At 51.0% G+C, this 266,209-nt stretch overlaps 14 protein-coding genes and 2 long non-coding RNA genes across 37 annotated transcripts; 6 read left to right on the forward strand and 10 right to left on the reverse strand.

Annotated features, from left to right (window-relative positions):
- Positions 1 to 6,986: 6,986 nt before the first annotated feature.
- On the reverse strand, positions 6,987 to 9,012 carry LOC135330697 (uncharacterized). Its single transcript, XR_010392705.1, has 3 exons — positions 8,944 to 9,012; positions 7,838 to 8,119; positions 6,987 to 7,467 (listed from the first exon to the last, which is right to left on the reverse strand). It is a non-coding gene; the product is annotated as an uncharacterized LOC135330697 (long non-coding RNA).
- Positions 9,013 to 9,241: 229 nt separating this feature from the next.
- LOC112985768 (gap junction beta-5 protein-like) lies at positions 9,242 to 10,943 on the forward strand. Of its 2 annotated transcripts, none has more exons than XM_064525209.1 (2): positions 9,242 to 9,313; positions 9,795 to 10,943. In XM_064525209.1, exon 2 carries the CDS (start codon positions 9,819 to 9,821, stop codon positions 10,629 to 10,631), a length of 813 nt encoding a protein of 270 aa, XP_064381279.1. In that variant the 5' UTR covers positions 9,242 to 9,313; positions 9,795 to 9,818; the 3' UTR covers positions 10,632 to 10,943. The 2 variants fall into 2 exon arrangements, with proteins under 2 accessions (XP_064381279.1, XP_025960432.1); XM_026104647.2 differs by lacking the exon at positions 9,242 to 9,313 and adding an exon at positions 9,418 to 9,658.
- A 3,472-nt stretch (positions 10,944 to 14,415) lies between these two features.
- On the forward strand, positions 14,416 to 20,003 carry GJB3 (gap junction protein beta 3). The gene is made up of 2 exons (XM_064525212.1): positions 14,416 to 14,706; positions 17,512 to 20,003. The coding sequence occupies exon 2, from the start codon at positions 17,548 to 17,550 to the stop codon at positions 18,352 to 18,354; it is 807 nt and encodes a 268-aa protein (XP_064381282.1). The 5' UTR covers positions 14,416 to 14,706; positions 17,512 to 17,547; the 3' UTR covers positions 18,355 to 20,003.
- GJA4 (gap junction protein alpha 4) lies at positions 14,769 to 24,693 on the forward strand. 3 transcript variants are annotated; one of them, XM_064525211.1, is made up of 2 exons: positions 14,769 to 15,307; positions 22,734 to 24,693. In XM_064525211.1, exon 2 carries the CDS (start codon positions 22,755 to 22,757, stop codon positions 23,784 to 23,786), a length of 1,032 nt encoding a protein of 343 aa, XP_064381281.1. In that variant the 5' UTR covers positions 14,769 to 15,307; positions 22,734 to 22,754; the 3' UTR covers positions 23,787 to 24,693. The 3 variants fall into 3 exon arrangements, with proteins under 3 accessions (XP_064381281.1, XP_025960443.2, XP_025960444.2); XM_026104658.2 differs by lacking the exon at positions 14,769 to 15,307 and adding an exon at positions 21,815 to 21,939; XM_026104659.2 differs by lacking the exon at positions 14,769 to 15,307 and adding an exon at positions 22,263 to 22,324.
- Positions 24,694 to 30,524: 5,831 nt separating this feature from the next.
- On the reverse strand, positions 30,525 to 32,017 carry SMIM12 (small integral membrane protein 12). Its single transcript, XM_064525213.1, has 2 exons — positions 31,967 to 32,017; positions 30,525 to 31,690 (listed from the first exon to the last, which is right to left on the reverse strand). The coding sequence occupies exon 2, from the start codon at positions 31,674 to 31,676 to the stop codon at positions 31,395 to 31,397; it is 282 nt and encodes a 93-aa protein (XP_064381283.1). The 5' UTR covers positions 31,677 to 31,690; positions 31,967 to 32,017; the 3' UTR covers positions 30,525 to 31,394.
- Positions 32,018 to 32,699: 682 nt separating this feature from the next.
- Positions 32,700 to 57,539, reverse strand: DLGAP3 (DLG associated protein 3). Of its 3 annotated transcripts, none has more exons than XM_064525215.1 (11): positions 57,234 to 57,539; positions 39,868 to 40,942; positions 38,512 to 38,717; positions 38,015 to 38,081; positions 37,588 to 37,822; positions 36,762 to 37,102; positions 36,513 to 36,598; positions 35,598 to 36,022; positions 35,129 to 35,220; positions 34,547 to 34,690; positions 33,618 to 33,968 (listed from the first exon to the last, which is right to left on the reverse strand). In XM_064525215.1, exons 2-11 carry the CDS (start codon positions 40,882 to 40,884, stop codon positions 33,750 to 33,752), a joined length of 2,832 nt encoding a protein of 943 aa, XP_064381285.1. In that variant the 5' UTR covers positions 40,885 to 40,942; positions 57,234 to 57,539; the 3' UTR covers positions 33,618 to 33,749. The 3 variants fall into 3 exon arrangements, with proteins under 3 accessions (XP_064381286.1, XP_064381285.1, XP_064381284.1); XM_064525214.1 differs by having other exon boundaries at positions 38,015 to 38,129; positions 57,234 to 57,537; XM_064525216.1 differs by lacking the exon at positions 57,234 to 57,539 and having other exon boundaries at positions 32,700 to 33,968; positions 36,762 to 37,063; positions 39,868 to 40,050.
- Positions 57,540 to 59,216: 1,677 nt separating this feature from the next.
- Positions 59,217 to 63,614, reverse strand: TMEM35B (transmembrane protein 35B). 4 transcript variants are annotated; one of them, XM_064525218.1, is made up of 5 exons: positions 63,416 to 63,614; positions 61,693 to 61,904; positions 60,047 to 61,544; positions 59,765 to 59,942; positions 59,217 to 59,604 (listed from the first exon to the last, which is right to left on the reverse strand). In XM_064525218.1, the coding sequence occupies exons 1-5, from the start codon at positions 63,573 to 63,575 to the stop codon at positions 59,232 to 59,234; spliced, it is 2,421 nt and encodes an 806-aa protein (XP_064381288.1). In that variant the 5' UTR covers positions 63,576 to 63,614; the 3' UTR covers positions 59,217 to 59,231. The 4 variants fall into 4 exon arrangements, with proteins under 4 accessions (XP_064381288.1, XP_064381287.1, XP_025960431.2 ...); XM_064525217.1 differs by having other exon boundaries at positions 59,765 to 59,945; positions 63,416 to 63,603; XM_026104646.2 differs by lacking the exons at positions 61,693 to 61,904; positions 63,416 to 63,614 and having other exon boundaries at positions 59,281 to 59,604; positions 60,047 to 60,203.
- A 1,859-nt stretch (positions 63,615 to 65,473) lies between these two features.
- SFPQ (splicing factor proline and glutamine rich) lies at positions 65,474 to 80,857 on the reverse strand. 2 transcript variants are annotated; one of them, XM_026104652.2, is made up of 12 exons: positions 80,094 to 80,857; positions 79,464 to 79,652; positions 79,074 to 79,375; positions 78,846 to 78,941; positions 77,241 to 77,437; positions 76,863 to 76,947; positions 76,470 to 76,587; positions 76,192 to 76,240; positions 75,991 to 76,112; positions 66,851 to 66,895; positions 66,497 to 66,571; positions 65,474 to 65,557 (listed from the first exon to the last, which is right to left on the reverse strand). In XM_026104652.2, the coding sequence occupies exons 1-10, from the start codon at positions 80,742 to 80,744 to the stop codon at positions 66,875 to 66,877; spliced, it is 1,830 nt and encodes a 609-aa protein (XP_025960437.1). In that variant the 5' UTR covers positions 80,745 to 80,857; the 3' UTR covers positions 65,474 to 65,557; positions 66,497 to 66,571; positions 66,851 to 66,874. The 2 variants fall into 2 exon arrangements, with proteins under 2 accessions (XP_025960437.1, XP_025960435.1); XM_026104650.2 differs by lacking the exons at positions 65,474 to 65,557; positions 66,497 to 66,571; positions 66,851 to 66,895 and adding an exon at positions 72,849 to 73,294.
- Positions 80,858 to 90,248: 9,391 nt separating this feature from the next.
- LOC112985769 (uncharacterized) lies at positions 90,249 to 93,843 on the reverse strand. Its single transcript, XR_003259827.2, has 2 exons — positions 93,374 to 93,843; positions 90,249 to 93,303 (listed from the first exon to the last, which is right to left on the reverse strand). It is a non-coding gene; the product is annotated as an uncharacterized LOC112985769 (long non-coding RNA).
- Positions 93,844 to 93,867: 24 nt separating this feature from the next.
- Positions 93,868 to 138,043, forward strand: ZMYM4 (zinc finger MYM-type containing 4). Of its 9 annotated transcripts, none has more exons than XM_064525220.1 (30): positions 93,868 to 94,230; positions 107,609 to 107,651; positions 108,057 to 108,587; positions 110,028 to 110,095; positions 110,695 to 110,865; positions 113,904 to 113,982; positions 114,402 to 114,654; positions 114,952 to 115,126; positions 115,245 to 115,457; positions 117,432 to 117,582; positions 118,437 to 118,552; positions 118,681 to 118,953; positions 119,432 to 119,582; positions 119,825 to 119,997; positions 120,289 to 120,439; positions 122,055 to 122,195; positions 122,485 to 122,522; positions 123,740 to 123,884; positions 124,504 to 124,622; positions 124,970 to 125,141; positions 126,099 to 126,152; positions 126,263 to 126,442; positions 126,977 to 127,071; positions 127,642 to 127,813; positions 129,090 to 129,185; positions 129,546 to 129,697; positions 131,049 to 131,160; positions 132,519 to 132,767; positions 133,844 to 133,973; positions 135,561 to 138,043. In XM_064525220.1, exons 1-30 carry the CDS (start codon positions 94,189 to 94,191, stop codon positions 135,766 to 135,768), a joined length of 4,653 nt encoding a protein of 1,550 aa, XP_064381290.1. In that variant the 5' UTR covers positions 93,868 to 94,188; the 3' UTR covers positions 135,769 to 138,043. The 9 variants fall into 9 exon arrangements, with proteins under 9 accessions (XP_064381290.1, XP_064381292.1, XP_064381291.1 ...); XM_064525222.1 differs by having other exon boundaries at positions 133,859 to 133,973; XM_064525221.1 differs by having other exon boundaries at positions 117,435 to 117,582.
- Positions 138,044 to 146,306: 8,263 nt separating this feature from the next.
- Positions 146,307 to 148,294, reverse strand: LOC112985773 (interferon alpha-inducible protein 27-like protein 2A). The gene is made up of 4 exons (XM_064525227.1): positions 148,215 to 148,294; positions 147,509 to 147,559; positions 147,107 to 147,268; positions 146,307 to 146,607 (listed from the first exon to the last, which is right to left on the reverse strand). The coding sequence occupies exons 1-4, from the start codon at positions 148,231 to 148,233 to the stop codon at positions 146,516 to 146,518; spliced, it is 324 nt and encodes a 107-aa protein (XP_064381297.1). The 5' UTR covers positions 148,234 to 148,294; the 3' UTR covers positions 146,307 to 146,515.
- Positions 148,295 to 148,883: 589 nt separating this feature from the next.
- Positions 148,884 to 150,241, reverse strand: LOC135330699 (interferon alpha-inducible protein 27-like protein 2A). The gene is made up of 5 exons (XM_064525228.1): positions 150,086 to 150,241; positions 149,719 to 149,766; positions 149,593 to 149,631; positions 149,196 to 149,357; positions 148,884 to 149,119 (listed from the first exon to the last, which is right to left on the reverse strand). The coding sequence occupies exons 2-5, from the start codon at positions 149,723 to 149,725 to the stop codon at positions 149,046 to 149,048; spliced, it is 282 nt and encodes a 93-aa protein (XP_064381298.1). The 5' UTR covers positions 149,726 to 149,766; positions 150,086 to 150,241; the 3' UTR covers positions 148,884 to 149,045.
- A 5,342-nt stretch (positions 150,242 to 155,583) lies between these two features.
- Positions 155,584 to 189,629, reverse strand: KIAA0319L (KIAA0319 like). Of its 2 annotated transcripts, XM_064525229.1 has the most exons (21): positions 189,456 to 189,628; positions 188,064 to 188,230; positions 181,658 to 182,367; positions 176,218 to 176,509; positions 173,997 to 174,098; positions 173,026 to 173,123; positions 171,763 to 171,850; positions 170,557 to 170,649; positions 169,664 to 169,796; positions 167,917 to 168,145; positions 166,700 to 166,823; positions 165,991 to 166,123; positions 165,667 to 165,815; positions 165,182 to 165,333; positions 164,835 to 164,973; positions 164,327 to 164,486; positions 163,155 to 163,297; positions 162,312 to 162,434; positions 161,671 to 161,761; positions 161,224 to 161,315; positions 155,584 to 159,197 (listed from the first exon to the last, which is right to left on the reverse strand). In XM_064525229.1, the coding sequence occupies exons 2-21, from the start codon at positions 188,203 to 188,205 to the stop codon at positions 159,010 to 159,012; spliced, it is 3,381 nt and encodes a 1,126-aa protein (XP_064381299.1). In that variant the 5' UTR covers positions 188,206 to 188,230; positions 189,456 to 189,628; the 3' UTR covers positions 155,584 to 159,009. The 2 variants fall into 2 exon arrangements, 1 of the variants encoding a protein (XP_064381299.1); XR_010392706.1 differs by lacking the exon at positions 161,671 to 161,761 and having other exon boundaries at positions 159,146 to 159,197; positions 189,456 to 189,629.
- Positions 189,630 to 189,637: 8 nt separating this feature from the next.
- Positions 189,638 to 195,505, forward strand: NCDN (neurochondrin). 3 transcript variants are annotated; one of them, XM_026104614.2, is made up of 7 exons: positions 189,638 to 189,894; positions 191,043 to 191,202; positions 191,672 to 192,658; positions 193,088 to 193,329; positions 193,854 to 194,078; positions 194,312 to 194,454; positions 194,784 to 195,505. In XM_026104614.2, exons 2-7 carry the CDS (start codon positions 191,080 to 191,082, stop codon positions 195,218 to 195,220), a joined length of 2,157 nt encoding a protein of 718 aa, XP_025960399.2. In that variant the 5' UTR covers positions 189,638 to 189,894; positions 191,043 to 191,079; the 3' UTR covers positions 195,221 to 195,505. The 3 variants fall into 3 exon arrangements, with proteins under 3 accessions (XP_025960399.2, XP_025960398.2, XP_064381301.1); XM_026104613.2 differs by having other exon boundaries at positions 191,066 to 191,202; XM_064525231.1 differs by lacking the exon at positions 189,638 to 189,894 and adding an exon at positions 189,964 to 190,486 and having other exon boundaries at positions 191,066 to 191,202.
- Positions 195,506 to 201,111: 5,606 nt separating this feature from the next.
- Positions 201,112 to 228,244, forward strand: TFAP2E (transcription factor AP-2 epsilon). 2 transcript variants are annotated; one of them, XM_064525232.1, is made up of 8 exons: positions 201,112 to 201,257; positions 201,354 to 201,800; positions 202,248 to 202,299; positions 219,232 to 219,447; positions 222,256 to 222,484; positions 222,741 to 222,859; positions 226,156 to 226,297; positions 226,738 to 228,244. In XM_064525232.1, the coding sequence occupies exons 1-8, from the start codon at positions 201,231 to 201,233 to the stop codon at positions 227,024 to 227,026; spliced, it is 1,521 nt and encodes a 506-aa protein (XP_064381302.1). In that variant the 5' UTR covers positions 201,112 to 201,230; the 3' UTR covers positions 227,027 to 228,244. The 2 variants fall into 2 exon arrangements, with proteins under 2 accessions (XP_064381302.1, XP_064381303.1); XM_064525233.1 differs by lacking the exon at positions 219,232 to 219,447.
- Positions 228,245 to 240,779: 12,535 nt separating this feature from the next.
- PSMB2 (proteasome 20S subunit beta 2) lies at positions 240,780 to 253,134 on the reverse strand. The gene is made up of 6 exons (XM_026104662.2): positions 252,905 to 253,134; positions 251,092 to 251,214; positions 250,442 to 250,512; positions 243,504 to 243,666; positions 241,965 to 242,014; positions 240,780 to 241,006 (listed from the first exon to the last, which is right to left on the reverse strand). The coding sequence occupies exons 1-6, from the start codon at positions 252,993 to 252,995 to the stop codon at positions 240,899 to 240,901; spliced, it is 606 nt and encodes a 201-aa protein (XP_025960447.1). The 5' UTR covers positions 252,996 to 253,134; the 3' UTR covers positions 240,780 to 240,898.
- Between the last annotated feature and the right edge of the window lie 13,075 nt (positions 253,135 to 266,209).

The raw sequence follows: 266,209 nt of genomic DNA on the forward strand, positions 1-266,209 counted from the left end.
CCCGCACCCAGGGCAATCTGCCCCCTCTTTTTGAGCCGTAATTGCCGTGCCACGCCGCAGGCGACAGCAGCACTCCACCAAAGCAGGAGCATCCCGAGGCCAGGGCTCCAGACTCCGTCAATGAGTGAGAAGGCAGGGAGGATGCTTTTGATCCCGCTCTTCTTCCTCTGACGTGCTGAAGGGTTATTAGGCTCTGCGGAACGTCTTTCTCTGGCTCCAGCTTTCCCTCGCTCTGCAGAGGAGACCAGCTGCTGCTCTGCCGTTTCAAGAGGCCTCGGAGCAGCCCGGCCTGCGGTGCCCGCGCTGCCCGGTGCCACGGGGGCCGTGCCGATGGCTGGTGCTCCGTCGTCCCGCTCGGCACTGTCTGCTCGTGCCAAAACCGGTCGCCGGACCTCTGTGGTCGCTCCAGGCCTGTCAAATTCGGGCATGGAGACAACCTCCCTGAGCCCTCCACGAGGCCCAGCCGCGATGGAGATGGACGTTCGTGCGTCACTTGTGACTGCCGGTGCCGTGAGAGCCTCCCTGCTTTACTCCCCGTCCATGTGATAATTATGCCCGTAATTAGGGATGGCTCAGAGCCACGGATTTTGTAGCTATGCCCAGCACCTCTCTGGGCTTGTGGGTGTCCAGGTGCCAGGTGTTAGTTCAGGACATAGGTTGAGTAAATGCTGTTAGAGGTTTCCCGCGCTGGTGGTGTGAGTCTCCCCTGGGAGACCAGGGGTCGTGACAAAACGGTCACTCCTGTGCTTCGAGGTCAGGCTGCAGGGGATCGTGGTGGCCTTCCTTGCATTCAAATCGATTTTAAAGGAAGATGCTCAGAAGGGATGAGTAGTTTTCGCTGCTTCTCTTCAGAGCTGTCTGAGCAGAGGCTGCTGGAGGTGTTTCGCTGTGGTCACCTCGGCACGGAGATTTCCAAAACCAGTTGTCGTGGTGGGACGTCCTGGCCTTTGACTTTCCTGCGTGTTTTTTCAGGTGCTTCCTCTAGCTTTGCTTTCGTTAATTTAACGCATGCACAAGGTGGTTCGAACCTCCTTCTCCAGCAGCTGAAATACAGTAATTGCCCAACGTAACCTATTTGGAGAAGTTTCCTTCAAGTCAGCAAACTGTGAAGAAATTCACTGTATCATTTAGAGGAGGAAATTATCCTGGAGTGTAAGATCGGAATTATGACTCCAGCAGCCTTACAACAGAAAGGACGGATGAGACTGGAGATTTAACTGACATGCTAAAAGCCTTTGAGCAGCGACACCTCGACCTGAGATAGCTGGAACGGGGGTTTTCCTTCCAGGCGACCGCCGGTGGTCTCGGCGCTCCCGGGAGCGGAGCTGCCCCCTCGGAAAACGCCGCGTGGGCAGCTCCAACCGTCCAGGCGATGCTTCGGGCCGGGGCTGGCGAAGGGGTAGCGGAAAGGCGGGGAGCGGCCGTGCTCCGTGGTGTGCTGCACGCGGCCCCCGAAGGGAGCTCTCCCGCCCTCCGCAAGCGTCGGGGAAGGAAATACGATGCATCCGTCCCTCCCGTTCACCTCGGCTCCCGCAGGGAAAATGAGATGCCCTGAGCAGTGCGGAAGGGGGAGGAGGCAGCAGCAGGAGACTGACACTCGGGTCTCCTCCAAACCTCGTTTCCTGGGGTATCAATACCCTCGCGAACAGCAGCTGAGGCAGGAGCGGCCGCGGCATCGCCGGCCACGCAGAGGTGCAAGCCCGGCCTTCCCGGGCCAGGCAGCAAGGCACGGGAAAGCTGCACCTTTACGAGACCCCCAGTGCCCTTTATAGCTGCTTTATTGACTCTGCGGGGCGTCTCGCGCTCGCCACCAGCACTGCCTCGCCGCCGGGACCGGAGCGCGCGTGGGGAGCGTCGCATCCCCCGCGGGGACGGCAGGGACGGCGAGCCCTTCCCGCTGGGAGCAAGCCGCAAGCAGCCGCTCCCTCCAGCCGAGCCGGGGGATGATGGAGTGGATGAATCTCCAGCTCATTAAGTGTCGTTTGTCCTATTGTGTTTGCTGCGTCCCAGGCTGATGCCTGATGAATGCTGCTGCGCCCTCCACGTTAATAAAGAGGCGCTGAGATGTCGCTTGGGCCCTGGAGGAGCCGGGGAAAGACGTGCTGTCGCGTGTGGCCGTTCGAGGTGGCCGCGGGCGCCCGGGAGCGGGGGGAGACGGCGTCCGAGCCGGTCGGGGTGCGGGTGCAACGCGTGTCCGTGCGCGCGCAGAAAGCGCTCCCGAGGGCTGGGCGCTTGCAGGCAGCGGGGTGCGAGCCCCGGCTTGGGAGCTGCTGGCCGCCGCGGGGGGAGCGTTCCCACCCGGGAGCAGTGATCTCTCCGCCGAAGTCGGCTCAAGCGCAGCTCCTCCCCGCTTTGGCTTGCTGAAGTTTAACTAAGCCCAGCGTTATCCCTACAGCTGCCTGGTATTTGGGGGGATAGCTGCCCCTTTTTTGGGAAATGTCAATGTGGGATGGAAAGTATTTTTGGGCGCAGAAGGGAAAAGGTCAGCTCGAACAAATTTCTCAACTCGAACTGAAAAAAGAAAGGGGCAAAGCAGTTTGTTAGCTGTTTTCCAAATAAACCCCTTCCAGCTTCAAATGGCAGCTAATTAAAGTGTTGACATTTTAAAGCATGATGATGTGAAATCTCCTGCTTTGAGCCAAGTCTGGGCCCTTTTCAGCTTTCAGTTCACGAAGCCGTCGCCTGAGTCCCCCGGAGCGGCGCGGGTGAGCGGCACGGCCGCGGGCTGCTCCGAGGTGCTTTCCCCACGGACGTGGCCCGGTAGCCGGGTCCTTGTCCCTCCATCGCTCCGGTCCCTCCATCGCTCCTGCCTCTCCAGGGAAGGGCAGGGCAGGGAGGAGCGGCAGCGTGGGTGGTGGCTTGGGGGGTGCGGGAACGGGGCATTTCAGCCCTTGAGGAAGGGAGGAAGGAGCCGTAAACAGCCACAGGGGTTGGCTTGGCAGGGGTGGCCAGGTGGGGTGCGGACGGTCTCTTTTATCAAGGGTTTTTCCTACAGGGTGAGCAAGTTTTTAGTCTTTGGAAGAACGCTGTAGCGTTGGTTTGCTTGGCAGAGATCTCCAACCAAAGCTGAGCCTAACGGCACGGGTGCCTGTGAGGCTGTTTGGGCATCGGCACCGGTACACGTCCCCCTGCTCGAGGCCAGGAAACCAGGTGAGAAACCTGCAGCGTGTGGGCTGGGCCCCGGTGGGAAGGGAGGCCGGGCTGGCCGGGGGAGACTGGCAGGGAGGGAACAGGCTGGAGCTGCCGCTGCGGGAGTCGCGTCCCGACCGGGGAGCAGCTCCGGGAGCCGGGCCCTCCCCAGCCGGCAGCATCACCCCACCGCCCTCCCCTCCGAGAGGGGCGACGGGAAGCCGTGCCGTGCCATGCCGTGCTGTGCCGTGCCGAAACGGCCTCTCCTCCGGGAGGCTGGAGGCCTTGAAGCGTCCCCAGGCAGGGATGCTCCCAAGGCAGCGGACAGGCTGCAGGCAGGGTCCTGCCGACGCTGCGCGGGGGAGACGGGAGCCGCGCGGAGGGGGCTGCGGGGGAGCAGGCAGCAATCAGGGGACGTGTTGTGGCTGTTTGACTTTCTGCATGATGCATAATTTAGGAGACAAAACGCGAAAGTCAGCTCAGCTCAGCAGGGATTCGGGAGCTGATTTGGGGGAGTGCGGGCGAGGAGACGCTGTCCCTTTGATTAGCTCAGTGCAGGAGGCGGCTGACGGGTGACGGGAAGCAGTCGAAGGAGAGCAGAGCCCGACCGATCCCGCCGCTGCAGATAGACTCCGGCTCTGACCCGGTGTTTACAGATCAGCGGAGCTGCGGGGAGCAGTGCAGGCTCTAAACGGGCACAAACCTCGTCCCTGCAAAGGGGGTCACCCGCGGCCGCTCCGTGGTGGGGAAGCGGCTGGTCCCGCTGCCGAGGGGGGCACGGGCTGCGCGCTGCATGGCAAAGCCTGGCTTGGCATGGGCCGTGCCGGGGCTGCAGGCAGGAAGGGCCGGGGGCCGGTGTGCGTGCGCGGTGTGCGCGGTGCACGTGTGCTGACCCTCCTGTGCATCTCCCTGGCCCTAAAATTCCCCGTCAGGTTGCAGCAGGTGTGGGACAGAGGGAGCAGCTGGGCCCTGGGGAGAAGGTGTCGCCGCTGCTGAGATGGGAAAGGCAAGGCCAGCGGGAAGCCCGTGTCCCGCGCCGAGCCGCAGCCGGAGCGGCAAGAGGCACCGTGCCGGCGAAGGTGAGCGCGGTGGGGCCGTGCCTGCGGCTCCCTCCGCCCCGAGGAGCTGCCGGGCGTCTCTCCGTCGGGAAGCCCTCGGCGTTGCCCTCGGGCCGTGTGGCTGCTCGCGCGGGGGCCCAGGCTGCGCCGGCCCTGGGGATGCTGCGGCAAGGCAAATAAATCCTAATGCGCTCCGGATAAATGTGCCAGCAAGGGGATGAGCTGGTGAGAGAGATGTGGACGGATGGGTGGACAGATGGATAAATCACGGATCCCGCGGCCTGCGTGCCCCCCCCGGGCAGGGGGACTGGGCCCCCGGAGGCAGAGCTCGGCAAAGAGACTCAGTGCTGAGCTCCTTCAGCTTGGTTGCACGACGCAACAGCTGGGTGGCTCTGGGAAGCGCCGGCCCCCGGGATGCTGCAGCTGGGCAGATGTGGCGTTGCGAGGTTGGTGCAAGGGGCTGAGGGTTAGCTCGCATCCTCTCCCAGGCAAAGACATTTTCTGCTCTGTCATCCTGAGTTTTCTGCTCTCCTTTGCCAGATTGTTCCAGAGGAAGGCCGGGAAGCCTCGGCCGCGCCGCACGCGCGTTCTTCCAATGCCATCTAGTGTCCGCCGCGCCGCAGCTCCTCTCCGCTCCTCTCCGGCGTGGACAGGGATGCTTGTCCAGGCAGCCTGAGGGTGTTGTTTTGAGGTACCAGATCTTATTTATTACAAGATGATCCCTGAGGGCCAGCAGGCTCCTCTGGCCAATTATTAGTGGTACCAGTGGCACTAATAACTGGTAGGTGCACAGATTTGACTTGATTATTTTTTATATCGCTTCCATTTGGCAATAAAAGCCCACCCCAGCAGGATGGATTGCAAGGGAGCAATGACATGTCCAGGGTGATTAAAATCTTTCAGCCTTCAGCCACTTGTCTCGTAGCCCTGACATCACCTGAGGCTTAATCACTCAGAAAAGTGCTGTCATGTCCTATTGTCACTGTATTGGGAGCACGACCTCTTTCCCATTTAGCTGCCATTTCAAAATAATATAACCTGCCAGGGGACCGGCATGACTCAGAAGCCTGGTAATAGGATATAAAGACTTTGACCTGCGGGTCGCCCATTTGAATGCCGCCAAGGTCAGCTGCAAGGGCAAAGATGTCGCTTGCATGATGATCGTTTGGCCAAACCACCCACCGCAGCAATAACCAGGCCCCTGGGTCCAAGCTGGGGCTTGGACTCTGCTCCCCGCCTGCCCCGGTGTCTTCCTCTCCATTCCCCATGCTCTCTCCGCTCTCTGAGCCTCGCTTCTGTGCACCGCCACCGACTGCGGTGAGGTAGGTCCAGGCCAACCCTGTCTGCACCCTCGGCCACCGCTGACCACGCCAATTTATCTCCTCAGCAGCAAACCGTCGCGTTGAGTCAGTTTGATTCTATGATTAATTAAGCTCTTGCTTGAAATTAGGTTACTCCTCACAGCCACAATTATAAATATTAGCAGATTAATGGGTCCCGGCTATGCTAGACGGCTGCTACCAGGCTGTGCCGTGGAGACTTCGCTGCTCTAATCCAGACTCCTTGGGTACTGGCTTGCAATGGAAGAGCTGCTAAAGAGCCCCCAGAGCAGAGCTGGGACACCGGGGTCCCTTTGCCAGCTGGGTGACGTGGGGACGTGGCTGCGCGACTGCTCCGGGCTGCAGCTCCCCGTCCCCCCGGCCCGCGCAGGGCTGCCTCGCGCTACACGGTCCTGCGATACCTGCAGGTCCGACCGCGACAGAAGCGCAGTAGAGACCAGGCTTCTGCAAACTCTTTTTTTGGTGAACCTGGACCCCAACACCGTGGCCGGGCTGCTGAGGAGCGCAGCTCTGCCCAGCGCGACAGAGTCCCTTCCTCATTAGCACACTCCCCTCACCCCGCCGGTGCTGCAGCGGGGCGGTTTAATTGCTGTCAGCCTCGTTAGCAGTGCCACCTTCTCACCAGCTTTGCTTTAATCGCAGTCTTCCTCCTCCTCCAGCCCCAGGAGCGCTGCATAGAGTGCTTTGGGTGGGAAACCCTGGGGCTCTGGGTGCTCACGGTGCCCTAGCCAGCATCCAGCCAGCTCCGTGTTTAGTTTTCACTAATCTGTTTGGGTTTTTTTTAATTGTCTGCAAACAAGGTGCCTTCTTCTTTGAACAGCAAGCGCGTTAGCTGGAGGGAGCAGCGGGCTTCTGGGCTGTGCAAACAGTGCTGAGCCCGCCCGAGTCTCCCGGCGGCTCCCGGCCCCCGCGGGGTTTTGCCGCTTGCACTCGCGCCACGCGGGGCCCAGGCGTCCTGGGGGGGAAGCAAGTCCTGCTCGCCCTCGCGGCTCCCTGCCTGCCCTTCCCCGCGGCGCTGACTGACGGCTGTCAGGGCCCACCGCGATCATCGAGGACACCGAGGCTGACGTGCCGTTCACCACCAGGCTATAATTTCGCCCAGAACCTATTTTGCTATATTTATCCAGCATTAATAATGGGATTTTGCCCTACTAAGCAGCATCCGCATGTAACATCAGGGAACACGGGAGCGATTCCTGCTGAGCCGGTGTGTAAGAGCCTCTGCCCTGATCTCGTGCTACAGCCCTCAGGGAGGGTATAAAAGCGAGGCCGCTTTCGTAAGATGAAAATAGCCCTTTTCCCCTGGTTTTCTGCCTGCTGCTTTCCTGCAGCAGGAGCCCTCCCGTCGCGTTGGCGCCTGCCTTTCCCAGGCTGACAGGTTTCCTAACTGCCCCCAATTGCTCCCTCCCCAGCCGCCTCTTCCCTGCAAAATCAGCAGCATTATCAGTAACATCGCAGCAGCTGCCGGGGGGGACCGGCGGGGGCTCTCGCGCGGACCTGCCCTCCGTCCCGGCTGCAGAGGGGATCCCGTGGCTCCCACCGTGCCCCGTGCCCTGGGAGGGCTCAGCTTCGAAAGCCATGGAAAGCTGCGTGAATCCGCGCTCCGAGGGGACCGTGCTGCTGCACAGCAGCCGCGCTGCTGCCGCTCTTTAATTAACAGCAGGGGAAGCGCCGCTGAGCCGCCAAGGTCATTCCCTCAGCTTGGTTTTGGGGTACAAGTTACACCTCCTAGCAGAAACGCATCTAGATCGGTCGTAAAGCGTCCGTCCCAGCAGCACGCTGGTTCCCGTTCATCCTGGAGCCGCTGGCAGAGGACGGGAGCTGCTCCGAAACGTCCCCTGGCGATGCCCTTGGCTCGGTGGAGAAGCGGGCAGGCTCCAGCTGTGCCGAGTGCGTGAAGTGACAGTCACGAGATTTGCTGCACTTCAAAACTGCAAAATCTGCCAGGGAAAGGGGACAAAAAAAGTTCTGAATATCATTATTGTTTTGCAAAATGAAAAACGTTTGTTGCAATTCCAAAGCCTTCGAGAAAAAGGCAACGTGGAAGCAGTCGCGGGCAGCGTTTGGTGTTTCTGTGGTGGCTTCCACCTGAGGCCCTGCCCGCCGCGGGGCCGGGATGCTGGCTCGAGCCCCCCGGGTCGCCGCTCTGCCCCAGCCCCGCGGCGGGTCCTCGCACCCCCGCACGCGCCGGCAGCCGAGCAGGGCTGGCAGCGTCTCCCGCGGGTGCTGGGAGCTGCCGAGAGCCGGGTGCTGCTCCCAGCAACGCCCTGGGCCCGGTTTCCCGAGGCTCCTGCGGTTCCCCGTTATTACCTGCTCCAGCATCCTGCAGCAGCAGCCAAGGCGATTTGTCTCTTGGCAGCTTCCTTTGCCTCTTGCCAAAATGCCGCATGCAGCGAGCAGGGCAGCCCCGGGGAACCCCCAGCTGCGGGCATCTAAGCCTGGCAGCCAGGCACGGCTGCCGTGCAGGAAGCTCTGCCTCAGCGGGTGCAGCAGGAAAATGGGCGCAATCCTGCGTACCTGCCTCCTCTCCGAGCTTGCTGTGTTGTTCGGCTCGTGTCAGGAGCTCGGCCGGCAGCTCCTGGATGAATGACGCTATATAAATGCAAAGCGTTGTTAATATTTCACGCTGTAGAGAAAACGTACTGGTGGGGCTCGTAACCAGAAGACGAAGCGCTGCTGCTGGCGAAGGCCCCGGCTGCGTGTGCTGCTCCCCGGCCCCGTCCGCCGCCGTCGCGCCCCGTGGAGCAGCACCGCGGAGCTGTGCCGCCGGCAGAGGCCTGCCGAGATTTGCCACGCAGCCCCGGCACCCCGGCGAGCCGTGCCTCGCCCCGGCCCTGCGCTCGCAGCGTCAGCGAGGCGCAAACGTCCCGGGAGCCGGGACCGTCCCGGGCTCCGACGGTGCGGGCTCGCGCTGGGCTCAGCCTGGGGCTGGCCAGATCCCAGCAGCGTCGTTGCAGGCGCCACGTCGGTCTCGCCCATGCCGGGGGCCGTGCAAACCCCCCCCCCCCCCCCCCCCCCCCCCCCCCCCCCGTCCACTCGCCGGGTCTCTGGGAGGAGATCAGCCCCCGGCGGGGCTGTGATTGCCCTAACGAGGGGACTGTAGGCCACAAAGCAGCAGGAGGTGACGGTGTTCAGGCCCCCGGGGGAAATGCCCCCCCAGGGCTGGAGCCTCGGCAAAGGGGCGCAGGGTCCCTGCCCGGCGCGGGGGGGACAGAGACCCGCTTCCCGTCACAGCCGCTGAGCAGGCGTGTGAAAAAACGGGCTTGTTTGATTCAAAATTGCCGAACTCTTCCCTGGAGCCATCGGCAAACAACGGTAATTTACTCTACAGCTGTTTAGATTTGTTTCTCTGCATTTTTAAAAAGCCCAGTGGAATTGCAAGCGAAGCTCGCGTTTGCTCCCCAGACGGTTCCTACCTGGGCTCTCCCGCCCCGAGCGGCATCGCCGGAGCCGCCAGCACCGTCCCCGCGTGGGGCAGCTCCCGGGAAAAAGCCTGGTTTTGGCTGTGCCGCGCAGGAGCCTGCGGCTGGCCGGGGCAGGCACGGGCGTGCAGGTGCCATGGGGCCGAGCATCCCCGGCACCCCGCCGCGACGGGCGTAGGGCGGCCACAGCCCTTCGTGAAATCCAGCAGCCAACGGGGCACGCGGGGCTCTGCCCCAAACCCGGTCCCTCCCCGGGAGCCCTTCCTGCCGGGAATCTCCTCCTCGCTGCCGGAGCCGGGGGTGAATCACGCGGCGCCGGGCGATGCTGCCGGCAGCAGCGGACGGGCAGACGGCCGCCCCGCAGGTGAGGAGCCCCGGGCGCCGCGGGAGCTTTGCAAGGCAAGGCTGGACGTGCTCGCGCCTGCACGTCTCCGGTTGCACGCCTGCGTCTGCAGCCCCGCGCCACCCCGCCGAGGGGGCAAGCGCTGCTCTAGTGGCAGTGCCGCCGGGACGGGGAGGCGACGTGACGTGGCCGGGGCGCGACGGCCTCCTCCCGCGGCGGGGGAGACGCGGCGGATTCCAGCGGTGGGAGAGGAGGCGGCGGCGGTGCCGCGGGCCGCGCGGGTGATTCACGCCTTGCCCTGCTCCGACGCGTTGCCGGCTGGGGCCATGCGCGGCGACGCGAGGGAAAGTCGCAACAGCCGCCTGGGTAACGAGCCGGGAGCCGGGGGAGGCGGCGGGGGGGCGGCTCGGGGCTGAGCCGGGCACGGACCGCGCTCGCCGGGGCTCGGCCGGGCGGCAGAGGGATGCGGGCCGGCTCCAGGGGGGTTTCTCTCTCTCGCCAGGCTAGGTGACGGCATCGGGGGACCATGAACTGGGGGGTGTTCGAAGGGCTCCTCAGCGGGGTCAACAAGTACTCGACGGCCTTCGGCCGCGTCTGGCTCTCCGTGGTCTTCATCTTCCGCCTGCTGGTCTACGTGGTGGCGGCCGAGCGGGTCTGGAGCGACGACCACAAGGACTTCGACTGCAACACGCGGCAGCCGGGCTGCGGCAACGTCTGCTTCGACCACTTCTTCCCCGTCTCCCACATCCGCCTCTGGGCCCTGCAGCTCATCCTGGTCACCTGTCCCTCCCTGCTCGTCATCATGCACGTGGCCTACCGGGAGGCCAAGGCGCAGCGGCACCGCGCCGCCGAGGGGGACGGCGGCCGCCGCGGCTACCCCGACCCCGGCAAGAAGCGGGGAGGCCTGTGGTGGACCTACCTGCTCAGCCTCGTCTTCAAGGCCGCCGTGGACGTGATTTTCCTCTACATCTTCTACCGCTTCTACCGGAACTACACCCTGCCGCGCGTGGTGAAGTGCGAGCTGCCGCCGTGCCCCAACGTCGTGGACTGCTTCATCTCCCGGCCCACCGAGAAGAACATCTTCACCCTCTTCATGGTGGTCACCGCCTGCGTCTGCATCGTGCTGAGCCTCGTCGAGGCCGGCTACCTGATAGGCAAGCGCTGCCGCGAGCGCCTGGGCGCCCGGCGCGGGGAGGACCACGGGCGCCGCCGGGACCGCGCTCCCTCCCGCGCAGACTCGGCCGAAGCCGGGGGGCAGGTTTTCCAGGGGACGGACTACAAGCCCCCCGTGGCCTCCGTCCCTGCCGGCGCGCTGCAGGACGAAGAGGCCCTTCCCTAGGGGCCGGGGGATGCAGGCGCCGTCCCGCGGGAGGGAGCTGCCCCTCCGCCAGGGCAGCTCGGGGAGGGGGTTGTACGTCGGCTTTTGACCCTGCGTCTCTCGGGGAAGACGCAGGACGTCGTGCCGACGGGCTGGGTGAGGGCAGGTGCTGCGGGACGTGCGCGCGCTCTCCGAGAGCCGCCGTGCTGCGCGCCGCCGGGGCCGGGATGCAGCCCCGGTGCACTCGAGCCGCGCGGTCCAGCCATCGTGCACCCACTCCGTCTGGCTTTGAGCATAATTTCACAGCAAATAAAAGCTTCTGCCTCTAAGAAACGATGGTCAGCTTGGTCTGCTCTCCAGGCGTAAAACCGGCAGCGAGGACCCAAGAGGGAGACGAGGACCGTGTTCCTCCCGGGGACACATTGCCCCACGGCCACCTCCAGCTGCGTCGCGGACTGACCGTGGTGGCTGGTCGCCTGCCGAGGGCTCGGGGCCGCCACGGGAAAGCTGCTGGCCATCAGGCAGCCCCAGTCCCGCAGCGGCATCGCGCGCGGCACTGGCCCCCCGAGCGGTCTGGGGGCGCGGGAAGCAGGGCGGGGGGGCACGCAGCCCGGGGCAGCCCTCGTCCTCGCATCGCCCGAGTCGACGGGTGGGAGTGGGTTGATTTCAAGGGCTCTCCACGCCCCATTAAAAGCTTTCGCAATTTTTCGCAAAGGAATCTGGTTTGCAGACTTTGCAAGCCGGCGAGGCGCTGGCAGCGCGGGAGCTCGGTGCCGGCACCGCCGAAGCAAGGAGCGCGGTGTGCGACAGGCAGACCCAGCCCGCCGCGGGTGCCAGGCTGTGCCGCAAAGCCGGGGAAAACACCCGAGCCGAACAGCCGAGGAAAGGCGAGGAAGAACACCCCAACCATTGATTAAACAATAACATTAAATGACAGAATATGATCTTGTTTATGGCTGTAATAGGCCGTGCTTTTCCATGACTCAGGCTGCACTGCAATTTCTAAGGCCATCAGCTGTAACTGAACATTAGCCGGGATGAATAATTAACAATAATTTCATGGCAAACGCGCTCGCAAGTAACATTAACGCTGAACATGCAGCTTGATCTGTTACTAGTTTCACTTTATTTAGAGGGTGTGATTATTATTTCTCCACGAGCCGCCGCCGCTGCATTATCCACCTGCAAATCTGCTCTGCCGAAACCTTGAACGCCGGCGGGCTGGGGCTGTGCTTTGTGCGCGAGCCCTCGCCCCCGATTCAGCGCCGGGGCTGGGCTGTTTGCTCTGAAGCAAGGTTCGCCGCTGTTGATCAGGACTAGCCTCTATTAGCAAACCCGGCTGCTGTGGCGTGTCCCCACCTCGCGCACGGGGCTGCGGAGGTGCCGCGTGGCTCGGGGTGTCCTGCACCACCGGGCTCGGCGTCGGGGCGGCAGCGGGGCCGTTGCTTTTTCCTTCTGGTGCGTTTCTGGGCTTTGCACCGGAGGGAGCTGGGATCGCCCCGGTCGGTGCTGCAGGAATCGGCTGGGGGCTGAAACCTGGCTGTCTCACTGCAGCACGCGGCGTTTGGTTCATAAATGGGACTGGGGTCACTGGCAAAGCAAAGGAGAACTGGGGAGAGCTACAGGAAAAGGTGACTGTTTTCCAGCCTTTGCATCCTCACACAGGGCTCGCGTTTGCTCATAAGGGGCGCTCCAAAGGCCCCTTGGGAGAGAAAAACCTTGAATTTGGGGGAGAGGGGATTTTAAAATCACTCAATCCAGCCCAGCAAGATCTGCCCCTCATTGGACACGGAGGGGCTCATGTGCCCCCAGTGCTGGTCCAAAACAGCCTGCCCCTGCCCTGCTGGGTCTGTTTTCGTCACCGTCTGAAAACTGCTTCTGTGCCAGGAATCGGAGAAAACCCGTGTGATTTATTGCCAACGTGCCTGAGCGCGTCGGTGCCCCGGTGCCTGCTCCCGTGCTCCCATGCTTCCGCAGCTCCCGCGCTCCCGTGCTCCCGCGCTCCCGCACTTCTGCGCCTGGGAGGTTTCCTCCCAGGGCCGGAGCGCCGCGGGGAGGGAGCAGGGCATCAAAGGCAGCGGGTTCGGAGCCGGCTGAGTCCCTCCATCCCACGATGCCCGACTCAGGCCCCTTTTAAGGAGACTTTGAGCTGTTTCTGGCGGTGTTTGGAGGCTGCGTGCCCCATTGCTCGATTATTTCCGCTGCGAGGGACCTCAGCTCGGGCCCTGCACTGCACCGGGGGGTTTTAGCGGTCGCACGCGGCACTGAGGACTTGCACCCCGCATCGCATCAAGCAGGAGCCGAGTCTCGGGGTCGGGCTGGAGCGGGTCCGGGAGGGGGGTCTCCCCGCGGGCAGGCGGGCGACGGGGACCGAGCTAGGTGTGATTTCTCAAGCCTCGAGAGCACAGGCAGCAAAAAGCAGCGAGCGGCACGAGCTCATCCGAACGGCGGCAAGACAGAGGCTCTCGCTCCGGCTGGGACGCCCGAATACCCGCCCGGGCGTGAGCAAGCACGAGGTGTTTTTTTATCCCCACCCAGGTGCCTCGGGGGAAATCCGCTGGCAAAGCGGCTCCTCCGCTCCGGGGCCGGGCGAGCTCCGGCAGGGCGGCGGCGAGGGACGGGTCCCCCCCGAAACGCTGCGCTTGGGGCCCAGAGGCTGCTCGGGGCAGCCCGGCGCCACGGGGCCACTCATCCCCCGGCCCTTTCGGGGCAGAAGGGGAAGAAAGCGATGTTATCGCTGGCAGGGAATTGGGGGGGGGGGGGGGGGGGGGGGGGGGGAGGCGACCGCCGCCTTAGGGAGAAATCAAACTTCCTGGGCGTTTCTCCTCTCCCTCCCTTCTCCGCTTTGTTTTCCCTCTCAAAGGTCACGGCTCCCGAAATTCTGCGCTTGCTCCTGCCGCACCGGCTCGCTGCAAAATAGCTTAAATTCCTGATCCTGCTGATAGGCAAGGAAAAATGTACACGGCCGGCTCCTGGGCGGGGGGAGGCTCCCGTCCGCCTGGGAAACCTCGCTGCGGCGCCGGGGCTGGGCTGGGGCGCGGGGCTCCTGGAGCCCGGGGCAAGCAGGGCCCTGGACACCGGTGTCACTGTCCCTTGGGGGGGGGGGGCAGGCATGCACCCCCACCGGGCTCCAGCGTGCGTTTGAGCGGCTGCCTGTCTCCGACAAGCGTGCGAAGCAAACCCCTCGGGAGCGAGTGCCGGCTGCGCTGCAGACCCCCTGCCCGCTCCGGCGGCGGCACCGCGGCGTGCGCGTCTCCCGGCCCCACGGCATGCCGGAGCGCCGGCTCCACCGCCGGAGCGGGGAAACAGTGGGTCGAGGGAAACCAGTCTCTGCGGGGCCACGTTGGCAGGACGGGAGCAGGTCAAAGCAGGTCAGCGGTAGCTGCACATTGCTACAGGGTGGAGAGACCGATGCTCTGTGGCAGAAGTATTATTAGGGCAAAACCATTCAGAACTGGGTAGCACGGGCAGAACTTGTGGTTCTTAGAACAGTTGCAGTCGGTCCTGCTCGCCTCGGGCTGCAGGGCTGCGTCCCGCTGGCACGGCGTGCGGGAAGGTGCGACCGGCGCACGGCGCGGGCTCTCCCCGGGCTCCTTGCAGCGCCTAGAGCCAGACCGTGCCGGGCGGACGGAGCCGCTGGCACTGCCGGCGGAGGACCCCGGCCCGGCAGATCCCGCCGCAGGACTCGACCCGTCTTTGCTGCTCGGCCCGAGCGCGTGCATGCGTGCGCGGAGCCGACAAGCGCCGTGGGAGCTGTTTGCTGGACTCATGCCCCCCCCCCCCCGCCTGCTCCGGCACCTTTGCACCCCGGGCAGGAGCGGGGCGCTTTCGGGCCCGACGCCCTGCAGCCACGCGGGGCAGGACCGGGCCGTGACGCAGCGAGCTGGTGGCAGGAGAGCCGAGCGCGCCGACACGGTGGCCCCGCTGCTGCTGGCCGGCGGCCAGGGCTCGCGGGGCCGGGCGGCTGCGGACCTTGCACAACGCCGTGCACCACGCCCCGGGCGTGCGGCGCTCCCCGGCCCCTTCCCGCCCCGCTGCGGGTCCATGGCCGCAGCTGGCACCGGGCTGCTCCGGCGGCAGCGGCGGAGCCGGGCAGGTGGGTGGCGGGGGGCCGCGGGGTGGGTGGGCGGCTGCGTTTGCGGGTTAAGGTGGGTGGATGGGGCAGCTCGGCCGCGCGGGAGGCAGGTGGGAGCCGCGGTTGCCGTCAGCCCCGGGCCGGGCGTTGGGGCGAGAGCGGCGGCTCCCCGCTCCCGCTTTCAGAGCCGGCGGGCAGAGGGCTGAGCGAAAGCGCCGCGATTGCCGCCCGCCCGGCGTGCCGCAGCACGCTCCCGGGGAGGCGGCTCTCCCGGTCCCGCACGGGCAGGCGAGACGAGAGCGGCGGCTGGCAGAGGCGCTGCGCGGAGCGGGGCCGGCACGCTGCCGCGGGACCCCGCACGCCCTCCTCCGGAGCCGGCACGCTGGGCTGAGGCCGTGGCTGTCGGAGCAGCTCCGAGGCAGCGAGGGCGCGGGGTGGCGGGGCCGGGGCTCCGCGGGCTCCGGGCAGCGCCTGAGGCTCCGCTGCTGCCTCGCAGAGCCAGGACGCTGCTTGGCGCGGTGCAGCGCTCCCCGGACGCGACTCCAGCGGCGAGGGCACCCCGAGCGCCGGCGCGCCGCCGCGATGCCCCGGTAAGCGGGCGAGGAGCCCGAGCCGGTCCCAGGTACGTCCCGGGGTGGAAACGGGCGGCGCGGGGTTTGCTGGGGCCGGAGCGGGTCTGCCCCGCTGGGAGAGGGACCGGCACCGCCTCGCTCGCGGGAAGGGCGGATAAGCAATCGCGGCCGGGCCCAGCGGGGAGGCAACGAGCTGGCGATGCTCTTGGGGCTGGGTGAGAGGAACAGCGGCTCAAACCTATGGCGTTTGGGGGACGTTGGGGCCAGCGCGGCTCCCGCTGCATGGCTCGGTCCCACGGCCGGGCTGCGAGCGGGCGGTGAGAGCAGCGGTGCCCGGGACCGAGCGCTCCTGCCGGGTCGGATCCGGCCGCGGCCGATGGGACTCGCGGGCGGCCGGGAACGGGATGCACCGCACGGCACCCCGGCTCCATCCCGAACCTGCTGGGCGAGTCGGCGGCGGCTCTGCCCCCCCCCGCGGTGCCTCCCCGCCGTGGGCACATTCCTTCTGCGTGAGTGGCGCAAACTCCCCGCGCTCCGGCTTGCTGCGGCAGAGGTGCTGCCTGCAGCTGCTCGCAGCAGCGATACGTGGGGAATACGGGCTCATTTCTACGTGTCGTTTTGGCAGTGACGCTTCTGCAGTTCTGTCCCATAGCCCAGGGGTGGCCATTTCTTTTACTTGGCAAAGTGGCCAGTTTGGCCCAGCAATGCGAGCATGGCTTGCAAGCTGGAAATAGCACTTTTCCCAGCTAAAACCTCCAAAATCCTGGAATGTTTGCTTAAAAATTGGACCATTACTGAGGAAAGTGAGGCGTTTTGAGCTCAAATTGTCCTAGACTTTGAACAAAGATAAGCAGAGTTCTGCAGCTGTTCACGAAACTGAGCTCTTCTTGCAAATGCAAATAAAACACACCAAAAAAAATCTCTTCTGAGCGTTGCCAGTGCTCCCCGGTCTCCGCGCAGGCCTTGCCCCTCCTTACTTGCCCCAGTTTTGCAGGGAGTTTCCCTCTGATCTTCCGAGCACCTGTCCAAACCCCGCACATGGCGTAAATCCCTCTGGGGCGCCTGGGAGCGGTGGCTCTCGCTCTCCCACTGCAGCAGGAGTAAAGGTTATTCCGAGCGACTCCATAAAAGTTAACAGCCCGGGGCCGTGCCGGGCCAGGTTTTCTCGTGCAGCCCTGCATCGCCGCAGACGCATTTACAACCGCGAAGACAATTGTCGCTAACATCTCTGGGCAAAAACAAAGCAACCTGGGATTTCTAAATCCAGCCGTCTTCTTTCCGCCTGTTGCTTCCCTGCAGCAGGAAAGCTCCCGCCGTCGGGACCCAACCACTCCCGGCGGCGCTTTCGAGCCCGGCACCGCTCGGCCGGTGCCACGCCGGGACTCTCGCTTTCGGCAGCGCCGCGCTCGCTCGGGTCCCCGCGGGCGTCACCTTGCGACAGGGAAAACCGGTCCCTCACATGTCTCCTAATCCCCGGCTCTGCCGCTCCACTTCACCTTTGGCACAGCAGCCAATTTAACCCAGTTTAACCCCGTTTTGCTCGTGCGGAAGGCGAAGGCCGGGGAGGCTGGGGCTGTGCAGGGCTAGCGATGGGAGACGCAGGCAGCTCGGCATCCCGGAGATCCCCGTGGGCAGGACCAGGCTGCCCTGATGGGAAGTCCCCATCCGTCCCCAAAAGGCCCTTCCGCAGGGGCCGCCGCAGCCCCCGCGTGCCGGAGGGGGTCTCTGCTCCGCATGGAAATGTGCCGTGGGGTCACCGCTGCCCCCCCCCCCGGGGGCCCTGCAGGACACGGGGCTGCTTCTCGCACAAGCCCGTGCTTTGCTGGCGTATTAACCTTCCGGCACAGCTGGTCCCCTCCGACTGCCAGGGCACGGCCCCTTCGTGTTTATCCTGGCCTGTTCCCGGGGATCCGCTGCCAATTCATACCAACATGCGCAATCAGACCCGGACGGGGGCTGGCAGGAACTTCGCCTGGTTCCTCATCACTTACCAAAAAGCCTCGATCAGAGGGAAGAGCAAAGAGGTTGAGTCATTCCTAAACATCGCTGTGAGTCAGCGCAGGGCCACCGTTGAGCCCATGATTTATTATACGTGTGCGGGACAGGTCCCTCCACCCAAACTGGGCGCAGTGTGGGGGAAGAGAGTTAGGGAGGCTGAGGAGCCTGGGAGAGCCCCGGCCCTGCCGCAATGCAGGGCGAGATGTTATTTCCCGCTGCGTCTCTTCACCTGCCGTTTCTCCGGCCGTTCCCCCAGGTTGGGTGACTCCGGCCCCCGCCAGCGCCAGCCGCCATGGATTGGAAAACGCTGCAGGCTCTGCTCAGCGGGGTCAACAAGTACTCGACGGCCTTCGGCCGCATCTGGCTCTCCGTGGTCTTCGTCTTCCGCGTGCTGGTCTACGTGGTGGCGGCCGAGCGCGTGTGGGGGGACGAGCAGAAGGACTTCGACTGCAACACGCGGCAGCCGGGCTGCACCAATGTCTGCTACGACCACTTCTTCCCCATCTCCCACATCCGCCTCTGGGCCCTGCAGCTCATCTTTGTCACTTGTCCTTCCCTCCTGGTCATCATGCACGTGGCCTACCGGGAAGACCGCGAGAAGAAGAACCGTGAGAAGAACGGGGAGAATTGCCCCAAGCTCTACAGCAACACGGGCAAGAAGCACGGTGGGCTGTGGTGGACCTACCTGCTCAGCCTCTTCTTCAAGCTCATCATAGAGATACTATTCCTCTACCTCCTCCACAAAATGTGGGACAGCTTTGACCTGCCACGGCTCGTGAAGTGTACCAGCGTGGACCCCTGCCCCAACACTGTAGACTGCTACATCGCTCGGCCGACCGAGAAGAAAGTCTTCACCTATTTCATGGTTGGGGCCTCCTCCATCTGCATCGTCCTCACCGTCTGTGAGATCTTCTACCTCATCTTCAAGCGGGTTGTCCGGACTGCACGGAAATGGAAGAAGCCCACCAAGCGCTCTGTCAACTACAGCAAGGCCTCCACCTGCCGATGCCACCTCAAGCTGGAGGAGAAGGAAAACAAGTCCCAGCATAGGTCTGTGGCAGCCCTGCGGGCCTCAGCTCCCGACTTGACTTTGCTCTGACGGGGTCGTGGAAGGGGAAGAGGGGGGGGAAACGCCCTGGCGGGCGCCAGGAGTAATGGCCCCGAGGTGGCCATCTGCAATGCCACCACCGGACTCTTCAGCTGGGACCTCAACGGCTATAGCGGGGAGGGGGAGCACGTTCACGGGAAGCCTCCTGCGTGGTGCCACCAACCGAACATCCCCCGTTTGGGGATGCCAAGGCTTGTTAGGGCAGCGAGGAAGGGACAGGGTCCTCGCAGGACGCTGCGTGCGACAGCCCCTCTTGGTGTGGGTGCTGCAGGGGTTGGCAGCCAAGGAGCCCCTCTGAGCGCAGAAGCCCACGCTCTTCACGTTGCCTTAAGCTACCGCACCGGAGCGTGCAGTCCCACAGCCGGGTGCAGCTCTCCTCCGTGCTCAGCCCTCTCGGCGAGGAGGAGGGAGAACCACGGGTGCCCTTATGTCGGGGGAGAATTGATGGATGTAAAGTCGCTGGAGGGACTGTCACCTCCACGGTCTCCGCTGGGTGCTGTTCGCCCCTGCTCCCTTTTTGCGACGGGCCGTACGGGGCCGGTAACCGCACGGGCTCCGCTGGAGCTGGGGTACATGGTCATAGAGGGGTGAGCGAGGGGCTCCCGGTCTCTCCGCCCTGCCCACAGAGCAGAGGGTCGAGGGAATAACGCTGCGGGACGGCGGGACGGAGGGCACGTCCCGGGGTGCCCCTTGGTGCGGGGCAGCAGCCTGCCTCAGCCTGTCTGTTCTTTCCGCAGGGGAGAGGAGATGTGATCTCCCACCCGGCCCGGCCCGGCTCAGAGACCCTGCCCCTTGGCCCGCGAGCTTTCTGAGCCTGCAAAGTGCCCGAACCACTCGACCCCTACGAGAAATGACTAAACCCAGCAACCCAAAGCCCCTGAGAAAGGGCGGCGGGGCAGCCGAGCAGATGCAGGTAAGGCCTGCAAGCGTTGCCGGCTGCACCGCGGTGCAGCGTGCTTTAGGGCTTCGCCGATGCCCAGGCGCCGTGCCCGAACACCAGCTCCACGGCCAGAGCCCTCGTCCTGCTGCGGGCTGAGGAGGAGCTGCCGTGACTCCCAGAGTGGTGCTGCAAGACGTTCACGAACCCGGAGCAAGCACCGACGAGCAGGGCTCTGGGTGGCTGCCGACGGCCCCTCTGCGGCGATTTGCCAGCCCGGGGGCAGGGGCAGGTTTCCCCTCCTTGCTCAAGCAAGCGCTGCACCGATGCCCCCCCCCCCTTCCCCCCGCCGCGGGCTCCTCTGCTTCCCCGGGCGCCAGGGCTTCGCACCCCCTCCAGCCCCGGATGGACGTGTCAGCGAGGCCGTTAGCTGTGTGTCCAAAAGGCCAATAAATGTCATGTCGTTTGTAGACACCGGCACCTGCTCTGCGTGCTGTGAGTCCAGGCTGGGAGCGGTGGGGGCACAGAGAGCAGGGAGGAGGGAAACGGCTCGGCGGGAAGAGACGCCGAGGGTCCCCGTGAGCCTGCCCCGAACCCGGCCTGCCGGGCGCCTGCGGAGCGTTATCCCAGCTTGCCACGCGCCGTTGGGCTTTAATTCACCGCAACCACGTGCCGGCCCCCGAGGAAATCAAGGAGGGATCAGCATCAATTATTTACTAAACCTTGATAAATATTACAACAAATAGCAATGATTTCCGTTTAATCTCTCCTTAAGCAGCGCGATGCAAAGGGTCTGGCGCTCCGGCCGGCCGGGGTTTCCGGCTGCGGCTCCCGTCCCGCGGCGGCACCTTGTCACCGGCCAGGCGCGATGGCTTCGTGCACCGCGCAGGGACCCGCGTGCCGGGCACAGCAGCCCGGCTGGGAAAGCGAGGTGGAAGCAGGAGCACCGGCAGCCAAGGGCGGCTCCGTTTGCTCCGCGGTTACGGAGCGACGCCCCAGCACCGGCGTGCCCAGCCCCAGCTGGGGACAGCCATCAGGTCACACCGTGGTGGCAGCCGTCAAGCGGAGGCGGTCGGGAGGGACGTGGTGTTTGGGGAGGGAGACGTGCTCCCGCCTCCGCAGCACCCTGGTATTGAGGACAGAGCAGCGTGTGGGGTGCAATTATTTTATATTAAATATAATGATGTTTTTTCCTGTTCCACCCACCGCTCTGCCCCAGGGCTGTCTTGGAGGAGGAAACGCCACGTCTTGGTGCTGGGCAACCAGAGGCATCCTGCCATGCGTGTGGACTGGCCCAGTTTCTTCCCCGCTTGCCCAAGCCCAAATCCCGGCCGCCCCCGCAGCAGTGAGTTGCAGCCGTGCCAAGCGCGGTGGGATGGTTACGGCTGCCGCAGGACGGTGAGGGTGGATGCACGTGGGGCTTCATCCCCGGTGGAGCCAGCGTGACTCCCGCCTGTGCATAAAACACCAGCATCTCCTCAAACCGCTGCCCGGCCCCCCTGCTTGGTGCCTTTGCACAAACGCACCCAAACCCTGCTCCGCGCCCTGCAGCGCCCGGCGGAAACCCTCCGTCACCCCCGCAGCAGAGCTGTGCCCAGAATCGGCCGCGTGCCGCAGCCCGTGCACGCTCGGCTAAGCTCGGCTGGCTGCCCCGGGCTCGGGCCGTGCTTGCGAGGCCTCCCGGGCGGCCTGCACCGGGGCTCGGGGCTGCGCGTGGCTCCAGCACCACCCAGTGCCCGGCACGCCGCCGCACCGACGGCACGGCCTCCGCGGAGAGCGCGGCCTGGACGCCGGCAGGCCCCAACCGTGCCGGCACGGAGCAGCTCCCGGGCAGCCTGCGGATGCTCAAACCCTGCGACTTTCGGGGCTGCCGCTGCAGCACGTTGGGCACCGGGGGGCAAGACCCCCCTCTGGTGCGCTGGTTCATCCGGGTGGAAGAGCCTCGGCTGGCGGAGGAGAGCCGGAGGATGCTCTTCCCCATCTCCGGGGACGGCTGCCGGCACGGGCAGCACCGCGAGCCGCGCTCCGCCTGCAGGCAGGGAAATCCGGGGAAATGGAAATCCGGGGAAACCCAGCTGCAGGCCACATCTCCCCGTGCCGCTCGCCCCATCCCGATGCCCGCTCCGGGGATGGGGCTGCATCGGCCTCGGGAGCACGCGGGGATGCCACGATGCCGGCTGGCCACCGTCACTCGCTGAGACGCTGCCCTGGCTTGCAGCGGCCCGCAGCCCCGCGCCGTGTTGGTTTTGGCTCCCGAGGCCCCCGATCTGGGCCGATTATTATTATTTCAGTCTCGACCAACTTGTTTTCTCCAGCTTCCTATTTCCGGGCCGCGCTGGCCCCATCCGTCACTCACTGTCAGGCGCGGGGGGGATCCCGGCCGGGCGGCCCTCTCCGCGCCCGCCGCCCCTTTCCCCCCCTGCACGGGGCCGGGGGGGGGGGCCGGGCTTCCCGAAAGGCCGGAGGGAAAGCGAGGGGGCCCCGGGGCCCGGCTCCCCGCGCACCTGCGGCTCGGCTGTCGCTTTAAGCCCCGGTCCCTGGGTTTCCTGCCTGCGCTCCTCCTCCGCGGGCTCCCCTGGGTCCCCTCGGTGGCCAGAGCCTCCCAGGCCCCGGCTGCTCACATCCTGCGCCGCGCCAGACGCAGGCTGGACGTGCCCAGCGCCGGGCGCTCGCTCGCAGCGCCCGCCCGTGCCGCAGAGGTGAGTGAGCGGTGCCGCCGTCCCCAGCATCCCCGAGGCCGGCCGGCGGCGCGGGGGGCTCCGGTGCCGCCCGGGTGGTCCCTGCCCCGGCGCAGGGTGCTCGGCGCGGCGGGCGGCTGCTTTCTGCCTCGGGACGCGGGGTCACCCGCCCCGGCTCCCTGCCTCAGGGCGCTCCCCGCATCCCGCCGCGCTGGATGGCCCTTTAACAAGCCAGCTGGCACCTCTGCTTGCTTAATTGGCAGAGGTTAATTAGGAGTCAGGGCTGTGCCTGCTTCCTCCCTCCCAGCTGGCTCGCAGGGCTCGGCGCCCCGCGGGGGCACGTGGGAGCCTCGCCGGCGGCAGGGGTGACGCTGAGGGGTCCCGGAGCCGTGCCGGTCCCTCCGCGGTGAGTGGGGCTGGTGGGCACCCGCCGGGCTGGGGGGAGCGTTGCCATCGCGCCGCTGGACGGGAGCTGGGGGACCGTCCCTGCCGTCTGGGGGTGCTGTGCCCCGAGGGCTGGTGCTTTTGGGGCTCCCTCTCCCCGCGACCCCGCTGCTCTCCACGCTTCGGCGGAGACACGGTGAAGGGCTGCAGGCGAAGCGGCTCCGGGCTGCTCCCGCACCCAAGGGCTGCTCCAAGCCGGCCACGTGCCGTGACGGCCAGCCAGCGTGCTCCTCGCTGCGAGCCGTGCCCTGGGGTGGCTGCGAGCTGTGGGTGCTGCTGGCTGGGTGCTGCTGGGTGCCCCCTCTGCCCTGGGCTCCCCGGGGGGAAGCGGAGGATTGACTTCTCTCGTTTCCGCTCCTCTCTCCCGGCAGAGGTGCGCAGCTCCCTAGAAGATGGGCGACTGGGGTTTCCTGGAGAAACTGCTGGACCAAGTCCAGGAGCACTCGACCGTGATCGGGAAGATCTGGCTGACCGTGCTCTTCATCTTCCGCATCCTCATCCTGGGCCTGGCCGGGGAGTCCGTGTGGGGGGACGAGCAGTCGGACTTTGTGTGCAACACCAAGCAGCCGGGCTGCACCAACGTCTGCTACGACAAAGCCTTCCCCATCTCCCACATCCGCTACTGGGTGCTCCAGTTCCTCTTTGTCAGCACGCCCACCCTGATTTACCTGGGCCACGTCGTCTATCTCTCCCGGCAGGAGGAGAAGCTGAAGCAGCAGGAAAGCGAGCTTCGGGCCATCCACAGCAAGGACCCCAAGATAGAGCAGGCCCTGGCGGTGGTGGAGAAGAAGATGTCCAAGATCTACGTGACGGAGGACGGGCGGCTCAAGATCCGAGGGGCCCTGATGTGGACGTACATCATTAGCGTGATCTGCAAGAGCATCTTTGAGGCCGGCTTCCTCATTGGCCAGTGGTACCTCTACGGCTTTTCCATGGTGCCCCGCTACGTGTGCAAGAGGGACCCCTGTCCTCACCAGGTGGACTGCTTCATCTCCCGCCCCACCGAGAAGAGCATCTTCATCATCTTCATGCTGGTGATGGGCCTGATCTCCTTGATCCTGAACCTCCTGGAGCTCTTCCACCTCTGCTGCAAGAACCTGCTCAGCAACATCAAGAAGGTGTCGGCGCCGACCAGCCCAGCCCGGGACGCCTTTGCCGAGGACATGGTCCCCGGCCCCTACCCGCCCAAGCACTACCCCTTCCTCCCCATGGGCGAGAGCCACACGCCGCCCTACCAGGCCTACAACAAGCTCTCCAGCGAGCAGAACTGGGCCAACTTCAACAACGAGGAGAACCTGGCCATGAGCGGCGGCGGCAGGCCCCTGTCGGACCCCTACGCCGCGAGGGCCGCCGAAGCCCCGGCCCCCGACGAGAAGCAGTGCAGCCGGCCCAGCAGCTCGGCCTCCAAAAAGCAGTACGTCTAGCGCTGGCTGCCGGTGCCGGCCGCGCCGTGCCGGAGCCGCTCGCTCCTCCGGCTGCCGGACGCTCTGGGACCTGATGCTGACGAACTCGGCCGAGCGCCTGCGGTCCCCCAGGGCAGAGCCTTTTCTCTCTTCTTTTTTTCCATGTATACTGTAAACAAGGAAGCCGCGGAGAAGCTTCCCCGGGCGCTGGGAGGATCCTCTGGGAGGATCGGCTGTGGGAAGCGCTTTGCCTCCGGCCCCCGCAGCCCCACGGAGGCCCGTGGCCGGGGGCACCGCGTAGCGGGTCCTGGTCACCGGCCGTATCCTTCTTCTGTGACCCCCCAGCAAGCCAAGGCCAGCGCGGTGTTTGCTGCAGGGCTGCCAGCAGCGAGGGGAGGGTTAACAGCGACGCCGGCTCGAGCAGGGGAAACTGAGGCAGCGGGCGGCTGGGTCGGCCCTGGTGACCCCCGTCTCTGCAGGGCCGCCCGCTCCGTGGCCCTGGGAGCCTGAGCCCCCCCGCCGCGTCCCGTCCCGGGGCCCTTTCCCATGCGACGTGTGTCTCTAAGTTATTTTTAACCTGCTGGCCTGACGACCAAGTTTTCTGCCTTAAAGGTGCAGCCGTGCAACGGGCAGCGGGGCCGGGTGAAGCGGGGGGGCCGTGCCGCCCAGGCCCCTCGTGCCCTGTGGCTTTGGGGGAGGACTTAGCCCAGCAATTGCTGGTTCGGGGGGGGTTAGGGGTTTTTTATTACTTTGCACAGGTCATCTCCTGCCGCACCGAGGTGCCGTGGGAACCCGCTCCGTGCGCTTCCCGCGGAGCCCGGAGAGGCGCCTGCGGGCCGGGGCGCTGCTCCCAGCGCTGTTTTGTATTTCCCCCCCCCGGCAGACTCGAAATGTTGCAACTTGTTAAATAAAATTGGATGAATTGAAATGATGATTTGTGGTGCTTTGTGGGGCCTGGGGAGGGGGGATCCGGGGGCCGCGGTGGGCTCTGGCGGGGGGGAGAGCGCGACCCTGCCTGCGTTGACGCCCTCCCCGCGGTGCCAGCCCGGCTGCTGCACGCGGCTGGGACGGGACGTGCGCGCTGCAGCCCCGCACAGGGCTCAGCCCGGCCCTGGGCCCCCCCCGGGGCCTCTCGCCCCGGCTCCGCTGCAGATAAACCCCGTGGAGGCCGCGGAGCCGCTCGCTGCTGCATAATAGGTGGAAATGAGCCACAGATAAAACCCCGACGGGGGTTTGGGCCAAAGGAGCCCAGGGCAGAGCCTGCTCCCTCGGCCGAGGGCTGCTGCAAGGGGGGTGTGACGCGCCGAAAGCACCTCCGTGCGGCTGAAACGGGGGTGACGGGGGGCAGCGGCTGGGAGCTGCACGGCAGAGCAATGGGGATGCTGCGGGAGGACGGGGGGCTCACGCCGCCCTGCTCCCCCCGTGGGACCCCTTTCCCGCAGGGGCTCCGGCCGCAGCCTCGGCGGGGGGAGGACGGGGCATGCAGGGCACCCCGAGCCCCGGCAGAGCTGCAAACCCCGTGGCGGAGGGGGGGGGCCCGGGCGGCCGGGAGGAAACGCCGGTGCGAAAGGTAACGGTGCAGCCGCGGCGGCGGCCCCGCAGCCTGTTTACCCGCCGGGCAGCGCTTTGTTTGCTCTCCTCTCCGGCCCCGGGCTGATATTTTTGTTGGCGCCGGGGGAGCGTCACGCTTTTCCGAGCGGCCCTGCAAGGTGGAAAACAAGACGGCCGGGAGCCCCGGGCCGGGCGGCGGCGGCGGGGGGCTGCGGGAGCGCGGCTCCGCGCACCGCTATTGTTCCCGCGCTGCACCGAGGCGGCCGGGGGCACCCGGCGTGACCCCCCTGTCCCCCAGACGGGACCCACCACGCGCCAACAACAACAGCGCGGAGAGCATCCGCGCCGCGGGGGCTTCCCGGGGTCGCCGGCGAGCGGAGGCGGCCGCGGAGCCGCTGGCACGAGCCCCCCCGGCGGAGGGTGTGCAGCCCTTAGGCAAATAAAAGTTTGGGGCTGATAAGGCTGCTGGCTGGCCCGGGGGGGTGGCGAGCGGCCCGGCCAGGCACGCATGGCCTTTCTCACAGCTCCTGAGTAAACAGGCTGCTCCGCTCGCTTTCTGGGAACCGCGCTGCGCTCCCGAAGCCTGGCGCCGTGCCGGGACGCTGGGCCCTGCCGCGGTGCCCGAGCTGCTGCTGCCCCTGCGCCCGGCTGCAGCTGCATTTCCCAGTGCTGCTGCCCCTGCGCCCGGCTGCAGCTGCATTTCCCGGCAGCGATGCCGTGGGCTCCTGCGCTCTGCGATGGGGCGCTCGGCTCCGCGGCGGGGTCTGCAGCAGCCGCAGCCTGTGCCGAGGTGCCAGCACCGTCCCCACGCCCGGGCTGTGCTTTGGCAGGGCTTTTCCAGGCTCCCCGGGAGCCCCGGGGGGTTCATCCCGGGCGAAGGCGGAGGTGCTTTCCCGGTGCAACCTGCTCCCGGCACGGCAGCTGCACGACATGGCCGGACGGTGAACTGAGCACCAAAGCGGGGCTGTTTCTGCACCGACGGGTCTGGGAATAGAGCAAAAGCCTGGGAAGAGATGCGACATGCTTCAATCAGGAGGGAAAGAGCTGGCCAGACGGACAGGGGCCCTGTGGGGTGCACGACTGTGTGTCTGCGGGTTTGTGTGCTCCCAGGAGCCCAGTGCCCACGGAGCCCCACGGCACAGCCCGGCACAGCCCAGCGCTCCCAGCCCCCCAGAGCGGGAGCCTCCTCCCTTGCTCCCAGCCTGGGCCAGGCTCCCCGGCACGGCCCTGTCCCGCTGCACCCGGGAGCTGGCCGGGCACCGGGGGTTATTTTTAAGCTTTCCCAGGATACGGAAAAGAGCAGCTTTCTAAATCGGAGCCGCTCACAGGAAGCGCCGCAGCGGGAGCAGGACCAGCGGGGCAGCCGGGAAGAGGGCAGGGACGTGCCGGGCACGGGCAGGGCACAGCCGCGGGCACGGCCCCGACCCGCTCCCTTCCTCCCCAGCGCGGGGCTATATTTAGCGCCCGGTGCGTGGGGCAGGCCGGGCAGCGCAGCCCCCTCCCGGCGCGGCGGCCCCAGACCCGCGTGAGAACCGCGGGGCGGGAGGAAGCGCGCTCAATAGCCGCCCGACTTCCCGCATCCTGACATTGTCGCGCCCCTCCGGCCGCTTCCTCGCGCGGGGGGCAGCGGCGCCCCGCACCCCCGTGCCCGCCCCAGGGCCCTGGTGCAGCTCGTTTGCCCTCGGGGCTAAATGCTTCCCGGCTCCCACGGAGCAGCAAGCCCCCGGGCGGGAGGCTGTGTCGGAGCGGCCCCGTCCTGCTCGCCCCAGCGGGGACTTTGCAGGGGTTTGGGGTGCTGCACCGCCGCGGTGCTGCTCCGGCCCCGGCAGGAAAAGGGTCCTGCAGCGCGAGGGAGCGGCACGCTTCCCACGGCTCAGGGAAAGGGCAGAAGCGGAGCCTGGGAAAACAGCCTTGCGCAGCCGGGACGGGAGCCGGCGGTCCCCAGGGATGCGGCGAGTGAGCCGTGCGGGTGCTGCTGGGTGAGCACAGCACTGGGTGCCCCGAGCGCCGCGCGGTGCCGGGCCCGGGCTCGGGTGCACGTGGCCCCGGGAGCCTCTGCTCACCCATGCCGCTCCCCGGCTCTTGCCAGGCCCCAGCGGTCGGGGCCGCGCTGGAAAGGGACCAACGCTGCACGCAGCCGTCGCGCGAGGTCGGGGCGTCCCGGCAGCGAGGGCTCCCCAGCCCCGTGTGCAGCTGCCGCGTCCATGCGCTGACCGAAGCGGACGTCCGCCGCGGCGCCCAGGTGTGCCGGGGCCGGGGGCCGCTCGCCAGGAGCAGCGCAGGGGGGGGCTCCGGGCAGGGCAGCGGGGCTCCCTGCATCGCCTCCGCTCGCGCCTGCATCCTGCCGCCGGAAGCAGCAACCTGCGCCGCTCGCGAGCTGCTAGCGATGGACGGACGGATGGATGGAAGGACAGACAGACGGATAGACAGACAGACAGACAGACAGACACACACACACACACACACACACACACACACACACACGCACACACGCACACACGCACACACACACACGCACACACGCACACATGCACACACGCACTGGGAGGCAACCGGAGCTGGTCGCAGGCCACAGTAAAGCCACTGCAGCCCCCGAGTGCAGCGTTTGGGGGCCAGGAGCCCGGGCCCTGGGAGAGGGGCCGCGAGGGGCCACCCACCACGGCAGACACAGCCGGCACGTAGGGTTGGGTCCTCCTGGTTTGGCGGTGGCCGCCAGCCTTACTGCAGCCCCACCAGCCCCCCCCCCCGCTGTGGTCCCCTCTGCGGCACCGCAGGGGCCGGGAGCCCCTGGCAGCGGGGACGTCCCCGGAGCCGTGCGAGCCCGGCGCTGACCACGGGGACAGCACGCTCCCGTGGCACGTGCCACCGGCCACATCGGGCGGCCGGGATTCCTGCCGGGGGCCGGGCTCGCCTCCGCCGCGCTCCCAGGGCGCTCGGCCTTGGACAGCGCTGCCGGCACCGCTCCCTGCCACGATCCAGCTGCGGCAGCCGGCTGCACCGCGGCGGGAACGAGCCTGGCGGGGTCCAGACACGCCGGAACAGAGCGAGCACCAGCTCCTGAGCTGTTGTGTGCGAGAGCCGGGAAGTAATTTTTGCCAGAATAGTTTATTGAATAAAGCTTCCTCTTGCGCGTCGTGAGCCATTCGTGGCCGCTCGCCCCGGCCCCGCGCGCTGGCCGGGCCCTATTCTTGTCCGCGCGCTTCCCAGGCGGCACATTGTTGGGATTCAATGGGAGGAAGGGTGGGTTTGCAGCAGCCAGGGTTTAGGAGAACCGCAGCGCTTTCCCGTGCTGCAGCCGCACGCTGGGAAGCGGCTTCACCCCTGCCCCAGTGTCTCCGTGGGGATCACGGCTTGTCCTGACGGCTCCACCGACCTCAGCCGTGGGAGCGGCCGCTGCCAGTGCCGGGAATGCCGGGAGCCGCTAAGCGCACAGGGACCAGCTGGGGGACAGCTGTGCTGCTCGGCCCCGGCGAGGTGACAGCGTGGGACCGCGCTGCGCCGCGGCCGTCCGGGAGCTGCAGCGGAGCCGCGGAGGAGGCTGGCGTTCCCGGCCGGCGTTCCCGGCGGTGGCAGCCCGCGGTGCCCATGCGGCAGGATTCCCTGCCGCGGCTTTCCCGGCGACTGCATTGTTTCAGAAACGGGGAGGAAGGTGCGGAGAGCCCCCCGCCCCGAACAAAGCCGCGCGGGCTCGGCCGGAGGAAACGTGGCCAGCGAGGCCCCAACAAAGCGCGATTGTGCCCCGCCGGCCCTGGGAACAGGCAGATCAATGGGCTATAAACAGCCGAGGGAGTCGCCCCGTCTGGGGGCAAACAAAGGGAGTGCGGGAGAAGTTTCCGACCTGGGTCCAGCTGGTCCCAGCTGGGGGAAGGGACGGGCCCGTTCCCAGCCCGGAGCACAATAGGGAGCAGCCGTCGCCCAGCACCACCGAGCAGCCGGGTTGGGGCAGGAGCAGGCGGAGGGCACCGGCGACGTCACCCAGCCCGCGGGGGCGAGGAGACCGGGCGCCCGGGGGCTGGCAGGAGAGGCGCTGCCGTCCCCAGAGCAGGAGGCGGCAGCAGGGCCCGGGCAGGGCTGCGGGCCCGGCTGGAGCGCGGCGCGCCAGCCCCAAGGCCAGCGGGCTAAGAGGAACGCGGACGGGGAGCGCAGGCAGTAAAGCTGTCAGCGGGGCCGGAGCTGGCCCAGGTGCGGGAAGCGGCGAGCCCCTTCTCCCCAGGCGCGCGAGGAAGCAGGACCAAGCAGCGCAAAGTGCTGAACTGGCTGCTGACATCAGGGCTTTGCACGAGACGCAACAGATTTATCGTCCCCGGGAGGGGAAGGCCAGGCTGGGGCAGCGAGAGAGGCCTCGCGGAGACCAGGGGAAAAAACAAGCCAGGAGGTAGCGATAACCCGGGCTGCGGCCAGCGCAGCCAGGCAGGGGCAGGTGGAGAGCAGCCAGGAGCCGAGCCCCGGCGCCCCGGGCGCTCCCAGCTGCGGTGCATTCCCACAGCGCCGGCAGCGCTGGGCTCCCGCGTGTCGCGGGGATGCGAGATGGCACCTGGTGCCGCTCCCAGCGGTGCTGCCGCGGCAGGTCTCCGCGGGCTCCCCCCCGCCATCGGGTCTCCCAGCTCGCGGCACCTCGCTCCGCACCGCCGGCAGCAGCGCGGCAGCCCTCGGCCCCGGGTCCCCACCCGGGCTGCCGCCGTCCTGCCTTTGCAGATAAGGAAACCGCAGGCAAGCAGAGGCCGTGCGGGGGGCCGGGAGGGAGGCACACCCACGGCGCAGGCCACTATCGCCCCCCTCTCCTTCCTGCCCCACGCCACCCCTCGCCAGCTGTGCCAGCCTCCCAGCCCGGGGCCAGGCCAGGTCTGCGCAGGCCAGGGAGGTGCAGCCCGGCTCGGGGCACGTCCAGGCTTTGTGCAGCTGTGGAAGAGGGAGGGAAGCGTCTCCCTGGTCCTGCCCCACGGCCTCGTTCCGAGCACTTGGAGCGCAGGGACCTGCGGGGACGGGGAACGGTGCCCCTCCGGCGCCACACGGACACAACACGGCGCCGCGCCAGCACGGGAAGGAGCGCGGCGCTTCACACGAAGGTCGAGCGGAGCACAGCCAGCACCAGCGCTGCTGAGAGGTGCTCTGCGCTGCAGAGACATTCAGTAAGCTTCTCCTGGGCGTAGAAGCACGCTCCGAGCTGGGGTTCTGGCCAGACGGCAATGCAGAAGAAGACACAGAGGCCCAAGGACTCACAGCAGTTTAATCTGGCTGTTTCTGTGCAAGGCAGAGTTCTTTCCGTTCTCTACACATCCCCAGTCAGCCTCAGCCCAGCCCAAAAACACAGCAGTGCTTGCAACCCCGCGACAGATGCAGAGCCAGGACCTCCACCCCCTGCCCCCCTTTCCCTGCTGCAAAGCCTGGAGGCAACACAGGGAAGGTCCCAGGAGGCTCCACCACCGGTCAGGCTGCTGCGGCAACATGCTAGTGTGGTGCTGGGATCTACGGGAAGCACATCTGGGGTTCACAAGCAGCTGATAAGCAGGACGGCAGGTCACCCGTCAGCCTCCCTCATCCCCCCTGCTGTGAGCCCGGCTCTCGACCCCGTGTCACTCAGGCCCAAGCACACTCCACAGAGCTTTGCTTGGAAAGACACAAGTCTCTTCCGTTTTCACACCAAGGAAGAAACCAAATCTGAAGAGATCTGGGTGAAACCAGGCCAGGAAGGTTTGGGGGCATGGGGACAGGCTGGGAGCTGAGGAGCTTTAGACACACTCCATCTCCAGCGCATCATTCTTGCTGCAGCGTGCCACCTAAGAGGAGGTCTGGCTGCTGCACACTGAGAGTGTCCGTCGGGTGGGCAAACCCTGGCCAGTCCCCTCTCCAGAGGGCCCAGGGAGGGTGAAGAGCAGCAGCGGGCGCAGCAGATTACTCGAGCATAGCCAGGTGCTGGAGGGCGTCCAGCGGAAGATGTGCAGGTGGCGGAGGAAGCCCCGGCATCGGGCTGAGGGACACAGCTGGACAGGCCGGTCAGCCGCAGCCGCAGGAACGGAGGGGCCCTCGGCCAAGCCCAGCTGGCCGGACGCTCGCTCTGGGTTTGCCCACGCGGCTTCGTTAACTCTTCTCAGGCCGGTTCCTGTTCAGCACCGCCCGGGGAGCGAACTCGAGCTTGTCCTTGAGGCTCACGACCTCGGTGAGGTCCTTGCCGGCGATCTCCTGCAGCTTGCGGTCCTCACGCCGCTCCGAGATGCTCTTCTCCTCCTCGGGCGGCGGCGGCGGCGGCTCGCCGCGCAGGAACCACTCCAGGTGGTAGCCCACGGCGCCCACCACGAAGGCCACCGGGAAGGTGACGTACGGCGCGTACGTGCGCAGCGCCGTCCACAGCACCGGCCACATGGCGGCGGCGGGGCCTGCGGAGGGGCGGCGACGCGGCGGTCACGACCGGGCCCCGCCGCCCGCGCCCCCCCGGCCCCACCGCCCGCCCGCGACCGCCGCGGAGGCCCGGCCCGGCCCGGGCCCGCCCGCCAGCGCAGGCCGCGCAGGCCGCGCAGGCCCCACCGAGCACGGAGCCGGCCGAGGCGGCCGCCGCGGGGCCCTCAGCGGGGCCCGTGAGGGACCCAGGCGGCTCGAACCGGCTCGAACCGGCCCCAACCGACCCGGCCCGGCCCGGCCCGCGCCCCCCTCACCTGGGCCGCGCGCCCCGCTCCGCCGCCGCGCCGCCGCGGCCCCGCCCCCTTGCTCCCATTGGCTGCCGCGGCGGCGGGGCGCGCGGCGCTGCCCCCTGCTGGGCGCCGCCGGAGAGGCAGCGCTGGAGGAGCAGCGCCCGGCTCGGCCTGGCGGGGGGGGGCGGGCCCGGGCGGGGACCTGCCCCACGGACACCCCCTGCCCCACGGATACCCCCTGCCCCACGGACACCCCCTGCCCCACGGATACCCCCTGCCCCACGGACACCCCTTCCTGCCCCACAGATACCCCCTGAGCCATGAACATCCCTTCCTGCCCTATAGACACCGACACCCCCTGCCCCACGGACACCCCCTGCCCCATGGATACTCCCTGCCCCACGGACACCTCTTCCTGCCCCACGGACACCCCCTGCCCCACGGACACCCCCTGCCCCATGGATACTCCCCGCCCCACGGACACCCCCTGAGCCACGGACACCCCCTCCTGCCCCACAGATACCCCCTGAGGCACGAACACCCCTTCCTGCCCCATAGAAACTGACACCCCCCACCCCACGGACACCCCTTCCTGCCCCACGGACACCTCCTGCCCCACAGACACCCCTTCTGCCCCATGGACACCTCCTGCCCCACAGACGCCCCCGACCAGGGACTGGCCCCACAGCCCCCACCCTGCCCCACGGACCCCCCGCCCCCCGCACGCCCCCGCCGAAGGACAGGCGGACGCGGCGGGTGAAAGGTGAGCCAGGCGCCGGCCGGGCTCCTGGCGCGGGAGGTGGCCGCCGGCCCCGGGAACCGAAGCGGCGCCTTTATTAATCACGGCTGGAGGCTCGTTACAGTAAAAACGGGCGGGGCGCCCGCCGCCCGCGCCCCCCTGCCCCCCGGCTCCCCGCCGCGGCGGGGCTGCTCTCCGCGCCCGGATAAAAGACACGGGGCCGCCTGGCGCTAGCTGCCTCGCTCCGGGGTCGGTGCGTGGAGACGGAGCAGCCGGGAGCGCAGAAGCGGCGTCCCGGGACGGCCCGGAGCGGGGCGATGCTTCCCGGTGGATCCCGGCGTGGCTCCCGATGGCGGCCGGCCGGCACGGCTCCGAGCGGCAGGTGCGGAAAGGCCGGCGTCGCGCTTCCCGGCTCGCCCGCCCCGCTCTCCCCGGCACTGCCGCCTCGCTCGCGCGCCGGGGCGCGGGAAGAGCAGCGACTCGCCCCACGGTGACCGTCTCCCGCGGACGCGCTGCAGAGGTGGCCCCGGCCTCACGCTGCAGAGGGGGGGACAGAAAGCGGGGCCGGGGGGAAGGAGATGGGAGGGGGCTCGGGAAGGGCGGACGAGTGCACCGGTGCTGTGCTCCGCGCCGCGGGAAGCGGGGCCGTCCCCCCGCCGCCACGGCTCGCCCGCTGCTCCGGCCCGGTCCCACCAGGCAGAACACAGCCCTGGGCACGCGTCCTGCCTGCTTTATTCCTTAGGAGATACTTATATACGCAGAGCGGAGCGGCGGCGGCGCGGGGGGCGGCGGGGGCCTGCCTGCGGCCCCCTGCCCGGCGGGGCCGGGCGCCTCTCTGCGGGCCGGGGGGGGGTGCCGGGGGGGCGGGCAGGGGCATGCGGGCGGGGGGCAAGGGGCCGGGGCAGGACCGGGGCGGCGTCCGTCCGCCGGGGGTTGCGCGAGACGTCCGAGATAGAAAACGGAGCAGCTGCGAGCGGGCGGCGGGGCGCGGGGGTGCCCGCGGCCCCCCATCACAGTGAGCGACGGGCTCCCGCCCCGTCCAGTCCGCGTAGAAAAGCCGAGGCGGCGTCACAGCCGGGTCTGCGCCTCGGGGATGTAGATCTCGATGCTGTCGGCGCTCTCGGTGGCCGAGTTCTGGCGGAAGGAGGCGGCGCGCTTGGCGGCCAGCAGCCGCTTGCGGGCCTCCTGCCGCTGCCGGTCCACCGAGTCCAGCGAGCGCTCCTTCACCGGCTGCGCCCGGGCGCGCGGCGGCTTCTTTGGTATCGGCGGAGGCACCTTCTGCTCCTCCTGCGCGGACACGGGGCGGCGTCAGGGCCGGGCGCCTGCACCACGCGGCACCTCACCGCGCACGTGCCCGGCCCTTTGCACCTAACGCCACGCGGAAACCCCAGCAAACACGCTCAGATATCGCAGCAGATAAAAGACCTGTTTTTCCGGCCCGTTTTTTCCCCCTTCTTTGTTTCCAAGCGTTTGCTGACAGCACCTGCCGGTTTGGCTGGCGATAACCCAGCAGCGGCAATCTGGATGCAGATGCGTTGGGAGAGGGAGACGGAGGGAGGGATGGCTGCAAACGCAGCCCTCGCCTGCGCTCCCCATCCGGGCCGGCGCCGTGGGAGAGCCGGGGAGCTCCGGCACGGCCGCGCGAGCCTCGAGCTGCCCTGCCCTCGGAGGCAGCGCTCAGTATCCGAATATTAGCCTGCACGAGCCCTCCCCTCTTGGAAAACCACCCCATGGGTCCTTCCGCCGAGCAAGCACCACAACCCCCGGGCCCCGGGGCAGCTGAGGGCAGGGGCTGCTCTGCCCCGGGAAGCGGGAGCCGTCCCCGGGAGCACCGGCGGGCAGCCGGCAGGGCCCCGCTCGCTCACCTTGGTCTCGATGATCTTCCACCCGTTGGCCTTGAGCTGCTGGAGCTCCGCGAACTTCATGCTGACGTCCTCGATGGAGAGCTGCAGGAGGTCCCAGAAGCCAGCCAGGTCTTGGAAGGTGGGCACGGGGAACGCGTTGGGATCCTGCGCGGAGGAGGACACGCCGGGTTGGCCACGTCCGCCCCGCAGGGCACCGGGATCAGCTGGCCACCGCCCAGGCTTCGAGCTGCCGTCCCCCCCAGCGCACGCTGCAGCAGCGGGGCCCGGCTGCCTGGCGTTCCCCTGCTCTACCCCAAAATCCCCTGCTCCTCAGCTAAGGTGCCCGAGGTACAGTATCCCCGCTCGGTCTTTGCCCCAGAGCCAGGGCAGCCTCCAGGACGGGGCAGTTTGGCTTCACCCCCTTTGCGCCCCTCCGGCCGAGAGGAAAACACCGCCATCACCCAGGAAAGGGGCTCTTCATCCCCCCCAGCACTTGGGATCCAGCCGGAAAGCCTTCTCCTCGCCGCCGCTTCCCCAGGCTGGAAGGGGTTAGGATGAGCCTCCAGACACTGAGGTGGCCCGGGGACAGCGGCCGGCACTCACCATGTTCTGCTGGCAGAGTCGGTAGAACTGCTGCACCTTCTGGGACATGAGGAGCTGGGCGCTGCCCACCGCACTGCGGATCTTCTCCAGGACTGGCGAGGCCCCCGGGAAAGCACAGGGTCAGTTCCTCCCCGGGGAAGTGGGCGTCTTTCTTCCCAATTGCTCAGCAACGAGTTGCTCCATCATTTCGGAGCAGCTCAGCACTGAGCATCGCCCTCCAGCCCCCTCCTCCGTGGGAGAGCCCGGGGTCTCAGACCCACCCGAAAACCCGCACGGGGTCTGCTCCCTGCACTGCTCCAGACCCCGCTCGTCCTGGAGGGTTCCCGAGTATCTCCTGCCGCTGACCCCAACCTCCTTAAGCCTCTCCGAGCCAAGCGGCATCTCCTGCAGGGGAGATGCTCCAAGGTGGCCCCCCACGGGGCCATCCACCCTCCAGGACCCCCCAGCCCCACCGCCCGCCCCGACTCACTCTCCTCCGGCAGGTCGTAGTCCTCCGCCTCCCTCTCCATCTGCTGGCACCAGCCCTCCATCTTCTCCACCTCGGCCTGCAGCAGCTTGATGAACCACTCCCCGTCCCGGTGGCAGGGGGAGGCCCTGCCGGAGTCGGGGAGGCTGCGGGAGCCGCGGTCCCTCCAGGAGTCCCGGCGCGGCACCTCCACGGTGTCGTACTGCATCTGGTAGTCCTCCCGGTACGCCCACTGGCCCTGCGTGTGCACCGTCTTGTACACCGAGTACTGCCGGCTGGCCTCGGGCTCCGAGGAGTGCCGCTGGAAGGGGCGCCCGAACTGCAGCGCCTTGTCCTCGGTGGCCACGGCCAGCCCGGCGAAGCCCTCCAGCTCCAGGTCCGCCTGCACGCCCGCCGTCACGCTGTTGGAGCGCTTGAAGCGGGCTCGCCTGCGGAGGGGAGAGCGGGAGCGCGTGGGGACCCTCGCGGGGACCCCGGGGACGGCGGGGAGCCCGGGCGGGCGAGAGCAGCTCCGCTGTGCCGGTGGCACGCCGTGCTGGGACCATGGCGGGCACGGGCTGGACGTGGGGCGTCCACGGGCAGGACGGGGCTGGGGACACCGGTGCGTTCGGCTCCGTGGGGATGGCCGCTCGCGGCCGCTCTTCCCGCGTTTCCTGTGCTCCCAGCCCGTTTCCATGACTACCGGGGCCGGACCGATGCTGGAGGACAGGCGAGGAACGTGCAGCCCGGCCCCGCGCCAAGACAAGACGCGCAGACGGGGCTCGTCCGAGCCGCCCCGCTGCCCCGGCTGATGTTCACGTCTCGTGCCAGAAAAGCCCGAAGGTTTCATCCCAGGCTTGGCCGGGTTCGAGCCCCGGCTCAGGGCAACCAAGACCCAGGGGGACGGGGCGCCAACAGCCGCATTTCGCCAGCTTTTACCTTTTGTCTTCCTCCACTTGCACCCCGATGGAGTGGAATTCCCTCTGGCTCCGGCTCTCCGTGTCCGAGTCGGAGATGGCCTCCACCTGCCGCGGGCACCGGAGGGAGAGCGGGTTGGGAAGGGCGCTCCGGAGACGCGGCCGCGCAAAGGCCTCGGCGCCCCCGGCCGCTCCGGCCCCCGTCGGGCTTGGAGCGTCCCCGAGCCCGGAGCAGGGAGCGAGGGGAGAGCCGGGGCGGAGCGGGGCCCACCTGGACTCCGATGGAGGGGCGCCACTTCCTCTGCCGGGCCAAGCTCCTCAGCTCCTCCCGCCCGGGGATGGCCTTGATGATGAGCGTGGAGGGCTTGGGGGACGTGCGGGGCTGCACCGGCGGCAGGTCGAGCGCCATGGCCGCGGCCTTGGAGCTCTCCAGGCTCTCCGCCGAGTTGCAGCGGGCCGCGGCGTCCTTGGACCAGGCGGGGCTGCGGGCGACCTCGCCGGGCAGGTAGCTCTCGTGGGCGGACTCGGTGCTGCTCTGCGCCGTGACGGAGATGAGGGGCTTGGCTTTGGTTCCTGGAGGGATGGGAGGTGGAGCTTTTCTGTAACTGAAGGCTGTTGTGGGAGAGGCGCATGGTGAAAAGTCGCAGGAAACAAGAGACACTTCCCCGTCCCCCCCCCAGCCACCCGAGCGCCCGCGGGGACAGCGCCCACCTCCTCCGCCACGGCCGGCCACGCGCCCGGGCTGCGGGCAACCGCGGAGCCCGGCTGCAGAGGGCACCTGTGGGCTCTCCGGCTGGCCGTTTGGCCAGTTCATCCCCAAAAGGGGATGGGAAAGCCCCCCGGAGCCATGCTGGCTGAGGCGCTGCAGCAAGGGCAGAGACCGGGAAAAGGCGAGGGGGAAAGGCAGGGAGGTGGTGAGCGGAGGCAGCCGGCGGGATGGAGCATCCCGTGTCCAGCCGCAGGACGCCCGCGCGGGGACCGGGCGGCTTGCGCGGGGCAGGGCGAGGGGGGGCTGCAGCGAGGCGGGGGGGACCGCGGGCGTCCCGCGAGCCGGCAGGGAGACGCGGGGTCCCTCGCCCCACCGCCCCGGTACTCACAGCTGCTGGGCTTCAGGATGCTGCTGGTGATGGCGGGCCCGGGGGGGGCCGACATGGAGAAGAGCGAGAGGCAGTCGTCGTCCTGGGAGCAGCCGGCCTGGATGGCCCGCAGGTAGCTGTGGCTCCGCATGCGGAAGCAGCCGGGCAGGTCCAGCGCCTCCACGGCCTGCGACTCCACCTCGCCGAACACCGACTCGCACACGGCCTCGAACTGGTGGTTGAGCTCGTCGTTGATCTGGGGAGAGCGTCGCGTGAGGGGGGAGGCAGCGGGGGGGACCGGCCTTGCCGGCCCGGGTGGGAGCCAGCCCACACCAGCAGCCCCGTCCCCACCGCGCGGACCCCGCTGCGTCTCGCTGCCAGAGTGGCACGGACGTGCCGGTGCCAGCGGGGACACGGGGACACCCCGGGCAGCACCGACCCGCCGTACCTGGCCGGTGGTGAAGGAGCGTCCGTAGCCCTGTCCCCGCGGGAGCATTCGAGGTGGCGTGCAGCAGCTGGGACAGTTACAGATATATGAATCAGAATAGTGCCTACTTGCAAACCTAATGAGAGACAGGGGGAATAGAAGGGATGGCACCAAGAGCAACACGTTCAAGCGCACAGCTGGAAACAGCAGCAGCCGCGATGCCCCGCCGCGCGCCCGCCGCCCCGCAGCTCGCAGCACCCGGGAACCGCGGGGGCGTTTCTGAGCCAGAGTCTTGGGAAAGAGGGGCCATCGCCACTGCGGGTTTAATGCTGCCCTGAAAAGCTGTCCTGACCATCCGCCAGGACAAATGCACTTGTCTGGAGAAGGAGAGATCGTAAAAGCCCACCCCCAAGGCGACGTCTCCCACCCCTGGCGCCTGCTCCCGCCGGCCCGAGGGAGCCCCAGCCCCGGCCCCTACCCGCGTCCCTGTGCCGGGCCCGGGATGCGCCGGCCCTTACTTGGTCCTGGCCTGGTCGGCGCTGGAGGAGCGGCGGTAGCTGTCCCGCCGCGAGGCTGCCTTGGGCGACACTTTGGCGCTGGCGTCCGAGTCGCCGCTGTCCTCGTCGCCCATGGCCTTGATGTAGCTGCCGCTGCGCATCCGCCGGCAGGGGATCTCCCCGTCCTTGCCCGCCGCCGGGTACCCGCTCCACTCGTCCTGCGGCACCTGGCACGGGAGGCGAGCGTGGGAGGATGCGGCCGCGGCCGGGGACGCCGAGCTCCGCCCCGGGCCCGCCACGGCACAGCGCCCGCATCAGCCTGGCGCGGTCCAAACCCGGCGCGCGTGCACGGTCCGAGCCTGGCGTGCAAACGCAGCCCGAGCCTGGCGTGCAAACACGGTCGGACCTCGGTGCATGTGCACGGCCAGACCTCGGTGCACGGCCGGACCTCAGTGCACGTGCACGGCCGGACCTCGGCCGATGGCCGCAGCAGGAGCATTTTCCCGTCCCCAGCTCAGGCTCTTTGCAGTGGCCTCAGCACCCAGCAGCGCTGCCGCAGGCACGACGGACCGCTGAAAACGCGTCTCCCACCCGACTCCCCTCCGCCCCCAGGCCTGGCCCAGGCCCCGGGGCTGCTTCTCGCCGAGCCCCCAGCCCAGGGCCCTTTGCCGCTGCGGCTCCCACCTCGCAGCCGCCCCGGCAGCCCAGGCCGGGCCAGGTCCCTCCCATGCCAGCGCGGCTGCCTGGCCGACCGGGTCCCTGCGCGCGCCGCACCGATGACGCCGGCACCACGGGGTCCTCGCCGGGCTCCGGCGGCTGGTGGCATTCCCGGGGCTGGGCGCCCGGAGCCGCGGCTGCAGGCAGAGAGGGCCCCGGGCCAGCGCGGCGCTGCTGCTCGCTGTCTCCTTCCCCCGGGAAAGGCAGCGACGAGCTAATTAGTTTTTAATTGGCGAGGGGGTGACCTAGAAGGGCACCCAGCAACAGGGCCAGGCGGCAGCACAGGGCCAGGGAAGCCCAGAGGAGGGTGAGGGACGCAGGGGCGAGAGGAGCCCAGCGGGGACAGGGCTGGGGTGACCCCAAAATCGGCAGGAGGAAGGGTTGGGGCTCTGCACGGCCCGGCGGGGCGAGCAGCAACTGCCGGCACCAGGGCCATGCCGGGCGCAGGAGCTGGCGGCACAGAGGTTCCCTGGGCAGGGGCCGGGCCAGGGTGACCCTGGGGAGCAGAGTCAGCGCATCCCCGTGCTCTCCATCGCGGGATGCGGCACCCATCCCGGCTCCCCCCGCGGCATCGCCGGACGAGCTCCCGAGGGGCCAGCAGCACCCGGCAGGTGCCCGGTCCCCGTCCCCGGGGCAGCAGCGCTGCCGGCCGCCCCTCACCTGCAGGTACTGGTAGGCTCTGTCTTTGGCCTTTGCCTCCTGAAGCATCAAGGTTTTCTCGGTGCCGCCGGCGGAGCTGGGATAGGCCTCGCGGGCCTGGCTGACGGTCATGGTGTGCCAGGCGCTCCGCTTGAGCGTCTGGCCGTCCAGAGACATGGACATGCCGGCGCAGGCCAGGCATTTTCCCTCCCCGCCGCTCTTTAGACTCTTCAAGGTCAAGTCTCTGAAGGCACTTTCGGGAGCGTCCACGCAGTACTGGGTGCCCTGGTCCACGGCGTGCCGCCCGGACACCATGTAGCTGCTGTCGCTGTCCAGGTTGTCGTCGGAGCTCCACCAGCCCATCACCTTGGACCGGTGCCGGGAGTCCGCCTTGCGGTCCTTGCTCTTGCTCCGCTTGCCGTGGCGGGACTGGTGGTGGTGGTGGTGGTGGTGGTGGTGGTGGTAGCCGTCCCCGCGGCCGTCCATCTTGGCGCCGTCGTAGTCCCGCTTGGCCGGCGTCTCCAGGGAGTGCGACTTGGCGAAGAGCTTCTGCACGGAGTGGACCAGGTGGCGGATGCGGCTGGGGCTCTCGCTGCGCGGCTCGGCGGCGGGGGCCCGCTGGTACTGCAGCGTGTGGAAGCCGTCGTGGTGCAGCGGCAGCTGCTTCTCGAACTGGTCCAGCAGCGTCGGGGGCAGGCGGTTGATCTTGCCGGCGGGGTGGGCGGTCGCCATGCACTCGTCGCAGGAGTCGTAGGGCTGCGGCGCGTGGTGCATCCTCGGGAAGGTGCTGCTGGCGCTGCCGGCGGGCGGCTCGCTCAGGGGCCCGGCGGGGCCCTCGCCGGCGGCCCCGGGGCTGCGCGGCGGGCAGCAGGGACGCTCCGAGGAACACGGCTCGCCGGGGCCGAGCGGGAAGGGCTGCCGGCCGTCGGGGCCGCGGCGGAGGTAGTCGAGGGGCTGGGCGCAGTCCTCGGGGACGCAGCGGCAGCGGGGCGCCGGGGGGGGCTGTGCCTGGCCGCGCTCCCCATGGTAGCCTCTCATGGTGTCAGCATCCCCGCCGGAGCCGCGGCATCTCGCGGGCTGCTCCCCGCGGGCTCACCTGCGGGACAGGGCACGTCACGCTCCCCCCGGCACCCCCGGCCCAAAGCACCCCGCCGCGCGGCCCGGAGGAGCCGGGGACCCGCCGCGGAGGACGCGGCCCCGGCGGGAGGGGCGCGGGGCGGCCGGACGCCTGCCCGGCACTGACCTCCGTCCACCTGCTTTGTGCGCGGCACAAAACGGGAATTTCTAAGGGGAAAAAAGAGACGAACCTCGCTGCAAAACGATCAAAGCGCGTACGTCGGCGCCAGTGAGGGAGGACATTTCGGCATCATCAGAAACTTGTTTTCTTCTCTGACACCAAATATTATGAAGTGTTTTTCCATTAGGAACGCGGCTCCGGCTGAGCTTTTCAGCCGTTTCAATTCACGGAGCTGCTAATGAGCCGGCGGAGGGAGGGGGGGCCGCGGCCGCCCCGCGCTCTGATGTCTCCATCCAGCCCGTCCTCCCCGCCGAGCGTCGACCGCGGCGCCCGACCGGCACTCTTCCCCCGCCGCCGCGCGGGTATTTATAGAAGCTACCTCGAAGCCGCGGGCCCCAGCGCGCTGCCGTCCATCGCGGCACCGCGGGCCTCCGCTCGCCGCGAGCCGGGTAACAGCGGCAGCGGGACCGAGCAAAGAAAGTAAAGCCGGATCCAGGGCGTTTTCCTGCCGGCGAGGGCTCGGAGCGGCTCGGCCCCGCTCTGACAGCAAAATGCCTCTGCCTCAGCCGCCCCACGGGGTCGGGGAGCCAGATTTAATAAATCCGGTGGATCCGGGGGGGGAGGTGGGTGCACGATCCCCCCGGCAGCCCTCAGACCGCAGCACGGGGCCACGCAGGCGCCGCGCCTTCGTCACCGTCCCTCCAAGGCTCCGGCTTTGCTGTGACTATAAATGAGGAAATTACTTATTCTCCAGCGTAGCCTGGCTAATTAACAGGCATCATTAGTGGATCTTGTTATCATATTTAGCAAGGTGCCTTGGGCAACCTGTCTCCCAGACGAGAGGCGAGGAAAGGTAACCGGCGCTTGTGATGGGGTAACGGCAGCGGAGACCGGGATGCTCAGGGATGGAGGGGATGGAGGGGACGGAGGGGGATGGAGGGGACGGAGGGCAATGGAGGGGATGGAGGGGACGGAGGGGGATGGAGGGGACGGAGGGGACGGAGGGGGATGGAGGGGGATGGAGGTGATGGAGGGCAATGGAGGGGATGGAGGGGATGGAGGGGATGGAGGGGGACGGCGGTGGCCCTGCGGCTCCGAGCGGGAGCGAGGTCCCAGCCGACGGGCAGGCGCTGCCGAGGGACGGGGCCGCAGGCGGCATGAAAGCGCCCTGGGAACGAGTCTCCCCTAACGAGCCTCTCTGCCGCCTTTCTTCTCCACTTCAAGGCCGGGTCCGGCTCGCCTCCCTCCCGCCCTCGCAATCAGCTCCCGCTCTAACGAGGCTCCCTAATTGCTACATCTCAAACGAAGGAAGCCACAGCCTGCCGCCAGGACGCACGCCTCTCCTCTCCCGCGAGGGCTGTTCGGAAGTGCCGCTGGCCCCGGCACGGGATGCGGGCCGGGTTCCCGTGCCATCCACAGGGATGCGGGCCAGGTTCCCGTGCCATCCACAGGGATGCGGGCCGGGTTCCCAAGGGTTCCCACGCTGTCCGTGGGGATGCGGGCCGGGTTCCCGTGCCTCCCGCCGCGCCGCCTGCCGAGCCGCCGGCATCGCCCCGCGCCGAGGGAAGGAAGCGCCAAACGGATCTAAATATTGCCGCCGCGTCGTCAAGAGCGAGTCAAAACAGCCAAGCAGCCCGTTATTACGAGCCGCACGGGCTTTTGTGCTCAGGAGCTGGAGGAATTACACACAGCCGGGCCCCGGGACGGCGGGAGCGAGACGCCGCTGCGATTTGCTCCTGGAGCGCTGCTGGGAGCCGGCACCGCGGGAGCCCCGAGGCTCCTGCCAGGAGCGGCCGGCGCGACCGAGCCGCCCAGGGAAGCATCCCGCGGGCCGTGCCGGGGGACGCTCGGGTCGCGCGCGGGTCCCACTCGAGGCCGCAGACCACAGCCGACGAGGCAAGGAGAGCCGCTCTGCCCTCCCGCCTCCGGCCCTGCATCCCTGGGGTACTGGGGTATCCCCGGAGGAGGAGGAGGAGGAGGCAGAAGGCTCCCGAGCGGCTCCTCGGCAGACAGCCGCCAACGGCAGCCGGGAGCGAGTCCCTGCAAGGCAGCTCGCAGCGCCGCAGCCCTCGCGGGGGGATTCGTTGCCGCGAATGCGAAAAAGGGGGAAAAACCCCACGCGGCTGAATTCTGTGCCATTTAGCACCAGGGTAATTACCACCATTGGGAACCTACCGCCCACACAATTATGTGCTAGGATAAACTGGAAGAGCGTAATTACCATTACAAATAACTCCCTTCTTGCCTTTATTGCATCCGAAGCCTGGAGAAACTCCCATCGGCGATTCCCCCATCGCCAGCTCAGTCCCGACTCACTTCCACCTCGTTTCTCCCCTCCGGGAGGGTCAGCGGAGGCCGGACGGGCCCCAGAGCCCCGGGGGGCTCCGAAACCCATCCTCCCCACCGCATCTCCCAGCGGGGCGCTCGGCGGAGGCATCACGATCCCTACGGCACGGCGGGGCCGGACGTCTGTGCCGCGGGGACCGGCTGCAGCCCCAGCGCAGAAACCAGAAACCGCCGGAGCTCCCCGCGGGCAGGGATGGCTTTCACCAAATCCCGGTTAAAACAGCCCGAAGCCGAGTCCTTCCCTCTGCCCGTGGTGCCCCCAGGCCCCCGTGACCCCAACGATCCCAGCAGCTCCCCCCAGGGCCCGGATAACCGCCCGGGAGGTGGCCGGGGGCCACACAACACCCCGGCAAGGTCAGGATCTGGCATGTCACCCTTCCCGGCTGACGCACAACAGAACTAGGCTTTTCCCAAGGTTGCGGTGGCAGAGAGATGCCGAACCCCGAGGGCTCGGCGCATCCCGTGCTCGGGAGCTGGGGAGCTGGGGCGCTCCGGGGATGCCCGCACCCCTCTCCGCCCAGCCCGACAGCCCGTCACGGGCCAAGAGCATCGTCTGGAGACGCCTGCTCGGGGCTGGGCCGGGCCCAGCGCTCCCGCCTACCGCCAGCGCCCGGGAAAAGCCTGTCCCCGTGGTCCAGCCTCCGGCTGGCTCCACCGCAGAGAGTCCCCCCGGGAGCAGCGACGGAGAGGGAGATGGAGCAGGGGAGGAAGAGTGAGAGCAGCGCTCACCGAAAACAGCCCGACCCAAATCCCAGCTTTTTTGAGGTCCATCTTTCCTGCCTCCGACGGAGATGTACCTCCGAGGACGGCGCGAGCCGCATCCGCTCTGCTTTGCAAATTAGCAGCCAGTTTGCCAGCGACGTTCCTGCTGGGATCGTTATGGCTCGGGATGAAAGCGAGGGAGAACAAACACGCAGCTGGAGCTGCCGGCGCCGCGCGCAAGCTGCAGCCGGGGAGCAACGCTCTCCCCACCGACGAGCGGAGCAAATGGGATCTACAGTCACCAGGAGGAAATAAATGTGGAACACCGCCAGGGCATTTCCACCGCACTTCTCATCTATTTACTTTTTTCAGACTAGTTGTAAGCAAGAAGAACTGTAGAAAGCAAACATTTTATTTTATGACTAATTACTCCGTTAGTTTATTAGGCTGCATTAGTAAAATTTACTCAGCCTAAAAAAAATAAAAAGGCTTAGTAAGGAATCACCTAATTTAATATATAATTCTGCATCAAGTAATTATTTTCTTAAAAGTTGAATTAGCCGAAAGCAGCTCACGGATGTTTCATTACTTGTGTCAGGCAGGAAAGAGATAGTGTAATTAGCTGGAAGTTTGTCATTGCTGTAAGTAATTACTTCGTGGGGACGTGCGAGGAGAGCGGCGCGGCGATGGCAGAGGGGCCGGGCCCGAGGGCTCACCCCGGGGGGGGTCCCGGGGGGGGCACAGCCTGCAAACCCGCCGCGCTGCCCCACGGCCCCCCCGGACGCACGCGCGCCCGGCCCCGGCGCTGCCACGCGGGAGCGGGATCGGAGCGGGCGCGGGAGCCAGCGGAGCCAAGGTGGGGCAGGAGCATCCACCCCGCTTTGCCGCAGGAGCGACGGGATGCCGGGCGCCTCCAAGCAGGGAGCTCCCAGCCGGCCAAAGGGAACGACGGTTCCCTGCGCAAGGCGCTGCCTGCCGAGGGCTCCGGCCGGGGCCGAGGGATGGGAACGGCACCGCGGCCCACGGGAAGGAGGTGAGCGGCAGCGCTGGGCCGGGTGCGGGATGTGGGATGCGGGATGCACCTCCGCTGCGGCCCAGGCCCCCGGCTGCCCCTTCCCGCCCGCTCTGCCCCGGCGCGGACGAGCCCCGAGAGCAGGGAAACTGGGACACTGGATCAGCAGGCTGCAAAGATCACAGCGAACGCGGATGCTATAATCAGGAATCAAAGGCAATTACTGTTAACTAAACAAAAAATAGAGGGCGGCGGGCGGCCCCGACCGGGAAGGGATTGCGAGGGGCCGAGACCAACGAGAGCAGCTATAAATAGGGGATGAGACAAGACTTTAAAAAGTCACGAAGGACAGATAGCAGCTGAAGAACCGCAACCGTGAGCGGAGCACGCAGCATTTCCCGAGCCCGGCGAGAGGGGCCGGGGCGCGTGGGGCACCGCGCTGGGCCCGACCCGCACAGCTGGGCACCGCTGGAGCCCGGCGCCCCGGCCCCACCGCGGGGACCGTGGGAGCGAGACACGGGGCTGCCTCCGGCACCAACTAGGAGACCCGGCTGCTCTGATTACCGGGAGGCAGGATGCATTTCTGCCGGCTCAGCAGCGATGCCGCTCACCTCCTCCCTGACCCCCAGCCCGGCCACGCACCTCTCGCGGACCAGGGACGTTTTCCCTCCGGAGCGGAGCTGCACCCGGGGACCCTTCCGAGCCCGGCCGGGGGCCACGGAGGTGCCGGCTCCGGTGGGAGCTGCTGCTGCTCCAGCCAGCCCTGCCCGCAGCCCCCGCGAGCGCAGCCTGAATTATTCACATTCGTTTTGTGCCATTAATTGCAGGAGTGGCATCCTGGCTCCGCTCGCAGGGAACTGCCCTTTCCAGCCCTTCAGGAGCGGCACCGGGAACGGCACCCGGGAACGGCGCAGCGGGGACCGGGGCCGGGACGGGGATGGGGACCGGGCTGGGGAGGCTCCGCTCTCCCGCGGGACGGGCGCTCGTGCCGCCTCCCGCACCCGCCCCGCTCCTCGCGAGGGGACCCTGGGGACGGGCCGCCTGACGGGCCGCGTAGTTTATGAAGCACATGATTAATTCTGGCAGCGGCACCGGCACCCTGACAGCTCCTGCTCGCAGGGCTGGGGAGAGCGAGCGCGCGAGAGGAGCTGCCTCTGCTGATGCAGCGGTTGGTGGGATGAAAAATCCTGCAATGCAGCACTGCTTCTTAATGAGCCATTTGTCTTTGAGTCTTCTTGACTCATTACCGTGCCAGGAGAGGATGGGAGTCGCCCCAAGTCCCCATCCCAGCAATCGCTCCTCGAGCGGAGCGAGGAAATACTGCCGCGACAGGCCCCAGCTGCCAGGGATCCCGGCGCGGCCGCGAGCGCCAGGACTCCCCGCCGCCAGCCAGGTGCCTCCGGATGCCGCTCCCGGAAAAGCGGCCCGTGGAGCACGACAGAGCCCGGACGCCTGGGTCCCGCGGCCAGCCGTGGAGCCCATTCCCTGGGGAACAGCCGTGCTGCTCCCCGCGGCCCGCTGGCACCAGGGCAGGCACGGGGCCGGCTGAGCTGGAGCCGGTAGTGGTGGTGCCGAGGATGCGCCGCCAGCCCCGTCCCGCAGCATCCGTCCCCCGCGGCAGGCAGGGAGCGGGCCGGGAACAGCGCCGAGGAGCCCCGGGAGCAGCCCGGCTACTGGCGGCTCCGGGTGTAACCGCGCGGCTCCAGCAGCAGACAGGGGAACTTGCGGAAAAGCCGGTTCTCCCAAAGCAGCAAACCCCTGGAAACCGGGCAGAGGATGGGGCTGGAGCCCACCGAGGAGCCGGCTGGTGCCGCACACATGGATCCATCCCATCCCCACGGCACGACCCCCTCCCAGGCCCGCGGGAGCCGGGACACCGCGCAGCACCGCTGCCTGCGACCTGCCGCTCACCGCCGCGCTGCAGCGAACAGGGTGCCGTGGCCCTCGGCGGGGCGGCCGCGGCGCCCGGGATGGGGACAGGGGGACGGGGACAGGGGGACGGGGACGGGGGGACAGGGACGGGGGGACAGGGACGGGGGGCCACCTCACAGCCTCCCGCGTTGCTCCCGCGCTGGCGATGGATGAGAAAAGTCTCAGGGCTGCGAACCTGCACGTGACGGATTAACACAGCCAACGGCACCAGCGTCCTCAGGGCGCCAGGACGAGCGAGTAATTAGGGCAGGAGGCTGCGGGGCAGCACCGCGTGTGCCAGCGCCCGGCCCGCCCGTTAGCAACCCGCCCCGCATCCCTCGGCCTGCGGATCCCGGCGGGCCGCGCTGCCCCGGGCGCTTTCCCGGAGGAGAGCGCAGGGCGGCCGGTCCCGGGGCGGCAGCGAGAGCCGCTGCCGGAGCAGCGCCCCGAATACCCACCCCGAATACCCACCCCGAATACCCACCCCGGGGCCAGGCGAAGGGAAGGGATCGGCAGGGTTTTCCCCCTGAGCTGCGCTCACAGCCCACATCGCGGCAGCCCACGACCCACATACGGGCTCCTTGCTCGCGTCGGAGACCATCACCCCGGCGTCCCACCGCGCCCGGGGGCAGAGCCGCTCCCAAAGCCGATGGAGCTGGGAGGGAGCAGGGCTGAGCTACACCCTGAAGCGGGGTGATGCCTCCCAAATCTCACCCCCCCCCGGACCCCCGAGGGGCCTGGCCAGCCGCAGGACCCGCCGTGGGGCAGGATCAACCCCGCTCTCCCCTGCCGCCTCCAGCAGCCGCGGCACCGCTCGCTCCGTTTGCAGCGCGGGAACGTGCCGGGGCCGCTGAAGAAGCCACTTATCTCGCAGCCACACGGTGTAATGACTTAAGCCGGGATCGCTTCAAAGCTGCTTTCGTGAGCGCCCGGTGCCAACGTGCCAGCGCCGATCCCGGGCGGCAGCGGCACCGAGCGAGCGGCTCCGAGGCCTCGCGGGAAGCAGCGCCCGGCACGGGAAGGGGCAGCACGCCGCCAGCCCGCCGCAGGGATGCTCCGGGAGATGCTCCCCGGGGCCCGGCACGGCACGGCACGGTGCGGGCGAGAGGGGCCCGCGGGCGCCGTCCCCGGGAGCGCGGAGAAGGAGCCGAGCTGCCTTCCTAATCGATGGGCTTAATTTGCAAAGCGGATGGGAGCTTAAATATTTAAACACGTAATTCTGCGCGGCGCTGTCGACGCCGGCCCGGCAGAGGGGCAGCGCGCGGGGCAGGGGATGAAGCACCCGGCAGCGGCGGCACAGCGCATCCTCCACCGCCGCCCGCATCCCCTGCCACGCACGGCACGGGGACGGCACGGGGGTGGCACGTGTCCCCGTCCCCCAGCAGCCGCCCCCGCGGGGGCTCAGTCGTGGCGCCGGGGTCCCGGCGGAGACGTGCCGGAGAGGCCCGAGACGCGGTGCTGTGAAGGCCCCCGGGGGGGATTACACCACCGCCGCACGAGCTTAGAGATAAGAGAGATTTATAGGATTTACCAGCAATACAAATTGAATATGTAATTTCAGCGGCGAGGGGGCAGCCGGGGCTCGGCCCCCCCAGCGCACGGGGCCTCCCTGCCTCCTTCCCAGCCCTCCCGGGGAAACCGCTGCGGGGGCGAAGCCGGGGCCCCACATTTCCCGGCAGGGCAGGGCCGGAGCCGCGTGCCCGGCTGCCGGCAGCCCCACGGCACCGGGGGCCCGGGAGGGCGGCAGAAGAAGTGGGGGAGCCGGGAGGCTCGTGGCATTGTCTGGAAAGTAGGTCGTGCGCTGAGCAAGGAGATATTTATATCGCAGCTCGTTCCCCCGCAGCAGCCGGGCAGCGAGTGGGGCGCAGGCAGCCCCACGCACCCGCCCCGGGGGCCCCGGCCCTGCTCCCGCGGTGCCCCCGCCGCCCGGGCTGGGAATTACGGACGTGAAATCATCCCGGCCTGGAGGGCAGCGGTGCCGGCCGCTCGCGTGCTGCCGAGCCGGATCCAGGCGCCTGCGCGATGAATTGCAGCGCGCTGCTTTTAATGCAACCTCTGCTCTGCCTTTTAATGCAACCTCCGCGAGGCTGGCGGCAGCCTCATGCAAACGGCGCCTCTCCCCGCGCCCAGCCCACGCCGCCCGGCTCATCCCTGTCATGAGCGTCCGCCAGGTCTCAGCCTGGCCGCGTCCTTCCTGCGGGCACGGCGCGGCCGGCGGGGGCTTCGATCCGCCGGGCCTGCGCGGGAGCCGGGCCATTTCCCGTAATAGCTGTGCTGGCTGGATTTACAGCCTCACTCCGGGTTATTAATAATAATAGCCTCGCTCTTAAGCAGGGCTTTTCATCTGCCTGCGAGCCCTTTCCAAAGGACGTCCGCGGCACGATCACCGCTTTATTACCGCGCTAGTGGCAGGAACGTGCCACGGAGGGAGCGGGAGCGCCGAGCCGGCGGCCGTGTGCGGCCCCTCCGCAGCCGCCGCGGTGCAGGCGCCGTTCCGGGCCCCGGGCTGCTCCTCTCCCCCCGCCGCCCCCCGAGGAGGAGGAGGAGGAGGAGGAGGAGGCCGAAGCGGTTCAGGCCGCGGCACGCCGGGGCCCCGTCACCGGCTCAACCCGCCGCGGCGGCCGCAGGGCAGCAGAACCCGCCCCGGGCACCCGGCCGTCGCCCTGCCCCGGGGCTCGCCGCGGCCCCGCAGGAGCAGTGATCTCCCCGTAAAAGCGCCTCGATCCGAAGTTATTTTTTTGTTTACTAGCAACAAGGTGCTGTAAATACATCTTTCCCGGTAATTACAGAGTCTGGGCGCACACCTCCATCTCCATAAAACATCAGATGTTACAATTTGCCTGATTTAATGAGATTGGAGGCTGATAAGGCGCTGAGGTAAGCTGCAAAGGCGGGGGCGCGGGAGGAGGGGGCGACAGCAAACGCCGGAAAACCTCTGTCCTGCTGCTGCTGCCGCTGCCCCCCCGGGCGCCAGCTGCGCCCCCGGCATCGCCTCCCGCGGCCGGGCCGCCTGCGCCACGGCGGCTTCATGCAGGGATGGGCATTTAGGGCAAACGGAGCTTTTCTTACGATTTACCTCATTAAAACTCCAAGAGCTCAGGGCCGGCGCGCGGGCCGTGCCCAGCCACCCGCCGTGCCGTGCCGTGCCGTGCCGTGCCGTGCCATGCTGTTCCGTGCCGTGCCGTGCCGTGCCGTGGACGCTGCCGGGCCCCGGTGCCGGCGGGCAGGCACGTGCACCCCATGGGCACGCTCACGCGGGGACACGCTCACGCGGGGACACGCTCACCGGCAGTGTGCACCGGCCCCGAGCACGCTGCACACGTGGGCACCTGGGCGGAGGTGCGAGGAGAGGCGGCACCCGGGACCGGCGTGCCGGGATGCAGCGGTGGTGGGTGCCCGCGGGAGTCCCCAGGTGCCCGGCCCGCATCCCAAGCGCATCGCGTGTGCAAGCGTGTGCACGCGTGTGCACGCCAGCGGGCCAGCACGGCACGCAGTGCCGGGAACCCCACACCCCATCACGGCCCTCCCCGCGCAGGGCCACCCAGATGCGGGCCCAGGCGTCCGGGCGAGAGTGCCCATCCCCGCGGCGAGGGGGGACCTGCCTGGGAAGCAGCAGGCTCCTCTGCTAACCAGCACCGCCGTTACCACAGCAACCTTAAAGGCCTAGAGCTTCCGCCTCCCTAACGAAGCGGCGCTGACGGCTTTCCCGGAGGGATGCGCAGGCCCGGCCCGCTGCCCATCACCCCGGCCTCGGGCCGCGGCGGCCCCTCCCCGTGCCACCCCATCTCCCCACTGTGCCAGTGGGCACCCGGTGCTCGCCCGCTGCCCCGCGCCCCTCTGCACCCCGATCCCGGGAACGCGGCCTCGCTCGGGGCAGACACCGGCCCCACGGCTCTGCCCCAGCCCCTGGGACGGCTCTGCCCCCCGGGACGTCCGTCCCCCGCGCCCGCCCCAACGGCGCCGCGAGCCAGCGCTGACCCGCAAATGTCAGGCTGACGGGTTAATTAATTTCCCTCTTCCCTGGGCTGTTATCACATGGAATAAGACATCACCTGAGACTGTTAATTGGGCTAATTATTCCAGTTTCAGATTTTTGAATAATTAGTTACCGTTGTCTCCAACCTCCCTTCCATCTTTTTTTTTTCATTACGGTCAGGTGATTTTGAGGCTCGGAGAGGAGCCAGGTGCGAGGCCGAAGGCTCTGCAGCGCCTGCCACGGGGAGCCAGGGCGGGACGGGGCAGAGGCGCTGCGACGGTGCGCTGAGCCTGCCGGGCCGGGGCGGGCTGGGAGCCCTCACTCCCCTTCGGGGGCCCGAAATCCCCGGGGCGCCCGAGCAGAGGTCCCGCGGCGGCAAGGGCAGGAGGTGCCTCCGCCGCTCCGACGCCGCGGCATCCCCCAGACCCGGCTCCCCCCGCCACAGCCGGGCCGTCGCGGCCTCGTCGGGAAGCAACCGACGGGAAACTCTCCCAACGGCCGCGCGGGTCCCCTCGGGGCGTCCGACTCCCCGTTGTTTAAGTCAGGCTCCCCTAGGGTAAAACCTCAGCCCTGGATTGTCAGCAAATGCGATTTCCCGGCGGGGTTTCCCGTTCGCCCGGCACCGCTCGCGCAGGGCGCCGGGGCGCAGGCACACGGGGCAGCGCCGGCCACGTCCTTCCCGCGTCTCGTCCCCTGCTATTAATAGCCCTCGCTGGCCTCCGAGGAGCCCGTCTGCGTTTGTCATCACGCTCCGAGGAGGGGCCACCGGCCGCTCCCCGCGGCCTCATCCGCCTGCCTTGGCATCCGGCACCCCGAGCCCGCCACCCCGCACGGGGACCCGGCCGCCGGGGCGGGTGCAGGTCCCCAGCCCGGAGCAGCCCCCGGCGCCCACCCGGCCCCGCCGGCCCCCTCTGCACGTACCCAGGGTCCGGCACCGCGCAGAGCCCGCAGCAGCTCCCCAGCCGCCCCTAAGCGTGGCAGGGCTGCACGGAGACTCCGGCTGCCCCGTCCCCAGTCCCAGCCTCGCCTCCCAGCCCAACCCGCGCCCCGCGGCTCCCCGTCCGACCCGTCCCGCGGGCAGCAGCAGCGCAGACCTGCAGCGCACGCCGCGCCGGGGCCCCGCGGGCGGCTGCTTGGTGCTGCCGGCACGCGGAGGGCAGCTGCCCTGCCCTGCCCTGCCCTGCCCTGCCCTGCCCAGCCCTGCCCAGCCCTGCCCTGCCCTGCCCTGCCCAGCCCTGCCCTGCCCTGCCCTGCCCTGCCCTGCCCAGCCCTGCCCTGCCCTGCCCAGCCCTGCCGCCCCGTCGGCAGCCGCAGCACATCGAAGGCCGGTTGCGGGGCCGGGGGCCATCGCCCAGCCCACGGGGCCACGCAGGGCGTCTCGCGGGCCCCGCCTGGGGCTGTCGGTCCCCGGGGGACGCCGGGGTCCCCGAGCCACCGCACCCCCACCCGCGGCCCTGCAGCAGCCTCGAGGAGGGGGCACAGCGGCGTCGGCACGCGGGGACGAGCCGCGGCTCTCCGGTGCCGGACGGGCCGGCGCGCGCAGCCGGCTGCTGCTCAGCACCGCGGACAGCTCCCGCGCCCCGCAAGGCCACCGCCAAGGCCACCACCGTGGCCACCACCGCCACCGCCATGGCCACCACCACCGCCGCCGCCACCCCCGCTCTCGCCGGCGCACCCGGGGAAGCGACAGGCTGCTGCTGGGCCGGGAGCCGGCGGCTCCGCAGGGCCCAGGGGAGCTCTGGCTCCGGAGGGGCCCCGGCTGCAGCCCCCGTGCCGGGACGCCTGCGCGGGCGGCATCCCGGGGCGCGCGCTCCCTGGGCAAGAGAGAGCCAGCCGGGGCGAGGCGTGGGACGAGCCTGGGAGAGCTGGGCTCAGGGGAGGGCTCTGCTGCCTCCCTCCCGCTGCCTCAGTTTCCCCTCCAAGAACGCGCAGCAGGATACAGGCTCGTCTCACGGAGAGGGAGGGAGAGGCACCGAGGCGGTGTGGGAAGAGCCGCCGGGCCGCGGCAGCAGGCGAACGCGGCCCTTCCCCACCCCGCGCGGGCCCCGACCGCGGCGGCAGGTCGCCAGCACCGGCACCGCTCCGGGCTCGCATCAAACCGGCGCTCGGGCACCGGCTCCGGCGGCACCTCCGAGCCGGCAGCGAAGCCTCCCCCGCGCACGGCCCCCTCCTCCCTCGCCCCCGCAGCCAGCCGAGGCCCCCGGCGCTGCTCGGCCGTGGGACCGCTGCCCCCAGACGCCCGCGGCCCGGCCCCCGCTCCCCTCGCCGGCCGCCCCCACTCACCCGCCCGGCCGCCGGCGCGGAGCGGCTCAGCGCGAGCCCGAGGACGGCAGCAGCGCGGCGGCCGAGCCCCGTCCCTCCGGGCCGCCCATGCCGCGGCGCGGCGGGGGGACGGGCTGCGTGGGAGGGGAGTCCCCGGGGGCCGCGCGCGTCCGCGGGCAGCGGCGGCTCCTCCAGCCGGCGAGAGGCGGCCGCGGAGCCCGGCGCACAGGCGCACACGGAGACACTCCCACGCGCTCGCACAGGCGCTCGCCGGACGCCCCCGCGCACAGCCGAGCATCCCCGGCACGTGGGGCTGCACATGCCGAGCAACCCCCGCGCACCCCCGCGCGCACACCCGCTGCTCCCGCACCGCCGCGCTGCTGCACACCTGCACGGACACGCGGCCACGCACGCATGCTGCTCCCGCACCGCCGCCTCGCTGCACACCCCAGCTCGTAGCCCCGCGCACCCCACTGCAGCTGCACCACCGTGCACCCCAGCTCGGCCCCGCGCACCCCACTGCTCCCGCACCGCCGCCTCGCTGCACGCCCCACACGCCCCAGCTCGCAGCCCCACACACCCCACCGCTCCCGCACCCCAGCCCATAGCCACGCGTGGCCGGCTGCTCCCGCGCCGCTGTGCCTCCCGCACGCCCCAGCTCGTGGCCATGCCCGCCCTGCTGCTCCCGCATCGCTGCGCATCCCACGCACGTCTCCCCAGCCCCCCGGCACCCGCCCCGGCTGGGCATGACCCCCGCTCATGCGGCTCTCGCCCCCCACGCGCGCCCACGCACCATGGAGCCCCTGGCACCCGCCGGCAGCTCCCCCCGCGGCGCACTGGGCCACCCCCTGCCCCAGCGCCCGGGAGAGGGGCCGGGGAGCTCGGAGCAGAAGCTCGTTGCGATGAGAAATGCCGAGACCTTTCCTTGGATCCGTGGTGCCGAGGCAGGTGCCGGCGCCCAGCCCCAGACCCCTGCGGGCCCCGGGGCAGCGCGACCCCCTCTCCCCCGCCCCTCACCTGCCTGGCTCGGACGGGGGACCCGGATCCCTGCGGACAGGCTGCTCGCGAGCCCGGCTCTGCCAGCGGGAAGCTCCCGCTCACCCGGCCCGGAGCCCCCAGGCCAGGCGGAGCAGCGGGATGGACGGAGAGGCCGGCTCGCCCCACGCCGCCCGGCTCCGGGAGCCGCCGTTTGGAGGCCGAACAGACCCTGGGTGAGATGGGGAGAGCTGGCAAGCACATTGCAAACATCTGCTCTTCCAGCAGCAGCATGATTCACGGGTTATTAATTGGGGCTTGGCAGCACCGGGCAGCGTTTGCATCCACCGGCTTCGCTCGCAGCCACAACTCGCTGCCGAAGAGGCTTCGGTCCCGGGGAAGGAGCCCAGACAGGCCCAGCCTGCGCCCGCGGCAGAGCCAGGCAGGGGCCACGGCTGCATGCAGGGGGGTCCCGTCCATGGGGGGGTCAGTGCCCGGGTCCAGAGCAACCCCCCCCCGAGGCACGGCTGCAAACGGGACCCGGCTGTGGCCCGCGCGCCCACCCTGGCACCGCTTCGCCCAGGGAACGACCCGTTCCCCCCGCGCGGCTCCCACACCAGCTGCTGCTGCAGCATTTCTGGGTGCTATTGATGTGTCTTGCGAGTTCCCCGCTACAAACGCCACTTTGTGTTTGCAGGGTCTCCCGGTTGTTATTGCAAGCACTTCTGAGCTCTCAGCTCTCCAGGGCTCGGGCATATGCTGTTATCGAGGCTTGGAGCGAGCTGCAGAATCGCTCTGTGCTCGGGCAGCGTCAGACAAAGGCTTTGAAAAGCCTCCTCCAAAGAGAGCCAAGAGAAATATGAATTCAGAAGCTGATTAGAAACCATGTCATGGCTCGCTCCAACTCCAGCATTTGGGGAGGAGATGGAGGGGGGGGGCAGGGGGAAAAAAGTGAAAAATCTAATTAGGATTTAGGGGAGGTTTTAGAGGAGCCGACCCAGGGAGAGGCGGCAGCACATCTGCTCGCCGGCGGGGGCCACGCTGCGCCCGGCCCGGGCCAACGCCGAAAGTACAAATTAATTCTCCTTAATCTGATGGGCCCCGGCTCTGCCGCCACGTGCTGCAGCCGCGGCCGGGGGGCAGCTGCCGGCAGCCCCCGGAGGGCTGCACCTCGTTCCGGGGCCCCCCACGCGTCCCGCCGCGGCGGCAGGGCGCGGGAGCGGCGGCCGGGCGCTCTCCGAGCTATTCTTAGCTCCGGCTCTGCGCTCTCCCGGCGGCGGCACGGCACATTACTACGATTGCTCGTTGCCAGCGTCTCGGAGCAGGCAGCCAGGATGGCGGTGGGGTTTCCACACCCCTGGTGACCCGTCGCTCGGTCCCTGCCTGCGTTCAGTCTCCGACAGGCTATTTCGGGAAACCCAATTTTATGGGCAGAAGGAGCGCGAGGCACACGCTCAGCTCCCAAGCTGAATCCGGGCTCCTCGCCTTGCTCAGAGCTGGATTTTCGTCTCGCCTGTGATGAAGACGAGGGCCAAGAGTCGCCTTTTGCTCCAGATCCAAATTTCTGGCTCGTTGGGATCCAGGCTGTCAGCCGAGCTTGCTCAGAGACGAGCCGTTTGCAAAACCTGGCTGCGGAGCCGGTGCCCAGCCGCAGCTGCAGCCGCGGGCAGGCGGATCCGGGGCCCGGCGCAGCTCCCCCCTCAGAGCCCGGAGGAGCCCCCGCGGCACCCCGCGGGCACCCACCGGGAAGGACCCCCAGGGCGGGCAACGCTGCTGCTCCCACCCCGCTTCCGCACGCAATTCCCATTTTTTGCAAAAATGCAGCTTTTGCCTCGAGGCCACGAGCGGCGCAGAGGGACCGGTGCTGCCACCGAGCTCTCCGGTCCCGGTTCCGGCCGCTCGGGAGCGAGACTTGGAGCCAGGCTCAGCACCAAGCCCTGCCTCCCCCGTCACGACGGAGAGGCCGCGGAGACGAGGGCCCAGCCGTAGCCAGGATGCCGGGAACCAGACCAGGAGCTCGGCGCTGGGCCTGGAGCGGGTAGAGACCTGCCGACCTGGCTGGCCCCGTGGAGCCGGGTGCTGCCAGGGACGCGATGCCCCTGCATAGGGATGAGTGGGGGGACGAGCAGGCCCAGCTCCCTCCACAAAACACAACCGTCTGGGGGCCGCGAGCCAACGGGAGGGGAGGGACACCCAGAGCCCGTCCCCAAAAAAGCACCTGCTTCTTGCCTGGGGGATTAATGGTCTCAAGAAGCCGGGCAGCAACCGGCAGCAAGGTGCGTGCGGGACAGCCGGAGTCGCTGGCCGCAGCCGGCCCCGCAGCGCCCACCCTGCCCAGCCGAACCCGGCCGGCCCGACGCTGGCTGCACACCTCAGTACCAGGAAAATGCCCCATTCTGCAGCCTTTTCCCAGCCCCCAGAGCCCCCCGCCACGGCCAGCTCGGCCCGCCAGGCGCGGCGGTGCCAGACGGGGAGCACCCGGGAGCCCCACGGTGCTCGGCACCCACCGGCCCCACCGGGGTCCCTGCACGGCGCATCCCGCACCCACTGCAGCCTGTCCCCGAGCCCCACGGGGCCACGGCAGGGAGATCCCACGGCGGAAAATAACGCGACTGCTCCCGGGAGAGGAAACCACCGCTGCGGGAAGGCGCCGGGGGCTCCGCGCAGCCCAAGCCCTGCCCGCCCCCGGACCGCCAGGCCCGGCGCTGCCCTCGGGGGGCTCCGCCGCCGCCGCCTGCCCCCGGGCCGCCGTGGGAACCTGCCCCGGGGCCGCGCACCGGCCCCGCCGGACACCGAGGCAGCGGCGGGGGCCCGGGCTCGGCACCGCGGGGCCCCGGCACCCCGCGCCCAGCGCCGGCGGCGGCCCCGGGACACCCCCGCGGCCCCCCCGGCTCCCGGTGCGCCCCCCCCCCGCCGGCCCCGATCCCCCCCGGCCCGCAGCGCCCCGATGCCCGCCGCCCGCTTACCGCGCTGCTGCCCGCCTACATCCTGCGGCCGGTCCCGCTGCCTCCCGCGCCGCCTCCCCGACGGCCCGGCCCGGTTCGGCCCGGTTCGGCTCGGCCCGGTTCGGCTCGGCTGAGCTCGGCGCGGTGCGGTGCGGCCGGGCCCCGCCGGGCTCCGGCGCTGGCGAGCGGCGGCCCCGCAGTGCAGCGCGGAGCGGAGCGGGGCCGCCGGCGGCCGCGGCGCAGCCAAGAGGCGGCGGCGGCGGCGGATCCTCCCCGGAGCCAGCGCGGAGCGCGGGCGGCGGCGGCGGCGGCGAGGACGCAAAATGGCTCCGGTGCGGCTCTGCCGCCTCCTCCCGGCCCGGCCCGGCCCCGCCGCACCGGGACCCCCTGCCCGCGCGGCGGCGGGGGCGGCGAGCGCCGCCTGTCACGAGTTTGTCGGGGCTCAGCCGCGCCGCTGCCCCGAGCGCTGCCCCGAGCGCTGCCCCGCCGCGGGCCCGCAGAGCCCCCGCGCAAAACGCAGGGTAAAACGCAGGGTAGTTTGCTGGTAATAACAGCACTGAGGGCGCGCGCGGGCGAGGAGCGCAGGGGAATAACGACCTGGTTAGCGCCTCGCTGCCCGCTGCGGCGGGGGGACGCGCGCAGCCGCACGTGCCCGGCTCCCGGGCGTTTCGGGAGCCTCGTCGGCGCGGCACTCCAGGGCGCGCGGTGCTCCGGTGCTCCGGGGCCTGGCCGTGCAGCGGTGGGGCCAGCACCCGACCCACCTCTCCGGGCAGTTGCATAAAAGGATTAAAATTTAATGCAGGCTTTGAAAGGCGGCTGCAGCGGGGCAGGTGCCGCGAGCGCGTTGCAGCCCCGACGCCCCAGCGGCCGCCCGCACCGTGCTGCAGCGGTCGACGCTGACGAGCGCCGCGAAGGCGACGGCGCTGGGGGTGGCCAGGCCTAGGGGATCCAGAGGGGCAGGGTGAGGTTGCCGAGGGGGATGCGGGTGGCCTTCCTCCCGCTGCCGCCCCACGGCAGCACCGGCAGGGCCGGCAGGCTGCCCGGCAGCCCCACGCGCAGCCCCACGCAGCGGACGGCGGGACCGGCACGGACTGCGGCAGGTCGCTGGGCGCGCGCTCGCCGGGGCGCCCCGATGGTGCCGGGACGTCCATCCCTGCGGAGCCGGGGCGGGGGGCAGCGGGAGGCACCCGGACAGCGGTGCCCGGCCTGTCCCAGCGGTGCGATCCCACGGGAGCCGCCGGCCCTGTCCCCACACCGCGCCGGAGCTGCATCCCTGCAGGACACCGCGGCCGGCTCCAGCACATGGCTGCAGGGCTCAACGCCTCCCTCGTGGCCACACGCTCCCCGGCCACGTGTCCCCTGTGTCCCCCGCGGGGACGCCCCCCCCGCCCGGCGGCTCCGGGGGACATGGAGGCGTGGGGGGCCCTTACCCTTGTCCACGGAGGCGGCCGAGGCGCTGGCGGGTCCTCACTGCTCACCGCTCCATGCCGTGTGCCGCAGCCTCCCGGGAGCCTCCGTAGGGCAGCGGGGGCCGCGTCTCTCCCGGGGGCTAATCCGGGGGGGCCAGGGGGGCCGGGCGGCAGCTGGGGCAGGCAGGCGCCTGTGCATGGATGTAACCGGGGAGCCCGGTGCAGAGCTGCGCGAGGACCCCCGTGCCGCACCGCCGGCCCCCTCCGCCCCCGCCGTCCTGCCCAGCACCGGGCGGGAGCCATTCCCGTGCGATGTCCCGAGCAAGGGCCCCTTTCCCCACCGCCACCCCCTCCCCGCGGCTCCTCGTCCTGCCTCTCCCCGGCGCCGCGGGACTGAAACCGGCCCCCTCGCCGCCACGACGGCCGGGCCGCGGTGCGGGGAGCTGGCTGCGTGCCGTGGCCGGTGGTGGCACGGGGACGGCTCGGTGCCGGCGCCGCACACGGCAGCGGCGCGGGGTCACGTTTCGGCGGCGGGCGGAAGGAGGGGGCGACGCCGGGATGTCGAAGCGGGAATCGGCCTCCTCGCTCCCGGCCGGGACGCGCGGCGGGTTCAAACTCCATCTCGGGCTGCAGGCGCACGTAAAACAGGAGGCGACACGTGAAAAACAGAGGCTTTATTCAAAAACAGGAACCCCCCGCGAGAGCGGAGCCGGCCCCCGGCCCGGCCGAGCCGCGGGAAGAGCCGCGGAGGCTCCGGCACGGCGCGCTGGGAGCAAAGCGCCTCGCGGGGGGCGACGCCGTCCCCCCGCCGCCCCCAGGGCGTCACCCCCGCGGGCAGAGCCGCCCCCGCCGTCACTCGAACTTGCCCTTGGCGGGGGCCGCCCGGCCGCGGACGCTGAGCAGCAGCAGCAGGCCGAGGCAGACGGCGGCGGGGACGCACGTGGCCACGGGCTCCTTCAGCGCCAGCAGCGTGTAGATGGCACCTGGGGCGAGGAGCAGAGCGGGGCCGCGTCCGCCAGGGACGTCCGCGTCCCCCGAGCCGGCGGACGGGGCCCCCCCGCCTCCCCGCTCCCCCGTCCCTCGCCCCGGGACGGAGGCGGCCCTGCCCCCGGGCCCCCCCAGCCCGGCGCCGCTCGCTCTCACCGATCATGACGGCGGTGAGCACGAAGTTGCTGAGCTCCTGCAGCAGCTGCGGCCCGACGGCCAGCAGCAGCCCCGCCACCACCTCCACCCAGCCGACGGCCTCCAGGTACCGCCCGGGCTCCGGCTTGTAGCCGAACTCCGCCAGCGGGAAGACATCGGCGAAGCGCCCGAACTGCGCCTGCTGCGGGGAGCCGGGCGCCGCGGTGAGGCCCGGGGGGGCCGAGAGCCCCCGGGGGGTCCGGGCGGCCCCCGAGGGGCCCGGCCGCGCTCGGCGCCGCTCACCATGTGCCGGTGCAGGTCGGCCGAGAGCCGGTCCGAGAGCTTCACGGCGCCCGCGAGCAGGAAGAAGAGGCCGAGCAGGACGCGCAGGGCGGCGAACACCGCCGCCATGGCCGCGCCGGGCGGGGACGGGGCCGGGACGGGGCCGGACGGGGCGGGACGGGACGGGCAGGGCGGGGCGGCGCGGCTCGGCTCGGATCAGCTCAGCTCGGCTCGGCTCGGCTCGGCTCGGCTGCTCCGCTCCGGCCCCCGGGGCTGCTGTAGACCCGCCCCAAGCCCCGGCCCCTCCCGTTTTGGCCGGTTCCTGCCCCGGGGCTGCTCCCCCCCGCGAGCGGCGGGCCAGGATCCCCCCCCCGGCCCCTTCCGCGGCGAGCCGAGCAGCGGCCCGAGGCTGGCGGCCGGGGCCTCGGGTGCACACGGCGTTTCGGGCCAGCGGAGCCGGCGCCGCGATGGGCCCAGCACCGCGATGGGCCGCGCAACCGGCCAGCAGCCGCGGCGGGCACCGAGGGGCGGGGGGCTGCAGGCGCCCCGGGCACGGCCGGGAGAGCGGCGCGGGGAAGAGGCAGCTCGCCGCCCCTCCGAGCGCCTGGGCAGGCAGCGAAGTGGTGAACGGCACCGCTCCCGCAGGGGTTTGCTGCCGGCAGCGGGAGCGAGGCCCCGGCGGAGCGGAGCAGAGCAGAGCAGAGGGCCCCCCGCCTCCCTCCCTCGTCAGGCCCTGCAAACGCAAGGCCGCGTCACGGCCTGCGCCAAGGCCTGCGCCAACGCTCGCCACGGGCCCGTCCCCGCGGGCGACGCGCGTAGAGGCTCCCCGGGAGAAACGCGGCCTCGGAGCCGTGCTGAGGGGCGGCCGCGGGGGGCCGGCGGCCTGCGCCTGCTCATCGGGAACGGGAATCAAAGGGAAATATTTTTTAACGCCGCTAAACCAGGAAAGAGCACAAACCCTTTCCCCACTACCAGGAAATACCGGCCATCCCGGCGGGCAGCACCGGGCCGGATCTGCACTAACCCGCGGATCCAGGCTCAGCGCCGCGGGGAGCCCGGGTCTGGGGAGCCTCGTGCCTGGAGTGCCCGGGCAGGCGCAGGTCGGCCCTGCCGCGCAGCCCGCTGCCTTTGCCGGGATGCAGCGGAGGCCGATACCCGTCCTCTCTTTATTTCTGGCTCTACCTCTTTCTCCAGGACTGTTTGGCACCAAAGGCTTGGGAAGAGCCTGGACAGAGCGCGGGCGACTCGGCCCCGGGTGTTTTCTCCTGCCCCCCTTTGCTGCTCGCGTTGTTTTTTGCAGAACTTCCCCCTGCTCTGAATCACAAGCTAATACATGAGAAATAGCAGGGAGAATTGAGCCCCGAGTGTCTGGGAAAGCCTCGTGGGGGAAGGAGACGAAAAAGACCAAACCGTTTCCAAATAACAGCTCCTGGCAGCTCCGTGCCCTCGTGCTCCCCGCGCGGGGCTGCGCCTGCCACGGGCCCGCCTCACTGCAGGACACTCGGCAGCTCTCCCGGGGCTGTCGTTAGGCGAGATGGGGCAGGGCAGCGTAATGAGACACCCGCCTGGGGAAGCCATCTTCCTCCAGCTCAGGAAGAATCAGCTCCTTCCCTTGATAACAAGCTGTCGCCTGCAGCCTTCGACGGGGAGAGCCAAGCCATGCCAACCTGCAAGCCAGGGCCCAGGGCTTTGGACCCACATCGTGGAAGAAGGGAGCAGGCCGTTTCCAAGGATTCTTCAGCAATCCTGCTGCACCATTTCCAGCGATGAACGCTCGAAGCTCTGCCACTCGCTCCAGTCCCCTCTGTGCTAGAGGGGGACGGAGAGGAAGAGGTATCTCGCAGTTCCTTGGTGCAATCCTTGCCCTGAAGGGAATTAGCTGTAGACAAAAATTCAGCTCCCTTCTGCACGTGAACTGCCCAGCCCCACCCGGGCTGCTGCTGGCTCTAGACTCGCAGCTTCTCCCTGGAGTCATTCATCCTTTGCCAGGTGTTAAATAAGAAAGTGTCCTCCCGGGTCCTGACCCAGAGGAGCCCTCCACGCGGGTGCGAGTCCCCGCCTTCGGGCTGTGCAACGCAGGCCAGGTGCCCGCGTCGAGGGACAGGGGCTTCTTGTAAGCTAGTTAATTCCCACCCTTTACAAGGTGTCCATAGCATGAAAAAATAGTCTCATTAAAATCTACCGAGGGGTTGTACTTGCTATTTTCCAGGCTTGGCTAATCTTAGAGCAATTAAAAAAGCTGCAGTCATGCTGCCCATCTGGCTGCAGCAAGCAGCTAGCGGCCTGCGGGAGCGAAGGCTGCGGAGAAAGTGGAACACGCACCTTGCTGGGTGCCCGTAGCATGGAGAAGGACTGCACTCTTCTTCCTCCCCACAGCTCTACCCCCTCTTTGGGCAGCTGCCTCCTCCCCCAGCTGCTTCCCAAGCCCCCCATCTCACCCCCAGGATCACTTGTGCCCCATCCATCCCCATTTCTCATCCTAGTACCATCTCACTCCCAGGACCAGCCAGGGAGCCGGTCCCGCTAATTGCTCTCCCGCTGCCCCAGGGTATTTTATTACACCACAGAGCTCCTTCCCTCCCACCTCGCTTCTCTGCAGCTCGCCCACACCATCCCTGAGTCCTGCCGCAATGCCCACAGGCGCCGGGAAGCCCCGTTTCCCCACGCGCCGGAGGCACGCGGCAGCGGTGCTTCCACGCATCCGGAGCGCTGCAGCTGTGCGTTAGCGGCATGAAACGGCAGAACTGCGGGAGCAGCTGAAGATGCAGATTGCGCAGAAAATTACAGCAGCCAAATGCATCCTTCGGGCTGGAATAGGGCTCCAAGCACCGCCTGTGCGATCTGTATCTGCTCTCAGCCTCTGATTTTTTATACAGGAGCTACTTAGAGTAATGAAACATTTGGTCGAACCAGGTAATCAGCTTTACCAGCCAGAAAACAGTAGCCTGCTGGCACAGTGCCCAGCCGTTAAAGAAAAAATGCCTTATGCTAGTCATCCATCAGATGATACAACTAATGGCCTACACTGAAGAAAAAATAGGTATTTTTGCAATTCCTCTTCCCCAAAATACATGTAATTCTAATACAGAAAGTGAAATGTGACTTGCTTATAAAAAGAGTTGTAGGAGGTTACATCCATCACTCTGAATGCTGGAATCACAATTAGATTTAAACAATTTCACATAGGAAGCAGTAGAAGCTGCAACAACAAAATTAAGACAAATTATTGGAAAGTAACAGAATTTGAGAAAAAGGTATGCAAGTCTGCATTAGCTGTGGAGACAATACACAAACTCACTTTCCTGCCACTATATGCCCCATTTTTACAGAACACCTTGCCCTCCCCCAGCAAGCAGTTAAGACATTTCCAGAGGAGAGCAGAAGACTCACCTTGATCCAAACACGTCCTGAAAGCATGGTTTCCAAGCGCTCTGCTGCTGCACACAGCTCCTCCCTGGCAGCTGGGGCAGCAAAGCACCACCGCCTGCACCTGGGAAGGGATTTGTAGGAGATTAAAGCATTCGATGAACAGACACCGGACTTTGTCCATCCGAGCTCAGGGTAGACGAGCTGCTCAGCCTCCAGGGCTGCTTCCGCGCTGCTGGGTACAACATTCTTCCACCATCAGTCATTTCTGTGGGTAACTGACCATGAGGCTCAATTTCTTTCCTGAAGCCTCCTCCTCCTTAGTTAAGGTCTCAGTTAACAGATAAATAATTCACTTGAACTCTATGCAATATTTACTCATGATGATTACAGCAGAACCTAACTGTCATTGAACTTGGGGGGGGGGGGGGTGTCAGCTTGTTGACAGCACATAATATACCACCTGTCCTGCAGTGTTCTACTGCAGCTGTAGAGTTACTCGGGAAACAAACATTTCCTTTTCGGAATCAGGACAGTAATGTAGTCAAATGAATGAGTGAACTTTTTTCTCTCAGACTATCCTGTACCTGATTGCTTGATTTCACAGAAAAAAAACCCCTAGCCATTAAGAGCTTTTAATGCAGCAAAACCCACCTCCTCTACTCTGAACTTCCCAGCCACTGTCAGAACAGCTATGCTCCCCTCTGCTACTTCTAACCAGACTAACACCAGCTTGCAACCCCCTTATCACTGCTCAGACTGTTCTTTAACCAGCCCCAAGAAGAGATGTTCATGATTGGCATGAGGCCACAGTTAACTTAAGCTCAACAAAAATTCTCTAACCAAATGCCCCACTCCTGTAATACATGGCGAATAAAGGTGAGCATCAAGGATTCTTGATCTACACACCTTGCTATAAAACCAGCTCTGAGACAGTACCAGAAGTTTAGGTACAGCAGCTCTAACCAATATTGTTGTTTTGTTCAGGGATAAAACAGAGGGAAGTAAACAGAACATTTAATACAAGCTCTAATATAGTCATGGCTGATATTTAAAGCACACATCAGTTCTGCTCCATCCCTGTACCAGTCCAAAGAACACCCTGAAGCGTCTGAAGTATTTCATGTGTTTTTGCCACATTAAATCAAATTTATTTTGGTCCCAATGGTCTGGCAACACCTTTCCTAGCCAAATGTTCATGGCTTCTCATGCTGCTGTAGGGGTATCTTGTTATAATGCAGCAGTACAAACAGAGCCTGCTGCTGGTATATTTTAACACACTAAGGAAAACTATTGTATATTTAAAATAGGATTATATTTAATAAATCACAGCATCAGCTATGTATGTGCATAGACTAGCTTTAATGGATTACACCTGTCCTCTTTAAGAATCTCTTCAGTTTTAGAATGATATGAGCCATGAAAACTTGTGCTGCAAGTGCTAAAGTTGTGCTTTCCTGGCTTCTAAACACAGCTCTAACCTTGGGATCTTAGGGCTAATTACAAGTGTCATTATTTGAGTAAACCATACTAAAAACGATGTTACTATTAATGTTACTAACAGTGTTACTATTCAGAATTCTAAGACCTGATATGTAAAACAGTGCTTGAAGCACTAAAAAACCACTGAAGATTGGGAAAGGAATGGGTAAAACACCTCCAGAAGAGCCTGGGGTAAAAAGAGTGCTTTAAGTGCAAGAATGATTTATAAAAAAACTAAGCTCGAGTCATTTAGTAAAAGCACCTAAGGCTGCAAACTGATCGGGAATAAATCTAGACTGAAAAGTGAAGCATTCTAACCACAAGAATGAGCCACTGGAGTAATTCCAGAAGAAATAAAATTACTTGCTTTTAAGAGAAACCTTGTTATATTTATTAGTTATGAGTGCTTACATATTTCATGTACTTGTCATAGCAGAGAACAGGATTCAATCACTCAAGCCCCTCTCACTCCAGTGCTCCAATCACATTCTGCATCCCCTTCTACAACTTCATTTATGGCAGTCTCTCAAATTCATTCAATATCATATGCTAAATTGCTGGGTTACTCACAGAATACACTCTAAAATAAAACAGAAGTCATTTATAAGAAAACTCAGTATTTTATTTTAAAAAAGGCTATTATGTTCCTTGCTCCTCTTCACTGCATTTGGACTCCATCTTCTTCTGCAAGTGCAAAGCACAAAGTTAGCAAGATCATTAAAAATGCCACCAGAAGTCTCACACAACATGACATGAAAAGGGTGTCAGCACATCACAAAGATCACGTACCTTGTCAAACATTCCCTAGCATTTTAAATTCTCATCACAGACTTAAGATTAAACAAATAGCATTCACATTTTCATCAACTTCATAAATTTTAAAGATCTGAAATTGCTTTCTATCTTAATACCCTAGAAACAAGGGGACTAGTTGGGAATTACACAAAATTCAATAGGAATTCACCAAGTGGGTCTTACTGACTTCATGTCCCACATGTTCAGTTGTGGTATATTTGAGCTGTTACTTGCCCATCACTCATGTATTTAATGTATTTTGCATGTTGCCCCTCATATGAGATTTTAAGCATTTAAAGTTCCCCTTTGTACTTAAATGTAAGTGGCAAGTTAGAGGTTAAGTTTCATTAATTCCAGTTCTGCAGGTTAGTTTATTTCCCTAAATCACTATCTGCTTGTGTTCCTGTTTACGTTAATTTATCTCCAAAGTTATTTTGAAATCTTAATATTTTAGAAAAACACTTTCAGAAAAAATATAAAATACTTCAGAAAAATAATTTTTACAACAATTTTTAGTTAGCTTATCATTTGAGAAGTATCTGGGACAGTCATCCCACTCCTATTCACACCTTCTTATGGTGTTTGAACTTAAAAAGCTTATATCTTGTTTAACCACCTATAATACTGAGGAGATAGGATTTATCTGATGTTGCAGGGCTGAGAGCCTCAAACTATGGCTATATCTTGCCTCTACAAAAGAAAAATTCCTAAGTTTTACATAAAATCAAGATTAATCCAGATAAGTTTTCAGGCAGGATCTACTTGATAAATCATTTAAGGTGATACACTGCTGTAAGAACTCAATAGCCAGCAACACTACATACTCACTTGTTCACTTGTTATCTTGGTCCCTCCACACATCACTGGACATCATGCTGGATGTGCTCATGCTCAGCTCCTGAACTACAGAAAGATTCAGAAGTTATGTCTATAGCAATTTGAATTCTTTTGTTCAAACACACACCTCAGAAGACTTTTTTGAACCACTGCTGGCATGGTATCAAGGCAAGATGGAACCCAAGTCTACAGCTTGGCAAGAAGAGTATTAAATTCTACCCTACAGATCTCATGTATTCACTAACAGAGATTTCTTAATATTCAGCAACTCAGTTACTCATAGACTGAACAAAGCCCTTTATTTCACCCATTCAGAACAAGAGAAAGATTAGAAGTTGTGCTTACCTCCCATGGATGAGCACACTGGTTTCATTCAGCTTCCATCTTCACCTAGAGGATAACAATTGAAGTTACTATAGTAATACACAGAAAATTCTGACCATTTCAAAACTAACTTAGAAGTAAGATTTTAAGATACATGGACTGATTAGTTATGAGGGGGAATTTACAAATTACTCCAAAATATTAGGTGAAAGAATAAGGGGCAGAAATAGGCTAGCCTAAACACTTGTAGAGAGGTGAAAGAATATGCAAGTAGTTGACTGAAGAATTGCACCTTGTCTGAGCACAAACCGTAAATCACCAGTCTGAGTACAATGAAGTTTGATTGCAGCCAGAGGTATACTATCCCTTATGTGAAGGTATGTAACAATTTTGTCAAGCTATTTCAGTTATTTTACCCTAGTTTGTCTCCTGTGGTAATGCCCTCTTCCTTCCCCTTCATGAATGAGTGGAATGTCCCCGATTCCTAGCAGCCCTCAAGTTCAATAGTCCTAGAAGTGCTTCAAAAGCCAAAGGAAGACACTAGAGATTGTCATTAACAGTCTACTGTTTTTACTCCAAGCAACAGATTCTGAAGACCCACCCTTTTACTATAGCTAAGTTGAGGGCAATCTGCAATGGTCAGCAACTAGGAATGTAAGTAATGCAATGTTCTTTGCACACCTTTAGTTGGGAGGCAAATCACACCATGGTCACAATATGATTTGGCCAGGCCAGAAAGGGAGCAGCTCAAGTTTAGTCTCAAACCCACCACTTGGGTTTTATCGTAGCCCTCAGGAGCAGGAAGTATAGTATGCACATTTTGTTTTCTATGCCATAGCAACAAACACCATGCATAAGGGATACTATATCTTTGTGCATCTTTTCAACACTCCGGATCATCCACTTGTAGCCACACTCCTCCCAACCCTCCCCAGTTAGCTCTTCAGTACTGGTGTTCAGAAGCAACATTTATAGAGATGGGGTATTCACAGACCACTGCGGGATTGCACAGCCAAGTCCTAACTTGTCAATCATTATCTAGCAGCAATGACAGAAGTGGGAGAAGGCCAATCCTCCCCTTTTTTTTTTTTTTCCTTTTCCAGTAAGCAGCTATTTAAGAACCCCACTAGCTGGTATGGAGAGAAAAATCTGAAGCTAATCAGCTGGTTCCAAACTTGCTAGTAGTGGAAGAAGCCAAGTCATGACCCAGAACAGCATACTTTTTATGCATCCTTTCCAACATGCTTAGCCTCATTTAACATAATGTAGCAAAACACTGGCCTTCCTGATCATGTCACTGCAGCTGGCAATGATTAACAGAGACATGCAACCCCATTACTGCTCAAGTCCTAAAACTACTCACAGGCCTCAGTGTTTAGCTATGGGGAAAACTGCAAGCAAATCAAGACTTTGTATGCTTAATGTTACAGTAAAGCCCCCATTCGCACTATGCTGTGCTCTCTCCTGACAGCACCAGTATCTGGATCTGAGGGCCTAACAGGTACGCATATGTATTCTGACACCACACTTCTGAGCTTCAGATGAACTTTTGAGAAAAAGTGTATTTCGCAGAGAGAAAACCAAGATGAAACACAATGCAAGCACTTAATGTCATTTCTTGTACCCACTTGTTACAGACTTAGAGCAGACATTGACTATTTGCTTTTAAGTCATCTACCACACCAAGTTTCATTACTGCAAACAATCAAAGCTAGTATGAAACCCATGGTTCAGTCACAAATTGCTTGCTCTAGGAATGTCAAAAACCTGTTAGTTCAAGTATGTAGAACAAGACAGATGTGCCAATAACCCCTCCACGACATTCTTGCAGGTAAAGTCACATATCCAGAGCACACTGGAAAAACTGGTTAGATCTGAGCACTGGTTTAAAGATAACTAATAATTCATTTTTGCTATATGACAGTATGCATACTGCCATCAGTTTTGTTACTGAATTCTATTCACAGGTAAGATTAAGCCATCACCAAAAAAACAAACTGACTTTGTGACAAATGGTGTCACTGCTGGACTAGCTAGAGTGCAGCTACACTCACTGTGGTGTAACCAAAGACCTGTTGTTATGATCTTGAGTCTAAGGTGCAGATGCTACTTCAGGTTTTCAAAGGAATATGAGAAGAAACCTATAGCAGGGGGCAAAGCTGTCCAGTAGATCATCTGCTTACAGTAAGAGTCACTCCTGGAAGATAATACAGAAGTATCCAAATATGACAATAACACCAGAAACAAGTATGCAAAGCAGAACTTTGCAGAACAAGTGGGAAAACACATTATACCACCTCTGAAATATATTCTTGAGCATCAGACAAGATCTAGATCAGGTGCTGAAGTAAGGGACCTTGAAATTCAGGTTCAAGAGCTAATAAAAAAAGAGCTGAGACCAGCATATTTGGAAGTCTGGAAAGGTAAGCATGTTAACCCTAAAATGCTACAATCAGTATTTCTAGTAATGAAGATTTTAGAATTACATCCTCCAAGACTGATGAAAAATTAAATTCAGCATTAATATTAACTACCAAGATGAGTACTAGAGACAGAAATATAGAATCTCCATATTGTCAATTAAGGCAGCTGAATGTATTATGACCGTCAATCAAGGATTAATTAAAACAACTGAAATGTCCAATAAGCTCTATGAAACTCTTCATGGGAATATTCCTTTAGGCCTTCATTTGTATGCCCTGAAAAATGCTCCAAATCAGTCTTAAAGCTGACTGTATTAGCAAGCTTTAAGTTACTATCACATTTAGTTCACACGAGGCTAGAACAGTGATTATCAATGCAGTTCCTGCTTAGCCAAGACTCTACAAAAGGATGCACTGCCGATGGGTCATTTTGTCACTACAGAAAGTTTAAACGGTCCTTTTCTAGGCACTAGTAGTACCTAAAAGTGAGTTAAGATCACACTCCCTCTTCCCCACAGAGCTCATCTAAGAATATCTTTGTTACATTGTAACTAAGAAAAATCCACACAAGCCGAGTCAATATGTACAAAGGAATCGGGTCTGAAAATACTTATCTAAGAATCACAGTAAGTTGCTTATTGATTCTGAACAAGACAAAGCTCAAAACCGAAAGCCACGCAGCTTTGATGTAAGCTTAGTATACAGGTATGAAGAGTGCTGCACTGTAATTCCACAGTCAGAAGTGTGATGTCAGAATACCCACAGTATAAGATTACATAGAAAGTCACCAAGTTATATTATATTGCTTGTTACCTACCTGTATGCAGTCGGCAATGAGAATCTTGGAGCAAGCAGGAATACTACATCCGGGTCCTAATGTCCATTGCCATTTGTGGTACTACGTTCCTCACAGTTATGAACTGCAGAAATGCTGGCTAAGTGCAGTTACGTAGCAGGCCACTAGTTTTAAGTGTAAATTGCAGTCTCAAAAACTCCAGCAAAAATTTGCTGCCACAGTAAATGGTTGCCAAGGAGAAGCCAAGAATTCTTTCTACCATAAAAATACCACAAAATCTCAAAGCAGTTTCAGTTTCTCATCAGCTGTATATATAATTAGGTAGTGTGATGTGTCTACACCAAAAGATAAGATTCTGTATTAATTTATGAGAAAGTGTGAAGATAAAGATACCAGTTGCTACATGCTGCAGAGTTTTTAGAGATAACTGTCAAAATGGGCTCAATTTTGTTAAAGCAAGCTAAATTGCAACAGCCAATGTCCTCCAAGTCCAGTACAAAAATGTTACGTGATCCAGACCATCCAAAAACAGGTCTGACCAACCAAGCACTTTTCTAAATAGTTTTAAAAATTCAATTATATAAATCTGATTTTATGAAAAGGTCCAAAGCCTCATAGGAACAGATCGAAGGAACATAACTATCTCACCTCCCCCATTTAACAACTTTACCAGATTTTAAAATTGGTATGTTTGCCAGCTTTTAAGACACCACCTTTAAAAGGTCTTGAAATCAAGTTGGCTAGTTAACAGTATACCTGTTTAATACATGCAACTCAAAGCAGAACTTGTTTTAGAAATTCTGCTTATGCAGCTACCAGGCTAGATTTAACCAAACTTTCAGATGTTTTGAAAACTGCCAAATCTTTCAGTAGATTTACTAATCACAGTTTTGCAACTTGTCCATTTTTAATACCTAGCAACAATAGCTTACGTACAAACAGGGGTACCAAAAGACAACCTCTGTAAGGTACAAGGACATCAGCATCCTTCACTCTTCAAAGTTACAGAACTACAAAAGAACATACTTTAGGATATGCACCAGCATCTCTTTAATAAAGAATGACATGTAATCTGAAAAATAAACTGAAAAAATTAATGTAATGTTTACGTTCAGAATTCCCCACCTCAGACACCTTCACCTTTTGTGGGTGTCCCATGAACACCCTCCAGATAATATACGCATTATTTAATCCTACTTAAATAAAGCAAATTGCAGCTGGACTGCTGATTTTTAAACTAAGTATCCAATACAAGGACTCCCCAATACTTGGTCTGCAGTTTAGGAACTGCCAGTTTGAAATTTCCTGAGTAGCAATTCATTGTGGTATCATGTTATCTACCCCCAAACTTTTCTGGGAAAATAGAAACATTCACCAAACCAGCTGAGTCACTATTTAGTGCACTTCATATTCAAAGTCAGCATTACCTGGTATCAACATTTCACAACATGCTAGTATTTTTACATTTAAGGAGTAACAGCACTTACAGTGAGTACTTCAAGAGGGATCATCTGCACTCTAAGATATTGCAAACTGACACTAACGTTTTAACCACAGAGAAAATTTAACATAGAATTTAGAATTAGCCAATACTCAACACAAGGAATGGAAAGTTCTTCAGAAGATTAAAAGCTATTCACAGAATGCTCAGCAGCTGGGGAATTGTGTGAAGGTACAGCCACACTAAGTTTACCTACTTCGTGCCAAGCAGGTTGAGGTATCCTGCATTAACACCAAGGCATTTTACACTGGGAAGTCATGTTCCCAGCTTATTTGGTACAATGCAATAAAAAGCAAAGTAACTACCTTATAGCAATGAGTCCAGAACACTTTGAAATTCTTCTGGGACTTAATGAAATTGACAGCAAGCTAACAAATTCATCCAATCTTCTACAAAAGAGCCTTAAAGGGAGTTTATTTGCACTGTGTAGTATTAACTATTAAACTCCAGATTTAAATACTACTTTTGATGCATTTTCTGCAGACATCAATAATAAAGTAGTGATAATCATCGTGCAAGAATGCTAATTTCTGTATTTGCATACAGCTTTTAGAATTTACCCACAAGCTACAAAGTTTAAGACCAGTTTCTACAGCCCCCTTAATAATACAATAATTGAATTCTGAACTATGCAAATTAGTCCACTCAATTAGCATGAGGACATAAGCAAGTTAAGAGTATAAAATTAACAGATTCTCCTCTATTCGCTTAAGTAACACTTCTGGTCTTTTTGCCAAGCGATTTCAGGTAGGTATACAATACTGAACAAGGCCAGATCCTGTAATCTCAGGCAGCTTAACAGCAGATAAATATCACATTAGCAATCCTTTAATTAGGAAGTCAGTCAATACAAGGCATTCTATGGATTTACTTTAAAATAACCATTTCTAGTCTTCTGCTTAAAGTCTTTAGAAGACTTCAAGCAGTAAATGCCAAGGTGGTAAGTGCTACCATCCCACCACCCATTATCCATGGCTAAAATCTGAAATTCATTACAGGACTGTATCATCACTTGCAGCATAGCTTTCATTACTGCATCTTAAAGCACTTGCAAGATTTCCATTTGCTTCCTTATTGCAGCACAATTAATGCTCAAAAATCTGTACCTACTGGAAAATTAGGCTACTATTTGACCCCATCTTAAACGAGAGGCAGAGGATTAGGGGAGAAGATCTTGCTCTTCGCTACTTTTCCACACCCTGGTCTAATTTGACCTCAATCGCAAGACTCATTTGGTTTACTGCTGAAGGTGTGGTATTTAGCCTCATATTTTTAACCATGAATGGCAAGAAGAATTACTACATTTAGTTTTCTATTTATTTGAAGCACAGTAAAAAAAAGTTGGTACACTTTGGGAATTCAGTGGCACAAGGTACACTGCCATCAAGTTAGGGACGTTATACATCAAAAAAACAGCTAAATTTGTTTTGAAACACTGCATTACATAATTAAATTGTACTCGCCCAAACAGACCACTTACAAATATTAGGTCAGTAAGTTTCTAACATCCATAAAAACGTAGCTTTCTTACTAAAATGCAAGAATTAAAAAGTTGGTGTCTAAACAAGACAGACAAAAACAAACTGGAATGAAACTACAGGTCACATCTAAAATCGGGGCTTTTTGTTTGGGCCTTCATATTCTTCTCTCCCTCTACCATATCCTGTTGGCGTTCCAGGCCCCATTCCTCTAGGACCCTGGCCACCCACAGGCCCCGCACCTCCCTGCCCAAAGCGTTCAGGACGCTATTGGAACAGAATTAACAGTTCATTATATGTAGTTGATGTCCATGTGTGTTAAGTATATATTTTTAGAAGGTTCCGTAGTCAAGGTTCGTCGATACAATCACCATTGAGCCGATCCACAGGTACCGGGAACATAGAAAGGAAAAAAGGGTAATTTAAAAATTAGTTTATTGTAATACATGCCTTGAGGTATGTTCCCACTTGATGCATTCTCATACATCTGTTACAAAGAACAGATCCTCCCTGCAGTGCTAGAAATGTAAGCATTAGTGCAGATGTGAATTAACAACTTTTCACATTGATCTCTAGCAATTTTCAACCAAGTTAATGCAAATCGCTTGCAAACTTCTCACCTTTAGTGCAGTAAAAGTTTAGCTTACATCACTGTCGCTTCCCAGTAAGCCTAGCCAGAGACAGTAAGTTCAGTTCACTGAAGCATGAGCTGACATTCATAAAATGTCATTGTAAACAGAATGCCTACTCACCAGTTAATGGCATGTGCTGCAATAGAGACCATGTGCTTTTCAAGATGGGGTTAAGACTACGGTCTGCTGACTAAACTGCAGAGGCCTTAAGTAGTAATCAAAAATGTGATAGTGAGCACTACTGGATTACAAGAAGAAAAAATGTGAAAAGCTAATGACCAGTGATTTACCTAAGCAACGCAACAATTGCTGGATCAAAAGACTTGCATTTATTAAGTCCCACGTACTTCAGAACTGCTGCTGCATCGTATGCAAAACGTGTTCAAAGAACTGCGTTTTATTCAGTGTTTCAAGGTAGAACTATGCACAAAGGCTTGTGTGCATCCAGTAAATATCTCCCTTCCCACCCCACCTTCATCACAAGCTCTTGGAAAATTCACTAGAACTTTACAGTGTTGAAAGGCTTCATATACTGAGATGTAAAAGCCAGATTACCCTGCAATAAAGCAGAGACTCCAGATATCTTTACTAGTACCTCTATAGTTGCATGTACTTCATTCAGTTACTGTATCAGTAGATGTGATCAGCGTTTGATCTACAGAACTGACAAATCAGAAAGTCAAAGATAGCTTTAAACTTTCATTTCAAGTAAGTTTTCCACTACCGAGTAACAGAACAATGGTAAGTAGGTTCAGTTTGTTACAAAAGGTATCTGCAACTGTAGTAATTCACACCTCTGAGTTCTTGGCTTCTGAAAGTTAATTTCAATCCTTCCAAGAAAGGAATTTCAGAAATAGTACTTAGTTTCATGACAGCTTATGTCTGCCTGCACTTCTTTTTAAAGATATTAGCTCAGTAACTGGGACAGTACTGTGTAGCAGAGATCCCTGTCCTAAGAAACTCAAGACAGTTAAACCATCTGTCACACATTTTGACCATATCACGTTTTCAGGTATTACACAAGTTCAGCATGCACCTGTACCATGAATTTCAGAAGGAGAAAAAACGTACACAGCATTCACCACAGACTGCCTAACTGTTCACTGAAAATTTATGAACTGCTTAAATATATCATCAGTAGATTATAGATACATTAAGGCCACCGGCACTGTCTACTGAATCACTGATGCTCTGCAAAGTTATGATTCCAAAGATCTGGTTCCCATAAAAGCAGAAGATACTTGACAAGCTACTATGGTAGCTCACCAATTAAGCCAGAGGCCTAAACCCACCCAAAAATCATTTACTTCAGCTTGTGCCACAGAGAGTACACCCTTTATAAGGAGGGTGGAAGCACACTAGTATCACGACCTGAACCAACAGATTTCCATCCTACCCATTAAGCATTTCTTTAATCTATCAGTATTGCTTCAGTGTGATAACACCAAGCAGGCTCAAAGCCCTTTCACACATATAGTGTGCCAAAAATGTACTGTTTGGAAACATACCTCTAAACACGAGATATGCAGTACTTTAAGAAACTCTACCTGTAGTCATGCCCAACAAGGAGGAAACAACAAGTAAGAACAGGCTATCATTCCTGTATAAGATAGGAACCACAAAATGGCTGCAGTCAAGGAACACTGGAACATACTAAAGCTAAAAAAACTGCATTTCTGCTCTTCTATGGCAAACATCAGCATACAGAATAAATGATATGCTGTTTACCATGATTACTTAAGTTAATCTGCTGCTTAGACATGAGTACAGATTTTGAATTAACAGCATATCCACACCAACATGCATCAATTCTAACTAGGCTTGGAAGGGGAAAAATAAATGTAATGTTATACTCTGGAAAGGAGAACAAAGGTCTCACCTGGTCATAAATATAGAATGCCAAATTACTTAAGAACTACTACATAATTATGTATTTTAACTCTGCAATTTGTAGTTCTCTAACCATATCAGAAAATAGGCAATTTTTAAAAGAAAACTGTATTCTGAAACATCAATTTATGAAAAATCCTTCCAAGCCTAACGGTGATGCAGAAATTCCAAACTCCAATAAAATCAGTTAACTGCAAATATGCTTAACAGCACATTTGAATTTGCTTACGAACAACTTCCGACTATGTAAGCTACCATAATGGTTAAAAACTAAACTAATACTACATGTCGCCAAACTAGTCCTCCACGTTAAATACCTGACAAGAAAGTCAGCAGTTAGAAAAGAAGTTTACACAACCATCCAAATACCAGTAAAGAAACTCAATTTCCAACTGCAACATTTTCCTTGTGCTAAACTAAAGCCACCACAGGATACGTTACCATGTCACTTCCCATCATAGAACCACTCATGGCTGCTTGGCCAACTCCTGGATTAGCTTCATAACCTATGCCGCCACCACCTCCGAGAGGTGGAAATTTCTGGGCTGCAGAAGCATAAGGATCTAAGAAAGAAAAATATATAATCATATTCTGACAATTTCTAAGTTAACCACATAAAGTTATTATCAAAAAATTCTTTACCTCCCATGTTCATTGTGGTGGCACCACCCATTCTCATGTCTCTCTCTCTCTGCGTAGAAGAAAGAACTTTTAGCATAGAGAATCAATTAATGAAATCCATACCTTTCAGGAGATAAAGCAACTATACAGCCAATTATCGTTTCATCTACACACACAGAGAAATCCCATCACCTAACTGAAGGGAAGCAAAATGCATTAAACCTTTAAAACACATCCAAAAAATTCTGGAAATCCCTGAACACGGTAATATATCCAGGAAACATCATAATTTCACTTACTGGATCCATGTAACCCATTCTACTATAATTCTCTTCCCTCTGTCTTCTCATTTGTTCTTCCATTTCTCGCTGACGTATCATCATTTCCTCTTCCCGTCTGCGGCGCTCTTCCTCCTGCCTGATCATTCCAAGATAGGCTGTTAAAACTCAGGAGTAACACATTCAACATCTAATGAACATCACTTACACGACAAGAAACCACTTAGTATGCACTGGGGGTTCTACAAGTTACTGAATCATTACACTTCAGAGGAAAGAAAAGTGCTCAAATACTCAAAGAAAAACCTCCACTGCAGTTCAATTTCACATAAACAAACCAAAGCAGCAATGCTGTTTGAAAAAAGTCACTTGAAGACATACACAAATGCACAAAAAACATGGGAAAAAACCAACCTCAGCTGAATTTCCTTGCGCTTCTGCATTTCCTGATTATGAAGTTCTTCCATACGTCTCAATTCTTCCTGACGCCTCATAAGGTCTACAAAAATTAAATGTCAAAAGTTGTTTCACAAATTCATCTCTCAGATTAAGCTCATACTTGAAATGGATCCACTTCATCTACATTATGACAAGCACCAACTTTCAGCATGTCACTACTTTTCTAAGTAACAATACTCCACTCAAAACACAACTGAAAAATTAACCTTACAAGGTGTTTGCTTTCAAGACCAAAATTCTCAATTTCTATTTAGCAGAACGTAGCAAGAAGTTATTCACAAAGCCATCTGAAATGCATTTAAGCTAATGGGGTAAAGTTTCAGAACCAATTACCTTGACGCAAAAGGTTTGCCTGATGTTCATGATAAGCATCTTCCATCTCACTTTCAAGTTTGTCCTTAGCATCTTTCATGTTTTTTGCCACTTGCTCTCTCTGCTGTTTTTCCATTTCATCTAAAGATTTCCACCTCTGGGAATATTCAAATTCAAAACTGCCAGGCTGAGCAAAACGGGGAGGAGTCTCTCTTTCCCTGTAGAAAAGATGATGTTCATTCAAGCTGCATAAGCCTGGAAACTGAAGGTCAATTTAAGATCACAAGCAGAACAGGAAAAATTACATCAAAGGAACTCAGAAAATATTCCTCCACAACCATGTGATATAAAACTTGCTGTGACAGAATAGTGAGAAAAGTACATTGCATGGATTCGAACATTTAATACAAATTCTTTCAAGGACTACAAAAAGCAAATAAGGAGACTTCTGCACAATTGCTTCCCTACCAAATCTGTTCAGCTTCTGGTTTCACTGCTTGTTTACCTTGTTTCTCTAACGTCTTAAATTCTAAATACTCTGCTATTAGCAACTACCAGAGGCAAAACACTGATAGACAGACATGGTCAGAGTAGGTACAGCTATTCGGGAGGGACAGATTTTTCAATGCTGACTTACCCAAAGCACAGCATTAAAAGGCTATTAACAATGTTTACTTTAATCCAGATAGCCTTAAAAAGCCTGAAGGCTGACAAGCTTGTTCTGCCACATAAAGAAACTGGAAGCTAAGAATCAGTACCTGATGGAACAAAACTAGAAGGATCTGAAAACTTTCTATACACTAGCTTTTAGAATTGTTTTAAAACAAAAAAAATACACTAAATATTTTTAAAGACACTATCTCAAAACAGTTTATATTTTTGATCACAGCATAAATTTCAAACATTTCCTTATATAAACAAGACTCAAGGATCTCCCCCCTCCACTCCCTTTTACAATGTGAAATATACAACATTTCTAGGACAAGCAACAGGCTCAATGTACAGCGCTTAGCATAATGCTAGCACTTGAGACTCCTGTAGACCCAAACCTACCACTCCATTTTCATATCCACTGATCAGTCTCATAAGCCAAATTCAGACTTTTTAGTTTTCAGTCATGTTACCACTTAATATTGTGTTTTATTTTTCCTTTCATACTCTTAGTACTAGTTCTTAAAGTCCTTACGGAAGCATCAACTTGGTATGTGCCTCATCTTTAAATGAGGCAACAATTCTCAGTATTACATGAGCAATGAGTTGGAAGTCTGATTCTCCAGAGCTGCACAAGCAGGTTTCTACATTTCCCAACAGAGAAATACTGTTACTGTGCTGGGTGTTTATGCTTTACTCTGTTATTCTTTGTGATACAATGTAGAAATTGTTTAAGTAATGCTGAGTGAATATACTAATCAAAAGTAACATTTCATAATTGATGGTAGCAACTGTAAGAATGTTACCTTACCGTTAAAGAAATGGCTATTACCAAAATCGAGAATTGAGAAGTACTACACTCAAAATTCATAGCTTGTTTCTAAAAAATTACTCTATTTCTTTCAGGCAGAGAAAATAAACTAGCATGCATCTGTCATCTATTACTATTACTCTACACCAAGGGATAGTGCCTACTTTTGATACATCGGATTCTTCTGGGCAAGCTTTTCTGGAAGACCATCTTCATCATCCAGTTGCTCCAGCGGTTCCACAATAACTGGCCTGGGAGTGCTGAACAAAAAAAATATTCATTTTATTTTTCCATTGAAATCTCCATTCTGAAAAATGGTAGGGAAATAAGAATTTCACTCAGTTTAAGATTTGTATGCTACTCACAGAATCCTGAAAAAGCAAAACACTTACGTTGTCAACAAAAACACTCCTTCAGTACACCGTTCAAATGCCTTTCTTGCAGCTGGCTTTGATGCAAATTCAACAATGCCTTTTCCTGTTGATCGGCCTCGATCATCCACAATCACAACAGCTCTTTCCACTGGACCAAACTGGGAAAAAGCTTCCTCCAATAACTCGTTGGACACATAGGGTGAAAGATTACGCACTGAAAGAGCAGCAGCATGTGTGGCAAATCGAACACGAAGCTGTCGACCCCTCATGGGGGTATCATCCAGTTCTGCCTTTGCAATTTCTGCAAGAGCTCTGGATTCCTAAGGAAAGTTTAAGATCCAGTTTTAGAATGATGTTATAATTCACTATTTTGTGAGAATTAAACGAACGTACGGTATGAAAGCCTACCAATTTAATGAATCCAAATCCTTTCCCCTTGTTGATAAAAACCTCTCCTGGCTCCCCATATTTGGCAAACAGTCTTTTGAAGTCTTCATCTGTGATATCGGCAGGCAAATTCCCAACAAACAAACGGCAACGCTGAGTATAGGTCTTCTCCCCGGGCCGCCTCAGGAGAGACAGGTTTGCTTTAAAGCCCTAGGAGGAAGCAGAGCAGCTCAAGCACTCCCTGCGGGCGCAGCCCTGCCGCTCACCGCAGCGCGAAGCTGCGGGCTTCTCCCGCGAAGATAAGCCCCACGCACTCCCATCGGCGCCGCGAGCGAATACAAACCCCTGCTGCCAGACCCCGCAGGCCGCGCTCGGGAGCTGCCTGGGCACCTAGGGAACATGCACATTATGTTTACCCGTCCCCAGCGGCCGCCTGCGGCCGGCGCCGCCAGTGCTCGCCGCCGCCTCCCGGGCCGGCCCGGCCGCGCTCGGCTCGCCCTCTGCCGGGCCTCCCGCGGGCCCCGCCGCCCCCGCCCCGCGCGCTCCTCCCCTCAAGATGGCGGCGGGAGCGCGCGGGACCGCCGAGCCCGGCCGCAGCCGCCGCCATCTTGTCGCTCGGGGAGGGGGAAGGGGGGAGGCGCCGTGACTCACCTCGTCCGAGAGCTTCTCGCCGCCGCCGCCCGGGCCCTGCTGCGAGGAGAGGCTCTGCTGTCCCTGGTGCTGCTGCCCGCGGCCGCGCGGCTCCCCGCCCGGCCCGCCGCGGTGCCCCGGCCCGCCCTTGTGCGGCCCGCCCGGCCCCTGCGGAGGGCCGCCCGGTCCCTTGGGCCCGCCGCCGGGCGACTGTCCTTGTCCTTTCTTGGGGCCGCCGGCGGGGGTGGGGCTGGGGCTCGGCTTCGGCTGCGATTGCTGCTGCCCTCCCGGGCCGGAGGGCGTCGAGGGGGGCGCGGACACCTGGGCCTGTTGCTGCGGCGGCTGCCCCGCGGGCAGCGCGGACGGCGGAGGCGCCCCCGGGCCGGCCTGGCTGCCGGCAGGCCCCGCCGTGGTGGCAGCGGCCGAAGAGGACGAGGAAGGCGGCGCGGAGGTCGAGGCGGGCGGCTTCGGAGGCTCGGGTTTGGGGCCTCCGCCCGGCGGGCCGCCCGGGCCCTGCGGGCCGCCCCCCATGGGGCCGCGGTTCTGGCCCATACCCATGCCGGGCGGCGGAGAGCGGAAATCGTGGTTCGGGCCGCCGCGGCCGCCGCCGCCTCCTCGCCGGTGGAAGCCGCCTCCCCCGCCGCCACGGCTACGGAACCGATCCCGCGACATGGTGGAGGAAGGAGGAGAAGAAGTGGTGCTCCGGCGGCGACTGCTTCTCCTCGGAGCCCTCTGCTCAAAATGGCGGCTAGCTGAACGGCCTCGCCGCCGCCTTTGTCCGCCCCTTATATAGCTTCCCCGCCCCCGGAAACCACCCACTCCGCCCCGCTAGCCAACCACCGGCCGTAACGCCAGAGACCGATAGCCAGAGTGACCAATAGCGAGCCTCCATTCCGCGGATTCTTTGATCCCATTGGTAAGGAACTTGCCCTCTATTGATTGGCTCATTTGACGGCGGACGTTTGGACGGAACGATCCGTTAACCTCCCGCATGCCGATTGGGCAATTTGATCGGCGGGAGGCGAGGTCACGAAGGCAGGCTGGTTTGCGATTGGCTGACCGAGGAGTCACTCGAGCGCCGGCGCCGCGCGGGCCGCAGGCCTAAGGCTCCTCCGCGCCCCGCTGCCCCCGGGGCTGCGGCGGCTCCGGCCGGCCTGCTGGGCAGCTCCGCGATCACCCGCCGCAGGCGGAGCGGAGCCTCTGGGCCGTACAGCGCCCCGGACAGCAGCCAAACGCTTTAGCCGGGGGGAAGGGAGAGAAAGGAAAAGGGGCTGGGTTTTAATATATTTCCACATGAATATATTTGCCTACTTTTAACACTGTCGGTAGCTTTAATTTCTGCTTTGAAAGCACGCTTGGTATGAAGAATTATGCTTTGATTTATCTGATCATTAATGGAGAGTGGAAACACAACTCCAGTGTGGGAGGTTTAAGTTACTACTGTTTTACCCTATTTTGCTGGAAATGCCTAACAGGGAAGTAGCATAAATGAATATTTTCCTTTAGAAAACTATTGCTGTTTACCCAGCTTCTTGTAAAAGCAGGATACAGCTCTGTGCTGTATCACCTTTGCTGGTAATAAAAAATAATAAAGCAGATGTGCATTCTCCAAAAGTTAAAAAAGGTGTTCACAGTGGAAAGATAAGCTGTAAAAATACATTGCAGTTATGGTCACAATATTCCACAGTCTGACACGGAAAACAGGCCAGAAGTACCTTCCATCTATTCAATGTCACTGGTGCTGCACTGGAGCCTCATCTAGCCCTGTTCTAATGTTAGGACAACATGACGTTTTCAAGGCTTTCACTTCATAGGGTTTCAATCCATGAAGGCTCCTAAGCTCCTGTTGCTGCTTCACATTCCGTTTCAGGTTTGAAGAACCAAAACCTTACAAGAAACCCAAGTGAAAGCCACATCTTTTTCTTGATTCACACAAAAACCATAATTGTTGCATTTTTATTAACATGACGTTATAAATCATAAATACTTGTGAAACCCTGGGCAGTCAAAGGTGGACTTCACCGCTTAACATACGGACGTTCCCTGTGGCTTTAAATTTGTAAGATAAAAATCTGATACAGATTGATCTTTTCCCCAAATCAGTATTATACTGGGCATAAGACTTCAACCAATTCAACTGCAGCCGGATGAATGCCCCAAGGTTTGTTTTAAAATGGATTCTCTCCCGAGATGTCAGCCCCTCACTACGAGCAGTAAACGTTCCCACCACGAGGTGTCTCAGAGGTTATAGCACTGGAAGAAGAAATTTGGGACTAACAAAACACAAAAAAATGGCATTTCCTCATTGTCACACCTGGCTATTTCTGTTCAGTAAACAAGGAATATTCAGCGTAAAAGTTTTTTCTGCCTCTGTTGTATCCTAGGCGTAAGTGAACTGTATTTTAGGAAGTTATAAATTTTTACCATTCTTTGAAAAAAATGAGTTATGGTGAAACAACTGTGAGAACATCCACCTCAAAACAGAAGAATAAAGAAGAGGCAATTCTTGGTCCCATCTCGCAGTGGCAAGCTGGTACGGTCACTGAAGGTATCAACAAATGCAACACCCATGGGATAACAAGAGGAGACGATCTCAACAGCAGGTATCCCAGCTACAGGCAAACTGAACCGGCACAAAGAGTGCACCACTGACAGCGTTCACCACACTTGGTCTAGTAAAGAACAGACTGACAGATTAGGAGGGCTATGAACATTAAAAGTACATATTTTAGAAAATGAAGGATACTGATGAGAAACTTACAGAAGAAGTTCTTAAACTAATTCTTGTGGAGGAAGAAGTGCTAAAGAACAAGTATTTGTAGTAACGCTAATTTGGATGCTAAAATTTGATAATCCTCACCCTTCTGGCATGCCCACTGCCAAGTAGATCAGAAAAACCCTGGCAGATTAAAAGACACTGATTTTCTCTCTTGCCATCTCCAGATCTGCATGCACATGGCATAGGCTTTGATCCACCAGATGCACATGTTCCAAGTTTCATGTCTTTTAAACACTGGAGCCTCAATCCCCCTCACAAGTGACACAATTTCTTTCTAGTCTCAAATTATTTCATAGCATAATTCTGCTCCCGGACCTATTTAAATCTGGACAACTCACTTGAAGTCCACAAACTAGCCAGGATATGATTAAATGTCTTTGTAACACCATAAATGCATTATAAGTATTTATCCTGGGCTTGAAATCAGACACATCGATGTAGCTATGAGGACCTGAAACAGAAATGACCTCTGCTAACAGTCACCTGATTCTGTAAATATTCACACTAGGCAGCTTGCTGTTATAATACAAAAACAAACACAGAGGAAAAAAACTTGAGATGTTCTCTACAGTATGTCCCACTGTAAATAAACTTTGTGCCTGAGACTGGAAACTCTTCAGGACATCTGTGATGCATTTGAAGCTGCTCTGTAGTATTTCTCCATACTTCCTACATTGATTTGGTTATAAGGATGCTTACTGCATGTATTTGTTAGCTTAGTTTAATAGAGACTTTTGGGAAAAACAAGCAAGCAAGCGAGAGAACTCAAGATCCTTCCCTCCCCCAAAATGCTAATAGCAACTTTAAAGAGAATGCCAGTGTTACTACTTTGAAGATTTTTCCTACTATACAACCAATCTACAAAAGTGAATTGAATCAGTGTAAGAAGTGGTCCATGACTAAAGAAATAAAAAGACCTGTAGCACGCTTCAGAAGGAATACTCAAAAGCGTGAATCAGGCTGACACCGAGGTGTCTGAAGTTATGCATGTCTCAGTTACCATCAAGGCAGTGATAATCTTCAGGTATATGTTAGATTCATTTTCCCTAAACTCTTTCCTCTTCCTATAAACACAAACAAAATATTGATAAGAAGAAATCTGTTTTATCTCTGTATTATTAGTTGCAGATTTCAGGAGGAAAAAGCCACATGTGTCCAACCAACTAAGTAAGAATAATTACCCCTTGAGGTTCTGTAAGTGTCCCATCTACAAACAGTAAAATTGTATGAATCACAGTAACATATACCACAGCTAAAAAAACAATTGAATCTTGCAAGGAGATGCTGTGTCTGCATTCCCTGGACATCCCCCAGGCATTTTTTATCTAGAAAGGAACAGTTTAATGGCACAAATTCAAGTAGTACCACAGCAACTCCAGATGTTCAGCAATTAAAAAAAATCAGGAAGCAAAACAGAGGAGTGGACAGAAAGATCCGAGCAGTGAAGAACCAGAAGGTGCAGCCTAGCACCTTCACCCCGCTGCAGGCTCTGCTAGTCAAGACTATGGGGTACTCTGATAAACCTGTCTGGAACAGCAGGCATTTCTGCAGAACAGTGCCATTATACTGGGGCTCAACATAGTTTCATGGATAACAGCGTCACCTTTTAAAGAATGAAGGAGGAAGTAAAATGCCTACAGCAACATCTGGTGCATAAAGCCGAGAGACAGGATGAAAGGAGTGTCTAATGGCTGCTGCATTGGCCATTCAGCGTGCACAGCAGAGCTCTTAGCAACTTTCCTGTGTCACTTGATGACGGGAGTTCTCCTCTCTCTCCTTCCTCCACTGTTTCACTCCCTGCCGGAGCACGGATTAAATCTGCTCTCCAAGTGGTTTTTCCTGTACACCATGACAAATATGCCTGTAGGCCATTTTTTAACCCAGATGAGTGAAAGTAATGCAGGGCCAGATAAGAGATTACAGTGATAGTAAAGCAAATACAAAGACTGCAGGGAGGGAGGGGTTGATTGTCTTTGCACAGTAACATCATTGATTTCAGTGGATATAATCTTGACTTCTACTGGAATAAAGGAGATCAGAATTAGGCTCAAGAGTCTACAAAAAAAGGCAATATAAGTTCACAGTGCTGCGAGAGACTGTATTTTCTCAACCAGGAATGGATGGATAAAGTTAAGGATTTTCCACTCCTAATTTCTCCAAACTAAATGAAGTTTCTGAAACTTCTTCAGTAGCAGAAATTTTGAGCCTTCTATCAAAATCCAAACTAGCATCAAAGTCACTTAAGAGAAAACATAGTTCTTCTGTGAAAGAAATGTTCAGTACACCAGTGGGAAATATAACAGGAAACTTACTCTGTCATGATCATGTCCCTGCCTTTCCCTTCCCCTTTCCCTTCCATTCTCCTCCCTCCCCTTCCCATCCTGGGCAGTGTGGCTGGTATGGGAGGCCACAGGGGGAAGCTCTAACCAGTTTACGGTTACTTTGCATTGCTTAGCAGATCTAAGGATGGACACTTCTACGCATAACTTCACTCCTCATTGACACTGCTACCGGCTCCAGTGTTTGTAAGGGAAGGTTTGGTCTGTGAGCCTGGATGGGTCAGATAAGCATTGGGCCTGGAAAGACAATCAGTGGACTTGTTGAAACCAAGAAGGAAACATTATACATCGCTATTATAGCCTGAGATAGCAAGTACAGCTACTTATCATTTGTACTCACGCAGCTCCAACTGCCATTGTATCTGACTATCTCATTACATTTAACACGTTTAACTCCATACCCCAGCTAAGAAACAGAGAGCTCCAAGACAGGGAAGTCCTGTGACTCGTTCCAGGTCACACGAAGAGTCTATAGCATGGCAAGGAAAGGAACCTGGTTTAAGAGCTGGGTGAGCACTGGAACAACTGGGCCTTCCCTCCCCGGCTGCCTCTTTCTCTTCTCTCAGCAGTAGCTGTGTCTGCCAGGGGATGGAGGAATGCTCGTACACAGTGTGCACGTCTGCTAAAGGCACACTTGAGCATGCCAAGCAGGTCTTCTAGGAGGTTCCAAGAGCCCTCCATTTCCAATGGAGTCAACTGGAGTGAAGGATGCTCACAAGCCTGCAGGAAGCACTCAGCAAAGTTGTGTGGCAAAGCCATCAATCTATACATTTCCTTGAGCAGTGGAGAGAAAAAAGACATTCATAACTAAAATGTATCCTGCTGCCCTGCAGTTAACAACATCCATTTCTTCTATTAAGAGACTTTCAAATTTTGTGACTGACAATAAATATGTGACAAGAATGAAAGGTAGCTGTTAAAGATAATCCTGTTCTTCATTCTTACAGAGGAGGAAACAAAGGCTCAAGGAAAAACACATACATCAGCTCTGCAAAAATTCCAGCAGTTCTGAATTGCTGTTTTGGTTAATGTTTGCCTATGCAAAGAATGTAAGTGGGGCAGAAAAAGTAAGCAGACTCACCACACTGTATTTCATCACACTGCCATGACCTTCTGGAAATTTTAAAGACTGGCAATATCTTCTATGTATATTTTTTATTCATTGTTACTTCCAAAACATGAAACTCACAAAAAGAAGGAACATTGGAAATATACAGAAGAGATAACCATAAGAATTAAAAATCTTCTTTTTTCCATAACATGAAAATGGTAGAAATACTCAAATAAATAGTTTTACTCTGCACTTGGAAAAAGCGATGTAGTCACAGCATGAAATTCAGGATGATGTTAAAAAGCAGCATCCAGAATTCCTAAGAGGGCATGCCCACATAACTTGCAATAAAAAGTCTGGAAGAGTTGTCTGAATAATAGAGATGGCCAAATAATTCCATAGATTATTCATGTCAGTTTTCAGTATCTCTCAGATGAGGATAAAGTTAATATTGTGGTAACATCTAAGCAACAGATTAGACTTCCCAGAGAATTATAGATCTGATCTGAGGCAAAATTTGTGACCTTGAGCACACCTGGATTTTGCAAATGTCCAAGATTTCCCTTTTCTAAAAAATAAAAGTTTCCACATCTTATGGCAAATAATATTATCCGAACAGCACCATATCCCAATGCCTACTAGGGCCTGTAAGCAGCATGAAACAATGTCTCATTGAATTCTTACTAATCTCAGTGTATATTACTCTGAACCCTCAGCAATGACAGTTTGTTGCCAACACTAATTCTTCCATTGCTGATCAAAGTAGCAGAGAGCTTTGCTTCAGGAAATAAGTTTATGTGCGGCTGGAATTTAGATATTCAGCAATGAAAGAAAAACAGATGAAAAACAAAGGAAACACAAAAGCCAAAAAAAAGGGGCGGGGGGAGGGATGGAACTGAGACCAGAGGTAACAGTGGTCCAGCAGGGAACACATTTTCCTTACGGAGGCCTGGTTTTCCCTTAAAAATTAGCTATACTACTTGCAAGCATGAAAAAACCCTACAGCTTACATGGTACAGCTTTGCTGGCAAAAGCCCAAGTGCTGACATACTTCATCAGCCGTGTTGGTGCACATCTAATGGTCTAGGGCCATAAGCGATGCAAGATGTATAGGGAGAGGTAGTATCTTCCATGAGACAAACTATATAGTTAGAAAAATGTTTATATGAATCCCAAGGATATTAACTTGGGTCTTAGAAGAGTGAATTCTGAATTTAAAATTTCACCTAGTCTTTCCAACAATATTTGTTAAGTTTATTAAAAGGTATTTCCTCTCCCTTGCCTTGACACAAGGATCTGATACGAACCTGGTATGAACTCTTCTGTTGGCAGAAACAGGCTCTCTACCAGGAGGACGTGCCAATAAATCTATACTGGTAGCACAGACGAGGCCTGAACGCAGCAGAAAGTAGCTAAAGACTGTATAAGATAACCTACTGCATCAAAGATATGTCTTCTGCTTGCTCTCTATGCTAACCGCCACTTGAGATCTGCTGTGAACTACATGCATAAATGTCTTGAGGATGTATCTAGCTCATGGTCTATAATTCAATGAGAAATCCAGGCCTCTTTTCCCTCTGAGTTCTGTACTTCTGCTATAGATTTTTTTCATAATAGACCACCTAGTAAAAAAATAAGCTTCAAAAAGTACTGCAAAAAACAGTGAATTGTAGATGGCTTACTCACAAATTTTAAGGTACAGAACAGACAAATGGTTGAATCACTGATGCGGAGAAGCATCAGCTGTTTTTTAATACAGAGTTAGGTGTAAAAATTTAGATACTGGGTTTGCACATATTCATCACTATCTATTTAAATATTTCATGAGGTATGCAATTAAGTTCCTTTATCATTGTTATTGACCGTATGATTTTAGATATCCAGTGTACTTATCACTCTCTATGTTCCTGGCTTATTTTTGCATTTCTCCAGGGTTGCATGGTGAAAATGAATGAAAACAGTTTCCTTTGTTTTTATAACCAGATTCACTTTGGGGACACTAGAACTGGAAAAGGTGACTGCTGGCGTGTTTTGAAAAAAAAGCCTGTGTTATTTAGACTTAAAAATGAAGATGCAGAATGGATTTATAGTGATTTGTAATTATAATACAAGCATGACTGCACTGAACTTAAATTCTGGTCTAAATTTCATAAATACCCATAAATCCATCCAAATAGAAATTAACTTTATAATTAATACTGGATCATTCCCATTACAAGAAGATACTATTAACTATTTATGGTGGTTTTATTTCTTCCTAGCTGTTTACATTTTTTCACCTTCCAGTTCATGGAGTGCTTCGGATAACGCAGCACACACAAATCAAAGCGCTCACAGCCACGTAAGTGATTGCTCCACTCTCGTCCTCCCTGAACGCAGGAAGACCCTGCTACTCTATGTTCTTATCAAGCAAAATACAGAGGGGCATTTGTTCGCAGGAGCAGAGCTAGAATATTCTCTTTTGAGTTCAGCTTCCTCCTTTCATCCCACCCACCATCAGACACTTCCTGACATTTCTCCTGCAGGCAGAGCAAGGCAACTGCTGCTTTTTTTTTCCTTCTGCAACGGCTGCTCCTTCAGTAATCTGTGGGTGGTGGGGGAAGGGGATGTTATCTCAACAGCAAACACCGCCAAGCAAGTCTGGGACGTGAGGGGGAGTTTTAGGATGAAAATAGGCCTCTGCCATCCCTCCTGCAGTTGTGTATCTATGACTAAGCACACGGAATGCATTGCTTTTTAAAACTTGGCTTCTCTTTTCCCTTGATCTTTGTTGTTTCCAAGCCTCTTGATCCCCTTTGTCCTTGCAGCCTCGGGGGACCTTGCTGAGCCAGGCCCCGACGACATAGCCAGTGCCATGGAAATACAAATGCTGTCCAGCGGCCGAGCCCTGCAGCCCGCCAAGCAAGCCCCGCTGTCCTGGCTGCCCCGTCACCCACGCCGTCGGCCTCCGCCGTGCCACGTGCCAGCAGCGCCGGGGTGCGAAAGCTCCCCGGAACGGGGAGACAAACCCCATTGCTGCTCACGTGTCCTCCCCACCCCTCCCGCTCTGCTCAGGCACCAACATGAGGTTACACCAGGAATTTTTTTTTTCCTGAAATTTCAGTGGTTTTGCTTATATCGTTACAGCCCTGTCTTGGAGGCTGCTAGCATCTGAAATATGGGACCATCTAAAACTAAGAAGTTTGAGCAGCTCTGCCTGTGCCTGGGGCAAAAAAGGTTGCCAGCAGCTCATCTCCTCTAGAGTTGTCACTACTGCTCCACTGGGGAGCTGCCTGTAGGTTCAAGGGGCCAGTAGGGACAGTTTGAAATAAAGCTGCCAGGTTCCAGTCCCTCTTGCCTACACCAGATTCTTAACCTCTTTCATCAATATAGCTTCCTCTGAGCTTTAAACACTATCTTCTCTCTACACCCAGGCCAGATTTGTTGAGGACTGGGATTTAAGAGGGCTGTAGCTCCCTCTCCCATTAGCACTGCCTAGCGGATCCGTAGAAGTGGCCTCCCATCACATCCTTTCCTCATTCTCCTACCACAGTCTGGACAGAGTACAAAGCATCCTTCTTTTCTTCAACTCTGATGTTCCCTCAATCCTGTAAGTTCTGCTTCCTCAGGCTTTGGGCCACTGCTGTCCCCTACTCTCATGCTCTCCTCTCCCACAACGCCACAGTGCTTTGCTCATTACACTCCTTGGTGTCGTATGCCAAGCAAACAAGCGCTCTTCTCTCGTCGAGTCTTATGCCTGTTGTCTAGGCCAGACATTGTTCTTGTGTAATAACGTCTGGAGGTCAAACTCCATACTGGCAAAAGCCTGAGCTGAGAGAGGGATTGAGAACAGCATGAAAGAACTCATGTCTGGATTTTGCTCAGGAAACCCCACTGGCAATAGCACATTGTCACTAGCACAAAGCACGTTTGTAAGGGGACGGTTTGCCAGTATAGCTACATGGGTCTAACCTATACTCGTTCAGCCTTTTCTACTGAAATATCTGGGCAGTCAGGAGACTTACAGGTTTGCTAACTCCAAACTCCCATTTTATTAAACAGTACATGCTACATTGTTCTTCTCCCACTGGGCCCCCCCAATGTGGGTACAACATATGCAACCATCATGTTTCGCATATTCTTTTTTATCAAGCCGACCTTACAAAGCCTGTCCTATTAGGACACTCACGGAGCTCACTGAAAAAGAAAACAAAATTATTCGTTGTTACTGCTTTCGATCAGAGTCACTTAACAGTATTCTAAGCATCTGCAACTGTAATTCTCTGAACAGAACCAGAGCCCAAACAGAGGAAGGAGTGCCCAGATCTCAGTGTGTAGGGTGGCAGGTTTCCTGGATGATCTATATTCAGCTGTGCATGCCCGTGGGTATGTGGAAAGATCATTCATCCAGTTCATTGAACTGCAGCCTGCATGTGAAAGGAGTTCTGTGGTTTCTTTTTTAAATGTCAGTGTTTAAAAACGAACAGTCTCATGCAGAATTGTGCAGCAGATTATAATATGGGGACTCCAGGGGCAAATTAAAAAGCAATTCAAAAACAATACACAGTGGAACAATCTTATCTTTTCCCTGCCTTATCCATGCATTTATCTAGGTCTGTTCCTACACTACTCATCACCACATTATCTACATATTATGCAGTCTCTTCTTTCACCACATTAATACATATACGGTTCATTTAGAGTCAAAAGTAAGTCAGGTCTGAACAAGCCAGAAAATGTGCTGCACTAGTTCAATTGCCCTATTCATAGAAAGGGCTGAGATATGTCTACAGAACATATATACCGGTGTTGATCTAGGTCTAAATGGTCCATGCTCATTGTCATCCTCTCAGCTGGCAGGCCATAATATCAACTTAAGCAAACCTATCAGGCACAGATTTCAATAGCATACAATTTTCTTACACTGTTTTAATGACAAGATCTATTTTTAACAAAATATTTGGTTTATTGGCCTGAATGCATTTTCAGTTGCATATTGAGAACTCGAATATTTCCATCAGCTCCTTAATTTACTTAGGAGGAACATGCAACAAAATAGAGCTGTTCATTCCTGTTAGTATGCTCTGACCAAGTTCTATAAAATTTTCATTTTATAAAATACTATAGACATATACAATATAGCACTAAGAAGTTATAACAACAGTTTTGTCAAGTGTTGTGATATTAACTAGAAGTTTCACAGCATATGGAGTTTTTCTGAATGCCTAAGGTTTTGGAGTCATGATTATGTGACAATATAGGTTTAATTAGAACAAACAAACAACCTCCCCAACACACTTTCGATCCTTAAGCCTGAAAATGTGAATGCAGTGCACCATAACGTCTCAGAAACCAGAGGTCAAACAAAACCCAAGTCTGTTATTCTCAGACTCTTGATTTATAAGCCAGCCTCGTCTTTTAAGATCCTCCTCCTGACTTCTGAATAGTCAGATTTCTCAACATTGGTACCAATTGTTTAGGTCATTTATAAATATTTATATTCTAACAGGGCACTTGCATTCTTTCTTTTTTTTTCCCCTTCATTTTCTATCTTTTTAGAAAATCCCTCTCAGAAATATGTGCATTTCCAGTGCTAAATGAACTGCCCATCTACAACGCCTCCATGTAGCTACACATATGCATTTGAGAAATCTGTGCGTGCACAATGGTCATTTATGCAGAAGGTCCGCATGTCTTGCGGTCTAGTCAGCACAGTAGTGGATATATCCAAGGGGAACCTTGATAAAGGGTAGCCCTACATTTAGAATTTCTAGCTATCCAAGAATCAAAACCAATGTAAATACTAATTAAGTCATATAAAATCTTTCATTGTCACTATATTTTGTGCCCATTAAAATATTCACACTTCTCATCTGTAGCTATCTAAGGATAGAAGTACTTTTCAAACACTTATTAAATATCACATCGAGCTCATTTTCCACATAATATCTTTAGTCATAAAGAATCCCAAATTCTCTAAGAAACATAATGAAATGACATATTAACTAAAATTATTTTATAAAATAATCTTCATCCTCAAGTATAAGTGTAAAGTATTATTTATAAATTATTAAGTTATAACATAGATTAATTATTTCACCAACACTGGAATGCAGCCACTTCTAAAGAAATACTTGAGAGGATTTCATAAATTAATCCTGATATTATGTATCCAATGTTTTCAGCCAGATGAGCGATGGTGTTTACATAAGAATCACTTCATTCACCATTGAAACGCAGCTGCTGTTCAATACCACATGTCAATTGTGCACATCAAATAAACCCAGGAAATGGAGATTGCTCTTTAAGACAAAGTTTTAATTAGCAGTTAGATCATTTAAATAATAAAGAGAAAGGAATACATTGCTCCTATCAGCTATTTGTAGGTGCTAGCAATGTTTGACTCATTCCCAATAAAAATGGCAACAATATGTATCTTATCCATAGTTCTACATTTTTTCTTCATAGGCCTAAATCTTGCTAACATTTTGAGTGTGTTGACTATTGGAAAACATGAAAATGACAGACATCACCACAAAGGTTTAAATATTTAGGTTTAGCATTACAAAGCTTTAAATATTTAGGGTTTCCTCTTGAAAAGTTACACCAATTTTTACAACCAAATGAGACCTCTCAGGTATTTCAGGTTAAAGACACATGCAGATCTTCATAGGATTAAGACCTCAGATTCCATAGAACAAACTCTTATAGGAACTTTTGAATAATACCAGGTTAGCAAAAATCTGGTCGAAAAATAAACCATCCATTGCTACATTTAAAACACAGGTGTTTTATTGTCATGCTACCAAATGTTAAATAAACTAGGAAGTACATAATAGCTCGTTCATGGCTGATACAGCACAGGCACTACCAGCAAAACCCAGACTGGTCTCTTTTCCCTGGTTGATTCCAATAAAGTGAGAAAATTCAATGTCCTGCAAATACTGCACGTAGCCTTCAAAACAACAACAGCGCAGTAGACCTAGCACAGGAAGGAAGTGCCTCCAGGCTCCACGGCCGTCCAAAATCAAAAGCAAACAGCCTTGGGACGAACGTTAGGTCAAGTCCCCTCCCTGCTCAGGGCTGCAACGTGATTAGTTTGTCACACGTTTTGCACGGCGTCAAGCATCCCGCGGAACAGACAAATACGTACCCGCTCCGAGGGGAAGGCCGCGAGTCCAACGCGCCCGCTGCTGGGGAAGCGCCGAAGGGAGGACGCGACGATGCTGGTTGCTCTGGGCCAACCCTCGCGGCTGCCTCGCCCGCCGGCACCCCCGGGCGGCCTCGGGGGCAAGATGGCGTCGTGTGGCAGGGCGAGATGGCGTCGTGTGGCGGGGCGAGGCGTCGCGTGGTGAGGCGGGCGCTGCGGCCTGGTGCGGTGAGACCTGCCTGCAGGCTGGCGGCCGTCACACGAGGTCGCGGGCCTGGCGGCCACCACGACGCCAAACCAGGGCCGCCATGGCGCGAGGCTCCCCCAGAGAAGCAGGGCGCCTCGCGCCCCAGCCCGCCTCAGGGCAGCCGCGCCGGACAGCACCACGGGCCCCCCGACCCCCCGGACCTCGCGGGCCCCCCCGAGGCCTCCGGTGCTCTTTAAGAGCCAGCCCTGAGGGGGCCGCAGCGCGCCTGCGCGGGGGGGGGGCCGAGAGGCGGGGCCGCGCGGCAGTGCGCAGGCGCGCGGCGCAGGCGCGCTGCGGCCCCGCGCTGGGCTGGTCGTTGCTGCTCCAAGTGGGCTCGCGGCCTGGCGGGTCCGACCCCCGCCCCCCGCCGCCCTGAGGGAGCAGCCCCCCCCGCCCCTCGCCCCCCCGCCGGTGCCAGCCCCCTCCCGCCGCAGCGCGGCTCGGGGCCGGCCCCGGACACCCCGCGGACCCTCCCCCCCGGCTCCCCCCGAAGCGGGGGGGGGAAGGCTGCGAGGGAGCGACCCCCCCGGCCCCGCAGGCCGGGCCGGGACAGCCGAGGGGGGGGCGCAGCATGGCGGAGGCCAAGGAGGAGGGAGCCGGACCCTGCGCCAGGGTGAGTGGGGGGGCCGGGCCGCGCGGGGAGGTCAAAGGGGAGGGGTCAGGGGGCGGGGCCGGCCCCGGGCCGGGGTCCCGGGGCCCCCCGGGCCGGGCCGCCCCCGCCGGGCGCCTCGCGGCTGCCCGTGAGGCCGCTCAGCTGAGCCCCGCGGTCCTCCCGGCCGGGGGTCCCCTCGTGCGGTGCCCTCGGCCCGCCCGAGCCCCCCTCGAGGAGGGGGTCCGCGAGTCGCACCGCCGAGCCTCCCGGCGTCGCCTGCGCGCTGGCCTCGCGCCTCGCTAGGTTTCGTCGCCGCCGCCCGAGCGCCCGCCGTCTCCCCGCGTAAAACACACAGTGTTCTTCTTGTTCTGTGCCCATTTGCTTCGATTGTCTGCATTGGCCCGAAGCGCGTCGCCAAGGCGGCGGTGTCGCCCAGTTCTTAGGTGCTCGGGCCTCAGCCGTTGTGTGAGCACTAGCCCTGACGCTTGGCCCTCCCTTGCCGCGGTTTGGTCTGTAAGTATATTGGGCAAAGTAATTTACTCAAAGAAATAATTCATCTTTTAAAACCAATGAAAGATTCTGTTTTGCCCATGTCTAATAGCCTGTGAAGTAACTGAGGGAAAATAACTTCTTTAGCAGTGCTCAAAATAATCACGCAACAAGTAGGCCCTCTTTCCTGCAAGCACGTAGCTTTTGATTGAAAACTTTCTGATAGAAAGGAGATTAGTGTGAATTTGAGGTTGTGTGGAATGGTCCGTAGTCCACTGCCAGTATCAGAGCTGTCCAGTTCCCTTCTCGTAGAGATGAGGAAGTCTTCCCAATCTCTAACCTTCAGAAAGGCAAGAACCCTATCCAAACCTTTCTGTTCCTATGTGTGAGAGAAGTTTCAGTTGCTGCATTTAATTCAGGCAACATGGAACTTGTGATTGCTGTGAAACTCGTTGTTGCTAAACAGAATAGTTGACTCTCAAGAGTATAATTGGAGGAGCTGTTTGCACGTTGTTCAGGTATTCTACAACTATGGAAAAGAGCATCATAACAGAATTGTATTAAACCCATGTCTTTCACATATTTGCACTTTTGTATATCTACGAACAATCTCAAAGAGTTTTATGGAATTGCTCACAAATGTTACATGAATTTGTAAGTCTATGTAAGATCAAGATTGCAGCTATCTGCAAGGTGTTTAGAGGGAGGTGGCTGAAGGTAGGACAGTAACTTAAGAAATCTTAAATAAAACCGCATTCCCAGCAATTTAAATGTTAGTGGACATAGAGAAGAACTTTAATACCATGAGGACAGTCAGGCATTGGAGCAGGTTGCCCAGGGAGGATGTGCAGCCTCTATCCTTGGAAGTTTTCAAGAGGAGCCTGGATAAACCCCTGAGCAACCTGGGCTGACCTCATAGCCAACCTTGCTTTGATCAGGAGGTTGGCCTAGAGACTTCCTTGGGTCATTTTTAACCTAAACTATCCTATGATCTCTACTTCTTTAGATCCTGTCTTTGAATTGGTACTTTATGTAGCATGTGTTGTCCCAGTGTCCAGTGATCTTAACATGCTCAGTGCCTTGATATGCTCAATTTATCTGAGGCGTTAGCTGGGATTGCCCAGCCGAATATATTGGGAAAAGAAGAAGATGGACTTTTTTTCTTCTTAAACTTACTCATTGTCTCCGAAGGAATAACAGAAAAGTATCATCAAGTTAGTATCCTCTTCATTGGTCTCAGGAAGAGTTGGTTCTGTATCACCAGGATAATCATGCGCTAAATGCTAAGTCCAGCAGGCTCCATCAATTATTGCTCCACGTGTCCCAGCACATCACAGAAAGCATCTCACATGCTGTTATCTTTGACAACATTCTAGCTTCTTGCAGAAGCAGAGAACTTCTTTGGTGGAATTTACAGATGATCTTGGAAAGTTGCAGTTACCTCAGGCTACTAAGTAAGGGAAGAAGAAACACTACTTGCCAATCTAACCTGAAGGAAAATACCTTTCTGGTCCTAAGTCTGGTAGTGAGCTTAATCTTCAGCGTGAGAAAGGCTTCCGTGAGATTTTAAAACAACTGGTAGCGCCAGTGCACTGCATTCTGTCCATCTGTGTGCAGTCTTCAGAGCCCAAGAGGTGAATTTCCTCATCTCCTCTCCCCACATCCAAAACCAGTTTATGCACCAAGATGTTCTTGAGGAACGTGGGAGAAATGATCCTGGCTGCTCAGATGAACAGTGGACGCTGTGAAGAATGAGATTAGCGTGCAGTAAATAAGGCAAACTTATCTCTCTTCTATTGAAAACAGTAAGTAATGACGTCTTGGAAATCCTGCGTATCCCTTTTCTCCTCCCCTATGTGGTCTAGTTCCCATTCTACAGGAGATAAAATGATGGACACTTCCAAATCCTGGGCTTAAGGAACAGTGAGCATTTCTTATAAAACTCTCTGTTCCTTCATATGGAAAAAATAAAGACTGATTTTGTAAATTTTTTCAGACAGGAATGTTGTAAGTGCTGGTACATTCAGAATTCTTCTTTCCAATGAGAAAATCTTTTGCAAAGGTTGTTATTCCAAAAGTGTGTACGCTGAAGCTGGCATGTTGTAGAACCCATTGATAAATGGATGCCATCTTTTATCTTGAGGCACAATAATTAGCAACCAGCTAAAAAAGAAAACTTTTGTCTGTATAACACTGACATAGAAGTTTGTCTAATTTTGATTTTTAATAATATCCTGAAAGTTCTTCTTATTAAATAGTTATTTCAGAGAAGTTATTTCAGAAATTGTTATTTCAGAGAAGAATTCAACTTTTCATATTTATAGATATTAAATAATATCAAGGTTGACTTAAAAGGTTTCTGGTTATATTGCTTTTTATTTAGTTGATCAAAAAGATTATCACTTTGGCTTTAATTTGTATGTAACAACACTGTCTTGAACAGTTTACATTTTAAATAGAATGATCATTTATTTACGACCATACTTTGTCAACCCATTGAATTAGACACGACAGTTTGTGAGGTACAGTACTAACTATTGAAATTTGACACTTGGGCTCTTGGAAATTAATTTGGTGTGAGTAGATAAACAGGTGGGTGCCTACATCAATAAAACAGCTGTTTTTGAAAGATTTTTAATTTTGCATTGCTTTTGTTAAAAATTGAAGGAGATGAAAGTTTTATAAAGTTTTGTTATTGGACTATGTTTAAATGGTACAAAGACAATGAAAACAGATTTCTCTGCAAAAGCTTATGCACCTCTCAAAGGATGCTTTGCTATTGTAATTCTTCTATTCACATTCTAAAAATAAGCATAATGGATCTCAGTCTTTTACATTAAGGCTTTTCACATTGTATAAAATACAGAAAAATAAGTAAACTATGCCCACTTCAAAGCCCTATACATGATTAGAATATTGGAAATTAGGTGTGAGAATCACTCCCAATGTTATTGAAGTGGTTATCTCCACATTTCCCTTAATTACTGTTTTAGCCCCATCATTTCTACAAGACATTCCAATTCATGTCGACCTTTCCCTAAATAAGCCTTGTAGCAAGTTTTATGTAGAGAATTTTCTTGAAGGATTCCTGTCAATGACTTCCTCTATTCAGATGATTTCCATCATCCATTTTATAAGTTTCTTAACTGCATAAAAGCAGCACTGTTGTACCTCAGTCTTGCTCTTGCTTGTAACATTCTCTCTGATCATCTAAACTCCTCAAAATAAGGCTTCTCCAGCAGAGGATATTTCATCAAGGGCATGTGCATGCTCACAGCATCCATCTTAGCCTGTGTTCTGCCTTTCATCCTTTAATAGAAAAAAATTATGTTTCCACAGGGGTAAAAAAGGGAGATTGTCAGAGAACACAGCAAGGTTGAGTTTTCTGTTAGTTGTCTGGTGGAAACAGAGAAAGAGAATGAGCAAGAATCAAGAATCAATCTGGGGAAATGCTTGAGGATCAAATGAACTCAGTTCTTGGGAAGGTCCAGTAGTTTTTCATGAACGCCGTAGGCATGAGGCTGTGATAAATGCAGCCTTGCATAATCTTAATCCCAGGAGCAGTCACTTTATTTCTAGAAGTTCATACCAGGGTGAAGCAAAAGCCATGTGACAACTGAGTTTGAAAGAGTTTCAAATCTCCTATCATGAGCTGCTCTTTAGCCATATTGAGGAAGGGGAGACCAATTTAAGCAGGCTGCAGACTGGTGCTAATCTCATGACCTAGAGTAGAAGATGACCTTTATTGCCACACTGTTCCTTCAACTGTGACTTTCTGAAAGTGCAACTCAGAAATTTCAAAGGAAATAAAAATTGAAAAGTTTAAAGACTTAGCTGTAGCTTTGCTTTGCCAAACTGATGCTGATCTAACAATTGCATGTTGCATTCTGTCCTTTTTATAAAGACTAATTGAAAACTGGTGATAACTTACTTAATTTTGGTTACCATATTTGCTCTCTACTTTAGGTATATGTGTTTAAATTTAATTTAAAAGCAGTTTGAAGTATTAAAAAGGGTTTATATATAAATTATCTGCAGTGTTCTTTTTGAAATCACAAAAGCAAAATCATAGTTGGTGAGTATTGGAATGGCTTAAATTTTGAAGATAGTCATAGGGAACAAGATCAAGAGATCTGTCTTTGGGTCTTTTCTGTGCTTTGACAATACTGTCATTAACTTATTAATGCTTCAGTGTGAAAGTGTGTTTAGAATTTCTAGTCTAGTCTTAAGAGACATTTGCAGACTGGAACAGATAGTTTTAAAGTTTTTAATGAAAAATGTATGATATTCAGTTACCATTATAAGTAGAGCTCTTTTTGTATCACACTGGGTTTTATGGAATAGAAAGTCAAAACCGTAATTTAAATTTTACATTTGGTCTCTTTCCCCCAATTATTCTGAATGTTTGATGGCTGGTCCAGATTCAGAAAAATATTTAAAGTTCTCATAAGAGCTTGGAGAAGTTTAGTATCTGGATCCAAGACTCCTTGGAAAATCTGAATCTTGGTCCTGGGTTAGCTAAGCACGTTGATCTGAGATCCATCAGGCTTGTCAATTGCCTAAATCCTGATCTTTATGTCTTAGGCTTTTTGCTGTTCATGCTGGTGGTCAGAAAGCACGAACTCCCTCCCAAAGGGTAGCACAGGAGACTACTAAGCAAGGTACAAGAATGCTAGACACTTCTGAATCAACAAATACTGCGAAGTTGCTTTTGTCTACCAGTCCGCTGTGCCAGTGCTGAAATGGTCTTTACATACTACATTGTACTGCAGATGATAAATATAGGACAGATAGTTGTTGATTCTTGTTTTTGCTTTCCTAGCAACGTGAAGGGGAAAGAGTTTAGAAATAAATATATTTTCCATTTTCTCATCTTCACGCTGCAAGCCATACCCATAGAATAGTTATCTGTCTATTCTAGCTGAGGTTATCTGGACTCTTTCTACCATCAGTGAAAGAGATGGGGATCTCTGAAAGATCATCTGCCCAGTCCCAGGGTAGGGTGGATTGCCTTCTGCAAGTGCCTCTTCATTTCCATTGTAAAGAGAGGACACCTGAACAACTGTCCTAAAAAACTAATGTTTAGTTGTCTAAATATAGGTGAGAAGAACCTGGGACAGAATTGATGTAATGGGACACAGTTGTTCCTATGGGAGAAGTTTGGGAATACTTGCTTTTATTGTTTCTTGAATAAACTTATACTTGTCTTTTTTTTAATCTTGAAACTTGGCAAAACAAGCTAAAAAGTAACTGGAAACATTTCATCTTTATTCTAAATGGTTCTATATGCTCAAGAATGCTGTTATGAAATATAGTTTAGTTAATTTAGACTATTAGCACAGGTCTTTATTATGTTTAATACTGCCTAGTAGAAGTTGTCATAGTGTTCTGTGAAAAATGGAACTTACTTGAGAAAATTTGTGTTATCTAGAAACTTACTGAATTGATAGGTTTTATATGTCTTTAAAAATGCTTTTTGGGGAAGATTGAACAGGCAAGCTTTGCCTGCATCGCTTACTTGCAGGCAGAAGAATCTCAAGTAGACATGGGTCAGTATTTTTTTTAATACCTCGCTGCGATGGTTGTTCATTTCTTTGCAGGCGTCTCGTGCAGACAATCTTGTTTGTTCCGGTAATAGGGCAGTTCTCCAGCGCTCCCTGAAACAATGGCAGGAGCTTTGCAGAGAGTTCTGGTCACGTAGTATTAGTGTTTTCTCTGCCTGTTTTTACAGGTGTTCAGGCATTTCATCCTGAAGAGCCTTGGATACCTGTAATAATACCTGCAAAGAAGATGGGACATCCAACTAAACTGCCTGTTCTAAGAACCACTCCTTCATAGGAAAAGAGAAAGTAGAAGCCAACCAGGGCAACAACTGCAAATGGGACTGGAATTGTAGCTGTCTGAAAGAGAGAAATGACACTTTTTATAGGAGCAGGAGAGGAGAAAATCATAGGACTGTGCAGGAGCCTTGAAGAGAAGTGGAACAGGCAAAAAGGAAGCCTGGGTTAGGAAGATACTTTGAAGAATAAAGTAGAGCACATGACTGCTTTTAGTTCTTTAAGGACAAAAATACTAAAGCAGGGAAAGCTGCATATACATACAGCCTGTCCTGTTTTCACCACCAATTGTTGTTGGCACGTAGCTCTTATGAGAAGGGAAAAGCCTTGCAGTAGCTAATGGTAGATGAGATGATTCACCAGTGTGGGCCTATTAACATATAAACCGTCCTGTGAAGGAGGGCCGATAATCCCTGCTGTGTTTATCAACAAGCAGAAGGTGCTACGTTTGTAAATTTTCTTGACTTGCATGCAAAGCCATCTTGTAGGCTTTTTATTTGAGGCAGATTCTAATGAAAAGTGGACAACTTAGGTTTTATGCATGTATCACTTTCTTTAAAAAATAATTTACTAAGAGTAACATAACTGTTAGCAAAACAATGACTAACATGGTTAATTACCCTGTTGGGGGAGACATTGAGTAAATGAATCTTTCCTAGGTTATAGTGTCCTGGTCCTCCAACCCCAGATTGTTATCCTCGTTGCTGTTTAGTTGTATTTTCTGCACCGGTTTTTCCTTAAAGGACGTGATGATGACTTTCTATTAATGAGAGACTCGGCTTCTGAGTTAAATGGAATTAAGGGGATTTTGTGCTTTGCAGAACATAATCTTCTAAATAAATTATAGCTACTCTTTTGAAAGCTTTGGCCAAAATATTTAAGGATGTGTTTGTAATCTGGGAAATGCCGTCCTTCTTGTGGGATGATAAAATACGTAACTAAAGTGAAATATTTGGTTTGGAATAATTAGTTGCTGAATATCACATCAGAAACAGGCATTGTTATAATGTGGACACTAGTCTGATTTTGGTGGTTTTTTTATATACATATAACTTTATTCACTTCATTTTAGTTTTTTTCTGACTTATGCTGTGAGAAGTGGGAACTACCCTAATTTCACTTCACTTAGAGATTTAGTTTAACCAAACTCCCGGTGTCAAGGATTGTTTGTGTAATGCCTTAAGCAGCATGAAAGTTCAGCACATAGCTGGGGAGGAGGGTTTGGAGGAAGAAGTTATATCTTTTTTTAAGAAGGCCTTAAGTGTGATGTCTTGGTTTACTTTATGTGTGTTTTTTGTGTGTGTGTTTCTTAATTTGCAAGGCCTGTGCATTTGGCAGGCTTCAGATATCCATATCTTCTTCTGGTGGCTTTGCAAAAACTGTTGTGAGCTGAAGCCTTCAGTGTGGAGCTGATTCCTTTTCAAACTCGCATCGTTGTGGAGGAAGGGGAGAAGGACTAGGATCCCCCTCTGTTCTTCATAGGTATTGATTAAAAATACTGAAACACCGAGAAAAGATAAGGCATACTATAATATTCTGTGAGTTTGGCAGGCTGATCTGCTTGGCTTCTTATATTTTTGTAACACTATTCAGTGTGTGTGTGTTTGGTGGATATGGAAACCACGGATACAAGGTAGACAGAGGTTTTGTTTAGAATTGGCCTATGAATATTCAGAAAACTCAGGAATGTCAAAAAAAAGTCTGGGGATAGGAAGGAATAATAACTTTATGTGCTGAATTACTCCCTGGTATTTACGATGAATTCTAAAAATGCAAATATAAAATGTCATCAGCACTTGCCTTAATCTTATTTTCTGAATCTTAAAAACTTAAAGATGCATAAATAACATATCATTGTATTTCTTGAGCAGGAAGAGCAGGAGCCCTAAGGAACAGAAAAATGTCCGCTTTTGTCTTTTTACATGTATAGATGATTGTTTGGATTTGCTTTTTAATTCACCCATCATAGTATCCATTTAATTACACTTAGACTAAAATAGCGATTGCAACTAAAATCTAGGCACAATGTTTTGAAAGCGTGAGCGTTCCTCAAACGCCCGCTGAAGTCTGAAGGACGTACCTTGCAAATCTATAAAGTTTGCGTCCTCCCGACTCCCGCTCCCAAATTGTGCGCTCCGGTTCTATTTCCCTGGGTTCGGAAGCACCGGCTGGCGGCCTGCCCGCTCCGCTGCGCCGGGATGCGGGCGGCCGTGCGGGATGCGGGCGGCCGTGCGGGATGCGGGCGGCCGTGCGGGATGCGGCCGCCGTGCGGGATGCGGCCGTGCGGGATGCGGCCGCCGTGCGGGATGCGGGCGGCCGCGCGGAGCCCAGCCGGCCGGGGCGGCTAGGGGGCTCTGCAGGCCCGGCTCCGCGCGCCGAGCTCTATGGCTCGCCTGACCCCGCCGGGTTCTCTTCCTGCCGCAGTGGTTCTTTTCCTGTAGCAGGTATCTGCAGCAGCCTGGCTCTTTGTTACCCACTGCTCCTTCCCTCTGTAGGTGCTCTGAAGGTATGGATCAATGGGTCTGTCTGCGATGCTGCAGACGCAGCTCTGGGAAAGACCTGGTGCTTAATTCTGCCTGTGCTGCCTGGTTTTCCTGCAGGAGAGGGGCAGTGCAGTTGGCTGCCTGCCTGGCATCTCTTCTGGGGATGTCATGTGGAAAAGGTCAGGGGATGCTTCCTGATCCTGTTACACCTGGTTCAAGAGTAGGAATTAAAATGCAAATTACTTTTTAAAAAATTGTGTCTTCCTTAGGAGTTTACTAAATTCTGAAGTGGGGGTGTATGCTGTGGTCTGTAGGTGCAAGGGAACTGTACAGACAAGAAATTGAGAAAATCTCTGGGTTTTTGGAATTGCAATTTTCTTAACATCTCCGTTTCTTCTCCACAGTTTGCTTATGGATGCACTAAAACCTAAGATCAGACTTCAAAAGGCTTGCTAGAAAGATATGTGCCTGTGTATGTTAAGTTATTATGATTTTTTAATTTAAAGTAGTTCTTTATTTTGCATACAAAAAATATTGTAGCCATAGGGCAGCTTCTGCCTTTATATTGCACAGAAATAATCTATTGTTTGGTTTATGGATGCTATGGCAACTTTGAATGCCATTATAGTATTGAACAGGTTTTTTAGTTATTGCAAATTAGCACATTGTATTAAACCGTAAACGGTGTTCTTCTGTCACCCACTCCAAGCAAATAAGGGGTGAGTACTGTGGATGTAATAATATTTCCCTAGTGTCTAGTGTGTAATTATAAATTATAACAAATCTAGCAACATACCTAGTGGAATAATTTCTATAAAAGCAATGCTGTTGTTCTGTTTGTAAGGAATAGTTAATTTAATAAATCTCATAATGAGTTTGCTTTTTAGTAACTATAATTTCATTGAAGATTTTGTTGTCTCAGCTGATAGAAAGCCTGACATTTTTGTTTTAAAGTTGCCCCTTCCAGAAATACCTAACAGAATTTGTTTTATCACCATTTGTGTATTATTGTATTATTTATTTGTTACAACCTGAATAGGCAAAACATTGCTGTGTGTCCTATTCTAGCTAATGAGACAGAATCACTAAGAAACATATATTCTAAAACATTTCATTTTAATAACTCCATATCTAAGCTGTTTTGTCTTAAAATCTTAGGGAATATTTACTATCTGAAAAGCACTGATTATCATTAAATTATTCTCTGGCAAAATATTAACCAAAGTGATTACATGAAAGTGTTATAATAGTCATGAGTTTTGTTTTAAAACTACAAGTGTGTTTTGGGGACTATGTTGAGAATTTCAGGCCTAGAGTATTGGAACAGAAGACTTTCCATTCTACATACTTTCCATTCTGCAGTAACCTAGGACTTTATCTGTGATATGGAGGTGCCAGGTGCCTCCTCTTAGATCTATCTCAGAGGACCTTTAAGAAATGCCATCTTATGAATCAGTTGCACATTTGCCTCTAAAGTACTTTTGTTCCTTTCTAATCGCCACATCTTAAAAGATTAGAGCAGAAGAAATGAAGGGAATTAAGAATGATGACAACTAGTCAGAGGAGGAAATACTAGGACTGGTAAGAGAGGGATCTGCAAGGTAACTTTATCTAAATGTAGCAAGAGAATAATGTGGAAGTAGTAAATTTGGCATTATTACTTGTATTTCTGTGTAATACAAGACCATAATCCAGTAAGAGACAACTCATTTAAAACTTATAAAAGGTGATACAGTTTTTGTGTAACTGTTGGTTAATATATGAAAATTCCTCCTGAGTGGCATTAAATAAGATCTTAATAGGATTCAGGAATGCAATAGAGTGTATATAAATGGGGAGAATACCCCACACTATTTTGGAAAAAATATATAAAGGATATGAGCCCTCATTTGAGGGCGTAGTCCAATTATAAGCCAGAATTAATAATTCTTTGGGGTTATTTTTTTTAATGTGTATGTAGATACCTATGTATGGAGACACATGAACACGCAAACGCTTCCTCTAGTTGCTTCCCTGGACGCCCCCCACGTGGGGGTTCCGATGCTGTCCACCATCGGGATCTAGGTAATGGTTTAGCCACGACTGCCGATACTGTCAGACGCTGAAATTCCTATTTTATAAGTATTTGTAATGGAACCTTTTGATAGCAGACGCAGATCTGCCTATCCATGCAGGTCTGAAATATGTCTTCAGATTCTTGATCCTTAGTTGGCCTGAGCATTTCCACTCCAGCGAACGCCTCCCTGCGCAGGGTAGTTATCCCTTCCTTTTCTGACTCCAGACTGTTGCAGCTCTGCTAAGGGTCCCAACTAGTGTGCCTTATGACCTGAATATTCACTGCTGACATAGACTGGAGGGTGCGAATCAAACTGTAACCTTTGTAATTGCCGGTACAAGCTTAAAGTAGGGGAAAAATCACATATGTAAACTAAACACAATTAAATGTCTATCCTGAAACCTTTTTTAAAAGAAAAAAAATTGATCAAGATCTAAAAGTTCCCAAGGCAAACGCATCACCTACTATTTTCATAGCCTCACAAAAGAAAGAGGAACAAAATCCCAAAGAGTTTGTTTTTTTCCCTAGGATGACCTTGTGCTTGGGAAATGTCTTGGACTCCTTTCAAGTAGATTGTAAGTGTTGTCCAAAATATTTATGGTAGCGCCTAATGCCCACTTGCAAATGGCCCCTTGTGCCAAGTTAAACCTTGCATTTCTTTGAATGAAGCAGTTAGAGAGGTCCAGACAGCAAAATTTCATCTTCTCCTAATAATGGGATTTCTGTCTTGTCACCTATTAATAAAAGATTTATTAATGCCAGAGGAAGAGGAGGAGGAATACCTAGGTTTGAGACATGTAAAGTGACCAAGATTGTGACAGAACAGAGAACACTTCCCCACAGGTGTTCAGTATCTCAGATAAGTCAAAAACTACTTTGATGTAAATTTACTTCAACAGAAGTATTATCTAATGCTTCATCTGCACTGAAAACTTCGGTCATCCTACCAGAAAGAAAAGGATGAAGGAAGTTCAAGATGGAGAAAAAAGATATAGGCTATTGTTTATGCATCAGAGGGCTTCAGACTCTGATGTTATAATCAAATGGCAGCAAGTTCCTTTTACTGTTTTTATATAATAACAGTACATGATCGCTCTTTTTGTTCTCAGCATCTAGTATTAGCACTAAATATATCCAAGATTTATGGGGTTAGTTTTACACTAGTGTAAACTTAGTTGATTACATGTGGGCTTGTAGATCAACATTAAACTTGCATCTCCTGAGACACTCCTAGTATCATTTTTGCAGTAAGAGAACTCAGGCCTTGCAGACCTTCCTGGCAGGTGGTTGCTCACTCTTTGCTCCTCTGGACAATTACGATGAATGTGGCTTTTCCAGCCACAACTATCTCTGCTCACAGAAGCTGGAAAGTTTTGTTTTTAAAGTGCAGTACTGAGTTGTCTTGAAATTCACAATGCTGGACAGGGCCTCACTAGAACTTCGTTCCACATTTGTCAAGTTAGGCCAAAGGAGCTAACTCCCTGTTATGGACTTGTAGGAGATGCTGGGTGGAGACAAATGGACCCTCTGCCTTCAGATGAATCCTGTGACAGTGTGTTGTCATCCTTTCCCAGAGCTGTCTGCTAAGGAACTGATAGTTCCCCGTCTCAGTCCTGTGGAATCCCCAATTTATCAACTAAATGACTTGAGTTTAAAGAAATTAGAGATTATCCCTTTACTTTCAAATCCCATTACTTTCCTTAAGATGGCTTAAGAATTGATGTGTGAGCAGGATCTACCAGAAAAGAAAAGTTAGATCTGGAGCTGCAAAGAAAGGAGAGAAGACTTAAATGAACTACTATTACCTTTTAGGCAAAAGGACAGATGCTAATAAGAGCAGGGCATTCTAGAGAAAAGCAAGTATTCTGAGTGCACATGCTTCTTCAGACAGCGTTCAAGCATGCTGTCAACTTTAACATCTGTCAGAGGAAGTGTAATGAAAGCAGATGTTTTGTACAGTGCACAAAGTCATCATCTGGTTCTTCTTCAGTGACACTCGCACTGACACTCCTTGTCTCCCAGCTCCTAGGAGTTAAGCATGATGTTTCACTGTCACTAGAAAGGGGATATTCCCTGGTAGAATGATTAAAGCTTTGTATCGGTGTAGCCCATGTCAGTGAAAGTGGTATGCATTGGTATTGTTCCATTTATAATGGTTAGATGAAATGAAAGCTTGCAGAGAGCAGAAGAGGGCAGAATGCTTTTAGTGTGGGATCCATGATCTTGAACTGATGCAAATATCTCCTGTAGAAGTGAAAGTTTTGACATTCCCTTCCCTCTCCCCCCACCTTTTCTGGAAAGCAATACTAATTTTAAATTTTCGTTGTGTGCTTTTTCTATGTACTTCTAAACTTCTTAGGATAAATGTCACTTTTTAGTAATGTAACAGACTGAATTCACAGAACTTTGCTTGGGACAGGAAAGGAAGGAGGAGGAATTGTGAATTTTTTATGGTTTTGCTTTTGGTAGGATACATTTTAACAAAGTACATCTCAACTGAGCAAGATAATGATATAGTGCTTTCCTTTTTACAGTTTGAAGATAAATCTGATGCAGTATTTGATATTACAGAAAAATGTAAGTATTTTAATTTATTTATATAAGGTCCTAGTTCAATAAAACACTTCTTAGACATGTCACTGCTGCCAAAAAGGCTGTCTTACTCTTCTCCCAGCCCTTGCTATTCATTCCCTCTCTGCACTGCCTTCTCCACAAATACTGCTTATGATATGAGTTAAAGATATTGCCCTTTATTCCTGCATTAGTTTTAGTAAATTCAGTTTCTGCTTCACCCTGTGGGGAGTAGGGCAGAAATGCTTCTTGTGTCAGCAGCATTTTATCGGTAATGTTGGCCCAAGGCTAAAAGGATACAAGGAATTGCAGCATTAGACAGATTAGCAAAGGACATTTACACATGTCCTTTGTTACGCATAGTGTTTGTGACTTATATGACTGCTTACCAATATTTTTTTTTCTCCCTAGGTGGTGAAATCCTGGATACAGAAATGTCTGAGGACACTGACCACACCTTAACACCTGCCCTCGACAGCATATCTTATGGAATACAGAATCGAACAGGATCTGAAAACTCGCTGCTGGATGATGATGATGACGATTACTTTCTGAACTCTGGGGATCTTGCAGGCATACCTGTTGTTGGGAGTGACAATGAAGATGATCAAAATTTCGCTCCAAAAGACACTCTTCCTTCAGCAATTCATGCTGAAGACCATTTGGAAGAAGGCAAGAGAGTTACAGAACATGAACTGGACAGTGAAAAAGAAATTCAGATTCAAAATGCAATCCAAAAGGATCTTTCTTCTCCATATGAACAGGGCCCTGTATTTAAATCAATTCGAAAAGATTTTAGCATAACAAGAGATAATGGCAAAGAGACTTTTTCCACAAAGGACAAGAATAGAGAAGGACATTTTCAAGAACGTGAAAAACGGTTGGAAAAAATCCCTAAAGATATGGATTCTAGATTGAAAAGCAGTTTTCTTGACAAAGCAGGTAACTTGACATCGTAGACCTGGCTACCCAGGAAAGAGGAAGCACGAGCTAGATAGAAATTAGTGATAGAGCTAGTTGCTGAACACCTCATCTTGGCAAAGATAATATGCCTAATTATATGTAGGGAAGCATTTTATTAAGAACCCTAGAATACAGTGAACTCTGTATTAGGACTAGGATTTGCAAAAGGGCCTGACAGCATTAGGGGGTCTCATCCTCCACAGCTTGTGTCAAAGCCTCAACATATGCTTTGTTGTGGTGTTTCACTAACCCAGGCTGGGTGACACTTTAAGCTTCCTTATGTTTTTCTGGCATTTCTTTATAGACCTTGTAACTCCTTAAAAGGAAAGATGATGAAGTTTAGTTTAAGCTGGTGGCCAAGGAAGATTTCTTTTGAGCAAAGCACCAATTCTTCATTAATAGGAGTGTACTTAAAGCACTATGCATTTCATAGTGGCATCAGGGAAAGGATTACAAGAAATTTATTAGTGTCTGCAAGAAGTCAGCCAGGGAGTAACCTGAGATCTACTTTTCCTGGGAGACAGCTCTCCTTTTTCCTCAGATACTTGTTTCTTGGACTTTGTCCGACCAACTCAGAGAAGCAAAGATGCTTATAATCCATTTCTCCTTTGAGGGAGTCTGAAAGACACCGGTAGTCTTGCTCCCCACATACGTTTTTTGATTTCCGAAGGTCTGATAGTTACAGTAGAAGAGTAAATGAAAAAGTTAAAAGAAAATAGGCTGGAACATGTGATTTAATTTTATTCAGAAGACTGTATAGATGGAGGGAAAGATAGACAATGATGTTATCTTCAGGTGGAAATAAAGTACAGAATATTTCTGTGCAAAAGACATTTCAGAAAATTGCAAATACCTACAGTCATAAGATTGTTGCTGAAAGCTGTGCAACCTCAGAGAGAGTAGTCAGTATTTGAAACAGCCATACTAAATGCTCATAGGCTTTCTATTTAGTAACAAATCCAGTATTTGCCAACATATTAAAAAGATAGTCTGCTAAAAAAGCAACTTCTGTTATTGGTAAGTTACTGTTTCCTGAGAGGAGGGGAAGAGGCGAAAGATCAGAACAGCAAAGAAAAGGATGGAATTTGTTGCTTTGAAAATATTTTTTGTGTAAATGTAGAAACATGGCAGAATTCAGAACTCACTGGGGTGGAGAAAATTCTGAGTGAACAATTCTGCTTCAGAATTTTACAACCGTTTTGCTGGAATAGGAAAATAATAACCCAGTAGAATAATAAAATTGTCAGCTCTTTTTGAGCATTACCTTCTTGTTTGCAGGGAAGGGAAAGGGTGTAGTTTAATAATTCTGAGGTGCTGACAGACTGTGGGGTTGGGGATTAGTATGAGACTCTAGGTAGTTTTAAAGGAAATTCTTTGGAATCTGTATTCATTTATATTTAATGTATATGTTTTCCTCAGTTCATAATCAAGTAGAAGAAACATTACGGACGCAGTTAGCGCCACAAACTCCAGAAACTAACTTCAGGGTAAGCTATAGATCTTTCAAACACTTTTGCAAGTGTAGCAATATACTTGGAATAATTCAAAATACTTATTTTATATTTGAGTGTAAATCTGAGTATCAAGAAAACTGATCTTCTGACTCTTAGACATCTTTGCTACTTAAACAGTCTGCATATAATTTTGTAAAATTTTGCTGACCCTCTCTTTGGATTGAGGATTCTTTTGATAGCCACTTCCATACTCAGCATGGTCTGACAGTGACTGGTGAGCCGAATCTAGACCTGGATGCATCCATCTGACCTGCTGCCTTTTTTTCCAGATGAGACAGGGAACAGCTGTATCAACAACAGACTCTGTCCAAACAGCCGAGTGCCCCTACTGACAACCAACCTAGAGAGCTGGGTGGCTTCTGCTTTGTCCAAAGGAGTGAAAAAGATTGGGGGTGGGATGGCAGAGGGTGCTGCAGGGAGGTAGAGGCAGCAGCTGCTGCCCTTCATTTCTCCCAACTTCCAGTGGCAGGACCCATTTCTCTTGGTCTGCAACAGAAACTCCCCCTTGGCAGCAGCCCAACTCCTTATGGCAGATGCAGGAGGGTGAATTCTTTTTCATATTATTGTTTCAGGAGTCTAGCTACCTATTTTCTAGTAAGGAATCTATTGGACAAGAGCTGGGGAATTCCTTTGCACCAAATATTAGAATTAAGGAGGAGCCTTTGGATGACGAATATGATAAAGCTATGGCCCCACAGCAGGGACTATTAGACAAAATTAAAGATGAACCTGATAATTCTGAGGTAAGTTTCCCATTGCATTTCTCATTTTGGTCTGACAAATGACCGCATAAGCTGGACATAAATTCAGCATTTTATTTGGTTTGTTGACCGAAATTTAACTTGAAGAATATAGTTTAGTAGAAGGATTTTTCCCTCTTATACTACCATGAAACCCCAAACTCCAACTTTTTGATATCATGTTACCATATCACTGAAAATGTTATGCTTTTCAGTTAGAGACAAAATAAACTGCTCTGAAAGTCTCATTATAAAATCTGTGGCAATATAGACGCTTTATTTCAACTCATTCTTGTTAGAAAATAAAATGTAAATCATGCATTGCTCAGTGTTTTGTGACATGTCACAGTTAGAGCTGTGTAGCTTGAAAAGAACTGTTCCTGCTACTTCCTCCTTAAAGGTTATCTTTGTGAGTGCAGTGGTTAGTTATTTGTTTTTGTTAATGCATACAAGTCTTACCTTACTGAAATATTTAAATACATGCAGGTCAGTGAAGTCAACTTAAGCATATGTTTACATGACTTTCTCATTTGAGACTAACATTTTTTATGATGATATAGGTGAGAGTCCAATGATTCCAAAATGGAGAAAGGCTGACCTGTTGGACTGTGTGGTGCTGGGGCAAGGATCCTTGAGATCTAACCTCTCTGTGCCACTGGTTTGCTTTGTGATACCAAGGAAATCACTTATGTTTCAGTTCCTGTCTCCTCCCTGCTAATATTTGGGTTTCATGCCAAAATTGCAAAATACTGCAAATTTTTGGCACAGTGTGAGCTGTAGTGTTTAACTGTTCGGTTTGGTCATGTGAATAGTGGTGATTTATCTGACCTACCCATAGCCTTTCAAAATTAGGTGTACAGTCTTAAGCTAAGTGTTTAGAGTCTCTTAATACTCAGTGAAAAGTACACTTCCCAAAGCTGATTCATCCCACTTGCCTTGACACTGGAGTTTTGGTGTTCTTGTTCAGGCATTAGTTTTTCTAGTATGATTCTATGTACTTTTGCAGTATTTTCCCTTTTTGGGCCAGTCTTCCCCAATTTTTTCTTCTTTTCTCATGATACTCTTGGCTAACTAAAAAAAAAAAAGTAAACTGAGTATTCGAAACCGTTCAGATTTCACTGCCCTTCTGATTTGTTCAGTGTCCATGAGGTTGTTTTTATTTTTCCTTAAGCATATATAATGTCAAACCATATATAGGTTAGTTATATGTCTATTCTTTTGTCCTCCAAGATGGCATCTGGAATGTGGATTTGTGTGGAATGTAAAGCAAGATGTCTATGATTATCAAAGATTGTATTAATGAGTAAAAGTGAAGACTTGGGGAATTTACATATCAAATACCTTATTGTTCAAAATATTAATTCCTGTGAGTAAAATCCTGTAATTATCAACTCTCTCTTATACTGGAAAAGTATGAGAATTGAAGAAGGTTAATTTTAGTTTTGCTTTAAATCAGAATTAGTATTTTGGTTTTTTTCATGCATCCTGAAAGATAGAGCGTTTCTTGCTGTAACCTATAGTTGGAGCTGAAGCTTCTTGGCTTCCAGCGCTGTTACACAGCTGTGAAACTATGCTTGGTCACGCACAGTTGATGTCAGGATTTGGTTCCATTTCTGTTCCTGGTATTAACTAGGATATAGTTTTTTAAATTGTAATACTAAAAAAACACAGTGCTTTATAAAACAGTATCATGGCATGCCCATACACAGCTGTGTCTTACTGGAAACTTGAATGTTTCAGTCTGATAGTTTATATGGTGAACTGGTACCGTTGACCGTTCCTCTGGGAAACCTGTTGAGAAATGGTTTGGTTGTCTTAGTATAGAAACTTGTAATTTTCCCAAATGTGTAACAGAAATGTTAAATTTTAACAGATATGTGAATGCTAGGGTGTATTTTAAGAGATGGCTTAAGCTGAGGGAGCATTCACTGCCCCTGAAAAGTGAGAATTTATTTTTGCCCAGTGGTTTTTGAAGTGGCTTACCTTGCAGTCAGACAGCAACTGTTAATTTACCTCAGTCATGATACGACACCATGCCCTTCCTCTTCTCAAATAACCGTAAGTAGGTTAAATCTTATCAGCTCCGTAGTTCCAAGAGATTATTGTTTTTGACCTATTAAGATTTAAATGTAGAGTGTTAGAAGCTGCTTTATAGTTCAGATTTCTGGAGAAGGCACGAGCAGGAAGCATGGTGCCAAAGTCTGAATAGCTGCTGTGAGTAAGCTAGTGATTTATAGTACATCAGCTATTCCGCAAGCGACTCTCTGTAGGGATTTTCTTATTCTGTAGTAAATGCAAGGTTATTCCCCTCTCACTGAGGCCAATCTAAGCAGGGACTGTTATGGTCTGCTTGTAGCAATGCCAGCTTCACACAGCTGGTTCGAGGAACTAAGCTGGCCAAACAAACGAACAGAGAGACAGTTAATTTTTGGCTGACTCAGCTCTGTCACCCGGTTCAGCATCGAGGCCCAGAATAGGTGATGGGGCAGAACCATGGATGTCCCATTTTAAAACTCCTTCACCTGCCATGAAGCTTCACCTTAGGCTCCTCCAAGGTACTTAAGGCTTAATGAAGTACAGGCTGCTTCTGATGATCTACGTCTTAGTCTCTATTTTATTGTTATCATCTATGAATTTGAAAACAAAGCTTTTTTCACAGAGTAAGGGTAAGCACTGCAAACAGTAAAGCACTTCTGGGTGGAAAGTTCTTTGTAAATGGAAAGCAGGGATTTCTTTTAAGTTTTGCCTACACCGAATTCGAAAGGGTCTGGAATACAGCTGGAAAGGGGAACGCATTGTGCAGCTTCACTTTTCCGTTTCCACATGTCACTCTCAGCTGTATGCTGCAGACTTCTGAGCGGGTTGTGTGTGCTCCCTCAGCACAGCAACATCTGTAAATCTGGTCTTTGGAAAAGACTTAGGAGATTCATTCTTGCTTTCCTGGACCTTAGATTCAATGCAGCATTATGAAAGAATGGAAGTCGTGTAAGCTGTTATTACATGTATGTATTTGTTCTCCTTTTCCTTTCCCTTTGTTTTAGGAGTACGGCCAACAGCCAAAAACTCAGGAAGGGGAGCTGAAAATCAGTGCTGTATTTTCAGTCAGTGGCAGTCCTCTTGGTAAGGAATAGGCAAGACTAACTTTATTTAAATCTATAAAATATATCACTTTTGCAAATGGTCTTGCAGATTATTCTACATTTCATTTGCTATGTGTAAGCCCAGTAGAAGAAAAGAGCTAGTTTGGTTTAGAGACAATGAAAATTGTAAAATATTTATATTTTTGAGGCAAAGGAGAATTGAATGTCAAAGGGGTGTTAAAAGCACATTAGCAATTTCAGCGGTAGCTGACACTATCTCCTCTGCAGAAAGCCGGCACAGGGCATGTATTTATAGAGATTTCTTCTGCTATTTAATGCTCCCTTAGATCCTGACAATCTAAAGCAAGTCATAGGCTTTGTGCTTACCCCCTGCACAACAGTGAATGATATGCAATATATATATAACAGTTATTGTATGTTTTCTCTTGTTTTTTTTAGCTCCACAGTTGTCGTCAGGTTTCCAGCCTGCTGTGGCATCCTCTGGCATGAGTAAAATGCTTCCTTCAGTTCCAACCACAGCTGTTCGGGTTTCCTGTTCTGGCTGTAAAAAAATCCTCCAGAAGGGGCAAACTGCATACCAGAGGAAAGGCTCTACTCAGCTCTTCTGCTCCACACTGTGCCTCACTGGATACACTGTTCCAGCTTCTCGCCCACCAGCTTCTACCAAGAAAACCTGCTCAAGCTGCTCAAAGTAGGACAGTGTTTTAACTTGTTCTAGTAATCATCGATAGTCAAGCAAATAATGAAAGGCTTCAATTATCTTCTTATACTGCATGCTGGTTTTCTAATGCCTACGTCTTTTGTTGAGCTTCCCTGGAAATGATTGTGTCCGATACTGTTATTTGTTGATTGGTCTGTCTACAAATAATACTTTGACTTTGACAAAGAGAGAGTTTGGTCTGCAACAAAAGAAAGGGAGAGCAGGTTGACATGAAAACATTTATTCTTCACCTCTTTATTTGTTTTCGGGGTTTTTTTTCCTCCATAGAGACATTCTGAATCCAAAGGATGTAATCACTGCCCAGTTTGACAATACAAATTCCAGTAAGGATTTCTGCAGCCAGTCATGTCTTTCTACATATGAACTGAAAAGGAAACCTGTTGTTACTATTCATACTAACAGCATTTCAACCAAGTGCAGCATGTGCCAGAAGAATGCAGTGGTAAGTGCAAACACCCTTTTTGTTTGAATTTCCTTTAGATCAGGACAACTTGATATCTCAGGGATCCACTATTCCATGTTCTTTCTATTCTTATTATATATTCTTTCTATTATTTTAGATTAGACATGAAGTGAATTACCAAAATGTTGTCCACAAGCTCTGCAGTGATGCCTGCTTCTCCAAGTTCCGCTCAGCTAATAATTTGACCATGAACTGCTGTGAGAACTGTGGAGGCTACTGTTACAGTGGATCTGGCCAATGTCACATGCTTCAAATAGAGGGACAGTCAAAGAAGTTCTGCAGTTCAACATGTGTCACAGCATACAAGCAGGTATATTTTGACACTTACAATCCTAAAACTATGTCTTTGATTAGATTTTGAGTGTTTTAAGAAATAGATCTTGATTTATTAGTTGATAACTTTACTTAGCAGCTTGGCCTAAGATTTTCCCTTTTCCATTTGCTGTTTAATTTTTGTCCCAACCTCTTGCTTTGTTTCCCATACTACTAAAATGGCTATTGAGTATATGTATGGGAAAAGGCCCAGTAGAACCACCCAGCAGCAGTCTGCTGTGAGAAATCTGGGCCAGCCTCTCAGGAGATGTCCATCATCTGACGATGCACAAGAACCTCATGAACAGAGCTGTTTTCTTCTGCCTTTGAGGTGCTCTCTGTTTAAGTGTTACTCTGCCAGATATGAGTGACAAAAGTAATGTAGTTTCTCACTGACTGCCTCACAATCCTTAGAAGTGAAGAGTAGTATAACTTTAGGATATCTCACATTATGACAGATCCTTCTTGCTATTGAAAAAGAAGTTGTTTATTTTCAAAATTCCAGCTGTCTAAATATATTGTCTCAGTCATCCTCCACAACTTTATGGTCGTGGGTACCTTAAATATTAAAAACATGAGAGAACCCTCTAATTTTTTGATTCACCTCAGCTATTGAGATTGCAGCATTTGAATTAAGTGGAGAGGAAAAGTAATAATTAGTTGATCATTATGATTTTAATTCTTTAATTTTTAATATTTTAATTTTGATTTTAATTGTGTCTCTTGAACAACTGAGCAGTAGAGAGAACCCTAATTTAGTATGATAGCTCAATTATTTTTGACTGGCATATTTTAATGCGATTGCTTTAGGAAACATTTCCTTGTGATAAGATAGTGTAACTGTACGTTTTATGACTTGACTCTGCTGCTCCATTATTCAGACCACTTAGGCCAAGAAAATGAATGAATTAAAAATCTGGTAAAATATTTCTTCCAGAACATTACCTACAATATTAGTTGTCCTCTGAAGTGTTGTTGTAACAAATATGGAAATTAAATTAACTAAACTGGAAAAGAGAGGTATTTCATACTGCCTTTGCATCTCACAACATAACGTCATATAAGTTAGTCTTCCTGGAAGTACAGTATGTTCAAAGCTTATAAAAATAGGAGTAATCTAACTTCTACTGTCTTTTTGTTTGTTTGTTTTTTAAACAGTACTCATCTCAATTGACAGATACATTCTGATCATATCTGGATTTTTTTGTTATTTTATTTTTTTTAATCCTTAGAAATGTATACTCTGTTCTATCCTTCTGTGAAAATCTTGTATAGCTGTTTATAGAACAAAGTGCATTTTTAAGGACATGGTAATAAAATGATTTGGTACAGTATTTCTCAAACTGCTTTCCAAACTTAAAGATGCTAAAAACCTTCCAGTGGTTGTGTAGACACCCATATAGTAAGTCTGTCGAAAAATAGACTTCTTTTTGTTGGTCTCTTTGAAAAAAAGTAGTTCATAGACCATGGATTGAAAACATTGTGATTATTACTAGGAGATATAAGATATTTCTGTTCCCCATTTTCTTGCCAAAGGTATCTTCAGGGAACCTGTTTCTCCATGTTTCTTGTTTTCTAATCTACTAAATGGGATTATTGCTTACATGCATAGCTAAATGTGTTAAGCCATAAGCAAAATGTCATTTATTGGCAAAAAAAGTAGTCTGATACAAGTTACTTGATATGTGCTGCTACAACGTGTATTATAGTTTGCACTTGGAGGCTTTAGTCCTAACAGCCTAGGGACTGTTTAAACTTGCTTAAAGAGATGGTGCTTACCCTGAATGATAGCAAGCATATTGGAGAACTCAGAGAAGTATATCTGCATTATAAATAATACAGCTGTAACATAAATCCTGTTTCAAGTACACTGCCTCTCATTTTATGCATGTTTTATGTGTTAGTGACTAATTTCCAGGTTAATAAAAAATATTAAGTTTCAGATGAATGACCTCTTTTGCTGTTTCCACAGAAGTCAGCTAAAATTACACCTTGCGCACTGTGTAAATCTTTGAGATCTTCAGCTGAGATGATCGAGAGCACAAATAACTTGGGAAAAACTGAACTGTTTTGCTCTGTTAACTGCTTGTCAGCGTATAGAGTTAAAATGGTTACTTCTGCAGGTAACTTTATTCTTTTACTTCTTCAGAAGCATAATTTCACATAGTTTATATCCAAACTTAATTTATCTTGAAAGCAAAGGCAGATGTTCTTTCTTTGGGGGATGGAAGGTGACTTTTTTTTAAAAGGATGGTACTGCCATGAGGACATAGGGGCTTTCTACTGCAGATGAACTTTACTGTGACAATGCAGACATTTCAGCTTTTAAATAAAGCAATTTTTCTAGGAAGAAAAGGGTAGAAGCCAAAAGTTTTTCCCTTTTTCCCTTTGTCTTTTTGTGCATTCACAAACATATATAAATTTCCAGGATTTGTATATTAATACATTGAATGCTGGGGTTTTCAGATATGTTTATACATTCCATTCCTATTCTAGGTATCTGCTAGAAAACAATCTATTTAGACTTTTCTTTGTTTTTAGAGAACCTAAACATAATCATAAACATTAGCATATTTTCTGCTCTTACAAATGAAACTGGTGGGTTTCCCAGCTAGCCAAATCGACTTGTGTAGACATCTACTGTACCACCACTGTGACTATTCTGCTTTTGCTGTCCAGGGTGATTAGTTTAGTTACCTCTGCCTAATGCTGCCTTGGGCTAGGTAAACAGATTACCTGCTGTTTCTCTTGTAAAATAGAAAAATGCCTACTGACATCCTAGGGATACTAGGAGATTAAAGGGTCTGACTGCTGCTGCAATGTTTGTTTCTGAATCTGCAGAAACTTTGTCTTAGACTTCTGTGTGTATCTTGCCTTGTCATTCAGAATCTTGCACATTGTTGTATGCACAGTGCAAAATTATCTGCAATACTACTTGATGTTGGATAAATCACTTTATTCTCTGTTTCACCCTCAGGTGTTCAAGTTCAGTGCAACAGCTGTAAAACTTCTGCAATCCCTCAGTATCACTTGGCTATGTCAGATGGGAGCATACGTAATTTTTGCAGCTACAGTTGTGTAGTAGCTTTTCAGGTATGACATCTAGGATTTCTTCTTAGCTCAGTTAATAGAATAATAAATCGATAGTGTAAATATCTGGCATGGTGGGTAATATGTAATATTGTAAAATAAGATCTCTTCCTCAATTTGCTTTCCTGCAGAATTTGTTCAACAAGCCTGCAGGAATGAACTCCTCTGTGGTACCCCTGTCGCAAGGTCAAGTCATTGTAAGCATTCCCTCGGGGGCAACAGTATCGGCAGGTGGCACTACCTCGACTGTGTCCCCCAGCTCCATGAGCAGTTCAGCTGCAGCTGGTCTACAGAGGCTGGCTGCCCAGTCCCAGCAAGTCACTTTTGCCCGCACTGTTGTAAAACTCAGGTGTCAGCACTGTAATAGATTGTTTGCAACCAAACCAGAACTGCTTGACTACAAGGTAATAAAAATTAGGGCTTTGCAAGCTTTTCTCAATCAGAAATCCAAGAAATCGTAACTATATTATATGTAATGGTCTATCGGTACTTCTCTGTTGTTTACTATGACCTGCTACAGAGGAATTTGGAACAGATTTTGACATTACTTAACCATTATCGGAATTAATAGTGATACTAGCTCTTTTATCTTAAAAAAAAAAAAAAAAAAAAAAGACTGGTTAGGTAAGCACATCCCTCATTCTTGGTCCTAGAAATGATCCTTTTAATTCCAGGACAAAGCATATTGGTGAGGGCTTTCTGTAGAAAATCGCTCTGCCTTTGTTATAAAGCTGAATGGAGAGACTTATTCCCTAGTGCTGTCTGTTGATGAATTCTAAGGGCGTAAATATGCTTTTGAATTTTTATTAAGTATTTAAATGTTAGGATCTAGGAGGTGAAAACGAGATTTGGCTTAACTGAAACATTCTTGATATGTCGCAGGGTAAAATGTTTCAGTTTTGTGGGAAGACCTGCTGTGATGAATATAAGAAGAGGAGCAGTGTAATGGCAATGTGTGAATACTGCAAAATTGAGAAAATTATCAAGGAGACGGTGCGATTCTCAGGCATAGATAAGGCATTCTGTAGTGAAGGTAAGAAAGGACAAAGCTGTGTCTCAGATAAATCAAGTCAGAAGTACTTGGCCTTAAAATTTTGGGTAATACCAAAAGAAGCCTAATGTTTACCTAGAACTTTGTTTACACTTTATATTTTATTGCTACATTTCAATAAATTATTACAGACATAACTGAATACAAGAACTAGAAGTGCCAAGCACACATAATTTTGATACTGAGGCATACTTTTGATATATTTCTCTTTTCTCTTCTTTTAGGTTGTAAACTGCTTTATAAACATGACTTGGCTAAACGTTGGGGAAACCACTGTAAAATGTGCAGTTACTGTTTACAGGCTTCCCCCAGATTGGTCCAGAATCACTTTGGGGGGAAGATGGAGGAATTCTGCTCAGAGGATTGCATGTCTAAATTTACAGTTTTGTTTTACCAGGTAAGCAATATTCTCGCATAGTATTCTCTGAAATACAGACATGCTAGCAGAAGGACCTTTTAAGTTAAGGAGCTGCGTGAACTGCGTCTAGTTGATCTTTACATCCAAAGAAGATACTACGTGTGTGTGATAGATGAGTAAATCCCTCTTAAGTTCTGAGTACCGCTTTCCCATATAGAGAGAAGCTAATTTGGGTTGTGGGAATACAGATACCAAATGTTCTGCTGCTTTGTGATACTCTTCTTGTTGTTCATATGTGTGTTTAATTTCTCCCTCACTCTGTTTTCCTAGATGGCAAAGTGTGATGGTTGTAAGAGGCAAGGTAAACTCAGTGAGTCCATGAAATGGCAAGGGGAGATCAAACACTTTTGCAATCTGCTTTGTATTCTGATGTTCTGTAATCAACAAAGTGTTTCTGACCCTCCACCCCAAAACAACACAGGTAAAGCAGGATGTGAATAGTATTCCTTTTTGGTGTGCATGATAGTGATATGATAACTTATTTAGAAACTCAATTCAGTGAACTTTTAATTAAATATATATCGTCTATGGGGGACTTGCCTGTTGCCATTGAATGGGCTCAGTTTTAGATATCTCTGTTCAGGCGATTTCAGATTTCTGAAATGAGGTTGCTTCATATACCAAATGTCGATTTTGATTTTAAAGAAGGTGAAACATAAAGTGTTATTTTCAATCACTTTCATAGAATGAAGGCCCACTTTATTAAGATAAAGTGTACTGATGTCTGTTGAAGACATGTTAAATATCTAGCTTGTCTCATGTACTTTATAAGACATAGCCAGATATAGTACAATGTTAGTGTTCATTTAAGAAAAAATGAAAAGTGATAAAATTGTGGTAGCCTTAATGATTAAAAGTACAGACTTCCACATATGAACTTAATGTAGCCGGTTCTGTGTTGTATGTAGGCATATGAAAGGTTACTGTTTCTATTTCATTAAGTGTTGAATTTTAAAGTATCAATGCTAAGATCAATGTATGCTGTAGCTGTTTCATTGCTGGTTATTTTAGCAGATGGAATGGGAAGGAGGGTGGGAATGAAGCCCACAGGAATAGGAACTGTGAGTTTCTGTAGGGAATGAAATGCAAAGGGAAGAAAGGAAGAAAGGCCCACAAAGACAGGAAGAGGAAGCGAAACAAAGGGCAGAAATAGCACTGGTCCTAAAGAGGGACATATTCTCCCACTGAGTGATGGTGACTGCAACAGTAAGGTACCCAATGAGCAATAAAGAATATTAACTGAAAGTTTATAGTATGCACCAGGCCATATACTACTCTTGAATTTTGTGCACATCTCCTGCATACATTGGTGGGAGTTGTTTTTCCTGATTAAGAGTAATATATCACTATATAAGTAACTTTATACTTTCAGGCCATAACTATACCATGTGACATTCCTGGTCTTGTCAGTACATTTGGCTGTTAGTAAGGATAGCAATATGTATGATGGGCCTGCTTCTTCAAAAGTGTGCCAGCAACTTCAGCTGAGGCAAGTGTGTAACACCTTTGAAAAATTGGGCTCCAGGCATCTCTCTGAACAGGGGGCTGCCAGAGTAATGGAGTGCCTCAGAACAGTGTTTTTTTAATGAAATGTGGTAATTATGGTGCTTTCAGATGGAAAGAATCTAAGAGTTGCTTTAACTGTGAGATTCTTATAAAAAAAAAAAGAATGAGCTCATTCATTATATAGAACGTATAAGTTTGTCAGGACCTTTACTGTCTCCCATACTATATATGTATGGTACTGAGCACAGTGAGGTATCCTGTTCTGTTGTCTCCCAAGTACTGCTGTAATACACATAATACTACAAATAGAAAGCCCCTTTCATGCTATGATGAACTTCTGAAATGTTTCAGTGACTGGAAAACAGCTTAAGTTTGCTTATGGAACCTGCAGTTTGACACCTACGTTCCCCTCTCATAAGGCAGGCTTTTTCATTTGGAGATAAATCTGGAGGGTGGGAGCTGTTGCTAAAATGTTTTTTTATAAATTGTCTTATTGCTCATTCTAGTTTTCTTCTGTTCGTTCTATCCAGCAAACCTTTCTACGGCACCAGCTTCCTCATCAGGCCCTCCTTCTTTGAGAAAGGATTCAACCCCTGTCATAGCAAACGTGGTGTCTCTTGCAAGCACCCCTGCTGCCCAGCCTACAGTTAACTCCAACAATGTTTTACAGGGTAGGACTGTTAAATATGACTTCTGTATTTTTAAAGCTCTGTTTCAGGATATTTATATTTGTTCATGGATCTTTCCCACTGGGAACAATAGCCACTCCTTCATTACCCTTCATGTCAGTGCAGATGGTTACTGTTTTATCCTTCCTTTACCAAGGTATAAGTAATGACTTAAATTTATTTACATGCACCAGGGAATGAAGTTTAATGGGAATTCTTTTTTTCTGACCTTGGCAGATTCTGGGTCTTGATGACAAGAACACAAACTACTTTGTATTGTTTCTCTTCACAGGTGCAGTCCCTACTGTGACCGCAAAAATAATAGGAGATGTAAGTTTTACGAGAGAATCTTTTTATCCTGTTTGCCCAAACTGTATCAATAACAAGTAAAGTATCCAAGAATTTAGCACTGCCATTTTGTAACTACTTTTCCTGCTTGTGATTTAAAATTCACCCAGCTTGCAGACGCATTTTTATAAATGGATATGACTTGTATGGTATAAAAGTCTTTTTGTGTCCAATGATGGATTGATTTGGTCTTTTACGTAAAGACTGTTGAATTGCAGCTCTTGAGATGGCTGTAGTTCTCAAACAGTTTGTGTGTGGCCTGCATACTGGGCACTACCTTTTGTGGCCAGAAGTGGGATGTGATATCAAAAGGGCTGCCATGTGAATAAGGGAACCAGCATGGGCTGCTGAGGCTGACATTACCAAGCTCTTGCAATTTAGCTTTCCTTCCGCACTCCCTCAGTAGTGTGGTAACAGAGCTGTGGGGAACCACTGTCACTTCTTATCTTTTAATAAGTCCTAGATTCCCCACTTTTGGGGTCTTTGATATATGTACCGTATATCTTGTGACTCAAAATACTAAGATTTTATGATGTAGCACTCAGGTTCTGGAAGACTGGCACCCTTGCTTTTAGCTCAAGTATACTTTATGGATTAGAGTGTAAACTTCCCCTACTGAAACAGATTGTGTTATCTGAATGCATGACTGAAAATAACAGTTAGCAGGATATGAAATGATTACACACACAAGTAATCGGTGTGCGTATAATCAAGAAGTGATACTGATACTGCTGGTATTTGCATTCTGGTTTTATTTTTATTCCTTTTCAATGTTTTCACATTGATTTACTCAGTGTTTTGGGGATCTGTATCAGCCAACCTTTAGGTCCTCAAAAAGTATCTTAACGTAAGTTCTTTTTAGATCTTCGTCATCAGTCAGATTCAAAGATCAAAAGTTTACAGAGGTTGTTTGGCTGCAGAATTCAAACATTGTTCAGGTCTGTTCTTTGCACTCTTAACAGGAAAAAAAAATGCCCATTGTTTGATTAAAATAATTTTTTATGAAGACCAGAAAGCACCAAATGCATTAACAAGCTGTTTTTCTGCATGATTGTTAACAAATGATTGTTTTTAATAGCAAAGACTGTAATACTGCTTTAGATCATGTAGCCTCCCATAGTAGAGAACAAATATTAATCCTTATAATATGCTACCACAACCAATACTGATTCTGCCCTCATTTGTATTTTTTAAAACAGGCCAGTACTCAGACAGATGCCCTGAAACTACCACCATCGCAACCACCCAGACTTTTAAAAAACAAAGCATTACTGTGCAAGCCAATCACGCAGACTAAGGCCACCTCGTGCAAACCTCATACACAAAACAAAGAATGCCAGACAGGTATGTATCTAATCACTAACCCATTTTATAAAAGTCTTTATTGCAGGTGAGAGAGTAATGCATGGTTTATGTAGCAGAGAATTATTTTTCTTAACATATTTTAAAACCTAAAATAGTTTTCAGATTGATGTTTCCAAATAGCAGTTTGCCTTGCAGATGCAAAGCATTGGCTATTCTTTGAAATCCTGAAAAGCTTCATGTGCAATGAATCTTGAGATTGGCTTCAGCCCATCTTTAGTGTTCTGTAGTGATCTTAAAATAGTGGAGAATGGGATGAAGTGGTTATGTGACATGCAAAAGGTTGTGGAGGGAACTTGTTTCCCTCAGGAAAGATTTTGCGAGTTCTGTGATAGGTGTAATCTGTCCTGTTTCGGATAAATTCATTGTACCTGTTCTCATGTAATCCTCTATTAGGACTTGATGTGTGCATGCACAAATATTCAGATAAGTTGCAAGTCAGCAGGGTAATATACAGTACTGTGCACATTTAGCTTCAAGCAGAAGTCACCAGTAATGGAGCTCCACACAGTGAATTATAGTGGTCGCTCTGAAGTGTGCAGGATGGCCATGCGCTCTTTTCAGGAACTAAACCATTTTTGTTTTCTTTTTACTGTAACAGAAGAAGAAGAAGTTCAACCCCAAATCATTGTGGTACCTGTTCCTGTACCAGTGTTTGTGCCAGTACCCCTTCACCTCTATACACAGTATACACCAGTTCCACTTGGGATGCCAGTACCTGTAAGTTATCCTTCAGTTCACTAGAGAGGTGGTGTAGGGTCTTGGTTTTGAACAGGACACAGAGCAATGTCACTGAGTTTTGTTTTTAGTCCAGCTTAGATGCAGGTGGTATTTGGAATTGGAAACCATTTGTTTCCTTATCTGTATCATACTTAAGCATCATCACACAAAAAAACAGTTTATAGTGTCATTGCAGATATGAAGCAAGTTGTCCAGTCTGAAGTTATTTTAAAATTTTATATAATCCTAAGATATATGTAAGATTAAGGGACAGAAATCTTCCTTCTGTATTTGACATTTCCATTCTCCCACGAACAAGTTCTAATATTTTCCATGTGTCTGTATAGGTACCAGTTCCCATGCTTTTCCCAGCTACCCTCGATAATGCCGATAAGATCATCGAAACTATTCAGGATATCAAGGAAAAGATTCCCACAAATCCATTTGAAGCTGATCTCCTTCAGATGGCAGAAATGATTGCAGAAGATGAGGAGAAAGAAAAAACACACTCTCATGGCGGTATGTGATGTTTTTTAAAAAGGAAAATTAAATTAAGTGAGATAGAGGGCCTCTCTTCACAGAAAATAGGTAGAGAAATAGTTGTTGGGCCTGACTGGCTGCTTCCCAAGTAAGCATGCCATGTTAAATGGTCCTGTTGTCCTACCAACATTTATTTTCACAGTGAAAGTGTTCATGCAGTTTAAGTGTCAGCCTACACAGGAGTTTAGTGCTTATGCCATGAATTAGTGATTTTGAGTACTTGTTTTTTAGAGTGAAGGAGCCTTCTGGGAATTCAGCTGAACTGTATATTTGAAGAAAGTTTTGCCTCCGTATACAATATTCTGTTCTTTGTTTTGGAAATGTGTTTTCTTTTAAGATTTACTTACTCTTATTGCATGGTTCCCATCTCAGGTGCTGGTTGTGCTTGCCCCTTTCTGAAGCTTTTGTAATTTCACATAGGTTTATCAGTCAATATTCAGTAGAGCTATGTTTAGCATAGAACCTGAGTTAGATACAGATCACCAACAGTGGTTTAAGTGTCTTTGTATTCCCTTTCCCTGATTCTAGGTACTGGTTTGATTTCTGGGTTGGCAGTAACAGATTCTTAGAGATAGTATCACCCAGATCAATGTGTCATGCATTGGCAGAAAAAAGACTCAGAATCAAGAGGGCAGAGCAGCTACATTACAGGAATATTTTTTCTATCAGGCTTTTAATAGTGGATTCTTGGAGGGTGGTGCATTGAGAAATTTAGAAAAGCAAAGCAAACATGAATTAGTTCTGCATTTCTGTTTCTCCCATAACAGCATGCCATAGGTAGAGACCTGTTGGTAGAACTCTAGTGGAGGAGAAGATGCATTACCTGTTAGTAGTAGTATAACCTAAAATATGGCTTTTTGGTATTCAAAACCTTTTGTCTCAGTTATGTAAGCTGTGAATCATTTGTAGATATAGGATTTCCTTCTTTTTCTTAAGGATCTCAAACATCTGAGCACGAGCTCTTCTTGGACCCCAAGATATTTGAGAAAGGTCAGTTGGATTTTTTTTGCAAAGAGACTTTGATCCTGGTGTCTTTCGAACTCCTATTTTTGTCCATCCTTTCCTATAGCACGTGATGTATTTGATCGTTCTCATTACAGACCAAGGTAGCACTTACAGTGGAGACCTAGAATCGGAAGCGGTGTCCACTCCACACAGCTGGGAGGATGAGTTAAATCACTATGCCTTACGATCAAACACCCTACCGGATCCTGATCCAGAACTGAAACAGTTCTCCAAAGGGGATATGGAACAGGACCTGGAGGCGGATTTTCCATCAGGTCTGTATAATGTGAAGAAAAATGCACTGTTGTATAAAAGTATGCACAATTTTCTGAGTACATATTGTACCAGCAGTCTGCTTATGAAGGAGATGTGTTTTCATTTAGTACAATTGGGTATTTAAAACTGCAGTAATACATCAGCTCTACTAAAAATTTTTTTTTTTTTTGAATATGATTGGTCTCTTTAAAGACAACGTTCTACAGAACCACAGACAGGGGTAGCAGGTAATCTTGCCTGACTCCTTTGCATTTGTCACTTCTCTGTCCCTAAGTACAATTCATTTCAGTTGTGCAGAAGAATAAGTTTGCCTGAATAAGTACATCCACTGTTTGAGGGTTTTTTTTACCTCTTCTCTGAATTTACTTTTTTATACAGAAGGTAAATGTATTGCCTAATTATCCAAAGGCAAAGCATTACTTGAATATGTGGATTTGATTGTCAACTTCAAGATATTCAATAGTATCTAAGTGACACTTTTACTTGGACGTGTTAAATCATATAAACTCTTAATGGTGTTAATTTGACTTTAGACTCATTTGACCCTCTCAGTAAAGGACTGGGTCTACATTCACGTTCACGAGCAAGACGGAGACATAGAGATGGCTTCCCACAGCCAAAAAGACGGGTAAGAAAGTATTTTTGGAACATAAGTTTCTCACATTTAAGGTAATAACATTATGTGCATGCTTATCCTCAAAAATAAGAAGCCTTGTTCTAGGGTGAAAATGAGCACTTGATTTAACTATGCTATATATATTTTTTTTTCTGTTCTCCTGATACATAAAATAAGATTTTCTTCTGCAACTAGGTAGAATAAATGCCCTTTTTGGTACGCAACATTTAAAGAATGTGTATCATTTAAAGAGCTCCAAAATAGATGTATTTTTAAATAGTGTAATAATCTACAGGAAAGAATCAATTTTTTATGACACAGGCAGAGAGGAATCTATTTCTGTGTGTATTTGTCATGAGGAGAATTATTGTTATTATTGCACTTTTTCCATGAAGCATGGTTAATATTTGCCCACTTAATAATAAAAAATTATATAGTCATTCAGCTTCTGTCACGAGAGCAGGTTTTTGGTATCATGTCAGTGCACCGTCCTTATTATCCAAGATCACATTAAGTTTCCATAGATGAAGAGCTCATTAAGTATAAGCTTGTATTTTCTTTGGTTTGTGTGTTTTCCTGCAGGGACGAAAGAAGTCTGTAGTTTCTGTAGAGCCCCGGAATCTCATGCAGGGTTCCTACCCAGGATGCTCTGTTTCTGGGATGACCCTGAAGTACATGTATGGGGTAAATGCCTGGAAGAATTGGGTCCAATGGAAAAACGCACAGGAGGAACAAGGGGACCTAAAGTTTTCAGGTAAACTTGTCTGTCTTTCAGTGGAAACGACAATATTTAGTTGAAGAGCACTTGGTGTGATATATTATTCAGGTAGGTATTAGGATTATTCATTATTAACTGAGGTTTAAAATACCCGTGAGCAAAGATTTTATAGAACATCATCTTATGGTTTCTCGTGCATTTAAAAATCTCATCTCTTGCATTCTTAGTTTATCTGTCACCTATTAAAACAGGCTCTAAAATACAAGATTTCTTTTCAACATTATAAATGTTAGTCTCCTGTTGCATTAACTCCCCCTTTGTGTTCATTTATGTGTGATAATTCATGTATAGAATAGATGTTTTATGCAGCTGCAGAGCTTCTACTGAGGTAACATCAGGTAATAGTTCTAAGCTGGCAACACTATGTTGGTCCCATCTTTTTCTTCTGTAGTTAAAGCATTCACAAAGTATCTGTGTGCCAGCATAACTGTTTGCCGTAAAAAAAACTTTGTGCTACAGTGTTAAAATCCAACATCTCATTTCTAGACTTCACAGTTGTGAAGAAACCTTCCCAAAACTCTTCTCGTTCTACATGACACCCTGCCTGAAACTAACCGTAAAAGGCATGAGTTGTTCCTTTTGTCTCACTAGGGTGACATCTAATAATGGCAATGTAAATGTTGCATTTGTTTGTTTTTCTAATTATGACTTTTTTTACAAAAGCACAGCAGCCCTGGGATTTGGCAGTATCTAACTCGCCTTTTCTCTGGTCTCAAATCTGTCTTACATGCTTGCACTGAGAGTTTTGTGGGCAGATTTTCGGAGTCCAGCAGAGAATTTAAATTAGGAGTGTAATTGAGCTTTATTGGGATGGTGGGGAAGAGAGCAAACCATATTAAATACTGCTGCAATGTAAAGAACTTAGTGTGATAGGGCTTATACAAGAGAGATCTCAAAGGGAAAAGTTCTGGTTAGAGAGAGATCTGCTTCTTCTTCCCTCATTTGGAATTTTTGTTGTCGTTACATGAGAACAGCTGTTTTTGTTTCCCAGAAGAAGAGTAATCCCATGAGTTACTGCCCTTTCTTCTTGTGGCTAAGGACAAAATGATTATAGCCAGTTCCAGGAAACTATATCCAAACCCCAGAAAGGGTCCCTGTTTAGTCCCAAGCAGTCAGTCACTTGTATATGGTGTGGAGCAGCCAAGGCTAGTAATTTCTTTGCAGATTCTCTGATTGATTGATTCTCTATTTGCTCTGCTTCCCTTTCCGAATCCCATGGCCCTTTAAACTCTTCATTCCTTCTCCCTTTAAGGAGTCGAGTATGCTGCACTCAACTCATGTCCAGAGCTACTAGGAAATACTCAAGATCTTTCTCTCACTCAAGATTCCCCTGAGTCCAGCTATAGAGGTGAAGCTGATTTATCAACCCTACACTGCCAGCCTCAAGTATATGTAACCATTGCCGTGCCACAGCTGTGGGGTCACTGAGCTCCCTACCATTTAAATATCCTAGGTTTAAATATCTATATTCTTCTTACTCCGTTACAGTATTCGTACTGGTTATACATGCTGGTGGTTTGTTTTTTATTGGCCAACTATTTATTTAATTGTTAACTAACAGACAGGAAGTAGTTCACAAGTTTAGACATACAGGGGACTATTTGAGATAGATGTTTTAATAGTTCTGCCTACATGAGATGATAAGGAACGTGTGAAGATTTAGTCTGTTGAATGAAGTTAATTTTTCTTGTAATTTTCTTCACCACAGTTCGTCCTGTGAAACTCAAGGAGGACGTTCTCTCATGCACTTTTGCCGAGCTGAGTTTTGGCTTGTGCCAGTTTATTCAAGAGGTGCGGAGACCAAATGGAGAAAAATATGATCCTGACAGCATCTTATACTTGTGCCTTGGAATTCAGCAGGTAACTCATTGAGTTAGGGTATTGCTGAGAGCATACCAAAAACTAGTCTGGCTTTTTGTGCAGTATCCGTAACACCACGCAGCTACTCAGTGTTTGCAGAGGAGGCAAGAGCGTTTCTTTTTCTGCTTTATTCTTAGTCCCAGACTTGGCTAATTTGTCTGGACTTTTTTTATGATCAAAGTAGACAGGCCTCTTCTGTACTTGGGAGGAATGTGGTATGGAGGAATAGGTGTTTCTGTGTAGACACAAATCTTTCATTTTGGTACCTTTTTTATCCTTGCCATGTATGGGAAAGCTAGGTATGAACTTGTGGATCCTCAGAAATATTTGCTTTATGATGGAATGTTTCAGATCTAAATAGTTGCACAATGCTCTTCTAATACGCAAGTTACGTGGAAGAGATTACCCAGGAAAGACTGTGCTCCTTCAGTGGTTAAGCAGATACCTATTGTGTTGGCAAAACTTACAGAAATAGTATGATGGGAATAATAGAATTATAATTAATGAATACTAAGAGTCATGTAACCAGTCCTTGCTACCTGCTTAGGCACTGCATGTTGAAACAGTTGTAGCACAAACCTAGAATAAAATAACTTCTACTGAAAACTCAGTGTCTCAGTTCAACATACCACTGTTTGAGGCTTTTTTGTAGAAATATCTTTTCGTTCGTTTTCTTGAATAGTCATTGGGTGATAAGGAATAAAGAGCTACTTCTGACGTAAAACCTACCATTTGATTAGGCATAGAATTATCTTTGACTTTTTTTTTCTTGGCCGTGCTTGAAAAAATGCAGAGAGAGTTAAAATTCAGATCACCATTGATAAGGTCTAGGAGTTTCAGCATTTTTTGTGTCCCACTTTTGACTTGCATACTTTCTGGTCTATAGGAAAAAAAAAATGTTAATGGCTCGTTGACCAGAATTTAAGGGATTCTTACATTGGTGCTGAAAGTTGCCCACACTGAGCCTCTATCTGTTGTCAGGAGAGCCTGTATTAGCAAGTGAAGTTTCTTTTCATAGAAGGGTATTCAGTAACTAACCTGTTCTGTATAGACAAACTTTTTTTTTTTTTGAAGGATATTTTTCTTTACTTTTAGAGGATGATGATTTTTCAGAAGACAGCTCTAGAGCTTGGAACGTTAGCAATAAGTCTTTCCTATATCTCCCATTTCATACTGGGGACATCCCAGTCCCTGCAGAAAATCTGATTAGATATCTTACTGAAGAATTCAACAACATGTTTTGGACCATAAGACACCTGGACATAAGAAAGAAAAAGAATCTGATGTCCTGTATCTTTTCTGCAATGTTAAGTAATCATAAATTGTATGTCTTCCTTTTTTTCTCTTGTAGTACCTGTTTGAGAATGGTAGAATAGATAACATTTTTACCGAGCCCTATTCCAGGTTTATGATTGAGCTTACAAAACTCTTGAAAATCTGGGAACCTACAATTCTTCCAAATGGTAGGACAATTATTTTATTTTGTGTAGCTGCATGACAAAGTCATTATTATAAATTACTACTTTCTCACTGCCATGAAGAAGAATATGATCTGAGGCATTCACATTAGTTTCCTCTTCCCCACCATGTAGTTGTTTGTGGTAGACTAGAACTGTGGATTTTATGTCTATCTCTCTCGGTCACAGATTGCACTTAAATATACCTTTGTCTCTGATTAATCTGTCAACTTCTTTGAAAGAAAGGCTTCCCATTCCTCTAGTCAACATGCCGGTTCTTCTCTTCCCTTAAGTTTTAGCTAGTCTTTATTTGAATACAGGTAGCCAGAACTGTGTGTGGTACTTGAGATGGGTTACTGCAAATACTGTGTACAATTACATTAGTATTTCCCTATCAGTACTGGAAATATTTCTTCTGATAAATCATAGGATCACAGTAGCAAGCCATTGGTATCTTAGCTCAGCTCTTCCACTCCAAGTTCTTCTCTCCTTAATTGCTTCCAAATTAAGAGCTCCTGAATTCTGCAGATATTTTTAATTGGTCTTCAAGTATGAACATGTGCTTTATAAAGCTGGACAGCAGCAATACTAGTAGATCAGATCTTTTAAGAGTAGCAGGGAACCTTGAGTGATGTTGGAAACTCCATACCTGGATCTGCAACTGGCTTTTCATTTTAAAATTTAACTTTGTATTTAATAAAGAAATATCCCAGTTACTTGTAGACTGATGTGTGCAGTGAAGTTCTTTTTTCTCAACAAGTATCTTATAAGCCTCCATATCTCCTTTTCCTAGCTGGCTTACCTTAACAACAATGGTAGAGGTGGTATCATTTAAACTCATGCTCCATGCCCTAGGAATTATACTTTTTTTGCAGTTGACTGACTGTGGTTTAATTCAGTGAAATTAAAACTCAGTGAGGTTCGGCTGGTATCTGCAATCTTCCTTTATATCCTTCTTTCCATTCTTCAGGCACTGGAGGATCTTGCTGTTGCACAGCTTGGTTCTCCATGCTTCCTCTTAGGTTCATGCATGCAGTCTTCTTGATGTTATTGGAATTACAGTTGCTTATTATAGGTCTGAATTTGATCTGATGTGCAATTCATTCATATACAAAGTTAGGTAAAAGAGAATTTATGTGAGTCTCTGACAGAATCTACCTTCTTAATATTAGCTATTTCTGCCCTCCCACCCTGCCTGTATATGATACTTTCTCTTATCACTTTAGGAAAATTCTTAAAATCCACTAGACTGCCAGGGATCTGTTTAAAAAAAAAAAGATGTTCATTTATAAGTGAATATGGGGAACAGCCCTAAAATGGCATAAATAACCATTTTCTTTTTTTTCTTTGCCCATTGTCTTCAGGTTACATGTTCTCAAGAATTGAAGAGGAACACTTGTGGGAGTGTAAACAGCTGGGTGCATATTCCCCTATAGTCTTACTGAACACACTTCTGTTCTTCAACACCAAATACTTCCAACTAAAGAATGTCAGCGAGCACCTGAAATTATCCTTTGCCCATGTCATGAGACGCACCCGGACTCTGAAGTATAATACTAAGATGACGTATTTACGTTTTTTCCCACCCTTTCAAAAACAAGAGGTAGAATCAGGTAAGTGCCTTCTTTCTGATTCTGAATTTCTGCAATCATATTTATATTGTCTGCTCCTTTTTTTAAAAAGGGACAAGGGGAAGAATATGTTATGCAGTAAGCAGAGCTGTGAATAGTCTGACTTCTGCTGTTACCCAGTACATTTTCAATATTTTTTCACTTCTAGTAGGATTTGAAGTGAGATTCGGCCTGAGCCAAGGTATCTAGTTAAAAAAAAATAAAAGAATGCTAGTTGAAAACTTACAAGTTAGTAATGTTGTCTGCCTTCGTGGAGTGCCTTTGCAAGGACATCAAATGGGATCATGAAACTATTGGCTTCTTCAGTTAAAAGTGCCAATATGTTACGTGAGTTCTCCTTTATTAAGGAAAGTTATATCCTCCATATTCTTCTGCTAGGTACTAGGTCTTGCTAGTTTTTCTGTAAGAGGAATAACACTTCTACTCTTCCCTCATAGAATAAGGTCCTTGATGAGATTGAGAGCATGTGCCCTAGTTCATATTATAAGCAAGTGACCACAGAATCTTTCTTAAGTGCTTTTTAGATTACTTCTATCCGAGAATTTAATTTTTGGTCTGATTTCCTAAGAAAGCAGAACTTTCAGAATTATTTTGTCTGTCTATACATAAGCTCACTTGTTGCCACAATGACTTTGAGCTTGGCCAGTTTGAACTGAGGGGCAGGATTCTTAAAAGTGCTCAGTTTTTATAAGCTTTGGGATAGAGGAAGAGAACAGGAAACTGCCCAATTGTTGCCCAGTGGCATCACTGAAGGAAAGGTGGGAGCTCTCCGCTATCCATGTCTCTCGTCCTTGTGCAGCAACTGACTCACCAGTTAGTACCCTCGTAGCTGGGAACACGCTATAGCATATGCGATATTTTGCCCACCCAGCAGGCTGACTACATCAGACCAGTTGATTTGCATATGATTTTGAATGACAGATTATAACATCAAATAGTGTCTTCTTTCTTTCTGATACAAAGTCCCATCAGACTGGTGCTGAGTGAAGTGACTAGGGCTTATTCTTAGAGGTGTTATTCTTCCCTGAATGTCTGTGATGTCATTTTCCTATATCCAGATAAATTATCTGTAGGCAAAAGGAAACGTGGTGAAGATGAGGAGATTGCAACAGCAGTGGAAATGGCTGAAAATACGGATAATCCCCTGCGATGTCCAGTCCGACTTTATGAGTTTTACTTGTCAAAATGGTAAGTGACAGAACTTGATTTTCAATCTGTATGTGGACTAGAACAGTCCAAAAGGGTAAAACATTTCTGTGAGGAAAATAGGTGCAGTTTTCTCCCAGCACCCTCCAAAGGTAGAAGAGTTCGAGTTAAGTGTTTGGCTTTGAAAAGCAGGTAACCAACAGCCATCCCTCAGGCCTCTGGAAGCAAGGATCCCACCCAGACTTTTTGTGCCTGTACTGTGGGCTCTTCTCTCCGCTTCCTAGTACCCCAATGTGAGTAGAGCCATGCTGATAGGACTTCCTTCATCAGCAATGCTGTTGAACTCAGCAAATAGGTAGTTTGTTACTTGTGTTGGATAAAGAGTAGAGTTACAGAGAGGTGTATATCCTTTAAATGCCTTTTCACCTCAGGAGGTCCCTGAAGAGGGCCTTCCACAGGGTGCAAGTCTAAACAGGGAGTATTACTATAGTGACCATGATCTTCTCATCTCTCTAACTTCCTATGCAGGATCCTTCTTCTGAGAAGCTTATGACTGGTATCACATGTTCCATGTGAAAAAGAGTAGGAAAAATGTGAAATAGATAAAACTGCTGATGGCTTTTGCCTGCTGTGAGATTAACTTTTATTTAGAAGTTAGAAAGAAGACTATATAACAAGGACATAGATATAAGTTATTTCATCTCTCCCTTTTCCTGTACAAACTTCAGTTAGGTCATTGAGCAGGTGGAATATGGTGTTCCTCTCTTTTCAAAGAAAATGCATGTGCAAAATGAAACAGTATCTCATTAGTGCCAGCTAACACCCAAATAAATCATCCTCAAAAATACACCTAGTGAGCTTACTACAAATCATCGTATTAGGCAACGAACGGTGTGCCTGGTAGCTGTCCTGACTCTGTCTCCCTGTTACTTTCCGTGCATTCACTTGCATGTCATTAGAAGCTTTTAGTTGTCCTTGGGCTGTGAAAACACTTTCATGCTGCTCCTCATATACCACAGCTGAGCCCCTGCAGTGATGCAAGCAGCAGTAAAAATTAACTTTTTTGTTTTAATCTGAATGTTCCAAAGCCAACCAAGAGGAATCCTTTCTCTAGAGGGCTGTGTCTCTTCCTACCAGAGCTTTCTCAAAGTCTGATGGTCAGTCTTTCAAGCAGATTGGCTCACCATTCTGCACCATGAGCAGGCAAGCTAGGATTTAGTTTTGTGTTTTGCTAATTCTTGAACTGTCCTCAGATACTCAGCAATTCTGGAATATTAGAACCAATTTTATTCAGAGATTAAATGTCAAATGCATCATCAATCATGTCAAGATACCGTACCATTAATTGGATAATACTACAATTGAAGAACCACCTCTGTAAAGAGGTCATTCTAATTGTCTTCATTTCATAAACAACTGATGCTGAGTGACCTGGAAATAACTGTTCGCTAAATTGAAGGGGGAAAGCAAGTCACTAATAAGAAGATATGAATTATGCCGTTTAAATTACAGTGATCTATTCACAATGTAACTTCCATTTTCTTTGCTGTTTCTCTTTAACCTCTGTTGTCCGTAGGACTATTAGTGCTGCCTTGTGATAATGTGGTCTTCCTTTCTTTACACTGACAGTTCTGAAAGCGTGAAGCAGAGAAGTGATGTATTTTACCTTCAACCTGAGCGCTCCTGTGTACCCAATAGCCCCATGTGGTATTCCACATTGCCAATAGACCCAGGAACCTTGGACATCATGTTAACACGTATTCTTATGGTGAGGGAAGTACATGAAGAACTTGCCAAAGTCAAATCAGAGGACTCTGATATTGAGTTATCAGACTAACTGAAGTGGGGTATTTTCCTTTGAATACACATTAGAAGCACCAAACTGTGAATACGTCCAGCCTTTGGAAAATGTGTATCAAATAAGCCAAGATAATGTCACCTAAAGGCACATTTTGAACCACAGTGGATGTACAAACTGGAATTGGAAGGAAGCAAGCTATGTAAGCTGCAAGAAACAACGTCCTACAGCAGCGATAAATCCTCTGAACAAACTCAAGATGAACTAACCTATTTGAGTGGTGCATAAATCCTTTATCTGTTTAGGATTTTTAAAAAAAAATTGTGAAACATTTTTAAGGAAAACGGTTGCGTAAAAGCTACCATAATGATGATGGGCACAGAGAGCTAGACTGTGGCTCACGTGATTTCTCAGCCTGATGGCTGGCAGTCGTTGCTGCCAAAGAACATGTGGAGATCCTAGAGCTCTTCACAAGGACAGGAGAGAAAGTGGTGATATTTAGACAAACAGACACCTTCCGTTATAAATATATACACACACACACTTTTATAATTTTTTTTTAAAGCTGGGATCAAATGTTAAGAAGGCAGAAGCTGCCAGGGTAGCTATCTAAATGGACTATCTAAATGGACAACAATCTGGCTGCTGTTAAACGGTCACACGATGCCAGAATCTAGCTCTCGGTCCGTGCTAATACCAACTCTAGCTCTGTTTGATCTGTGATGTGGAAGAGGTGCTGTAGGTCAAACTTCAGAGTGATCATGTTATGGGACAAACGTTTCTGGGGTATGTACAGGAGAGTGACTGTCCTGGGGTATGTGCAGAAAATCCCTTAACTAGCCCAGTAGCTCTGCAGTCTGTTGATATAATCTAGCAAATACTGTGGTGCGCGGAAATTTTTTTTTCCCTTAAGGCAGCTTTCCTTTCTCCTCTTTCCCCTACTCCGATGTTTTTGGTTATTTTATAAGGCAAATATGGAGGGCCTTGTCATTTCAAGGGAAAGATGCACGTGCTCTTTCTCTTTCCACCTTTGCAACACCTGCAGTGTTGTACAAAGGATGCAGTATTACTTCTGACAAAGAACTGTGGTAGAAAGTTACCATGTGTGTTTTTTCCCCACCCCACGCAAAGAGATTTAGTCATAGTGTTGGAAATTGAAAGAGATTTTTTTAAGGTTTGGCTGTTACTGCATCTTTTAGAAGAGAAAAGCTCCCATATTGTGTTTAGAGGACAGGACATTATCAGATACTGTCTGTATCTCTGTTTTCTCAAGCTATAGATACGTGTTTCTGATGACCAGAAGTCATAAATTCATTGGAAACCCAAACTATTTTTAAAGAAGAGAACTGTATGGTTTTTATCTAGTTTTGGTCAGTTATCCAGCTTCTGTAATAGGGGTCTGATATTTGATCTTGTCACTAAAATTTCAGGAGATGAAAATCAACAGCCTTGGATGATATTTCCTTTTTTTTGTTTGTTTTGTTTTGTTTTTTAATTATTTTTTTAGCAGTAACAAAAGTAATTTAACAAAAATAAAATCAGAAAGTAGTCTATTGACGTTGTGTATTTGGTAGTCCTGTCCCTGCCTGTAACAGATTTCACTGATGTATTTTTTAATACAGAAAACTATGTGAAAAGTAAACCTGCCCCGATTCTGTCTGATCCAAGCCCATCTGTGTCTGTCATTTCTGATCAAAGATCATGCTTTGTCCATGTCCTGGCCTAGCACTCCCGGGGGGAAATACTTGGGCCCTAACGTGTACCCTAACAATAAACTGCCCAGGCACTTGGAGGCTTCATGACTTTCATTTAGGTTAATTTCATTTTGTATAAACACTAACTTATGCCCTATAGTTATGTTAAAGTATTTAAATAGCAGGCACACTATTTTGTATTGGGATGGTTGATAGAATGTTTCAGGAAAAAAATACCACTCTGGAGAGAACAGCTAACCAGCTTAGCGTGTAGGTCTGTAGAGGATAAAAAAGTCTGAGATGTGTCTGTTGCACACAGGTATGCCCAGAACCTCCATATTAGTAGAAGACAGGAAGGATCCAGGAATAACTGAAGTTCTTGGAGATTGCGTGTAAGAATGCAGCTACCTGCGTCTGTATCGGGTTGCCTTTGCCCCTTCCTTTCCTCCCCCTGCCCGCCCCCCAGGGAATAAGCAAGGGAAAGAGTTAAGACATGCTGTTGGGAGGGCTGGTTTTTGTTGGGAGGGGGTGGGGATTGTTTAAAAAATAATACCACAACTGAGTTTTCCCTTAATAGACATAACAGAAATATTCCCATAGAATAAAGTAGTATATTTGTATATTATGAGTAAAGTATTCATTTTTCTTTCTCTGAAGAACCTCACTCTTTCTCGTCTGTGAATGCTTTCATGTATGTTAATTTTTTTCTAGGTGCTTGGAATGAAAGATATTTGCATAGTCTCTCAGCGAAGAAAGCTAAAACACTTTAGCAAGACTGACTGAAAGCAAAGTCGTTAAGGATTGTACTGACTCCTTTTATTTTGTCACTCTGAGATGAGGAAGGGCTCAGTGCAGCTTCTTTTGATGATATAATTAACAGAACAGATAAGTTTAGTTTCAGTTTTTCTAGGGTGGTACCTTCTGCTTTGTGCCCCGTGGCAGCGGTGCGCGCTGTCCTGGGTATGCCTGTGTTACCGTGGCCTCTCGAGGGATTTGTCGTCAAGCTGGCTAGAATTCACCCTGACTTACAAGATCTATTGCCTTGAAGGATTAAAATATATTTATAGATTATACATTCAGTATCGAAGTTCTAAACACTTAGACAAAGTTGTTTATAATAAAAATATCTGAATCATTTGCTGACCATGCAACACTTCATTACTTGAAATATTCTTTTAGGTAGAAAAATCATGTTTTAGTCTCATTATGGACAGAGAAGCAACAAAGATGAGTGCGAGAAAGACGGGTAGAAGATAATACTTCCTGCTGTTAAGGTTTCTTTCTTTACCTGTATGTCTTCTAACTGCTAGACACAGATTGTTTAAGTGTTTAATTTCAGATGATAGCTTAGCCATACAAGCTGTCTGGTTTGAGAGTTTGGAAGCCAGAATATCTTGTTACTCATTAGAGTATATTCCTGTAAATTACAGTTCTGTCCACTAATGCAAGTCTTTGGATTTTGCAGAGATTTTTATTTAAAATGCTTCCTGGAGTGTGGCTATTATCTATGCAGTGCTGGTATTCTCCTAGCAGTTTTTATTCTAGAAGATGCTCAGAACATGCCTACTCATCTTTCTTGGTTTCACTTGACTAAAGGTGGATACAAAAGGCACTTGGAATGTCACAGAATTAGGTGTGAAAGAAGTTAAATTAGCTTATGAATTACTCTGTCAACCTCATTAACCACTGATCTAAAAGAAAACCCTGGATTTCTCTGGCAGTAGTCTCCAGCCCAGTGATGTCTCCTCAGAGACTTGAAATAAAATGGCAGCAGAGTCATTCATTTCATATTTCCCAAGGGTGCACTCATACAATGGCGAGGCAGCACCAGTGACGCTTTAGGGCTACAGAAGTGACTCTGAATGTGCAATAAAGTCTTTGTTTTTTGGTAACAGACTTAGTAACTCTTTTCAGTCCCTAGAGCAATAGTTTCACTGTTGCCTTAAAAAAGGAAAGCAGAACAAATGCTGCTGTATAAAATCTTTATGGTGCTCTTTTCAAACCGCAGTCACCATGCTCCCTGTGTAAATTTGACTTTTGCTGACATCAGCACAAGTTCCCCTTTTTTTGTCTTCCTGTGTCATCCTATTTAAACATTCCTAAAGATCTAGTGGAGGCAAAATTAAGATTTGTTCTCTCCTACTAAATAGCTGCTCATCTGCAGTATGTGCCTAGTGGAAGGAATCAGTGTATAAGGTTTAAAGAAGTAACAAGTGTTGAACAATCAACTTAAACATCATTGCATAAAAAAGAGGGAATCTACCACTAATCACTGCATAGACTGAAATTTTTTGCAGTGGCAGTAATTGGTAATTACTTATTACAATGACTGAAAGCTATTGAACATTTCCCTAAAGGAACCAGGTTATTTTACCTTTCTTTTGCAAGAGAAACCATTCATCCAATTTTGAGGATGGTGTTTTATAACCAAGTGTAAGCACCCAAATCAGTAAAAATCATGGACCATTGCTGACTAGAAAGCTGAGTAGTTTTAGGAGGAATTAAACTGAATCAGAGTGTAGCTTGCCTATTAGAGTTACAGTTTTTGAGCCTAAGCTTGCCTCCTTTACACAGACAGTTCAATAAAGTAAGGTTTGTGCGAGTAAAGCAAGTGTGAACCACCATTTTTCATCTCTTCATAGATTTCTTGAAAGATGAAACTGCAAGACTAGTTCCAACATGATCACTGCCTTACTTGTCTTACTATGGTCTGCTGCTTGATACCAGTTTCTACCACAGTGTATGACTGCAGTTTTGTCTGGCAGGTAGGACTAACTATATACACCAGAAATATTCTTTTTATATCTTTCCTGAGGGAAACAGCTGGCTTGAAAAAGAGGGCGTAGAATGTTTTTGCACTGTATGGTTGCATTTATTAAGAACTTGACTCCAGCCATTTTTAAAAGATGGAATTTTTAACTAAGGGTGAAGTTGCTCGTTTAGTCTGTCCTCTGGCATGAATCTACCGCTTTTATTTTCATCTGGCTGAGCTGTAAGTTCTTGCATTTTTGTCTTCAGTTTCCCTTTTCCCCCCTTTTCCAAAGCATTTGATATCTTTTTTGTTGTGCTTTACAAGGAAACTATTTTATACTTGTCAGAAAGAATAATAAAGGAGTAAGTGGCGAAGTGGTAGCCATTGAACTGTACTCTGAAGAGTTTATGCAGTAGAAGTTTTAGCATATTTGCTTTCTGTGCTGCATTATGCAGGTGGACAATTGTGCATGACAAGTAATGCCAATGATATTTAAGGTGTGTAGGTGTCATTATTTTATATGCAATGCATCTCAATTAGATGCTATTAAGAAAAATCAGTGAATGTGGGTACATGTCAAAGACAGGACAAACCTAGAGGAAAAAAATGATTTTAAAAGTGTGTAATTCCTGAGCCTAGAATGCTAACTGTTTTGCTATTTTGTGAAAAAGCAAAATCTGCAACAGCTTTTATTATTATTATTATTCATCAATAGAGGCTGCAGCTGTTGAAGTCATAAGAGCTCAGCTGATTGCACCAGCGGTAGAGATCTGTCCAGTGAGCGTTGCAAAGTTGTAGAATGCTTTTAAAAATCGAATGGCTTTGTGGACCCCAGGCATCTTGGATTCCTCTAGCCATAGTACTTAAATTTTACATTGGATAGTAACAGTCATTAATCTAAAGGTTTTTCAGAAGAGATTTGTTTTCTATTAAAGAAACAAAAACTGGAATATCTTAGATTATCTGTTGCTTGGAGACAAAGAGGGAATTAAAATTGCACGGAGTATATCACAGAAAATGGCCAAGGTAAACAAAACACCAAGCCCCAAATCTCAAAATGCATCCTAAGTATGCAATTTTAATTAAAAAAAATCCAGTCCAGCTTGCTGATGTTCATAAATAATTGATGCAGACTGCAGTAGCCACGTTAAGTATGACTCGGTTATTTTTGTGGTTTATAGTAGACTATTAGATATGCCAATGAACATCATACCTAGGGCCTTAGGTCTAAGCCTCTTGGACCTTTTATTCTCTCTTCTATATATTTATAACATAAAAGGCTGGAATACTTTGAAAAGGTCTTTTAGATCTGCTGGGTAGCTTGTATTCGAGCCAAAATTCTCCCTTTAAAAAAAGGGCGTGAGTGACTACTCCTGATTTTATCCCCAGTTAAGCCACTGACTCATTATATAGCCCAGGGTCTAGTGTACACTTCCAGTAACTGCTGTTGTATAGATGAAAGCCTCATGTTTAGTTCCTTGCCAGTCTGTACCTCAGTTGTACCCATGTGTAAATTGGCTAGACTTTCCTACCTCGTACGGGCATTATGAGGCTAAATTCTGTAGGATGCTTTGCAGCCTTGTGTTGTAAGGTGCTATGTAACTGCAAAGTGTTATTTCAAAAGATCTAAATAGGTCACCAGTGCATCATAATCTATATTAAAAAGACTTTTTTCTTATATGAGAATTTATAGAGTTCAATGTATGGTATTAATAAGTGAATTATTGAGACCCCCCAAATAGTTTCTGTTTGAATCGTATCTGTATTCTGCAAAAGTGATTAAAAACCTTTAACTTTAATAAAAGAGTACATCCTCATTTCATGTATCATGTTGGGATCTAAGTTTAAAAAGAAAATCTCATAGATCTGGGGGGGATGGGGGGTTAGTTGTTCTTAAGCCAGCATTAAAATAGCAGCTTAGCATCTTCACAACAAGGACTGGTCTTTCCCACGTGACTGTAGAGCGTCTCACAGTGGGGTTTGCTCCTCTTTGAGGCCTTTGGGATCGGCTTTAAGTAGATCAATCAACATCAGAGTTTGTTATGCACACCCCTTCCCCCAAAGCAAAGTGCAGGGGGGAGTGGTGGCTTGTCCTCTGACTTTGCAGCCATGCAGAGCTAAAACAACTTCAAACTTTCTCTTCTTTTTAGTTAAGTATTACAATTCAAATTACAGTATTTTGTCCTGCATAGGATAGTAACTTTTCTTTCTCAACACATTTTATATAGGCGGAGTTCTGCGTTATCGAGCCAGCCACTGTTACTAATCTACCAGTCGCTGTTCAGTGCATGTAAGTTGTTAGGATAAGTGTCGTGGACCTGGCAACAGGAATAGTGGCGCAGGGTCGGTGCTGCTCTCCAACTGCCGTGAGCAGTGTCTGATGGTCCTCAGTGACCAGGAAAATTCCTTAGGACTGAGTGTCACATTTTCTCTGTTGCCCTGAAATTCCGAAATTACCTAAATGCTCACGATACCATGGAAATGACATCTCTCACCTGAAAAAAATCATTTTACAAAGGTTGATTTGTCTTACGATAAGCTCAGTGAAAATTCTCATGGTTTTCTGAATGAGATTCCTGTACCTCCTCTGTGTCAACATTCTGGGACACTTTAAGCAGTGTGTTTCTTAAGGTCCTAATCGTGCAGCTAGTCTACACTTATTTTGGAAAACGCTAGCATACCCAGAGCCTTGTGAGTCTGTCTATGCAGCCAGCTTAGCCTTACCAAGTCGAGAAAGCATAGATACTCCTTCTGTTTTAAAGAGTATATTTAGAAAACAGAAATGGCCACTCACAAGCAAAAAAATTACACACATGCTGATTAAACGTTCCCGGAAGTCTGATGAATGAATATACTACTGGTCATAGCAGTATTTGCTATGACAGTATTTGTCTTAATGGAGGCTTAATATATATTATTATGTGGCTGATAGTTTCATACCGTTGTTTGAGGAGAGCTGGATTTGAACAGTTGTAGATGGTGTTCACTTGAGGAGACAGGGAAAACTGAAAAGACGCTTAAGAAAGAAGGCATGTGAGCTGCAAAAGCAGAAGAGAAATATTGTGGCAGGTTGTTGACTAGTGCTGTTGCTTAATGCATTTATATAATGCAATTGGTAATTAATTATAGAGGGTACAGAAACTGAAAGCCAGATGATTACGAGAGAGCCTTGTTCACCAGTGTATTTAAGTATGGGACACTGGATCAGTCTTCCTTTATGGAAATACAGTACCAAAAGTGGAGTTTTTAAAACATTTGCTGTCATGACACGCTGTGCTTATCGCACCAGGAAGCGGGGAGGACATCAGGCTTGCTGGGAAGGCACCAAAACAAATCCCTTGTCTCTAAAGCAGAGCTACTCTGAGTATTTTTGACAGACCTAAGAGATGTTGCTCCATTCAAGGATAGCTATGCATTAATAACGTAACAATGTTAAGGTGTATTAGCAGGTCCACTCTGTGTATTATTTTCTGCAGTCCTGGTCTTACAGTGGCAACTCTTTTTTCTTTATCTCCCTGAGGATTTAGGTTCGGATCCTGCAGATGTGCAAAGGCCTAAATTTGCAAGTCGAATTTAGACTTGACGGTGCTGGTTAAATCTGAGCAGATCCTAGGGTTGGATGCTGTGCCGGGCTGGGATGCAGCGTGGCTTCTCCCTATCGCGTTTGCCTGCAGACCTTTGTTCCAGCCAGAGCTGAGGACGGGGCCACAGTCCCCTCTGCCGCACCTCTGCCCCTGCCCCTGCCCATGTAAATCCACCCCTGTATATAAGTGTTTACAAGATCAAGACCTTAATTTGTAAAATATGATTTAAGATTTAGTCTAGATGCTTTATAACAAAATCATGTTTAAGTGATTAACAAATAACTATAAATCTGTACGCGTTCTAGGGCTGGTCCACGTTATGACAGTGACTTATAAACCCTCAGCATTTGTGTGTCCGGTCCTTGCCGTTGCCGTGTATGGGCTGAGTTTTGAGGCATTGCAAGCTGTCCTCTTGCTCTAGCAGCTTGAGCAGAGATGAGGAGGCAATGTGGAAGCTGGAGGGTTGTGGTGTGTGGTGCGTGCGTGCGTGTGCGTGTGTATTTAGCTCCTACTGCATTTGTATCTTTTATATTGTTCAGATAAAATGTTCTCATTTCAGATAAAATGTTCTCATTTCACATGTCAGTCCAGTCTGTCATCTGTCACCATGTACAATTTGAATTAAACATTGTTTATAATAAAACTGTCTACATCCTTGCCAGTGTCTCATCTTTTCATCGGGAGAGATTGTAAAACTGGAAAAACTACAAGTTAGAGTCTGTTCTTGGACTAGTGCAAATCCTGAGGCACTTGATGGGTACCTGGGAAATGCGTATGGACAGCAATAACGGTGAGTGGCATCGCCATCCAAGTATCCTGTTCCCATTTCTTCTGCACGTTTAGTCTCTCTCTCCGCCCTATTCCCAACCCCACCTCTCTAGTGCAATTGCATGACTGGTGAAGTCTGCATAGATATAATGAATCGTGTGGGTCCAAGTTCAGCTTTATATCAGCACTGCATTCAAACACAGAGTAATCGAGGTTGGAAGGGACACCCGGATGGCTCTGGTCCAGCCTTCCCCGCCCCAAGGAGTCATTATCGGAACATGAGTGAGCAGCTGGCTTCATACAGGCTCTGCTGGGACCTGAGGAACTGCCCAAGCATGCTTGGGTGCAGCAGGCTTTTGTGGGGGCCCTCCAGAGCCCGGGGGGTGATGGTCCCAGTGCCGACTGCTCAGAGTCCCCAAGGTCGGGGACATCAGCCCATTAGGGGCTTTACTACTTTAGATGCTGCTAAACTGTTGTCTCCTGCTAGCGCTCTCTGACCGCTGCCATCCCATACTGCTTTCCAGACCTGAAGCTGCCCTACTGTGTGTCCATACAGCCTCAAGTGCCGCGTGTGCCGCCACACCTGGGCCCTGAGATCATCGTTACTGGTAAGGGTCACCAGTGTCTTTGCTCTCCTGGGTGAGCACTGCTTTTCTAAAGCCCTAGGTGCTGAAGTGCTCCGAGTGTCCGATGTGCCAAGACTCGGGAAGCCGCAAGGTTGCTCTGGGGGTGCATGAGCCGGCGTGGGCATCCCCGAGAACCGCGTTCCCAGCCCGACTCATCCGGGGGAGGAGGGCTTCTCCCAAATTCAGACTTTACTCTCCCTTACATTAATTCCATTCTATTGCTTACATGCCAGGAGACTGCAGCATATATACCAATATCATCAGATGACATCTGTCAGGCAAGTTTGCCTGCTTTACAGCGCTAAGTGTATGTTTTTGTTGCAGCTGTTTCCAAGTCTGAAGAGCAAAGATTCCCCTGAGAACAGCAGGTTACAGAACGAACACTTTCAAATTCAGGAACACTGAAAATTAGGCTAGCTATCTCTGGCATCTCCCAAGTACCGCAATCTCGTTTTCCAGCTCTTTTGAATACAAGAGTTTTAAAAATCCAATCCTCCCACTTTGTAACCATTCAAAATGCATAGTAGTGTCTCTCATGGTTAGGGGGGGGTGGATCTACATACCATTTTTGCCTGGTTTTAATATAGCTGTGGTTAACTTGAGTGTGAAGGAGGTATGCACAGCTCTAACGACGCCTGCAGCACTAATGAGGTCCTTGCACAAAACGCAAACATGAGGAGCAGGCTGGCGGCAGGACTGCACCATGCACCGTTCCCTTGACAGGCTGCGCGGCTGCTATCGACACCCTGCCGAGGCCCACGTAGGAGGTAAGGAAATATATTTGTGGGAAATTTCAAAATGTTTCGGCGATTCCTCCCGCGTCCTCTCACACCCATATTTCTACTGCTGTCAGTCTGATTCTGTGCAACTGTTGCAATACTTCTCGCCGACTGGCAAGAAAACCTCTGCTGTGGCTGGACGTTGCTTGGTATGTTGCTGACAACAGGTAGTGGCTCTTACTCCTTTTTTTCTTTATATCATCCAGACAATTTTCCCTCAGTTTGCTGTTTTCCAGAGCTGCATGAATGGTCTTTCACATGTGCTTGCTCTGCTGCACACCCAGAGGCCCTGGCAATAGTCCATTCTCCGGCCCCAGCACCCCCACGAGCCCCTCTCTCCGCCGACGCAACCACACACACGTCCACCCGCGACGCCCGCCTGGAGACCAGCTTTATTGTGCTCCGGGACGCTCCGCGCAAGCCGCCCGACAGCTTTTAAGAAGACAGCAAAGCAAGTGGCGAGGCTGCAGCGTGGTTTGCAGCGACTGTCACGCTGCCTTTCAAAACGCTGGGGCTGAAGCGTTTCTTCTTGCTGCTACTCAGCTTTGTGCTCAGGAGGCGGTGGCGGAGCTTGACCCTGTCCTCACTTAAGCCACCAGGCACCAGCTGCTGCACCAAGTGGCCCGAGGACTGACCCAAGCCCGATTTTGGCACCTAGGGAGAGTCCTGCAGCTCCTGCAAAGACAGAAAGAGGCCTGATACCCTCAGCCCACCTGCCCTGGCTGCTGGTGGAGCGAGCGCAGACCAGGGCTACCTAATGGCTTCTCCAGCTTTGCTCTGGGTGAGCTGGCCTGCACAAGGGCTCCGGCCCTAGGGCACCGGCCAGCCCCTTTCCACTGGCCTTCCCTGGAAAGGGCCAGAGCGGCCTGCGAGGACAAGCCTTGGCAGAGCCGCGGGACCTCCATGGCCCCGATGTCTTCAACCTTGGGGCTGTTGTCCAGCAAGCCCTGAGTGTGTCTTCTACTGCACTCTGGGTCTATCCCTGGCCTCCACCCCTTCCCCACCGTTCTGGGTGATTAAACCAAGCCATGCACTAACAAACGGGCACAGGCCTGGATGGGCTTTACAGCAGGACTGGTCTGCAACCCCACGTCAGTCGTGTGCAGCCGGCTCTCCGGGGACGGAGCCGGGCGCAGCCGCTCGGACGGGTCGGCTCCTCTGCCCCCGCACTCACCGGCCGACTGCAGCAGGGCCACGATGCTGCCGGCAGGCACTCCGCCGTCGTTGGCGATGGCAGCGTCCGACATCATCTTGGCGGCTACGGAGCCCGCGATGATGCCTTTCGGTGTAAATCCCAGCGCGCAGATGCCCGCCGGGACACCAACTACTGCCAGCCCTGCAGCGTGACACAGCAGCGTCAGTGCGCAGCGCGGCTCTGCGCCCGCGGTCCCCTCCCGCCACCGGCACCTCTTGTCTCGCCCCCCCGGAAAGGAGGCAGACGCGAGAGCTGCCGAGCGAGGGCCGGGGCGGGGGGGGCCCCATCCCGGGGTGGGGGGGGACATTCGCGCAGGAGAAGGGCTGCACGGCCGCAGCAGCGGCGCGGGTGCTTGGAGGGGTGCTGGGGGCAGCCCCTTACCTAGCCCGAAAGCAGCTCCGATGGTCACTCCCGCGAGTTTGCTGCCTATCCCTAGGAAGGAAGGAAGGAAGGAAGGAAGGATGGAGGCGGAGCTCGGCAGTAGGCAGAAGGGGAGCTGCAGCAGCCTGTAACCGGGGTGCAGCGCCTGTGCTCGGCCCCATCCCAGCGGCTCCCGCTGGCTTCTCCCCGCCGCGGCTGCGGCCGCGCTCGGGGCTGGGCACCCGCCCTGCCCTGCCCTGCCCGAGCCCTACGGCCGCCCCGGACGCGGGAGCGGGGCCCGGCGGGGTCAGCTGCCCGCAGGCCGCGGGACGGGCGGGAGCGGGGAAGAGCATCCCGGCCGCGGTCCGGCTCCCGGCGCGGGGAGGGGGCAGCCCCGGAGCCCGGCTGCGAGGACCGGCCCGTCACCCGGCGGCTCGCTCCGCGCCGGGCTTCCCGGGGCCCGGGCGAGGCGACGCCGAGGCCTGCGGCGGTGACGGAGGCGATGGCTCCGGGCGAGGATGCAGCCGCTCTGCTCCCGGCAGAGCAGCGGCCAGCGGGATCCGCGCTGGAGGGGAGCCCAAGGCTCGCCCCCCCCCCCCCCCGCCCCCGCCCCGCGGCCAGGGCCCGGCGCGCTGCTCCGAGGCGCCTGGGCCCGAGGGTGCCCCCCGCTCCGGGAGGCCGGGCCCCGGGGGGCCTCGCTCCGGGGATGCCCCGCCACGGTCCCCACCGTTGCTGCTGCCGGCCATGGTGCAGCCGACCGCGTTCCCGGCCACCCTGGAGGAAAATGGAGCAGGGAGCGCCCCGGGGCCGCCCCCAACCCACCCAGTGCCGCCCAGTGCCGCCCCAGCCCTCCCAGTGCCACCTGGAGCCACCCCCCAACCCACCCAGTGCCACCCAGTGCCGCCCCAGCCCTCCCAGTGCCACCTGGGGCCACCCCCAACCCACCCAGTGTCACCCCAGCCAGCCCAGTGCTACCCGGGGCCACCTGGGTCTGCCTGGGGCCACCCCCAGCCCAGCCAGTGCCACCCAGTGCCATCCAGTGCCACCCCAGCCCGCCCAGTGCTACCCGGGGCCACCTGGGTCTGCCTGGGGCCACCTCAGCCCACCCAGTGCCACTTGGGGCCACCCCCAGCCCAGCCAGTGCCACCCAGTGCTGCCCAGTGCCACCCCAGCACCATCCCAGCCCACCCAGTGCCACCTGGGGCCACCCCCAGCCCGCCCAGTGCTGCCCCAGCCCACCCAGTGCCACCTGGGGCCACCCCCAGCCCGCCCAGTGCTGCCCAGTGCCACCTGGGGCCGCCCAGTGCCACCCCAGCCCGCCCAGTGCCACCTGGGGCCGCCCAGTGCCACCCCAGCCCGCCCAGTGCCGCCCGGCGCTCAGCAGCCGCTCGCCCGGGAGGGAGGAAAGCAGAACGTCTTTATTTGGGGGCTCAGGTGCAGCCGGAGCAGCGGGGCCGGCGGGGCCGGCGGGGAGGGGCTCAGCGCGGGGGGGCGCAGCGAGACGCGGCGGGGTCCGGGCGGGGGTCCGGGCGGCGGCGGCGGCGGCACCGGGGGGGGGTCACAGCAGGGCTCCGATGACGGCCCCCACGGCCGAGGTGGCCGCCTGCGCGGCTCCGGAGAGTCCCGCAGCCCCTGCGGAGAGGAGAGACCTCAGCGCGGCCCCCCACGGCCCCCCCCCGCGCCCCCCCCCCGCGTCCCCGGCACTCACCGACGGACTGCAGGAAGGCCACCAGCCCGCCGGCCGCCACCCCGCCGCCGTTGGCCACGGCGGCCGAGGACATCATGGCAGCGGCCGTGGAGCCGGCCGCGATCCCGCCCTCGGTGAAGCCCAGCGCCGCCAGCGCCGCGGGGACGCCCAGGTTAGCGACGCCTGCGCGGCGGAGAGCGCCGGTGAGCCCGGACCCCCGGACCCCCCCCCCGGCCCCGGACCCCCCCCCGGCCCCGACCCCCCGCCCTGGCCCCGGCCCCCCGCCCCGGCCGCAGCCCCCCCGCCCCGGCCCCGGCCCCCCGCCCCGGCCGCAGCCCCTGCCCCGCTGCCCCGGGGGGGCGGTGCGGCTCCCCCGAGCGGCGATTTTCTCTTTACCCCGCGGGCGCCGGTGCCTTACCCAGGCCGGTGACGGCCCCGACGGCCGCGCAGACGAGAGCTGCAACAGAGGGAGACACAGCGGCGATCAGCGGCGGCCCCCCCCGCCGACCCCCCCCGGCCCCCCCCGACCCCGCCGGCTGCTTACTGATCATCGCGGCGGTGCCGGCTGCTGCGTCGCCTCCGAGTCCTGGCCCTTGGGGGAGCGAAGCACAGGACGGTTCCCCTGCGGCCCCCGCAGCAGCGCTGCCCGCGCCCCGCGGAGACCCCGGCCCCCCGCCGCCCCCCCGCGCCCCCCGCAGCAGCACCGGCTCCCCCCGATAACCGCAGCGGCCGCGGCTCGGCAAGCCGGCGGCACCGGCGAGCAGAGGCACCGGCAGCCCCGCGGCTCCCGCAGCGCCGCGCCCCCGCCCCCCTGCACGGGGGGGGCTTCTCCCCTCGCCCCCAGCCCGCAGGTTCTGCTCCTTCCCCCCGGCAGCGGCCGCGGCCCCGGGCCCCTCCGCCGCGCCGCCGACCTGCTCCGTGCGCCGCCGCCGCAGCCGTCTGCGGGGCTCGGCCGAGCCGCCGCCTTTCCCCGCGGCGTCGGGTGACGCAGAACGAAAGCGAGCGCGGAGCCCCGCCCGCTGCCGCCGAGTTTCGTTTCCCCGGGCCGCGCGGCCGCCGCGCCGTTAACCCCTCGGGCGCCGTCGGGGCGGCGCCGGGCGAGGCCGGTCAAGCGCCCTCGGCCCGTCTGGGCTCCGCCCGTCCCGCTTCTCCGCTGCGTGTTTCAGACCGGGACTCCCCAGGCTCGGACGTTTGCCGCTTTCCGAGGGGCGACGCGAGCTGCGGCGTCGCGGGGGCGCGGGGGCACCGTCCAGGCCCCGCTCTTCCCCCGGGAGCGTCCGCACCGGCCAGGCCCTTTCCCGGGACCACGCACGGGGCGACGAGGCGGTGCCGTAGCGCGCGCCGCTGCAGCTGGTTGAAGGGGACCAAATCCAGTTGCAAGTTGATCTGGTTCCTTTTTACCAGCCCCAGGGACGCACGGGGTCTCCGGCGGCGGCGGGGGCGGCGGGGGGGGGGGGTCCAGCGCGGGTCCCCCCCGAGGACACATACTTCTAAACATTCCATAACGCCGGCCGGCTCCCTATGGGCATATGAAGAAGTATGTAGGGTTGGGAGGGAGAGGCTGGCGCCGTCCGCCGTGTGCTGCCGTCGCTCTCGCAGCGTCCGTCTCGGCCGCGGCCCGCCGGGACCTCGGAAGGAGAAACAAAGCGGTGGTGAGGCCCGAGGCGGCGCGAGGGGCTCCCTGTGCGGCCCGCGAGCCGGGGGCACCGCGGGACCCCCCTGGCCCCCGCTCTGGTCCCTGCTCGCGTCTTGGCCCTGGTGGTTGACTCGTGTCCCTAATGGTGTCAGGGCCAAGGTGGGGGGAGCAAAGCCTTTAACCAGCCGGGGGGGGGGGGGGGGTCAGCATGGTGCTCCCCTGGTCCCCGTCTCCTTTGGGCCGACGCTTCCCCAAGGCGTCTGGCTGCGAGGACGCTCTCGCCAACCTGCCCTCGCTTCGCCAGGGGTTTCACGCGCCATCCCAAAAGCCCCCGGCCCCCCCGGCTTGGACACGCAGCTCGAGCGCTCTCCTGGGGCTGCAGCCGCGGGGGGGTCCCGGCCCCCCAGGCACGGCGGGCGCGAGCGGAGCCTCGCAGCAGCTCGGGGCGGCGATGGGCAGCGCTGGCGGGACCGTGCGGGACCCGCAGCCCTGGGCCAGGGCCCAGCACCGGCTGCCCCGGGGCACGGGGTGACGTGGGGACACGGGGGGGGGGGGGGTGGGATGGGTAAGCCCAGCACGTGCCAGCCCTCCGTCCCGGGGAGGCGAGACCTGCAGCGCCCGGCCCAAAAGCCGGCTCAGCTGGGCGCCGGCACCAGGCCGAGGTTTTGGCTGTGGCTCCGGCTGCGATAAGCCAGGCCCCGTCGTGGGGACAGCCACAGGGTCCCCGTCACCCGCCTCTCCCTCGAGCCTTGGGGACGCGGGGGAGATGCCGGCACTGCGGGATCCCCCCGGAGAAGAGGCAGCCGCTCGCAGGGAGCCGCCAGCGCCTGCGTCCTGCTGCCGCGTGCGGGCAGTAGCAGCCGGTGCTGTGCGGGGGGGGGGGTCCTGCACCGCGGGCAGGGGAGGTCCTGGGACCGCCCTGCTCGACTGCAAGGCCAGGAGACGGGCCCAGGCGTCCTGCTCCCCCCCTGCTGCCCTTGGATGGGTGGATATGGCTTCACCCTCTGGAAGACGGTTTTGCAGCGGTCTCTGGGGGTGGAGACCGCAATTGGGGGGGGGACGGGGGATTTCCCGGCAGGAGCACGGGGGAATCTCAGCCCTCGGCGCTGGAGCAGGCCGAGAGCCCACGGCCGGGGCAGGCGCAGCCCCGTCGTCGCAAACTCCCCCACGCAGCCGCCCCGTCACCTTCCTGCCCCTGAACTTCCTCCCAGGGCACCGGGTGCAATCGCCGGGTGCAATCGCCGGGTGCAATTGCCGGGCACAGGGCGCAGTCCTGGGGGCCGCCCAGGAGCCGCGGCTGCAGCAGCCCCGCGGGGGGGGGACGAGGGGTGCCCGGCGGGGCCGGCGGCGGGGCGGCTCGGGCGGGAGAGGCCAGGCGCCAGCCCCAGACTCGCCACCGCTGCCCGGGCCGTGACTCAGCGCCGGGGCCGTGCCCACACGCCGCAGCTCTCCGCAAGGAGCCGGCGGGGGCCGGCGGTGCGCGTCCTGCACCGGCCCCGCGAGCGGCAGCGCCCGGCCAGTGCCGCGGGGCGCAGGGCCCTGGCAGCGCCAGCACGGCCTCGGCCCCCCGGGCCCCCCCGCCTGCAGGGCCGGGCAGCATCATGCCCCCGCGAGGGCAGCCCCGCGCCCCCCCCGAGGCCTGGCTCTGCTCAGACGCCCGGGCTCCGAGGAGTCGGGGGCTAAAGCGTCCCGGGAGCCGCAGGCTTTCCTGCCTCTCAGCCCAAGCCACACTCTCATGGGGACCTGGCAGGGCCGCGCGGCTCCCGGCGGGCTGCACCCAGCACCCCGGGGTGGCCCCGGCCCTCCGCGGAGCACCGCCGGCCCCTCACCGCGGCCTCGCGCCCCGGCTCGCCCTGGGCTGCGGCTCGGCCCCGCTGTGCCGCCCCGGTGCCCGCGGAGCTGGGGGGTGTGAGGGCACTGCCACCTCCCTCCGCAGCCCGGGCCACCCCAGCTCGTCCCGGTCCGCCCGCGGGTGCCCTTGGCCACGGTGGCCTCTCCAAGCCAAAGCCTCGCTGGCCCTGGGCTGCCCATGGCCTCACAGCTCCCGCGCCCGCCCGGCTCGCGGGGCGCTGGGCACCCACGGCCTCGCAAGGCAGCGGCAGCAGAGCCGGCGAAGGGGCGGCCGAGCCCGGCCTCGCGCACCCGCACGGGCACCTTCGCGGAGCCCAGGGCAGCCCCGGCCTGGCTATAAAAGGAAGCGTCTTTCCTCGCCGCTCGGCCCAGCGCCGCGTGCCCGGCCACGCGCTGCGGCCGCTCCCGACCGGGGACGCTTCCAAGTTTCACTGCCCGTCGCCCGGCCCCGGCCTGCTGCCTCCCACCAGCCCCGCGGAGCCCGGCAAAACCCGCGCCGGCCGCTCCATGGGCTCGGGGCGCCCGGATAGAGAAAGACCGAAGTGAAGGCGACCGGGGGGAGGCGGGGGTCAGTGCATGGGGCCGGGACGGGGGATCCCGCCGCCCCCGCGCCCCACCGCGCCCCTCCGCGCCCCTCCGCGCCCCCCGGCCGCCCGCCCGGCCCCAGCCGCCGAGATGCTGCTGCCGGCGCCGGGCGCGGACGCGGCTGAAGGTGAAACGCGCAGCCCCGCGCAGCCCCGCGGCTACTCACCGGCTGCCGGCGGCCCCGCTGCCCGCTCGCCCCGGCTTCGCCCCGACGCCGCTCCGGGCTGGCAGCATCCTCGGGCCGGGCTGTGCGCGCCGCGGAGCCGCTCCGCCGCCGGCAGCAGCGCCGCAGCGGGGCGCGGAGCCCGAGCTCGCCCGGGCGCCGGCGGCGGCGGCAGCCCCGAGCCGCGGCGGACGGTCCCCGGCGCCGCCCCGGGACCCCCGAGCCCCGCGCCGCCGGCTGCGGCGGGAGTCCCCGGGCTTCCCCGGCGCCCCCGGGGCGGCTCCGCCGGGGCCGGGCAGCGCGGGGCTCCCCGCGCCGGGGCTCCGCCCGCCCCCCCGGCCCGCGGGGCTCCCCGCTGCCCCCGGGCCCCCCGGGCCCCCCGGGCCGGGCCGCCGCAGACGCCTCGCTCCGGCCACCGAGGGGCAAAGTGAGCGAAAGCGGCGGCGTCCCTCCTCCGCGGTGCCCGGCCGCCTCGGCGCCCTCCCCGCCCCGGGTGCGCGCTGTTTGCCTGCTATTTTTGGCAGCCTCCGAAGAGCTCCGCTCTGGCTATTAATAATGAGAGTGCGAAATTCGTTTGGCCTCTCCTATATAAGGCAAGGTAGAGGCTCAGAGGCGGCTAAATATACTGGCGCGTGCGGGAGCGAGCGGGGAGGCTTTGGCACCGCGTGTGGAAAAGGGATTGTTTGAACAATGGAAAGACGGACTCGCTCGGCGCGCGGGGCCCTGCGCGGACGGACGGATGGACTCGCCGAGGCCCTCGGGACCCCGCGGGCCGGGTGTGCCGCGGCCGGGGTCTCGCGGGGGCTCCGGTGGTGCGGCGAGCTCGCCGGGGATACGTGGGGATGCACGTCCTCGCTTGCACGTTAAACCCTGGGGTGAGGGCTGGGGTTGCTGCGAACACAGCCAGCCGGGTTGTGCCCTGGCCCCGCTGCCGGCCCGGGGGAGCCCGGCTGGGAGAGGCGAAGCAGCGGCTGTCCGGGGAATCCCGGTGACAGAAGCCATGGAGAAGCAGTGCCAGAGCCACACGCTTGTAGCAGGGACCGTGCACACCGCGGGGCGAGAGCGTGCCGAGAGTTACATGCAAGAAAGTCCGTAGCCCCGCAAAGAGTGGCGTCTCTGTTTGTTTGGGGTTCTTTGTGGTTGGCTTTTTGTTTTTTGATTTTTCATCTCTCTCTAGCTGCTGCTTCGGCTGGGGTTGCTCGGAGGCTCTGAAACAACCCCAGAGCCGAGCAGAGCCCCTTCCTCCGGACCAGACGTGCTCAGGGGATCCCTGCTGCCGAAAGCCGCTGCTCCAAGCGCTGCCCTCGGCCCGGGCCTCAGCACCAGCCCCCCCAGCGCCGCGGCCGCTTGCCCACCCGCGTGCTGGTGCAGGGCAGCAGCAGCCGTTTGCCTGCAGCGCAGTGAGACCCCGGCGAGTGCCCACCACCACCGCGGGGGCAGGGACGAGGAGCCCCCGGCGCCGGGAGGCAGCGTTTCCTCGGCCCGGCTGGGAGCAGCGGGAGAAGGGCAGCTCCCGGGAGAGCTTCAGGCACTGCCGTCAGGGCCCTCCTGGCTGCAGTGGTGCTAAAGCAGCCAGGTAAGGCGACAGCGGGGCAGCCTGGTTCGTCCCCTTCAAGGACTCCACTGCCTCGTAACTGTTCCTCTGCTGCCCGAGGAGGTACAGTTACGCCAGGCATGGGGGCAGCTTGAAGCCTGAAGCTTCTGCTAGTTCGCCTTCCCCTGAAATCCACCGTCCCCGCGTGTCTCTGCTTTGGGGAAGGGCCCTGGCAGACAGGCTGGAGCCCGCCTGCCCCCCAGACCGCAGCACCCCTGGTTGGGCTGACACAAAACCCCGGGTCAGGATACGAGTGCAAGGTTCATCGTAAGAGACTCGGCACCTGCGACCTTCCCTCCTGCCCCCTCGGCGAAGGCAGGGAAATCAACACGTCGTGGTTGCTGCGCTGAGCTGAGCCCCCAGGCAAGCGGCGGACTTGGCCGTCCGTCAAGCAAGCGCCCGGCCGCCCCGGGAGCTGGGGACGGCAGCAGTGGCCACTGCCCAGCGGTGCGACCGAGCCCCTGCGGCCTGGCACGGGGGAGAGGAAGGAGGAAGGACTTCCCCTTCGTTACGGAGTACAGCACAGCACAGTACTCCACGGGTAACCAGCCCGCAGCTGAAACTGGAGAAAGAAGCAAGCTGAGCAGCAGCAAAACATCTTCCCTGTTTATTTGCAAGAAACATTTGTTTAAAAAAAATTTACTTTCAGTCTTGATCCAAGTAACACTACAATCAACAAACATTGTTAAACCGAAGCTCGGACAGGCTGGGCAGCCCCCGGTATACAGAAGAATGAAGAAAAGATTTAAGAGCAAACTTATTTTAAAACTAGATTATGACAATTGCCCTCAACATGTTAAAAAGTGTTCAGAGTACAGTTATGTTAAAGAAGAAAACAAAGTCAAGTTAAGCTGACAGCTCATCTAACAGATGTCTCAGCTCTTAACTTCCACACATGGGTAACTTGTAGCCAGTGTCTCTAATTGTGCAATCCTAATGCATAGCAATGCAGAAACTTCCCCGCGCAAGGTCAAACTAGGCTCCTGGTACTCGGGTAACGAACAAGCAATGATGTTCGCGACGCTAAGGGGGAGGAGGAGAGGGTGGTAAAGGGTTTTAAAATAACGCATTTGTTCTACACACCCCCCTTGGCAGCAGGTCTGTGTTAAGAGAGCTGCCCCCATCGCCAGTGTTACGAGGCTCCTGCGCGGGGCCAGAAGCGGTTGCCGTCGGCGTGCGAGGGATCCTCCTGCCCTTCGGCTTCACATCCCTTCCGACCCGACTCCCGGTGCGGAGCGCGGCTGCCGTGCACCTCTTCTTCGCAGCCCCCGCGCGGGTGACAGCTCAGGGGCACCGCGGGTTAACAGCGAAGTGCGGGAGAGGGATCCGGGCAGGGGTGGCAGCTCCACGCGAGACGCTGCACAGCCAGGGAATATTAATGGGAAAGCAGACCTCCGACGGGGAGCCTGGCACTGTGCTCCGTCACAGACCTGCACCACGGGGTGACAAAGGACTAACGAGCGAGGACGCTGTCCTAAGGGAGCGGCTCAGCGCCGGGCGCAGGGAACGCCACGGCCGACTGCGAAACCCAGCTTCCACCCAGAGGCAGGACACACCGCTTCTGCCGGCCGCCCGCCCGCCCGCGGTGCTGTCAGCTGACAAACATTTACGTTCAAGTGCTTTCGTTTCCCGCAGTGAAACACAAGGAGGAAGAAAATAACCCCAGCTAAGCAAAGGTGTTGTCACATAATAGCTGCACCGATTTTAATTCTTCCCTTTTCCGTAACAGGAAGCCAGGACTAGCTTAAAAGCGCCCTGTGCGTCTCCTGTGAGGGTACTGATCTCTGCAGCAAAGAATGCCCGAGAGCTCAACCACTGCAAACAGCCCTGATTCACTGCAGAGAGGGCTTCCCCAGGCCGGACACCAGCAAAAGGCTCAAAGAAGCGTATGCCCCAAGAACAAGGAACAGCTAAAGAGTACAACATGGCTCCTCTGACAATGTAAAATAACGTCAGGCACAGGCACAGGCCCAGGCCCAAGTCTGGTTAATCCCTGCAGCTTCAAATCTCATTTTCTTTTAGTTTGTTATCTCGCATCCAAAGGAAGGGAAACACTTCAGAGGGTGGAGTCACTCTAGAGTTAAGCGTCTGGCCACGCGTACAGCTCGCAACAATAGTTTCAGACAAGCACTTGGCTGTGCCCCTTTAAGGCATGGTAACTGGAGCATCCTGGTGTCACGCCATCCCCGTGTGTGGTCCGAGGCGGGCTTGGGGGAAGGAAGAGTTGGGAGGAAGAAAGTGCAGGAGGAGCAGCCCCGGCCGGGGAAGCCCAGCTCGGAGCGCCAACCACAAGCGAGCCGGAGGGCGGCCTGCGCCGTGCCGCAGCGGAGCGGGAGGCAAGTCCCGGGCCTGGCGCAGTCGACGGGGCACAAGACTAACGCCGTGGTACTCACCGAGGATGACACAGGCTCCAGTGCTGGTGCCGGGGGAAGACAGCTGATTGCCCGGAAAAATAAAGTTAGCAGCAGCCACGACTACATTCAGTGAGGAAACACTCCCTCACTCTCAATAGTGTTTAATCTTCATCTAGCTCAACACAAATCAGTAGTGCAGCAATATAAATACAACCAAGGAAGTTAAAGCCTTCTGGCTTTCATATCCCCCCCAAAGCCAATGAAACGGGTTTCCAGTTTTAATAAATTAACACAAAGAAAGGCAATAAGCTGCCCGCCCATCCCTGGAGGAGCAGTGCATCCTTCATGCCAGTGAGAGGCTGATTGCTGGCCAAGGACAGGGGTGCGGCTCATGAAAGCAGCACAGTGAGATAAAGAAGCAGGTACAGGAAAGGACCACCACACACCTGATTCCTAGAAAGGCCTTTCCCAGAGTCTAAGCAGCAGGGAAACATCACCACTGGCTGCAGCGCTAATGAGGTGATGCCCACAGGCCCCGAAAGTTCCCTTTCCACCGGCTAAAGGCCCTTAAGTGTGCACTTCGCACTGTGCTAGGAGCACACAGGGTTACCCAGCCACAGCATGAGGCCACTAAGCTACCAGCCAGAGGGACACAGCCAGCTGCTGGGAATCAAAGATATCAACCCTGGGTTGTGCAAGTTTTAAGAAAAAGAAAAAATCTATGGCATTTCATCATCAGGATACAGCTAGTAACATCCAGATTCATGGAGGGCTTGGGGACCTATGGAGACTGCTGGGGCCACTGAACAACATCTCACAGCTTTGGAATTAAGCCAACCATCAGATGCAGGTACCAAAGGTGGGTGTCCCCTCCCCGGCTCTGGTACCCAGCAGGAGAGCTTGCTGCAGAAGAGGGTCTCCTAGCCCACTGAATTAGCACAGACAGGTCAGTTTTCCACATTTGAATGGGCACTGTGTCATTGACACTCCCAATGAGAAAAGCCTGACAGTAGTTTAGAACAGCTACAAAAACCTCTCCCAACTGCAAGTTGATGGAGTGTGACCAGAGAGTTTAGATTCCCCCTCCTCTACACTCCAAAAGCAGCCAGTGCATGTGAAAGGACAAGTTTAAATTAAAATAATGCTTAAATGATTAGGGAAGGTGGGAGTAAAAGAGGGGAGTTGTTCTACAGCAAGAGTAGCCTTTGCAAGGCTACTGGAGCCTGAAGGGAGCTCAGAGCACAGCTGAAAGCACAGCCTTGACCTTCCTTCTCCAAGGAGCTCCCAAGGCAAATGACCTGGAAGTCCTGGGTGTTATCCTCTGCTGCAGTCTGAGGTGGGCTAGGAGTGTCCTGTACATTCACAGTTGCTCCAAGTGGTTAAATTGCGCTGCATTCCAGATGCCAGCTCTGTTTTTTCCTGACGAATAGTCTGTGGTTCACAGTTGCCTTCTCCTCCCTTTGATTTCCCTTGACATTCAAATTCAAGTACAACCAGTTTTAACTGAATGAAAGAAATCCACAAAGTTATTTTCTGTGAAACAAGTTAGCAGCACAGTCCTAATCAAACTGACCTCCAAAGGCCCTTATAGAATAGGGATAGGAGCAGCCTTCTCTGCCATAGAGCTCCAGCAAAAAACCGCCTGGGAGAAGCTATAGGATTTCCTCCCTCTGGTTCTTGGGTTTGAGCATCACTTGTCCATTGCGCAAGGAGCCATTCTGGCTGCGGAGCAGTTTCCCTTTTTCCCGGTCAGGCCATGTGAAGATGGCTTCATCACTGTCCAGCTCAGACTCCGAGTGCATCAGGCTAGTGTTGAGGATCTGGGCTTTCTGTCTGCCACCTTGGAAGGAGAGAGATTCCCATGTTAAAAATACTTTTAATATTGGTCACCAAACACACCTTATTTCACTCCCCCTTTAAGTCTCATTCTTTTAACATGTCAAAGGGGCAGTCTAATCAATAGACTTTCCTGGAACTGTCACTTATTCCTTCAAATGTTGAAGACAAAGACAAAGTGATCCTGTTTAAGATAACTTGGCATGACAGAGGTCACACAGACATTTTGAGATATTGCAAAGCACAACACACAGGTAGGGAAACAAATTACATTACCAAAAGGGGCTGTGAGAATACATAGGATCTTTGTCTCCCTGACTTTGCTTGGGGGCATTGTTTAGAAAGCTCTCTGAGGGCGAAAAGCTGTAGTAAAGAGAATATGCAGGTGTGTGAGAGAAGATCACTGTGTTCTTACTATCCTCCCTACTCATCTCTGCTTCTCTTGCCTGCAAGGGAAGAGAGATAAATTAATGGGCTGAATTTAGATTAATGCACAAGGAGAGGAGAGAGACATTTACTGATACTGTCAGCAGAGAAAATACTTAAATTTAGCTTTTCCTTAATGGAGAAATGCAACATCTCCTCTGCTAGCAGAATGCTCCCTGGACATATCTAGCAGGGAAAGACTTTAGTCAGCAGCCAGCCTTGGAAGAAGCAAGATGAGTTTAGTTACCAAGAGAGCAAATGGTTGAGGCACATTTGCTACAGACTGCAGAACAATGAGCCCTTTATTTAACAGTGGGACTCTTCTGTGTGAGCTGACAGATGGTCGGATTAAAGCAGAGTTGGGTGCTAAGGAAGGAAAAAGCACCCGCTTTTCTTCAAAGGTATCTGAATTGTGCAGTTGGGATGCCTGATTCTCAGAGGAATGATCTGATCAGCTCTGTTGCTGCAATGTCCTCCAACGCTGTCCTTAGGCACTGCTCACTTTGCTGGAACACCATTAAATGGGATAAAACTAGGATGAGCAATTATTTTCCACTAGCAAATAAGGATTAGCGACCACTTTCCATGCACTGTTAAAACAGCCCCTCCTCTTAATACAAGCAGGACAAATATTATTCGAAATGACTATTTCAACTGCTGAAATGCTACACAGCATTTTGTGGGCTGTGTTCTGCACACACTTTCCCACTTCTCCCTCCTTTCCTGATCAGTCAGCAGGTGACAAAGGCTCAGGGTTCAGGTATCAGATACAATCACAACAAAAACCCTCCGGTGGGAAAAAAACTCAATAGCCTTTGCAAAGCACCTGACAAGCACTCTTTAGGACAGCAATGCAGACAGGCAAACGCTGGCTAAGAACACTGAAGATGGCCTTTCTGGAGTGGGTAAATGGGCCCATAGCCACATGGAGTACTGAGGACTCCATGGGTCCCTCCCCCAAGATAAGCATCTGCTTCCTAGAAAGATTAAAGGATAAGCCAGAACTAGAAACTTCCAGAGCTTGATGCCTACAAGGACAAGAATGGATATATTTATAAGTCATTTGGGGTGGGGAAAATTTGGGGGAAGAAATAAAGACCACTGTCTCCAGGCCTCAATTTTCATGCTGCTTGGTGCCCTTTGTTTTATCAGCCAAAGTCAATCAGTTTAATGAAATGCTTAGTGACACCAAATCCATGCTTAGCTCTAGAGCATAGCCAAGAAATTGCACATCAGCAAGAAGCAAACTGATTAAAACAGAGTAGCAGAACTTAGTGGCAAACTCTAGAGCAAGAAAAGTTAGAGTCAATACCAATTTTTGGACCTTTTGGATCAGTGAACAGTTTGCATGTATCCACATACTACCTCTATGATAGAAAGTGGAAACACCAGGACTAAGACAGTTTCAGCCTTGATTTCTAAACCAGAGTTAGGTAACTCAACTAAATGCTCTGCCTACAGATCTGAAACAAGCTCTTAGATCTTCTGAGACTTGTCTGTCAGTGCCTAACATTAAGTTTGTTTCACTCCGTGATTTTAAGTCCACTGAGGAGGAGTGTTCTTAGTCAGCATTCTGGAAATGCTGAGCTCTTCTCACGTTTTACCTGCTTTGGGATTTGGTTTTAACTCCAGGCTCTCTTGATCCGTTGCATCCAAAATCTTGTATTTGCTTTTTCTTTTGGATTTTACTTTTCGTCTAAAGGGGAAGAAAAGGAATTAAGAGGCAGGCCATTTCTGAACAAGCCAGAAAGAAAAAGCTCTGATCTTAAAAGCTACAGTACTACTTGCTTATTTCAGATTATGTTCATATCAGAAAGCAATACACTAAAAATATTGCTTTAGTGGCACATTTATAGGCAAATCTTACATCTGAACTGAACCCAGAGTCCTAGGACCTTATCATTTCACTTGAAACATCAAGGGACAAAAAGTAACATCAGAGGACTAAGCAGATGACCTGCTGGGACCATGGGCTTGAATCTCTTCCACCTCCTAATACAGCCCCTTGTTCTGAAGCACTGGTACAGTGCGGGTTATGGGCTCAGTCCCACCTCTTACAACAGCAGATCACCATCCAGGATAAGATTCCAAAGGCAACCACAATGACGAAAGATGCAATGATCACATACAGCACACTCCATTCTGAAAGCAAAACACCCCAGAGATAAAGACATTTTGGTACCTCATACAGTTGACCGTGTGGACTTTAGATGACTATTCTTGAGAAAGAAAGGCCTGACCCTTTGCTGAATTATAGAGCCTGCCATCCATCACTGACAGCACCACCTGCTCACCTAGGGAAGCCAGAGGTCTGAGACCCAGTGCTCAGGCTTCCTGTACAAGCCTCTTCGCCTTAGGGCATTTTTGACAATGTGTGTTGATTTACCAAATTTGCTTTTCTGTAGCAAGAAAGCCTCTGTAGGGGCATGATAGAAAAGGGGTTCACTTTATACACTAGGAATGGACTCAACACTTAGTGAGTGTTCATCAAGAGGTTCTGAAGAGTCACTTCCCTACCAAATATTCCCTGCCAAAGAGGTACAATTAGTGAGATCAAGACTGGGACTATCTCCCTATCCAAACATGATGTCAGAGATACTGGAAGAAAGCAGGTACTGTTATTCAGCCTACCCTGGGGTTCAAACACTGTTTACTTCCTAAAGATGAACAATCCCAGGAAGACTGCACGTACCACAGTTGCTTTCGCCATCCCCCATCTGCACCTTGATGAAATTCTCCATCCAGAACGGGTCACAGATGCAACGCTTGGTGAAGGAGTCACAGCGTCCATGCTCAGAGCAGTTCAACTGACATGCTAGGGACCAAAACCAGCAAGTTGAACTGAATGACTTATATGCCAGGTTGAACCAAGACTTATTTAATAATCTGAATCAGGGCGCAAAACCAGAGAACTTAAGACTAGCTTTTGAAGGAATAAAAGGCACAAAATTGTTAAGATCAGGAAATCATGAGAACAACTACTTCCCAAAATTCTACTTCACTCTATCTAATTGATCAGCACAAGATCCTTGTAGGTTTGAGCTCATAAGAGGAAAGCAGTGCTAATGTAAACTTGTAAAAATTTGATAGAGAAGAAACTTTTTTTTTCAGACTGATGTGTGCTGAAGAGGATATGAATACATTCACAGCTACCAAGTTCTGTAGTTTTATTGTTTGCAGTATGACACTCATTTTATTGGCTGTATTCCATTAAAACTATATTTTAGTTTCATAAGGATCAATCTGTTTTTGATTTTGAGAATTCTTGTTTTCCCAGCAACATTACAAGTAACCATTTATATGGCTATGCAAAAGAGAAGCTGAATAGCAGATAGCCATAATCACTTGGTAATTAACTGATCGGTTAATTCAGTCTAATGGACTTATTTTTCTGTTTCCCATTTACTAACATAAGAGAGCTATCAGCCTGGGGTGGGAGAGGCCAGCTCCTAGCACACATGAAGGCCCTTCCTCTTGCAAGCAGCTGGGGAAAGGGGAACTGATGTTAGCCCATACCACAGTAACTCTTACTTACTGACTGTGTTAATTTCTAATGCCCGAAAAATGAGAAAGTCTGACTGTTGTTTCCGGAGTTCATTTTTGAGTGTCCATGCGACCTCACGTCCTTTGAATATCTGATGGGGAGGCTGGTTCTTTACAAAAAAGACCATCTTCGTGCTGGAAGTCGGACATAAAAAAATATTGTATCTGCTGCTTCTCCAAACATCAAGCAGAGCACCATTTTCCCCCCATCTGCCATTATAGAGGGACTTGCTCAAAATCCCAAATTTATCTGAAGCCCAGACTTGCAGAAATATCAAAGCTGGCTGCACCTTGAAAGCAGTAATGGTATAGACCTGGTCATACAGTAGAAAACCCTTTAGGGCACCTGATAAACATATATTTTGACTGTGACAGCTAAAGTATTACAAGAACCCCTTACCTGCCTCACTCAGTGGAAGAATGGTGGCAACTAATCTGGTCATGGCAGAGATGGAAAGGCAATATTAAAAGCAAAAAGCACTGGCTCTTCTGTTCTGAACTCTTTTTTTTAAACTTTGCCATGGACAATGAATTCTGATTTTACTGTTACAGCAGGCAATGTGTGTGGACAGAAAGGAATCAACACATTACTAAAGCCAGGAAAGTCTCAAGTCTAATTGCAGATTTATTGCTGACCTGCTACGTAACTTTAAGCAAGTCACTTAAATCTTTTTCAGTGTTTCGTGTACTTTAAACAGCTCCACCTTTAGTAGAAATTAAGTGCATTGCACTTATTTCAACAGATTTCCACTCTGTTCTTGGTAAGTTAGTTCCCAAACCACCCACATTCATGTTCAGGCATCCTCAAATGCACCTAGCAGTAACAACAGACTGCTGCTAATATTGAAATAAGCGTAGTTCTTGCTATGACACTACAGAACTAGTCAGTGAAGTATTTTCTAGAACAGCGAACCTTCCAGACTAGACAGGCACGTAGCCATTTATGCAGAGGTGGAAAACTGAACTTGACCAGGTACTTTCATGCCAAAGCAGTATGGGCAGCATCCCGCTGATCCAAACCATCCCTCGTATGACATGCTGCTTATTGTATTTGGAGCTAAGCAACACTATCCACTCTGCTTCCCAACAGAAAATGATCCTTTATTCGCTATACTCTCAAGCAATCCCCCTCCGTGCACACCCGCACACACACACAAACCTTACCTTTGTTCAGTGTATGGCTGGATCTTTTGTACAGTAATGTCCGAGTCGAGGACCCCCAGCAGAACGCCTATTTGCCGGATGAACATACCCTTCTGCCTCTCAGTTAGCTGGCTGACATTAACATCCAGAATTATCTCCACAAGGTTATTTTTTCTAGGATCTAGGGACAACATAGGTGAGATAACACAGACCTTTAGAACTTCTCTTTGACAGCACAGATACAGTCAGGTTTCCACCATCTTTCCCAAACGTTTCTTCTTTGAACAAAAAAAGTATAGCATCTCACTGTAATAGGGGATACAGGTCTAGGATCTTTACAGGTAACTGCAAGCAGTGAGACTCAGCCCCCAAGAATTATATGAAGTTACAACCATTTCCCCAAAGGTTTTGACCATTTACACTCCCAAGCTGGACCTAGGGTACACAGTACACTGTCTCCAGAAAAACAGAGGGCTTGCTAACGCACTGCAGACAAACATGGGAAAGTACAACGAACAAATACACTCACCAGGTTTGACTTCCACCGTGGTCCTTTCCACATCACTCTCCCCTTTGGCATCTGTTACTCTGAGATGGAATGTGTAGGTTCCTTCCACCAGATTGGAGAGGAGAAGGATGGGATGATGGTCTGAGTTGTTTAAGACTTCCTTGGAGGTAGAGCAAAATAAATATCAGGAAACAGAGGATCAAACTAGCATGACATTGTCATCATATTTAAAGATATCGCTGAAAGGGTAACAGGAGAAATGATCAGCTTCACATTGCCTCAGGAACTATCTGTCAAAGCTACTTCTCACTGACTCTTTCATGGTGCTGCAGCATTGCAGACTCCCATTTAAAAAATAAAAACCTCACCCCAGCTGCAGGGCTCCCCTCATCCCGGGTCCACAAGTAGCTGATGATTCCCTTATCATCAGAGGATTTTGATCCATCCAATTCAGCTGTGTTTGTGGGCAGGGTGATGACAACATTTCCAGCAATCTTTGCAACAGGTGGCTTGTTTATCTCTAACCAAACAGAAAGAAATGAGTTGGAGAAAAATCTGTTAATGCCCAAGGAAGAACTATCCTACTAGATCTCTACTGTAACCCATAAATCCCTGTCTAATCCTGGGAAAGGGAAAGGAAATTAAGTACCATGGGATTCAGCTAAAGATACTGTTTCTCCAGATAAGGGCAAACCCCGGGCTTAGAGAAGGCCATTTCAGTGCCCTCCACCTTATTTTTCCACACATTCCCTACTCTTATGCTACCTCTGAACACAGGTTTTGCTGAACTGCTCACAGAGATGCTTGGGTCTCACATGACATCGCAGGCAGCTCTGAGCACGGCTGGACATACCTTCTTTGACAATAACGTTGACTGAGCTTTGGCTCTGCAAGTTCCTCTCATCTTTAACGGAGAGAGTAAATTCATATGTTCCAACTTGAAGGCCTGTTACGGTGGCAACACTGCTGTTGGCATTCTCCAGCTTGACACCATCTGGGCCCCTAACCAAAGTACAAGAGGATCAGTTTAAACCTTACATCAATCACTGGAGCTTACCTAACACCAAACAGGAGGCTCGAGCAGAGTTCATGGGATGCAAGCAGACAACTGTGTTGTCCAGAACAAAGAGCAAGATCCCAATACTTGCACAAGAACAGTCTGGAAGATGATACCCACCGTGTTTTCTCCCAGAGAAAGGAGACTATTTTCTGGTCATCTGAGCTCTTGCTGCCATCTAGAGTGGTGCTGTCCACAGGAAGAGTTAATTCTTTATCTGGACCAGCATCTGCCTTTGGGGGCTTATTGTTCTCTGGAAAAGGATTGCAGTATTTTTCATACATATGCCATAAAGGTGGTGCTTACTCCCCCAGCATTAAGAAGTTTCTCCACATGCCCTAGTCTATTTCTTGTCCATTATCTCGACCTTGTACTCAGAGAAAGTGAGGTAAAAAGCAGTTAAGAGTTTAGTCCAGAGTTTCATTCATACATCTGCAATAAAATAAGAATGAAACTCAGGAGTCTTGATTTTTGATCTCTTTTCCCGCTCCTGTTCCAGGACCCAGCACTATGGGTAGAGACAGCTCCCAGTAAATACAGCCCTGCCATTATGGTTGAATAATATTATATACAATACAGTCTAGTCAGTAAGAGAACCATCTATTAAGGCAATATTCCTAGAATCTTTCGTCGGTTTATTAGCAATATCCCAGGCCCAGGAAGGTCCCGAAGTAGAGCAGCTTTGCTGAAAGCAACACACAACTACTACAGGATTTAGGGCATGCTGTCAGAATGATGCTCCCTCTAAACACTGGCATGGAGGTGGCAAAAGCAGTCTTCATTGCTATCTCTATTAATTTACCAAAACAGTTCTCAAAGGGCAGCTTACCTGGCTGGACTATAACAGTGACCTCTGCAGTAGACTGGTGCCCAGCAGAATCTGTCACTATTAACTGGTAAGTGTAATCACCTTCTTGCATTGCAGAGAGCTGTAAGACTGGTGTCCTCACCCCCTTTGAGAAAACATAGTCACATATTAAGAAAATTCTTTACACTGATGATGACAGATCTGAAGAACTCTGCTTCTAAACCAGTTATTACCAGTAGATTCTAGGGGCTTATTATTAGCTCCTGTTACAGGCTCAGAAATCCATGCCATTTAAGAGAAAAGCAGCATGCAAGGCACTTACAGCCAAATTTGTACACAGCAACAAGGACGGTGTTGCAAGATATAACAGGAGCAACGTCACATAGGCATGCAGACCTTTTGAGACTCAATAGTTATCAATCCAAGTGACATCTCTGGGGAACCCCATACAAACACACGCTGTGAACCTGATCCATGGACTTTCTTATTCCATAAATGTGACTACAGAAATAACATTAAAAAAAAAAGATGGCACAAAGTCAAGTTCCTGCTTTATACTACTTAGGACTGAGGTGCATCTGGCTAGTATCAGCAAAAGTCAGACTCCAAGGTTCAGCTCAAAAGATCCAGTCCATCATATCTGCCCAGCTTAGGAAATGCATGACCTGCTACAAGACTTACCTGACTGGTTCATGCTGCGAATCTGAATGCAATCCTGACTGATAGTCAGCTAAAATATGATACAGTCTGGCTCCACTCCTGTTGATAGCACTTAAGCATCCATATTATAGCTGCATTGATTTACCCATCGCTGACATTCTGAGAAGCCAGCAAATGCACAAAGTGTACAGAACATGCTTCCCTTGCCGCCACATAGGTTAAAAAGAGACATGTTAGAGTGATCAAGTTGTGCTGAGACCTGCTGCAAAGGACATCAATCTTCAAAGCCATCAAGCTTCTGTCTCTCAACCTTCTATTCACAAGCAGCATTTAAAACTACCTTGCTCAAGAATGGAGAGAGGATGCCAGTGAAAACCTATGGCTAGACTGGTGTGCCAGCTCAGTCATTAAACCAATACTAACTTCATGTGTACTTAATTTTAAGTATATATTTAATCAACACATGCTTGCTTTGTAGGATAAGAAACATTTGCTAATAGCAATTTAAAAATGGTTTGATTATAGAAATAAGACAGCTAATGAGCAATACAGGATGAGCACAGGAGACTTCTACTGACCTGCATCTCCATCACCTTTCCTTTGCTGTTAGGACTGAGCAGCCACTCATAGCTGACAATGCTGTGATCATCGGTGCTCTGGTTCCCGTAGAGGGTGATGGAGTTCTGAGGCAGGGTGATCACCTGGTTTGGGCCTGCATTTGCCACTGGAGGATAATCCACTGCTTTGTTCACAGTCAGGCTTGCAGTGGTGGAGTTGCTGGCACCATCCGAGTCCACTACCGTTAGACTAAAGACAAAAAAAATGCTAACAGTGAAAAAATCATGATGACCAGAGTGGAATACAAAACAGAGGGAGGCAGCTGTCTGGAGTGAACTGATATGCAAGAGAAGAGTTAGAAACCTGAAGATACATTTAAGGACAGGACAGTAGGTTGTTTTTTGCAGGAGTGAAAAAACATGGTTTGAGGCAACTGTGCTTTTTCTGAATAGCAAAACACAACCACCCTCCATGCCTAATTACCAGCCTCAGTGCAATGCAAGAAATTTGGAAGTCATGCCCATCTCTGACTTGAAGTTTACCACCTGCTTCAGAGATAAAAACATGCTACTGAAAGAAGATCATCTGCTTTCACACTGCACGCAGTTGTGATGGAAAAGACTTCCGAGCACAACACTGCCTCCCAAAAGATGTCCATTAACATGGGCACTACATAACATCATGGCCAAACAACTGACTCACTATATTCTAGTTCTTGCATGGGAGCCTCAATGATAGAGTCTGAAAAACCTGCTTTGTTTTTAAGCACCTGGATTTGCTATCATGAGCATGAAAGCAGAGAATTAAAATACAGATGAGAAGATCATGTACTCTAAGCACCAAACCCTCTTTCTGACCCCTTTTTACTAAAACCTATGCCCAAAAGTTAAAAAAAAATCCCATATAGTGACAAATAGTGAGAAAATGCTTTCTTGTTCTACAAGCAGCAATGAAGAAGACAGACAAGACTGTATTCTGTTAACTTCATACATCTAGTACATCAGAAATGCAGTGGTCTCACCAGCACTATGAAATAAAAGTTCATTCCAAGGGCCAGTCATCGTTAACCCACAGCCTGGAGACAGCATCCCTCCTCAGGTAAGCTAATACCACAAAAATAGAGCTGTTTTTTGCTAAACTTAGATATGAACAGTAGTCTTCCTACTTCATATACCAACTGCCTAAGACAAAAACAAATATTCAGTTATAGGTACTCAAGTTATTTTATTTAAAATAGACCTGTTGCTGCAGTGAACATGGTCATCACACCAAAATGCAGACCAAAGAAAAAACATGTAAGAACAAACATTAAAATAGTATCAGCTAATATCTACTACCTAGACATTTGCAGAAAACCATTAGGCCACATTCGGTTATCTGGGACAAACACATTGCATTTAGAAAGCAGATTTAAAAACTGCATTTCTTCCTAAGCCTTTAGCCAAATAGTCTGGTTTTGACATTTTAAGAGACATTTTGTAGCTCTGACAGACCGTATTTTCCCTTCTGCCATCATTTAAGACCAGTGCTACAACTTAAGAATAGAGTGTACCTGGACAGTTTATCTCTTCTAAAGTGGAAAGTTATAAAGCTACCTGAAAGTGTAGGAATGGAGAGAGCAAAAGAGAGTAAATCAGAATATAGGCTTTTTTTTTTTTTTTTTTTTTTTTTTTTTTTTTTTTTGAAAGCCAGACAAACACTTTAGGAATCTTTTCAGTGTTATTCTTAAGAGATGAGAACTTATCAACTCTTCCAGGAAGAGCCTACCTGAATGTGTAATTCCCAGGCAGGAGGTTGGTCAGCGTCAATATGGCAGTATCAGTAGAAACCTTTTCCTCTCGCAAAGGACCCTTCAATTCTTCCCAATGATAACTGACAATTTTATCATCATCAGTGCTTTCTGTTTCAATTATGGAAGGAAATGCATATACAAGGAGTTGGAAAACGCTGCTTCACAAAACCCATAGGTTCAGCCCCACTTTACTGCAGTGTCTAGCAGGCAAAGGCATTTTTGGTCCAAGGCCAGGGATCTCTTATTCTCAGATACCCAAACCATATCCTCTCCTCTACACAGTTTCACGGGTACACTCTAAACACCCTTAATCCTGTCTGTCTGTCTGTCTGTCTGTCTGTCTGTGTGTGTGTGTGTGTGTGTGTGTGTGTGTGTGTGTGTGTGTGTGTGTGTGTGTGTGTGTGTGTGTGCGCGCGCGCCAGGAGGAGACAAAAAACACTTTAAAAAAATAATCCCAGTTGTGGGCAAGACAACCTGAATATATTTAAGAAAACCCTTGAAGAGCTTTAAAGTAGTCAGGGATCAGTAAAGACTGTGTGTAAGCCAACTGATATGCCTGAAGCTTAATACAAGAGGCCAGTAATTTTGATTGCCAGAAATTTTTTTGATTCTAAGCAGCAACCTCTAGGGTTTTTCCTGTCTCAGGAGAGGCACTCGGGAAAGTGCCTTTCAAAAGGAAACAGGTAGAGGCGCTGTCGTGTTAATATTCCTCCCACCTGTTTAAAAGCAGCTGATTCTTTTCACTACCGTGCATTCTATAGTGTCACAGCCATTTCCTCTGAAACTCGATCCAAAGGGGCCAGACCAGAACCAAACACGCAGAAACCAGGCTTGCTAGACTACTGCATTTAACACAGCAGGTACTCACGGCTGCCATCAATAACAGTCGAAATGGTTGGCAGTGAGATCTCCTGGAACTGCGGGGACACAATGGCAACAGGGGGCTGATTCACCCGAGGCTCTGCAACAACAACCGAGCTGTTACAATGACATCTCCAGGCAGATCATGATACAAAGCACCGAGGAATGATTTGAAACCCAAGGAACCTGCCCAAGCAGCTCTTGGAAACTACTCTGCCCTTGTGCATGAGGGGTGGCTAGCAGGATACATGCCGCACACCCCTCTCACTCCCCGCAGTCCTGCCTACTCCCCTGTCCCTGCTATCATTCAAGCGGCAGCCCAGGGAGCCCAGAAGCGGAGTCCAAAGCAAGGCTGCCTGGCACAGCAGTTCCACAAGGCAGCCACTAATCACACCAGCTGCAGAGAACTGCATATCACCAATGCAATGATTCATGCTCAGAAGGAATCTTCAAAAAGGAGGTGAACTGCCACCAGGCTAATACTCTAGAAATGACTGCTCTTGAACACTCTTGCCAATTTAGGGAGTACAAGAGCACTTCTTTGGCCACAAAGGTTGTGGAAGAAGTCTCACTGAAGTGCGCAAAATAAAGTTCTCTTGCATAAAAGCAGATGCAGAACCTGTGGTGTGACATTCCCTCTTTACACAGTCGATCTAAAAAGAGACCTGGTGACAGAGTCAACACAGGCTCCTGGTATTTACAACAGCTCATCTGCAAACCATGCCTTTAAAAGCATCTTACAGTAGGGAATTAGATTTGACTTAACCTGCCTGTGGCTGGGAATGATATTCTTTACTGGACAGGGAAGAAAAGAACCTCGAAAGGAACTTCAAAGCTCTGGCTTCCCTTCATTTTCTGCTCCAGCCGCTATAAGCTTTTTACCCGGTTACAGCTAGTTTTTATTGAAACAGTGGTTTTCCAGGGTCAGGCATTTGCTAAGCACTTCTGAAGCAGTATTCCAGTTCTTTTATTGAATGATTGGTCTGTATTCAGTATAGCAGAGATAGCTATGTGCATTTGTAGTAGTTTCACATTTTAGCAAATCACTTAACACACTTATAACATACTTGTATGTATACTGAGTTCACAGCACAATGAATTCTCACTATGTTAATCCAAGGTCCAATCGAATAAGCAAAATACCATGATAGAGGTATCATGGTTTAACAGAGACAGATGAAGTTAAGAAAAGATGCAGTTCCTCTGAACTCACTTGGATTCACTGTCACATTCACATAACCCTCTCCGTGTGCGTTTTCCCCATCAACAATGACTTTGAATTCGTAGAGACCAACAGTAAGCTGAAAAGCAAAGACAAAAGATTATTTAACTTCAAATAGTAGAAACTTGCCAGGAGCTACTAAAGGGCCAAGTTACCATGCTTTGGCCTGGTACCACATTAGGAGCATAAACACATGCAATTATGTTCCAGTCTACACATATAAGGCAGAGAATGGCTTCCAAGCCAGAGCGATGGTAGGTATCTTTTAGTTTACAATGGCTACGCAGAAACCAAAGACTAGTATTTCTTACTGCCACAGGTGACATAGGGTTGTCAGTCAAGCTTGATTTTCTAGCAACAACAGGCAAACAGAAGAGATAAAAGAGATTAGTTCAGCTTGTCTGGCCAGTGGAATCTGTGCTAGAAGATCACATTTGAGATGAGAAAGGCTGCATGTTAGAGAAGAAAATCTCTTCCCGTGTGTCTTTACAAAGAAAAGTATTTCTTCTATTTCTTCTAGATGGCATGAGCCAGGCAGTCACCCCCTCTTGGTTTAGCACCGAGTGATGAAGGAAAGGGCTAAGGGCTAGACAACAACCACAGTGTCCAAAAGGCTGAAACCCTGAAGAGACAGGCATGCGCCTTTTGAAGGGCTTTTTTCTGCATGGCATCATGATTAAAGCCTGTAAAATTCTGAGCGCATTAAAATCCAAAATGCTCAGGAGAGTGTCCCATAAAAACAAAATTGTGCCATCATGCATTATTTAAAATCATTATTGTTTTAGGAATCCCCATGTGCAAAAAACAGCAATACTTTCACTGGGTTACAGCTTGTCTTAAAGCAGCAGCCAGGTGCTTTCTATGCTGATTTCATTACTGAGAGTCATGGAATACCTGACCCCTCTTGTTCAGTGTGCAGTACGAGGCTTCAGACCTAAACCGACTACCATACTGTTTCAGTAAAAGAAACTTTCACAGTCATTCGTTAAATTGTGCCATTTGTATACGGTTCGACATGCCGCTTGTAGGCAGCTTTTACATCCTGAAATCAATTTCTTCTTTCCCCCATGCCAGATCAATCTTCTCTTTATAAGAGACTTAGAACAAGGCTTGCGGTCAAATGTTGGCTGTCTGCCCATCATGCAATTTCCTATTCATCCTGAAATCACATACAAGTCTTTCCTAGCTGCCAGGGTCCCCATCTTTTCCACTTGGCATTCCACACAGCAGGATACTAAGCAGCAAAAGCTTTACCTTAGATAACTTAAGGGTCTGGGAGTGCTTCCCTGCCATTTCTCCACTGTAGTCTTTTGGATGAGTAATGAGTTCCCACTCATAGGAGTAACTGGTGCCTTTAAAAAAAAAAAGTTCTAGAAGTTAATTCTTAAGAGATTACCTTTTCCGTTCTGCCATGCTAAAGGAAAGCAGAGGTGTAAAACATTTACAAGGTCCATTCTGCTGCACTATGAAGAAATAAGACAGCATGGAGTTTAAACTGCAGCTTTTTGGGAATATACCCAAGAGACAATCTGTGCTTCTAAGCACATTTACTCTGGAACCAAAAACCCTCTTGCAGCCTCTAAGGCATCAGAGAGCTTTGGAACACTCACGCTCCAGGATGTTAAGAGAGAAGTCCTTCTGTGCACGCAAATCCTGCGGGCACAACTTAAAGCCAGTTTTTGAAAAGAAATGCATCCTGTTTACCACTGCTGCTGCACAACATGTAACATGCTTGCCTTTCCTTGGCAACTCTCCCACTGCCATTGTGGACAGAGCTCTAACTGTGAACTTCACAAATACGTGTGAACAATTTGCATGATGAAATGGAGAGTGCACAGAAATACATTCCTCGGTGCATCAGCCCCTGCCAAAGTCAGACTTTAACCCAGCAGATGAGAAATCACTTGCTAAGACAGACTGTCACAAGCCCTGCAAGCAAATATTACCAATAGGTGCTGAAGATCCACTGCCTCCTCACGTAGCACTTTGAGAATAAGCTATCTCCCAACTCTAATCTAACGACTTTGTGACATTTTCAAGGCTTTTCTCTCTTGCTATTTTCTGAGAGGCCACATGGGGTAACAGTACAGGTGGTCTAGTTTCCACAGGAAACTTTTCTCTGATGGAAGATATTTTCAAGATTGTCCTTATTTAATCCTCCATCTAATGTTTATTTGCCATTTCACCATCACATGCCCTTAGCAGAACTCCCAGTGAAGCCTTACGAGGTGGTGGTTCAGGAAGCACAAACGCATTCAGTTGAACTTCATTCTTCGGCAGGGTCACTTGGACGCTGTCTCCAGCAGAAACTACCAGCTCCTTTACAACTGAGAGGGAAAAAAAACAGAATTGAAACAGGAACAGGAAAAAATTAGATACATACATTAAAAACTGCCTTGGCTTCAGAGTCTGGAATAAAAGCCAGCTACAAATGGCTGGTATTTTGTAAACATCCCATCACTCAATATAGCTCCTGTTTCAGGTTTCAGACTCATTTTTAATGCAAAAGCACTAATGGGGTTTTACAATTTTAAGGCAAGCCCAAAATTACTCAGTCACCCCTCTCTCTTTTCAGATACTGTGCAGCTCCTGCTCCTTTTGCAGAGAGCAGAAATGTGATCCCCTGACCCTGTACAGGGGCCTCTATTCAACTAGGTCCAGCAGAATGAGAAGGGTTTTACCTGACAGGTTTTCAGGAGAAAACCCAGATGCACTGTCACAGATAGAGCAAGACAAACATTGCTATATACTGAATGGCAATTTCTGATCTTTACAAATATATGAGGTATTCAAAGTATTTCTTAGTTTAAGAAAATTGCTTGGGGGCTAACAAATTTTTTTAAATCTGCATAGCTACCACATTCATGCTATGAGAACTCAAAATACAAAACTTTTCATTTTACTTATATTTTTTCTTCCTCTCCTTCTTTTACAGTTTGGAAAAGTCAGTAGCATTTCTTAAGATTTTTCTTGCAATTCTATCTCAAATAAATTTACAGTTAGGTTGTTTTTAAAGATTACTCAGTAAAGACATGAAAAATGTGGTCTGTGGTATTTTTTCCTGCTTGTTATTAGCATGAAGATGACCAGAAAGCTGACTGCATTTCTTAGGAACATCTCTTTGCCTCCTCCTCCTCCTCTTCCCTTCCCATTTGTTTTATTTTATTTTTTTAACAAATTTTGGGGCCTGGGAATTACGCCTAGAAAATAAGAATTAAAGTTTGCTATTCCCTAGTTTGACCCTGTTGAAGATAATATTTCAGATATACGCCTAAAAGTCAAATTTAAAAGAGGCAGGGAAAATGTCATTAAACATTTAGCCTTCCTTCCAACAGTTTATTAGCTATTGGAATTAACTAGTTAACTAAAAGAAAACAAATTCATCAAACCCTCCTTTTCTTCTTAATTACTCAGTCTCCTGGGATATTACAACTCCATCCCAAAGAGTTCCAAGGTAAAAGGAAATGTGACCTTCTAGTACAAAAAATAAACAAAAACCTAAAACCCCTTTTGGAAAAACAGCCCTTCACATCATCTTCGTATTATCTAGTGAAACAAGAAGGCCCTAGCTACATTAATTTTCCAACAGAAGCCACTTAAGACACTTAATACATGTTTTCCAGCTTTAGCTAGGTAAGTCTTTAAAAAGAATAGCAACTTGCTGGTATAAGCACTCAATTAGCTTCCTGCCAAAAAAGTCTTTGGACACAGCATTTCCTTTACACTTTCCATTGTTCCCTTCTAAGGGAAAGGGAACCCTAAATTCAAAAGAATTCAGCCATGGATACTACAGCACACTGGACTAACTGAATTTTGAGACCAGTACACACCATTCCACGTAAGCACACATCCTTGCTGGATGAGCTAACGGCCTGAGTGGGCTAACATAGACCTATCCAAAGTGCATTTTTGCTCTTCCACATTTTCAAAATGTTGCTTTAAGAAATATCTGTGTGAACAGAAACAAGTCATTTTTCTGCAAAGCACAGCATGGCTAATGGCCAAGTACATCGTTCTCCACAGCTAAACTGTGCACTGACATTTCAGGGAGGGCAAAAATCAGTTATAACCCAATCTGAATAGACATTAAGATTCCTGCTCAACTTGATGGACAGTGGCATGTCATAACTGCTGAAAGAATGTTTCACATGATTATGCCTTGCATCAAATCTCATCTTTCACTTTTGGAATGAAGATATCACCATTACTTTCAAGCTGTTCTTAGACACAGATCCAATGGTCACATGCAGATTTGTTATACTAAAATCCCATTCCAGGTCTTCATGAGTTAATGGGGACCAACTGGCACATGTGCTGAAGAACCTGTCTCAACATCCTTTAAAAGATACCATAATTTCTGAAGTTATCCAGTGTTTTTCAATGCTGCAACAGCTTGTCAGCAAAACCTAAATAAATGAGAGTTGCTGGAGCACTGTATGTTCTCACCTGGGGTTGGGGCAGTAGTACTTGGTGATACAGCAGGGTTGGTTTGGGTTGTGGCAACACTGCCATTTGTGGGAACATCGCTTGGCACAGAAGTAGCAATCTGCATCTTCGCTGTGGTTTTCTCCTGCACAGCACTGACTGTGGGCAACATATCTGAGGAGTGAGGATGGACAAAAGCATCATCTGGCTGCCTTGGCTTTTCAGTCTTTCCAGTAGCTGTCAAGCCCAGAACTACAGGACTGGAGAACGTAGCCAACACTGATGGTTCTGGTGCAGATGTTCCTGTGTGGACCTGGAAAGGAAAAAGTAGTCTTAGCTTGACTGAAGTCTGAACGCCAACTTTGTTTCACTATGTTGGTTTCGCAGTGGACCCAAATTCCTTTAGATTATGCTACACATCAAACTCCACCAGAGGTTAGATTTCTCCTCCTCCGATTAGAGGAGGTGAAGACTCCCTTGTTTGTTTTTCTCCAACAAGAGGGATGTTTTGCTACTTCCTCTTCTCTCTTCCAAAATATTTCTCCCCACTCTTCCAGAGTTCCCACTCCACAGCAGATAGGCCATTTCCAGTTCAGCAGAACACCAGTTAAGATCTTAGACCTAAAGTACTGCATCTGAAGTACCACTGTGATGTGGCAAACATGGCATAAGATCCTAGGTTCAAAGTTGCAGTGAGTGGAGCTAAAAGAATGGAGAGGTAGAACAAGACAGAAGCAGAAAACAGGGACCAGGAAATAGGGTTCACCTTGGCCACTTATTCTGGCCATGTATTCCTTTTTCTGAAGCTATGCAGTTGGCAAGCACAAAGGAAGAGGATTCCAATGACATTTTTCCGTAATCATCAAATCATTGCAGCAAGATGATATTTATTTCAAAATCACTCTTCAAAGCAAGGCGACCTGACACAAACAATTCCCTGAGTATGTGCCACAGGAGATACTGCTGGGGCAGGGAGCTAACCTTGGGGCAGAAAGCTTGCACACATCCATGCAGGATGAGCCATTTTGTTGAAAATAATCAAAGTGGACAAGAACAATTTCCTTTCTTTCATCAGAAAATTCCTTTTACAGTACCTATTCCCATTCAGGTTCTTAGCCTGCAGGGCAGTACCCTGACAATTCACCTTCCACCATAAAATACAGGTGTACCACATTTTGTTGAGCTAACTATTTTGGGAACATCTGCTAAATACTTAAAATGAAGCAATTCACCATTTTTGACTTGAGAAATGTTTTGCAGCTGAATTGCCCAGCACTCCTCCCTGCTAGAGCAGCTGATCAAAAGCTCATATTGGAGGAAACATTCTCATCTTCTATACAATGCTACTGGCATTCAGTCCGGGAAATGGAAACAGTAAAAATGGTCGAGACTGCAGTGGGTGACATCCTGTCTGTAAGGGGGCTGGGCTTCAGAAAAATAGTTAAATGCCAGTAGAAAAAATAAAGCCATCCCTGCACATACTGGAACAGCCAGCCAAGCCAAAAGCAGCAAGGAAAGAGTTGAAAGCTTCTCTGTGAGAATTTTTTTTGTACTCTTGGGCTAATCATTTCCTCACCTAACTCTCCCTCAGTCACAGAATTCAAAGAACCTAAATTCATTTGTATATTTAATGAACTTCCAAGCTTCATGGACAGAAGAAATGCACACTACCTACTAGCACTATGGGCACAAACTGTTTTTCTCCATTTGCTTACTTGTTGATTGGCTTCCTCTATCTTTAGCAAAACTACAAATCATCTGGAACGGAGGCAGGCAAAATCTGACACACTGCTCTGTGTGGCTCCTCAGCAGCAGCCTCAGGACAGCCCGCTGTTCCAAGCAATGTAGGACAACCAGCAGCTCTAGTCCGCTAGACTTACTGACTCCCTTTTGCTAAGAAAGCAAATAAGATAAAGTCAGAAATACTGGCATTCCAAGATGACAAGAGCAGAACCACCAGCCGGGAGCTCAGACACTTGAGACAGACTATTCAGAAAAGGCACAGGAGCAGAAAGTCTCCATGACTTTACACAGCTATGGGGAATGACTTTTTGCTTAGCAAGAACCAACCCACAGGGGTGGCAAGAACAGCTGTCACAAATGGTGCACAGGAGATGAGCATCTGCCCGCTGGGCACAACAACTGAGACCTCAACTTTGTTCAATAATGTTCTCAGTGAGCTGGATGTTTCCCTGACTCATTTTTTAATGTCTAAAAAAGCTCTACAGTTTACAGAGATCCTCCTCCTCCTCCCAAAAGTCTTCAGGATGAATTGACAGCCAAACATCTGCAGAGAGCTCAAATTAGATAAGCTTTGCCTGGGGCAATGTAACGGCCAAAATGCCTCTAATGCTTGCAAGCTGAGACATTTCTTATCTTTACTCCATAACCCAGAATTCTTTAAAGCAAAGAACAGAAGACTTCATTCTTCAGGATAAAGAAGGAGACTAGAAGTTTGCCAGCTGTCCTATCTTATTAGCTTACAAAATAGACAGAGAAAAGTGGCATATTGCTTTGAGTGAACATATGAGTGTCAGACACTTTTGATTCCTACCCCTAACTCCCCTTGGCCTGGGACAAGTGGCGTGGCCTCCCTATCTGAGGGTTCCTACATCTGTAAAATGGAACTAGAGCAAATATGCACATGTGAATTTGCACTGAATATTAAGTTACTTGAAAAAAAACAATACCGTCCAGGAAACTTATTTTATTTAAATAGGACTTAATTCAGTGAGTCTAGCCTGAATATACAAAGCAGGCTCTTTGCAGCTCAAAAACTAGCAGGACATATGACAGTATGAACCAAACCTCAGGTTTGCCAGGGCCAACCATGGCCAAAACTGAAGTTTTGGATGAAGGAGTGAGCTCCCTTTTGATTCTGTTGCAACAACTCCATTTTGAAGACTGCAGCTTTTTCCACAGCCTGCCTGCAGACATGCTGCAGTAACCATCTTCATCAGCAGTGCTGTACTTCAATACTTATCTTGATTGGCTATTAAATCCAGTGCTTTATCTTAAAATTGGCAAATATTTCCTATAACAGGGCAGGAACTGAGATTTTGGTGCCTGGGAAACGTCACTCACTTTAATGGAAAAGCACTCATTTCTCTTTCTTAGCTAAGAGCTGATGAGCAGGGTGGACTGCAGTTTACTTACACTCTCCTTCATCCATCTCTGGCACTATAGCATGCATACTATAAAACCACAAACTAATGCCAGCTGTATATTAGCAAATGACATTGCACATGACTACTGAGCAGTCAGAACTGCAAGAAGAAAAATAAAACTCAGTGAGCTGCAAGGCAATGTTTTCCTAAAACAGTCCCTTGACCTTTCCCCAAGTCTTCAGGAAAAAAGCAAAAAGATTTGCTTCACCACCCATTCAATGCTCATCAACAAAAGGCAAGAACATGCATATTAATTTCTCTCTCCCCCTTTAGAGAGGAGTTAAGAGCCAGTTTGACCTCACATGTCTTTTCCCACTTGAGATGTTTGATGCTCCCACGTACAAACTACCTTGCATGCAGTAATGATCAAGTATTCTCTGTACCTTCCAGTCTACCTACCAAACCTCCTTTAAGGATACAAGCATTAAATGTGCTGCATTCACCTGCTAAAGCAACATGCTCTGTGCACTCAGTCAAATCTAGCCAAGAGTAATTCGATTGATTTCAGCATGTGTGTAACATTATTTATTTTGGCCCATCACCAACCCGACTTGGAAAACTCCCTGCTTTAGCATCTCTCTCCTGCAAAGGCGGGCCACGTCCCAAGTGCACAGCCCTGAACGTTATATCCTTGGCCCAAATTAAACTGAAATGCAAGGACAGTTGCATAGCTTGACTTACACTTTGTGAGTGAAAGTTGGATGATTCAATAATCAAGGAATTACCCCAGGGGTAGGTAGAACCACATTCAACTCAATACTCCAGTTAAAAATTAATTTTCATGCTGCTCCTCCTTAAAAACTCTATCCTAAACCTCAGAAATGTGAGTGCCAGGAATTCCATCACAGTCAATCTATTTTAGTAAAAAGTTTGTGTTTTGATGAACCTGCATTTTGTCAAAAGAGCCAGACTCTCTTACTAGCAAAAAACAATACGGAGAAGAAAAATCTCTCTCTAACATACTTTCAACAGTTCACCTTAATGACAAACTAGAGCACTTCCTAAGGATGGGAAATCTTGGAAATGCAACAACATTCAGTAGGCGACTAATCCACCTCATTTAATAATATTTGCAACCTGTTTATTGGGCAGATACCAAACAATAATATGACAACTCAGACTGCCACACCACTGCAGACTGAGCAAGCAGGGAGATGCAACGACTATTACCCCAGGGCAAAAGAAGGCATTTAAGATTGTCTTCAGAAAAGCCCCCCCAGATGCTGCACACATATCATCTAAGAGAATGGGGTCACTGCATAAATCTCAAATCTTAGGAGGAAGAACAGGCAGGGTAGAAATGCTGCAGCATTGCAGGGGAGAGAGAAAGCTGAGATCATGAATCAGTCCTAAACGCTGTGGGGTTCTGGGAGATCAAACGTTTGTAAAGTTTTTCTGCATCATTTCACACAGCACACGGACTGCCCTGGAATTCGCAGCGGTGTCCTTTGGCTGCTCTCCACATCCCGCTCTGCAGGGTGGTGGCTCAGATCAGTCACAACCCTACCTGGAACTCAGATTTGCAAACAAGGGAGAAAAATAAATTCAGTTAAGTTTCCGGAAGAACATAACTACAGGAAAAAGCACCAGGCTTCAACAGTGCCAAATGCCAGAAACATGGCAGAAGATATTTAAGAAACAGTTTCACAAAGCAGGATTCTTCCTATATCACCATCACTACTACAGGGGCTTCTTTGTGTGATAAGCTTTGAAAAAGTATTTGCAGATTTCAATACACAAACATCATTTAACGATTCAAATGTGTCAATTTCTATTGAGACAAATATCTAGAATTACTGGGTTAACATTTTACATTTTTGGAGTAGTCTAAACTGGTTTCATTTAACCAATGCCGATGTAAGTTTTTGTGGATTTGAGAATCGGAAGCCCTCTTTGAAAACAGAACAAAAAATTAATGTGTTAACTCAAATAAGTGAGCTGACATGAAAATACACTGAAAACTCTATGCATAAGTCTACAAAATAACGCACTTAACTGCCTCAGTTCAGTACATTCAAACTGAAACAGCTCATTTCACTTTGTGGACCTAAGAAGCTACTTTATAGGTAACACTTTTCAACTCCCAGGCACTCTCCATTAACATCACATCTCACCTTTCCTTCTCGTCTGGCAAGTATGTTGTGTGATTCTACAAGGGATAAGCATCATCATGACTTCAGTGTCCCCCCACCTCCCCAAAGCTAGTTATCCGGATGAGAGAAGAAAGCAAGAGAAGGCAGAAGGATGGTAGCAATCCAAGCCAGTCCCATTTCAGCCCCAGCAGTCACACTTACCAGTAGAACATCAGTGCCATTTGCATCACTTGATCTATTCACATTATTGCTTTGGGGAGGGAATGGGCTTTTGGTTTTCTGCTCTCTTGAATTCTGTCCATTTTTAAGTGATTCTTTCTTTTGATTTGGATGGTCTTCAGGAACAGGCCTGTCCTGCACTAAAGACCTAAGTACTTGTTGATCCTTCCACTCTGTTTCGCTTCGGCTTCTTCTGGATTTGGAGTCTGAAGGTCTGGCTGGCTGGCCAGCCGCAGTCTCACCGCTGGGGAGAGCTGCTACATCCCTTTTCAGAAGGTCCACTCTGCCACCTGCCAAGTTCCATTTCTGGAAGGACCTCCGCAATCTTTTTTTGCCTTGGACAGGGACGTCCCAGTCCAACCACTTGTGAAGCCAGGTCTTCGCATCACCTTCTGTTTGATACTTTAAGAAGTGCTCTGTGCTTTTTGATTTCTTTAAAAAGACCAAAACAGAGTCAGAAGAGCCAGTCCTGTTTGCCCGACAGGTGCCAGGCATAGTGCAGTTCACCTGGATGCACATATTTTCCAAGAACCAAAAGGCATCACAGGCAGGGCTCTGGCAGCAAGCAGTCTGACAGGACTGTACAGTGTGAAATCCTTCCAGAAGCCGTAAATGGCCATCTTCCCGCAGTCTCAAACGGCAACCGAATAAGATCTTCCTTAGCTGGCATTTAGATCTGTTCCAATTTGCATCTGAAAAAAGGGAGACAGAAGAGAAATAAAGAAAATTCTCAATTCTTTAAAGCAGTGGACAATAAATCCTCATCACTATTGTCAAGGTGAATGTAGAGTGCAGGAGTGATGTGGGAGAGAGCAAGAACAGTGAACTGTGGGCCTTCCTTGAATCTACAGTCAGCCATACTACCTAGTACTTGCATATGACCAAGTGACAATCCACCACCTGCACGTCAGTTTTCCCTCTTATCGATGGGACCATCACCCAGATGTGAGAGTAATGAGGCTAAAACCATGAAACGACATTGCAGAGTTCTTGAAAATGTAAAAATGAAAAGAAATTTTAGCTGATGCTTTTGCAGCCAAAGCTTGAGTTCTCAACGTCCAAACCCATCTCATTCGATGCTTCAGATCCTCTTAGGACACAAACCTTCTCTAGCAGGTAGAGAACACATCACTTTCAACAGCTCAACAATGAAATGTTTTATAAGATGACCACGTGTATTGCTGGAGCATCCCACTCACTCAATGCTTGGGTTTTCTATAGACTATACAACTAAAGTAGTCAAAAGTGAAACAATTCTGTTTTAGAGAAGACTGTAATGAACAGACTGAACAGTGAGGCTGCAGTTCCCAGCAAGTTAAGAGCCTGAAATTGAACCTGGGAGTCCATAGACCAAATTCCTACTCTAGCCCTTAGATAACATTGCCTCTCAGTTCTGCTGCCCATATTTTCCTTGAAGTAGAACTTCAGAATCAATGGCCCTGGCTTGTTTAAGAGTATTACAAAGGCACTTTTCTCTCCCATGCTGAAGTATGAGGTCAATGCCAACTACTTTGACTGAAGTTCTTCCATTTGAGTCAGAGAAGTCATTATATCTTCTAAAACAGTGGTCTGCAAGGCCTGTCCTCCCCACCTGCTTTGCTGTGGTGTTTTCTATAAGAGAAATATGTCAAATATTTTATTAAAGAGTCAAGTTACTTCATATCTCACATCGGGGGTAAAGAAGCAACTGCTTTACATACAGATTTTTTTTTAGCATGAAAAATTAGAGTGCTTGCAAGGATCAATGGATTAAAGGCTTCCAAAATTCAGAGCTCTGCAGATTAAGGACTCCCTAAAAATAGACTAATGACCTATGGGACTGTTACCCTGTGCTGTGTTCAGCATCCAAGGGATAATAGGTCACTGGAAGATTACTTTACAAACTATGTTGCTGGACTCTGAGTTGTGCAGCTGGAGACTATGTTCCAGAACCGGCTCCCTGCCTGTTAGGAAGGGATTTCTTGAACACAACACAAAAAGGAAACTTTATTCTTCATTTAAAAAAAAAAGTCTAAATCTGTATTATAATACTCTGATCCCCGTTTCTCCACAGCATATAAAGCGAAGTTGAGTAACATACTACTGTTCCAGTAATTTGAATGAATTCTGAATTCACATTGCATTATACCCAGTGATGTTCGCTGTAGTTGAAATTAAACAAACCAAGCAGGCGTGAAGAGGCTACTGATCTCTGTGTGTCTCTCTCTCTCCCCCCAACAAAGAAATCCCATCTCACTTCTTTCACTCCCAAATTACAAACACATAAAAGATGAGACATGTTGAGCACAGGAGAAAGGCTGCAAAAAACTCCAGATCATCATCCATTGATTAAAAGTAATCTGGTGATGGCACTGCAGGATGATTCATGAAATAAAAGTATGCAAGCTCCCCACTGCCCCAGCTGAGCCAGGGCAGGCTTAAGTAGCACAACGTTTGCTAAATGCCAAACGCTGAACAGACATCAGTGCAAACGGGAAAGAGATTTTTCTAATCAAGTCTGGAGTTCACAAGCAGTGGTCAAGCTAAACTTCCTGAAAGGCCTAACACCAGTCCTGCAAAACTATCTGAGAATACAGCAACGTACGTGTCTTCCGCTCTGGCTATTTTAGGCTGCTTTAAGCATTTAGCTTCAGGACTTTAAACTCTTGCTGTAGAGACACTTACCTCATCCTGCTGACAGGGCAAGGAACTCTGACCCTCTGAATCACAGCTAACACCTGAAGCAGGGGATATAAAGGTACTGTGACTTTTCCCTTCCTCTTGCACCATCCTTAGCACCTCCTGGACAATCTTGTTTGACCAGAGAAAGTGAGTGGGGAAGACAAGAAGCATATTTCCTTGTAATTCAGTTATCCAAACACCACAATGTGTAACTCAGCTTTTCTACTACTAATCAATAAAGAAATCCAATCACAATGACCTCCTCAGACCCAGAACAGATCAGATTGTTTAAAATGAAAGGTCATATTCATGTATCTTTTGTGGAGAATCTCTTGCCACGCCATCAAAAATTTCAGTTCAAAATGGGAACTCATACCCCCGTGAGGGAGTTTGTTTTTGAGACATCAGAAAGAAGGAAGCAAAGGTTGTATTTATAGCTCATTTGTGAAGCCAGCTCAGCAAAGGCAGTTTGCAGACAGAGGGCTACAGAGCGCCAGCATCAGCTGTCACAGAACGCACTTGAGACGTGCGACCTCGTCACGGGGGACCAGAGCTCTCACTAGGTGTCTGAACACACAACTGGGAGGAGGGATGAAAAGCTTTTCACCCAAGAAAAGTCCAAATGCAACATCTAAATGAAACACTGCACGTGTTCAACAGAAAGAGAAGCTCACAATAGCACCTTTAAAACCAGCACTATCCTTGTCACCCTTCATCAACACAGAGCCCTTCCTTGGAGAGCAAGCAGACGGCAGCCTGCTGCCCAGGGCAAACATCTGACCTCATTTCGCTCTGAAGTGCTTGGACTGACAGTCACCCCGGGATGACACCGTGCACACCGGCAGGGAGAGGCGGCTGGCACTAACCCGATGAGTCGGAGCCGGGATGGAGTACAAGGAATACACACACACAAAACACACAGATTGGACTTTGGGAAACAAGCTACAAATGGAAGGGTGACAGTACTGCTGTGAATTTCAGGAGGATGTTATCCATTGAGTCAATTTAGTCCAAAAATTCACTTTCTGTTAAAGGCGAAGCACTGTCTCTGATGAATCCTATGTGAAAGAGATCTGCTACCGCACCGTTCACATCTCTGGTCTGCCAGGAAGATTCACCTGGCCTGTTCACACTTCTTTCTGTTGTACAGGAACACACTATGGGCTGAAAGAATTGTTCTGATGAGAGGCCACTAACTCCTACTTGTAGCCTACCAGAGAGACCTTCACTAGGTCGACACATACCTGTAGCAAACCAAAAAAGTCAGCTGTGAGTACAGCCAGAATTACTAATTCAGCCCAGATCCAACTTTCTGACTGCTCCAGATCCAATTAAAAAAAAAAAAAAAAAAACAGAAACAGGGGAGGGTTCACTAGAACCATTGATGCAGCCATCTCCTAGCTGCCTTCTCCAGGAGAGCAGACAGGCTTCACATATGGTAGACAGAAGACAGAGCAGCAGCTCTATTTACTATACACAAAGTGAGGCATATGACAAGTCAGAGCGATGGCTCTTCCCTGCTATTAGAATAAGCTACATAGTAGAGCAGAAAGAATTGGGCACTACTGGTATAATGCAAGATTTGCAGAGAACCAGAAGACAGAGCCATAAACAACCTGTTCAGTCCTTTCCAGTTCCTGGTGCTGGATGATATGCAACAGCGCACAGCAGCTGTACGCAGGATCTTCCAGACTGCTCAGACCAGCAGGCCGGTAAATCTGGTCACTGCCAGCATTGGTGCCATCACCTTAGAGGAAAGCACAAGAAACCTCTCAGGAGGAATGTCCCTGAGGACAAGTTTTCTCCTAAACCCCAGTACGCTAACCAGCTTAGCACAACAAAAATCACTATTAGTGATTTAGTCATAGTCATATGACTGACATATTAGTGATTTAGTCATTAGTCATAAAAATGACTATCACATATTGTGTGTACTCCATAATTTCTGAACACTTTTTTTTTTTCAAGTATAATGCTGCCCTTCTCAACTGGCAGAGAGTTCCTGTTCCTGCGAGGCAGCAGGGGAATTAAATGGTTAAGAACAGTTTCTGTTAATAAGTTCAGGTTCACAAACTTATTTTGGCAGCTGATAGCAGATTAATGATTAAAGGCTGGACTGTATTGACTTTTTCTAATCTGTCACATGTAACCAATTATGTCAATATAGTTCCTCTTTCGTAACTCTGCACGATCACACCGATTCCTGCACAACCATGATTCCTCTTCAGTTTAACACACTCTGCTGGCTAAGTAACTCAAATAAAACCAAAAGAACAGGGACCCCAATGTGGAAGAAGCATCCACATAAGCATAGCTATGTCACACAATTGTATTTGTTTCCGTACACACATCAGCCTTCACAGTCCTAACACACTCAAGAATATAAGCCCTCGAATACTGCAGCAGCGTGTGGAACACCCTGCCAGCACAGCGTATGAGCTGCCGCTCTTGCCATAGGCTTCTGAAATATTACTAAAGACAGGAAACACTAAGCAGGAAGTCCAGTCCACAAGGAAACATGCAATCCATCAAATACACCATCAAGCACTAAATACTGAACACACTTTGCTAAGAACAGGAATATAAGTGCCTCTTTCCAGGTTCTAAACCAGCAGATTAAGGTCACACAGCTCACTAGCTTAATCAAATCTATCACTTGGTAAGTATCCAGGAAAGCCCAGTGAGAAAACAGGGACTCTGTGGCAGCCTACACAACACATCCACCTAAGGAGAGAAAAGAGGGGAAAAAAAAGAAAAAAGAAACAATCTGCTTTTCGTACCATGCTAACACTAAGACGTAGTAACCTTCCAGCAAAGACAAAGCAGTTGGCAGCTGTCACACAGGTTAACATACATTGGAGTCACCACTGTCTCAAACCTGTAATCCACTACAATTTGAACAAAACCAAAACACACAGAACAAACTTTCTTATCTTCACTAACATTTGGTAAGCGCTAGGTGCACACGTGGGAAAAATACATCATCTTCCTGGTAAATATTTGGCCTCAAAAACACTCACAGGAGCTTAACACTTCTCTCTGAAAAGCCACACTCTGAACCTTTTCGATACAAAACAGAACAATCCATCACATGAAAACTTCCATACAAGCCACCAGTTTGGTTATTTACTTGGGCAGGAGGTTGGTTGCTCAAGTTTGAACAGGAAATAAATACCAAGCAAAACAATTATCTGTAGGTAAATTCAGATTATTGATGCACTGTGTTGGTGGAAGTCAAACATCAGAGCACTGAAAAATGCTCTTGGCTTTCCAAATAGCTTCAAGTATTCCTTAGATGAAATTATTTTCCCAGAGTATCACTTATTCCTCTTGCAAAAAAGATTCTCATCTCAAAGAAAGCTCTCTATGCAATAGAGGCAAATGCCTGAGAGCAAGCATGAAGAAGTATAACACTAGCTGTATGGGACAGACAGACACTCTGCTGCAGACACTCTAGTGCCAGCTGCTTTGCACTCAGAATAGCAGGTGCTTATTAGAACAGCACAGTGTTATAAAAAGTCTCCCCGCACACACCCCTCTCTCCATTACCTAGTGTTTTGGTTATATTACCTTTTTGACAACTTACTGAGTAACAAACTATCAAGGTTACTTTACCAGCTACGATGCCTAACAGCTAATAACTTCACCTTCTTTTCAGATTTCTTTAAGTGAGAGAGATAAATATAAATAAAAATACAGATACAGTCGCAGAGAACAGAAAAATCACCTGTTGAGGAGCACAAGGCACACAGGCAAGCACACAAGTAGAACAGGCGCAGACTTCTCAGCCGCCTGGCAGGTTGTCCCAGGCAGTATTGTGATAAAAGTCGAGCGCCGATGCTGAACTTGATTCCCAACCTTTTCTCCATGGCCTTTGTGGGCAGCAACAGGGCTCTAGAAACATATAAGAAAGAGAGAACATCTATCAGCAACCGATACGTTTTTGCGAAGACCCAGTCAACAAAATGATGAGCACGGAACATTTGTGGAGGACAGGGAATGCCTAAACTCATCTGGTGTGACTTAGTCCAACTGCTGCTAAGTAACTATTGGTATCGTTGTACTGAAATGAAACCTGAAGTAACAAAGCTTCCAGCTGTTCAGCTGCAGTGCGCCACCACGTCAGCCTTTTTCACCAGTCTTACGATCCCCCCCCAGACCACACCGCTTTCACTGATGAAACACCAACAGCAAAATATCTAGCACCCTAACTCTGAACTTCAAAGCTGCATTTGGGAAAGCTCAGTTTCGAATATGCCATGGGCAACGGATACCCAGCCGTCTCTGCTAGGATAGGACAGACACTGAGAAACCCAGCACATCTGCCGGGCGATGTCATCAGCTGCATGTCAGTGCTGGCTGGTACCATCCAGAAACAAAGAGAGAAAAGAACACAACAACGTTGAGAAACAAGCAGCTGAAGAGCTGTTTTGCCCCCATACTGTGCTCTGCGGGGCACAGATGATGACAGCACTGATGCTCATTCTCAGTGTTTCTAATCCCAAAGGCTCTTTTACAGCTTCAGGCATTACTGAAACCTAAACTGGGTATACGAGCACTCAGATTCCTCTGCAGGACACGTGGTAAGAAAACAGTGTTTTACAAGAAATAAATATTTTCTGTTTTTCAAAGAGGAAAGGATTTAAATCGGTCATTTCTGAAGAACCAACCGAGAATATTATTAGAGATCTGATCATTAGCGTATCGTTTAAAAACTCATTTTTGTACTGAGGGAATTTGCTCAAACACCAACAGCAAAGAACACGAACAGCAGACAGACCGCGCGGCCGTCGGTAAGAAACCGAGGCAAACGGCTCGGGGCCGGCGATGAAGCAAGCGCGGCTGCCGACGCCCGGCCAACAGGCAGCGAGGGAACCCGCCCGCGCCGGACGCCTCGGGTTTATCGCCACGTATCAGAACAAACACGGCGCGGCCGCTCGCCGGGTCACGGGACCAGGACGAGGGGATCCGGCTCCGCCAGCAGCGACGCGGGAGCGGCCGCCAGGGCCGGGGGGGGGGCGGGGGCGGGGAGGGGGCGCACGGGGCCTGTCCCCGCGCGGGAGGCGGCGGGGCGAGCGCGGGGGGCAGCGCCAGGCGGGCCGGGGGCGGCGGTACGTACCAGGGGCGCGTGGCGAGGCGGGCGCGGCTGCTTGCGGGCGGCGGGCGGGCGGCGAGGCCGGGGCTCCAGCGCGCCGGGCCGGGGGGCGGCGCGGCCTCCTGTCCCGCAGCCATGGGGGCGGCTGGCGGCGACGGCGGGCGCCCGCTCACCTCTCACCCGGAAGCGCACCGCCGCCTCCCGGAAGCGGAAGTGTTTCTGCTGGCCCCGCCCCGCGGCCCCGCCTCCTGTCAGCGCCAGTGCTCCCGCCGCGAGCCGGCTGCCGCGTCCCGCCGGAGCCGCGACCGCGGACACGGGCACGGGCACGGGCACGGGCACGGGCACGGGCCGCGCGGCGCCGCCGCCTCTTCCGCAGCGATCGGGGGAGGACAGCGCACCGCCGGCCAGCTGCCCACACGCCGCACGGAGGCGGTGGCGGCTTCGTTGACCGCCTAGGAACGCGGTAGGCGATTGGCCGGCGCTGAGCGTGCGGCCCGTGGATTGGCTGGGAGGCGGGGCGAGGCCCGCGTGCGCGGAGCCCGAGCGGCGGCGGAGGCCGGGAGCGGGGTCGGCCGGGCCGGTCGGACCCCACGGGCCCCCCTCAAGCCGGGCCAGGCCGGATCCCATAGCGGGGCCGGTCCCGCAGCCCCGAGCCGGGCCAGGCCGCATCCCGCAGCCCCCCACAGCCGGACCGGCCCCTCCGGCCCCTCGCAGCCAGGCTGGACCAGGTCCCACAGCCCCCCACGGCCGGGCCGGACTCCCCAGGGGCCTGTGCCCCGGAGCCCTCCGGGAGCCGCGGTGGTTTAAACCAAGCTTGGGTTTGGATGCTTTGCACGCTGCCCAAGCTGGGAGCAAACGTTTGTAGCCAGACAATAAACTCTGCAGCTGTGGTTTGTGATGGAAACGTTGATGACAGATTCTTGATCCCAGCAACATGAATATGTGGCTGTAATTAAGGAGGTTTTCTGCTGTGTAATTACCCAAACAACAGGGAAATGCAAGCCTTGTTGGAATATGCTTAGAAAAAGGAGTTCCTCTTCCATTTAAAATTACAAGTAAATTTGGTTTTAAACAAGAGAAGGTTTGAGCCCATTTTAATCACGCGATCTCTCTTTATCAAAATGCTGATCTGCAGTGGTTTCCTTTCCTTAGTGCTAGCACAGGGTTCCGGGTATAAAGCTGCGGGCACCCGTAATACCAGATCCAACTTTGTCTTACAAAGCATCAGGCATATGACATCAGACACTATTTGAAACTTCAAGTAAATCCACAAAACAAGAGCCCTGCTGCACATAGTAGAATGAGCCCTTGATGTCTGCGGCCAACTGTTTATGTAACTGATCATATGTGTAGCAGCTTGTATGGCTACACGTTTTATTTACTAACCATAAAAAAATGCAACTCATCTTAAAATCTAACTATTAGTGTTGATTCCCCAGTCTTCTTTCAGCGAGGAAATTTTCAGGAAGGCACGCATGACGTAGAGTAGCATTTCTTATTAATATAATTGAATATCTCCTAATTCTCTGTGTAGTGGCTAAGGAAAAGCAGAGGATCTGATCATTTTTCACTGCAGCTCTTTTATATTCCTGTCTATTTCTATTTTGCCAGACACTGGCTTTCTGCATTTGCAGCTGGACTGATCACCATGGCTTCAAAGTCCGGAGCTGCTCCCAGTGCTGAGGCAGCCAGAAATTTAACATTGAAAAGGTGCCTTGATGTACTCAGAGATGCGAAAAATGACAGCGAGCAGTTTGCAGCCTTGCTTCTGGTAAGAATCTGCTTTGGAATGATGCCATTGAATGCGATCTCTTCAGAGGAGCGCAGGACTGGCTGCTCTGACAGACACCCTGACTGGAAAAGCAAGTACAGAAGGCAAAACTCACTCTTAGCCCAGGGCATTTGAGATGACAATGCCTGAGTTTTGTTTTCAACCTGCTGACATGGTGGGAGTTTGGGGGCAAGATGCTCCAAGTGCTTATACCCTGATGTTCCCACTAGCAAAATGGACATAGCCTCTCTTTTCCCTGAGTGTCTTGAGCGTTAATCAAGCTCTCTTGAAGCACTCTGGTAAAGCTGTGGATCAGGACTTTGACCAAGTGCCCAGCTTAGTGGTAAGAGAATCACTTTTCTGTACAAATGAAAGTTTTTTATGCTTTTTATTTACCTGTTCAACCCTGTAAAGAGCCTTAGCAAAATCTCTTCTTATGCTGCCCACTCACCACTGGTTTGTCTTACAGGTGACCAAAGCAGTCAGAGCAGGAGAAGTAGACTCTAAGACCCGTCGCCAGATCTTTGATGCAATTGGATTCACGTTTCCGAATCGCCTGCTCACCTCCCGGGAGCCGCCGGCAGGCTGCCCAGAGCACACGTTCCGGGCGCTTGGCCTTACCCTGCTGGCATGTTTCTGCACCGACCCAGAGTTGGCCAGCCACTCCCAGATCCTCAACAAGATCCCAACCTTCAATGACATCCTGGTTTCCCCCTGTAATCCTGACAGTTCATCCATGGTTGATGACGTGTACCAGTGCCTGACTGCTGTCCTGGCCACTCCCAGGGGCCCCAAAGAGCTGGTGTCCAAGGGAACGGTCTCTGCCCTCTGCCAGGCCTACCTGAGCTGCAGTTACGGCTCTGACCGCGCCTTGCGGCTGCTCTTGGGGCTGTTGGCCACGGCAGAGGCTAAGTGCTGGCAGAGGGATGCTCCACACCTCCTGGCTGTGCTGAGCAAGCTCTCCGATGAGTTCCTCAGGACTGAAGACATGGCCAAATTTGAGCTGTGTGAGGTTCTGCCTCACTTCATCCCCCTGTCACTGCCACTCACACAGGACTCGCAGGGCTCTGAGTGCCTCCGCAGACTTTACGAAGGGCTGGCCAACATTCTGGGCAGTAAACTCAGCCAGGCACAGCGGGACCCTGCTCTGAAGCTTGCTGCCTGCCTCGTGCAGGCCTGCGGGTCAGACTGGATCCCAGCAGGGCGTGCTGGAAGCAAGTTCTTGGCCTTGCTGGTGAACTTGGCTTGTGTAGAGGTCCGCCTAGTTCTGGAGGAGCCAGATCCCATGGATGTGGAGGGGAAGAAAGAAGTGGTAACAGCCTGCTATGTTCTTATTGAGATGGGGATCCAGGAATGCCTGAGCGAAGAGAAACCACTGCTAGAAGACGTGCAGAAAATGCAGCTCATGAGGATCATGGAGGAGGCATTTGGCGCTGTAATATTCTACTTGAGACAGGTAATGCAGAGCCTGGACATAGTTTGTTTTTCAAGCAAAAGACATGTTTTATGGCTGTTCACTGTGGAATTCTCTGGGAGGCTTTGATACCTGTTCACCGGAAAGCTTAAAATGGGTCTTACTGACCTCAGGAGGGCCTCATCTACAGTATGGTGTGGCCAGCCTGATAAATCACAAGACAGTGGATTACAAACTCCATGATCCCTGTGATTTTTGTTTTCCTTTTCCATATCTTTTCTACCTCTAAATGAATAAAAGAATCAGCATCTACTTTAGCTACAGAAGTCCAGACTGTTTGCAGCAGCTCACATCTGTAGCAGTGTATATCAAATTATGCATCTTGGCCCAATGCAGTTTTCATACCTGAGTTAGCTGGTGAGGACAGTGGCCCTAATGTCTCATTTTCTATCTGCTTTCTTCTTCATGCAGGTTAGGCAGGAGGAGCTACACGACCCTTTTATATTTGCTTCTGTTCGAATCCTTGGAGCCTGGATGGCAGAAGAAACATCCTCCCTCAAACAGGAAATCTGTGAGCTGTTGCCTTTCCTCGTTCATTATGCCAAGAAGCTTTTCAGAGAGGGAGAGACAGCTGCAAGTCTTCCCCAGCCTGATGGGACGCCGGCTGGGCTCGACAGCTCCGAGGGCTCAGTCTTACCCCGGGATGCTCTGAGGTGAGATCTTAAGCGCAGAGCTGGTGCATGCTGCTGCTTGAGGTATTCCAGCATTTCAGCACAAACAGGCTCAGCTCTTGTTCCTGAGTCCAGAGAAATGCATCCTGCATCGATGTCACATTCGTGTTTGTCCTTTGCTGTGGAAGAGGCAACTGGAACTGCTGCAGTATGATTCACAGAGGGCTTGGACAGCTGTATGACTAATGTGAGCTGCCAGCTATTCACAGAGACCAGGAGGCAGGGAAAGACTTGTGGATGCTGTATGTCAAGGTTTTAGCTGTAACAAATAGGGGAAATAATAGAGCCTTTATACTCTACTGTGGGATTGCAGTACCTTTCCCTCAGGCCTGAGGGACTCTGCACTCTGTTGCCTGTTGAGCTGATTTGAGAGTCATTTCTGTTCTCCATTCTCCTTACAATTTCGGTTCCATGTGCTGCTTTTTCCTCCAGTTGGATGTAACTGCAGGGTTCAGACCCAGATCTCTGCATTCTTCCTTGTGTTTCCAATCTCTTTCCCTTTCCAGATTTCTGCTACCTGGCTTTTGCCATTTAACAGCAGAGGACAAGCCCCGGGACATCCTCATCTCAGAAGGGGCACCAGCGCTGCTGTGTGAGTACTTCCTGCGACAGTGGGAGGTGCTGGGGTCAGAGCCTGGGTCCCTGACGCCACTGACGAGCACCGAAATGAGTCTACAGACTGCATGTGGGATTTTCTTTAATCTGGTCGTGACTGCACCAGATCTTATCAGGTAACAGACCCGGAGCCGCAGGAGCTTGTTTTCAGATTGTCAGTGGGAAGAAAGAGGGTACATTGTGAAGTGAGTTTGCTCAGTCTTTTGAGACATGAACTTTGCCGTAAAAGGGACATCCCTGTTTTCAGCACCAATCACATTACTTTTTTGCTGCTACATTTAACCTTGATGTTTTCAGGTGCTTCTGGCTCTGCTCAGGAAATGTGTCTCAGGGTTTGCTTTCTCTCTAGGCGAGACAAATACTTTTCCTCTTTGATGGACATGTTGTTGAAGTCTCTGCCATTTCTGCTACCCCAGAAAGATCACCTGGTTCTAGCAGCCAACGTTGCCACTCTGGGCTTGATGATGGCCAGGATCCTTGCAAGTTCAGCAGGTAAGAAAAATTCCCACTGTCAAAGTCCTGGGCAGAGACTGGGGTCCGAGTGGTTGGGCTGGATAAAGCAGACACAAGGGAAACAGTTCCAATTTCAGGTGGAGTTTTTGTCTTCAGTAAAGTGTTAAAACAAAACTTAAAGGAGGAAAGAGCATGCAGAAAATTCAGCAGACCAGTGAGCTGGGAAGCAGTGTGGATTCAGAGATCCCTAGAGCAGGAGTATATGGCTTTTGTCCCCTCAAAAAGCTCTGTTGCAGGCTGACCCATAGGAGAGTCCCTCCTTTGGCCTAGTGAGTCAGTAATTTCCATTCATTTCCTGTTTCTTTCAGTTCTTCAGGGAACCCAGTCTGCCAAGGAGTTTTTTGGAGCCACCATTCGCTTCCTGTCAGAGGCCCACACTGCCCAAACTGACCCCACCAGCCACTGTTTGGCCATGGCTGTGTCGCCTGCCTACGGGACTGCCTGGGCTGACCTCCGCGAGCTTTGGTTCCTGGGGATGCAGGCCTTCGCCAGCTGTGTGTCGCTCTTCCCGTGGCTGCCGCAGACAGTGCTCCAGGCACGGTGGCTGGAAGGCCTCTCGGAGCTGTTGACCCGAGTCGCTCCAGCCTCAGTGGATTCTGAGCTCACTGCTGCTTTCCAGGGTGTCTTGGTGGAGCTGGCCAGAGCCAGTAAGCCATGCAGAGAAGTGATCCTCTTGCACCGGGGGGAGGAATGGGCAAATCTTTATGGTATGGCAGCTTTGGAACAGTGTCTTTCTGAGCAATAAAGAGCCTCATTTCACCAGCAATCTGGGGTGGAAAATAAAGCTGGGCACCTGCACAAGATGTATGAAACAGTCGTCACACACCCTGGGATGCTGGATAGGAACAAGAAGCATTTACATGACCAAATTTCATAAAATTAGAGCAGTGCAGCAGAGCTCAGCAGGATTTGCTCAGTCCAGATACCTGACGCCCAGAACAGTTGCTGCCTCAGTATATTTCAAGATGTACCTGCTTCACCTTCTGTCAATATTTCTTTATTTTAAAAAACAACCCTTTTTACTTTTGAAGACGTTTCCTGTTGCTTCATTTTTCTTTGTTGCCTCACTGTTGGGATTTATTTCTGCCCAGAGCACTGGCAGGGTGCCTGCTTTCCCCTTTAACATGCTCTCACAATTTCTTCATAGTAATCCCCACGAGGATGTCACCTTAATTTTTGTCTGTCAGAGACCTGCACACGTTAGTGAGGTAACTTTGCATGACAAGTGGAAGGCTGCAAATAGAAGGAAAAGGAAGAGTTTTAAAATTTGCCAGTAGAAAGGAGAATAACTTTCTCTGTAGCTTGGCACAGACCTTCACCGTGCTGTGGCATGACCTGCCCTGTTCACACCCATGACCAGTGCCATCATCCCAAGTTCATGCCCAGAAAACCTTTACAGCTCTACTCGCTGTTCTGCCCTGTGACACACCTGCACAAGGTGCAGTCACAAGATTTGTCTTATTCACTCAGGCTCCCTCTCACTGCAGGGATGGGAGGTACAGGGAGAATTTTCCATTCATGCAAGGAGAGGTCCCTGCAAAAGCCTTGGTGCTCTTCAGAGTCCTCTGGTAAGGACTGTAAACACAGACAGCAGTGAATTACACCTCCCTGTCCCTACAAGCAAGAAAATACTGTATCACTTTACGGAAGAGAGAGGCCAGATGTAACAATGTGCATGTGCATGTACGATGGAGGGGTAATTCACAGCTCCCGTGCTTGTACCACTGGCTTTGCAGCCTGCACCCTCAGCCCGAGAGTGCCCTGTGGGCCTGCGGGTATAACAGAACCAGAAACATTAGCCTGGATGGACGGAGCGGTATTTTGAAGCTGGAATAACCGAAGATGGTTTTGGCCAGGACTCGAGCTCCCTGTTCAGGCTGGTCTGGTACTTCGAGGCGCTTCCACCAGATGTCAGTCTAAGAGCTGCCCAGGAGGGAGGCCCTCGCTCCGGGCTGCCGAGGCAGGACAAAAACGAGGCCCTGGCGTAGACTGCCAGGAAAACTCATGGTTGTGAAACTGCAAAATCCTGCGATTCAGAGAAAAACGAGAGAGGAGCTATCTCAAGAGGAAGGCTGAGTCAGGCTGTATTCCTGTTTTATATCATATTTTTAAGTCATCATTTTATGAAAGCAGATGCCTTACATAACCAGAGAGAAGGCGTCTGCCGGCTGCTGTTGTTCAGGAACAGCATCTTTCTGATCTTTCCAACTCAGCCCTGAAAAGTTAATGCAAGTTGAAACAAGGGTACATGCTACCAGAAGAGAGCGATGCAAACCAAACAAGCAACTGAGCCTTCTGGTGTTGGAAAAGAGCATAACTCTGATTTAGTGCGGGCTGGGTGAGTCTCCCCATTCTGCCAAGAATACCTCATCCCTGCAACACAGGGAAACATCGGTGTGAGCTGGAAGAGTCAAAAATGCGTTTCAAATTGTCAAAAAAAACACCCAAACTGTCAAATGCTTTACCTTGTCTATTCCTCGTCCTGTACACTGTTCTGCCTCTGCTCAAAGGGTGTGGGCTTCCCATTAATAAAAGCCATCATCACTGTTAATAAGCGATGTGCACCTGTATGAACAGGAGCGTGCTCCCCTCTCTTCCCCGTGCTGTGCTGGGCTCGCCGTGGTCAGCAGCGCTGGCTTGGCCACCTTTAATCCCCTGCGGGCAGCAGCGTGAGCTTCCACAGCACCTGAGCAGAGATCCAGTGCGGGCCTGCAGGGACCCTTTCAAGGCCGGAGCAGTCCTAGGCCTGGAGGCCTTTGGCTGCTGGCCTTTAATTCCCAGGCAGGCTGCCTGCTAATGGCATACCCGTGCTCACTGGAAGCAAAGCAAGAGCCCTGGGAAGTCCTTGAGTTCATTCTTCAGCACATCCCAGGGCAGTGGGTCTTCTCCAGGCCACTACCAGGTGCCTGGAGGAGACCCCTGTCCCAGTCCCCACATCCGTCATTCTCACACTCCTCAACGGAAGATCTGGCTTTTCCAGAGCCGGAGCCTCCCGGAGACCCTACTTGCCTGAGCGTAACATGACACACATTCCTCTTGGCTGCCCGTGAGCTGACAGAGGACAGGGTGAGACACAGACGTTGCTCTGCCAGCGTTACTGGGCTGAACGCCAGGGGAGATGTGCTGTGCAAATGCCAGGGCTCCTTGGGAAACATCACTGCTCGCTTGTCCCAGGGTCCTGCTTTCCAAACGTGTGCTTGGACAGAGCACTCCTGAAAGGCTCATTTCCCCTCCTGGAATCCCTGGGCATTCAGGAGGTGAGAGCGCAGGAGCTGGCGAAGGCCACCTGGCATCAGGACTTCTCTGTTACTCGTATTTTGCCACTCTGCAGGCCCTGATGTGCTCAGCGCTGCTCAGCCCTGTGCAAGCGACAGTCTGGGCCCTGAGCCGCCAGCGCGCAAACTGGCCAAGGCTTCAAAGGCTGCGGGTGGCTCCCAGGCCCCTCCGAGCCCACGTGCGGGGTTTGCCACCGGAGCCTGGCACCTGTGGGCATCAATCCTCTGTTGCCAGAAATGTGGGTGATGCCGATTACTGTTGGCAAAATCCAGTGCCAAGTGCACTTTATCTCTCAGTGCATTTTCAACACCAGGGCAAGCTCTCCAGGAATGAGCCGATCTTCCACCACAGCTCGGACGAGATGGATAAGGTCCCAGAGGAGCAGATGCACGGTCTGCTCTGCTGTGACAGCTTAAATGCTATTGCAGACTCTACCATGGCATGCATTATCTTACAATGTTTATTCATGGCATCCCAACAGCACTGGCAATAAAATTAAATATTTCATAAGGTTGTTATTTGGCTGCAGCGCTGCAGACACCGCAAGCAGCCCCCTCCCGCAAACGTCTCGCTGCAAGAGTGAGGCGGGCGGCGAGGGCGCGAGGCCGGGGCAGCGAGCGGGGCTGCGTGGCTGCCTGCCCACCCCTGGACGGGGCTCCTGCTTTCTCTGCAGCCCTGCCTGGCTCTCCGGCCCCAGAGCAAGTGGCTTTGTTCCCTGCCTGGATTCCTGCGGAAGGGAGGTGGGAAATGACAGGAGAAAGCCACACTTCCCCGAGCGGCCGAGGGAAGACGGGGTTCCCGGGGCAGGGACCGCTGCGGGGTGAGCGAGTCCCTCTTCGACGGGGCGGTGAGGGGTGATCACGCGCGGCTGGGCCCCTAAGGCCCCACTTCTGCAACGGGTTTTCACTGCTGACCCCTGAAAGCAGCGGCTGCTCCCCCCAGCCCCTCGCGCACTCCTGGGAGAGCCGGCGTAGGCACCGATCCGCCCGGACCTTCGCTACGGGAAGAGCCTTGGGTTTGAGGCCCCAGCATCAGTGTCACCCTGCCAGCAAACACGAGGGGCGTTTGGCGGGGCAAAAAACAAGCACAGCGGACATGTATGCGGCACGGTCTTCAGGTGGGACGTGCACACAGCGTGGTCTTCAGGCTGCGAGGATCCAGAGCAGACAGCGGTGCAGAGCTGCGTCTGCGCCGTGTTCAAGTGACCCCGGCAATCGCTGCGGCCGTTCTGGACCTGGGACAGAAGGCGGCAGCCGCGGAGGCAGCAGCCTCCAAGAGGCAGCGTCGGAGGGGCTGGACGTCGGCACGAGCCCGCGCAGCTGCCCGGCGTCGGGCGGGGGCCGTCGGGGCCGAGGCGCCGACCTGCCCAGGCCCCGTCCGACCCGCACGGCTGCCCGGCTCCTTGCCCCCGCACCGGCTTTGCCACGGGTTCGGGGTGCCGGCAGCGCTCGGCAGCGGCCGGGCAGCCTCCCCCTTTGTTTTTCCTTCCCTTTGTCTGTCGCTTTTGCAGGTTTCCTTTGCTCTGCCCCATTTCCAGGTGGATCCGTGGCTTCCTCCCGGCGTCGCGGGCCTCTGGGCAGCCCGGCGCTGCGTTTGGCACCAGGATTTTGCACCGTTTCACGTCTTTCAGATGAATAAAGAATCGACATTATACGGACTAGACGAGCAGGGACTTTAAGAATGAACTGGAACATAACTGCAAAATACAGCATGTCCAATCCAATTTTTCCTAGCAAATGAAATGGATCTGGTGGAAAATAAACACCGAACTTCCAGGAGCCGCGTCCTTGAAAAGCGCAGGAGGGGGATGCGGAGATGTGAGCAGATCGGCCCTTTACACCTCTGCACATCCCTCCTCCCTCCCTAAATGCCATCTTTAATAGAAATAAATTAGAATAAATGATCAGCCTTTGCCTCCTAAAGACAGGTGGCAGGGTAATATTAAAAGAAATGAATAAAAATTCATTTAATGAGCATTGTTAATTAAACCTGGAAATCAAAGAGGTCTGAGTTGTGGGAATTCACAGAAAAAATGAAAATGAAGGGAGCCGTAGCTCGGGGCAGAAAGAGCGGAATTAAATTAAACGTAACGTGGGGCTGTGTTTGCGAATGCCTGTCGCACACCCCGCGCGTTACGGCTGGGGAGAAGCCGCTCTCTCCCGCACGCAAATGGGAACCGCTGCGCGGCGGCGGGCACGGGCACGGGCACGGGGACGGGGACGGGGACAGGGATGGGCGCTGGCCCCAGGCCACGCAGCAGGTCAGTGGCAGCCAGGGCCCGGCGCAGGCGGGACGCAGCGGGTGCGGGTGTGCGGGAGCGTGCGGGAGCGTGCGGGGTCATGGGCGCCTGCCGCCACTCGTGTGTGTGTGTGTGTGTGTGTGTGTGTGTCAGCACGCGGCTCTCGCTGGGTGCGGGCACGTGTCTGAGTGTGAGTGTGAGTGTGAGTGTGCAGCAGCGCACACCGCCCCGTGTGCACGCGTGGCAGTCCTGCACCAGTGCACCAGCGCGTGCGTGCGCGTGTGCACCACTGGCTGTGTCTGTATCAGGGTGCGTGTGTGTGCGTGCGTGTGTGCGTGTGTGTGTGTGTCTGTCTGTCTGTCTGTCTGTTTGGGTCCGTGCTGCTCCTTCGGGGCTCAGAGACGTTCCTGCACGGCCCAGCGCTGCTCGCCGGCCCCCGGGGGTCGGACCGGGCCGGACCGGGCTGCCGCCGCCCCCGCAGCCCCAACCCCGCCGCGCACCCGCGGGGCCGCCCCGTCCCGCGCCCGGCTCGCCCAGCCCGGTGCCCGGTGCCCGGTGCCCGGTGCCGCTCAGGGACCGGCGCCGCGGTGCCCCCCCGCTGGGAGGGAGGGAGGGACCCGGGGGCCGGGGCGGGCCGGGGCGGGCGGGGGCTGCCGGGCATCGCTGCCCGCCGTTGCCCCGCTGCGGCTCGCACCGCCGCCCGCCCCCCCCGGACCCTCCTCTCGCTCCCGGAGCCCGGCGCGGGCAGCCCCGGGGGCAGCCCCGGCCTCCGCCCCTGCTGCCGCCGACGGGCACCGACAGCTCGCCCCGCTGAGAAAGCGAAACCTCGGGGCAGCGCCGCGTCCCGCCGCCCCCGGGCCCTCCCGCCCGTCGGGGCCGCGCCGGGGCGCTCCCCAACCCGGGGCCCGGCGGCGCGGCCGGGGGCGGCTAACGTCGGGGGGACCCGGGGGCGCCGCCAGGGCGCGGGGGGCGCCGCGGCGGCCGCAGAAAGCGCCGGGGGCCGCTCGGGGGCCGCAGCTCGGGGCCGGCGGGAGCCGTCGGGCCCCGCGGGAGCGGGCGGCGCGTCCCCGGCGCCGCGTGGCCGACGCGCGCCCCCGCCGCTATAAGTGGCGCGCATGGAGTCGGGGCGGCGCAGAGGAGCGGGCGGGCGATGGGAGACGCCGCTCCGGCGGGCTAGCGGGGCGGAGGCGGGGGCACCCCCGGGGCCGGCCCGCCCGGGGCTCGCCGCGGGCCCGCACCGATGCTGGTGCACGGCTACGCGGGCATGGTGAGTGCGGGGGGGCCGGGCCGGGGCGCGGGTCGGGTCGGGCCGGGCCGGGTCGGGGGCCGCGCCCGCCTCACCGCCGCTGTCTCGCCGCCGCAGGACCGCGCCGAGGGGCTGCCCGGGGCGCCGGCCGGGGGTCGCCTGCCGCAGCTGCCCGCGCTCAGCCAGGCGCCCTACGGCTCGGCGCCGCCGCTCTGCCACACGCCCGCCGCCGACTTCCAGCCGCCCTACTTCCCCCCGCCGTACCCGCAGCCGCCGCTGCCCTACGCGCAGGGCCAGGAGCCCGGCTACGCGCCGCTGCCCGACCCCTACGGCGCGCTCAGCCCGCTGCACCAGCACCCGCAGCCCGCCTGGCCCCCGCAGCGCGCCCGCCCCGACGACGCGCCGCTGCTCTCGCAGACGCACCGCGCCCTGGGGCTCGACCCGCGCCGCGACTACCCCGCCGTGCCCCGGCTGCTGCACGGGCTGCCCGACGGCGGCCACGGCCTCGCCGACGGCCCGCTGGGCCTCCACGGCCTCGGCCACCACGGCCTCGAGGACATCCAGGTACGGGGGGGCGGGAGGGCTCGGCCGGGGCGCGGAGGGGGGGCTGCGCCGGGCCGGGCCGGGGCGCTCGCAGCGCCGGGCGAGGGGGGCGGCCGGGGCGGCGGGGTCCGTCCCGCCCCGTCCCCGGGGACGGCGCGGAGCAGGAACGAAAAGCCGCCTCGGAGGAAGCGCCCGGCCCTCCCGGTACCGCCGCCGCGCCGCGGCTGTTCGTTCCCCAACGATTCCTCCCCGCCGCCGTCTCGGAGCGGGCCGGGGGCCGGGGCCGCCTTCCCGGAGCGAGCCGCCACCCCGGTTCGGCGGGGCCGCCCCGCTGCCCGCTGCCCGCCCGGCGGCGGAGCCCCCAGGCCCGCGGGCTGCGGCCGCCCCGGGGCCCCGCGGCGGGGGAAGCCGCGCTGGCGCCGGCGCCCCGAGGCCGCCCGCTGACGGCTCTCGCTTTGGTGCTTTCAGGCCGTGGACGACGGCGGGATGAACCTGCTCGATCAGTCCGTGATCAAGAAAGGTAAGAGCGCGGCGGCGCCGGCAACGGGGCGCAACGAAAGCGGCGGGTCCCGGCGGCCCCGAGCCTCCGTCCCTCGGGCCGAGCCGGGCGCCGTCGGGGAGCGCCTCGGGCGGGGGCGCCGGGGCCGCCGCGCCCTCCCGGTACCGGGCACCGGGGCACGGCCGGGCCGGCAGCGGGACGCGGGGAGCCGCGGGGCCCGCGGAACCGGTCTCAGTGCGACTGCCCCGGGGATGCCCCCGGCGGGGCGCGGCGGCAGCTCCCGGGGGCTCCCGCTCCCGCCGGGCCGCCTCCGGCGGGGAAAGCACCGGGGACCGGGCGCGTCCCGGCGAGAAGGACGCGTTTAACGGGGGCGAGGAGGCGGCGCAGCCGTAGGAACCGCGGCCGGTGCTGGCACATCCCGGCGGTCGGGGCAGCATCGCGCCGGTCCCCGGTGCCTCCGCCCGGCCTCGCCCCGCCGTCGCGGCTCGGCCGCCGCCTCCGCTTTTGCAGCAGCCCGGGCCCGGGGGGACTCCCCGTTTTCGGCTCCAGAAAGGGGGTTTGCAGCGGGGACCGGCGAGGTGCGACGCGGGGGCTCGGCGGAGGCTCGGGTGCCCGCGGCCGCGGCTGCTCCGCCGCTTTCTGCCGGCGCTCCGCACCGCTCCGCGGGCTCCGCTCGTGCCACCCACCGCCTCTCCTGATTTACTGCCGATCCTCTGCGACCTGTTAAACAGCCCGGCTGCTCCAAAGCAGAGCCCTGTGGTTAAAGCAGCTCAGCCCCGCAAAATATTTTTCTAATAAAAACTTCACCGGGCGATTGCTGAGAGCGCTGGGAACACGAGCGGTTTACGCGGCTGCACGGGGCGATCGCTCGTGTGAAATGGGGCAATAACTCGTGTGAAATGTTCAAGCGCTGCTCTCGGCTCCTCTCGGCGCTTTTGGCAGGGCAGCAGCAGGCGGGGGAAAGGCACCTTCGCCGCCCCGCCGCCGCGCTGGGACCCGGGGCGGAGGGAAGCGCCGGCACCGCGGAGCTCCGGCGGCCGCGGCTCAGCCCGTAACGCGAGCGCGCAGCAGCCTGCGGGGCCGCCCCCGCTCTCCGCGGCCGAGGCGAGGCGGTTTTAGCCCGGACGGACACCGGCGGCTCCGGCCGCGGCTCCAGCCCGTCCCCGGCCGCGGCTCCCCGCAGCAGCGGGGCGGCGGAGCGGGCAGCGGGTGCCCGCGGTGTCCCCGCGCAGCGCAGCCCCCTTCACAGGAAAGTCGTTGTTCTAGGAATGCAGCTTCATTACGGAAGGCATTTCGGCGGAGCATTAATGACCGTAATTATTTTGGCTTTAATTAGAACACCTGAGAGGCACTTCATTAAATACCCTTGCATGGGAAATGCTTGCAACAAGCTGCAGGACGCGTTTGTGTTCTCGCTGCCCAGAAAGGCTTGTCGTGCCTTTGCTTTCTTGTCTGTGCCAGAAGCATTAGAGATGCCATTATAAAATACCCTTCAATGAGAGTATTTGTCTGGAAAGCTCGCTTGAAGTTGCAGCGCGTTGCTTTTTCCCCTCCCCTTGTAAAAATGTGTGCTTACTTAGAAAATTTCTGTTTCGTGTCTGGGGGAATTATTGTTGTTTCGTGCCAGATCTGTGCCTGAACATCCTCCAGTCTCTCTCTTTCGAAAAAAGAAAATAACTGCGTCTGAAAAGCGGAGGCCTGTGGATACAAGTTGTCTGCAGCCTCTGTGCCTACAGACACTTGCTCTTCCTTGTCTGGTTTTCTCTCTTTTTTGTTTTGCTTTTGTTTGTTTTTTGACTGCCGTGTTCGGAACAGAGGTGCAAAATATGGTCTGGAGAATAATTAGATTTTGACTGTTGCCTTTGAGGCGTCTGTGATGCCCTGCACAGAGTCTCCCGCTCTCCTCGGGAGCACAAAGCATCTGATTTTCCTGGAGCAGCTTGAGAAATCGATAAATCTAAAAGCAAGGTGTGGGGGGGAAGCGGCGCGGCTCCTCCGGAGCAGCAGCTAATTCAGCCCGGGCTGCCCGGGGCGAGGAGGGGAGGCGGGGGAAGGATCCCCGCGAGCGGCGCTTGCGGCCCCGGTGCCCCCGCTCCGGGCTGCGTCCCGGGGCAGCGGCTCCGTCCCGGGCGGCGGCGGCTCGGCGGCAGCCGGGGCCGGGATCGGGCCGGGCCGGGGCAGCACCGCGGGGGCTCGGGAGGCCTCACCTGGGCGGATTTCGATAGCTCCGCTGCCCCTTCCCTCCTCAGCCGCGCCGTGAGCGAACTGCAGCAGGGAGGGACGCGGGGCAGCCCCACGGCCCCCGCCCCACGGCAGGACCCTCTGCCCTCCGCGCCCATGCTCGTCTGACCTGGCCTTGCCGGCGGAGCCCGCTCGCCCTCCCCGGAGCCGCTCCGCGGTTTCTCTCGCTTTGCCACGGCGAGGTTCTCCCTCGTGCCCAGCCCGCGTCTCCCTGAAACAGGAAAAAAAACCCTCTTTTGGCACCCAAACGCGTGGCGAAGCCGCCATTCGCGCTGGATGTCCCCAGAAGTGTCCCGAGTGGGAGCCAGGAGGGATGGGAGCTGCGCTGATCCCCGCTCCGCAGCCGAAGGGCAGCCCCGCAAGCGGAGCCGCTGCCCTAATCCGAACGGGGCAGAATTAATTATTCCGCCGCCGGAGGTTTTTTTTCTTTTTTCCTCTTTTTTCTATTTTTTGGACGCAGGGGTGAGTCCTGCCTTGCCCCGCTGCGGTTCCGCGGCGCGGCCGCCCGGGAGCGCGGGGCCGGGGCCGGGGCCGGGGCGGCGGCGGGTCCGGCCCGCTCGGGAGCACGGCGGAAAGTGCTTACGAGCCCAGAAAACCCGTCATAGACAAATCCCAAGCGATTTGCAAGTCGGGAGTAAAAGTTAGGAGCTGTGCAGATTGATCGCGGGGGTTCTTGGTGCGCTTCTCTCACGGTTTTGTCATAAAAGCACAGTTTTGTCATAAACTGCGCCGTAATCTCAAAAAACACATCGTTTATGATTAATCCTTAAATTCCTCACAGCATGGCCCTCTGACAGAACCCTGATATAAATCTTTGCGTGTGAAAACAGATAAATCTCTCCTTAATTAGTTGCCGAGATACTGTTGTCCCGGTTCAACAAAATATTAATCACCTGCCCAGAATCCCTAAAGCGACCTTTTAACTTCTGTATTTGAAAGGCGCTTTTAATTCAAGCCAAGTGCAGGAATTTGAGTCAAAAATAGCGCTAAATACTGAGGAAGAGCCCTCTGTCCCCTTCCCGGCGGTGACCCTGCAGACGGCAGCGCTCCGCTCGCGCGGGCTGTCACCTCGCGCGTCCCCAGGGCACATCATGCCTCGTCTCTTTAGTACAGCGACGGCGATTATAGATCTGGCTGGAGCAGATCCATATTCCCTTTGCACAGATTGATACTAACGCCGAGTGACGGAGATTTAATGCACACTCCGAGGCGCAGCGAAAGCGCTGCGGGGCGGCGGCCGTCGGCCGTGGTCTCTCGCCTGCTGCCTGCGCCGCGGCTACGCGGCAAAGCCCGGGAGCGCACCGCCGAAATATTTGCGGCTGTGTGTTTGCTTTTTTTCCTCCTTCTTAAGTAAACTTAAGCAGTTTTGGTAGCTAACACCACTGCGACGGTTTTATGGAGCTCGGAGATGGAGCGGGCTGATACGCCGCCGCTGGGTTTTCCTGGGCGCGCCGCGCCTCGCGCCTCTCCCCGGCTGCGGGTGGCCTCGGCCTGGGAGAGCAGCAAAGGAGAAAGAGGGAAAAACCGCGTGAAGCCCCAGAAAGGAGCGGGAGCGGGAGCGGGAGCGGGAGCGGGAGCGGGAGCGGAGGGCAGCCTGAGCCGCGCCGCTGCCGCCTGCGCGAACGGGCGCGGAGCTGCGGGCAGCGCCGTCCGGTTCCGCGCCCCGCGGACGCTCCGCTTGCGCCGAGCCCGGGGCCGCCGAGGAGGAGGAGGAGGAGGAGGAAGGGCGAGCCGCCTTCCCGCAGCCCGCCGGCGCCCGCGGCCGCTCCCCGGGTCTCCGCGTCTGCCGGAACCGTTCGGGGCAGCGGAGAGAGAGATTTTTGCTAGAAATACCCGTTGCAAAGGCAGGTTTCACAAATGCTTTTATAACTGGGTCGAGTTCGTTATTTCTGGGGATAATCCTCACGCTAAAAACGTTGAGGGAAACCTTTGCGCGGCGCAGCGTTCCCGTCGCCCCGCAAACGGGACCGGTGGGTCCAGAGGACCAAGGGGAAAGCCGAGCACCGGCCGCCCCGGGCACAGCCGCCGCACCGTTAACGCCGAAAGGTTTCGGTTCAGCCGCACAGACGCAGAGATCTGAGTATCGTGAACTGTAGATGGCACCGAAAAACATGGGATCATCTTCCCCCCCCATCTCGACACGATAAATAATCAATATATTTATTTTGAGGAGAAAATGGATAAAATCTCATGTAGGGAGGTAGAGCCTTTGTGATTATCTTTTGTATACACATTTGTTTGTTCTTCCTCTTGTTGGAAAGTATTTCAGGAATGTCTTTGTGTTTCTTTCTTTTTTTTTAATCAAGAATTAATGTAAGAGCAGGAATATATTTTTTTCTTGACTTGAAAACAGTAAAACAAACTCTGGAAAAGTTTAGCCCGGCGCTCCGGCTGCTGCAGGCTCCGCAGCTACAGGCACTCCGCTCCGGCTCACCTGCTGCCGCTGTGCGCTGGACACCGAGAGCCGTGCGGCGACGTGGGACCCGGCCACGCTGCGGCGTGGGAGACGCGGCACGGCTCCGGCCGAGCAGCCCACGCTCCGCACGCGCGTCCTTCCCTCTCCCTAAGAGGCAGGGGATTTTCTGGTTAGGAAATCAAGCATTGCGCTGTTATGTTTCATAGCAAAAAACCTGAATCTTGGTCATAAAATGAGGGTTTTCATTGCTTGGACATCCTTTCAGGGCCAGTGGAAAGCTTCTGATAGAGCTTTTTTTAGTAGAAAGAGGAAAAGAAATCTCTTTGCTTGGTCCCCTTGGCAGGGGGCACAGGTCCGTGCGCGTGGTCCCGGGTGCCCAGCGTGAGCGAGGTGAGGCCCAGGAGCAGGGAGAGCCGGGATCCTCCGCACCTGCTTGGCAGGGAAACGTTTCGGCTGCAGCGTTTCACAACCTGGGCTGCTGACGGGGCAGTACGTAGCCAGCGTATGCTTGTGCTCGCATTTAGGCGTGCACGGGCACTGCCAGGCTGAAGGGGGACTGAACTCCTCTGACTTCTCTTTGAGGCAGCAGGATTTGGCCGCTGCTTTCTCCTGCATGTTTGTGACTTGTTTAAATTTCCATGCGAGGGTTTTTAGCCGCTCTGGCGTGGCAATGCTAGCGTTTCTGCTGAGGAATGTGGACCTGTTTGGCTGGATGCTGGACACACAGACGGAAAGCTATGTCTCAGAGGTCCGAGCCCACATTTAGAAACACTGCACGCAGTAGCTGTCACAGCTAAAAAATGCAGCAGAGGAGGGAGATTAAGAATGAGGTCCTTAGATCTACTTGCCACCACACATGAGTTCCAGGTTTCGAAGCAAAATCTTCCTTTGGGACTCGCACGCAGGGCTGCTGGTGGGCTCTCAGGCGGCTTTCGCAGGGGCCAGCCCCGCTGCAGCTCGGCGCTGGCAGTGACAGCAGCAGTCCTATTTTCTATAGCTCCAGCACGGATGAGAATTCAGTTGTAAGAAATGCCACATTAAGCCAGATGTGGCAAAAAAGAAAAATCCTGAAAGAATGGTATTCACAGCAGATTAGATAAACATCATTTCCTGTGACGAGAAAGGTAATAAATGAGGTCATCCTATAAAACACCCGGGGCTGTGAAGACATGTCTTTTATAAGACTGTCCACAAAGCGTGGGCGGAGGCGCTTGGGCTCCAGTCAGATATACCGTGCTGAGCTCCGGATTATCTTTCCAAGCTCTGCTGGCAGAGCCCTCGCGGCTGTCTGCAGCTTTATCTGCCGGGGTGGTTGCCTGAGCGGGAAAAGGGGCTAACCTGGGACAAGCCGTGTCTTGACGGCAGGGGTTTCTGCCGTTGCTCTCCTAGCAAAGTCTTTAAAGTTTAGACAAGCCCTCGCACACACCACGAGCTACAGCGTTCATCAAACCAGTCACACCCCCAGATGCACGCACTTCTCTCCTGCAAACACACTTAGCTGTACGCTGCAAGAACACCTACTAATCAAACAGAAAAACTTAAAAGAAAGTTTTTACTCTGAACTGCATCCAGATCACCGTTCCTTCATTAAAATTATATTTTTAATGCCCTATAATTGCACCAGGATAAAACCAGGTGTGTGTTCATGTGAGATAACGCACTCGGGTACTGTGTGGCGCTGGGCTTGGTCTCAACCTTCCCGGTGCCTCCCAGGCATGTGTTATCTCCAAGTTTCATGTACCTTGTCATGACTTACTGTTTAATTAGATGTTTTTAAATGAATTTTTTTTCTTTGCTAGACGTAAAGACCCGCTCTTACAGGGTAGGTTCAGAAAAGCCAGCTTGGGTTGCTTCCTGGCATGTGGCTTGTGAGCCAAACCAAGTGTTTTTTCTCCAAGAGGTGGACTCCAGATGAGATTTTTTTCACGGGACGGGGCCGTGCAAGGCACCAGCCGATGTGCCGGGCTGCCCGTGGAGGAGCTTGTCCTCTGTGCCTTATTTTCTGTGAGATATTTTGGCAGTTGGGCGGTTTGGCCCGTTAGTTGAAGTTGCTGAAGACCCTGTTCTGGGGTGGGCAGGACTGCAGCCGGTTGTGCGTGCTGGTGCGAGAAGGGGAGGCTGAGTGCGGGGTCACCAGGTGCCGGCTGTCCCCGGCTGTCCACGTCGCCCTGTGTGCTTGTACCGCAATTTGGAGACCTGTGTGAAAGCAGGAAAGCTCCGGGGGAAGAGCACGGCACGTGCAAGCACGTAGGGTGGAATGGAAGAGAGACGCTGTCCAAGCAGGCAAAAGATGTAGGGAGAAGTGGTGCTAGAAAAGGGATGGGAATATTCCCGAGAGGATTGGGACTGTTGAGAGAGGAAACGATTAGGGGAAGACGTGGAAAATGATGGCTGCTTCTCCGCTGGCTCGGGGTGAGTGCCGAGCGAGCCCTGGCCTCGCTCTCGCTCCCGGCTTCTCTCCCGACTCCGTTTCCTGTGGCTGTGAGTCACGGCGGCAGCAGGTCACGCGCAAACCGTTCGCTGGGAACGCGGGGAGGAGGCGGTTAGTCACGGGCTGCTTCCCACTTCGCCAGGAGATGTTTGGTGGCTACAGAAGGGGACAAATCTCAAAGTGGTCAAAGGCTCTAGGCCCATTTTTTACACCGCACAACCGGCCTGCAGGACTCGCTGCCGCTGCGTAGCTCCGAGTCAAAGAACCGGTCCGGTTTCTGGGAGGAGAGGGTGTTTCTCTGCTAGGAATATCCCGGGTTGCGTTAGCTGGGATAGAAATGGAGAGCTATGAAGTCCTGTCCTGTTCGTACCAAACACCCCGCACGCTGCAGTCCTGCCCAGAGGCCCTTGTCCCGTTGGGGTCCCCGGTGCCGGCTGCGCCTCCCGCCCGCCCCGAGGCGCGGGGCAGGGGCCTCCCCTCCGCCCTGCCTCCCCCGCAGGCTGCAAAGTGTTCGGTGCCGCTGGAGATGGCCTCCGCCGTCGCCTGTCCCGGCAGCACCCAGCAGGACAAGCGGGGAGGCAGGCGAAGAGCCCCCAGCCTCCGATTTGGCTCCCACGTCGGAAAGCCGCGCTCCGCAGCGAGCCGGGCCGAGCTCCCCAGGTCGGGCTTGCCCCTTCGCCTTGAGCCCCCGCGTCCCCGTCATGGCGCGCTGCTTCCTACGTGCTCCGAAAGCCACCGCCCCGCCGGCGCTTACCGCAAAGCCCCGGGAGCTCCGGGGCCGCCGGGCCACCGCAGCGGGGCAGGAGCACGGCAACATGTTCGTGTGCTGCAGCCCGGGGACTCGCCCGGGGCCGTACGGAGCCTGTGGTAGAGCAGAGCCAAACTCAGACCATTCCTCCCTGTTATTTGCCTGTTTAGTAATATTCCAAGATAGGTGATCTTAGGAAAAAAAAGCACACAAGCGATCTTAATTATTTAAAGAGCCTAAATGAGGTTCTCTGAAGTCCCAGACTGGTGCCCTAACCACTAAACCATCCCACCCTTCCCTCTGTGATCCTAGTGAATTACTCGCTCTTGCTGTCCTTCCATTTGTTTGTTTATTTTAATTCTTAATGGAGATACTAATTAGCAAATATGGATGCAATGCTTGGAGTTGCTAAATGCTCAGCCGTCGTCTCTCTGTGCCCTGTACTAGACTCAGATCTGCTGTGTCTGGGCATCGTCCTTGGTTCAGAAAGAGGTTAAGTGTCATGACTTAGGGGAGAAAAGCAGAGAAGCACAAGAGACTGAGAAAGAAGTGCAAGAAATGAGCCCAGATGAGCCACTGCAATTAAATATCCCCGAACGTGGTGTGCCCAAGAGCCAGGCGGTGCAGCAGCAAGGTGCTCCGGGGCTGGATGGAGGAAGCTGCGGAGCGGGTTCATCCCTGCAGCGTGAAAAGGTCTCCCAGCTTCCCCAGCGTCCGTGGCGCGTGCTTGGGATTCCAGCCGGGGTTGTTTCCCCACCCTCTATCTCAGGTATTTATCTAGCATCAGTCACCAAGTACCGAGGCGCCACGGAGCAAGGGATCAGGTCAGGCCTTATTCCTTCTGGACTGGTTGGGCAGGTCCGGGGTGAGCGAGCAGTGTCTCCGAGCGAGGCGACCGCGTGGAGACGGCGCTTCCCGAGAGCTCCCTCGCTCCAGTGCCTGGGACCTGCCTGGGCTCCGGGCTGCAGTTACAGCAACCCGCGTAAGGACGCGTGCCTTTCCGGGTAGCTGGCTGGATTCCTCCTGACGCCGCTTCTGTGGCTGGTCAGAACTGTTTTCCTTGTAAAAAAGATGCTGATGCTGGTCCTTCCATGAGGTTTGTCTTTGGTGCCTTCGCGGGTTTTGTTCCAGTGCCGAGTGGGCTTTCCAAAGCACGCGTTTCCATGCCGCACGTCCTGCCGCCTGGTCCAGGATGCACGCTCCTTGCCGAAGCATGGTATTGACTGAATTGCAAAATGTCTGGTATGCCCTGACCTCTTGCCAATACACAGGCCTTAAAAAGCCAGGACATCTTTTGAGCAAGAAAAAGTAAAAGCATTTTCACTGTGATAATACTGGGCGAGTGGCGTCTTTCCCCCCGAGCTGCCCCCAGGCGAGCCAGCGACTCCAAAATGGCAGGTGAACTGACATATTTACATTACTGTGGTTTGAAACTCAAATTGAAACCCTCCCCAAATGCTCTGTGGATTGGCAGCAAGTTCTATATGAAGAGAAGTATTTTGCTATTATTATTCATGTCTAATCTTTCCTGAAGGGTCTTTTGCCCTTCAATAATCTAAATACATTTTAACAAATTGATACTAACATTACCGTGGCTTACATAGGATCCATAGCCATTTCTGAAAGACACTGCATCTTTGTTCTCCCTTTTTAGATTATGTAGATCCAAGCCACACAAATTCAGGCGCTTCTATAGGGAATACAGGGAAAACCTCTCAAGCATGTTACTGTAAAATGGATTATACTGTTTAAACACATAAAGATCCCGTACACTGGTTGCCAAAATGTAATGGGAGTTTGTGCTGCTAAATGAATAAACCTGTGATGCTTAATGCTACAGGGCAGAATGGCGGAGTGTGTGCGAGTCTGGGAGAGTTTGCTGCTGCGTTACACACCCGAGCCAGGCTCGTGGTGCAGCGCTTGATGAGAAACTTTCCTTGTGACCATCACCGAACAGTGCAGATCTCCAGTTCCTCGTGTTTCAGTTCTAGGGCCTCCCATTTTATTTTCTTGCCTTCCCAGTGCCTGCATATTTTCTATGCTGTGAAACGCACATATTCTGTACAAAAAGAGACAGAGCTATTTAGATCCATCCAGAGCAGATAATAACTGAATTTTAAATAGTTGTTATTATTTTTCTAACATAGATGTGAAAGGGTTTAGTTGCAAATTCAGAAAAAAAAATACCATGTTAGGGGAGAGGAAATGAAATAATCTGAATTACTGCACTGAAGAGTAACTTTTCAAACGAAGTTGTAAAGGTAGAAGTAAGAATTGCAGTATTACTCACAGGAGAAGATAGATGACGTACTATCAGAGTAGTTCTTTCAATGAATAGTAGAAAAAAAAGGAGCAGTAAATATTTGTAAATACACCTCAACATTCAAAACCAGAATCCAAATCTTTTTGTATTTGTTTTCTGTGAAAGTTTGGGTACTTGAGCTTCACTAGCTAGAAGGACATTAAATTATTTGAGAACAGTTTCCCAAAATTCACAAGACACTCTGACAAGTGCATTTGAGGATGAGTTATTCCTAAACTGCAAAGAAGGCAAATTCATTAGCTGAAATTATTAATTGCAGATTGCTTACTAATCCCCTTTCCAGTCCTGAAGGAACACAAGGTGCTTTTGCAAAGGTCTGAGTAATTTTTGTTATTATATTGGTTGGCCATTCCTTTAAAGACACAATGCAATAACCAGGTACTGTCTTTAACTGAGACTATGTATCCTCTAGTCTCAGGGAAACGGGACTTTAACACCTTAAGTCTGGCCTGAAACTCCCCAGAAACAGGAGATTCCACAGTGAAATACTGCCAGTACCTCACTGTGTATACCGGTGACACAGGAAGAAAAATGCAGTTAATATCACATGACACCTTAAAATTTCGTTCATAACCTAATCTATTGATTTGCATTGGAAACAAAATGTAAGTATAGGAGCTTTGCATAGGCATGGGATCTCTCCCGATCAGCGTTCTCGTGGGAAGAGTTTGAGGCTGCTGACTTGTATTCCTGCTACCTCTTTTCTTTCGAGGGTCCGAGATCCATTTACCTATCGGAGCTCAGCAATCTGGAAAGCCCAGAGATAAAAACAAGATTCTTTCCATCCTTCCATTTGAAAAGGCCTTCAAGCCCATTACAGCATTTCCTAGAGAGGCTCTTTGACATGGGGACTTGATTCAGGTTGTGCATTCAAGATAAAGAAAATACCTGTATAATCCCCTCTGGGAAGAAAGGATAATTACAGACTGCGGGTTTGAAATATAGCTGATGGCACTGACCTCCTTCTCTGGACCATCAATAAATACCTCCCTGCTGAAACACCAGGAAATTGAAGAAGCTGAACTCTGCAGCACCTCCTCATTGGAAAAGGGCTTTTAAAGTTACGGTAGGAGCAGGCGCCTCTGGCTCACACCCACATGCAGATCCTTCTTTATGTATGTATCTCTGTCTTATAATTTACATCAGAGACATTCAAACTAAGGTTAGATTAGTTCATTGAAGGCTCTTCCTGAAAGACAGCAGTAATCCTTTGCCTTTCTGAAGCACCTTTCATCAGAGGCTACTCACAAATATTCATCAGCTGGAGCTTCTCAACCCTGCAGACAGCAAGGCAGAGAGAGCAGAAGCAACGCAGAGCGAGCAGAAGCAACGCACCCGCTTTACAGCAAGGGGTGAAATCCAGGATCCGGCCAGGCTCCAGGCAGCGCAGGGGGCTCCGGGCACAGCGTGCTGCTGCCATGCCGAGCTCTGCAGCGCCCCGAGGAAGCGGGACGTCGGCAGCTGCCGTGGGGAGCCACAGGAATAGGTTTGCACGGCACAGAGGTGCTTTCTAGTGGGTGAGCAGAGCAGTAGGACATGGCCCCCCCTCATGTTTATGTGGGCTGCCATGGACCTGCAGCGATGCCAGACCCAGCAGAGCTGACTGACGCGCAGCCACGGAGAGGGGGATTGGGCCCAGCATGTCTTAGGTGCTTTTGGGGTAGCTGGCGACTGCTGTGCCCAAAGATGAGAGATTGCTTTATAACAGGTGGTCCCCTAAGAGGATTAACTGCTGCCTCTTTAAAATGCAATCTAAGCTTTAGCACACTCTGACTTTTAAAAGAGATGCTGTAACAAAAGCTTCAATATCCAGGGATTCGATGTTGCTGAGATGGAGGATTTACCTGTAATGTATCTAAGGAAAGAAGAAAATAGACTTGTAAGACGGGCAGCGATTTGCATGTTCCCTCTGGACTTGTTTTTCCCCTCACAGCACCCCGAGCTTCAGCTGGAAATGAAACTGAACAAATAATAACATGATAAGCACTTTAATTTCCAAGTACCACAAATTTTCCTGCTTACATATTATTCACAAGCATATAGCACACTTCTTATATGGAAATGAGTCAGTATTTCATCTTTTTCTTTTTGTAGGTAAAATCTCATTTCCTTAAAAAAAGCTGATTGTGTATAGTCAGCATCTGAGCATCTGCCTGGAGTACCCAAGCGGCCGGTAACTGGCTCCAGCCATGGGCAGTGCTATCCTGCAGCTCCTTCTGGGCGCAGACGCGCAGAGCCTGACCCAGGTGTTGCAGACTGTCCTTCCACCGCTGCATGGAGATTACAAGCTTGCTTCTGGTGAATATTTATATTTAAAAGGGGCCATTTTCAGGAATCGTAGGGTAGTTTCAGACATCTTTGTGAATGCACAGTCGGAAGGGCTGTAAATACAGCAGATTGGAAATCTACTTGTGAATTCAGATGAATATTTGCAGGGTTTCATCCTGACAGGTATGTGTCTTGTTTGAAAAATCTTCTGACGGAGTTCACTGATTCCTAACCCTTTTGCTTCAGAACAGTATGGTGGAGGGAATAAGCCAGCTGGATATATCATTTCAGTCTGAGAAACGCTAAAGCTGAAGCTGCAGTGGCTCTGTTGATCCAGCCCAAAGTGGTCACATTTGCCAGGGGCTAAGAGCAGAATTTTCCCCAGAGAGCGGTATCAGAGAGTCTCTGACCAGGTTCCTATTTTCAAATGTGAACTAGGACCCACTGATTTGTCTCCAAGGGCAGTAGCTGCTCTGGCAGGAAAGTGGAACCCACTGAGGGTTTTACACGCGTGCGTGCGTGCTTGGACATCTGTTGCAAGAGAGATGGCAGCATGGAGGCTTGGAGACGGAGCACTGTCACCCTGGACCCTCCCACAACACAGGGGAGGACAAGCAGGCAGCAGAAGTGCAAGGCTGCAGATCTGTCCGTGTTGTAATCCTAACTCGTCACTGAGAAATTTAGCCTTATTCTCCCCAACGTATGAAGCAGCTCTGGATAGAGTTACCTGCTTTTCATTTGACAGGGGAAAAAGACAAATCTGGGAAAAGCAGAAAATTCTTCAAGGTTTTCTAACTTCTTAGGTAAAAGCCTTTGAAGAACATATTTATTTTGCTCATTCTTCTTTGTACCTGGAACCTAAAAGCCAAGGGACTCGCCACAGCACATGTAGGACTGTCAACTGCAAACCAGAACAAAAGCAACGGAAAATTTATGCTTTATCTTGAAACACCTTCCTCTCACATGGAAGATACTAGGCTCCTCACTCCTTCCATGTCACTAGACTCACAGACTGATTGCTCATTAGTCCAGTGGTGTTTCTCCTCTTTTACTCTCCTGCCCAGTGTAGAGGAAATGTTCAGAGAATTCAGGGTTTGGGATGCGCCTTTCTCCTTCATCTTTGCAGGCTGTATATCCTGAAAAGCACTGCACAGAAATAAGCCTCTGGCATCCCATGACATTTGCAGCATCACACTGGAGATACGAGAACCTTGTATTTGCAGGGTTCGCCTTTCCACTGGTCTGTGCCTCAAAGATGCATCATTAAGTCCTGTGCTTTGGCACTGAACCAACTCCTTCTGGCTACGCTGATCATCTAGGGACTTTTCACCTGGAGAAATCTTTCATCCAGGGATAACTCGGCAAGTTTTAATCATGTATCACAACATTCCTCCTAGGTAGAGCTTATTATCTCTATTTTGTTGAGGGAGACACTCAAGCCCAAATTGAGGAGGTGACTTGCCCGGTGTCATAAAACAAATCCCTGGCAGAGAAGGAAGCAGATCCCAGCAGTCCTGACCTGCAGCCTCCCCGTTCACATCAGCCATGCTCCTTTCATACTTCTGGATGCAAAGGATCTGGGAGGACAATTACACAGAGGCAGGATCTGTCCAGGCTTCTTTGAAAGCACTCAGGAAAGTTATATGACAAAGCCATTGGTGTTCTTAGAAACCAGGACCTATTTTGAAATCTCTCTCTCTGAATCAGATATTTTCACACCACAGCAAGCTAATTGAGTTGTGTGAGTTTCATCATCCCTGACAGTTACACCCAAAGTATGTTTAAAAGACAAACTAGATCTGAATGAGCACAAAAAAGGCATCTCTGACTGGAGATCACAAGTTTCTCCTGTTCAAAGGGAAGATGAAGCCATGTGAACCTGCCATGTAGCACCAAGGCAGGTGAGTCGCATGGGATTGCGTGTCATTCTTTACACTGCTGTTCAAGGCACACATGAGATGTATATTATACTGCAAGCAGTACCTCAGTTGCACCATTAAAGGAGGCAGCAAGATGCTGAGCATCACAGAAATATATCTTGTGACATTATGCAGAAGAAATAAGGATGCAGTTTCCCTTTCGACATTCAGCAGGTCATACACCTATTATTGATACACTGCCATTTTAGATAGCTAACTTCAGAACACAACAGCATATCACAAGGCAAGATGATACAGTGACAAACACCTTGGTATTTCATAGCCTTACAAAGAAAGTCTGGAGTTATAAAAACAGACCACATTTAATCATTTTTTTAATAGCTATTGCCCAACTTTTAGGAAGCATCATAAAGCCCAGATTGCTTGTGAAAATATTCCCACAGACCAGAAATGCATGTATTCATATGATGCCCATATACCTGATCTTTGGGAAATCATTTAACTTGTTCTGTGCCTCATTGTGCCCAGCTGCGTGAGCCAGCTCCCACAGGGACTGAGACTTAGTTAATGACTTAAGTGGCAAGTCTTGTATCAGCATTGGGCTGAAGATTAGAAATGCATAAAGCACTTGGAGGTCTTAGGGAAAAGGACCATGTCAGCTTTATTTCAAAATCACAGTTTTCCTTTTCAAATTGGATCCTTCTGACATTTCTGCTGTGCAGCCCTGCAGTATTTATTTGCAGCCATCAATCCCATTGCTCATCAGCAGCTCCATAACCCAGAAATTGTATCCCCCAGGACTGGAAATTCACCAGGGCAAAATGTTTTATCACGATTTTAATGTGGGAAATAAGCAGCCAAGCTCACCTCCATGCAAAGAGCTGAATATCACCAACAGAAGTCAAGACTTTTTGGATTTGCTGAATCAAAAATAACAAGATGAATCTGAACTAAGCAAAATGCAGACTAGAAAAACCCTCTCCATCAGCAATGAGGTACTTCAGCCAGTGAAAAATCTCTCAGGAGAGCCTGACAGCTAAAGGCAAGAACAAAGTTTGGGGGGACATAGTGTAGAAACCAAGCCTCCAATAACTGTAGGGCTTCAGAGAACAGACTAAAATGTTTATTTTCTTCTCCCCATGTAGACATGTCTGCATGTCTCTCCAGTAACTCATCTTCCTGGAACTCTGCCCAAGGTTTTGGGTTCTCTCCTACATCCCCAGCCCCTTGGGGATGGCAAGAACCCATTTGGCAACTCAACAGTTCTTTTTCTCAGAAGACCCCCACATTCCCAGCATTTCTTGCTTGAAAATGAACCCATACTAGCAGTACAGCACAGATTTAACTCTCTTCAGATTCAGCTGTGACTTTGCCACAAGGTCCCTGGATCAGAGAGAGCCAGCACTGGCCAGTCTATCTACAGCTCCCAGCTTCTGGAAATAGGTTTCCCCCGCTGCTGCCACATGCCCCCAGTTTGCCCTCCATTCACCTGTCACAGTTTTCAGATCTCACATGGAACTGATAAGACCCTATTCCCATGGGATTAATAAATAATGATGATAACAGATAGCAAAGAGTCTCAAGAAGAGAAAAAGAGCTCACACTTCCCAGGAGGTTTCTGAGCAATCACTAGAAACCTAGAGGCCCCTTCCTTCCTCTTCCTACATACATATCCTTGGAAGAACTGACAGCTAAGGCTCTACAAGCACCCAAAAGAAATCAGATCCACTCCCCCTTCCCTAGACTAAACTGACCTGAATGCAGCCATGCCAAGGGAAAAGCAGCCTGTGTCCTACCCTTTATGGCCTTCCTGGGGGTGGGGGGTGTGCAACCCAGCTGAGCCCTGGGGAACTGCATATAACCCTTTCCTTGCTGGCCTGTGTGCAGTGTGTCAGCCTGTCATGGTGTGGGTGAGCAGTCTTTGGGGGTGCATTTCTGCTGACAGCACTGTCTTCTGTGGTCATAAGGGAGCTGAGCCTACTCCGAGCTGCCTCTGTGCAGCCTGTATCTGGTAGCTCCTATCCTGTGTCTTGCCTGCTATGGGGACAGTCCACCCTTTGAGACCAGGAGTGGGGAGCAGGCTACTGAGAGAAAGGTAATGTCCTTCCCCAGTGCTAAGGGCAGGTATCTCCTGTAGCCTAACACCAGGAAACCTCAAAAGAGGCATCCAGTACAGTGGTACTGTTGTATTATTTCTGTTCCTAGCCTTAATGCTGCCCTACCTAGAAATTGTTTGTGTGGGGTTCAGGTTTGTGCCTTCACTATGTGACTCAGTGCTGCCTCTGCTTGGCATACAGAGGAACCAAGTGCTCCCAGGAGGAATGAGAGAGGTGATTTGTGTTATGACTGTTCAACACCCTAGAGCCCAGAACTGTTGCCATGAAACCCTGTTTCTGCTCCAGTGGTTTATTCTTCTGCACTGTAGCTTAGATGAAATCTTGACATGATGCTGCACTGAGCACCATGTTGCACTTCCCAGAGGGGTCAGCTGCCTGTATGCATGCGTCTTGGTTTGGAAATGTCCCTCTGCTCCTGCATATAGCACCAGGACTCAGGGGATCTGTGTGCTCCTGCCCCAGGGCATTGTGCTGTCTGCTGGGCATCGTGCAAACCTGCAACAGTCTCATGCTTCCTTCTTGTCTGCAGGCTGGCTCAGGTGCTCCGATCACCTGCTGCTTGCGGGAACAGGAAAGCAGCAACTGAAGATCGAGGGGGACTTTTGGTTTGCTCAGATGACAAGAGACAATTTTGGTTCCCCAAAAGCCAAGGAAACAAAGCTGTCAGGCTTTAATGGTAGCTTGTCTCCCTCCTGCAGCATGTTTATGGGCAAACAAGCTGCAGATCAGACCAGGCAAACAGCAGGTGAGGCCAAATAACAATAACTAATAATTAATGGCAAATGTGGCTATGTTTATTCTTGTTGTATTGAGGCAACACTGTCTAATGGATGAAGCACTGTTACAGGACTCAAGAGACCTGGGCTCCGTTTCCAGCGCTGCTGCTAACGTCTGTGTGATGCTGGGCCAGTCACCCTTTCTGTTTCTCCTTTTGCATTTTGTATGCTTTGCTCTTGATGGTGCAAGCTCCCCAGGACAGGGGCTGCCTTGTCCCATGTGTGTGCAGTACCGAATGTGATGCTGCTCTGATCTCAGCTGAGGCCTCAAGGCAGAAGACTAATACCAATAATCATTCTCTGTTACGGGTTCCTTAGTAACGATGCCTGCATGGTTTGGTTGTGGCACATAATAGAGATAGCCTGACTATTCTGGGCATTAACTTTCAGAGCGGTAGGGTCTGGTTTACAGTTTTCCAGGGGGATTTGTTTTTGACAGTAGGAACATTCCTAAAACTGCTAGTACATGTTTTAAGTGTTGTGATGTCTCCATGTCATCACACTGCTGTGCATCAGCATCGATCAGTGCCTTCCCATGCACTCCGTACCCACAACACCGCACTGTCCTGGACCTCCCTGTGGCCATCCTCTCCCCGAGCATGCTGCTGTTGTATGTGGAATGACTCTCAAACACGTGTCAGTGCTGGACCTTTCTGATATCCAGGCAAGTTTTTCCGTAGGTTCTGGTGTTAACTGATGTTGGTGCCAGAAAGGTTTGTTTCCTTACTCAGGTGCCATGTGACAAGCGTGGTGAAGCATGCTTTTGCTCTCTCCTGCATGACTGTTCAGCCATTCCTATGCGTACACAGGTCCCCAGCCATGCATGAGGGCTTAAATGCACACCAGTGCATGATTTCCAGGCTTGCACAAATGTGTGAACATATTAATTATGCAGAGCTCTTCATGGACTGACAAATTCATAAAAATACATGGATCCACAGCAGTTAACAAAAGATGACACAAGGAACAACACCTGCTCTCCAGGGGTGTCTAGCTACATGGTGGCACTTGCTGCAGCAGAACTCACATCTGCTGTGGTACCTGGACCTGAAGTGACATATGTCTCTGCAGCGATGCATGAATATTTGTAAAACATGCTCTGACTTCTTATTTTAAGGGTGTGCCCCAGAGACAAATATTACCTGGTTTAGGGTTATGAAAGAAAGCGCTGAAATTGCTGCTGCCTGGAAATAGCTCTGGTTTCTTAGGTCACATGGTGATTTCTTACTTGTATCTGTTCTTCCCTTAACATCCCTTAACCAGCTACAGTTGTGGTAAATGCCAATAATTTAATTATTGACTCTAGCAGGGAAATCAGTGTATCCTGCCCTTCGGTACCCTGACTTCGTCCCAGTTTCATGCTGAGAGGAAACTTAATGTACCTTAGCTCATTTCCATTCATCTTTTAGTCTTAAAACATCAGCCATTTTTATAAACATGTGCTATTTTTTATTGCCACACTAACAAGTGCTTGAGCTGTATTTACGACATGCTGATTGGAAGCCACCATTAATAAGCCCAGTCTATTTACTCTTCCCAATTAATTTTCAGGTTTTCTGTTTCATTTTGGTCATGTGTATTTCCTTTATAAAACCTGCAACTCGCCCTGGTATTTGTTGCTGTATTACTTGTATGAGCCATTTGAATGCACATTATGGAACAATCATTACCAAGTAACCACAGAGAATGCCAGGGCTGAAATGAGCTGGAGCAATGGCATTTGCAGTCCACTTTGGATTCTTTGAAAATGTGCTTTTTTTCTAGAGTTAAATTGGTTATTAATTTCAAAACATAAAAGCCAAAGAGATTTGGCACAAGCGTCAGCCATAGCTTTAACCCATAAATCCTTATTGCGTCTAAGAATGTTTCTTACTAAAGTGATGTATGGGAAAAATGTACTTATTTCATCCTGGATGTGATGCCATGGGTCCAGTGTGATACCACATTCACCACTGCCTGACTCCTTGTGTTAACTGACTTTTGTCCATTAAGTAAAAGGAAGTTTGTGTTGGATTGAGTTTGATCTTCTCAAGCTTCCTTTAGCCAGGGATGATGAAAGTTTAGGGTTGTGGCTCGTTGTGGGGCTAATCCCAAAGCTGAAGTCAAAGGAAGTCCTTCCACTGGTTCCCATGGGCTGCATATTTGCAAATATGGCTCTTGGCCATCCCAGAGTTTCCCAAGTTTTATGTAGGGCATGAAGGGCTCAGCCTTGTTGATCCTGTCCAGTGGGATGCAGATCTGTGCTTGTCTGAACTGGGCCACATCTGCAAACCTATATGCAAGTGGCTTCCCAAAGCCCAAGGAGAAAGAGCATGCAGGCCCTGGCCTTGCGGGTGAGCGTTTTGTGCGACAGGCCAACGCTCTGCCCTGCCACGCAGCACACCACTAAGACGCTTAGGGGTGACAGGCTGAGGAAGCTGGTTTCAGATCCAGACAAAGCTGTGGGCAGTCCATAGCTTTCTGGGAAATTAACCCAAAACCTCAGGTTTAGTTCCACGAGAACTGGGAAGGATGGGTAGGCAGGTGAGAGCAGAGTCTGGACTTCTTCCATTTTTTTTTCCTTTTTATTCCCAGTTTTATCAGATCCACCTCTTTTCCTTTACCGAGGAAAATACGGAACTAACAGACCTCCTAGCCAGGCATGTTTCCATCGGCTGATAGCAGTGCACGTGTGCTGGGTGTCTAGAAAACTCCCATGAGAATCACCAAGCTGTTTCCCCAACTCCGGAGTCTCTCTGTGACACTCTTCTGTTCTCTCTCCCCTCCTCTTCCCCTAGTGCCCATCCCCTCCAAGGCCAATGGCACCACCATTTCCACCCTGTCAATGAACAAAGATGGTCTGATTGGAGGGGTGACAAATCCCAACGAGGTCTTCTGCTCTGTGCCTGGCCGCCTCTCTCTTCTCAGCTCCACCTCCAAGTACAAGGTGACGGTCGGGGAGGTGCAGAGAAGGCTTTCTCCCCCCGAGTGTCTCAACGCCTCTCTCCTCGGCGGGGTCCTCCGGAGGTAAGCAGCACGCCACTCCTAGAAGCTTTGTGATTGCCAAAGGATGCAGGACTGCACTGTGTTTTGAAATACAGGGGAATAACTCCAAAGCCAGCTTCATGTTCTGTACTAGGTCTCACATCTCAGATTATGGCGACAATGAGAAATTAGTTGTTTACCGTATATTGGAGAGTAATGTTTTAGTTGCTTTTTCTTCTTTCTCTTAAAACCCAGAAACTTAAACTAATTTTTTTTCCTCCTTGTCTTCATCTTTCAGAGCAAAATCAAAAAATGGGGGCCGGTGTTTAAGGGAAAGGTTAGAGAAAATAGGACTAAATCTACCTGCAGGAAGGCGTAAAGCTGCAAATGTCACCTTGCTGACATCCCTAGTGGAAGGTAAGAGTCTTTCTTTACTCCCTTGTAAGATGCGAGTGCCGATACTTCGCCCATTCAATACCTTTCATTTGTAGCTTTCCACAAATGAGACACTTAAAGTATGCAGAGGTCACTACTAACTCAAAGTGAGACTAGGAATATCCCAGCACACGCCTCTATGCTAATTCAAACACAGTTGCCTTCTGAAACTCATACATTTCTGCTGGACTAGTCATACGACTAATAGCACATCTTGGAAAAGGCATTCAGAACCCGAACGAGACTGAACTTCGTAGCTGCAAGCTTACTTGTGGTAATATGCAAGTTTACCATTCACTTCTATGAACTAGGTTTACTAAAACTTTGTCAAGTTCACAGAAACCAAATACAACAAAAGTTTGAATAGAGCTGGTAAGAATTTAACACACGTTTGCAGTCGTTCTATAGCACTGCGTGCCCACTTAGGCTACAAACCCACATGCTACTGAACATGCTGTCCTTGGCCAGCATTGATCTGTTCTGTTGGGGCTACAGCACCTCAATCGGGTCTGTGTCTTGTCTCACGTAAGAAAGAGCCGCCTCATATCTCCACTGGGATAGCAGGGGACAAGTGAGACATAGGAGATGCTATGCAGCTTTAAGGTCTTGCAGGTGGAGATAAACTTTATAGTAGCTGATCTCTGAGCACGGCATTAAGGGCTAAGTACAGCTTGGAAAACATGCTACAAACAGCACGGCCTCCACAGGCAGCGTGCAACCTGTCCTTAAAGTACGAAGTGCCCCTGCTTAAAGCTGCTTGTTTATTTGCTTCCCTCCTACTTTTTGCACTATGGAAATGATGATGTCGCCGCTGCATCTTTGGAGAAAAGGACACGGGATGCAAACAAATGAAATGACAGCTCGGACTCCCTTCTAGCTTTGGAATCCATTGTACTTGTGCCCAGCATGCTGGAGGCAGCTGCCTGCAGTTTCTGAATAGAAAATCATCTCCATTGTTGCCAGCAAATTAAATGACCCGCTTCATTAGGCGGAGGTTGTTACTGAGGGCAGTTGGTTCGTGCTGAATGAAAGGCTGATTTCCATTAAAAGAAAAGAAAGAAAAGAATGAAAGGAAGGAAGGAAGAAATGTACATTTTGATTTCAGGTGGCTGCTGATGTTTTGGTTACTGCTTACCAGCTCATAGTAAATAAGAGTGGTGCCATGTGTGCTGGATGGATATAACCTCCTCCTGCAAATAAATATTATGGTACTTGGAGATGTTTCACACAGAGGAAGGTGCTATTGCTTTGTCATTATCCAGCACACACAAACTAGCTTGTCACCCTATGCCCCAGCCTCCCTCTTTCTTGGTCATTTGCTCTCTTAAGTTAAATTTGTCTTCTCCCCTCTGCCTTCCCAATGTCTGCTCATTTAAAGAAAGAAAAATGGGTGCTTTTTGGGTGCCAGTGATGTATTTTTTTCTTACATTGACCCATAGCTGTTTCTGTAGATGAGGGAGAATGGGTGCCTGGGAATGATGCACAGAAGTGAAAGGCATCACCTGCACTGGTGTGAGTGAAGCGCATTAGACAGGTGGAGCTGTGCAATCTCTATCAGAAGGATGTCTCCAGGACTTAGCAAGTTGTTTGCCTGGTTTCTGGAGCTTTGCCACAATTTGAACTCACATCCGTCATTCTTTGCTGCTGAGCATTAGTCATTTCTGTATCTCAGAGCTGTCTGTTTAGATCATCTTTAAAAGGCCTCAAGATTTTCCAGTGAAAAGGAAGTGAATCCTGCTACAATTGGAGAGGAGCAGAACAGAGTTCACTGTGGTGTCCTGCATGCATGTGCTCTGCAGAGAGCTCAAGGGCTGTAAAGAGCAGTGAGATACTGCAGTAGTGAGCAATCCAGGGAGCATTAAGAGGGTTCAGAGACTTCAGAAGCATGCCTGAGCTCTCCGAAAGAGGTCTGTGTTCAACCAGGCTGGCAGGCTCTCACCTCCATGCCTGCAGCGAGACAGGACTCCTTGGCCTCTCTGTCCATCTGCTCCTGCCCTGCATGCTGCCATGCGTGCTCAGGTGCTCCCCCTCTGGAATAAATTTCCCCAGGCTCTGACTCAGTAGCTTTAATACCAGTTTCAAAAGCTGGACCACTTTGACCTCTTTGCTGAAGCCTCTCTAAGCCAGCACCCAAATCACCTTTAAAACATTCAGCTATTTAGCCACAGCAGCAAATAAATCCTGATTTTAACCATGAGGATAGACAGCCCTTGAGGATAGACAGCCCTTTTTTTATTGCTACAATAATTGTTTTTCCTGCAGTCAATGTTTTGATTGTTTTTAACATACAAACTACTCAAATTCTGATTTTCTGATTTATCTTGGATTTTTCCTTTTTGGAGGAGGAGACATAGTGAAAAGTATAGTCTTTATATGGGAAGTACAAACACTCTGCCCAGAATGTGACTTCACAGACTCAGCTCTCGGAGCTGGGGAGGCTGTGATGGGATCTAGGTTAATGCTATTAGGATGGATGGCCTAATACAGATGAGCAGCAGGGGGCAAGTCAAATTAGCTCTGCCTGTCCAACCAGGATTTCGGGTCTTGGGCATGATCAATTGCCATCAGCTCCGATTATTTCCATGGGGATGCCTGAAGATGGATCAATTTCATCAATGAGTGGGCATTTCCAGGGGGTGATGGATACGCTGCCTGTGCGTCCACCCCGAGGGCTTCCTGCTCAGTGTGGGAGGATATAAACACCTTCCCTCTGCGCTTTTCCCATATCCCCTTTCTGTCTAGCAGTCATGGGTTAAGATTGCTTTTTCACCCTCCAGCCCCTGTGTAAAACTCTGAGACTAGCCTAAGACTTTCTTAATTTGGAGAGCCAAGCAGGGAACTGTGGAAGAAAGTGAGAAGAGAAAGATGCAGTGAGGGAGGTGCACAAGTCAGAAACACCTGACAAAAAACTTCCTCCAAAAGAAAGAACAGCACAGCAAGTCGCACCTCATCCTGATCTCACTCCAGCCAGCTTCAGCTCCGTGCCTTTTTAACACTTAACAAAGCAAGGAACCATCTTCTGTCGAAGGTTGGTGATGGTTTGTTTGGATCTGTGTGTACTAATTCTCTTACAGCTGAGTATAGGAAGGTCTTAGTGGTGTCATTGCACCAGCTCTAGAGGCAAAGGTGAAGAGCTGTTGGGTGGCAACTGAGAAAGGAAAGAGTGCTCCAGTCACAGCAGACGCAGGCCATGTCAGCGAGGTGTCTGGAGTTGCTACAGTGAGCATTCCCTTTCCACACAGGTATTGACACAGCCTATTAATCTCTCCTGCTTGTAGGTGAAGCTGTTCACCTCGCTCGGGACTTTGGCTACGTGTGCGAAACGGAGTTCCCAGCCAAGGCAGCAGCAGAGTACCTGTGCCGGCAGCACTCCAACCCCACCGAGCTTCACACCAGGAAAAACATGCTGCTGGCTACCAAGTGAGTATGGACTGCAACGAGCAGTCAAAGCACTGGAACACTGGGTACCTGCATCCTACAACGGAACAGTAGCTTTTGCCCCAAAAGCTTATTCTTCTACAGGTAAGATAGGGTCTCACATGCTGCACACAGATATATCCAAACAGATGTGCAGCACAGTGAAGAATTAGCATGGACTTGCTCATACACAGGAGAGGTTAAGTTAACCCTAGGGAGCATTTCCACACTGCCACACGTGTCACTTTGAAGTAGCAGCAGTTGCACCAGCTCCCACCCTGTCTGCATGCAGGGCTCTCCAGGCTGGAGCAGAAAACCGGCGGGGTAGCTACTCACGCTAGTTCTGTTACGGAAGCAAAGAGCAGGTAAAGAAACCCTGGACAAAGCTATATCCCTGCAGCTTTCCAAGACCATTTAAAGTAATATGCACTTTTCTCTTTTAGGCAAATCTGTAAAGAGTTTGCAGATTTGATAGCCCAGGACCGCTCACCGCTTGGGAACAGCCGCCCCTCACTCATCTTAGAGCCTGGCGTCCAGAGCTGTTTGACTCATTTCAGCTTGATAACCCACGGCTTTGGGGGCCCAGCTATCTGTGCAGCACTCACGGCCTTCCAGAACTACCTGGTGGAGTCCCTTAAGGGGCTGGATAAAATGTTCATGAACAGCACAGGGAACGGGCACACGGCTGGAGACTCCAAAGCATCAGAAAAGGAAGTGAAGCATCGGAAATAACATGCTGCCTGCTGCCCTCTCCCCAGCGAGGGAGCTTTTCCCAGGTGCTGTAGGAAGGCTTATCGGCACCGGGGAAAAAGAAGACCCAATGCACCGTTTTCTGAACTGTTGCATTCAAACTTGGGATGAAACTCAAAGCAAACAAAAGGGGGGGGATTTAAAAAACTTAAGAAGAAAACAACTCTAATGGACACAGTGAGATTCAGAAAAAAAGCCAGCTTAATGGCTTTCAGGTTTTGCCTTTTTTTTTTTTTTTTTTTAACATGGATGCAGGAAGCCAAGTTATGTGCAATTTTATTTTGTTTTTGTTTTGTTTTAACCCATAATGAAATCCTGACATGTTCCAGGAACTTGTTCCAACTGAAAAACTGAGCAGAAAGAGCAAAGGCCTCAGCAACAGAAGAACCAGAGGCACAAGTAGCAGAGGGGGAGGGAGCTGGGTCACTGGCCATACCTGGTTGTATCACCTGTTTTTGACAGGCAAACACCCAGGAAACCTTCCTATTTCACCATCTACAGCCCAGTCCTAAAGCCAGGCCAAGAGAAAACTGCCAGAACTGCCTCGGATGTCAAGCAGTTTCAGGACTTTGTTTACAGTTTTCAACAAACTGAGACTCATGGTGGATTTTCCCCGGGGTGGTGGAGCCCTAAGCTGTACCACAACAGAAGGAACAAACCTCACGCCCGGATCGTTCCCAGGGCAGGAACCGATCAAGGAGAACCTTCCCGAGGTTATGTTCACAGCAGGGGGGAATCAAGCAAGTTAAGTTATACCCAGGAGTAATTAAAACTCCATGACCTATAAGTAACAGCACACAAGTTTCTAAAAATAATAATAATAAAGCACAAGGAGCAGAACTTAAACCAGGCCAAACTGAACTGTTCCAAATCTGTATATATTTATTTATGTGTAATTAAATCTGAAAGTTTTAAAATGTCCCGTGCAAGTTATTTATATCAAATTGAGTTGGGTTTTTTTTTTTTTTTTTTTGAGAGATGAAAAGTCTTTGCATTTTCTGCCATTAGAAATGGGAATGAAGTTTTGGATACACAAAACTGTAGCATGGACAAAATAGGCTGTGATGATAATGACTATAGAAGTTCTGCAGGATTTTGTACTTGCTGTTGTTTCTCTTAATGCTGCAATAGATGTACAACACCCACACCACAATGTCATTCTCATTATCTTAATAAACCTCTTTCTATTTGAAGAAAACACCTCCATCGTCTTTGTGAACTGGGATCCTTCTGCTTCTGTGGTTGCATCATGAAATAGTCTATAGATTTAAGATAAAACATCCTCCAGTTTCATGGTCAACATTTGATTAACTGATCTATGCAGTCAATGAATAAAAAGTCCAAGGAATGGCAGGAACTGGCATTGATGCCCTGATCCTGCAAGCTGTTGGAGCTGAGCAGGCTGGCACCTCTGGTATTACTGGACATGAATAGTGAAATGAGTTTGCAGATGTTCTAGAACTGTTCAGGATAGTCAAATCTAAACCAGCCTGCGAAGAACTGCAGAAGGACCTCATGGGATCATGACAGTGAGTGATAAATTAGCAGATAAAATAATGCTGCTAATCTATATGCAATGAAGCGCTCTAAGTTAGCTGCTATGTTTGTGGCACTATTACAGATAGCACTCTGAAAACAGCCAGCTAGGACTCACAGGAGGTTAGAAGAGGAAAAAACAAACAAACCACACACCTTTGGGAACTGTTAGAAAAGGATTAACAAACCAGAAAAATACATCATACAGCATGACATATCTGTGCATTTGGGTGGTATTCCTCCACCCTGAATGTCACATACAGATCTGGCCAGCCAAACTGGCAACACCATGGAGAAAAGCAATCAGGGTGATCAAAGATCTAAACTGACTTCTGTATGAGGAAAGACCAAATGGACTAGAGCTGCTCCCCTTGGGAAGGACACTAGTGATATGTGATAGAGCAGCAGAAAACAATGGTATAAAAGAATACAAACAGGGAGTGATTACATTAAAACTAGGCACTGTCCACCAAATGAAATTATCAGGGAGCAGGTTTAAATAAATGAACAGAAGACAGGTAAGAAGCTGTGGCAATCCACAAAAGCAGGCATGTAAATGGCTTTTGACAACATGGAAGAGAGGTGATTTTAGAGAGTATGTTTTCATACTCTTCCCTACACATCCAATGCTGATCATGGCTGGAGACTGGGAGAGATGGATGTGGGTCTGATTCTTCACAGCAGTCATTACGCCGGGACTTTCTCAGAGCTTTGGCCTGTCATTTTTCCCCGGAGGTTGCAGAAGAGGCTGATGAAAATAGAGAAATAAGCAAATGGTTCCAAAAGGGATCACCGGCTTCCAAAGAGATCTCCCTTTCAGTAAAGCATGAGAGGAACCGTGTACTAGAGTAATTTGTGGGGATGGATCAGAGTCAGAAACTTGCATCTAAATATCCTCTTCAAAAACTTTAGGCATGCATGTACAATGGGAATCAGATCAGAAAAATCACTTGGCATGAAGTGTGCGAAAGCAAAGACCTAACTGACAGGCTCTGTAGATCTGGTTTCTCTCTGGACCTTCCAGAAAGAGTCAGGCAGCAAAGAGAAGCCAGGGAACAGAATGGAAGTACTAGAGACACAGAGGCTTGTTTACACTTCAAAGCTATTTGAGTGTGACTGAAAGCACAAAAGCTATTCCTAAATAAAATTATTCCAAAAAAGGAGTGGCCTGTTCTGCATTAGCATAATCCATGCTTAAAATGGATTATGATAAAGGAGAACAAGGTGCTTTTGTGCTAGAATACAGGTTTCCCTACACAAAATTATTTAGGAAATATTATCCTGATATAATGCAATTTGTAGACATGCTCTGGTGCATAGTATCAGAGAAGTACAAGCTACATGCCAATACATGATGAAAGCATATATGTGCATACTATAATATAGAGTGAAATGTCATTTCATAACACAATCATATTATGAAAACCTTACTTGATTAGGATACTCTGAATATCAAAAAATTCTTAGACATACCAGTGATGAGCAATACAGACAAGGCATCAGGATATGCCTACAGTAATTACATACTATGTCCACCAGCTAGAAAAAATACCTCCTTCCTCATTTTCCTTTTTGGGTTGCTGCAAGTCTTTTGAATGTTTCATGAGGTACAGTCTGGTGCCTGAAAGGCAAGGATGATACCAACTGCCTTCTAACTGGGAGGAAGTTCGATGATTTGGATTCAGTTGCTGATTCTGCCACAAATGCTGATGTTGGGTATGTCGCATAGGATCAACTTTCTAAAAGCACTGAGATTTTCACTTCCCCAAAGGACGGGAAAGTTTGGAAACCTCCATTTCTACACGCCCACATTGATAGCTGAAAAGAGCTTAGATTTCAGAGGCTGTGTCAGGCCATTTCTTGTTCATAACAAGTTAGTGCTGGAGCTCCCCTCCCAGGGTCACTGTCAAACAAGGCCATCCCCTGGTGGGTTCTGCCTTTCCATCTTGAGAGAAAAAGGCTTTTTACACAATTCAGTGCCCAACCCTGGTATAAATTCCCACACTGATTACAAATATCATCATGGGAAAATACATGAGATTGTGTCAAAGAGTAAAAATAGATTCAGGCTCATGGTTTCTGCCCTGGTTATAGAACACTTTGGAATTTCAATCCTAAAGGGGAATTGAAAAGAAATCTTTTTTGAATTAATTGTGAATGAATGACAAGTCCAGGGAAATCACGTGACAATCTTTGACAAGTGAAAAAGAAAAAGAACATTAACAAAAACTCTTCATTCCCTAACAGTCAGCTATCCCAAGGGTAAACTGAGGTTAACATTGAACTGGGACTCTATATTGTACCATTAACATAAACAAGCAGAGGTTATGTGTTGGCATTCTGCATGACTTTGGATAGACTAAATAATTACCTTTAAATAGCCTACCTTAAAAATGACAGCATAATAACAACTCTCTGTGCTGAAACAAGACAATAAACAGACTTTGCTGGCCTATAGTTAACACATTCTTTCATGTATGAGAGAGTCCATTAAATTTCAGATTTCACATTTAGAGTCCAAGGAACCACACAGTCAGTGAGCAAAGGAAGATTTTTCCTGTTGGTGCAATTGAGTCAAAGCACCAGAAACAAAGGTATTTTCAAATGAAGCAGAAAAACAAATGCTATTTGCAAGGGAGAAAGTGCTTGCTTGCTTTAGAGATTATTGATTTAGCAACCTAGACAGACAGCACAGTTGCCATGTGTAGCATACCACTATAGCCTTAATTATCCATCAGACTTTAGGAGAAACTCTCAACCCAGTCATTACACAGAACATGAACACGCTGAGCCAAAAGGTATCATTTTGGTCTTCCTGCATGACCTCTTTTATATTGCAAAGAATTCCCACTGCAGCCACCTGAGCATCGCTGCATTTTTAATAGGGTAACATAAATAGCAATAGTAATTCCAGACATTGCTCCACAGGGCTAATGTATATCCAAGATTTGACCCCATAATCTCAGTGCTGAAAACACCTCAGCTACCTCTCACATAGGCAGGCAATCAGTGACAAGGATGCCACTGTCATTCTGGAGGGCTCCTTTGTGTGTTTTATATTGATACCTTCAAATGCTTCTTTTTTTGATTCTCCACAACAAATAGGACGTTAAAATTATATCAGAAGTGTTTCCCATAAAGATGAGCCCAATTTTAGTGGCAAAGGTCATCATTAAAGAAGGCTTGTTAAATGCAGACAACTCAGCTTTTTAGGGGTGTGGGATTGGCTCAGAAAAAGATCAGGGTATTGTTCCAAGTCGAGTAAACCCCAACTGCAGCATGTCAAGACATATGTGGATGCTACAACCCTCTCACCTTCCGGTCAGCTGTCCCTGCAGAGCTGCCTTGGGCTCCCCTCCTGAATTCTTCCACTGTACGAAGTTCTGAAACTGGTTAAAAATCCCCAAAGGCAGCATTTTCCTGGTATGACTCATTCCTGACTGACCTGCACTCAAACAGAAAGAGATAATCGGTCCATCATCTTTCTTTGCCTACACTCAAAATTTCAGATGATGTATGTGATTCTATTTATTATCTCACAGAATAGATACATTTCAGCTAATTCTGGAATAGCATCTTGGGTTTATTAAGTGCACGCTATAAGAGGTGAAGCACATTTACTCTATAGGCCACTCCAGGCCTTCACAGCCTACAGTACCTTGTGTAGAGACACAATCAGAGTGGATCCATGGAGTTTACTGGATGAGTTTCAGACTATCAGCAGCTGAAACACTACACGTTTTTATTGTAGAGTTCATGAAAGTTTCACCATACTTGGGGAATGTAATTTATGAATAAGTTGTGCCATACCAGCCATAAAGGAAACTCATTTATAAAATATTGCTTACTGCTAGTGGAGCTGTGCTGCCCGCACCTTCCGAGAGAAGGTGTCTATGTTCCCAAAGCTCTCCAGGGAAAAGTGAAAAGATTAGGCTGTTTAAGAGAAGGAGGAGCTGCTACTAGAAACCGTGGAGACCTTATTCATCTGAAAGCTCGGCAGAACTGTAACCAGAGGACTTCTCCGCATTTCCTGTGTACGTTGTATCATCCAGGGATGTCTCTCTTCCACCAAGTTTACATCTCAGCATGAAGCAAATATTTTCAAAAAGCACCATTTGCTATGAAACCATTTCACTGAAACTGATGTAGTCAGTATATCTGACAGTATTTAAGTTTCAGGAGGGTTAAATTTGTGTTCCAATAGTACTTTATGGTACCCAGATAATTTAAGTTTAAGCACCATAACAAGAAAGAAAACTAGTTTTTCAGCAGTTTTTTCAGGCAAAGATATAGTATTTAAATGTATTATTTTATTTCTAATGATAATAAAAAGTTAATTCCTTTAAAAATTCCTGTTCTACTCCACTGTCTGTTGGCTCATTGTGAAAACAGAGAGAAAAGAATTCAGACCAGGCAGGCAAAACGTCAAAGGCTCCTGCGCTGTAGGTGTCACAGGCACTGCTAAGGAGGAGACTAGTGGAAGGGCCAGTTTGCTTAGTCGGGACAATGAGAACAGCCTCTCACATCCTCTTTATAATCTGCTGCTGTTTTGAGTCTTAAATGGACCCTGGCACCACAAAAAATTGCTTCGGTCAGGCCTCCCACTCTTGACCCATTTTCATTTAATTTCCTCTCCCCCAGCCCGTCATGCCAGGAGTATATTATTCCTTACGGAGTTTCCTGCTAATGTGGCGGCTTCCAGAAGAACGCAGTAATTACCATGCTAAATCAGACTACAGCCTTCTAGTACAAACTGCTCTTTTTTTTTTTTTTTTTTTTTTGACTCTGAAACATTCAGAACCTCTCTGCAAAGATGACCAAGTTCTGCACAGCTCTCTGGAGCGAAACCAGGAGCAAAGTACATCTGCACCTCTGTGCAGGACACGGTGCCCATCACAGCCTCGACATGGCACAGATGGCCACCAGCGTGCTCACCAGCACACACGGCACATCCGAGCAGCAAACTGGGAAGCATTCAGCTGCCAGCAGAGAAACAGGCAAGACAAAAGACACAGGAAACCTATTCACCCTATGGAGCATCTTCCGTAACACCAGAAAGACAGATGAACAGGTTGGAGAATCTGTGCTCTAGGTCTCACCCTGCTAAACACTTCAGTATCTCATGAAAAGGTGGTAAATAAAGGAACACTCCTGTTCTAAAGGACACATCCTTAAAGAAAATTGTCACAGCACCTTTGAATCTCCTGAGCTAAGGAGTATTTCAGCGGAGCCCTATGAAGAATAGCTCTGTTCAGTTCAGTTTGAGCCAATGCTTTTTTTCATTAGTGTGTTAATGAGCTTCTTCATAGCTTTTGAACATAAAGAACCTTTTGGTTCAGTTCTCCGCAGATTTTGGAGCCAATGTGGAAACCAAAACCGAAAACATACGGCTTTACAGCTCCTAAATACACCAGCAGAGGTTAACCTCATATCTTTAACCAGCTTATACAAACACCTGAGATGAAGGCAAGCTGACCTCTGGCAGTGTTCGCACAGCCAGCTTCCCTGATGTTTCGTCAAAGCATGGGCAATAAACACTAAGGTGAATGCAAATACACAATTTTAAGAATATCAGATGTACCAGACCAAAGGCCCAAATGAGATGATTTGGATAGGCTTCTCATGTATTTTGGGTGGATACTGAAAGCAAATGAAGTCTAGGACTCTGTTTCAATTGTTTTCTTAAAGACACCCACTCAGGGTTACAGTATTTTAAGGATGATTATAAAGAAAAATAAAAGTTTGAACTTAATCACTATTTTTTAAATGAGAGAAAGAAATAAGTAATCCCAGGAGACCCTCTAATCCTATACCATGCATTTGGTCTTGCCCAGCAGCAGAAGCTTCAAAGATTCAAGAAACTCAATTGTTGAAAAGACAAAACCCACAAAAATCTGACAGATTAGGAAATGTCTTCCCAATTCCCAGAAGTTAGGAACTGGTTATGTACTTTAAACTTTGATTCCAGTATACTCCAACTGTGGACATTTCAGTCATACAGAGAAGTACATTACCTGCTAAACTCGGGACTAAAATGGCATCTTTCAGAAATGGCCACAGTCATTTCAAGCTCTTGAGGTTTTTTTTGAAAGAACTTTTTGCTGTGGGACCACAGAAAGTTCCTTGAAAACAGTATCACACAGGGCTGCAGCTTTCCCTCCCCAACACACTATTGTCTAAAAAATACTATAAGCACCCTCACTTCAAGCATATAGTAGTAAAGGTCAAGTGCAGTTTTGCATGGGAGAAAGGCCTTCTCTTAAAAAAAAAAAAAAAAAGGAAAATAAAAGAGTACTTTAGCTTCCCCTCTTTGCTTATTACTGCCTGAACTGACTAGTAGAAGATTGACTCCAGCTTTGCAATGTTACTCTTTCTGGTTATTTTGGCAAGTCACTAGGTCTCCTAGCCTTCACTTCCCTGCTTTTGAAAATACAGGGAATTATGTTTCACAAAACTATTTCTTATAAAAGAAAATGCGCACCTTCCAAGGGGGAAAAAACACCTTTTACATCCTGTCATTGTTGGGCAATATATTAATAAGCACTATCCGTTCTCCACAATGCAGAATTTCTGTGACCAGCAGATCTATGCAGAGATGAGGTGGCCAGACAAGTTTTTAAGACGTAGGTGGTGTGTGTGCAAGATCACTGCCCTCTGCTGAATGGAAGAGGCTTGCAAGATGCGCAAGGTTTCTCCACAAACTAATCCAGGAGTCCTAAGAGCTCTGGTGACAGGGCAGTGGCACACCTTGCATTTCAAGCACAACATTTAGCAGCAGAGACCAAGCATCACTTAAGCCCACAGGCACTTTGGTGGTACAGGGTACTGTCAACAGCCCTGCGGAAACTGATACAAATTATGATGGAGCCAGCTTTGTCTTTTGTAAATTAACCTTTTCTTGTAAATTAACCAGATAAGATGCATTATTTTCATGCTTGGCCATAAACACCAAAACCATCTGATGACACCAATGCAGCCTCTAAGCACTATATACTTTGCCCAAGTGACTACCTTCTCAGTCAGAAGTTAACCACAGCCCAGTCCTTTCCCACGCAGAATGCTGTGTGTCCACACAACTAGCAAGTTCAGGGCTCAGAGGAAGTGTAACTAGTTTAAAATAAAAGAATTTTTTCAAACAAAAAACTATTGAAATTGGTCAATGAAAAAACATATAAAGTAGAAGCCTGCCTCACTTCCACTGTTTTCCTATCCTATCGTACAGTTGCTACAGGTATGAATACTAAACACCATTTAATCAATGCAATGCTAGGGCAGCAGCATGGTATCAACAAAGGGCAAGCAAGGCCTTAATATTAACTGTTGAAATATGCAAAAACGTGTACACAGGCAACAAAATGAGGAGAGAAACAGATTTGATCTATATAGATTTGATTAGCAGAGTTAAATTTTCTTTAAAAAAAACTTGCTAATCTTTAATGCTTTCCTCCATTACACAGAGAAGAACTTATCGGTAACTGAAACAGATCCCTTTAAACATCCTTTCCCTCCTCACCATTCATAAACAGCAAAGGGTTTTCTCTACCCCTTCCACAGCTGTCTCGAGTTAGACTACATGAATAAGCTTATTGGATAACTACCTAATTGCACATTAGCACAGAACCAAAATGCTTAAAATGTCACTTTACATTTTCAAGACAACTAGCTTATTTTTTAACATATTCCTCAGCAGCTCACAAGTATACAGGGGTTCCAACTTGTCAAGGGCATGGAAAATGCAACAAAATAATATATTAGTTTCCCCATTTTCTTTTTTTTTTTTAATCTGTTAAAACAACTTGTGTCTGTTTAGCTTGATCAGTGCTCACATGAGAATTTCCTGCACTTAGTTACTGTTGATGGCAAACTGATAACAACACATGGAACCTCTGCATAAGGTTAAACCTTTGAAGACAAAGAATTTAAGAAGGGTTGAAGGATAAACCTATTTTTATGGGTAGGATAAATGTATTTTCCTTACATACACTCAATGTGTACTGTGCTACACAGGTAGCAAATTTACAGGAGTTTTCTTCCTTAGATATCAAAATATTTTGTACAAGAAAGAATATTCTGCCCCAGCTTCAAGTATGAACACTGAATCAACTCCATGTGCAAGTTAAAGTCAACCAGTCCCAAGCACTATGAACATATCACAGAACATCAGCCCTGGCATCAGCTATTATTTCACATAGGAACTTATTGTCAAAACCAGAGACAAGAACAAATGAACAGCCATACTTGGGAGAGTCCAGCCTGCTCTGCTCCTACGTCTTCGCCTCTGAAGACTGATGGCTCCATTTTTTTTTTTTTTTGGCAAACAAAAAGGCTTCTGCCAGCAGCTGTTTTATCTCACCACAGATGGAAGTCAAACTCACCGAATGGACTGAGCATCCTGTTTGGATAAGATTCCTCCAAATATGCTGCATCTTTGACTACTCTGTTGCTGCACTGTCACTACATTGGCTCACTGATTTCTACAGGCACACCTGCTCTGAAGGGCCTTAGGTTTACATGGAAAAACTGGCCCTGTACAAAGCATTTCACCTGCCCATAGCTGAAGTTTTTTTTAATTGAATGAGATTGCAGCTTTCTTGGATTGGAGAGATCTCTGCAAACACATGTGCTGGTGGATCAGCTAGGAGTACTCTCCCCCATCAGTAACTCGACATAATGGCTGAGTACAGCAGAAGAGGGAGTTGTTTTATCTTTCAGCAATGGAAAACAAATGCCATTTTCCCCAGTACCAATTCCTTAACAGGACAAACAACTAAACCGCAGTTTTTGCTTACATTCCAGCTATTTCACTTTTTAATTGCTGGTCTTAAGCTGTTGTCTATGTTCAGCTGTCACTGCCCATCCCATGCCTGCAAAACTTCATTACTCAAGGCTTCTAGCCACTCTAGTCATTTTTAAGACTGCAGGACAGTCCTGATACATTACAAACTTCTGCTACATACAATTATGCCAGCTGCCTGCAAGCACTGATGACCTTCTGTGTTATTATGCTTCTAATATGCATAAAGTTACACAAGGAAATGTAGTTTTCTTCCACAAAAAGATATGATTAACACCAAGGAAAAAGAGAAGCTTCTCCCTGGTAAACTGCACCTCTAAGGTCTACCAATACAAGCCAACTGCTTGTACAAGCACTACAAGGTTTAGGCCAGGCCTACGAGTGCTGCACCTACGGGAGATGCTTCTTTCAGCAAAGCACTCCTAATGTCAACATGGCCTAAGGCACACAGGCTCTGTTCCCTTGTAAACTGATCTTATGGCAAACTAAGCTCTTGAAGAGATGAGCTGGTGCAATGATCTGTTACATGCACACAGTGCTCAGGAAAAGACCATCTTTAAACAGGAAACCTAAAACGAGAAAAAGTGCCTTGTTAACTCTTTAGGCCCTGAGGCTTCGGTAGTAAAACATATGGTCAGAATTACTAGCCAAAGTAAAGCAGAACAGCTCACTGTGGATACAACAATAACCCAGGAATACTTCACCTTTGTTAAAAGCATGATTTTTTTTATATATGAAGAACCAAAAACTTGTATTATTAGAAAGCACTATTCTTTTGCAGTAATCTATTCCTTCAGAGATTTCTTGCATAGAGGCATGTGGTGTTAAATATAGATGCTTTTCAAATGGAATAGTGGATTCTTTTAAAAAGTATTCCTAGATTCTAGGTAAAATAGTTTCCAAATGCTTTAGGGCTAAAAATAAGCAGTTACTGAAAATAAGGTTTTCTTTTCCATACGGAACTGAAATAGGAAATCTCAAACACTTTTCAAACAGATCATATATTACACTCAAAAATCAAAGTCTAGAGTTTGTGAATCTAAAAATCAACACTATAGAGCTTTAAAACAATCCACAAAGTTCTCTGGCAAGAGTATTATCTCTCTCCATAAAAAAGTGTAAATTCTGGAAAGAAAAGTCCCCGAAAGAAAATGTACTTCATTAGATGTTAAAGAACATCCTTATGTTTTGGGCCAATTCTTTTGTTCTGTCGTTTTGCAATAAATGTCTGTATTTAGTCATTTCTAGAGGTTGCTGCTCTGTTAGCTTCTGATGCAACCCCTTCCATCTTTCACTCAGTGGTGGATTCAGAGCCTGGTTCTTGCCCTCAGGCAAAACATATGTTCCACTCCAACCTGAATCCAACACGGGTGTTTGCAATGGAATAATTGTTTTATGTTTATTAATCACCTGCATGCAAATAGGTGTCAATAAAAAAAAACTCCAGGCAGATCCTCTGCCAGACTAGCATGATCTAACAGCACCACACCCCAGTTTTGGGGTCTGTGAAACAAAGAATACCTCCAATAAGGAGACATTACTACTTTGATATGCAGTGACAAATATATCACATCAGCTTAGCCACTCTGCAATGACTTTGAAAAGAGAGAGAAGAAACCTGCAAAAACATTCAAGATCAGTGGTAAAATAAATTAGAGATGCTGCATATTAAACTAAACAAAGATACATTAATGCAACATGAAGGGGTGAGATTTCAATCACAGAAGAAGTAGAACACTCCAAGATAAGATTTTACTTATGTTAAATGTGACCTGCCAAGAGAAAATACTTGGGATTTCCTTTCTTATATGTAAGAAGTTGAAAAGGGTTTTAGAAGACAGTCCATTTTAGTAAAATGTTTCTTATATGCCATTGGCTTTAAATGAAAGCCATTGCAGCCATGACTACAATAAAAACAGCTGATAATTAAATTCACTCTGGAAAGAATTAAAAACTACAAAGCCTGATGGGGCTTGAGTTCAAAATTAGATTTAAGTAAGGCCAGTCTTAAGGAGCAGGATCAGTTAAGGCACTGGAGCCACAAGTTTCTTCAGTGACACTGAGCAAGTCTCAATCTCTTAATCCAGTTCACATCCTGTAAAACGGGAATAGTTGTTTTTTACATTAGCAACTTTTGGGAGGAAGAGACAAATATTCTTTATCCACTGAAATGTACGAAGCTTTTACCACTACCTTCAGCAGAGGCAGGATTTCAGAGTAAGCCTACATATGGCACAGAGAAGTGGTTCCTCAGCCACATTTGGAGTCCCACCTCTACTGTAAATAAGAATGGAAGTATCTTGAAAATGCACTACAGAGCAAGATCAAAAGAGTTTTGACAAACCAAGATAGTTGGTCTCAGTTACTTACCTTTCCCAACCATGAGAATTTAGATGTTAAAACATGCAGCACAAAGTAATAGAATCTGCACATAATTGCGTACACATTCATCTTTGTTTCCAGGAGATAGATATATAACACAAAAACAAACTTTTTCAACCTAAAGCAAGCACCCAAACAGAACATTTCAAATGGTTAACTCATCCAGACAGCAGTCCCTGAATGGAAACTCATCTTAAAAAAGATCACTTATAGGCAGAGACCAAGTACAAACCGCACAATGACAATTACTTGAGGCTGTTCTGTGACTAATTTTTTTTTATGGAAGTATCATCTAAACCCTATAGAGACTGGCAATTATTCTCATGGAAAGAAAAAAGCTCTAGCTAGCTGAAGTTAATCCAAAGATTTATGAAAAATGCTGGAACTTTATTTCTCATTGAATTTCCTTCATGTACTCCTGAATGTACAGAAAAATCATGATTGATAAATCTGTTTATTTGAAATATTTAAGGCAGCTATGAGAGTTTTGCCAACAGAAGAATATTCTTTCCAGTAACAGAACTATTAGCAGAAGAGTTAAAATAATATTACACTACAGCTTTTTAAATCTCATTCTATTTCTTGAAAATAGTCTTTCACCTTTCACTTGCATTAGTTCAGTTTTGTTATTTTTAGCTTCAATCTAACAGCCTTTGAAAACTAGATTTCTATAAAGCAAACAGTGGCGAAGTCTTTGGAAGTATTCAATAGATGCAAGTATGTTTACTATGAAATGTTTCTGCCCTCTGGTTTATTGACCTTTAATACTGAATTGTGAAAGTGGATGACAGCAAATCATCTTCTAGAAAATAAAGCATCAGTTTCCCTATACATAAGGAAACTTTAGGCAGAAAGATTTTAATGAGTAAAATAAAGAACTTTATACAAAGTCTCAGAATAGCAGAGAGAATATGCAACCTGAATGTGCAGCCATTAACAATGCATCAAGTTTTCATCCTCATTGCAAATGATTTACTTAAATACTTTCGGGAAGGATCAGTGGAATAAAAAGATGAGACTGGCTATATAAATGTCAATCTTTATTTGATATCCCAGTGCAGTACATGACTTGTGTGCTCCAAACAAATAGAAAAATCTGAAAGTGAAGAAAAGAGAAGACCACTGAAGAAAGATCTCAGGGGTTAGGACATCACTTTTGGAAGGGGTATATTGTCCACTTCATGGATGCCATCTTTGTCAATGAACCGGACATTGAAAGAAGGCAGATTCAGGATGAAACGTTTCTGAAGCTGTTCAACAAAAGATAAAAGAGATGAGATTCATTCAAAGCTTAAATAAAAGAGCACAGTTTAAGGGATATGCTGTTGCACATCAAAAAAATTCTCGTCTAACTTTTCATCTTGGTTGTTCCTAGTATCTCAGGTCACCAAAACTAGTGTTTTTCACTGCTCAGGAATCTATTAGCACAAGAAGTTTTTGTTTTCTGTCGTAAGATTATCCTTGTTAGACCAGCCTGACTAGGCTAGAGATGCAAAATACACAAAGCCTGTTAACATGGAAGGCATTTAAGCAGCAGGAAGGCTAGAGTGGGCTACAACTTAGGTCACAAAGTGTGTATTTCAAAAAGATGTCAAATAGAATCTCTTATATAATATTTCTTCCCCAGATTTCCCTAGCTGTTTCTTCACAACTATAGTCAATTCAATTCTGTCTCTTGTGGGGAAAAAAAAAAAAATCTATCAGAGTCTTCAATGAAAGACTTCTGTGAAGTCTTTCAGTCTGTGAAGATATATTTATGCTAAAATGGATCAGCTTCCTAAGACCAAATCTTTATCTCAGATATTCCTCTACAAGCTGGAAGAGAACTGTGCTTAGAAGTATGTACTAGTTACGTACATGTAATACAAGTAACAGAAGGATGCTTGAATTATGTTCAGAAACAACATAAAAGGAAAAGTCAAAGACTGTCTGTATCAATATTATGCTAAGCATAGAAGAAGCAGAAGTAAAGAAAAGCAATTAAGCTTAAAGTTTACATTCTGGAGGACATGAACCATGCTAAGACAATGCAAGTGCCCACAAATCCTTTTCCTCAGTAGCTATTCTACATATGGCCAATGTGTATTTATTACCCCTTCTGGCAAAGACAGGAAAAATGCAACAAGAGGAACAGGAAAAATATCAGCAAATGAATGCAAACAAACATTCCTTTCTCAAGATCACACAGGCTTAAGTTTGGCAACTCACCTCCTCTAGACATTTCTTTAGGAGCTCTACAGCTTCCTCACGTGTCATACCTGAAAGAGAAAACATCCACAGATTGCTTTAATTAGAGGCCATCTCTCTCAACAGAAACTTTATTAAATTTAAACAACTTTTCAGCTGAGCACCAAAAACTCTCCTTCTCAGCTCACAGAAAACACTTTCCAGATGTACTGAGGATGCCCTGCACTGAAGCGCTCACGCTGCAACAAGCCATTGAGAATCGATTTGTTACACTGAATGGGAAGCATGACGGAATTTTGCCTCCCATGGCCAGGGACTGGGCTTCGGAGAAGTCCAGCCGTCTCTCTCTTCTCGAGTTTATTACAGTTTTAAATCAGCTCCATCTGTCCACAGCCGGCTGCAAGTCAGTGAAAGTAGGCGGAGATTGGTTTTAGTGCTACATTCCCTGCTGGGTATTAGTTTTAATAATGGGAAAGGCACGTGTGTGATGCCCCTGCTATTCTCACACGTTAGGATAAAACCCAGCACTCTATAGAGATGGCAAGCCATGACAACATATTGTAGTTCATTAATTTACTCCTTTCACAAAGAATAGGGAAAATGAAGCAGTATCATTTTCAAAGGACATGAGAAATGGTAAAAAAATCCAAGCTCTGTGGATCCCATGCAACTTGTTTCTAGAGGGGTTTTTTGTTCTACACCTGCACTCACTGTTTAGGCAGAAGAACTCCCATTAGAATAAAATTGCCAGTTTATGGCTGGATTTGTTGCAGGAGAGAGATAAAAGTATTACTAACTGAATAGCTATGCTACCCAACTTTGCACACATCAAGGACTAGTTTTATAGCTAAACTCAAAGATGTCAGATTAACAATATTCCCAGCTTTGTATATTTCCTCACCTGTAAATGGGGATTATTCTTTGACAATGTAAGAACTGAATTATGATTCAAAAGTTAAGACTTTAGACAGCTACTGACACACATGAGGATTATGATCAAGAGATACCATGTGCATAAAACTAAAACAAACCAATCAATCTTGATCACCAACACTTCAAAGGACTGAGATAATCTTGCTAGGAAATAATGTATTTTCATTTGTGTGTTTTTAATATATCAGAAATCAAGGCAGTCCAAAATACAGATCTGAGACTACACTCTGAAGATTGATACTTTGGAAAAATGTATATTTCATAACCAATAGACAAGCAAACAGACAAACAAAGTTATCAAAATGCTATTTATTAACAGACTACTAGCAGCTAATGGTCCAAGAAAGCAGAGCTATGTTTTAGAATAAATGAAACGTTAGTCTGTTATGTTTTAAACAGGAAAACACTTTAAAAGGTTGTCTAGTTTCACATTACCGTTTCAGCAAAAACAGAAGGCAATCTTTAAAGTTACAGTTTTAGTCTAGCAAAAAGTCAAGTTCAAGTCTGTAATACTACAACAATTGTATTGGACTGTCTGACTCACCAAATGTCAAACCCAGATTTTTAAACCTTTAATTTACTAATCAGTAGAAGGAGAATTCTTCCTTCTCCACAGGCTTCACTTACTCGGCTTGTAATAGCGGTCAAGGATGCTGAGGGTAAGGAATGCACCATAGCCATGTGCTGCAAAAGGAGCTTTAGCCAGAGCCGCAAGATAATCCATATAATAAAGGGCAGGACCTTCATGGTCATCGTAGCCAGCCAAGAGGAGGTTGACGTGGTAAGGGGTCTGCAAACAGAAACCACGTTGTCATTAAAGCAGCCACACCCAAATCCTTGAATCTGAGTTCCCCATGCTAGGTACAGAATAGCAACAGTTGATTTAAAAATTTTGCCATAAAATGCTACTAGTAACTATACCAATACTGTCTGCAGGAGAGTTCAATCTCCGAACTGAAAAACAGATTAGGCCTTTTGGTAATATTATGGACTGCAAGAAGCAAAACTGTAAACTGTCTATGACTGTCCTGTAGCCTTTTTTTTTTTTAAAACAGCTGCCATAGCACATTCAAATTAAAGAAGAAAATTTGAATTAAAACGTTTTCACATCGGAGTTTCTCATCTCAACATAAACCCCATGGATTTTTTGCTGTCAACATGGGAGCACAATGTGAACATTTTACAGTTTACAAAAACTTTTAACTTAATATGCTGTTTCCTCAGTCACACTGCAGGTAACCATAGACCATTTTAGCACATATGAAAACTTTTATACAGTTTGAACAGTTGTATTCAATATTATGCTCTTTTTAATTGTCAGTTAGACTTTTATTGCACATACCAAATTTAGTCTTTAATATTAGGCTAATGTGATCAGGTGAATAAGGAAAAGCTAGGGAATTCATTTATTTCCATTCAAAATAGGCAACTACTTAGGTATGGTAGCATTATGATAGCAACAGCTTTTATGTTCGGTTGAAAGCTTTTTTTCTTAAACTAGAAGTCAAAGCAGACTTAATTTCTATCTTCTCTGATTCTTATTTATGACTTCAGAAACAACCTATTAAAGATCAGGAAATAACTACATTTTAGCCAAAAAGACCACCCAACTGCATTAGTGTAACCATGCCACTTTATTGCACCGTACTTCAAAGTCTAGCCATTCCTCAGCGGTTTGCTTCATGTTTTAGGCAGTTCTTTCTTCATATTGTACGCTATCATAATGAATAAAGCAGGTGTCCCTATACCTCTTCTTCCCAGATTTGTATGTAAGATGAGACATACACATAAATTATTTCTAAATTTAGGCTCAGAAGAATTTGGAATTATACATTTTCTAAAACTGCTTTTATATACTGTCCATTAAAATGGACACAATAGAATATTTAAGGCAACTTTCAGCACTTGTAACACATTTAAGTGCATAATTCACTTTGAGGAATGAAGTCCATCACTTGCTCAAAAAGTCTCTTCAAATGACACAAAATAGACACCGAAATTGTCTATTCTGTAGACAGATCACCTTGTCTGTCTACAACATCTATTTACTACCAGAATTCATGTTCACCAAATTTATTCTTGTGTTGTAAATTCAAGGTCAGCATCTAAGGCAACATCCAGGCTACGTTTTGTAGTGCCGCTGAGCGAAGAAGGATTTCTAGAAATTTGAAAATTGTGCATCTTTTCATACATGAGAAATTTAACTCCATCAACCTCCCGCCATTTTAGGCGCTATGGTTTTCAGAGCAAAAGACAACTGTCCACTACAGAAAAACCCTACTCCATCGACTGTTCCCATAATACCAGATGGGCAGCAAGAGTCTTAAAGCTTTCAACTCCATGTTTCCATTTAGCTAACTACATTTTTAGCCAGAAAAAAATCCTGAAAAATGAGTCAAAATTTCCCACAAAGCTAACTTTATAAAAGCCTTAGACAAAAGCTCTTTTCCAAGCATGCAGAAGTTAAGGTCTTGAATTCCTAACTCCAGTCATTCATAACACAGGTAGATATGGAAGCAAATAGTGGAAGAAAAATTTTCATTGCATCTCAATATGGGACTAACATCTGTGTTGAGACTGGGATCTTCTTGTACACTTCAATCCTTTCAGTCCTGTTTACTCAACATGACTCAATTCAAACTGTCATACACTGACTTATCAACTCCAGACTCAATCAGGATGCAGTAAGGTGCAAATATTTGCTTAGTATTACATTGAACTTTAATAACTGAACAGTCCTCCATTTCAAATGCAGCCTTGGATTTTATAAGTAAATCCATGCCAAGAGTTTAAAGCTCTTTAAAAGACTGCTGTGATTACAAAGGTCTACCAAAGAGGTTGCTTGGCTAACACTTCAGGAGAAATTCAAAACAGCAGTTTCTGCTAACTTAACCTTGATGTTGGAGGCAATATTTTTCATCCAAAGTAGCTTTACACTTCATGCTGTTTGATTTAAAATAACTACAGTGATTAAGAGATGTGTGAAATTCTTCAGAATTTGCAGCTGAAGAGAACAGTTGTGATAAATACACTAAAACACCCAGATCAGCAACGGGAGGCTGGGCGGTGACAAGCAGCGGTGTGACATCTGGCGGAAGCCAAAGTCACAGCAAGGGGGAGAGAGGTGGGCGTGAGGAAGCATCCTGCCAAGTGCGGACAAGGAGAGAGGAACTGACAATCTTTGGATTTGGGCCAGACCCTGTCACCTATAATTAAACATAGCATCACAACAAGAAGCTGCACTATAGAGGGTTGGGGGGGGGGGAGTTATACCGATTCCCTCCAGCCACCCCAATAATGTGCTGCAACTTAATATGCTGCATGTACCAAGCTTGGCACTTGCATTACCAGCAGGTGAATCATCTAGGAGGTTGGAGAAGGCAACAGTGGAAGAGTAAGTACAGCATCACCGCCTCATGCAGAAGCCAGCTGACACCAAAGCAGTTTCGAGGTTAGCCTCAATTGCAACAAACAAATGGAAGCCAATAGAGATTTTTTATTTTAAACACTAGACAGAACTGTAAGATCTATGTTTCAGATAAAAAGCACAAAACTTAAACACATGCAGACTATTCAGCAGAAAAGAGCACAATAATGTAATGACCTCGAAGTTACAAGCCCAGGGTCATTACACTTCATACTTTGCACCACAAGAAACTGAGGGATGGACTTACAAGAAACTCCTCAAGTCATCCCTAAGATATCATAATACCATTTTATTAGCTTATAGGACAACTGCTCCTTGCTGGCCTTACATGTTTAGCCCAATCATTATCATTTAATTACTACAACTTACATGCCTCCCAGGACAGTTCCAAGCCCCCTTTCTATACTCTAGAACATGACAGTATTCTTTCAAAACAAATTCAACTCATACGGATATTTATATGTAATCCTATCAAAAACATACATGCCATGAGAGATCTACAAAAGAAGGTAAACTCTTCCTGCTGAGAGGAAGGGATTGTATAATATGACTGATTGCCAAAATAGGGACCTGGACTACATGATCCGTGAGCTTTGTCCCAGTCTGGACATATGTTTAGAAACTCAGAACTACACTTGTGTCTGACAGAAGAAACTTTACTGGCCTAAAAGATAAAACCCAAAGTTTAGCACAATTAGAATCAATCAAATCAGCCGCACTAGAAGTGTGAACTCTCCAGTTCAAGGAAAACCAACACAGGACTCACATTTGCCTAGTACTGAAAGTGATGTCCACAAAATAGAGAAAGGCAGAGAGCTGTAACATCACTATTATCTTGTTGTTAATCATCCCCATGTGAAAAGAAGCAAACGCTTTCTTGAACTTGCAATCCATTTATGCTCTGACAACAGCTCCACACTTGCATGCTTTGTTAAAGCTGCAGCCATGTTGTAATTCAAATGGTTTCAAAATTTATTGACTTAAATGTAGCATGGCACAGATGCCTTACTATATCAGCTAGTTAACACAGTATTTGTTTTCTCCATTAATTTTGCATGCTAATCCAAAGACCTGTTTCTATCCAGCAAACAAAGCTCACAAATGAAACCCTTGGCTGTCCAATAGCAGAAACTCACTCCTGTGAGTATTAATCATTAACATTTGAAGAAATTCAACCCTCCTCAATAGTATGAAGCATGTTTCAAATTGGGAAACAACACATTATTTAGAAAGTCACACACTACAAGGTAAAGACAGAAAGCTATCACTGCTAAACACTCTGCCAACTGCTGAAAATACAAGTAACCTACACTGTAGAACCTTAGATTAGTGCTGGATCATCTATAAATACAAATGAAATCAAACCAGCTAACACAGGGAGGAACCCAGACAGTGGTTAATAGTGAAGAACAAGCTCTGTTCTGGGCTGGGCTGTAACAACTGTCTAATGCTCCAAACCCTCTTGTTTCAGTCTTGCCACTCCCCCACGTACCTTCTAACCCTCCACAACAGAATAAGAGTTTTACATGGTGAAATGTCAATACACCAACAAGCTAAGCATCTTTTCCTCACTGAATTTTCTACTTCTAAATTATTTCCTCCTCCTAACTGAGGATGCTACCTTGCCATTTTTTATTATTTTTTCATCTACATGATTAAACAGGCTCCTGGAATCCTAGATGCAATTTAAATAGATACAGAGAGCTACTGTTAATTTGCTTGGTAACTAGGATTATAACACATACAAAACAAAAATTCAAGGAAGTGTCTTCTGATGGCAAGGTTTACAGCATCAAATTCAAAATCCTGCAACAAATCATGAAGTCTATGTTTAAAGAAAAATGAGTTCTCCCTACAGTATAGAGATCACTGTAGTGTGACAGTAGTGTCAAAGTGCACCATTTGCTCTAGGGCATTGCCATCTGCAACAGCACAACATTTTGTCTCCGGTAAATAAACACATCTGCCTTTGCCAGTGTCCTCCCCACTGTGCTGCCCATCTGGAGCAGGTGAGCTGGAAGACAAGCATGGGCTCAGGAGGAGGGGAGGTGCAGAGAGGATGGGGGCTCAAGGGACACGGCACAGAGGAAGACAACAATGCCACATCATGTCACATCCTGCTAGCCAGGTTTGCCAAAAGGCTTGTTATTGATTATGACTCTCATTAGTGATATTTTTAATCTTACATAATGCAGGGCTGCCTGTACTCAAGTGGGCAGGGCATTCAAAGTCAGCCTCACCTACACCATACACACAGGTTATGAGACAAGCCATCAGCGTCAGGCAGCTGACAGCCACCTAGGCAATGCACAGGTGCCCTGCGGTATTCCCATTTCAGCATCACCAGAGAAGCAGCACAGTTCCATGCAAAATACACACAGGCCTTTCAAATCACATCTGAATAAAAGTTAAAGCAAGCTGCATCGCTACCCCTTAAGGAACTAACATTTACCAACCATTTTTAATCCACTTCATTTGCTGAAGTCATATTTAAACCAGAAGAGCATTTCATAAGAGACAGAGTCAGTGCACGGTTCTGACTCAGTTCTTCTACTGACTTGCTCTACAAACTTCAGTAACTCCAAAACTCACTATCTTCAGTTGTCACCCATGTCTGAAATAAGACTACTGATCTTGGATTGTTCCTGTGGATGACAAGTTCTTCAAGAAGGGATTGGGCCTCACTCTACACATTTAATTCTCAACAGCCCTGATGATGGTAAATGCTATCCTATAACAAATAGTATCATTTCAAGCCTGTGAAGGATACTATTGGAACAGCAACCAACATAATTCATCTCATTTCCTATCCCTGACAGATCTGTTCATTTTCAATATCCTCTTTGCTCCCATTGCTCTTGTTTATATAATGTGTTGGGCAGAGGGCTAATGAAAAGCTCCCTAACCTTGGATCTCTAAGTGTCAGCTTGTTTTTCCATGACACCTTTCAGCTGAAAACAGAGCTTTTTACAAAAATAATTAAGTCTTTTTCTCCCTGGGAGGTAGGTTTTATTTAACCATACATTATACCCATTTATCAAATGCCCAAATCAACCATTTGGAAAGCAGAGGTCCAGGCACACCAATTTATGTAGAGCCAACCACGATGAAAGACAAACACAGACATCTTGACTTCCACACTGGGCTTCAAAGGGTATCCCAGCAAAGCAGCTGGACGATGATTGATGAGAGGCATTTATTAACAATACTTTGAAAAAACTGCCATGAAAAAAATCAGTAATTGCAGTTTGGTAACTTGAAAACACAACTCCAGCTCCATTTTGAAACTTATTGAAAGCTTCATGTTGCTGTTTACAAAAGGGATTTGTTTTGCTAAGTACAAACATCTTTGCTCTATTAAATCATTTTGAGAAGATTAAACGGATTCAGTGCATTTGCATGAAAACTGACAACCTTATCTCAATGTTAAAGATGCTTAATTCACTTAGCTGTCTGCAGTATTTGTGACTACCGCTTACTGGGCCCAAAGGTAGAATTTTAAGACTACAGTTCTATTAGTTACTGTTAATTGATGTGATAACTTTTTGAATAAACTAATCAATTTTTAATAAAGCACACCGTTTCAGCAAAGTGAAGTCATCACTGTAGACAAGCCACCTTTTAATCAGATTCCATCACTTCAAAATAGAAGTTTTCCTCCCAAAAGCCACAGTAATCAGGTAGCCAGACCTCATATTAAATTTCAGTTTTCACATTGCAGATTTTTAGAGCAGTTAATATGAGCAAGGTACTTGTCAAGACAGGGTATTTAAACCTTCTTTAGGCTAGTATCCTTGGCTGCAATTCTCCTTTTCCTTTGCTCTATTCTCCCTTTGCATTGCCTCCATCTGCTTTGCTTGAAATAGATATATAAAAATATAAATGAACACTTAGAGCATTAAAGCAGCCACCTGAAGAAACTAGTCAGACCTCAGCATCCTAGGTCAAATGAAATAAGCAAACAAAATAAAAATATTTTGACAAGTAATATTTTATGAAGATTTTTACAGATGTAACTGTAGAGAGCTTTAAGCTAACTGCTCTTACTCATATGAAATACTACTAACTTGTTAAGAACTGAGAAAAGATTGGACAATCATATGCTTCAAACTGTCAAAATCTTTCAGATGCAACTCACTCGACTCCGAAGATAATCGGCTAGGTTTCTGCGCGTAAAATTTGCAGCTGCAGTAGGAGACAACTCATAACCTGGTGAAGAAATGCATATATTTTTTGATAACAGTGCAAATCCATATCCATGTTTCATTTCCACTTGCCATTCCTATTTTGAAATAATATATTATTCAATGACAACATGTTATTTCATTTAGTTCATCTAACTCTAGTTTATTCTGGAAACTACACTATAATAACCTGCACAAAAAGTTCAGACAGCTCATGTCTGTATAGATCATTAAAATGGACAGTTTCAGGAAAGTAAAATACCTGTAGCCTGAATTTTTAATTCAAGTGTATGAGAAAAACTGGTCACAGTTGTCACGCAATGGACAAATTCACCATGTCATTCATTCATATTACAACAAGGTTAGAAGGGCTTTGGATAAACCTGTTGGTTTATTCTATATATTCAAACCTATTCCAATCCCCACTTTTTCATCCTGCCTTCATCACCACCTTTTCTTGACAAGCTAAAAACATAGAAATCCTTAAAACTAGATAAGCTTTGAAAAATAGCACATTCCACTAACATTCAACTGCAAACTACACCTATCATTAACTCTGTATCTCCAAACCCACAGTCAGTAACAATTCTCATCCTCCACTCACCATTTCTCATTTTGTAGAGTTGAACATTTTTCTGGATGTATTCTGCAAACTGTACAGTGTCTCCAGCCTCCCCAACGCACAGGAGTAAGATCTTTTCACTCATTTTAAACATTTTGTCATGGTCTAGGCAAAGAAGAAAAACAGCATCAAAAGCTATGGTCATGAAAAGAATAAGTTATTTCACCAATATCATAACACATCAGTTTCTTTCAGAAGCATTAACTTAAAAGACTTTGATAATTCTGCTACATCCTGAAACAATATCCAAAAAGTCTTCCTGAGTAAACTTGAACATTCAGTTTCTCACAATTAATTAGTGATGTAGTACATAAGACTCTTGTTAAACATGTATCACCAAGAGAAACAAAAATGAAATGCATTAAGTGCTTTTCTCAGGAAGGGAGGCATTCCAGGAATACATGATCTTACACTGAAATGATGACTAAAATTTCAGAGTATTTTGTTCAGACAAAATTTAACACTACACATGATGCATTCCTGGTTCATAGATAAGGACTTTACTTGGTAACTATTCTATTTTATCAAAATATATTGCATCATAAACAAACCTCATGTTGAAACAATTCCCTCCTCCTGCTATCCAGGACTGTGTTTTAAATAAGAGCAATATGGATGAATGTGACAAATATTTTTGTTTGTCATTGGTTGCCAATATTTAGCCTCATTTTTTTAATTTAGAAAAAGCAAACATCTGAGTATTGATTACAAATTACAAAACAGCCCACTGAAATATTCTGGAAATAACAAATGGTAAACTAGAATTTTTCACTTGTAATTATAGTTTTAAAACTCATTGGCATTTATTTGCAGAAATCCAAATTGCCATAACAACAATGCTAGATGACAATTCTGTGATCATTCTAAAACTCCAATCCTGCCTAGTTAAAGCAAACTACTGCTCAGGTGAGACACAAACAAGAATTCAAACAGCTGTTGGTGGAAAATGAAAACCGCTTCTCAATACTGAAGCTAGGTCTAGAGAACAAACTCTAAATTTCCATATCTAAACCTCACTTTCCATTTACTAAATGCTGCTGAATAACCTCAGCTGCAAGATGCTTAGAATGTCACAAATCTTTAATAGGATTTAAAGAGTTAAAGCACCTAAAAACTGTATAAAAGTTGCATGTCTGGAGAGTTCAGTGTCTGCTTTCAGGACTGATCAATCTTTGCAACCTACTTAGAGTTTGAAGCAAATATTGGTAAATACACATATTTTATACAAATATCTAATTTTTCCCCCTAAAGACAAATAAATTCTAGATGTAAGTACATTTTCCTGAAAGCTAATCAACAAGACTATTTGGCACCAATCACGTTAGTTTACAAAGCATATTGCTCAAAGCGGTCACATATGCATTTTCCATGTGCTCACATGCTTCACAGTTATTTTTCTAACACTACTCCAGTCGATTTGGACAGACTTGAAAAGAAACGTATTATTCAGGTAGCAGCACTGCTAACTATAAGGTTAATGATTTTATATAAAAGTTTATCAATAGTGTAGTGTACTTTAAAAAAAAATCTCCTAAAAACATTGTATTTAAATTTAAAAGGCCATTATACTTTTTAACACATTATTGCAACAGCAGGTAGAAAAAAATCGTTTTGGATTAATTCAAAGACATGAGAAACCCCTGGATTTTTCCCTCACGTAAAGAAACCGAAAGGTACCACAATTCGGCCCGTATATCTCGTGCGCCGATAGCTCCTGCCGTACGAGCGGGTTAACCTGCCTGAGGCTTTTTCTCTCACTATTCCCCTTCCTCCGGGCCCCCGCCTCGCCCCTCACCGTTCTTCATCTGGAGGATGCTGGAGGCGGCCACCGTGTCGGCGGCCACCAGGACGTAGTCGGGGCCCTGGATGCCGATGAGGTACTCCATGGCCGGCCGCGCTCCGCCGCCCCCCCCGCGCCGGGCCTCGCCGTGACACAGCGAACCGCCGCTCGCCGCCGCCTCCGCCTCGTCGCACCGCCCCCGCTCGCGCGCATGCGCGGGGCGCGCGGCGATGACGCCACGGCAGCCGGCCCTCGCGAGAGCCGCACCCCGTGTCGGGGGGGGGGGCGGTCACGTGGCTCAGGGCGCCGGGCGCTCGCTGAGGCGGGCGGGAAGGCGACGGCCCAAACCCAGCCGAGGCCGCTTCCCGCCTTTTTATAGCTCTCCTCGCTGGTCACGAGCCCCGCCCTAACGAGCCGGGGCGGGGGGGGGGGGGGGTGCGCCTGGCCTGTCAGCGCCCGCAGGGCGGGCAGCCGCCGGCCCCTCACGGCTCCCTGCGAGGCCCCGTGGCACCTCCGAGCCCAGCCTGCGGCCAGCCGAGGCCGGGGTCCCCCTGCCCCGGAGTGCAGCTCTGTGGAGGGCATGAGGGGTTGGGGTGCTCCCCTGGTGCGGGCAGCCGGCCCCCTGCCCTGCTCTGCGTGGTGATGGAGGTTTCAGGCAAACCCGCCCTGCTGTCAGGCAGATGTCTTGGGTTTTTGCTGTGGGACAAAAATCTTGCCAGCCTTGGTCTTTGGCACTATTTCTGGCCCCAATACACCTTGCTTGCTTTTAAAGGACACAATTCCAAGGAAAAGTCTTAAAGGAGATATGTAGAAAATGAGAAATGTGATAAGTGCACATCCCATTTCTGCCCCACATGCTTTGTGAAATGACAGCAAACCGATTTGGCTGTGTCTGCCAGAACGGATGACTAGATTTGCTTTCTATTGGAGTTCTATGGGGGTCCAAGAGCAAAGAAAAAAAAATAGAAACCCTGCTTGTAAGGCAATTGTTCCTCAGGCACAAATTCTTTTGGAAATAAATGATTGGCACTCCTGCAGCCTCTGATCTATGTAGTCAAAGGGAACTGAACTGTGAAGAGACAGTGAAATCCTTCCAGGAATGGTGGAGTGATTTATCTGCTGCCCATCTCTGTGTCAGAATAGCCAGCCATGCCAGCTGCGCGCAGAGCCAAGCCCCGGGCCGCTGCGCGAGGCTCCCTGCCGCTCCCGCTGTGCTCTGTGGCGAGAGCCGGCCGGCTGCAGCATAAAAGCACATGCAGCTTCAGCCCGTCCCGTCCTGAGTCCCTCCTGCCTCCCTGGACATCATCCTGAGCCAGGATCCCCCTTAGTCAAAGGCACAGGCTGTAAAGTTTGACTCACTGAGTCAATAAAGGATTTTTTTTTTTTTCTGACCGACATGTCCACGCCAGCCACCAAGGGGAAACTCCTGAATTCTGAGCTTCGGAAGTGTCTGATGGTTTTTGTATCAGCTGATGGCTTCAGAAGTCGTCCGTGAGCTCGGATAGAGGCCTTGGACGGTGTTACTCAGTTCCATCCCCTGGCTGGACACAAGTTCAGACAGCTGCTGAACAGCAAATGCTATTCTCTGCTATTCCCTTATTTTTTCTTTTGCCCCACTCTTGATCTACTTAAATTTTTTAGGGGGAAAATTGTCTTCTCTTAGGTGGCCGTGCAGCACCCAGAAGCTTCCAGGTGTGACGACAACATAAGATGATTAATTACAAGAGAAACAAAGCGAATGCCCTGGTTGACTGGACACCGTCTAACTGCAGGCACCATCCTGACGAGCAGAGTAACTCCAAGTGGCACTTGGTTTATTGATTAGACTCTGTCCCTGCCTCAGCCCCATCTGATATGTTCGCTAAGTGCAGCTCCACAAAGACGCCGCACCACGTTAATGAAAGGGCCCACTGAAGCGTTACAAACCCCATGGCAGTCACCAGAAAGGATGCAGCCCCAGGAAATAAAACTTTGGATGCTACAGCACATGGCAAATGCCCAACTGCACCTATACCAAGAAAGTCACTGTGTAATTATGAGAACTGGGCATAACCTTTGTGTGGTTTAAAAAATACTAAACATGCCAAAAAGCAACAGCAAATTGTCTTTAGGAAACAGTATAAATGAGTGTAAGCAGCAAATTCACCATTTTGACTGTTTTCCAATTGCCCCTAGCTACACTTGTTAAATTGAGTGCTGCGTGCATAAATCAAAACAGGATGTTTTCTTTTACCTAACAATAGCCTAGCTCTGTGCCAGTTCTTAAGTGTATTTTGCTGTGTGGATCCAATCTGAAGTTTTAAACACATTTCTGCCTGTAGATCTCTTGTACATGCTACACACATACATGCAGCCAGCCAGTCTAAGCAGTCATATTTTGAGACCTTTCTTAAGAGAAGGTTAACGAAAAATCAACAACTACCATCCTTGTTGATTTTTATTGGGCCCTAGGGTACAATTAAATGTTAAGGTTGTTATTGAATTTTCTTGACAGATTGAATTGCCTTGTTTAGGAAGCACACATACATACAGTGCACACCTACCTCTCTTCCTAGGGTGAAGGCAGTTCTGACATTACTAAGTTGGTATGATGAGGACAGCGAGACGTCTGTGCCTAGCAGAAACCGGAAATATTTTCTACCATTAAAGGGAAATAGCACGGGCTGCAGCAAGCCTTAAAATCAAATGCGTCTTTGCCTATTTTATTTTCAAGACAAATACTGTAGTTCTGTGTATTTATACACGTGTGTGCTCACATGACCTTGGTGGGGGATATTCCATGAGCAACTGCTGCACATAGCAGAGGACTAGTAAGTAGCCTACAGAAAACTCTTAAGTGCACTGAGGTATCCGATATACAATATCCCGTTTCTGATATGCTGAGATCCCATGTCCAGTTTGCTGAGATACCCAAAGACTCAGTGGTCCTCAAAGTATCTTTTCCCGCTAGGTCCAGGTAAGTTACGGAGCTGAACCACCCCAGTGTTACAGAGCAGGACGGGAGCACAGAGAGCAAGGGTCTGTGAGAGAGGCAAACTGTCCCTCTGATTCTCCCATCATGGTTTCTAGCAACTAAAGTATTTTTTAGTGGGAAGGTTGATTCCTTCTTAAGAAGGAAGGTTGATCCTGTAAGGAACCGTGAAATTGAAAAAAAAAGAAAAAAGATCACCCACACAGTAGGAAGCAGGTTTAATTTATTACCTAGCTTGCTGTAACTCCCCGGACAACAAACTGGTGTAAAGATACATGCAACGAAGAAAACTCAGCAAGGACAGACTGGTTAAGAAAGGGAAAAATGGGAAGGCTGAAAAGTAAATAGAAAAGCTGGTAAGGATGAATAGCTGTCATGTTGTTTTCTACACAAAGGCAGACAGATCATATAGTCATAGTCATATGGGAAAACCTATAAAACAATATAAGTTAGTAAAAAGAGTCCTCAGTACAGCCCAGAGACTCAGCTCTGCGCTGGATATAAATCTGCCAAGCCCCGTTACAGACGCCAGAGCTGTTCTGGCTGACACCAGCTGTGGATCTGGCCTGGACAGTAATTGCTCATCTCCTCCAGTGACATGGGCTGACCGGCACGTTCTAATTTAAGATGATATTTACAGAGGAAAACATCACAGTCTTTTTACTAGGTGCTGATTGCTCCAGCAGAGATCCTAGTGCTGAGGAGGAAATGCGGACAAGTCATTACATCAACAGTTGGAAAACGACAGTGTCCATGAAGACATAATCTGGCTTTGCAAACCTTTCAGCAGCTCTTTTTCTTCCTCGTTATTTTTTTACCCCTTCACACATTGTCCACGAGATATTGCAGTTGTTATTTCTACCTTTACACAACAAGCTAACTTCTACCTGATCAGGCTGCACGTTCAGCTGTGCCAGCCAGACCTCAGCTGCCTGGCCACCCTGTATGCGATTGCTCACCCACGGTGTATGGCTTTAATTTTATTGCTTAGCAAACTTACCATGCTTTTGACATTTCTAAACCAGCGAAACACTGTCCTGAGGCTCCCCGCAGGGTCTGTCCCAGGTCTGCATATGCTCAGGGGCACAGCGGCTGTGCGAGTTCTCGTGCAGCACAGATACAGCCGTGCTGGAGACAGGAGATCTGCGGTGCAGAGCTGTGGTGCATTTACGGTTACTCAGCCAGGAGCAAGCACTCCGCTTGCTGAACTCCTAGGCCACTAGCTATTTGCCTGGCTACTGGCATCCCTTCTTCTCCCTGCTGTTACAACAGCAGAACATTTGTTATAGGGGACACAGCCGTAGGTCCAGTCGGTGATGCCTGCTAAGTGTGCCGGAGGAAGGGGAGAACCCCACAGGTTCTACGTCTGCCTCCACTGCGGTATTCCCGAGCTCCCGTTCCCCTCCCAGAGAGCGATGCTGTGCCGCACGGGCACACCGCCGCTGCTGCCTTGTGCTAAAGCGAAGCTGGGCCGTGCGCTGTGACCGAGACGCCCGGCTCGGCTCCGTGCTGTCCCCCGCTCACAGGGCAGCCCGCAGGCAGGGGCTGCGATACGATACGCGACTGCGGTATGAGGGATATTCCTCCGTCTGACTGTTGTTTGCTCTGGCTTTTGCCCTTTGCTATGATCTGTCTCAATATGGAATTAGTAAAGACGGTGTTACGATTACTGTGATGCCTAGACAAGGTTTCCTGCTGGGAGCTCGGTGCTTTCCAGAGAAGAAAAGGAGCCCCGTGCTCTGGCTGCTGGAGGTGCAGGAAATGAAGGCCTGGAGAGGAGATGTGATTTGGTGGAGATCACAGGGCAGGTTAGCAGGATGGACAGGAATAGAAACGTCTTGAATCACTGAGCCCCTCTCTAGCTGCTGGAGCGTGCCGTTCGGCTCACACAACCCCGCGATGAACTTTGCAAGGCTTATATGGAGCTTTGTTCTTAATCCCTCAGTCTGGGCTTCACAGAGCTCCTCAAGCTGACTTTCTATGGGCCTAAATATGTTGCATTTATCTCCTTTCAGTTGGGCAGGGACAAACCTTGGGGTGTTCCTCCCGGGCCGGGCAGGTGGGCAGTCCTGGTGCCTGCGTGTTTCTGGCTCTCCCCCCTCCCCAAGGTGCCCCTAGGTCCCCGGGCAGAACAGCACTCGCTGAGGTTTCAGCTAGCAAAGATTGCAGAATTGTTCTTTCACGTGTTGTTTGTTTTGACAGATGGGTGTTAAACACTAGCTAGGTGGAGGGGTTTTGTCAGTGATATTTAAATCACGAGCCTGGCTCTCCTGGGATGCTGAGTGAACTATTAGCATCTCCCTGCGGTCCTCGCTTTCAGGCGTGCAGCGGCTCGCAGTGGGATTGCTCAGAACAAGGAAATCCTTGCTCATCTCTCCCGCAGGTCCCAAGCTCGTCGGAAAACGTCGACGGCCGGCGGCGGCAGCGCTGTGGGCCCCGCATCGGCGGCGATCCCCCGGGAGCAGGCAGCAGGTCAGCGGGCTGCCCGCTCCCCTAATCCCAGGCCTGCTGAGGAGTGTTTACCCTCTGCCTGTGACGGCAAGAATGGGGCATCGATTGCAGTTTGCAGGTGAAAATGGATAGTAACCTGCTGTCTGTAGTGTCAATAGAGCTGATTAGCGCTTGTATCAGTCTCTAGCGGCATCGATCGTGCAGGTGAGAATGGCTCGGAGACCAGCTGGGGCCCTGCTCCGCGGTGGGATGCTCCTCTCGTGCGGTTTTGCCGTGGTCATCATTACCTCCCCGCCGGGCGCGGGAGGAGAGCCGCTGCAAGGCGCCGGGGCGGCCGGGGGCAGCGAGCGTTATTGCCTAATTTCTCATTTCTGCAGCCTCCGCAGTGACACTATGTCACGGGCTCTTCCTGCTGTGTTACCTTTCCATTATCTCAGTTTGAAACGCCGCTTAAACCTCCTTGGTGAGGCAGGAAAGAACAGGCACCGCAGGCTGCCTCTGCGAAAGCTCCATCATGCACAGCCAGTCTGGCGATCCCAACACGATTTCCCGAATTGAGCGGTGTGCGACCGTAGCGGTGCAGCTCTGTGGGTCTGCTGGGATGATCCGTTTCACAACCATTTACTGTTTGAAAAATTAAACCATAAGAAGAAAAGCTGCCTCAAGTTATTGGATACTTTTTTCCACGCTGAGTAAGCATGAATCGGGAAATCAAAATGTTTAACAAATCAAACAAAGATTTCTGCAGCGTTGTGGGATGTGGGAGGTTTAGGTCGCTTTTAGGCAGCAGCATCCAGTTAAAGCTCCCCCCCCCGCCCCCCCGGTTCCTCCAGCTCTGTCCTTCTGCTCGAATTCCTGCTGGTCACTGAATTATTACTTTTCTTACTATTTCCTGTGCTTTAAAAGTGGGGAAAGCACAATCAAATTATCGTCATGCTTATTTGGTTAATTACCCATTTAGTTACTTATTCAGTTCATTAAAAAGACGCCGGCCACTGTCAGTGTTGAGGAAATTCAGAGGCAGGCAGTTAGGAGACAGGATATGGCCAAAATCGACCATTACTCCGGCCCAGCGAGCGCGATTCATATCCCTTCCCTTCTGCTACGTCACTTCTGTGCACAGCTCGCTCTGAATTAAAAAACAGCAACAACAAAACAAAAGACGAAAGCGTGGCTAGAGATCAGCATTGCTTGTTAGAATCCGTTTAGGTTTAGTCCGAAGCTCCGCAGAAGACCAGACCACCTATTTTAGGATTCCTTTTTCGGTTGAGAAAAATGTGCTGCTCCACAGGTCATAAGACGCCTGTAATTATGACCCTGAATAGATAGAAATGTTGCTTCTTGAGACAAATTCTATCTGACAGTTTTTACAGTACGTTCGTTCAGAGCAAAATGCCCTGTCCCCTGTCACCCGGATTGAAATTATTAAGAAAGACAGACATTTCACTGACAACTCTAGCCTCAGGGGGAAAAATATTCCTTCTGTTCTCCTCTGAAGGTCAGAGCTCGTGTAATGCAAAACACTTAGAACACGCACACACACAGGCTCGCACACATGCACAATAAAAGTTTCTCTTCAGTGGAGCTTTAGCTAGATTTTACAGCAGACAGGAACATGCTTCATATGCATCTGGGAGAGTCTGGCCAAAAAAAGATGAGCCTTACGGTATTTCAATTTTAAGTTTTTATTGTCTCTTAAATAATTGTTTTCTCCTCTGCATATAAAACACGTAAATATATAGCCATGTTTGCTCACACGTTCGTATATTATATATACCCAGATGTGGCACATAAGTCACTGGGACTTATTCTGACAATCTGAAATCTGTGAGAAAGCCGCACTTTCCTGGTATCTATTTATTCTTTCAAGTGCTTTCCAGGGAGCACCCGCTCCCGTCTCTGTGCAGGAGCCCCTTCGTGCTGGAGGGAAGGCAGAGTCCGGCCCTTCGCTGTGCCGCAGCCGTGGCTCCGCGCGTTAACACGGAGGGACGCTGCCATGTCCGAGCTGTCATTCACCGTGTCCTGTGTGTGGGTCGCTGGGCTCACTTAATCTAGGGCTGAAAATTGGTCTTGAGCCAAGGTGACCAGAGGTGAGAATGAGCCTCCAGCTCATTAACCTCTTCCCATTGCAAAAGGTGAAGCAGCAGCTCCATCTTCCCAGTCTTTCCAGCAAGCTGGCGCACGCCAGGCTCCCACGAGGTCCCGGATGACTGTGTGCTTGGTCTTGTGTCCTTCGCACAGTTTCCCTCAGCTGGACCCAGCTCCCAAGTGCTGCCCCTGCTTTTTCAGTCTGTCTTGCAAACACCTGCTAAGCCGGGGAACAGGCAACTGTGCTGCAGCGCCCGTCCCAAAACTGCAGCGCCCGTCCCAAAATTGCAGCGCGGGCTCTGCTCTGACCGTCCCAGCGGGCTCTCGCAGCCCGGCCTGGCCGTGTCTCCTTGCTCTAACCGTCACCTCCGGGAGCGTCGCAGGATCCCCTAGGGACGCATCACCCCCGGGGCCCGTCAGACCCAGGCCTGAGCAGCGCTGCGGTCCAGCATGGGCCGGTGGCCCAGCGCCTCCTCCACGGCTGCGGGCAGATGCCGCAAGTCCCCTCGCCAGGTGCGTGGGGACCCCGAGGCTCTGCTCTCAGACACAGTTGTTGTTATTCGGTGAGCGCTGCAGAAGTGCGAGGGGCTGCGAGCAGGGTGGAAGCTCCCTCCGAGGGCCCGGGGTGCCGTGCCGGGCTCGCAGAGCTGAGCCTGCCCCGGAGCCACCCTCCTGCCCCAGCAAATCCCCCCGTCCCCTGGCTGCGCCCGCCCGCCCCGACCCCAGCTCCTGCCCGTCTCCATGCAAACCTGCGGGAATCTTAAAACTTTCCTTTCTTCCTTCTCTCGCTCCCTCTCTTCCAAGTTTAATTCTGAACAGCCGGCTGCGTTCAGCCTGACTGGTTTGTTATGGCTTATAATTTGTGTTAGGATTAATTAACTAATTACCGACAAATGTCCGTTGGCAAGATTCTGCTTCTGCTTGTCAACTTGAAGTATTTAATTATTTTAATCATTTACTTTCATCTTCAGAATTTATGCTCTTCCAAGAGCGTTTCTAGGCATCTTTTAATTATTATTCTGATTTTTTTTAGTGGGGTGGCGAGCTGGGGGAGAGACGGGGGGGATGGTGTAATTTCTCGTTAACTATTTCAGCGAGGCAACTTCCTCGGGAGCTCACCCGTGGTTTTTAGAGCCCGGTACAGACGGGGCAGCGCGAGAGGAGGGTTGTTTGGGGATGCACAGAGAGGGCTGGGCTGAGCTTTCAAATCCCCCAGCTGGAGAGCTCTGCCTTTCTCCAAAGGGACCTCAGAGATCCAGACTTGATCACGCCGCTGTACCTGTTCCGGGGCTCCAGCGGGCATTGATTTACGCACCGGCTTGGCTCCGCTCGCGGGGATAACCCGCTGGCTCCGGGGAGCTCGCAGGCTGCCCCCCATCAAGCGCAGAAGTCTCCGCAGGACCAAAGTCCAGGTGGATCCAAACATTTGCACCAGCAAGAAAATAAATCCAAGAGTCATGGGAAAACGTCCATTTATACAGATTTTTTCATCCTGAAAAGATCATGAATTGTTTAAAACCCACAAACCAAACTGCCCTTAGCATCCCCCAGCTTTTGGAGAGGGCTGCGAGGGAAGGCAGGACCACACCAGTGCGGGTCTCGGCGGTCAGGATGCACCGGGATCGCAGCCCCGTGGACATGCAGCCAGCGGTGGGATGGGCAGGCGGCAGGTAACTAGGACAAAAGGAAAATTCAACCAAGGACACCTCGCTTTTGCAGACCACAGTCGGGCCTCCTGCTAAGAGCACCCGCGGTTTGCACCCCTTCACGCCGTGCATTGCTACAGACAGAACACAGCTATCACGCACCCGCTGTGCGCCGGGAGATGCTTCCCTGTGCGATCCAGTCCTAACGGAGAGCCCGGTCTGCTCAGGTCTGCGTGCCGCGTCCCGGAGCCCACCCGCGCCTGGACCTGCTCCGTGCAAGCGGGCTCGCTCCAGCGCGCGTCCCGGGCACGCAGCCATCGCCGCTAGCCCTCTCGGCCAGGAGCACGTCGGTAGATAGAGTGGCAGGTCAGCACCTTCCCTTGGCAGGCAGATACCGGGAATACAGCGTCACACTTAAAGCAGAGGGATCTAATCTCCCTCTCTTTTTCTTTCACACATGAGAACCAGAGCACTTCTATGGGATTAAAACTTGAGAAAAGAAAGCGTGATAAGCTGATAAAAGGCACAGTGAGACTCAGAGACTTTCACCGATACTTTACAGCAGACTTCCAGGCTTTTTTCTTGCCAAAGGCTTTATACTGCCAACAAATGAATTTCTGAGGTGCTTGCAGAATTTTTACTTTGCTGGCCAGATGCCTGGATGGGGCATCTCAGCGTAGCCCCAATCTTCAAATGATGCACATGTACCCTGTTGACTTCAGTAGGAGTCTGTCTGTAGTGAAGATTAATGAAGGATTTGGCCCCAAGAATATTTCTTTTCTGAAACAAATGAATCCCTTGGACCAGAGCGCTGATGGGAGCGTGCTATTTAAAAGGTTTCTTGAGGGTACATAATTATATTGAAAATAATTAGGGACAAGGCAGCAGTACTATTACTACTTATCATATCATTCTAAACTTAATCCAGACTGATCTATGGGAAGGCACTGGGAATGCAGACACGGACCTTTCTTAAGCAAGATAAGCCCATAATGTTGCCAGTTTACTGGACTAATACTGGAGACATGAGGCCAATTTCATTTTAGATGAAACCCACTGAAGCCAGTAGGTTTATACAAGGAATGAATTCCCTCCCTTGCCTCCACAGCCCAGGCCCTGGGATGCTGGCTCCGGGGAGAACCGAAGGGACTCGTTCCTCTGGAGATCACAGCCTAGACCTCTGTCCCGCCTTGGGACGGGAACTGCACTTCTTAGCTTAATATTGCAGTGTGATCACTGCCAACAACATCCTAAAATGCCTCCCCCCCCCCAAGATTTTATCCACCGTCACCTTCAGTAGAGCACTGCGGGCTGAGGAGAGGGGCAGAAGGACGTGTCTGCAAATCAGGTCTTCTTCACCTGAGGTCTCTATTGCCGACACAAAGCTGAAGCAATGACATGGAGGAGGACCCGTTAAACTGGTGAGGCCAGTTGTCAGCAGTCTGATCCCGGGTAGGGTGAAGCGCCTGCAGCGCGAGGGGTGGCTGACGTTAGCCCAGCGGGGCTCGTGCCCCTCTGGTCCTTCCCGTGCCTCGGTGCTTGGGGACTTGTCTGGAGCTTCACCCCTTTGGGTCCGTCCGTGCTCCGGAGGAGAGCAGGGCTCGTGCCCTGCTTCGCTCTGTGCCCGCTCGCGGCTGGGCCGCGCTGGGCGGCGACGGCCTCGCTGCTCCTTAGGTCTGCGTTTCGGAGGCAGCAGCCTCCCCTGCCAGCCCACACGTCTGCCGCGACCCACCACCCGCTGCCCAGACCCTGCCCGGACGCTTGCTGCGGTCCGGCAACCCAGGCACCACTTAAGCTGTGATTAACATGCAGAGAAGCTCCACTTTCCCCAGTCCCAGGTGAAGGTGATGTTCAAAGCTACGAGCCGGGAAGCTTACGCCAAATGCCGGCTGCTTGACAAGAGCCCCTGCAGCCCAGAGCAGACCGGGGAGGCTGCAACACTGTCTGGAGTCTGAGATACGGTGCATATTGCTTAGTCCTTTAGACAAACATATGTTCAGTCGCTTAAGCTGACATCCCAGGCCCCTGTCCTGAGACACGACAGCCCCATGCGTGAGCGCTGATGGTTGATACAGGCTCCCGAGATGCTCCCGGGAAGCAGCGTTGCCCTGGCGAGCCCTCGTGCGAAGATCTAAACAGGATGAGAAAGATCGTCTTAATTAACTTCAGAATCCTGCTAATTAGAAGCCTCTCTGCATTAACGATTGCTCCAGTGGCCAGACCAAACAGTGGCTCCACGTGAAGGCTGATGTACGAGGAGGTTGGAGCTGGGTTGTGCCCGGTTCTTGGGTACCACTGGGACCTGCCACGGACGGAGCCTCGCGCCCATGCCCGCGCGTGAGCCGCCTCCTCGCCCCGGCTTGCACGGGTGCACGCAGAGCCGGGCACCCGCCCAGCGCTGTCCCTGCCGCGCGAGGGCTGCCCCAGCTTCGATCGCCCAGCGATCAAGCTCAGGCCTGGCATTGCACCACGTTTGCGGGTAGCTCTGCAGATTTTTGGTGGCATTCAGCACCCGGTAGCTCACTTAATTCCCGCATGGGAACAGGGCATTGCATCTGGCCTGCGATATTTTCACCTCGTGATCTCAGCCTTGTTTTCTGCTTATTGCTGCATCGTTACTGCTGTAACCTGAGCACGAGGGACCCGACTTACCGAGGCCCCCGGGACGCCCGCAACGCCGCTGCCCCGTTCAGCCCTGCGGCGGCAGAGCCGGTGGCGGACGGCAGCCCCGCGGGGACCGCGGCCTCCTCCTGCCCCCACGGGACGGTCCCTGAAAGCCGGCACGGGGAGCTGCGGTCTGCTGGGTGACGGGGCCGGTGTCCACGCGTGGTCAGCGCCGGGGAGGAAGAGGCCGGGAGGAAGGTTGCTCCGGGAACGGGGAGTGGAGGAGGAGAGCGGGTCAGGGAGGAGGAGGAGGAGAGCGGGTCAGGGAGGAGGAGGAGGACCCCGGCGAAGGGCAGGGGCAGGGGCAGAGGAGGCCGTTTCGGGAGAGACCAAGAGCTGCTGTGGGGCCGTGAGAGCTCTGGCTCAGGAAGGCAGAGGGGGAGAGGACATGAGCAAAGCCCCAGGAGAAAGAAGGGCTGGAAGAGCCCGGAGAGGAGGTCGAGGCACTGAAGGAGACGGTGGGATGGAGGAAGGCAGCTGCAGAGCTGCTGAGCCCCCGCGTCCCCTGGCCGCTGGGCCACGCGGCAGGCACCCCACGGCTGGACGCCGAAGGCAGCTCTTCTCGCACCGGCACCGCATCCAAAAGGCTCCCGGTCGCAGAGGCGCGCGAGTGGCGCCGGATCGGCGCGGTGCGTTGGGCCCCACGAGGAGGAACGGCTCGTCCCAGCCAGGCCCGGCACAGTGAACTTCGGTTGATGCCCCCGGCGTTTTTTTACAGCTCAGCTATTCCATTTAGGGTTTCGGAGCCAGTGGAAGGAAGCTCGGATCGCTTCACTGACCAGCCATAACATCGAGCCAGTACATTAACTGCCCTGCTGCCCTGATCTGATGTGGTTTTACAGACAATAGCTACTGGCTATTTAGGCAATGTATAAATTAACATATTCTGCACAAACTAGAAGCATATTTAAATTAAAGGAGAGTGCCCTTTATTTGTCAATCATTCAACATCCATGTTTTCACATTCCTTTAAAAAGATGATTTCAGCCTTTTTAATCAAACCTCAAACTGTTCGTCCTCACGAGGGGAAAACCCTGTTTGATTGCTCGGCTGTTTCTTCGCCCCCTTCCCCTACCTCTCTGCGCTAATTAAAGCAATCACAATCTGCTCTCCCGGAATTTCTTTCCCAGTTCGGCTCAGTAACTTGTGACCTTCAAGTCAGAACACCTGTATTTCTGATCCTGCCGGAGCTTCCCGGCACGCGGGGGTCAGAGATGCGGAGATACAGAAGTCGCCTCACTGATCAGCCGCCAGATACGGCCACGCGGCAGCGTTGGGGGTGGCCGTGCTCCGCGTTGTGCAGGCGGGACCGTCCGGGCCGCTCCAGCCGCAAACCTCATCTGCTGCCGTTCTGACACCGGTGCCTACGCCAGTTTGGAGGCGTATCGAACAGCGATGGATTGGGTAGAATGGTACTCGGAAGGGAACAAAAATACGACTTCGGTGATATTTTGCAAACCTGGAGCAACCTGGCAGAGTTCACCCATCTCTCAAGTGCCA

Source organism: Dromaius novaehollandiae, chromosome 23 (genome assembly GCF_036370855.1).
Source record: "Dromaius novaehollandiae isolate bDroNov1 chromosome 23, bDroNov1.hap1, whole genome shotgun sequence".
Lineage (NCBI taxonomy): Eukaryota > Metazoa > Chordata > Aves > Casuariiformes > Dromaiidae > Dromaius > Dromaius novaehollandiae.

Bases quoted from the DNA above. Each gene is read 5' to 3' on its own strand.
- LOC112985768 (XM_064525209.1), top strand. From the start codon at position 9,819: ATGAACTGGGGGGTGTTCGAAGGGCTCCTCAGCGGGGTCAACAAGTAC.
- GJB3 (XM_064525212.1), top strand. From the start codon at position 17,548: ATGGATTGGAAAACGCTGCAGGCTCTGCTCAGCGGGGTCAACAAGTAC.
- GJA4 (XM_064525211.1), top strand. From the start codon at position 22,755: ATGGGCGACTGGGGTTTCCTGGAGAAACTGCTGGACCAAGTCCAGGAG.
- SMIM12 (XM_064525213.1), bottom strand. From the start codon at position 31,676: ATGTGGCCGGTGCTGTGGACGGCGCTGCGCACGTACGCGCCGTACGTC.
- DLGAP3 (XM_064525214.1), bottom strand. From the start codon at position 40,884: ATGAGAGGCTACCATGGGGAGCGCGGCCAGGCACAGCCCCCCCCGGCG. The intron at 36,599-36,761 runs GTGGGCCCCGCT...TGCCCGCGGCAG, and splicing joins GCCCCTCCATCGGAGTCCAG to GTGGAGGCCATCTCCGACTC. The intron at 35,221-35,597 runs GTGAGTCGGGGC...GGGCCTCGCCAG, and splicing joins CTACGACCTGCCGGAGGAGA to TCCTGGAGAAGATCCGCAGT.
- TMEM35B (XM_064525217.1), bottom strand. From the start codon at position 63,575: ATGGACAAAGTCCGGTGTCTGTTCATCGAATGCTTTAATCTCCTACAA. The intron at 61,545-61,692 runs GTTGGCATGGCT...GCCTAACGACAG, and splicing joins CCCTGGGCCCTGGCTTGCAG to CCCCGGGAGAGCTGCCGAGT. The intron at 59,946-60,046 runs GTGAGCGGCGCC...GGCTCCCCGCAG, and splicing joins CCGACCTGCACCGGCACATG to CAGGCGCAGTTCGGGCGCTT.
- SFPQ (XM_026104650.2), bottom strand. From the start codon at position 80,744: ATGTCGCGGGATCGGTTCCGTAGCCGTGGCGGCGGGGGAGGCGGCTTC. The intron at 79,376-79,463 runs GTAGGCTTTCAT...AACTTTCCTTAG, and splicing joins GATTTGGATTCATTAAATTG to GAATCCAGAGCTCTTGCAGA. The intron at 77,438-78,845 runs GTAGGCACTATC...TCTTTTCTACAG, and splicing joins AAGAATCCGATGTATCAAAA to GGAAAGAGAGACTCCTCCCC.
- ZMYM4 (XM_064525220.1), top strand. From the start codon at position 94,189: ATGGCGGAGGCCAAGGAGGAGGGAGCCGGACCCTGCGCCAGG. The intron at 115,458-117,431 runs GTATATTTTGAC...CTGTTTCCACAG, and splicing joins GTGTCACAGCATACAAGCAG to AAGTCAGCTAAAATTACACC. The intron at 123,885-124,503 runs GTATGTATCTAA...TTACTGTAACAG, and splicing joins AAACAAAGAATGCCAGACAG to AAGAAGAAGAAGTTCAACCC.
- LOC112985773 (XM_064525227.1), bottom strand. The intron at 147,269-147,508 runs GTAAGGGGCTGC...GTCACGCTGCAG, and splicing joins CGGAGCTGCTTTCGGGCTAG to GGCTGGCAGTAGTTGGTGTC. The intron at 146,608-147,106 runs GTGAGTGCGGGG...CTGTCTTTGCAG, and splicing joins GGCCCTGCTGCAGTCGGCCG to GAGCTGCAGGACTCTCCCTA.
- LOC135330699 (XM_064525228.1), bottom strand. The intron at 149,358-149,592 runs GTAAGGCACCGG...TCCGCCGCGCAG, and splicing joins CGGGGCCGTCACCGGCCTGG to GCGTCGCTAACCTGGGCGTC. The intron at 149,120-149,195 runs GTGAGTGCCGGG...TCCTCTCCGCAG, and splicing joins GGCCTTCCTGCAGTCCGTCG to GGGCTGCGGGACTCTCCGGA.
- KIAA0319L (XM_064525229.1), bottom strand. From the start codon at position 188,205: ATGGAGAAAAGGTTGGGAATCAAGTTCAGCATCGGCGCTCGACTTTTA. The intron at 171,851-173,025 runs GTAAAGCTTTTG...TTTGCTTTTCAG, and splicing joins AGACCCTTAAGTTATCTAAG to CTTACTGTTGGTCTCTACGA. The intron at 164,974-165,181 runs GTGAGGTTTTTA...TCTACCTCCAAG, and splicing joins AGGGGAGCCCTGCAGCTGGG to GAAGTCTTAAACAACTCAGA.
- NCDN (XM_026104614.2), top strand. From the start codon at position 191,080: ATGGCTTCAAAGTCCGGAGCTGCTCCCAGTGCTGAGGCAGCCAGAAAT. The intron at 192,659-193,087 runs GTAATGCAGAGC...TTCTTCATGCAG, and splicing joins TAATATTCTACTTGAGACAG to GTTAGGCAGGAGGAGCTACA. The intron at 194,455-194,783 runs GTAAGAAAAATT...TGTTTCTTTCAG, and splicing joins GATCCTTGCAAGTTCAGCAG to TTCTTCAGGGAACCCAGTCT.
- TFAP2E (XM_064525232.1), top strand. From the start codon at position 201,231: ATGCTGGTGCACGGCTACGCGGGCATG. The intron at 219,448-222,255 runs GTGAGGCCAAAT...CTCTTCCCCTAG, and splicing joins TCAGACCAGGCAAACAGCAG to TGCCCATCCCCTCCAAGGCC. The intron at 222,485-222,740 runs GTAAGCAGCACG...TTCATCTTTCAG, and splicing joins CTCGGCGGGGTCCTCCGGAG to AGCAAAATCAAAAAATGGGG.
- PSMB2 (XM_026104662.2), bottom strand. From the start codon at position 252,995: ATGGAGTACCTCATCGGCATCCAGGGCCCCGACTACGTCCTGGTGGCC. The intron at 251,215-252,904 runs GTGAGGGGCGAG...TTCTTTGCCTAG, and splicing joins CATCCTCCAGATGAAGAACG to ACCATGACAAAATGTTTAAA. The intron at 241,007-241,964 runs GTGAGTTGCCAA...TTTGTTGAACAG, and splicing joins TAAAGAAATGTCTAGAGGAG to CTTCAGAAACGTTTCATCCT.